The sequence below is a fragment of the Salvia hispanica genome, chromosome 1 (assembly GCF_029641045.1).
Source record: "Salvia hispanica isolate PSC_SH4W2 chromosome 1, Shi_PSC_v1, whole genome shotgun sequence".
Taxonomy (NCBI): Eukaryota; Viridiplantae; Streptophyta; class Magnoliopsida; order Lamiales; family Lamiaceae; genus Salvia; species Salvia hispanica.
The window spans coordinates 18,320,015-18,597,666 of record NC_142692.1 but is presented as its reverse complement, the minus strand read 5'-3'; the positions used below and the strand labels follow the sequence as shown (position 1 = coordinate 18,597,666).

The 277,652-nt window shown below is 37.2% G+C and overlaps 18 protein-coding genes, 7 long non-coding RNA genes and 4 pseudogenes across 47 annotated transcripts; 15 read left to right on the top strand and 14 right to left on the bottom strand.

Moving 5' to 3' along the window:
* Nucleotides 1-4,238: 4,238 nt before the first annotated feature.
* LOC125219442 (uncharacterized) lies at nucleotides 4,239-7,801 on the top strand (annotated as a pseudogene). Its single transcript, XR_016128673.1, has 10 exons — nucleotides 4,239-4,329; nucleotides 4,541-4,650; nucleotides 5,269-5,358; nucleotides 5,689-5,863; nucleotides 6,338-6,411; nucleotides 6,495-6,564; nucleotides 6,682-6,753; nucleotides 6,927-7,064; nucleotides 7,149-7,222; nucleotides 7,310-7,801. The product of XR_016128673.1 is annotated as an uncharacterized LOC125219442 (transcript).
* Nucleotides 7,802-8,477: 676 nt separating this feature from the next.
* Nucleotides 8,478-9,566, bottom strand: LOC148933380 (E3 ubiquitin-protein ligase RDUF2-like). The gene has a single exon (XM_089062333.1). The coding sequence runs from the start codon at nucleotides 9,392-9,394 to the stop codon at nucleotides 8,645-8,647; it is 750 nt and encodes a 249-aa protein (XP_088918459.1). The 5' UTR covers nucleotides 9,395-9,566; the 3' UTR covers nucleotides 8,478-8,644.
* A 30,291-nt stretch (nucleotides 9,567-39,857) lies between these two features.
* On the bottom strand, nucleotides 39,858-40,655 carry LOC125218213 (E3 ubiquitin-protein ligase RDUF2 pseudogene; annotated as a pseudogene).
* Nucleotides 40,656-53,504: 12,849 nt separating this feature from the next.
* LOC125221098 (pumilio homolog 2-like) lies at nucleotides 53,505-60,169 on the top strand. Its single transcript, XM_048123226.2, has 10 exons — nucleotides 53,505-53,684; nucleotides 54,048-54,705; nucleotides 55,504-57,014; nucleotides 57,090-57,231; nucleotides 57,337-57,444; nucleotides 57,666-57,878; nucleotides 57,971-58,081; nucleotides 58,609-58,803; nucleotides 59,389-59,563; nucleotides 59,744-60,169. The coding sequence occupies exons 2-10, from the start codon at nucleotides 54,109-54,111 to the stop codon at nucleotides 59,791-59,793; spliced, it is 3,102 nt and encodes a 1,033-aa protein (XP_047979183.2). The 5' UTR covers nucleotides 53,505-53,684; nucleotides 54,048-54,108; the 3' UTR covers nucleotides 59,794-60,169.
* Nucleotides 60,170-64,755: 4,586 nt separating this feature from the next.
* Nucleotides 64,756-66,422, bottom strand: LOC125219687 (uncharacterized). Its single transcript, XR_007176188.2, has 2 exons — nucleotides 66,058-66,422; nucleotides 64,756-64,964 (listed from the first exon to the last, which is right to left on the bottom strand). It is a non-coding gene; the product is annotated as an uncharacterized LOC125219687 (long non-coding RNA).
* Nucleotides 66,423-105,229: 38,807 nt separating this feature from the next.
* On the top strand, nucleotides 105,230-111,097 carry LOC125219202 (pumilio homolog 2-like). 7 transcript variants are annotated; one of them, XM_048121114.2, is made up of 11 exons: nucleotides 105,230-105,312; nucleotides 105,541-105,599; nucleotides 105,810-106,440; nucleotides 107,475-109,000; nucleotides 109,086-109,227; nucleotides 109,335-109,442; nucleotides 109,522-109,734; nucleotides 109,831-109,941; nucleotides 110,070-110,264; nucleotides 110,441-110,615; nucleotides 110,696-111,097. In XM_048121114.2, exons 2-11 carry the CDS (start codon nucleotides 105,589-105,591, stop codon nucleotides 110,734-110,736), a joined length of 3,153 nt encoding a protein of 1,050 aa, XP_047977071.1. In that variant the 5' UTR covers nucleotides 105,230-105,312; nucleotides 105,541-105,588; the 3' UTR covers nucleotides 110,737-111,097. The 7 variants fall into 7 exon arrangements, with proteins under 7 accessions (XP_047977071.1, XP_047977070.1, XP_047977075.1 ...); XM_048121113.2 differs by having other exon boundaries at nucleotides 105,259-105,312; nucleotides 105,769-106,440; XM_048121118.2 differs by having other exon boundaries at nucleotides 105,265-105,599; nucleotides 105,769-106,440; nucleotides 107,475-108,102; nucleotides 108,220-109,000.
* A 4,859-nt stretch (nucleotides 111,098-115,956) lies between these two features.
* On the top strand, nucleotides 115,957-118,863 carry LOC125222484 (probably inactive leucine-rich repeat receptor-like protein kinase At5g48380). 2 transcript variants are annotated; one of them, XM_048125125.2, is made up of 3 exons: nucleotides 115,957-116,160; nucleotides 116,615-117,512; nucleotides 117,654-118,863. In XM_048125125.2, the coding sequence occupies exons 2-3, from the start codon at nucleotides 116,682-116,684 to the stop codon at nucleotides 118,653-118,655; spliced, it is 1,833 nt and encodes a 610-aa protein (XP_047981082.1). In that variant the 5' UTR covers nucleotides 115,957-116,160; nucleotides 116,615-116,681; the 3' UTR covers nucleotides 118,656-118,863. The 2 variants fall into 2 exon arrangements, with proteins under 2 accessions (XP_047981082.1, XP_047981083.1); XM_048125126.2 differs by having other exon boundaries at nucleotides 116,157-116,275.
* A 1,159-nt stretch (nucleotides 118,864-120,022) lies between these two features.
* On the bottom strand, nucleotides 120,023-122,741 carry LOC125218397 (uncharacterized). Its single transcript, XM_048120055.2, has 2 exons — nucleotides 122,237-122,741; nucleotides 120,023-121,752 (listed from the first exon to the last, which is right to left on the bottom strand). Exons 1-2 carry the CDS (start codon nucleotides 122,479-122,481, stop codon nucleotides 120,360-120,362), a joined length of 1,638 nt encoding a protein of 545 aa, XP_047976012.1. The 5' UTR covers nucleotides 122,482-122,741; the 3' UTR covers nucleotides 120,023-120,359.
* Nucleotides 122,742-126,344: 3,603 nt separating this feature from the next.
* Nucleotides 126,345-128,360, top strand: LOC148933379 (uncharacterized). The gene is made up of 2 exons (XR_016135922.1): nucleotides 126,345-126,522; nucleotides 127,168-128,360. It is a non-coding gene; the product is annotated as an uncharacterized LOC148933379 (long non-coding RNA).
* Nucleotides 128,361-130,222: 1,862 nt separating this feature from the next.
* Nucleotides 130,223-131,309, top strand: LOC148933378 (uncharacterized). The gene is made up of 2 exons (XR_016131237.1): nucleotides 130,223-130,371; nucleotides 131,109-131,309. It is a non-coding gene; the product is annotated as an uncharacterized LOC148933378 (long non-coding RNA).
* Nucleotides 131,310-132,446: 1,137 nt separating this feature from the next.
* On the bottom strand, nucleotides 132,447-135,315 carry LOC125218754 (large ribosomal subunit protein uL18-like). The gene is made up of 9 exons (XM_048120495.2): nucleotides 135,171-135,315; nucleotides 134,532-134,601; nucleotides 134,353-134,444; nucleotides 134,054-134,180; nucleotides 133,905-133,984; nucleotides 133,690-133,806; nucleotides 133,261-133,395; nucleotides 132,972-133,141; nucleotides 132,447-132,801 (listed from the first exon to the last, which is right to left on the bottom strand). The coding sequence occupies exons 1-9, from the start codon at nucleotides 135,171-135,173 to the stop codon at nucleotides 132,681-132,683; spliced, it is 915 nt and encodes a 304-aa protein (XP_047976452.1). The 5' UTR covers nucleotides 135,174-135,315; the 3' UTR covers nucleotides 132,447-132,680.
* A 3,224-nt stretch (nucleotides 135,316-138,539) lies between these two features.
* Nucleotides 138,540-143,913, top strand: LOC125221791 (auxilin-related protein 1-like). 3 transcript variants are annotated; one of them, XM_048124045.2, is made up of 9 exons: nucleotides 138,540-139,415; nucleotides 139,711-139,755; nucleotides 140,175-141,777; nucleotides 141,862-142,003; nucleotides 142,104-142,198; nucleotides 142,326-142,391; nucleotides 142,827-142,916; nucleotides 143,095-143,271; nucleotides 143,573-143,913. In XM_048124045.2, exons 1-9 carry the CDS (start codon nucleotides 138,949-138,951, stop codon nucleotides 143,609-143,611), a joined length of 2,724 nt encoding a protein of 907 aa, XP_047980002.1. In that variant the 5' UTR covers nucleotides 138,540-138,948; the 3' UTR covers nucleotides 143,612-143,913. The 3 variants fall into 3 exon arrangements, with proteins under 3 accessions (XP_047980002.1, XP_047979999.1, XP_047980003.1); XM_048124042.2 differs by having other exon boundaries at nucleotides 139,705-139,755; XM_048124046.2 differs by lacking the exon at nucleotides 139,711-139,755 and having other exon boundaries at nucleotides 138,542-139,415.
* Nucleotides 143,914-144,205: 292 nt separating this feature from the next.
* Nucleotides 144,206-149,592, bottom strand: LOC125221558 (RPA-interacting protein A). The gene is made up of 7 exons (XM_048123688.2): nucleotides 149,457-149,592; nucleotides 149,184-149,299; nucleotides 149,010-149,108; nucleotides 147,879-148,104; nucleotides 146,773-146,864; nucleotides 145,548-145,655; nucleotides 144,206-144,650 (listed from the first exon to the last, which is right to left on the bottom strand). The coding sequence occupies exons 1-7, from the start codon at nucleotides 149,521-149,523 to the stop codon at nucleotides 144,489-144,491; spliced, it is 870 nt and encodes a 289-aa protein (XP_047979645.1). The 5' UTR covers nucleotides 149,524-149,592; the 3' UTR covers nucleotides 144,206-144,488.
* On the top strand, nucleotides 149,560-152,871 carry LOC125221560 (uncharacterized). Its single transcript, XM_048123690.2, has 6 exons — nucleotides 149,560-149,700; nucleotides 149,811-149,845; nucleotides 151,131-151,319; nucleotides 151,934-151,984; nucleotides 152,216-152,280; nucleotides 152,443-152,871. The coding sequence occupies exons 1-6, from the start codon at nucleotides 149,633-149,635 to the stop codon at nucleotides 152,536-152,538; spliced, it is 504 nt and encodes a 167-aa protein (XP_047979647.1). The 5' UTR covers nucleotides 149,560-149,632; the 3' UTR covers nucleotides 152,539-152,871.
* Nucleotides 152,872-153,120: 249 nt separating this feature from the next.
* LOC125221559 (DUF2996 family protein) lies at nucleotides 153,121-154,319 on the bottom strand. 2 transcript variants are annotated; one of them, XM_048123689.2, is made up of 5 exons: nucleotides 154,062-154,314; nucleotides 153,919-153,988; nucleotides 153,635-153,849; nucleotides 153,493-153,565; nucleotides 153,121-153,414 (listed from the first exon to the last, which is right to left on the bottom strand). In XM_048123689.2, exons 1-5 carry the CDS (start codon nucleotides 154,149-154,151, stop codon nucleotides 153,257-153,259), a joined length of 606 nt encoding a protein of 201 aa, XP_047979646.1. In that variant the 5' UTR covers nucleotides 154,152-154,314; the 3' UTR covers nucleotides 153,121-153,256. The 2 variants fall into 2 exon arrangements, with proteins under 2 accessions (XP_047979646.1, XP_088919145.1); XM_089063019.1 differs by having other exon boundaries at nucleotides 153,493-153,849; nucleotides 154,062-154,319.
* A 1,228-nt stretch (nucleotides 154,320-155,547) lies between these two features.
* LOC125219643 (HhH-GPD base excision DNA repair family protein) lies at nucleotides 155,548-158,714 on the bottom strand. Of its 2 annotated transcripts, none has more exons than XM_048121672.2 (7): nucleotides 158,292-158,714; nucleotides 158,160-158,219; nucleotides 157,172-157,291; nucleotides 157,013-157,110; nucleotides 156,307-156,827; nucleotides 156,102-156,202; nucleotides 155,548-155,935 (listed from the first exon to the last, which is right to left on the bottom strand). In XM_048121672.2, exons 1-7 carry the CDS (start codon nucleotides 158,712-158,714, stop codon nucleotides 155,828-155,830), a joined length of 1,431 nt encoding a protein of 476 aa, XP_047977629.2. In that variant the 3' UTR covers nucleotides 155,548-155,827. The 2 variants fall into 2 exon arrangements, with proteins under 2 accessions (XP_047977629.2, XP_047977630.2); XM_048121673.2 differs by having other exon boundaries at nucleotides 156,102-156,199.
* A 2,185-nt stretch (nucleotides 158,715-160,899) lies between these two features.
* Nucleotides 160,900-162,550, bottom strand: LOC125221100 (uncharacterized; annotated as a pseudogene).
* A 2,815-nt stretch (nucleotides 162,551-165,365) lies between these two features.
* Nucleotides 165,366-172,082, top strand: LOC125220065 (mitochondrial import receptor subunit TOM40-1-like). Its single transcript, XM_048122183.2, has 11 exons — nucleotides 165,366-165,672; nucleotides 166,352-166,433; nucleotides 166,551-166,650; nucleotides 166,742-166,837; nucleotides 166,950-167,000; nucleotides 167,157-167,222; nucleotides 169,435-169,536; nucleotides 170,477-170,545; nucleotides 170,638-170,721; nucleotides 171,535-171,630; nucleotides 171,749-172,082. Exons 1-11 carry the CDS (start codon nucleotides 165,537-165,539, stop codon nucleotides 171,803-171,805), a joined length of 939 nt encoding a protein of 312 aa, XP_047978140.1. The 5' UTR covers nucleotides 165,366-165,536; the 3' UTR covers nucleotides 171,806-172,082.
* A 927-nt stretch (nucleotides 172,083-173,009) lies between these two features.
* Nucleotides 173,010-176,641, bottom strand: LOC125220066 (uncharacterized). 7 transcript variants are annotated; one of them, XM_048122185.2, is made up of 8 exons: nucleotides 176,501-176,641; nucleotides 174,790-175,281; nucleotides 174,625-174,700; nucleotides 174,390-174,517; nucleotides 174,228-174,298; nucleotides 174,037-174,151; nucleotides 173,413-173,463; nucleotides 173,010-173,234 (listed from the first exon to the last, which is right to left on the bottom strand). In XM_048122185.2, the coding sequence occupies exons 2-7, from the start codon at nucleotides 175,198-175,200 to the stop codon at nucleotides 173,443-173,445; spliced, it is 822 nt and encodes a 273-aa protein (XP_047978142.1). In that variant the 5' UTR covers nucleotides 175,201-175,281; nucleotides 176,501-176,641; the 3' UTR covers nucleotides 173,010-173,234; nucleotides 173,413-173,442. The 7 variants fall into 7 exon arrangements, 6 of the variants coding, with proteins under 6 accessions (XP_047978142.1, XP_047978141.1, XP_047978144.1 ...); XM_048122184.2 differs by having other exon boundaries at nucleotides 174,790-175,307; nucleotides 176,501-176,630; XM_048122187.2 differs by having other exon boundaries at nucleotides 174,037-174,118; nucleotides 174,790-175,307; nucleotides 176,501-176,629.
* A 4,697-nt stretch (nucleotides 176,642-181,338) lies between these two features.
* LOC148933377 (uncharacterized) lies at nucleotides 181,339-187,352 on the bottom strand. The gene is made up of 6 exons (XM_089059856.1): nucleotides 186,492-187,352; nucleotides 185,919-186,143; nucleotides 185,176-185,730; nucleotides 184,653-184,657; nucleotides 183,962-184,414; nucleotides 181,339-181,393 (listed from the first exon to the last, which is right to left on the bottom strand). Exons 1-6 carry the CDS (start codon nucleotides 187,350-187,352, stop codon nucleotides 181,339-181,341), a joined length of 2,154 nt encoding a protein of 717 aa, XP_088915982.1.
* A 4,834-nt stretch (nucleotides 187,353-192,186) lies between these two features.
* Nucleotides 192,187-195,805, bottom strand: LOC125224285 (ubiquitin carboxyl-terminal hydrolase 2-like). 2 transcript variants are annotated; one of them, XM_048127662.2, is made up of 6 exons: nucleotides 195,694-195,805; nucleotides 195,421-195,469; nucleotides 194,197-194,243; nucleotides 193,496-193,542; nucleotides 193,255-193,357; nucleotides 192,187-193,171 (listed from the first exon to the last, which is right to left on the bottom strand). In XM_048127662.2, the coding sequence occupies exons 2-6, from the start codon at nucleotides 195,449-195,451 to the stop codon at nucleotides 192,398-192,400; spliced, it is 1,002 nt and encodes a 333-aa protein (XP_047983619.1). In that variant the 5' UTR covers nucleotides 195,452-195,469; nucleotides 195,694-195,805; the 3' UTR covers nucleotides 192,187-192,397. The 2 variants fall into 2 exon arrangements, with proteins under 2 accessions (XP_047983619.1, XP_088920061.1); XM_089063935.1 differs by lacking the exons at nucleotides 195,421-195,469; nucleotides 195,694-195,805 and adding an exon at nucleotides 194,397-195,111.
* A 4,822-nt stretch (nucleotides 195,806-200,627) lies between these two features.
* Nucleotides 200,628-203,186, bottom strand: LOC148933376 (uncharacterized). The gene is made up of 2 exons (XR_016129064.1): nucleotides 202,666-203,186; nucleotides 200,628-202,073 (listed from the first exon to the last, which is right to left on the bottom strand). It is a non-coding gene; the product is annotated as an uncharacterized LOC148933376 (long non-coding RNA).
* LOC125224201 (uncharacterized) lies at nucleotides 201,040-202,480 on the top strand. The gene is made up of 2 exons (XM_048127558.2): nucleotides 201,040-201,600; nucleotides 201,690-202,480. The coding sequence occupies exons 1-2, from the start codon at nucleotides 201,040-201,042 to the stop codon at nucleotides 202,092-202,094; spliced, it is 966 nt and encodes a 321-aa protein (XP_047983515.1). The 3' UTR covers nucleotides 202,095-202,480.
* Nucleotides 203,187-214,035: 10,849 nt separating the features above from the next.
* LOC125220043 (protein trichome birefringence-like 38) lies at nucleotides 214,036-216,481 on the top strand. Its single transcript, XM_048122158.2, has 5 exons — nucleotides 214,036-214,448; nucleotides 214,538-214,724; nucleotides 214,821-214,996; nucleotides 215,537-215,695; nucleotides 216,040-216,481. The coding sequence occupies exons 1-5, from the start codon at nucleotides 214,180-214,182 to the stop codon at nucleotides 216,341-216,343; spliced, it is 1,095 nt and encodes a 364-aa protein (XP_047978115.1). The 5' UTR covers nucleotides 214,036-214,179; the 3' UTR covers nucleotides 216,344-216,481.
* Nucleotides 216,482-232,223: 15,742 nt separating this feature from the next.
* LOC125221103 (uncharacterized) lies at nucleotides 232,224-234,412 on the bottom strand (annotated as a pseudogene).
* Nucleotides 234,413-248,042: 13,630 nt separating this feature from the next.
* LOC148933375 (uncharacterized) lies at nucleotides 248,043-250,007 on the top strand. Its single transcript, XR_016135143.1, has 2 exons — nucleotides 248,043-249,387; nucleotides 249,491-250,007. It is a non-coding gene; the product is annotated as an uncharacterized LOC148933375 (long non-coding RNA).
* A 7,934-nt stretch (nucleotides 250,008-257,941) lies between these two features.
* LOC148933374 (uncharacterized) lies at nucleotides 257,942-259,873 on the top strand. Of its 4 annotated transcripts, none has more exons than XR_016135770.1 (4): nucleotides 257,942-259,025; nucleotides 259,201-259,263; nucleotides 259,367-259,416; nucleotides 259,525-259,873. It is a non-coding gene; the product is annotated as an uncharacterized LOC148933374 (long non-coding RNA). The 4 variants fall into 4 exon arrangements; XR_016135773.1 differs by having other exon boundaries at nucleotides 257,943-259,025; nucleotides 259,230-259,263; XR_016135772.1 differs by having other exon boundaries at nucleotides 257,943-259,025; nucleotides 259,230-259,263; nucleotides 259,367-259,448.
* A 7,920-nt stretch (nucleotides 259,874-267,793) lies between these two features.
* On the top strand, nucleotides 267,794-269,748 carry LOC148933373 (uncharacterized). The gene is made up of 2 exons (XR_016134619.1): nucleotides 267,794-269,138; nucleotides 269,242-269,748. It is a non-coding gene; the product is annotated as an uncharacterized LOC148933373 (long non-coding RNA).
* A 3,838-nt stretch (nucleotides 269,749-273,586) lies between these two features.
* Nucleotides 273,587-275,790, top strand: LOC125221106 (alanine--glyoxylate aminotransferase 2 homolog 3, mitochondrial-like). Its single transcript, XM_048123233.2, has 8 exons — nucleotides 273,587-273,796; nucleotides 273,876-274,106; nucleotides 274,372-274,542; nucleotides 274,622-274,765; nucleotides 274,831-275,010; nucleotides 275,088-275,427; nucleotides 275,511-275,597; nucleotides 275,673-275,790. The coding sequence occupies exons 1-8, from the start codon at nucleotides 273,587-273,589 to the stop codon at nucleotides 275,714-275,716; spliced, it is 1,407 nt and encodes a 468-aa protein (XP_047979190.2). The 3' UTR covers nucleotides 275,717-275,790.
* The last annotated feature ends 1,862 nt before the right edge of the window (nucleotides 275,791-277,652 follow it).

Genomic DNA, 277,652 nt, shown 5'->3' with positions numbered 1-277,652 from the left:
TCATCGTGGTTGGGACAAACCAAAAGGAAAAGTGAGTCATCTTTAATAGGACGGAGGGAGTACAACGAAGAAAGAAAAGTTTAAAGCCCATTTTACAATTAGATACTATTCCATAATACAAGATATTTAATCAACTTTAGTTAAATTGTGGGGGCAAAAATTGCAAAATATTGGGAAAAAAATTAATAATGACTATAGAAGTCTTTTCGTGTTCAGCATTTCCATTTTCTTTCCTCTAACTCCTACCGAATTTGGAACATTTGCTGTGGAGAGAAGCATAACTAGCGATTGTTGTTACTATATTTTGATATTTTAATATTATAATTTATAAATTAAATATATGTTGTTAGGAATAGTACCTCCTGTTTTACTTCTTTTAACAGTCGGGGATCCAAATCCACTTCACCATTCCACCAAGTCTATTTTCATATCTCTCTTAAAAATTGAAAGAATTCTCTCATCTCTTCATTTTCGACCACAGCAGCTGAACGTGGTCCAACCTTACTTCCATCCTATCTCTCTACTCAGTATCTCACACTACATTGTGGTGGGGTTGAAGACGCGAATACTGTAGGGCCGGAGGCCAATGAAATGGGCTTTTTGGCGGCACTCCGGGGCTGGTAGTGGGGTCGGCCAACCCCACCCGATCCCACCTAAATCTTATCCGACATTGTACTTAGGTGTTGACATAAGATATCAAGAGGAGATATTGTTTTGTGTGTTAAACTTTTTGAAAAAATATATTTTTATATATTAATAATATGAATAAGAAAATTTTCTAAAAAAAAGAAATATGACTTCTTTATAGAACAAATTAAAAAATTGTGTAACATCTGCTTTGACACAAATAGAACAGTGATAGGTATATTATAAAAAATTTCAATTTAATATTCACGCTATCCTCAAATTTATTTCCAGTTTGTCTCATTCCTATTCTTGAGACAGATGGACTCATGAATGACTAGATCCAATTCTTAATTTTGATTTCAGATAAACGCTAAATATATTAGATATGTTGACTAAATTATGATATTTGAATTTGATTAATTAATAGAGAGAAATGATATATTACATACTTTATGTGAGCTCTTTATGTTAGCACTATTTTCGTTTGACGCATGTTTAGCGTTGATTGTTTCGATTTATATATTTAGCTTGATTCTAATACGTTAAAAGCTGTTATTGAAATTTTTAGTTCACAAAATTTATAAAAGTCAAAGCTCGATTTGCTCGTTTTCTCTATAATTTCAAATAAATTAATAAAATAATAAATCAAGTTTTGATTTTTATAAATTTTGTAAAATTAAAAATTTCGATAGTAGTTTTTAATGTATTAGAATCAAACTAAAATATAAATTGAAACAAACAACGTTAAATGTGCATAAAACGAGAATGATGCTCACATGGGAAACTAATATAAGGCATGTAACATATCATTCCTCAATTAATAGAAACCAAATATTACAAGTTTACAACCTCTTAAATAGTAGTATAAGCCATAAAGTGTGGTCGGGTTAGTTTTATAAATAATTAGTAGTACTCCCTCCGTCCCACTTTAGGAGTCCCGGTTTATCATTTTTGGTGTCCCACTTTAGGAGTTCCGGTTGAAATATTCCATAAATGGTATTAGGCCTCACATTCCACTATCCTTTTTCCATTCACATTTTATTATAAAACTATTATAAAATAGTATGATCCATATTCCACTATCTTTTTTCACCAACTTTCCTTTACATTTCTTAAAATCCGCGCGGAGGGATGCTACTTTTAAACTATGGTGTATGACCACGTTTGTATCATATTGGTTACTAAAATTTGATTTGTTTCAAAATAGATAATATACTTTATATTTTTTTAGTATAATTCAATTTAAATAATTATTTTATTTTATATAACAATTAAAATGTCATATAATAATATTTTAATTTTGTAAACTATTTACGGTTCCTTATTTGTTTGCTTCTTGGACTTGGACTTGTTTGCTTCTTAGACATTTAAAGTGAACGATGTCTTATAAATGCACAAGCAAACACAATGTAATAATAATATTGATTCTATTCGTGCGAACTACTCGAATAATACTGAATCGGATTAAAAGTAGATTGCAGAGTTTTTATATACAAGCAAGATTTTCGTGACCGGAACATGCTTTTCAATATACCAAACATAACACTTTCTTCCCCTCTCTAGCTACTGCTGCCGCCGCCATCTCCCTCCGGCACTGCCGCGTCTGGCGGCCCCCGCCCCTTCTCACTCCTCTTTCTCTCCTCCCTGCTCTCTCTTTCTCTCTCAACTGCGGCGGTGCACCGCCGCCATGCACCACCAATCTCCCTTCCCTCTCTCTCAGTCTGCCACCGCCGCAGAGACCGTCGCCGTGCGCAGCCCCAGCCGCCGCCGCCTCCCTCTCAAGTTGGCAGTTGACATCACCTGAGCATTAATTGATGGAATGATTCCATTTATTAATGTTTGCAGTCACTTATTCCTTTTGTTGATCTCATTTGTGAATCCTATGGCTATTGGAGTGGTAAAATACTATGGATGTCTCTCTTTTCCACATCACATTTACTCCCTTACTTGTAGTAAATCCTTATCAAAGATTCGGACTTGACGTGAGATCAAATACAGTGGATATTACAAATCAATTTGAGATTATGTTTTAAATGCTAAGTGTATCATATTTCCTTCCTTCATGTAGGTAAAGACTATTGAACAATCCTGGGTGGTTCTTGATGATGTATCATGCCTACTTGGATTGGAAGCACGGCGTTGAACGGGTTGTCCGGGACTCGCATGTCTCTTTCGATATCTTGTAACAAATCTAAATAAATTGGAAGGTCGGATTTTATCGGGCTTCTAGTTTGTGTACTGGACAGTGCAAACTTTTATTTGATTTATTATTTAATTATTCGTGGCACAACAAATACTTTCGATTGTATGTCTCGATTCTTTATCTAACTCAAGGATCGATTATTTAATATGATAAGAGATACTCGTATTATCACGACAACGCTAATTTATAATTATTGTAATTAAGCTAAGTTTAATAATAATAATATCGTGAAGTCTTGGGTCAGTACAAGCCAATTACATACAGGAATTTATATAGTTGAAAATATTTTATTAATACATGCACTTTGAGGCTTCACCAACTTATGTAGAACTAAATATAATTAATTCAATTCGACTAGTTAGAATTTTTGAAACCATAATAGCAATTTGAATCTATGTTAGTTAATAGTATCCTTTAATATATTTTATTTTTTAAAAGGAAACATGTGTGAAATATAAGGAATTGCTTGGGGTGATTAATGGCTAACTCATTATTTAATTGTTAACTACAACTAATTTAAGATCATAGGATTTTAGAAAATATGTGGTCTATAATTTGCCACGTGTAATTTTTGTTTTTATTAATAAAATAAAAAAAGATTAAAAAAAAACCCTCCAAATTAGGGTTTTGGATAAAAATGTCAATATAGTGTTTCGAAAATATCAACACAATGCTTTGAGAATGTCAACACAATGTTTTAAGAATGTTAACACATTGCTTATATTGACATTCTACATGTATTATATTGACATATTTTATATAGTATGTTGACATTTCTGTTGTACGAAAAAATTAAAAAATTTCAAAAAATTTCAAAAATTTTGACGTCGAAACATATGCATGTAGGATATCGTTGGAATCCTTATGAAATTATCTTTAATTTGCTATATGTTATATGAATTTAAAGTTTTGGAATTTCTTTTAAAAGTTAGTTATAACTAAACATGTAGTTAATTGACATTAACACCCCTATTGATATTTTTTGGAATTAATCATATGGTCTTATTGACGTTTTTCGTTGATCGTATTGACATTTAAGAATTAATGATCTAAGTCCTTAATTTGAATATCTAATGACTATTATTTAGTTGTAGTTAGCAATTAAGTTATGAGTTAATAATATAACACTCCCAGAAATTGTAAATAGTCACTACAAAAAAAGTGCTGGTTGCTACCAAATATTTGCTAGCACCAGGCTGTGCTCGCAAAATTCGAAATATTTTCTAGCACATTTGCGAGCATAAATGGAAGAAACAACCATTTTTCGAAATATTGAGTGGTATTTCTAGCACTGGTACATGCTAAAAAAATTGTGAGCATCTAATGCTAGCAAATTTACCCACTAGTCAAATTTCCTTCCATTTGCGAGCACACGTATGTGCTAGCAAAAAATTTTCACGGAAAAAAAAAATATAATCATTTTCAACCAAGGGTTTTGTGAGTAGGAGTAAATGTGCTAGCAAATTTCCGAGTGAAAAGTAAATGCGCTAGCAAATTTGGTAGGTGCTAGCAAAATCTTTAGTTTTCATGAGATCCGGTTTCTTCATTCTTATTTTTCTCCATTTCCAAATTTTCGTTCTTCCATTTTCTTGCCTGCGATTTTGATTAGGTATAGACTGTGTATTAGAAAAGATGAATGGCGCATTAATTTGTCTAACTTAATCATTTCTCCTAATTTCCCTAATTCTCAATTCCCCTCTTCGCCGCCAGCCTCCAGCCACCGATCAGCCACCGACCAATTCTCTCCGCCGGCAACCACCAGCCAGTCTCTCTCTCTCTCAAATTCAGGAACAACAAATTTAAGTGAAGATCGCTAGAAAGTAAGATCGCTAAAAATTCAACAGCTATGTCTTCCTCTTTTTTTTATTTTATAAATTCTATCTGTTCGATTGCACCAGAATTGAGCAATGCATGCTATATTTTAGTTCATATAGCAATGTATGCTATTGTTATAATAATCGGACTGATTTGCATAGTTAGGGATAATGGTGTCAATTTTACTGTTTCAATTTCGTGGAGAGCTAAATCAGGTGTTTAATTGAATCATTTTTGCTTTGTAATATAATTTTGAGTATATTTCTGTACACCTCTACTATTCTGTTGCTCCTTTGTGTGATGATCAGCTACACCTTAAAATTCAAGTTGGCAATGAGAGTGATAGATAGATATTAGGTAACTCTTGCGTCTGAAAAATTGATTGCAATTGCTGTTAAGATTAGGATTTGTGACTGCCAAAATTTTGGTAGGGAGGAATGTTGCAATTTGTGGGCTTGACAAACCACCAATATTCGAGTTTAAAAGGAAGTGCTGCAAAAGAAATGCTAGCAGTTGCAGGATTTTATATCTGATTTTAATATTTTTATATTTGATTTTAATTCTGCACTCTGATGCAATAATAATATTCATCACTATTTGATATAACAACTCACATGTTGCAGGAATTTTTTAATTCTTCAGCTCATTAGTGTGATTGAGTTTATCACATGGTGGAACAACTATTGGATGCCAGATGACAACAACAAATCTAGGTACGAGATCACCTTCCTTAAACCTAGCTCAATTCTGATCTAAGGATTTTTTCTGCCCAAAAAAAGATCAAGAGAATCATCTGAGAACCTGCATCGAATTTAGATTGTTAGATAAATATCCAACTCCAACATCCTCAGTCATGGCGTAGCTTTTCATGAATTTTAAGTTTAATTTCTTTTTTACGTTGGTGAGTCCTAAAGTTTCTCATAGATCAAGCAGCACATCATGATATAGTGATATTTGATAAGTGATGAAGCTATCATGTAGAATGTGAATATTCAAGAAAAAAATTTGATCTAATGCCAAAAATAATTCTTTATTGTCTGCAGCAACTGTTCCATTGGGCTATTCATGTCAACAGTGTTTTACATCGCTTCTGCCTGTGGAATCGCAGTGATGTACGTGCTTTACGCATCAAAGATGTCGTGCACCCTTAACATATTCTTCATCACATGGACTGGAGTTCTGCTTATAGTAATGATGGGCATATCGTTGCATTCAAGGGTACGGCTTTTGCATAATAATACTCCCTCCGTCCCGCTTAAGATGACACGTTTTCCTTTTTAGTTTGTCCCAACTAAGATGACACATTTCCTTTTTTAGTAACTTTCTCTCTCCAATTAATACACTCAACCACTTTTTCTCACTTCTATTAAAATATCCATCTATCTTCATCTCTCTACTTTAATACCTACACCCACATTCTCTCTATCCAATTAAACACCTTAACCAATAACTCCTAAAATCTCGTGCCGGCTAAGCAATGTGTCATCTTAGCCGGGACGGAGGGAGTATATTTTACGTGCAACAAATTCATCATTTAAGTTAATCTTGATTATTGATCACTTTATACTGTTTAAAGACTGTTTCAATGAAAGATTATAGAAAATAAAGAAATTGATCAACATGTTTCTGATTTCTATTCGTATAGAGACAACGTATCTAAAGATATACGACACATTGTCATGATTGAGACAGGTGAACAGAGGCCTGCTGTCATCGGGGATTATGGCTTCGTACATTGTTTTCCTCTGTTCGAGTGCTATCAGAAGGTAATAGAAATCATATATCTCAATCTGTATTCTTTGAGACACAACAAAATCATCAAATCTCCATTTGTCATGTTTGAATGCAGTGAGCCTGCTACTGAGAAATGCAGTCATGAGAGGGAAAGTGGTCATCATATTGGTTGGTCTACTATAGTTGTAAGATCTTACACACTAATGTGATCGGTTCTTGTTGCATTTCTACTTCATTTGTGCAAATGAATCCGAATGTGAAGTCACACTTACAATATGATCATTTGTCTATGTTTCTTGCAGGGATTTGTGATTGCTCTATTTGCAATTGTAATCGCCACATTCTCAACGGGGATCAACTCACAGTCATTCCAGGTACAGTTTTCCACCACATGAGACCGTAAATCAACTTATAGCATGAAGTTCGATGTTATTTGAGAAATTGTAGTCCTAACCAATGTAATACGCCAAAAAGGGCATTGAGTCCATAAGTTGATAAAATTGGCAATGAGATGCTAAGAGGTATGTCGTGTCATGTGATGATACAGTTGCGTAAAGATGAAGTTGAACGGGAAGAAGATGATCTTCTATACGGATATGGGTTCTTCCACCTCGTGTTCTCATTGGGGGCGATTGTATTTCGCAATGCTATTCATCAGTTGGGAATTGGGGAGTTTGACAAGAAAGTAAGTTGATTACGGTAGTTGATATATTTGATAAGGCTATGTGTGTGTGTGTGTTTCCTAACACAATTGTGTAAGAAAATGCAGATGGAGTATTGATGTGGGGTGGGCTAGTACATGGGTGAAGATTGTGAATGAATGGTTTGCAGCCACAATATACAGTATGTTGTTCTCACTCCCTCTCTATCTCTCTAACTTGTTTTGTTTGTGATGATGATTAATGGGATGAAATTGTGTAAATTGGGCAGTGTGGAAGTTGATATTTCCAACATTGAGGGAAACCAAAATAATGAACCATGAAGAGAGGAGACCACAGAGCAAGTGTAGATAAATACATGTTGGACCACAAAAGAAATGCTAGCAGTTCGTCCGCTGGTGGCTCATTTGGAGTTAGCGCGGAAGATGTCTAGCGACAGGTACAAACAATGCGAGAGCAAGTCACTATCGAGGTGCGCGAGGACTTAGAGAAGCAACATGAGGCGTCGCGCGCGGAGTTGGTGAAGCAAAATGAGGCATTGGTCGCTGAGATGGAAAGGCAAAATGCGGCATCGCATGCTGAGTTAGTGAGACAAAATGAGGAGTTGCGCCCGGATTTTGAGAGAGAATGAGAGGTTGTTAGAACAAATGATGTACTTTAGTGAACAAGTTAACCAAATGAGAAGTCAAAAATAGGTTTAGTCTTATAAACTAAAAGTGTAAGACAATATTATTACTTTTATGTAACTTCTGAGTTTTTGTTATTTTTTATTTTATTTTATTATGTTTTATTTAATAAATTGTCCAGGAAATAATTTGTAAAAAAAATAATATTAGAATTTATAATAAAATATTGATTGCCTGCACTTTTTATGCTAGCAAACGAGTTGAAATTCCAAGTCCAACTCCGCAAATTTGCTAGCACAATGAAGGTTTCTGCAAATTTTCTAGCACAATAAAAGTACTCACAACTTTGCTAGCACAATGGAGGCACTCGCAAATTTGCGAGCACAATGTAGCAAGGACGGACTTCGCCTTTTTCTAGCACAATGGTGCTCGCAAACGAACATGTGCTCGCAAAAGTCGTCACAAGTTTGTGACAAGCGTTGTATCTAGCACGCAATGTGCTAGAAAAGTGCTAGCAAATGCGCATTTTTTGTAGTGAGTCTATAAAATAAACACAAATAATAGTATCAAGTATAAAATTTATATTTCATTTCGAAACAGAATAAACTTTAGTTTCCAATTTGATAAAAAAAAAACAACAACATAGTTTGATAAGAAATTAACCTAGTTTATTAGGAATATTCTAGTTTTTTTTGTTATTGGCTGTTATATGTGTTTTTGGCTAATATTTTTGTATGTATCATTAGATGATGAAATAATTTGTATAAATGAATTATAAGGTTTAAAGAATATACATATTGTAATAGGAAAGAGTTCAGAAAAAAAATGAATTATAAGGTTTAAAGAATATTTTGTTTTACACGTCCGTACTACTAGACTAAGAAAATAAAGCATAATTGAAAATGAAAGCAACAATAAATTGAGGACTAAAGAATTTGGGCGCCTGTAGCTCCTTAACTCATACCCAAAACCGATTCACCTTAACCCGACTCCTGAAGACTCCGCCTCCGAAAAATCGAACTGAAAAATCGCCGGAAAGCACTTCCCCTCGGTGGCGGCATTATCGTCCGCCACTGAATTGCCCTCAACGTGCCGTCGGTGTCGTAGACGAGACCCTCCACCGACACCTCACCCTCAACAAATCTCCCCACTGTGAATCCGCCGTCAGACAACCGCCGGATCAATAGCCCCACGGCCCCCGCCCCCGGCAACTCGTGGCGGCAAACCGGGCAGGAATTGTGGAGATTGAGCCACGGGAATATGCAGTCTGCGTGGTAGAGGTGCTTGCAGGGCATCTCGCGGGCCTCCGCCCCGACCACAAAGGCGTCCGTGCACACGGCGCAGTATGGCTCCGCGTCCACGTGGCAGGCCTGGACCTGCACCGCGGGCAGGGACGCCACAGCACGCTTGCTGGCCGGCTGATTCTCCGGGCCGACCAACATGCTGAATCCGATATCCAAGACGCGCTCCAGCGTCGCCTCGGATCCGGATCCAGACCCGGCCAACGACTCCGAAACGGAGGAAGGCAGAGCCCGGATCCCTGCACCCGACCTGTCGTCATAGTAGAACTGGTAGCCCTGCCCCCTGGCTTCCTCCGAGGCGTTCCGGAGGACTATCACCGGATTGAAGTAGGCGTCGCGGAAGTGCGGACAGGATAAGGCTTCTTGCGACTCTACGGTGACCATCCTCTTGCACTGATTGCACCAGAAAGAATGCAGGCCCGAATCCATACTAGGCTCACTGAATGAATGGTTGAGGATGAATTCAATTGGGGAGAATGGAGAAGTATTTATACTTATGAAACTGACTATAGACACAAAAATTACACGTTATTTCCATAAATCAGAACCAACGTATTAAGCAAGCCTTGAATATAAACGCGTGATTACGCGGCTGTAATCCTTCCTTCCTTGAATCCTTCCATGTTTATGTAAACGAAATGTGTTATACAGTTGTACTAGTATCTTTTGCAAACATATGGGAAATCCTACCAAATATCAAATTTGTTTTAATTTAGTGGAGTTATACAAATCGCTTCAAACAAATATCATATTTCTTATTTCGGAGTTGGATATTATAGTTTTAAATTATGTAAGTTGACATGTTTATACATCTAATTTCATTCAAAGACTAAATGCTTGCTCCTATATGTGTGTATAGATATTAGGACAACTGTACTCAATCATGGAGAGTTTTTCCAAATTTTTCAGTTATTGCTATTTGAGTGATTAGTGAAGATATATTATCCAAATATATCATATATATATTTATATTACTACTAAATAAGATTAGGTTATTTAGTTTTATGTGAATTCTAGTATGATTGGAAAATAATCTCCGAAAGTCCTTTCGATGTGCACGGATCACTTTGATTATTCTAGAAACTTCTTGCTTTATTTATTTATATGAAAAGACAATTATGGAACCTGCTAACTTAAATCGATTTATTTGTTATTTTAGTCGATCTTCTTTTTTTACTGATTTTAAAATTTAGGTTTTATTTTGGTCGATCTTCTTTTTTTCGGATTTTAAATTTACTAGGTTTTAAGTAGGGGTGGCGAAACGGGTTATCCGCGGGTACCCGCACCCGACAAGTCGGGTACCCGTACCCATTTTAGCCAAATTTGTTGTCCCAATACCCGCCCCACGGCATACCGGGATTACCCGATACCCGTGTCGGGTATCCCGTACCCGACATTGCGGGTACACGTACCCGACCCAAAATCCTAATAAAAAATTTGAAAACCATAATAACCGTCAACGTTCCCTAATTTACTTTATTAATATCGATGGTAATGTTGAATAGATTGAGAATAAAACTGAGGGGACACTTTATAGCTAATTCCGGTGAGTTTTCAATTGTATGTTCGTTGGAATATAAAAATGTTTTAAAAGAACTCTTAGATTATATAAAGTACTTCCATTATTTTCCCTTAATAGAGGCATTTCAATTTCTTCACTTATTTTGGAAATATAATGATAGAAATACTCTTCTTTACATTTATCTCTCTAACTTTATTTCTTCTTCGTTTTAACTATTTATTTTTAGTTTTTTAAAATGAGTGCGTATATGGCTATTAAGTAAGTATTATTTAACTATTTACTTTTTTTCTTCACTTTAACTATTTAAACAACTTTATTAATATGGAACGGATGGAGTATTAAAAGATAGAATATGGCTTATACTAATAATAACGGGTATTATCGGGACTAACGGGTATACCCGCCAGCGGCGGATCTAGGTGGGGTCGGGCGGGGTCGGCCGACCCCACCGCCTGCCACGGAGAATCGCCGGGAAATGCCCTCCAGCGGCCGCCGACCCCACAGTCTCCGCACCTCCGCACCTGTGCTTGCGTGCAGAATTTCAAGATAGGAACGTGTTTTGGTTTTTTGTACAGAGCAGCAGGAGGGGAAGAGGAGAGAGGGGTAGAAGATGAAGGATTTAACTTTACAGTGGGCAAATGTGGGACCCATTATTGATTTTTCTCCTTTTTGTTAATTGGATTTGGAGAAATAATCATCTAAATATTGTGCCGGTCTTTTCATTTGTTTCATAAATATTGGATTTGGAGAAATAAATAATTTAACTATTGTGTCATGATCTTTTCATTTATTTCGATATACTATGATCTTAATTTGTATTTAAGTTTTATTGCTGAATTTATATTTAAAATAGTACTCCGTACTAGTATTTTATACTCAACTTATTTTTAAAATGATGTATTTCTTTTTTATTTCTTTTGAAAAGTGTTAATAGTTACTTAAATAATTGAATTTAATTTAATTTTAGTCAGTTTAAGAAGTTTGAAATGAAAATATTAAATTTTAATTTTTAATTATTTCATGTACAAAATGCTTTGTTTTGTGATGTTCAAATTGGATGCATTTCTTCTTCTTCTTTCTTTGTAATGAAACAATAATTTTATTAGACAATATTTATATACGGATAAGCCAATAAGGTAATTTTAAAACTTGAAATTTTGTGATTTAGTATTTTGATTTAAAATGTTATGAAACTATTTAACTAAACTTTATAACTTAAATAATTATTATCTCAAATAAAAATAAACCACATATATTTGATTTGAAATGTATTACTATCATTCTATAAAATATGTAACATAAATAGAAAATGTTAGATTTCTAAATTATAATTTTGTACTACCATATATGGCTACTTTTTTTTATAAAATTTAGCACCCTCTTATAAAGATTTCTAGTTCGTTCCTGCATTAATATGATGGTATGTTACTCTGTTTTCTATAATGAGACTATTATTATTTATTTTTTTTTATGGGATGGAGGAAGTATAATATAGTGCTATTTAAATATTTTTACTAAAAATAATTATTTATATAATATATTTATCGTTCGTTTTATCCGACCCCACGAATATAGATTTCTGGATCCGCCATTGATACCCGCGCGGGTAATGGGTATACCCGCTACCCGCAAAACTCTAAAACACACTACCCGATCCCGCCCCGTTTCCCGTTATCGTCGAGTGGCGGGTACACAATACCCGGCGGGTAGCAAGTCGAGATGAGAATTACCCATTACCCGCTACCCATTTTGCCACCCCTAGTTTTAAGTGTTTTTTAATTAGCTGTATGAATGTGGAATTGAGGATGGCCTTTTCTTATAAGGCAAGTGGCTTGAATTTTTTCAGCACTTTAAAAATACACATATATGTTACATTAACAGGGTATATGTTGATGGTGTTCAATTTTTTAGATAAAATAGTAGAAATAAATAATCAAGGATTAAATTGTGAAATAATTATTTAGTAAGAGGAGATTGGCTATGATTAATTATTACATGACTATTCATCTAGGATTAAGTCATAAGAATCAATCTCATCTCATCATAAACGAAACACAATACAAATTTAATCATGAGATACAATCTTGCAAACCGAACGCCCTTGAATATAAGTCATTATTAAGAAGATATATAAATGTTGCATATTGACATTGTATTCATGAACTTAAGTCATTATTACATTGATCTATAATATCATATTAGTGCAATGAAGATCATTATACAATAGATTTATAATTATATACAAATTGTATATATTTTCATGCAAGTTTCTTTTTCCGGCCGTATTCAGTAGAGATTCCATTAGGGCTAGCCGAACCGTTTATCGCAGTTCCTTGCGGCATCAATTTTCTATATCAATTTATTGCTCAATATTTGTTTAAAATTACCGACTTAATTGGGAAATATATTCAATTCAATAGGCTTGATATTTTATAGAGAAAATTACGTAAACAAACAATAGAAATTTACGTCAAAACTCAAATATAGTAAGTTGTTAGCATTATTCGTACTCCGTAGTTCACAAAGTACAAGCTAGCAAAATGACAGAGTTAAAAATACTAACAATAAGCATCAATTTTTATGTTGTCTGCTAGGTGAGAGATGAAGAAGATTTCAGTTTGCAAACATTAGAGAGAATTCACAGAGGATATAGAAAGAGTGAGAGAGAAAAAATAAGGTGACGTGTGTGACAGGAAGAATGTTAAAATATAAAAATCACATTTTTTAAAGTGAAAGATGATTTTTAACACATAACTCATGTTTGGTCGTAGGTAGAGATGTCAATCGGGCTAACCCGTTCGGGTTCGGGCCAGCCCACTCGGGTCACCGGGCTATTTGGGTGCGGGTCGCTCGGGTTATGATTTTTTCGGATCATAAATTTTCAACCCTAACCCTAACCCGTCGGGTTTTGGGCTAACTCATCGAGCTATTCGGGCCTAAAAGCTTTCGAAAATAATCTCTTATATCAAATTTTTCTTCTATAAAATGATTTTAAATTTTATATACTTTTTTCTTTTTAGTTTAGAATCATATAAAATCTTCAAATTTTCATAGTTTTCTTCAATAATACTTGAAAATAAGTCTTTCATCTCGATCAACTACAATATTAATTAAAGCTTATGTTCATGTCATTATTATGGCATTGTTCGTAACTAATTCTTTACGAAAATTAAAAATCATATCTTACATGAATCATTATTAAAATGATAAATATATTAAAATTTTGATGGGTTAGTTTTTAATTTTGTCTTGATTGGCTTTGGTGGTGGTAAGACACTAGTGGCAGATGATGGGACAGTGCAATAATGAGTTGAGATGAAACTTGAAAGCTAATATTGTGGGATCGAGTGAAAAAGTGTAGAATGAAGATTGAATAAGACTAATGATTGTGTAGAATGAAGATTGAGGATTCAAAAATATAAAAAACCCCTAAAATTTAATAATTTTATAATTAAAACCCACAACCCATCGGGCCGACCCGCAACTCGTTCGGGCTAACCCATTTAACCCACCAATCCATTCGGGTCAATCCGTTTAGCCCGTTTTGTATTCGGGTAGTAAAATTACAGCCCTAACCCGCTCATATTACCGGGTTGTTCTGGCCGGCCCATGAGTTTCGGGTTGAATTGACATCTCTAGTCGTAGGATTACATAAATAGTTAAAAATCATAGAATTAAATTATTTAGTTTTAGTTGACAATTATCATTAGATACTACTTGGTATATTAAATTAATTATACAAATAATTTAATTATTTGGTATATAAATTTCAACTCCCTCCGTCCCAATAAATATGAAACATTTGGTTTCCGGCACAATATTTTATGCAGAGGTGTTTTATGAGTTAATGAAGAGAGAGTAAAGTAAAAGAGAGGGAAAAGTAGAGAGAGTGATGTTTCCATTTTAGGAAACGTTTTATTTTTAGTGGGACGGCCCAAAAAGGAAAACGTTGCATTTCTAATGGGACAGAGGGAGTATTTGAATTTAAATTATGAATAGACAATATTATCCCAATAAAATAATAGAAATCAACACATACAATTATCAACATATAAAATAACAGAAATCAACACATTGAATAGAAATAACAGAAATTAACACATAAAATAGAAATTAGCAGAAATTAACACATCAAATAGAAATTAACAGAAATAACAGAAATCAATAACTACCAAATTATCACCATATAAAATTACAGAAATTAACACATCACACATTTCTATTGTCGGCAGCCGTAATTAAACTTTCTTGCACAATCTTTTCAATTTTGATATTAATTTAAACATTGTGACTTTGTGAGGGACATAACTTAAATTGGAAAATATATTGACCTCAACAAAAAGCGGTGCAAACCCTAACTTGAATTGCAATAAAATATAATGGCCTTGTGAAAAAGTGGCGCACAACCTATAACTTGAATTACACTTGAATTACAATCAAATATAAAATATACTCCTAATGGCCAAATTGTCCAATGAAACAATATTTTTTTCCCTTTCGTTTTGGAATTGTAGTACTTCAAGCCACCTTTAATAATCACATCATTTTGCTGTGTTTGCAGGTGCGCTGGAGGGGAGATATATGCATTTTTTACAGAAGCAACTGTGACAAAATTTTGTTGTGTTTAAGTGTTGCAGAAGCTATGGAGGAACAGTTTTTGGGAGAGAAGATGTTAGGGTTTGTCGTTATTTTAATATGAACTACTACCTCTGTCCCCAAAATTTGCTACACTTTGACCCGACACGAATTTTAAGAAATGTAATAAAAAGTGAGTTGAAAAAATTGGTGGGATGTGAGTCATACTTTTAAAGTATTAGTTTTATAATAAAATGTGAGTAGGAATGAGGTAGCGGAGTATGGGGTCCACTACCAAAAATGGTAAAAGTGAAGTGTATCAAATTTTCAGGGACGAACCGAAATGGTAAACTGTATCAAATTTTCAGGGACAGAGGTAGTAGTTAATTTGAGGGTAATGGGAATCAAATTATCTTCCTTTGGTTTTGAATATAGATAAATAAACTCAGCCTCTTTATTGGTTCGATTATTCTAGTGAAACATGAAAATGAGTGTGGGCTTCTTCGGACCAAGAAAATAACATGGGTTAGTGATTAATTTATCTGTATACTAAACAATAAGTAGAGCCATGATAAATAATATTATTCTATTCAAACATAGCTACTAAACGGGGCCTTACTAATGTCTCACCCGAGTTATGTACGACACTTTATACCTAATTTAAAGTTTCATATAATATGAAATTTTTATGCAATAAAAATAAAAAATTAAATATACTCTCTCTGTCTCATGTTACTCGCACTTTTCTATTTCAGCTCGTCTCAAACTACTTATATTATTTCTATTTCAAGTAAGAATTATGGTATTATATTAATATATTAGAGTTAATTAAGTGTTCCCTTATTAAGTGGTCTCTCATTGCACTTAAAATACTAATTTAATTATACTAAAAAATCAATCGCAAATTTACAACCAAAAATGAAAAATGCGAGTAATGATGGGCAGAGGGTGTATTATTTATTAAATGAGCACATAAATATTGATCAAAATTTTTAAAATATTGAATAAATAAAAGCAAACACGAATAAGCAATATGAGAGTATATTTATGACAGTAAACTAAGTACTTTCTTCGTTCCTTGTTAATAGAGGCATTTCTTTTCGGCACGGAGTTTTGGAATAGTATGTTAAATGGATGGTGGAAAAAGTAAGAGAGAGTAAAGTTAGAAAGATAAAGAGAGAATAAAGTAAAAAGAAGAGTTACTTTTTGCTAAAAATAGAAATGACTCAGTTAACTTGAAACTTTTCAAAATAGAAAAATGACTAATTTTAACATGAAATGGAGATAGTATAACTTTAAGAGATTAAAGAAAAAAGTTTATCAACCACAAAATCAAGTTCATGTTTAAAAAGTTTGATGAAGTGAATAATAATACCTAAACTGAGACATAATTTTGCAGTAAATAAAGTGAAGAATGTAAAGAAAATTACTCCATTTGTCCGCGAATCGCAGTTCCATTTTTTTCATTTTAGTCCGTCCATGAATAGGAGTCCCAGTTTATTTGTACTATCAATGGTAATAGGTCTTACGTTCCACTAACTCATTTCACTCACATTTCTTTTAAAACTAATAAATACAATTGGAATATCCTAATACGACTAACTTTTTTCTACCCACTTTTCTTAATATTGCTTAAAGCTCGTGTTGAAAAGCAATGAAACTTTTATTCGCGGACAACGGAAGTACATGTGAGTGAGTAGATTCATGGCATCCAAATGTCATATATTCATAGTGCCAAAGAAAGCTTTTACAAAACCTTTCAGTTTCCCATTCCGAAGCCCCCTCACTCCCCCCCTCCTCAAAAACCCTTTCACTTGTCCTAATTAAAATTTTAACTTAACCTAATTACCTATGTATAAAAAATTATTATTTATAATATCATAATTTAAATAATTAATGTATGCGAAGATGAAGAGCTGTGATCAATGTCGAACCCTTCTTAAAGACCGAACTAGAGACCAAATTTGGGCCATCTATTTTCTTAATCTTATGGTTAGGATTAATTTAATATTTTATTTAATAAATAATTTTTTTATTTTTGTTTTATTTTATTTTTTTTAAATATTTTTTTAAAAAAATTACATTTTTTAAAAAAAATTAATTTTTTTTTAAAATTTTATTTTTTTGTTTATTCAATAAAAACTTGTTGGAGTAAATAATGAACTATATTTACTACATAATGAACTAAATGAATGTATGTTATGAAGTAAATTTTCGCATTCATTACATACCGAATTTACTTCAACTGAAAGATAATTATGTCATAACACATTATGAAGTAATAAACTTATAAAATGAAGTAATAGCATGACTGAATGAAGTAATAAGTTCATTACTACTGCTTGACGTTTAACACAGTTAACATTGTATTTTAATAAAATGTCATATTTACTTCATTACTAACATTCATTTGGTTCATTATTTATTGAATATAGTTCATTACTACTGCTTACGTTTAACACATTGTTGTATCATTAATGTATTTCAATAACATGTCAAAATTACTTCATTACATACTTCATTTAGTTCATTATTTACTGAATATAGTTCATTATTTACTCTGACAAATTTGTATTAAAGAACAAAAAATAAAAAAAAATAAAAAATAAAAATAAATAATAATAAAAAATATTTAAAAAATTTTAAAAAAATTAAAATAAATAAAATAAAAATAAAAATAAAAAAATTTATTGAATAAAATATTAAATTAATTGTAAATTAATCCTAACCACAAGCTTAAGAAAATGGATGGCCCTAATTTGGTCTCTAATTCGGTCTTTAAGAATGGATTTGTGGATAATAGGACTCTGAAGATGAATATTCAATTTATTCTAATTATATGGACATATTTACTTGAATATTATATTATGTATTTTTCCTCATTTTTGGGTGTTTCATTTTAGAGTTAAATATTTGTTACAAATTGTTTATGAATTTCGTAATTTTAATATGACTTAGTAATTTCTAAACGTTGCAATTGCAATAGCATCCTCCTTTTTGTCCTACACAAACAATAGCAATTTCCGTATCGGCCAAAATTCACAAAATTATAGAAGTGTGCTGGTTATTTGAAATCATTATGTGTTTATTTTATTTTTATTTGTGAAAAAAATAAAAGTTGCAGAATAACAATATTAAGGCACGGATAATATAAAATGTGGACTCCTATATTTAAAGGAACATTTCTGCTATCCTATTATTTACTACTACTATAAGCCTAGTTTCTAAAAACACATAATGGAGTATATTATTATAGTCATTAGTATTAATTAAACAATTATATTATCTTTCAGATTAAATAATGATATTTATGTACACATGGACCCGACTTATATATTACACATTATTCTATACATATGATATCCATACACTGCAAATATTATTTTAGACATCACATATCACATTATATACATTATTACACACATTTTGCACTGATAATCTAATTTATCATGCCAACCATAATTGTTAAAACTATTAAATTTTGTCCCACGTCGACTTGGTGATGATCCTGACTTCTCTATATAAATGTGGATAATCCTCTCCCTTATAAGACTTTTTAATGGGTGAGTGACTCACTTCTAATATGGTATCAGAGCTGGCCTAAGTCGATAATGAATTTTATCTTTTTATCTCTTCTCTTGCCTACCTACGTGATGGAAGTCCGGTGTCATTCCGGCCCACACGTGAGGGAGCGTGTTAGAACTCTTAAATATTGTCCGACATGTAATCAGTAACTCAATTGGATGGAACAAAGGTTCTAACCCAGTAATCTATTTTAATAGTTCATTGGCCACAATTCTTCATCTTATAGGGTTGATTACAAATGGGCGCCTCTAATTTCCCTTTAGCTATCTCTTCCCTCATCCGTTCTCTACAACACGCACTCTTATGCCTCTTAGTCTCTCTCACTCCTCTCTGTATTGCATCATTGCATGCAGGCTAAAATTGGCCGAAACTCCAACTAGACGAGGGAGACATGTGTGGTTGGTGGTGCAAAGTCTGCTCTTACTTGTTCAGCGTCAACTTGTGACAACATATACAAAATAACTTTTGGTCCTGTTTTTTTTTTTCTTTTGATCATGAACACATCAACATATACAAAGTCCGCCACTTTCTTTTTCTCATTTTGGAAGGGTTGCAATGAAGAAGCAAGGGTATTTGTGTGAGCGAGTGATAACAGTGAGAGAAGGTAATAAAAGGGGAAGAAATTTGAAAGAAATAAAATTCCAGATGGAATATGGTATCAGAACGAACTAGGGTTACAAATTTGATGTGTGGTATCAGCAGTGTTAGAATGAGATCGCATAATATCGGGAGAATATTATGTGATTGATATGGGAATATATTGTGCCCAAATTAGAGTAGCAATTATTGTAAATTTAGGTTTACCATATATGTAGAATACCTAGCCTATAAATATGTAATCTCTGTATCTTCTTATTCATTCAATAATACAATAGAAATCTTCTCCCACCGATTCTAACATGGCCTCAGAGCAGAAACGATTCTGGCTCAGAAAAATTTCATCATAGCCAACACCAATATCTGACCTGTTTACCAGCCCAGAAAAACAATTCTCATACCAGAAACATGTCAGATTCAGAAGGAGAGACAAAACCCAACCAAGAAACCAAAAGCTTAAGGAACAGCAAGGGCGTTACCATAGCCTTCAAGTTAAATGGAAAGAACTATCCCTTATGGTCGAGACTGATCAAGGTGAAAATCGGCAGCCGAGAGGCGTACCCCTACATCAAAAACGAAGCTCCAGAACCGGGAAGCAAAGGATTCGAGGAATGGGAGGAGAATGACCTAGTGGTGTTCTCGTGGATTGTTGACAACATCGAGAACGACATCGTCTCATATTTCGCCCACCACCAAACGGCAAAGGCGTTGTGGGATAGCCTCGCCGTGACTTTTGAAAGCAAGGCAGACAAATACCTTATCTACGATCTGGAAGAAAAGGTAATTACAATTAGACAAGGAAACTACGATTTAGAGACATACTACCGAAAGCTCCACGGATTGTGGGTGGATATTGATCGCTGCCAGAAGCAGCCCGTAACTTGCTGCGACAAAGGAGTCTGTCAGTACAGGGTGCACTCAAACGAGAAACGATTAATCAAGTTTCTAACGGGCCTGAACCAGGAGTATGACGCGGTCCGGAGAGAGATCTTGAAAGAGGATCCATACCCATCAGTAGCGGCGGCCTATGGGTGGGTGAAGACGGAGGCGGCTCGACGTCAAATCATGCCACCGGCATCGCCATCATCCACCGGAGAAGCCTACGGCAGTGCCGATTCATCATTTGGGGGTGAAATCGGACATGGATTCTCAGCTATCGGACAGAGCTCAGTCGCTCAGAACCAGCGACCATCGAATTGCGGCGCACCACCGCGCCCCTCCGCCACCAGCCGATCGGGAAATCAGCGCCCCGACACCTCGAAGCTATGGTGTTCCCACTGTGGAAAACAGAAGCATACATGGGAAACGTGCTTCAAACGATTAGGATACCCGGAGTGGTGGGAAGAGCGACAAAAGGCGAGAGCCGCTCAGGCAAAGTTAGCCGTCGGAGTGGACGGAGATGGAGCTCAGAGACGCAATGATACCGGAAACCATGGGGATCCGACTGGAACAGGGGCGGGGACGCGTCAGGAGAACCACCCGAATGGCGGCAACGTGAGGGGAGTCGCCAATTTCGCCGGAAGGATTGAATCGCCGGACAAATTGGCGCAAGGAGGTAACGGGTTTGGTCTTGAGCCAAACCCTAGATTTATCTCTTCCAATTTTAAGTTTTCACCCCACAAGAATATAAAATATCAAAAAGAACCCCATGCCTTTACATTTCGACCCCCAGACTCGCTGAAATTTAAAATTGGTCCCCAGACAGTTCAGAAATCTTATAATTACCCCAACTTTGTGTCTGAAAATCGTTTTGCACCCCTACTAGAAACTTCCGCTGCATTTCACGTATACAATGTCTGTGATACAAACTCAAAGGGCTGGATATTTGATTGTGGGGCAACTGATAGCATGACTCCGGATAGACGAGATTTTTTTTTTTTTTATGAGGGCATGAAATCTTATATTAAAACTGCAAATGGAGAATTGATTAGTGTGGAAGGATCGGGCACAATTGAAATATCTCCCACACTTCGGCTTACGAATTGTTTATATGTTCCCACTTTATCTCAGAGACTGATGTCTATTAGTCATGTAACCAAGGAGTTAAATTGCACACTTCTAATGCATCCCGACTTTTGTATTTTATAGGATATTCAGACGAGGAGGATTCTTGGGCGTGGCACTGAGAAACGAGGCTCTATTATGTGGACGAGATAGCTCAACATGGCAGTGCGATGTTGGCTCACGGATCCACAAAACAGAAAAATTGGCTCTGGCACCGAAGACTAGGACACCCTTCTCCTGGTTACTTTAAATTGCTTTACCCAAACCTTTTGATTTCTTCTGATTTTTCATGTGAAACTTGTGTTTTGGCCAAGAGCCATAGACAGTCTTTTAAACCTATGAATACTCGTGTGAAATCTATGTTTTCTTTAGTACACTCTGATGTTTGGGGTCCTGCATCCACTGTTGGCGGGAATGGTTTTCGTTATTTTGTGATTTTTATTGATGATTACACTAGAGTGACATGGATTTATTTTTTGAAACATAAGTCTGATGTTTTTGATAGATTTACCTCTTTCTTTAAACTAGTCCAAACACAATTCCATACCACTATCCAAACCCTTAGGTCAGATAATGGGAGAGAATTTGTGAATAGTGCTATGACCCAATTTTGTAAAGACAAAGGCGTGATCCATCAAACCTCCTGTGCATATACACCCGAGCAAAATGGGGTAGCTGAACGCAAAAACTGAACAATTCTAGAAATGACCCGAGCGCTAATGATTGAATCCAAAGTCCCTACTTTTTTTTTGGCCCGAAGCGGTTGCTACATCTATTTACCTGATCAATCGCCTTCCAACAAAAACACTGAACATGAAAACGCCCCTTGATGCCCTCTCCAAACAAGCCAACATACCCGAGCACCTAAACCTTCAGCCAAAAGTCTTTGGTTGTACTGTCTACACTCATGTCCCAAAACATGAGAGAAACAAATTATCACCGTGTGCAACCAAATGTGTCTTTGTGGGGTATGGGGTGAACCAAAAAGGCTACCGATGTTATGACCCTTCCACTCGGAAAATCACCACCACCATGAACTGCAATTTCCTTGAAACCGAGAGGAGGATAACACCGTGGATGGAGATACCGGGAGATACATGTTTCCTTACCGAAGTACAAGAGGGATCCCAGCCAAACGATATTCCCCCGAAAAGATAGGGAGGAAAACCCGTTATGGAGTGGAGAATTTCGTGCAAGGAAACCTAACAAAAATGGCCCGAGCATTTGAGGCTGCACTATACGAAGAAGAAGAAATCCCACAGACAGCCGAGGAGGCAATGAAACATAAGAAGTGGAGGGAAGCAATGCTTATTGAGATGAAAGCCCTGATGAAGAATAATACGTGGATCAAAAGCAAACTACCCGAAGGAGCTAGAACTGTTGGGTGCAGATGGGTATTCACAATAAAGAGAAGACCAGATGGGTCAATAGAGAGATACAAAGCACGACTCGTGGCGAAAGGATACACTCAGACATATGGGGTGGATTATGCTGAAACATTCTCCCCGGTTGCTAAGATTAATACCGTGCGGGTGTTATTCTCGTTGCTGCTAATAAGGACTGGCCGCTCTACCAGTTCGATGTGACAAATGCATTCCTGCACGGAGAATTACCTAAGCCAGTATTCATGGAACCACCGCCTGGTTTCACTGGAGAGTTTGTAGATATGGAAGTGTGCCAGCTTAAGAAGACATTATACGGGTTGAAGCAGTCACCACGAGCATGGTTTGGGAGATTTACCGAAGTGATGAAGAAGTACGAGTACGAACAGAGTAATTCAGATCATACTTTGTTTATCAAGAAAAGGGGGGAAAGATCACATGTTTAATCATATATGTAGACGACATGATCATTACTGGAGATGATGAGGAGGAGATTGCCGAACTAAGGAAGAACTTATTCCATGAGTTTGAGATGAACGATCTTGGTCTTCTCAAGTACTTCTTGGGGATAGAGGTTGACAGGATCTAGAGAGTGCAGTGCAGGTTTGTGTTGTGTGTGATATCACTCGATCTAACAGGTACAGAGGATTCGACTAGACTTCAGAGGCTAGAGGATCATGAGACTTATCAGAAAGGGGTCGTTGGGTGCACTCTGTCCCTTCAAAAACCTCAACCCACTATACTATAACTTAGCACAGGGAAGTAAAGGATCGATCCCACGAGGAAGTAGGTGTTACGAAACTGCATTTGAGGATGTTTCGGAAAAGAAAGGGGTTGGCTGCTGCCACGCAATTTCTGTGGGTCGAGAACTTAAAACTACTGGGTCTGAGAGATAAACGAAACTTTACTCTACCTATTGGGTCTAATGGAACGAAAGCGTACGGAACATACATGACTCAGAGAAAATGAGATATTTTAAAGTTCTAAGACAACTGGAGTAGACTTAACTAAACAGACTTTCCTAATTTGGACAGACAAGCATAAATCGAAAAGCAAGAGACAAAGTAGATCGTACTGACAGGTCTAGCAGATATGCAGAAAAAGTAAAGTACATGCAGAAAAGTACTGACATAAAGCAGATCTGGTTCTAACTACCAACAACTTCATCTTCTTCAGGAATCAAACGAGAATAGCAGATAAAACAGAGTTTTAAACACCATGAAAACAGAGCAAACTTTAGATCTAGACTTAAAACGAGAAATTAAAGCCTAAACTAACAGATCTACGCTACTGGACCTAAAGGATGCAGAAACAGAAAGTAAATAGCCATAATCATGCATAACGTAAACATCAAGCACCAAATATGCGAAACTCCAACTCCGAAACACTGAGATTCAACAAATCCAAACATCTTCATATGCAAATTCCCAACCTCCAACAACAAACACAGATCTCAGCTCCAAACATCCAACAACAAACAAGAACGGAAGCTAAAAACAAGAGATGAACATAAACTCAGAGATATTCGACCAAAAAGCAAACATAAACTTCCATAATAACTAGAAATAGGTCTGAATCCAGCAGATCAAAGCAAGAAACTAGAGTTGTGAAACTTAGAAATCAACAAGGTACTAAACGAAAGCAAATAAATTTGTTTCTTCGCCTCCACAAGGCGGTGTTACACAGCAAAATAACAACGATGATGATGAGAACCACGGTGGCTAGAATCCTCCATGTCCAAGTGCGCAGCAGTCGAAGATAAAAATTTGAAGTAGAGAACTAGAATTAGAGCTAGGAGAGCGTAGAAGTGGCTGTTCACGGACTTTTTTTCTTCTTCAAGGTTGAGCTCTTTATATATGTGAGGCTCTGATCCCTAGGGTATCCCCTCTGGTGATTTTACGCTCCTGCCCTTGAGTAAGACTCTTTAAAATAATTTGCTCTCGCTCCATTCTGCTCCTGTCGCCAACTTTTGATTCTCCCAGGTCTGAACGACGACTTCTGATTTTTGCTTCAATTTCATCTCTTTTGCATCTACCGGGTCAGGTAACAACAACTCCTGGGTCCGACAGATTTACTACGCACCTGAACTCAATAACGCACATTAGCGCCCCAAATGCACAGAATTTTAACCCTAAACAGATGCATGAAACGAGCCTTATCAAACTGCTCACACTTAAACCATACTTGCCCTCAAGTATGAAGACAAGATAAAGGAATAAGGCACGTTTCAATGCATGGTTTCCCTTTAACTGACTCTACTAAAAAAAAGAAAAAGACTCAAACTACTAGACCTAGACGCTAAGGACTTAGACAAAGAAAGAAGATAAAAACACATATTAACACATAAACACATAAATGCATAAACTGGTTTATTTTCTAGCAGCCATCCCCACAAGATTAAGGTCAATTCAAGAACCTACAGTCTCCGAATCTTCCCCTTCCCTTCTTCTATCTAATCGGCTTGTCAGTTCGTCAAGATAGCCCCTAACTTCACTAACTGTTGGATTCGCTCGATCACTCATTCCTCACTAGGGATATTAGGATCGTTCGCTCTTTATATGCCATACCACTGATGCCTCGGGTCAGATAGTTCCCTTGTCTTAGCTCTTATTATAATTTTCTCCTTCCCTCCTGGACTTCGTCCAGCTTATACCTCCCTGGACTTTGTCCAGCTTATAACTCCAATGTTTTTTTTTTTTTTTTTTTATCTGGACCTTGTTCCAGTTTATTCCTCCCTTTTTAGACACTGGACTTCGTCCAGCTTATACCTCCAGTACCCTTCCCCTAGGCCCGAGAGGTTACTTCTATCACCAAAAATTTTCTCCTTCTAAGTTCTTTCCCTAAGCATCAAGTGGCAGCCCTCTCATTTTGTGTTAGTATGAAGTGTTTAAAGCTTATAACTCACTTTTATGAAGGGCTTCACAGCTAGATTAGTCGAGCCATATTCTTTCGTCCTTACTTCATCCAAACCGATTTTGATTTATTAAGGAAAAAGGCATCAAAGTTGACATGCATTCTCTCTTCAATCACTCTCACTAAGGGGCTTTGCTTTCTATTCACCAGTTATGCATAAACACATAATTTCCTACTAACTAACTACTACTAACTCCTAGACCTAGTAAACAGACACATATAATTGACACTAACTTGCACTAACTCCCTCCCCCCTCCCACTTCACCATGCTTGTCCCCAAGCATTTTTTGTGAAGTGGAAAACAGGGCTAAGTTAGTGCGACACCTAACAGACTCACAAAACACATATAAAAAAAACAAACTTCTCACACTTAGACCGAGCATCGGGCTAAGTGGGAGAAGGTACACAAATTAACAGACACCAAAGCATGTTATATAAAAAACAAACTTCTCACACTTAGACCGAGCATCGGGCTAAGTAGGAGAAGTTAGCTAACACATACATACATAAAGATAACACATATTCACAGACACATAAAAAAAACGGCATGCTTTGTAAAAAAAACGAACTAGAATATAAAAAAAACATAAAAAAAAACTGAAATTTAAAATTACTTGGTTGGGGGGGGGGGTCAATTCTGGCTCTGGTCCCCCGTGGGACCAGACTTCTTGGGCATCGTCTTTGCTTTCTTCTGGCTGGGCTTGGGTTCATCATCCTTCTTGTCCTTCTGTTCCCTTGGCCTGGGGGTATCCTTCTTCACTGGTACGCTGGTTGTGGTCTCACTGTCCTTTCTCTTCTTCTCTGGTGGCATTCCTTGGGTGCTGGGGGCTGGCTTCTCTGGGGTGACTCCTGGGGTCAGCTGCCTAGATTCTGTGGGCAACTTGGGAGGCATGCGCTGCTGCTGGGCCCGGAGGATCTTTTGGTCAACCACAGTGACCATTTTCATCATTGTCTCCACGGCCTGGGCCATCTTGTCAGCTTGCGCGGCCATCATCTCCCTCTGAGCCACCGCCTCTTGGTGCAGCTTCAGCAAGATCTCTTGTTGCTGCACCGTATTTGCTCACAGCTTCAACATCGTCTCCTCCATTCTCGTTCGCCACCCTTCGTCTGCCACCTTCTCTTCGCCTTCATCATCTACCTTCTCTGTCTTTATCTTCACCCCATCACCCTTTCCTACTTCGTAAAATCTCAACGCGCCATCCTTTATTATAGTCAGTCCTTTGTTTAAGAAGAATGGGAGATCGAAGTATCCTGGGTCGCTACACACTGGCAGGTTGATGACCGAGTTGGCTATCTTCATTGACACGTTTCTCTGGAGGTATGCTCCCAGCAAGTTGCACGTGTAGAGATGGCGGTCGGAGTGAGTTCTGACTCTCTGGCACGCATTGGCAGTCCAGTACCCGAGGTGGACCTTCACATTGTTCAGCATGCACCACATGAAATACAGCTCTGGAGTAGTGAGGGTTGCACACACTTGACCCAAGAGATTGTACCCGATATATACTTGTGCTAATCGGAGTACAGGGTCAGTGATGTTCATCCCCTTCGATGCGCTTGTCTTGAACTTGGCCACCTTCTTGTGGGCAACCATCCTCCAGGCCTCTTCAGCATCGAAGCCAGCTGTATTCTTGGGCGCGCCGATCTCTCTCTCATTCCACGCTCCTTCTTCCTCCTCCTCAGGTGTCAGTAGTCCCAGTCTCAACGACCACTCCCTTATACTCATTTCCATCTCCTCGTTGAATATCCTGAAGGAGATTGTGTCCGCATCGAGATCCGTAGATTGTTTGAACTTGAATGACGTGAAGAACTCCTTGGCCAGAGCCACCGGCACCTCCGCATTGCTGTGGTTGAGAAGCCACTCAAACCCGATGCTTTTGAAGTAGGAGATGAACTTCTTCTCCACTCCTAGTTCCTCCAGGTCCGAGAGGCACAACTTCTTTCCGGACTTCGCCGATTTTCCATTCGTGGCTCGGCCATCACATGCCTTCTGCAGCTTTGGGTCCTCAAACTGGACCATGGCTTCCAACAACCTCAGGCGCTTGGATTTGCCTGCCTCTGCCTCATCCACTTGCTTTCTGTTTAGACGGGATTGCCTCCTTGTCATCCTCTCATCCGTCGGAGTCACTTGTTCATCAGTAGTCGTATCGTCCACCACGACGATGTCAGTCTCGATTTCTTCACAAACATTATTGGCATCTTGCTCATCGCCTTCTCTTCCTTCCTCCTCATTTTCAACTTCCTTCTCGGTCTCCTCAACAGCAACTTCCTCATCAACACCTTCACCTTCTTTCTCAGCCTCCTTGTCAACACCCGTCTCACCTTCTTCACCTACGCTACCTTCACTACCCTTCCCATCATCCTCAGTCTCCTCCATACCCTGTTCTTCACTCGCTTCCACCTCCCCTGTTTCTTCTTGACCCACTTCCTCTGTTCTATCACTCTCCCCACCATCTCTACCCTCCTCTTGTTCCCTTCCATCCCCTGACCCAGCGGCCTCTACATCCGGTGTATCTTCTTGCTCACCTAGACTATCCCCTCCCTCTTCTTTCTCCGATTCCTCCGTCTCCATCCTATCACCCTCCTCCTTTCCAGTTTCTTCTTTATTTACAGAGGGTTCGGCATGGGGCTCAGTTTCTTTTTGAGGACTTGTATGTGGGGGGTTCGTCTCTTGGGTTAGGATTTCCGGTAAAATTTGGGGGTTTTCGGTGTGCGTGGGTAAGGCTTGTGCGGTGGGTGCTTCGATTAACGTGTGTGGTCTTAGTGGAATTGTAAGTGGGGTTAGGACAGGAATTACCTCTTCTTGTTTCCGGCATGCCTCCGACATTTTTGCGAAGAATTTGCTCGCCTTCGGCCCCTTCCCGAACTTCCTCATGAATTCTTCTATGACTTCCTCGGGATCCGGTTCTACTTCTTCGGATTTCGCCTCGGCGGGGTTTTCTTGTCCCGTGTTTTGCTGTGGTTGCACTACAGTCGGTATGGACTGCGGTGGAAGTTCCGGTGTGGTGGAGTTTTCTTCTGGTGGCGGCGTGGGTGTTTTCTCTGCCATGGGAGCCGAACTCGTCGCCTCCATCACCTTCTTTGTGGTCTTTTTCTTTGGTGGGTTTTTCCCGCGGGCTGTGCGCACCGATGGATTTCCCTGCATCTTTATCTACTGTGATGGTTTACGGCGGTGTCTTTGTGGTGGTGGCTAACGGCGGTGATTAATGGTTCTCGGATCTGCAGAGAGAAAGAAAAGTTTGGGAATTAGGAGTTATGAGAAAATAATTTTAGGTGAGGGAAGTTATTTAGTTTTTTAGGGAAGTTATTTTTGAAAAAAAGAAAATAAAAGGAAAATAAAATAATTAAAAGGAAAAGAAAAGGAAAAGGAAATAAAATAGAAAAAAGGAATATTATGATTGGCTGCAGGCGAACGGTCGCGTCTCTGACGCGAGCAACCGTACGCCTCGCCAGCTTTTTAAAATTCAAAATTCAAACTTCCCCCTGATTTTCCTCACTTCCCTCTGACCTGGTAATCCGAAACACTTAGTAAAAAATAACGAAATTTGCTGAACGTCTGGGTCTAAGAGATGAGCCTTTCACACTTGTGCATTTCCACAGACGATCATAATTTTCAAAAATCTTTTTGGGTTTTAGAAGTATATATATAAATTTTTTTGTATTTTCATAAAAAAAAAACTTATTCATGTTATTTACACCTAAATGTTTAAATATTCTTGGAAATTAACTGGTCCAGTCAGTTGATCGAAAATTTTACCCTATCTACCTGACCCAGTAATTCCCGAAGAATATTTAAACATGGCTTACTAGGAAATAGTGGAAGGTGTGTGGAGTGGAATTTCTTCCACTTCACACAACTCCGAACTATCCCTAAACACTTTCACTCTATGACCATATTAACAAGGAACGGAACAGAGTTAGCATTGACTCCCTGAATTTCTACTGCTCCATGCGGTCGAATGCCAACGATTGTGTAAGGCCCTATCCATTTTGACTTCAGCTTCCCAGGCATGAGCTTGAGCTTTGATTGAAAAAGGAGTACTTTCTGCCCAACCTGCAGCTCCTTGACCCGGAGGTTTTTATCGTGCCAGAGTTTGGTCCTCTCCTTATACCACATGGCTGAGTCATATGACTCCATCCTCAATTCCTCTAGTCCCTGCAGTTGCATCTTCCTCTCTTCCTCACAGGCATGAGCCTTCATGTTCATTTCCTTGACTGCCCAGTATGCTTTGTGCTCTATCTCCACGGGCAGGTGGCACATTTTTCCAAATACCAATCTGTAGGGTGACATTCCTATTGGTGTCTTGTAAGCGGTTCTGTAGGCCCAGAGAGCATCGTCTAGACGTTTGCTCCAGTCCTTTCTCGAGGTATTCACTGTCTTCTCTAGGATGCCCTTTATTTCTCGATTCGAGATTTCAGCCTGCCCATTGGACTGGGGATGATACGGAGTAGATAACCGATGGTGGACTCCATACTTTCTCATCAGCGCTTCAATCGTCCTATTACAGAAGTGAGTCCCTTGGTCTGAGATGATCGCTCGGGGCACGCCATACCGGTTGAATATATTGGCCTTTAGGAATCTTGAGACTTCCTTCGCGTCGCTTGAACTTGTAGCTTTGGCCTCGATCCACTTGGACACATAATCTACAGCAACCAATATGTACGTATTTTCATACGAAGATGGGAATGGGCCCATGAAGTCCATGCCCCAAACATCAAAGATCTCGCAAACTATTATTGGAGTCTGTGGCATCTCATCTCTCATAGAAATCCCTCCGGTCAGTTGGCACCTACTGCAATTCTGGCAGAACTCATAAGCATCTCTATTCAGCGAAGGCCAGTAGAAACCGCTGTCCAGAACTTTTCTCGCCGTTTTTCTTGGGCCGAAATGTCCACCACACGCTAGTTCATGGCAATGGTTTAGCACGTCTCTTTGTTCCCACTCTGGAATACACCTTCTTATTACTTGATCTGGACCCATTTTCCAGAGGTATGGGTCATCCCAAAAGTAGTACTTGGAATCGCTTTTAATCTTCATCCTCTGGGCCCTAGTGACTTCTTGTGCAGTAGGTAGTTCTCCAGTGACCAAATAATTCGCCAGGTCAGCGAACCAAGGCTCGTCATTCAGCTTGTCTTTCCATTTCTCTGACTCCTCGGGCCCAGTTAATGCTAATACTACTACCCATCTGATTGGTCTAGTGGATTCCCCTAAGTAGTACAAGTGCTCCTCTGGGAAAGCATCAGGGACGGCTTCCTCATCTTCTCCCTGGGTAATTCTGCTTAAGTGGTCAGCCACTCTATTCTCGGTCCCTCTCTTATCTCTGACTTCCCAGTCGAACTCTTGCAATAGCAGCACCCATCGGATTAGCCTTGGCTTTGATTCCTTCTTGGCTAGAAGGTACTTAATGGCTGCATGGTCAGTGAACACTACGGCCCTTGACCCCAGTAGATATGGTCGGAATTTTTCAAATGAGTACACCACAGCCAGCATCTCCTTCTCGGTGGTGTCATAGTTCTTCTGGGTCTGGTTGAGAGTCTTCGAGGCGTAAAATATGACATAGCTTTTTCCTTCGATTCTCTGGCCTAAAACTGCTCCTATGGCAAAATCACTCGCATCGCACATTACCTCGAAGGGGTAATCCCAGTTGGGCGAGCAGATTATCGGGGCTGTGACCAAACGATCTTTGAGTAGCTGGAAGGCTTCTTCACATTTATCATCAAATTTAAACTCCACATCATTTTGCAAAAGTCGTGTTAGGGGCTGGGCAATTTTCGCGAAGTCTTTTATGAACCTCCGGTAGAACCCTGCATGTCCCAAGAATCCACGAATTTCCTTCTGATTCGTTGGGTATGGAAGCTTAGAGATGACTTCCACCTTTGCTTGATCCACCTCGATGCCCCTCTCTGATACAACATGTCCCAGCACTATCCCCTCCTTGACCATGAAGTGGCACTTCTCGTAGTTTAGCACCAGGTTCTTCTTCCTGCATCTCTCCAAAACAACATCTAGGTGCCCCAGGCAAGCCTCGAAAGAGTCTCCATAGACGGTGAAATCATCCATAAAAATTTCTATGCAATCTTCCAGCAAATCTGAAAAAATGCTCATCATGCATCTCTGAAATGTCCCAGGTGCGTTGCATAGACCAAAAGGCATTCTTCGGTAGGCATACGTTCCAAAGGGGCAGGTAAATGTGGTCTTCTCCTGATCCTCTGGGTTGACATAGATTTGAAAATACCCACTGTAACCATCTAGAAAGCAGAAGTATTGTTTTCCCGCCAACCTCTCCAGCATTTGGTCGATGAAGGGTAGTGGGAAATGATCCTTGCGTGTGGCTGCATTGAGTTTCCTGTAGTCTATGCACATTCTCCATCCCGTGACTAACCTTGTGGGCACAAGCTCGTTGCGGTCATTCTTGACTACTTGTATTCCTGATTTCTTCGGCACCATGTGGACAGGACTCACCCATTCACTATCGGGAATAGAGTAAATGATCCCCAGGGCTAGCAGCTTCAATATTTCCTTTAAGACTTCTTCCCTCATATTGGGGTTGAGTTTTCTTTGTGGATCTCGGTATGCTTTGGCTCCTTCTTCCAAACGGATGTGATGCATACATAGGTCGGGGCTGATCCCCACTAGGTCAGACAGAGTCCATCCTATTGCTTTTTGGTTCCTCCCCAGCACTTCTAATAGTTTAACTTCCTGCTCCTGGGTCAGAAGGCTGTTGATTATGACAGGCAGAGATTCGCCTTCTCCTAGGTAAGCATACTTCAGACCCGGAGGAAGATTCTTCAATTCCTTCTTTGGAGGGGGTACTTCAAGGGGTAATGGATTTTTCTCCATACCTTTCTTGACCAGCTCGTCCAACTCTGGCAACTTGAACAGATTCCTTTGACCCAGGGGATCTTGCCTCACCACAAAATTTCATTATTGCCTTTGTGATTTCTCCGTCAGATAGCCCTTGTCCCATAATTGCTTCACACCATCCTGCAACTTCTTTCCTCATGGATTCAGTCATTTCCGAGGTGTCCACCTGTTCCTGCAATAGTTCGGTCTCAAGAAACTCCTGGACCAGGGGGTTAATGACATCAACAAAATGGAGGTTTTCCACGTCTAGTGGTTTCCTCATAGCTTCATCAATGCTGAAAGTGAATTTCTCCCCATTGTAATCCAAACAGATGGTGCCATCAAAAACATCGATTATAGTCTTAGCGGTCCTCATAAATGGTCTCCCTAAAAGAACGCCACTAGACTCAGCTGTTTCGTTGTCACTCATCTTTATCACATGAAAATCAGCAAGGTATAAAAAATTATGAACTTTTACTATCACATAAACCGAGAGATTCAACAACATTCAGGAAGAGGCGCCGGCCGACTGCGCAAAATTCCTAGTCCAGATCACAAAGTACCAAGCTGCACACAACTGCAAGGTTGGTAACATAAATGAGAAATAATCCTTAATTTTATGATTAGGAATGGATGTAATAGTGTAAATGCAGACATGGATAGTAGGGAAGTGGATAACGCCAAGGGAGCAAATGTTCGCGCCGAGTGGGACCCACTTCCATCAGTTTGTGGTGCCCCCGATCCTCCAGTTCCGGAGAGACTGCACCTACGGTGATCTGGCGGCCATGAAGATGCCGGACGACGTGCAAGGCTTTGGATCATGCGAGGTACGAATTTAATTTACTAGCTGATGCATGATCTATCAGCTAGTTGGATTACCACTTTCGTATCAGTCATTCTCGCTCCTACCAGTTTTTTGTATATGGAAAGCGGTAATACATTAATAGATGCACCTAAGTTACACATTGCATGCTCGATTCTGACACCTCCTATAGTGATAGGTAAGGTAAACATACCTGGGTCAGTTTGCTTTGAAGGCATTATCCTTTTCTGAATTACTGCAGATACATTCTCCCCGATCACGATCTTCCCGTCAGATTTTGCCTTGCCTGCAACGAATTCCTTAATGAATTTGCTGAACGGGGGAAGCTTCAAAGCCTCCAGGAACGGGAGGTTGATCTCCAGCTTTCCAAAGATCTCCATAAAATCCACGGGGTTGTCCTTTTTCTTCTTGGCATCTCCTCTGTAGGGAAAAGCTTTCACCCTCTTTATCGTGTTGGTAGGATCTTCCTTAGAGGGTTCTTCCGCCTCTCCTTCTTCTTTTTTTTCAATTTCTTCCTCAGGCTCTGGGTCTAAGAAAAATGGGTCTGCCATCCGAGGTAACGATCCTCCCAAGTCACCGGCTTGAAGATCGTCCTCTGCTTCAACTTCTTCTTTTTGCTGGACCGGGTGGATAACATCCTCGCTCCGTGGCACTGACATTTCATCATTTTTCTTCAGCTCGGGTCCTTCATATGCTTTCCCAGATCTCAGGGTAACCTGGCTGATGTTTGCCCTTTCTGGTGGCTTTACTGAGGCTGGAATCCTTCCCTCATTCCCTCGCATGTCGCTCAGGGACGTTGCGATCTGAGATAATTGCTTCGACATCAAATCCATCGCGGCCTTGTGTTCCTGCTGGGCATCTTGGAGTTTGTGAACCACGTCATTGTTTGCCACCAAGTTGTTTTGCATGTGTTGTTGAGAATTCACTAGGTCATGGACCATATCATCCAGATTCCTCTGGGTCCAAGTGTTCTGTTGACTTCCACTTGGCCCTTGACCATGATTTGGTCCACCCCCTTGATGAGGGCGAAAATTCCCTTGACCTCCTTGGTTATTGTTGTACTGATTCCCCGGCCCTGATAGTTGTTGTTCCTCTGGTGTGGGGGTACATATGAGCTTCCCTGGTTATTTTGGTTCCTATTGTTCCAGCTGGATTGATTTCCTTGACCTCCTTGGCTCCAATTACCTTGTACTCCTTGATTCCAGTTGCCTTGATTATTTTGGTTCCAATTTCCTACTGCATTTATATGGGCTGGATAGTCCATCCCTCCTTGAGATCCGCAATAATTGTAACCATCCTCTGGACCCAGTGCTTGTTTTTCTTTCTCTGTTGGACCCGGTGAATCGTTCTTCCCCGGGGCAGTTAGGATAGTTTTCTCGAGCTGCTCCATTCTGACATCCATCCTTGCATCCACTCGGACATCCACCCTTTCTTCATTTTGCACTGTGACTGCATCCGCATTCCCTCTTCTTAGAATGGTACGAGGTGAATCGTATGCCTTTTTTGCATCAATTAATCTTCCCAATATCTCTCGGGCCTCGCTCACCTTCCTCTTGGTGAGATTTCCTCCACTAGCGGTGTTCATCAGATCTTTGGACTCAGGTTTCGCCCCTTCATAGAATAGATAGTAGGTTTCGGCTTCCATCATCCGGTGGTTTGGGCAAGCGTCGAGCAACCCCTTGAACCTGGACCAATACTGACTCAAAGATTCATCATATTCTTGCTTACATTCTTGGATCTCCTTCTTGAGAGCATTCGTTTTGTTAGAAGGGAAGAAGTAATCCAAGAACTCCAACTTGAAGTCTTTCCACGTATTGATTGAGTCGGGTGGCAGCCTTAACAACCACGTGTTAGCCTCCCCCTTTAGCGCGAACGGGATCGCGCGTAATTGATAATCCTCCTCTGTTGCATCGTTGGGTCTCTTCTGAATGCTGCAAAGCTTACTGAATTCATTGAGGAACTCATAGGGGCACTCATTCCTCCGACCCGAGAAAGTGGGGAGAATGCCCAGCACATTAGTTTTGATGTCGATCGCCCTCTGGCGCTGGGTAGAGACGATGGCCTGGGCAGGCTCGCCATCTAAATGGGCAGTGAGCCAGCCGATCTCTGGGTCGTCGTTGCCCGCGTTGGCCATGCTCTCAACGCTTTCCTCCTCTGTTTCTGAGGTTGACTTTGATTCCTTCTTAACTGACGAAGTTGACTCCTCGTCGCTCTCCGAACTCAGGTGAACTGGATCCCCTGTTGTAAGCCCCGATCTGGTGGTAACTGGGAATATAGTTTCCTTGACCCGCCAACTGGTCTGGGCGCTTCTCCAACCAGGTGAGTTGTTCCAGTGTCCGAACCGGTAGCTCCTGTTCATAAACTGAAAAAAGAAACAAAAGAAAACATGTTAAATAAATTATTTACACCAAAACATTCGCAAGCACACTAATAACACCATGCATTCCCCGGCAACGGCGCCATTTTGACAGGATCCAGAGAGTGTAGTGCAGGTTTGTGCTGTGTGTGATATCACTCGATCTAACACGTCCAGAGGATTCGACTAGACTTCAGAGGCTAGAGGATCATGAGACTTATCAGAAAGGGGTCGTTGGGTGCACTCTGTCCCTTCAAAAACCTCAACCCACTATACTATAACTTAGCACAGGGAAGTAAAGGATCGATCCCACGAGGAAGTAGGTGTTACGAAACTGCATTTGAGGATGTTTCGGAAAAGAAAGGGGTTGGCTGCTGCCACACAATTTCTGTGGGTCGAGAACTTAAAACTACTGGGTCTGAGAGATAAACGAAACTTTACTCTACCTATTGGGTCTAATGGAACGAAAGCATACGGAACATACATGACTCAGAGAAAATGAGATATTTTAAAGTTCTAAGACAACTGGAGTAGACTTAACTAAACAGACTTTCCTAATTTGGACAGACAAGCATAAATCGAAAAGCAAGAGACAAAGTAGATCGTATTGACAGGTCTAGCAGATATGCAGAAAAAGTAAAGTACATGCAGAAAAGTACTGACATAAAGCAGATCTGGTTCTAACTACCAACAACTTCATCTTCTTCAGGAATCAAACGAGAATAGCAGATAAAACAGAGTTTTAAACACCATGAAAACAGAGCAAACTTTAGATCTAGACTTAAAACGAGAAATTAAAGCCTAAACTAACAGATCCACGCTACTGGACCTAAAGGATGCAGAAACAGAAAGTAAATAGCCATAATCATGCATAACGTAAACATCAAGCACCAAATATGCGAAACTCCAACTCCGAAACACTGAGATTCAACAAATCCAAACATCTTCATATGCAAATTCCCAACCTCCAACAACAAACACAGATCTCAGCTCCAAACATCCAACAACAAACAAGAACGGAAGCTAAAAACAAGAGATGAACATAAACTCAGAGATATTCGACCAAAAAGCAAACATAAACTTCCATAATAACTAGAAATAGGTCTGAATCCAGCAGATCAAAGCAAGAAACTAGAGTTGTGAAACTTAGAAATCAACAAGGTACTAAACGAAATCAAATAAAATTGTTTCTTCGCCTCCACAAGGCGGTGTTACACAGCAAAATAACAACGATGATGATGAGAACCACGGTGGCCAGAATCCTCCATGTCCAAGTGCGCAGCAGTCGAAGATAAAAATTTGAAGTAGAGAACTAGAATTAGAGCTAGGAGAGCGTAGAAGTGGTTGTTCACGGACTTTTTTTCTTCTTCAAGGTTGAGCTCTTTATATATGTGAGGCTCTGATCCCTAGGGTATCCCCTCTGGTGATTTTACGCTCCTGCCCTTGAGTAAGACTCTTTAAAATAATTTGCTCTCGCTCCATTCTGCTCCTGTCGCCAACTTTTGATTCTCCCAGGTCTGAACGACGACTTCTGATTTTTGCTTCAATTTTATCTCTTTTGCATCTGCCGGGTCAGGTAACAACTCCTGGGTCAGACAGATTTACTACGCACCTGAACTCAATAACGCACATTAGCGCCCCAAATGCACAGAATTTTAACCCTAAACCGATGCATGAAACGAGCCTTATCAGAGGTGCTGAGGTCGAAGAAGGGAATCTTCATAAATCAGAGGAAGTATATACTTGATTTGTTGGCCGAAATAGGGATGATTGATTGCAAGCCAGCAGATACTCCTATGGTACAACATCATGGATTGCAGATGAAGGAAGACGGGAAGCTGACCGATAGGGGGAGATATCAGAGGCTAGTCGGTAAGCTTATCTACCTATCCCATACACGACCTGATATTGCATATGCAGTTGGAGTAGTGAGTCAGTTTATGCACTCACCACAAGAAGAGCATTGGGAAGCCGTGCTAAGAATTGTCAAATACTTGAAGGGAACAGCCGAGCATGGGCTTGTGTTCGAGAAGCATGGTCACATGGAAATACACGGCTTTACTGATGCAGATTGGGCAGGAAATCCGAATGATCGAAGGTCTACCGCCGGCTACTTTACCTTTGTAGGAGGTAACCTTGTGACATGGAGAAGTAAGAAGCTGAAAGTAGTCGCACTTTCCAGTGCAGAGGCAGAATTTCGGGGAATTAAGAGTGGACTGACCGAGGTGCTATGGCTGCGGAGACTTATGACCGAGTTGGACCTTCAACCCGCCCTACCTTGTAGATTATTTTGTGACAACAAGGCGGCTATCAGTATTTCTGAAAACCTGGTACAACATGATAGAACAAAACATGTGGAAGTAGATAGACACTTCATAAAGGAGAATCTCGAAGCAAAGGTGGTGGAAATGCCTTATATCAAGACCGAAGATCAACTGGCAGACATTTTGACGAAGGCAGTGAATTCAAAGTCATTTCGAGAAGTACTAGGCAAGCTAAGTATTGGGAACCCCATCACTTAGATTGAGGGGGAGTGTTAGAATGAGATCGCATAATATCGGGAGAATATTATGTGATTGATATGGGAATATATTATGCCCAAATTAGAGTAGCAATTATTGTAAATTTAGGTTTACCATATATGTAGAATACCTAGCCTATAAATATGTAATCTTTGTATCTTCTTATTCATTCAATAATACAATAGAAATCTTCTCCCACCGATTCTAACAAGCAAGAACCGAACTAGACTTTCAAATAAGCTGGTACTGAAATTTTAAAAAATAACAATAATAATAATAATAATAATAATAATAATAATAATTATTATTATTATTATTATTATTATTATTATTATTATTACAAATAAAATGTCTTTACAATTTTTATGAGACTCTAGATGATAATTGTTTTTGATGTGTCGCCATTTCTTGAAACCGTCGAAGAATGTCCTCATTTTCAATTTTGTTAAAAATTTCCCTCTCAGTATATACAACTAAGATATCATTCATCCAACCATCAATTAAGAATCAAACCTTTGATTTTTTGGAAAATACAGGCTGTAATTCGTTGCCTCTGTTCGACAGTCGGACTCCAAAGCTATGCTATAATTCACTGCCTCTTTTCTGGTTTTAGAAGGAGAAGAGCCGCTATTGTAATTTTAGATTTGGGCTTCAATTATGGCTTCATTATTTTTTTCATTATCAAATAAAATTACATACCAATAAAATATAAAGGCCCAACTTAAAGTCCAATAAAATAAAATTAGGGACCCACACGAGCTGGGGTTTCAAATTTGATGTAGGTATTTTGGTCAATACATAAATTTTGTGAAATAAATATTCATAAAAAAGAAGGTGATACTCCCTCCGTCCCAGATAATTCGTCCCAGTTTTCCATTTCGGTCCGTCCCACATAATTTGTCCCACTTCACTTTTACCATTTTTGGTAGTGGACCTCATATTCCACTAACTCATTCATACTCACATTTTATTATAAAACTAATATATAAAGGTAGGACCCACATTCCACTAACTTTTTCAATCCACTTTTCATTACAATTCTTAAAACCCGTACCCGGTCAAAGTGACCCGAATTATCCGGGACGGAGGGAGTAAATATTAAAAGGCAAAAATGTCTTATTCTAAAAAAATTGGTATGCCTCGATCCCAAATTTCAAAAGGTCAACGAATGTAGTCCTTTTTTTCCAAAATTTCTCGAATATTCTAGATTTTTGCTATAATGAGTACAAATGTATTTTTACTACTCCATCGTCCCGCTTAAGATGACACGTTTTCCTTTTTTATTTGTCCCAACTAAGATGACACATTTTCTTTTTTTGGAACTTTCTCTCTCCAATTGATACACTCAACCATTTTTTTCTCACTATTATTAAAATATTCATCTTTCTTTATCTCTCTACTTTAATACTTACATCCACCTTCTCTCTTTCCAATTAAACACTTTAAACAATAATTCCTAAAATCCACCAATAACTCCTAAAATCCCGTGCCGGCTAAACAATGTGTCATCTTAGCCGAAACAAAGAAAGTATATTTTTTTGGTATGCATCATTAGATGATGAAATAATGTTTATACATAAACTAAATCTAACCAATAATTTAGTAGCCAGACTAAATACTCAATCCATAAAATGAATTGAGAAAAAAAACAAAATTGAGATTTTGTTAAAATATAAAGAATATTCTGTTTTACACGTTCCTACTATACTGAGTAACTAAGAAGAATACTAAAAGAGTAATTTAAAATGAAAACAAATTAATAGGTCAATATCTATTGCTGCTCAATGGGTGTCAGAGTTGTGCTCCTGCTCCTCCTCAACGGACCCGGACCCGGACCCGAACTCGACCGCCCCCTCCGAAAAATCGAACAGAAAAATCGACGCAAAGCACCGGCCCTCCGCGGCCGCCACTGAATTGCCCTCAGCGCGCCGCCGGTGAAGGCGAGACCCCATTCCACATCGGAGAACACCACCGGCCGCGGCATCTCTCCCACAACGAATCTCCCCAAGGCGAATCCGGCGCCGGGCAACCGCCAGATGGCAATCCCCACGGCCCCCGACTGACCGGCCGGCAACTCGTGGCGGCAAACCGGGCAGGAGTTGTGGAGATTGAGCCACGGGAATATGCATTCGGCGTGGAAGAGGTGCTTGCAGGGCATCTTGAGGGCCTCCGAACCGAGCACGAAGGCGTCCGTGCACACGGCGCAGTGTGGCTCCACGTCCACGTGGCAGGCCTGGATCTGCACCGCGGGCAGGGACGCCACAGCGTGCTTGCTGGCGGGCGGATTATCCGGGCAGGCCCACATGCTGAAGCCGATCCCCAAGACGCGCTCCAGCATCGCCTGGGATCCGAACCCGAGCAATGACTCCGAAACAGAGGAAGGCAGAGGCCGGACCCCTCCACCCGACTCGTCATCGTAGTAGAACTGGAAGCCCCGCCCCACGGCCTCGTTCCGGAGGACTATGAGCGGATTGAAGGAGGTGTCGCGGCAGTGCGGACAGAATTGCGACTCAACCATGACCATCCTCTTGCACTGATAGCACCACAAAGACTGCTGGGCCGAATCCATGGGTGATTGATGATTGTTTTGGGGAGCATAGAGTAGTAGTATTTATACGTAAATTATTGTTTGTTATGAAATTCACAAGGAAGAAAAATTACACGTTATTTCCATAAACGAAATCAAAAAATTACGCGGCTGTCATCATTTCTTCCTTCTCTGTTTATGTAAATCAAATGTGTTATACAGTTGTACTAGTATCTTTTACACATATATAGGAGTATTAAATTTGTTTTAGGTTAATTATACAAATCGCATCAAACAAATTATCATATTCCTTATTTCAGAGTTGGATACTAATCATACTATAGTTTTAAATTATGCAAGTTCACATATTTATACATTTAATATGATCAAAGACTATTAGTAATACTTACTCAATCATGCAGATTTTTCCCAATTCTTTCGGTTATTACTACTTTAGTAAAGATATATTATCCAAATTTACAATATATTCTTCTATCACTAAATAAGATTAAGTTATTCAGTTTTATGTGAATAAGTTGGCTTGACTGAGTGTTTGGTATGTTAAATAAATAAAATAGATATTTTAACTTTTTAATCATACAAAATGTTCCTAGTAAATCTCAATCAAAGTAAGAAGAATGAAATATTTGATGTCAATTATATAATTTGAATTGATTATTATAATTGGATTGCCAATGTAGATTAATTTTAGTGAAATATACGACTGAAGATTTTACCTCTAAAAAAGGAGAATAACTAATTCTGAAAGATTTAAATTTCATCAGTCACATATAATTAATCAGTTTGCTAGGATTTTACTTGAGGAGGGAAAAAAATATAACACTGTAGAAAACTTTTATATGTATGAGAGGGGGGCATTTAGTGTAGTTTATAGATATAATGGGAAATTTATATATGGAGAAACAATACGCTACATACCTTATATGAGTACCATCATAGTTTGATGTATATCTGATGTTATTTGTTTTGTTTTATATGTTTATTTTGATTCTAATAAATTAAAAAAAAATTATTGACATTTTTAATTTTATAAATTTCTTAAAAAAACAAAGCTCGAGTTGATATTTTATCCATTTATATGAAGTTTTAAAGAAAACGAACGAATCGTGCTTTAATTTTTACAATATTTACAAAATTAAAAATATCAATAAAGTTTTTTAAATGGACTCCCTCCGTTCCATTTCATATGAGATATTTCTTTTGGCTTTAGATTTTTAGAGGTGAAAAAGGTTAGAGAAAAAAAGTAGGAGAGATGATAAAATAAGACAGATATAGTATTTCTTTTTTGCCAAAAAAGGAATATGCCCCCACTTATAATGGGACAGAGGGAGTATTAGAATTATGGGTGGCGAAACGGGTTACTCGCAGGTATCCGCACCTAACAAGTCGGGTACCCGTGCCCGATTTCAGCTAAATTTGCTATCCTAATATTTGTCTCGTAACATATCGGGATTACCGCATACCCGTATCGGGTATCCTGTTCCCGACATTGCGGGTACCTGTACCCGACCCAAAATGGTGCTCCTATAGGTGATAATGTGAGATTTTTAAGTTTGAGTATGCTAAGTTTGACCCAATAGAAAGTGCTTCAAACCAAAAGTTGGGTTCATAAAACCACTAAGATTGTTGAAGCTTGTTTTTCACATGTCCTTTACCAACTCTTTACTATTATTAAGATTAAGATTTGATTACTGCGAGAGAAAAAAAAAAAACAATATCCCATCATGTGTAAAAAATATTGATATTTTTCCTGTTCAAATAATAATAGCCCACAATGTTTCCCAACGGCAGTTTAACATAGAGTATTGAAATATGGGTAAATGGCTAATACTAATGATATCAGGTACTATCAGGTTAACGGGTAACCCGCTACCTGCAAAATTCTAAGACACACTACCTGATCTTGCCCCATTTCTCATTGTCGTCGGGTAGCGGGTACCTGATACCCAACGGGTATCAGATCGAGATGAGAATTACCCGTTACATGTTACCCATTTTGCCACCCCTAATTAGAATTAAATTAAATATATAAAACAAAACAAACAACGTTAAAAGTGCATAGAATGATGGTGCTACTTAAATTGTTCACATACGTATGTACCATATCATTTTCTTATATATAGATATGCAATTGTGAATTAGGGTTGAGAAAGGGCCTTTGTCCTAGGTGGTGATAGCCTGATAGGCTTGCTCTTCCCCTTGTCTGAGAAATGTTTGTATCACTCCTTATTACTCTCTTTGATCTACGGTGTTAGAGTCATTTATTTTCAGTATGGAGATTTGGAAAGAGATATACTATAATGTATTCAATAAATAATAAAGTAGGCAAAAGTAGAGACAATAAAATAAGAGTGGACAAATGTGTTACTTTTTGTTGAAAGAGGAAATAGCTCAATTATCATGAAACCTTCTAAAATAAAAATATGACTCAACTACTATAGAGTGAAGGCGGTGCATTTTAAAAAATTATAGATTTTATAATTGTAATTATGTCACCGATGAGGTTTGTAAAAACAATATGAGAAACCTTAATTTAAAATATCCAAAAATTTTATAAATATTATACAAATATATTTATTAATGTGTACTCCCTCCGTTCATATTACTTGAGTCACTTCTTTTTTGTACTAGTTTTAAAAAAAACATATACTCCCTCCACTCATGAAATGTTGTCTAAGTTTGACTTGACACGAGTTTTAAGAAATGTGAAGAAAAGTCAGTGGAAATAGTTAGTGGAATCTAGGTCCCTCATTTATTATTTTTATAATAGAATGTGAGTGTTAATGAATTAGTTGAAAGTGGGGTCCATTTACCAAAAATGGTAAAAAAGCAAAGTGGACAACATTTCACGGATGGACCGAATTGGACAATATTTCACAGACGGATGGAGTAATAAATAATTAAGGTGGAAAGAGAGTAAAGTAAGAGAGAGAACTTTACATTTCTTAATATCCATGCTCATACTAAATATGACTCATATTATAGGACGGGGGGAGTAATTTTTATATTAATTTGGGAGAGAACTTTTAAAAAAAATAGAAATACGACATTTTTAGTGAGATAAATTAAAGAAAGTGTTGTGCATCTTTTGTGGGACCAAAGAGAGTATGTAAACTAGTAAATGTTTCGACTTCATAATAAGAGTTTATATTGTTAATAAGAAGTAATATCAATGGATACAAGCATAAGTGTTGTACACCCTCCTGCCCCTTCTTAGATCCGTCACTACTTCATTGTGTTTAGAAAAGCCCATTTCAAAAGATGCGAAGGTTGTTTATTGACATCTATAATTCATGTGATGTGGTTTTGTATGCTATTTTTTACAAGTGAACCACAATTTGATGTGAATAAGTTGATATACCTACATAAATATAATATTTTAATTTTATAGTTGATATATTAGTTTATTTAAGTTTAAATTGTAATCTATAAAATGTAAATCTCAATCAAAATAAGAGGAATGAAAAGTTTGATGTCAATAACATAATTTGAACTAGTTTGTATGATTGGATTTTCAATGTAGATTAATTAATGCATTTATTCAGCAAATTTATTTAATATATAAAAAATGAAAAATAAAATGTAATGAATAATATTGCAGGTCAAAATATAATTTAACTCATTATCGAAAAACAAGTTTTTATAATACTAATAAAAGACATTTCAACAACCTTAAGAAAGATAAGGTAAGAGTGTTTGATCATTTGTGCAAATAAGGTGGTCAACAATTGTGAAAACAGATATTCCATCCGTTCTTGAAAAGTATAACATTTTCTTTTAAGTCTTTTGTGAAAAGTATGAATTATCTAATTTTAAAAATTTAACTGTACTATTAGTAATGTGCACCCACTTTCTATTATTATTATATTGACATTACTTCTACTTTACTTTCTTTTCATCTCCCTTGTAATAGTAATTAATACACATGGCCAAATAAAAGTTTATATCTGGACTGGAGGAAGTACATATAGCAAGTTGACTAAATATTACTATTAGAAATAAAGTAATTAGAGTATGATTGGAAAATAATCTCCAAAACTCCTTTCGATGTACACGGATCACTTTGATTATCAACTTATCATAATTTCCAATTAATTCCCCTAGTATTCATTTTAGAATTTATCAGGGTTTCCTAATCTTGATTATTCTAGAAATTCTTGTTTTGTTTATATATGGGAAAAGATAAATAGGGAACCGACTAACTCAAATCGGTTTATTTGTAATTTTAGTAAATCTTCTTTTTTACAGATTTTTAAAAAATTGAGAAATCATAAATGTATATAATATCCTTAAATAAATTTAACTGAATTTAATCAAATATTAATTTTATTATTTATTGTATTATATGTAGTAATAAGATAAAGGATAGAGAGTGTAGTAGGAAGATAGATGAAAAAATATTTGATCTCATGAAAGATAGGAAAGAGTTGAAAGAGAAATACAAGTATTGGTGCTTTGATAATAATGATTTGAAAGGGGTTTGACAAGATTTATATGAATATTCTGTTGTACTGTAATACACGTGAGAGACCAACACTAAAAAAACTAAAGAGCAATGAATATGAAAACAAAAATGGGACGAACCCGAACCCGAACCCGACCACCCCCGCCTACCTCCGAAAACATGATCCCAATTACCGAATAATCGCCGCAAAGCACCGCTCCTCCGCGGCCCCACTCATTTCTCTCGGCGCGGCAAAGCGGGCAGGAGTTGTGGAGATTGAGCCACGGGAATATGCAGTCGGCATGGAAGAGGTGCTTGCAGGGCATCTCGCGGGCCTCTGACCCGACCACATGTTGGATATTTTAGTGTAATTGGATTAACTTGATTGATCGGTTATTGTTATAATGATACATCATTTAAGTATGGAGGTGCGGAGTGCACGCTTATTTGAATTCATTATGATGTTAGGGGCGAAGCCCCTAAACAGATGAACGGGGGTCCGGGGGCAGTGCCCCCGGGTAGCGGGGTCCAAGGGGCAGAGCCCCTGGCTGGGGTCGACTTGGAAATTTTTTATTTCCAACGAAGTTGCTGTTTCAGAAATTCATCCGAAAATGTAATTTCTGAAAATCGAAGGACTAATTTGCAATTTCGGAAACCTTTGAAAATTAGTTATTTTCGGTTAATTTCCCAACGGATGCACTGTTTCGTCAACAGCTGCATCGGTTCTTCTTCTTATTCTGATCAATTCTTCTGGTTCATCATCTCGAATACACATCTGAATGTTCTGTATTTCTCTGAATTTTATCCGATCAAATAACTTTGGTAGAACCACCGAAATTGATTTGATCTGAAAGTGTTTAGCACGACTTTCAGATATCCGTTTTTCTGTTCTCAATATTGAATCTCCCTAACACCACAAAGGCGTCCGTGCACACGGCGCAGTCCAAGTGGCAGGCCTGGATCTGCATTGTGGGCAAGGACGCCACGGCGTGCTTGCTGGCCGGCGGATTCTCTGACCTATCCAGCAGACCGGATCCGATCTGCAAGACGCGCTCCAGCATCGCCGAACTGGAGGAGGGAAGAGGCTGGAGCCCTGCACCCATCCCGTTGTCGTAGAAGAGCTGGTTGTTGGAATCAAATTAATGATTCACATAAATCACACATGTCGAATACGATTGATAAACATAAAGCGAAAGCGTACATGGATTCGGATTCATGGTGTTGATGTTCTTGATGATACCGAAGTATGGAAATTAGTCAAGTGACAACGCTCTCTCACAGATTCTCTGCAATAGAGTCTTGATATTACGTCTGATCAATAGGAATGAGAATCTATTGACCTATTTATAGGTTGCACTTGTGGACCATAACCATGTAGTTAGAGAATAAGTCCCTGACTTTATTATAACTTTAATTTCACCCATAACAAAATTAAAGTTATCAAAAGTAGTATATGCCCAATAGTCCTCATACTTTTATAGATAATCGTTTGACCCTATAAATAACCTTAGTAGATCACGTAATCGGGTCAATCAATAAATAGTCATAAATATTATACAATCTTTAGACTATTATGTTGGACCATATTAAAATGTTCCAACACTAGTAGCTCGGGCCCCTAGGCTCCGGGGTGACTATCAGTGGATCGTGGACGTGTGGATAGATTACGGCTTCTTGCGACTCGATCCTAGTGCACTGATAGCACCAGGAAGATGGAGGAGCCGAATCCATGGCGCTGAAATCAATGTTTTTAAAAACCGGACTAGACTGAATGAATTTATAAGTAAACTATTATTATGAAATTGACGCGAGAGAGAAAAATTACACGTTATTTCCATAAATCAGAACTAACGTAGTGAGCAAGGCTTTAATATAAACGCGTGATTATGCGGCTGTAATCCTTCCTTCCTTCCAAGTTTATGTAAATCAAATGCATTATGCATTTGTTCTATCTTTTACATACATATAGGAGATCCTACCAAAAAATATATTTGTTTAAATTTAGAAAGTCAAATTGCGTCAAACAAAATGGAGAATCATAGTACTCAATCATGCAGATTTTTTCGAAATCTTTCGGTTATTACTACTTGAGTGAAGATATATTATCCAAATTTACCAGTTATGTGAATAAGTTAATAAAATTAATATTTTGATTTGGTATTTGATTAGTTTGTAATTAAGTTAAATTGTAATCGTCAAAGATTTCAAGTAAATCTCAATCAAAATAAGAGGAATGAGAAGTTTGATGTCAATAAAATAATTTGAATTAGTTACTATAATTGATTGTCAATGTAGATTAACTAATCCATCTATTTGGTGAATTTATTTAACATATAAAAACATGAGAAATAAAATGGAATGAACAAATAATGGGGGTTAAAAAATAATTTAACTCGGGTACCAAAACGTAATTTTTTTTAATAATAAAGGCGTTTTAACATCCGTAAGAAAGACAAAACAACGGCGTTGATTATTTGGGCAAATAAGGTGACCAATGATTGTGAAAACAGATACTCCATTCGTCCACGAAAAATATGAACGACTTCTTTTAAATCTCTTTCTGAAATATGTGAACTTTCTAGTTTTTAAAATTCAACTACATTACTAATAATGTGGATTCCACTCTCCATTATTAATATTACTTTTAGACCATGTTTGGTTGCCAAGCTTCCATCTAGAAAAGTAATTTGATTTCTTAAATTTTAAATTTTTGTGTTTGTTTCGATTTTTAATCAAACTTGGGAAAGTAATCAGAATCTCGAGAATAAAGAAAATAGTAAAATTTTACAGGATTCTGAATTCTAACTTTTCTTATGTATTATTTTTATCAGGTTTAGTAATCTTACATATTTAATGCAATATAGTATAATAATTTTATTATTACTATTAAGTATTAATTAAAATATTTTGAAAATAATTTAAAATTATAAATCATAAACTTAATTTTAATATAATAAATAACTATATTAAAATTATGATAATTATAACCATATTATTATAATATTTATATATAAGTGTTACTATCATAATAATACTAATAATTAATAATTTATTTAATGATTAAAATATAATTATATAAAATAAAAATCATATAATAATAAATAAGAATTATTATTTTATAAATTAATAATTAATCAATAACGTTATAGTGAAATTCTAAACTATAAAATTTATTTATGTAATTATAATATCCGTAAATATGATCATATATTATTATAATAAATGATTATAATACTTCAGGTAACTATAACTAGAATTATATTATTATATATTATAATGAATAATTCATATTTAAATTATTCATCATAATAGTAAATATAATATACTATTATCATTTGTAATTAATAATTTATTAAAAAATGTATATATATATATATATATATATATATATATATATATTTATACTTTCCAAAGAAACGAAGTAAGTACATATAGCAAGTTGACTGAATATTAGAAATAAATCAATTAGAGTATGATTGGAAAACAATCTCCGAAAATCCTTTCGATGTACGCGGATCACTTTGATTATCAACTTTTAAATTTCCAATCATTCCCCTAATATTGATTTATAATTTATCAGTGTTTCCTAAACTTAATTAGTCTAGAAACTTTGTTTTATTTATATATGGAAAAATACACATAGGGAACCTATTAACTCAAATCGGATTATTTGGTATGTTAGGTGATCTTTTTTTTACGGATTTTAAAATTTAGGTTTTATTTTGGTAGATCTTCTTTTTTCGGATTTTAAAATTAGGTTTTAAGTATTTACTATTAATCGTCTGTATGTATGTGGAATTGTGGATGGCGTTTTCTTTCAAGGCAAGTGGCATGAATTTTCAGTACTTTGACAAACATATGTAAATGTTACATTGACATTGTATACATCGATCTTAAGTCATTATTATATTAATCTATAATATTATATCAATGTAATGAAGATCATTATACTATAGATAATTATAATTATATACAAATTACTAGTATATTTTTTCATGCAAATTTCTTTGTCCAACCATATTCAATTGAGATCTTTGTTAAGAGTCAAATGAGTCACTCATCCCTTAAAAGGTCTTATAAGGGGAGGGTTATCCACACTTATATAGATTAGATTGGATTTTCACCAAGTCGATGTAGGACATAATTTTAGAGAATTTAACACGCCCCCTCACGTGTGGGCTGGAAAGGACATCGGTCTTCCATCACGTGGATAGGCAATGCAAGAAATAAGAGAATCATCATCGATGTGGGCCGGAAAGGACATCGGTCTTCCACTCGTGAGGTAGATAAGAGATAAAGAAAAAACCACCATCGAAAAGAAAAAACCACCATCGACTTGAGCCCACTCTGATACCATATTAGAAATGGGTCACTCACCCCTTAAAAGACCTTATAAGGCGGAGGGTTATCCACACTTATATAGATTAGATGTGATCTTCATCAAGTCAATGTGGGACATAATTTTAAAGAATTTAACAGTTAACCGATGAATTTTCCGGTTCCCTGTGGTATCAATTTTTTTTTTCTCAATATCGGTTTGAAATTAAGTCATCCCGGTTCCTTGCTGTATCAATTTTTTTCTCAATACCAGTTTGAAATTAGTGACTTAAATGAGAAATATATACAATTCAATAGGCTTGATATTTTATAAAATATACTCAATAAGCAAGAATTTATATGTAGCCTTCTAGGGAAGAGAGGAAGAAAAATTTCAGTTTGCAGATACGAGAGAGTTCACAAAAGATATAGAAAGAGTTTATACGATAGAGGATATAGATTGCGATAAAAAAAAAAAAAATGGTGATGTGTGAGGGAGAGAAAGGATGTAAAAAAAAGACAAAAATAACATTATTTTTTAAAGTGAAAGAAGATTTATACATAATTATGTTATAAGTTAAGTACTCCCTCCCAAGGAAGATGACTCATTTTCTTGGGTGTTACGAAATTTTATGTATTTTGGTTTTGTGTTCCGTTTCAAGGAAGATGACTAATTTCCTTGGGTATCACGAGATTTTATGCACTTTGGTTTTGTGTGTTAGATGGAGAGAATAAAGTAAGAGTAAAAAAAATAGAGACAAAGATGTTTCTATTTTTAGTAATGAGTCATCTTGAGACCATCTTCAGTGAGACGGAGAGAGTATTACTAATATCGTGTTATGCATGGCGCTTTATATCTATTTTAAAACTGTACTGCATAATATGAAATTATTGTGCACACAAAAAAATACATTAATTATTAAAAATAGCACATAACTATTAATTAAAATTTTATGGATATCGAATTAAAAAAAAAAAAAAAGCGAAGGCGCATTAACACGTGTATAAATTAGAGTTGAGAGTGTATTTATGGCATTAAATATAAGAAAAAAAATATTATCAACCACAAAACTAAGTCCATGTTAGAAAAGTTCTAATGAAGGTTATAATAATACCTAAAACTGGGACATAATTTTGCAGTAAATAAAGTGAAGAACATAAAGAAAAATTACATAGATTTATGGCACCCAAATGTCATATATTCATAGTCCCAGTCCCAAAGAAAGCTTTTCCAAAACCTTTTCAATTTCCCATTTCGAAACCCTTTTACTTCTCCTCCTCCTCTTCCAAAACCCTTTCATTTGTCCTAATTAAAATTTAAACTTAATGGGAAAAGCAAAAAAAATCACAACAAATTACATCAAAATTTAAATTGTATGGGACAATTAAGAAATGTATATGCGTAGATTTAATTAGCTCCTTTTATAAGTTATGAGATTAATCATGATTTAATTGACAATTTCTCTAAAATAAAATATAGTACTACTATTTAATAAGGAACGTCCTCAAATGAAAAAAGAGATACGAGACATAGAGTATTTTATTTCAACTTGATTACAAGTGAATTAGTATATTTAATCATAACGCATAAATTAAAAATTTCAATTATTAGGTTCACTTTTTATAAAAATAATAGAAATGAAAAATAACTTTGTAATTTAGACATTAGAGAAAAAATTAACTGTCTTACAGCCTTAGAGAATTGGTAATAGAGGAGATGGAGTGTTACCCAACAAAGAGAGGTGTAGTGCACGACACCCCCACGTTGTTCGGATGGTGACGTGGGAGATTAAGGGCATCGGGTGTGAGTAAGGGCGTGGGACGATGAGTGGTACCCATTGCGGAGGCGATGTCGCACTACGAGAGGGTGAGTGTGGTTTTTGGAGGGTAAGTAGGAGTTAGGTGTGAAATTATTAATCAAAATTTAAAACTCTGCAAGTACAATCTAAATTTAACATTTATTTCTTATCTCCTCTCAATCACACCTAAATGCAATTATCTCCCACAATATTTTCACTCTATACCAATGGATCGACAACAACAATATCAATGATATTATTATTGATATGGTAATAGCCGTCGAACCACTAGTGCGAAAACGAATAGAGGATAGAACTGTTTTACAAAGGGCTATGGCACATGTTCTACAACCAATGTCGTACATTCACCAAGAACGAGAAGTGGCTGCAACATGATTGCTTGCCCCAGAGTCTCGATGGGGTAACCAAGTATTTGGCCTCATTTCCACATGCGTTGATTTTTGTTTGAGTGCATCGCTAACACATTGGTTGGTCGTGATGAGTTCTTCTAGAAGCACCCCGGCAAAAGTGGATGAAATAGGCTCTCAATATCGTAGAAGCACCATGTGGCCATTCGACAACTTATGTATGACACTACTCATGGTATATTTGATGAGTATCTCCATATTGGTGATATAACAAGCGAGGTGTACCTGGAGATTTTATTGTCATCGGAACGTTGAGGCTTTTTGCAACACTTATTTGAGAAAGCCAATCGTTCATGACGCCAAGTTCTTGATAGATATGTACGAGAGGAGGCATGGTTTTCCAGAAATGTTTGGCAACATCGATTACATATTTACATGCACGGGGAGGGGAAAAATTGTCTCATTCTGTGTAGGGGTGCTTTCCCCAGTAAATACAACGACACACATTTGACAATTATTCTTGAGCAGTTGTTGACCAACATTTGTGGATCTATCATGCAAACTTTGGTGTTGCTAAATCAAACAACGACCTCACCTTTATTCAATGAGCCATACGCTGGCAAAACACAGACAATATAGTTCATCACCAATTATCGCATATTACAGTGCCCATTAGACCAGTCACCAGAGTCGACCCAAGAAATTCAAAGATTAATTGAATGAATTAATTCAATAAATGTTAGATCAAGAATTGGTCCAGAGATCCAATGAAGTTGAAGAACTAAACAATCCAAGTGAATTAATTTAGTTACATGTAAGTGAGCCAAAGATTGAAAACACTAGTGAACGTGAACAAAATAGGCCCATGTGGATTGGAGCATTAATTTCAAAAATCAATGATTAAATAAGATTCCTTGAGTTGTTTTGATATTTATTTATTTCCTAATTAATATAATAAGTAGATGAAAATGTATTAATTGTATTTTGTTCTAGTAATTAGGATTTCCTTGTACATTATTCCCTTTTGGTTTTATTTCCTTATGTCATTAGAATTTCTATAGTTAAATCTTAGATTTAACATATGATTCATCTATTTCATTTGTTGCGTCATTATTTCAACCGTATTATGACTTTTACCAAACTTCACCATATTTCAAGTTGATCTGTTATTAAATATTAAATTAAGAACGAGGATTATATTCGTGATGATGTATGAGTTGGGAGTGTGGGATCGCATGAGTTACTTATGCTCTTACTCTATTCCATAAAATAATATTTGACCAAATAATATTTGACCTTATAAAAAGTTTATTTAATTTCATAGAACATACCAAATTATTTTTGACTAAAATCTGAAATAATTTTCTCTTTCGAACTTTATTAGTACTACTACCTATTCTGGCCATCCCTTAAATTTAGGTAAAGGCACTGCTTCATTATTCACTAATAATATTTTAATTATTTTTTTAATAAGTTAGTAATAGAATATATATTTTATTTTTATGTATTAATTTTATAATAAAATATTAATGAAAATGATAAAAAGAAATAATACTCCCTCCATCCCAGTTTAGAGTAAGATTTAGTTATGACACGGGTTTTATGAAATTGTTGGAGTGTGTATTAATTGAAGTGAGGTAGTGGTTGTTGAAGTGAGTAATAATTGAAGTAAGGTAGTGGAAAGTGAGAACCTATTGGCTTTTTGTATGTTTAGGATTTTGTTTTATTTTATTTTTATGAAAATAATGATATTTGAGTGTAAATTTAATAAATAATGAGGTTAAATTTTATGTCAAATATGGTAGATTCTAAATATAACTCTTAAATTGAGATGAATTTAAATGACAAAATTTGACTATTAAACTGAGCCGGAGGGAGTATATAGCACGTGAGAAGGAAAAAAGAAAAAATTGTGACAAACTTTCGGGATTATTACAAAATGTAGTGTAGTTCGAGCAATGCCATTTTTACAGACCTCAGTCTCTCTGTAGCTTAGAAACAAAACCCTAAATGGGGTTCAATTCGCCGCCAGTAGATTGATCTTCTTCCTTACAAAATAAACCTGTGATCCCCTGTTTCACTCGCACTTACTCTAATCCTACACCCTTCCACTCTCTCGAAGGCAGGCACCTTGGATTTTTGTCATTTTCTTTTTTAATCACGTGGAATATTGAACATTTATTTGAGATTCAATGAAGGACAATTGATATAACTTATTTGATTTACGGTTACTCAACCTACGTAGAAAGTTTTTTGTCTGTGTGTGTTATTGTGAACGAGTTGTTTGGGTGATTTTATTAATCTTCAAGAACTGATTTTTCTGTATAACTGATTGTCAAAGTTCCGATTTTTATGAGTTTTGGAGCTGCAATATTCTATTGTTGCCAACTGTTTTTGTAGTTCATGTTTCGTTCTTGATGTATTTGTTTATATTTATACGTTTCTGGTGTTAATTTGAGCTTTTATTTGTTTGCTGAATGAACAGTTTTTATATGGGGATATTGAGCTTGTGAAGAATCACTTTCTCTGAATTGGGTACAAGGCCGATGATTGGGAATAATGAAAAGTTGTTTGGAGATGTGTTTGATAAGGAAATGGTTTTTGAGCTCCGTGAACAGCGGAAGCAAGATTCTGATGATCTTGAAAAGGAGCTAAATTTGTACAGGAGTGGATCAGCTCCACCTACTGTGGATGGTTCGCGGAGTGCAGTTGGTGGATTGTTCAATCACGGTGCTGGTGCAAGTGCTCCGGCTTTTGCTGATTTCACGGAAAGCAGTGGCAATGGGTTCATGTCAGAAGAGGAGCTTAGGTCTGATCCCGCATATTTATCTTATTATCACTCAAATGTCAATTTGAACCCGAGGCTGCCACCACCTCTTATCTCGAGGGAGGATTGGCGGTTTGCTCAGAGGTTTCAAGGAGGGAGTTCTGCCATTGGTGATAGGAGGAAGGTCAATAGAGATGATAGTGGTAATGGAATGAGATCCATGTTTCCATCACCACATAGTGTCAACTCGAACAAGCATGAGTGTGAGGACATGGACAGACTGCAGGGTCATGTGGAGTGGGGCGGTGACGGACTAATTGGATTGCCTGGATTAGGACTAGGTAGCAAGCAAAAGAGTCTTGTAGAGATATTTAAGGTTAGTATACTGGTACATTGTTCTTTCTGGCCATGCTGGCCCTTTTTTCTTAAATCAGACGTTTCTTTCTTCACGATACTTGGCTTGTGGTACTGGGATTTTCCAGCTTTCTTATGTTACGGTTGTAGGTTTTTGAATGTTGTTATGATACAAATGCAACTTTGGCCTTCACTCTAATTCTTATCACCCCCTCACCTTTTCAGATTAACTTTATTCTTTTTCCTATTTCACCTTTCCTGTGAAACCAATTTTTGAAAGCTGTTCACTTGTTCGGTGTTCCACTTGTGCATTTATACAATCTCCTTTTTTCCCAATCCATTGTAACTGGCTCTGACAGGCTTAATTTTGAAAGGCAACCACTCTGTTGAAATGGCTCCTTTTTGTAAACTGCTCAATAAATCATACTTTAGTAGTAGTAGGTGGCACAGAATTCAGAGATGGTAGCATGACTTGATTTGCTTGAGATCTGGTTATCATTGTTATGGTACAAATGTATGTCCTTTTTAATTTCTAATATGCTTGCAGCTTGGATTATTCTCTCGTTTCCTTTTTCAATTGAATGTCAAGATAATGGTTTTTTACTTATCTTTCTCCACTTTTATGTCCTTATAGCCATATTTTTCTGTTCCTGCGACTGGATTTTCTAGGTTTCTCTTGTTATTTATCTTTGGGAATAAAGTTACGAATTTCTTTCTTTTCCCCTTTGAAGTTTCGTCCATCTCAAACCATCATGATGTTTTGCAGTAGGTTGTATTGTATACTGCTCTAGTGTCTTATTTTTTCTTTCTGTTTGTGCAGGATGACTTTAGCTGTGCTACTCCGAATTCTACAAACCCTTCCAGACCGGCCAGCAGAAGTGCTTTTGATGAGAATGTCAATGCTTTGAGCTCATCAGCAGAAGCTGATTTGTCTCATCTTTATGGAGATTTTACATCTTCAGACCCATTACTCTCGTCTTCAAATATGCACAGTTCAACAGGTGTTGAGCATTGTGGAGGACCTTCTTCATATTCTTATGCTGCTGCTTTGGGTGCATCCTTGTCAAGAAGCTCAACACCCGATCCTCAACGAATTGCAAGAGCTCCCAGCCCTTGCCCAACTCCTATTGGTGGAGGAAGGGCTGGGAATACAGAAAAAAGAAGCATTAATAATGCCAGCTCCTTTGGAGGAGTGTCTTCTCACTCAAAGGATACTGCTGATCTCGTTGCTGCCTTATCGGGAGTGAACCTCTCGAATGGCATCATGGATGAGGAGCATCATTTATCCTGTCATAATGAGCCTAATGCGGATGGTCATAAAAAGTATCTTTTATCTTTGCAAGGAGGCGAAAATAACGTTAGACAACACATATATAAGAAAAATCAAGAACTTGGGGAGTCAAATATGTCTTCTGCACCTCAACCAGCAAACACAAGCACCTCTGTTTCTGTTCTAAGCAACGGTTTTATGTCACATCTCAGTAATAATGCATATCTACAAGGTGAGCTTCAAGAAAATGGTGTTCCTTCAAGTAACATCTACAGAAAAGGATCTTCTAGTGCTGCAGTGAATGGTGTAGGTGGCATACTTCCTCAGTATCAACTTTTGGGTACTCCCAATTCATCATTTTCAAATCATCGAAGTGCCTATCCTATGAGTCCAATATCTGGTCAACTTGGGAGCCCCAATTTGCCTCCCCTCTTTGAGAATGCTGCTGCTGCATCAGCTATGGCTGCATCTGGAATGGACTCCAGAATGTTGCGAGTATCAAATAACATTCCTGAGCTGAATCTGAGCAGGATAAGTAACCAGATGAATGGGAGTGTGCTGCAGGCACCTTTTGTTGACCCTTTGTATTTTCAGTACTTGAGGACTACTGAATACTCTGCAGCACAAGTTGCAGCTCTTAAGAATCAATCTGTTGACAGGAATTACATGGGTGATTCATACTTGAACCTGCTTCAGAAGGCTTATCTTGGAAATTTGTTGCCTTCTCCAAATTCAGAGTATGGTGTTCCATTGGGTGGAAAAACTGGTGTATCTAGTCCTCATGGTTACTATGGAAATCCTGCTTTTGGACTTGGAATGTCTTATCCTGGAAGTCCCTCATCAAGCCCAGCAATTCCTCATTCAGTTGGAGGACCTGGTAGCCCCATCAGACACGGTGACTTTAATAGATACCATGGCGGGCTGAGAAATGCAGCTGGGAGTATCATTGGACCCTGGCACTTGGACCCTAGCTTTAGTTCATCTCTGCTGGAAGAGTTCAAGAGCAATAAAGCTAGATGCTTCGAGCTTTCAGAGATCACTGGCCATGTTGTTGAGTTCAGGTATATAATATTTTGAAATTGTGATGGTTTAATAGAGAAGATTGATATCTGATTTTTTTTCAATTCAACATCTAGCGCTGATCAATATGGGAGCCGATTCATTCAACAAAAGCTTGAAACTGCCACAACAGAAGAGAAGTGCATGGTTTTCGAAGAAATTTTTCCTCAAGCTCTTGTACTAATTACTGATGTGTTTGGTAATTATGTAGTCCAAAAGGTACCAAAAATACTTGGCCAGTCATTAAGTTAACCTATTTTACTTAATTGGGTCTTCTATTTCTAGACCTCTTTTAGTTCTTCTGAGCTGATTATTTCTTGCCAGTTTTTTGAACATGGCCTGCCATCACAAAGAAGAGAATTAGCCAGTGAGCTTTTTGGACATGTACTGACACTAAGCCTCCAGATGTATGGTTGCCGAGTGATACAAAAGGTAGCATTTATCATTTTGTGAACTAAACATAAGATATGCATCTCAAATCCTACAGGATAAATTTCTTGCTTGCTGTAGAATGCATAAAGTCCCCATTTAAGATATAAAGTGCAAATTTTTATAAAATATGTTACTTTTAATTTAACTTGTGGCACTCTTATTCTTCCAAAAAATGCTCTTTTTGTTCTTGTTGAAGTGGGTAATGTTATGCAATTATGCAGGCAATAGAAGTTATTGATGTTGATCAGAAAATCAAAATGGTTGAAGAGCTGGATGGGCATGTCATGCGATGTGTTCGTGATCAAAATGGAAATCATGTCATTCAGAAGTGCATTGAGTGTGTTCCTGAGGATCATATTCAATTTATTGTGTCAACATTTTTTGATCAAGTTGTCACCCTCTCCACTCATCCATATGGCTGTCGTGTGATCCAGGTTGGGAAAAGTTTATGGTCTTTCTGTCCTTTATTGACCTTGATTCATGCTGAAATATCACTTTACATCGTGAGATGCTTTTGTATCTCCAGAGAGTTCTCGAGCACTGTAAGGATGAAAACACCCAGATGAAAGTGATGGAAGAGATTATGGGGTCCGTAAGCATGCTAGCACAGGATCAGTATGGGAATTATGTAGTGCAGGTTTGTAATGTTGCACTGTTGAGTCATACCATACTTGTAGCCTTGTGTATGGTGGAGATGCAAGAGAGCTTGTTGCATGCATGCTTTAAAATTTAAGTTTCGATTTAAAGTTTTACCTGTAGAACTTTAAATATAGGTTTACACACCTAGGTTCCATATTGATTCTGATTCCATAGTAACAGTATTCCTGAAGCCCATCTATGCTAATTTACAGTCCTCGTACCCAGAATAATTTATGTATCTTTCAGTAAATGCAAATTGTACCCTTTTCTCTCTGCTTCCTCAAAAGTGCACAGGTACACAGATAGGGATAGGTAGGAGTTTGTAATACAAATATTGCATCTGTGCCACATTTTCAAAGTTCCATAGTATTATTCGCTGTGCTATGGTGATTCTCTTGTTAAAGTGCTTTAATTACGCTCTTGCAGTCATTCGATACATGTCCACTGACATATTGTTTCTTTCTTCAAACTGTTATAGTTGGTGAAGGAACTTTTCTTTTAATAATTTTCATATTGATATTGTAGCATGTACTCGAGCATGGGAAGCCACATGAGCGCACAACCATAATTCAGGAATTAGCTGGAAAGATAGTTCAGATGAGCCAGCAGAAATTTGCATCAAATGTTGTTGAGAAATGCTTGACTTTTGGTGACCCAAGCGAACGTCAGTTCCTGGTGACTGAGATGCTTGGTACAACTGATGAAAATGAACCACTTCAGGTTATAGTCCTTTTGATTTCCAATAATGGAGTTAAGCAGCTTACATTTAATTACTTATTTGCTATTAACAATCACAGGTTTTATATTTGCTTTTGTCCCCATGCTACTTCTGGAATGGAACACTAAATAAATCGATTTACCTTGAAAATTTGATGGGAATTTAAATCCTTCCACCAATAACAGAAAAATACCACACACTGCATTGTCAAGTCTCCACTCTCCAGATATCTCCCCTGGCTTTTGTCATGGGAAATGGTTGTCTAGACTTAGAAATAAATGCTCCGAGGAACTCTGGTTTGGTCAATATTAGGATCAAGATTCATAACTGTTGTGGTTATGTTTACCTTTTTCAATTAAGCATCGGTAATGGATGCATGCATCCAGTGTTGAGTCTTACTCTATTACTATGCATCATTTTCTATGTTACATGAATTGTTTAGTTGGGCATCTGCTATTTAATATCTCAATAATGGAGTTTCTTACTTTTGTATAATAGTACTATAGGAATGAATGAAACATCTAATTTTGGTATTTATTTTATCAAATTTACTTTCTGTTATTCTTCTAATCAGTCCCTGCTACCAGGCTATGATGAAAGACCAGTTTGCAAACTATGTCGTACAGAAAGTGCTGGAGATATGTAGCGATCAGGAGCGTGAACTGATCATGGGTAGAATTAAGGTCCATCTGAATGCACTGAAGAAATACACATATGGGAAGCATATAGTAGCTCGCGTAGAGAAACTTGTTGCCACTGGTGGTATGCATATCCTAACTATTTGGAAATTATAAATATTTCGGTGTCTCAGACTGCTCACTACTTGCCTCCATAAATGTGTAGTACTGTGTTTGTTTGTTGTTTGCATAAATTCAGATAACATGATTCTCATTCGAAAACTATGATTTTGGCAAAATGATATATATTCTGCTGTCTTGGCAGAGAGGAGAATCGCTGCTGCTGCCGCTGCTCAGACCTCAAATGCTGTGTAGACGTGCTGTAGGGAAGTTGTACAGCTAATTCAGCCTAGTTTGGCGTTTCTCGTCACCCTAATCATGTTTGCTCATACAAATCTTTCTTTCGGGTATGAACTTAATTGCAAATAAAGAAGTTAGCTGTACTGGAAAATATGTACATTGTGTAGTGCTAAAGTTTATACATAGAGAGCGTAGTTTATAGCTAAGGAGGCGCAGGGCGCAGGGGATGGGTTGCCCGTCCATGAGGCGATAAGAATGACTAGAAAATGCTGAGGTTGTAATATAGAGGTAAATTTCCAAATGTTAAGTTATGACTGTACATTTGATAAGCTGTGATTTCTGCTTATGTATGCTAATTTAAGAAAATGCCTACAACCAGGGTTTTTGTATATTTTCTGTCCTTGAATAAATCCTGATGTTGCTCTTATTTTTTTTTGCTAAGTTTGTACTACCATATTTTGGATCTCTAATCAGTACATGTATTTTGAAAAAGAGTATTGTAGGTGAGTTAAGTGTATAGAAATAATTAAATACACTAGGCTTTATTGTGGCAAATATCTACAACTGTTATAATTATAGAGTGAACTATACAATTAATCCCTGATCTTGTCATAAAATACATTAATAGTCCCTGCAAAATTTTATAGCATTTTTTGTCCCTAAAAATTACATTTTTAGTACCTGTCGGTCTATCATACTCCTCTACATTTGAAAAATCTCCTAAATGCCATGGAGGGCATTTTTGGTACTTAGAAATTACAATTTTGGTACCTCGTCAATCATGTAATTATTTTAGACATACATAAAAGCACCTTTTACAACAAAAATATTTTCTTTTAAATTAATTCACTTAATTTGTTTTAAATAATTACTTGAATAATGTATAGATTAAGCTTTATAATGAAAAAATTACTATAGTTCATTTTATTTTTTAGTAAAAAAATGTTACTTGCAAGAGTTCGCTATACTATATTTTAAGTTTTTAACTAACGTAACTAAATTATTTATTATATAGTTCATTTTATTATATTTTTTTAGTAAATTTCAATTATTATATTTAACAAATATTCTTCACTATACTGTATTTTTTTAATTAACGTAATTAAAATATTTATTTTTCACTTAAGTATAGTAACATTTAAATATTTAAGTAATATTTTTTAAATAAAAAATCACTATAATTCACTATAATATTTTTTCTTCTCAAATTTAAAAAAATTTTAGTAAAATTTTGAAGTAAAAATAAATCCCGCAAAGAATTTTCTATAATTCACTTTAATATTTATATTTAAAAATATTACTATTAAATATAATATTTTCTTCACAAATATATAGATTAATTTGTATAAAAAATAATATTTAATTTTAAAAATAAATAAAGCATAATTAAAACATATGGTTTCTTATTTAAAATTTTGAAATCATAAAGCATCAAATATTATTTAAATGAAAGTATAATTGAGTTTATACAAGAAAATGGTGATGAAAGAAAAAATAAAAAAAAAGGATAGAAAGGTCCAAAATGCTCCAGAATTTTAAATATTCACACTAGTGGTACCTAGGGTTAGTTTTGTCTTATCGTACCAAAAATGATATAAAATTTTTTTAGGGACCATTGGTGCATTTTTTGACAAGATCAGAGACTATTAGTGTAGTAAACTCATAATTATAATATTTACTTGTAGTGGAGTAATCAATTGCTAACTAATTAGCAATCTCAAATTAAGACCAAATCTTAGCCATTAGATTAAGAGTTCTAGTTGTTGATATAATGTCACATGGATTATATTTTTAATTAAAAAAATTATTAAATAAAAATAAGGGGTATTAATGTCAATTTTCTCTCATTAAAATCATCTTAAAACTTTAAATTTACATAACTCTCTCGATTTAAATTATTTTTTCGCAAAAAATATATCAAATTAAAGATAATTTTATAAGGATTCCAATGAAATGTCAATTGCATATGTTCCGACGACGTTCGGATGATGAAATTTGATATTTTTTATTTTAGTTTTCATAAGTGTTGATAACCAGATTCTTATCAACAAATACATCAAAAAATTTCAATTTAATGCATATAAAATCTCAATAAATATGTGTTGATATTATCTTGTACTAGTGTTGATATTCTTATGCCATATTGTTGATATTTGTAATACACTATGTTGATATAAAAAAACACTCACGAAAATTATCATATGATAACATAATGACGATATTACCCTTTTGTTGATATTTTGTCTACTATTTATTGAAATTCGTAAGGTTCAATCTCATCCACTCATTTTAAAATCCAAGGGTGTAGATTTGGTCTTAATTTTGAATTATGATGCTATAAGCAATGGAAGATGACCCGAATGGGGGGAGTGATCAATTGCTAACTAATTAGCAATCCCACACTAAAACTAAATCTTAGCTATTATATTAGAAGATCTAGTGGTTGAAATAATGTCACATGAATTATATTTTTAATTAAGAAAATTAATAAATAAAATTAGAGGGTATTAATGTCAATTCTCTCTCATTAAAATCATCTTAAAACTTTAAATTTACGTAACTCTCTCGATTAAAATTATTTTTTCGCAAAAAATATATCAAATTAAAGATAATTTTATAAGGATTCCAACGAGATATCAATTGCATATGTTCCGACGACGTTCGGATGGTGAAATTTGATATTTTTTATTTTAGTTTTCGTAACTGTTGATACCAGATTTTTATCAACAAATATATCAAAATATCTCAATAAAACCATATAAAAATCTCAATAAAACCATATAAAAATCTTAGGGATGTCAATTGGGCTAATTCGCTCAGGTTCGGGCCAACCCACTCGGGTTGTCGAGCTATTTGGGTGCAGGTTATTTGGCCCGTAGATTTTTCGGGTTATAAATTTTTGGCCCTAACCCTAACTCTTCAGGTTTCGAGCTAACCCACGGGCTATTCGGGTCAGAAGTGATCTTATTTGTTACTTTCTATATTCTAACTTATAAAAAAACCGATTGTCATAAAGTGAAGTATTATCAAAGTGATCAAGACAAGGGAAATAATAGATATTGAAAATTGAAGCAAAATACATTAACATATCGCTTAATTAGTCGCACGTGTGAATCTGAATACAATTAAATGACAATTAAATGGAAATCATGTATTTCAAAAGAAGTTAAATAATGTTCTTAATTGTTTACCCAAAAAATAAATTCTAAGAAGTTAAAAAATATAGTATAGATAATAGTATGTCAAAAAATAAATTCTATGGAGTTTTAATGTGATTATATGAGTACATATTATAATATTAATATACTCTATATTTCATTTAACCCTAACTTTTAATTTGAGTTTAGGACATAATTACCATATATTTCATATGCCATATATATAAGTATATATAAGTATATAAACCCAAAATTGGATAATATTTTTTTTAAATGCTCAACCTATGGACTAACCCGCAACCCACCTGGGCCAGCCCGCATAACCTGCCGACCCAAACGGGTCAGCCCGTGTAGCCCGATTATGTATTTGGGTTACAATTTTCCGACCCTAACCCTATGATTTTACCTGGTTATTTGGATTGACCCGCGGATTTCGGGTTAGATTGACATCCCTAAAAATCTCAATAAATATGTGTTGACATTTTCTTGTACTAGTGTTGATATTCTTATGTCATATTGTTGATATTTGTAATACACTATGTTGATATAAAAAAACATTCACGAAAATTATCATATGATAACATAATGACGATATTACCTTTTTCTTGATATTTTGTCTACTATTTATTGAGATTCGTAAGATTTAATCTCATCTACTCATTTTAAAATATAAGAGTGAAGATTTAATCTTGATTTTGAATCAGGATGCTATAAGCATTAGAATATGACCCATAAGAATGAAGCATATCAAAACTCATTCTTATTTTCATACTAATATTAAACTAGAACCATTAGCTTAGGATGATCAGCTGATTCTTATTTATATGATATATTTTATGTAGGTTGTTTAAATTAGGGAATTAAAGTCAATCCTTAAAAATTGTCAAAAGAAATCCTAAAACATAAATTTTATAGGACATTATCGATTTAATATACTCCTATTATAGTATAATATATGTTACAATATCATTTTTAATTTATCCCGCAAAAGATGTCACATTTTATTTAAAAAAAAAAAAAAATCTCTTACATTAATATAAATATACTCTTTCTGTCCTATATAAACATTTGGTTCGGCATTAGTTTTAATGTATAATTGGTAAAGGAAGATATATAGATAAAGGATAGTGTAAGTAGTGTTAATAGAGAGTGGGCTCCACATCAATAAAAGTGTAGTGTAATTGTATAAGTTGCAAATAAATTATGTGTATAGATAATGTGTTGTTTAACTGTTCTAAAATTAGAAAATTCACTTTTCAAGGACATACTAATAAGAAAATAATTAGACTAATAAGAGTTCATAGGGAAGGAGGGAGTATTATTTTCTCTCTCAACTTAATACAAAAAACACCATCTTCTAAAATCTTATAGCATTATACAAGTGTGACATTTATTATGAAACGGAATGAGTATCAAATAAATGTAATTTTACAATGATTTCAACTAAATCTCAATTGCATGCGTTTCGTAAAAATATATTGCATGAAATTATAATTTATGTAACTCTATAGCGACTTGCAAATTAATGCACTTCATTGCATTGCTACGATGCCGTAAGTCAATGTACACACTAACCTAGGTTCTATGTACACGAAAAAATTGTAATTTTGTTGAAGTATGTTTTTTAATTTGCAAGCATTCGTATGGAATGCCCAAAGTATGTGATGCCTAAGTTCAATGTACATAATGCCAAAAAAAATTGTTGTAATGTTTAAATATGTTAAATTTATAACCAATTGATGCTTTAAGTTAAGTGCACATATTTTTAACCTAATACTATATACCCATACACTCACATATATGTTAGTCAATCTACTGATTTCATTATAACAAAATATATTTATAATTCTAGAGTAGCAAAAGCATAGAGTTTATACACAAGTACAAAAGTCTACTTAGTGACATAAATTGGAGTTATTTATATTCATACAAAAAGGCTTCTACGATATTAATTAGCTATGCATCAAGATTTACCCCAAAAGATCAGAACTTAACGAGAGTGCAGTTACTGAACGACAAATACCTAATCTGCAAAAGAAAATTTATAAGAATTTGAATTGTGAAGAACAATGGAGTACATATATAATCCAGGGCTAATTGCTCAAACTCAAGATAATAGTCACAAATATTTGAACAAAAGGTCAATGTCAAATTTCAGACAAAAAGGTTTAGACGAAGCTTAGTCTAATTCCATACACACAAACACCACACAAAGCCCTTTTTAAGTATACATGGTTTCAGATAGTAGCAGATTAATTGTTCCATAATAATCACGTGTATACGAACAATATCAGAAACAAATATTATCCACGCAAGGACACTGATCGGACCCAAATAGGGCCTGCATCGCGATGCACAAACAGATAACTCAGACAGACATATATTAGACAATGATCAGAAAGATAGATTGTTTCCCCAGCGTGGGGACCGCTCGGACCCAAAACATAACAAAGTATAATTTGGGTTTGTACCATGGTACATAGTTATTTCCACCGCATGTGGATCGATCGGACCTGAGCATGAAAACTCAAGCCTGCATGATGATGCACTATATATTTCTCCCGCGCGGAGACCAATCGAACCCATTTCTGGGCCTACACTAGGTGCACAAGAGATAGTCCTAGGGAACTCTACAAACATCTTACACAAGAGTCTATATTAGATATAAGTAGATACAAACAGACAAACTTCGTAGGCTATTCAAACGGATATATGCTCAACAGATTTCATCATGCATTATCTTATAACACACATCAACATTCAAAACATAGTTCCGAATCACATATAGGTATATAACTCTATCACAATAAGTAACTTAGATTACTATCAAAAATGCAAACACAAGCATAAATCTATGATTCATATGCACTGAAATCTCCAAGACCTTAAATTCTTCATAATTGGACAAATCAAATAATAAGAATAGAGAGTTAGGCTCTAAAGATAAAAAAAATCAATTTATGCAACTTCAAGTTTAGAGGTGACTATTGTTCTAATTTCATCTAACATCAAACTCTAATATATATGAGTTTTAGGATTAACTTAATCCTAGTTGCAAGGGATGAGGGAATTAAAATACTAAACATATATGTGTCGTGTAGTAAGCAAATAGATATGGTACCAAAGTGGAGAAGAGGGAAGTGCAGGGGCTGTCGGAACCAGTGCTCTGGTGTTGGTCGGCAATCGCCGATTTCCGGCAAGGTCTAGTACAGAAGCTCCCTGAATATTTTCAAGAAAGAGAGAGAGGCAAGAAGAGAGAATACCCTGATAGAAGTGGGAGGGATGAGTGGGCTCAGCTGTAAAGGACGATTCCCCCTTCCCCTAATAGTGACACGCCTACTTATATTATCAAATTGAGAGGGAGAGAGTTCGAGAGAGAAGTAGAAGATTCAAGAGGGAGGGAATGAAAAAGATGAGTCTTTCTAACTTCCACAATTCCTATTTATTATTTTTGTGGTATTGAATTGATGAAAGGTAAAATAAGTATCCCTTCTTATTTTTCTATTTCCTTATTCATGTATTTTAATGTGATTATTTATTTATCTATGTGGTGCTCCATGTACATATTCCATAAGTGTCCAATTCTAGTGATTTATTCTTTTTTGTATAATTAGATTTATTTAATAAATTTGTAATTTATATTCAAAATATTTTAATTTTCACAATTTGGGGTGTTATATAGGTGACTCGCCCCAGTAACCCTTAGGTCATTGTCATGGAACTGTTTTTTTAAATAGTACGTAGATAGTCTGTAAACATTTTCCTCATGTTGGAATATTCGACACGACTTTCATACAGAGCTACACTGGAAGTCAATCAATAGAAGCTTTCATAGAGAGCTTTTTTTAGTTGCAGCAGATTTTAACCTTTTCACCTTGATAAGCAAGTGCATATTAATTCTACGAATCTGTGCATTTATGGTTACAGGGAGAACTATGAAGAAGTGAAATAAATTCAATCGCGTCTTTTCAAAAGAATTGTGAGATGAATTCGTCAATTACATTTATGAGGATTTGAAGATGAACCAGTGAATGTTTGTAGAAATTGGGAGATGGATTGAATTGAATGAGCGATCTTTATTCAAGTTGGCAGGTGTTTATTTTTAAATTTTTTAAAATGCCCCTATATTGATTTTGTGTAACGTTATTACAGTTATTGATATAATCAAATCTTGATCATCTATTTTTTAATTCAATGATGTAGATTGGGTATATGTTCTAACTTTAAGTGGAGTTTTTAAGGGAACCATGATACGCTTAGATTTTGCACTGCTTTAAGGACATTATTTGGTCAGTATTAAGTCTCAAAGTTGCATTACATGCCAATTATTTGCATATTTTGTCCATTTTGGTGTTTTGATGTGTTTTGTGATAAATGTGCAAAATAGAACTGAAAAAGGGCATAAAAAGGTCAAAAATTCGGAATCTGGAGCAGAAGGCAACCCAGCGGGCCGCTGGTGCACGCCAGCGGTCGCTGAAAACCACTCCAGAACGTTCTGACACTCTCCAGCTGCCGCTGGGCCCATGCCAGCGCCCGCGGAGCCTGTTCGCGCGCGACAGTCCCAATTCAAACCCATTTTGCTAGCGTTTCAGAAGTCCGATCAGGCGCCCTACATACCATTCTCTTCGACTTTGAAAGAGCTTCATGTTAGTACCTTGAACATCTCAATCGGAGTTCTTTGGAGAAAGTTATAACCATTCTACGAACCTTGTGCATAGCAGTAAAATGCTGGCGCGAATTTAGGCAGAAATTCAAGGAAGGAAAAAAGATATTACCTTGTGAAGACAAATTTTTTCCTTAACCTATGGGACACGAAATTTACCTTCTCCAAATCTTTTCAATCCTATACATACTCCATAACCTAATTCATATTATTCACCAAACCTTTTATGCATAGATTAATATCATAGAAAGGAAGATAATACTAGTTTGGATTATACTGCTTTATTTTATTTTATTTTAGCCATTTTATTTATTTTATTTTTATTAGTTTCCTTTTTATAGTTTATTTTGTTTGATTAGGAATGGAGGAATTGGCAGCAATGAGAATGAGGATCGAGAAGATTGAGTTATCAAGGAGAGAGGAAAGTGAAGCTACTAATATGAAGGACATGCACTATAGCCATCAAGGATATCAAAATGGATACTTCAATGAATATTATGGCCCTAGTCAGAAGGGACATAATTATAGTCATTGTTCTAATTATTTTTATCTTTCGAATTTGTCAAACAATAATAGTGATTTTTGCAAATCAAATGTAGGTGCAGAAGAGGAAATTAGCAAAAGGGAGCTGCTAATAATCGAAATACTGTTGGATAAGATGAAGGATGAACGAAGGATCAATCAGATAGAAATCTAGATTGAGAAGCTTGAAGCCATAATAATCTCCTTACAAATAGAGCTTTTCAGCATGGCTACACGCTTTGAACTTCAGCCACACCAAATTCCACATTACCAGAATGGGGTTTCCATTAATTATCATCCTAAACAGGGAGATAATAGTTGTTTCTATTTTGGTAATCATCCTCATTTTTCATGTTACAATTCTAACAATGCTTTGCAACCATGTTTAGGATTTCCAGTTGATCGCCAGAAGATTGATGAGTCCAAAAAGCAGATCACTGATGATCTATTGGCATCTTCTATGGAGAACACCAAATAGATTAGCAAGTTGGAGGCTACAGTTGCTACCATGAGCTCCACCGTTTTGTCCATGAACACTCAAATTGAGAAAATTGCCAACATGGCAAGCATAGCCCAAAGTGTTGAACCAAATAAAGAAGAGTGCCTGAAAACTACCCTAATCTTGACTTCTCTTCAACCAAAAATTCCGTTAGCTTCACAGAAAAAGCTGAAGCCGAATAAGTGGTTTAAAAAATTATTTGACGTGTTTTGCAGCGCACAAAGTAATTCCCAGTTAGTAGCAGCTCTACAACATGTTCTCATTATGCCAACGTGCTGAAGGAGAAGGTTGATAAGAAAAAAAAATTAAATGACCTTGAAGAAATCCAGTTGTCAGCTAATAGTTGGGACATCATTTTAAACCATTTGGCTGTCAAGCAAAAGCATAAGCAGTTCATCATATGGTACACACTTGGGGAAGCACCAAGAGGTAAAGCTTTGTGTGATTTACGTGAGAATGTTAATTTGATGTCTTCGTCTGTTTTTGTGCAATTTAACATAGGGAATCTAAAACCATCTACAGTCAAGCTGAAAATGGGGGATGAAACAAATGCACATGCAGTTGGTATAGTCGAAGATGTCTTGGTAAAAGTTGACGATTTTATTTTTCCTATAGAGTTTTTTGTTGTTAACATGCAAGCAGACAAGAGTGCAAGAAGAGATTCCACTTATCCTTGGGAAACCCTTCTTAGACATGTGCAAAGAAGTAATTGATAGAGTGCAAGAAGAGATTCTAATGAGTGAGAAAGAGGAAAAGTACATTTGCCGCATTCAAAAGGTTATGATAGAACATGAAAAGATGCAAGAAGAAGAAAGGATCTGGAAAGAGGATCGGAGACTGCGGCAATCAAGGATTACAAATCTAATAAACTCTAACCCTTCACTAGTAGTTTCAGATGTTAACCACGATGTGCATGACTTGAATGATTTTAATAATTGTGCTTCAATGCAGGAACCACCGAAGAAAAAGAAGAAAAAGAGAAGAGCAAAGAGAAGATGCTAACAACTCTGGTGGGACAACATTTAGACATGGCTGAATGATAGATGAAAAAGGTTGAAGGAATAATGGGAGTGGTGATTAGCAACATTCAACAACACACATGCACCTCCACGTGACCACCTTGAGCAAGAAAGAGTTGTCAAGCTAAAGACATAAAACAAACGCTTGTTGGGAGACAACCCAACACTTTATCATGTTTTATTTTATTTTCTAACTTATTTTAAACTTATTTTTGCTTTATTTTTGTTTTTATTGAAATTTCGCAGCTTCTGGACCAAACCCAGCGTCTGCTAGCGACTCACTGGAATGGTTCCGACTCTTCCCAGCGACCTTTGGACCCTTCCAGCGGCCCGGTGGCCTTTCACCGCACTCCAGCTGCAATTTTACTAATTTTTTGAATTTTTGCTCCGTCCAACCTCAACACGAAAATTTCAAGGTATCTTTACTGTTTTCTTAGATTACTCACATCCCAACCGACTCTACAAACTTATTTTACAATTTGTTGTACATAAGTTTGGGGGGGATGAATTTGTCATGAACATAACATGGAGACTTTTAGAAACACGCTTGTATAGGGATAAATTAGATTGAGTTGCCAATGATATAATCATTTTGCATCTTTGATTAAGTATGGCTTAACGTGTTGATTTGACGGTTTGGTGAAATGTGTCATTAGTGAATTGCTTGTTCGCCTTGAATCATGCTTTTACCTTATGAGATTTGAGCCTTAATTCTTTCTTGTGTGATTTATCTGCATGCATGTATATGTTTCTAGAACTTGCTCCTTGTCTGCCTAAGTTTACATAGTATTTAAGTTGATAAAGGAAGATGTTAGACCATCTTTTCATAGCCTACTTTTATATCCAAATTTTTTTTACCATTTCTCAAAAATTTCTTTTACCATTTGGAGCCAATTTTGAGCCTTTAAGCCTATTCTTTGGAAGCCAAATTAATGGGGACAATTCCTTGGGTTAGTATAATTTCTTTTATATTCTTTTGTAAAGGAATTGGAGAGATAAGGAGAAAAAATATAAAGAAAAGTAGTGTGCTTAAATGTACAAAAAGTGCAAGTTGCGAAATAGAAAAGTTCAAAAAGTGTGCTTGATCTAGAAAGGATGCTTATAAAAAAATAGAAAAGAAAATAAAGAAAGGAAGGTTGTGTAATGAAATAAAATTAAATGATTGGGAAATTGAGTTGAAGGAAGAATAAAATATCAAGAAGTGTCCTAGGTTTACAAGAAAAGTGGAGTCTACTTGAAATTTTATTTTTAGTCACTTTTTAGCCAAATATTCATCACCTACCAAAAAGCCTACATTACAACCAAAAATAAAGATCTTTCGGACTTTTTATGCTTGATCACGTCGAGTAGAGGAGGGATTAAACTTTGAGCAAGCCTATGGTAAACTTTGCATGATGCATGATTTGAGTGCTATACACTTGTACACTTTGAGAGTGAGAAATAAATACACTTCCCATCTTTGGAAGTTTGCCACATTTGAGTACATGAATTCAAGGTATTCCACAAGTTAGTAATGAAAGTGTGCTAATAAGCCTTACTTGATTTGATTGCGCTAAGTTTGGGGAAGTTGATACGCTCGGATTTCGCACTGTTTTAAGGCCATTATTTGGTCCATTTTGAGTCTCTAAGTTGCATTACATGTTCATTATTTGAATATTTTATCCATTTTGGTATTTTTGACGTGTTTTGTGAGAAATGTGCAAAATAAAGCCAGAAAAGGGCATAAAAAGGTTGAAATTCGGAAGCTAGAGCATAAGGCAACCCAGCGGGCCGCTGGCGCATGCCATCGCTAGCTGAAAACCACTCCCGAACGTTCTGACTCTCTCCAGCGGCCGCTGGGCATGTTGGTGCGCAGCAGTCCCAGTTTAAACCCATTTTTCCGGCATTTTGGAAGTCCGATAGCGTTCTACATACTACTCTCTTCGTCTTTGAAAGAGCTTCGCGTTGGTACCTGGAACATCTTAATCGGAGTTCTATGGAGAATGTTATGGTCATTTTACGAACGTTGCGCACTGTAGTTAAATGCTGGCGGGAATTTAGACGGAAATTCAAGGAAGGAAAGAAATATTACCTTGTGAAGATAAATCTTTTCTAACCTATGGGGCACGAAATTTACCTTCTCCAAACCTTTTCAATCCTACAAATACCCCATAACCTAATTCATATTATTCACCAATCTTAGAGCCTTAATTCCATCCTCTACCTTACACATAAATTCCTCCATCTTCTACAAGGAGCGTAGAATTCAAGTGAGATCAAGCAAAAGCATGATTAATTCTTCCGGGTTTTATCTAGTTATTGTTAAATTGAACATGTCTTATTTTGCTTATATTTATTTAGATTATCTATCTATGGATAGCTAAATTTATACAATCCCAGGGGATGAAAGTAATTGACTCTGTGTAGTTCTTTTTGTTTGTTTTAATGTTCATATTTCATTTTACTTTAATTATTCCTTGGTTTATATTTAAATGTTTGGTTGTTACTTTGATTATTGTTAATCTCTTATCGGTGATGACTTTGAGCGGTTTATATTTTATGTGTCAATGCAATATTTGTGACATGAGTGGTGATACACGATAGGAATAACCTCAAGTAGAGCTTGAGTTGGATGAACATAGAATTAAATAATTAGAATTACTAATGTGTTAATGAAATCACTACCCTAGGATTCCCTTGCCTCATCTGCTTTCTCAAACCATGTTACTGCAAACTGCGAAACTGTTTCACTTTTTTCATTTAATTATTTTTTTACTTGATTTTATTTATAATTTTTCTTAGTTTAATCAAATCTCAACCGTGTGTCCAAATAGTATATGAGACTGAGTATGTGGTAGACAATCTATAAATTTATTTATTCCCTATGTTCGATATCTTATAATGACCTTTAGCTATACTATATCTACTCCGTATACTTACAGGTAATTTTTAATACTAATAAAAAGTGCATCAAACCCCTTCATATATCATAGTATCACAAAAAACTTATACAATGACATCATTGTTCCATATCTTTTATAATCACCGACAAATAGAATAAGTAATTGATTTATTGCCATAATGAATGAAATATGACCAGAGATATATTTTTCTATATTTTCACTCTTATCCCAGGGAGTTGCAACCAATACATCTAACACATATTTGCATCAATTATAATTTTCAATCTCAGACATGTCATGCAAAACGTCGATTACTTTGGGCTTTTAATAACCATCAAATGCGACTCAATCAACAAGGACACCATCAACACATGGATAATTTTTTCAAAACCAATCACCTCACTCTTGGTCTTTGTGTTGGGGTTATGGTGAATATGCTTAACGGAAGACTTGCATACATAAATAAATTAGACGAATAGATCTATTTGACCGATAATGTAATTAATTGATTCACATGCTAAACACATAATTGTATACTAGAACATATATTATTTATGCATAAGGAACTAAACCCTAATTCATGAATTACTATGATTTAGAATTACCAATTGATTCTCCAACGAATCGTTGATTGCTTGCCACCTCTCCGTGAAGTTCTTCGTACTCAACCATGAATCTTCTAGTTTGTTTTCCAAACTCAGGTTATGATATTTGGGTGAGTAAAGCTTATCAAAACCAAAAGAACTCGACTAGAACTAAGACAAAACTTCTCTCAGAAGATAGCAAAGAATTTTGAAATACCCTAAGAGGAGAATTTTCAAGAATTATGAGTGTTGAATGAGTCTGTCTTCTGTTTAGTCTCATTTATATAGATTTATTATGGGTCAGATTAAAATCCATAGAGGTTGGACTTGAACCAAACCTGTTTGACTTTTACTAATTAAATTGAGCCTCAATTAATATTATTCATTTGTTCCCTCATAGTTTAATCATTTTTTTCATTTAGGGAAGTTTTCTCATAATTGAGTCATTTCTATATATAATACTCTCTCTGTCCCACTCTAAGTGAATCATTTTCTTTTTGGGATGTCATACTACATTTCTAAAGATAGAAACATCACTCTCTTGTCTGTTCAGTACAAATGCATCCCACATCGGGAGTCTGAGGGAAGTTGGAAGGTGTATATAATTCTTGTCCAACCCCAATTAGTTTGAGGCCTTCTGGGAGTGACCAAAAAAAAAAATCTGTGTGACTTGACCCAAAGCGGACAATATCAAACATCTGTTGCAGTCGACGATCCAAACAAGTGGTATCAGAGCCAGGTCGAGCGGGGCCCAGGATGAAGTTCAAGTCGGGCCCGTAATGTCTCGATGCATCTATTGTGTCTGTCTATTTTCGATGTGATTAGGTTTGAGGGGGAGGTTTATTGAGTACAAACCCATTTTCGATGTGATTAGGTTTGAGGGGGAGGTTTGTTGAGTACAAACCCATCACACATCGGGAGTTTGAGCGAGCACGATTGATATTGTCCGCTTTGGATCAAACTTGCACGAATTTATTTTTGGGTCACTTCCAAAAGGCCTCAAACTGATTGTGGTTGGACATGAATTATATACACTTTCCAACTTCCCTCAGACTCCCGATGTGGGATGGGTTTGTACTCAACACTTTATTCCCTCTACCTAACTCAGAAGACAACACTACATAAAATCTCGTAACGGAATAGAAATGCTCCACTTAGAGTGGGACGGAGGGAGTAATAATTTTCTCACTCTTATTTTACTCTCTATACTTTATTCACTTTCTACTCTATTTTCTCTACTTTTTCCTCTCGCTTACTTTTTATCTATCTACTTAACACACTAAATATCCCTGTATTAAACTCTATGCCAAAAAATTTCGTCTCAATTATGAGAATATGAGAGAGTATTAAACTGGACTCACCAAACACAATTTATTATAATATCAATACTAGCATCTCTACACATTGACCATCACTATCTAAAATATCTGAATTCTTAGATTACGAATAATTCATACCTTTTAATAAATCAATATAGTGAATAAGTACTCCCTTCGTCCCGATTAAGATGACACATGGCTTATCCGGCACGGGATTTTAGAAGTTATTGGTTAAAGTGTTTAATTGGAGAGAGAGAAGGTGGGTGTAAGTATTAAAGTAGAGAGATAAAGAAAGATAGATATTTTAATAGGAGTGAGAAAAAGTGGTTGCGTGTATTAATTGGAGAGAGAAAGTTATCAAAAAAGGAAATGTGTCATTTTAGTTGGGACAAGCTAAAAAGGAAAACGTGTCATTTTAAGCGGGACGGAGGGAGTAATATTATATGAACAAGAAGGTGTCTCATTTATAGTACTCCATATAAAATAAAATACAGAAGTCAAATTCACCTCATACAATAATATGTATTGCACTATGATTGTCACACCCCAACCCTTATGACTTATGCACTTACTATAAATAAATTCAGAAATTTTAAATAAATAATCCACGCGCCAAGTACATATAATGCACATATTATATAATTTCAAAACCCAACACTTATCAATTGAATATATCAAACCATTCTAAACTGCAGTGGGACCCTCTCACCACTCTATATACAATACATTTATCTACATGCAAAAATTATGAGGAGGAGAAGGTTGCCAGAACGCGTCAGCCGCCGACCCTTATAATAACTGTAACTCACATCAACCCACACATCATTGATATCTTATTCCTGAAAAATATTAGTGGTTTATATGAGCCACAACTCAGTGTATATAAACCTTACCTTTAATTCAACATACAAATATCAAATACATTCATTCACCAACATATATCACCGGAAGTAATAAATATCATAAACAATTTAACATTCATATGCATATGCCTCTCCATTCTTTTTTTTATTTCGTGACAGATCAAGTCTGGCATTTGCCCGGGATTTCCATTGCATACGACCCGTAGGTCCATTATATTTATTTGACCTTTCCACGAAGGCCCCTCTTTGTATTGACCTTTCCACGAAGGTCCCTCTTTGCATTATTGACCTTTCCACGAAGGCCCCTCTTTGATTTGACCTTTCCACGAAGGTCCCTCTTTGCATATTTTCTTTGACCTGTAGGTCCATTATCATTGTATATGACCCGTAGGTCTTTTGCCATTGTATATCAGATTGATAAGTCGAATTCTAAGCCTTGGTTACTGGTCAGTATGTCGTGAATTGCATGTATTATCTGCAAAACAGTTGCTTAAGTGTACAGGATTGAAGGATCCAAGTCAGTAGGTGACGATTCGGGTGACGCAAGTTAAAATGGCGCCAGAAGGGTGCGATACTGACCAGGATGCATGCCAGAGAAAAGGCTCGAGATGGAGAAGGAGGATAGATGAGATGATCATTGACAAGGGCAAAAAGGTCAAAGTGCGGGAGAAGTCTACCCTAAAAGCAAGGGCAAGCCTCCCTATAAAAGAAGCCACTTGGAGAGAGAGAAGGAGTTCGGTTCGGAGCTCTCAGTTCGGAGTTCGAAAATTACACTTAGTAGAATTCTCTCTAGAAGATCCATCCTTCAGCATTATTCTACCTCTCGTTCCTCGCCACAGCCATGGTCACTTGACGTCCAGAGTTTGCCGGAGAAGTCATCAGTCCATCGTTCCAGCCAGTTATCGTAGCAGTGTAGTAGTATCATCGCCCGGAGTGGCACAAACAATCTTAATCGTTTTCTTAGTTTAAAGTTTACTTGTTTTCATCATTTAAGTTATTTGCAAACACTCATCGCTGTTGCTCTTTTGAAGTACTTTGTTATTTTCCAACATTTGCATTATGAAGTTTCTATTTCGCATGTCACTTTGGTTCGAGTTTGCTTCCTTCTGCCTAGGAAAGTTAGATTTAGTTATTGCTTTTAATTTCTGAGTGCTTTCTTATTGGGAGTTGTTGATTCGAAGTTGTAGCTAGTTTAGTCAAGTTTTCGTGCATGAGTTTCTTTTCTGCGCCGTGATTACCACCTTGCATGTCAGTCAGTAGAAGTAAAAGTTGCAGTTTACCGTTTAATTTAAGTTTAAGCATTTTAATCGATGGATCTTGAGTTTGAGTTTATGAATCTGAAGTTTGGTTATGGTGTTTGAGTTTACATGATTCTTGTCAATACTTGGTGAAGAAGAAAACGTCAAAATCAACTTTATTTGGACCACTTTTACTTTTAAGTTACTTTTGCTTTTGTTCCATACTTTTCAGATGTACTATCCAGACCTGTCAGAAAGCTCCCAGCCATCAGATATACCTTGTTGTCTAAATTTCCCCTTTTAGTAACTGTCCACTTTCCATATGTCTCTGATACACCTTGTCCCCTATTTTTCACGAACACTCCCACATGTCTGTTATTTCCCCGCCTACTAGTCAGTAGAGTACTACCTTTATTTCATGTCTAGGTAAAATCTCAACCCAAGCGTGGTAGCTAACCAAACACCCAGGAAAGTCACCACAGTTATCTAAACGTGTCCATCCTCGTGGGATTCGACCCTTACCTCCACTATACTAGCCAGTAGAAGTGGGTTGAGGAAATTTGTTTGAAGCCAGGTCCCAGTTATCGTACCAACGACTCAGCTGGGTCGGGAATCACTTCCTGATCAGTTGGATACACTCGAATTTACATACGAAAAACTAGGGAACAAACCTGACCGCACCAAAATGGCGCCGTTGCCGGGAATTGATGACGTTCATACCTGTTATTGTGTGTGATCTTTTTGGTGTACATACTGTTTATAATTTTTCTTTTCTTTTTGTTTTCAGTTTATGAGAAGTGGCTCGGCTCCTGGCCAGTGGAGACCAAGGATACTTCGCCGAGGAACAATACTCGTTACCACTCGTTCTGGCCTGTCGACGGCACTATCCGAACTAGGCACGAGTAGCGACGAAGAAAAGGAAGAGTTAGAGTACCAATTCCCGGAACTTCCACCCCAACCAGTAAGAACACTCGTAAGGATGGCTGATCAAGGTGAGGACGATCCCGAGCTCGCAACACTTACCGCACACGCTGACGGAGATCCCCCACAAGCCATAGTGGTCACCCCAGGCCAGACCGCCTGTGATGTGAAACCCCACGTGATTGCAATCCTACCGACGTACTGTGGGAAGAGATATGAAGGACCCTACGAGTTCTTAAATGAGTTCTGCAAGATCTGTAAGGCGCAGAGGCGGCCAGCAGGAGCGAGCGAGGATGATTACAGACTGAAGGCCCTACCTTCTGTCCTAAAGGGAGAGGCCAACACTTGGTTCATGCGCCTGCCAGCCGACTCTATCAATACATGGGACGATTTCAAGTCAGTTTTCCTAGCCGAGTTTTTCCCGTCTTCGAAGACAAGTGCATTGAAGAGGAAAATATCGTGCATAAGGCAAGAATATGATGAAACCCTGAGCGAGTACTGGGAGAAGTACATGAGCCTTCTGGAGTCATGCCCCAACCATCGTATGAAGGAGATAGAGGTGCACCACACCTTCTATGAGGGGATGAACAAGGAGACCAAGGATCTGGCGAATTCATCATCTGGAGGAGATTTCACCCAGTTAAGAGTAAGTGAAGCCAAAAAGGTGTTACGCAAGCTGTTGAATGCGAAGAAGACGTACGACAACGCGAGAGATGGGTACAGCAGAGAAAGGGTAGCGAGTGCTTCGGCTACTGACCAGGAGGAACGGATGGACTTGAAGATGGAGGAATTAAAGAAGGAATTGCTGACTGCAATCAAACAGAACACTCCACCACTTTCTCCAACTGGAGGCCAAGAAGCCCCAGCACTACCATATGATCAGCCGGACAACTCACTGGATGTGGAGCAAGCAAATGCCGCAGGATACTACAATTCCAACGGCAATTGGATTCCGGGGAAACAAAGAGATGCACCATGGAGGGACAACCAAAATTTCCGATGGGGAGATGGAAATCAGAATCAGAACCAAAATCAGGCTCCAAATCAACCCAACCCCCAACCGAACCAATATCCCAACCGTGGCCCAACAAACCCTGACTACCAATCTAACTGGGTAGGAAGAAACCAGCATCCTCAGAACCAAAACTCTCAAAACCAGAACCCGAACCCTACTTATGTGCCACCCCATCAGCGAAACTCTCAAAACCAAAACCAGAACCAAAACCAAAACCAGAACCAATTTAACCCAGGGCCTCAACAAAAAACCCACCACCAAAACCAAAGTCAGTACCAGCACAACAATGACCAGTATAACCCTCCTGCCCAGTATAACCCAGTATAACCAGTACCCACCGAACCAAAACCAACAAAATTTCTCAGGCTACCAATCAAACCCACCACCTCCGTATAACCGGCACCAGAGCTCAAACCAATTCCATCAGCCAAACAGGTCGAGGAGGTCTATGGAGGACATGATGGGGGGAGATGATGTGGATCCATGTATTTTGTGATCCATTTCCCAAGAATTTACCCATTTATGATGCTTGATCTAGGTATTTTTGTGAGACTTGATTTTCTATTTTATCAATAAAGGCAACCCAACAAGAATTAAGGAAACTAAGATGATCAAAACAAGAAGTAACATTGGATAGAGTGGAAATTGAGATACATAGTCATTGATGAGGTAAGCTAAGACACTTACAACATACTAACATGCATCCATGGCTAGATCTTCAAAGGAAACCACAAACCTTGAAGCATACCTCTACTTGATCCATACTTCACTAAGAATTGATGAACCAAGCAACCTAAATCTAGGAATTGGATAGGAAACCCTCTTCAAGAGGAACAAATCTCTCAAGCATATAATTCAGCAAAAACCTAAAGAAAAGAAATGACATCAAGAGGTATTTATACTATGGGTCCAAAAATAGAAAGTTGGCCCACAAAATCTAAAAAATCGGGGTAGTTGTCCCTCATTCGGACTCCGATTGGGATGTGCAAGATACCCATGTGAAGCTGTTTCCAAGACGAAGACAATGGTGGCAGTTTCATAGCTTTCGGATATCATCTCGATAGGACGGTTTCGGTTGAATCCAGCTGTAGCTGAAATCCTTGACGCACGGCCTCCATGATCGTATCATCCTCCCCTTCTTGGAAAGGATTTGTCCTCAAATCCGAGCCTTCTCTATTCCTCGCATCCTCTGGAGGCCCTCTAGCTTTATTGGATCCTTGGCATGTCTTCTCTTTCATCCTTGGGCCCCAATCAACCCATGGTTCACGCTGAAGGGAGGACCCTTGACGTCGAGCACCCGTGGTCATATCAGCTTGCCTCGCAGCAAAGCATTAAAAATGACTTGCAGTCCAGTAATGAAACAATGCAAGGGATGCAAAGTGCCCAGAAGGAGCATAGGGCAAATATGGACATGATGAACAGGCAGTTGGCCCAACTCGCTAACTCGGTGGGCGAAATGAAAGGGAACTCAGGGAAACTCCCATCTACAGTCCATGTACCTGAAAAGGCAAATGTGAGCCAAATTACACTGCGGTCCGGGACAGCCTATAATGGACCTCAACTCAAGAATCCTGTTAGGGAGTCTAGTAGAGAAAGGGTGCTGAGCGACACCATCTCAGCGGAAGAGCTCAAGAGGCCTCTGCCTCAGATGGAGGATTCGTTTTTTCTAAATGAGGAGCCTACGGTGGAGGGAAAGGAGGAAGAAACACAACCTGAGAATGAGCAACCGGGATGAGTAATGCCCACATCGGAACCTCAAGCCCAGGAGGAGCCAAAGGGAATTCCACAAGGACTGACTGGAGAGGCTAAGGGAGAAAAATCGTTTCCATATCGGTTTGTGACGAAGAGGAAGAAAGAAAACCCGGTGGATTTCATGTCGATCTTTGGGAAGCTGGATGTCACTATACCATTCCTCCAAGCCGTGAGACTGCCCCCTCTGGGGAAGTTTATAAAGGAGTTCATAGCCGGAAAAGCCCAGGAGGATGGAAAGATCATGGTGGAGGGAATAGCGTCAGCCATTGTACAGGAGAAGCTACCACCCAAGAGAGCCGACCCAGGTATGTTTACCCTACCCATAACAATTGGAGATGTGAAAATCGAGCATGCAATGTGTGATCTAGGAGCATCTATCAATGTTATGCCGTTATCTATTTATAATCGGTTAAAAGGGGTAAAATTGTCGAATACTAGGGTGTTGATCCAACTGGCTGATAGGTCATGTATCAATCCGGAGGGTGTGTTAGAAAATGTGTTGGTCAGGATACAGAACTTTACTTATCCCGCTGATTTTTATGTCATTAAATGAGCGAACCAGAAGCTAGGGAGTATAGCGGGATATTGTTAGATAGACCATTTTTAAGAACGGCCAAGACAATTGTGGATATGGCCGAGGGGACAATATGCATTGACTTCAATGGTGAGAAATTTGTCTTTGACATCAATGAAGCCATGAAAAGACCAATAGATTCTGAAAATCTATGTTATGTTGATGTAATTGACCCCCTAGTCCAAGAATTTCTTGAGACCGAATTATTGCAGGAAAAGCTCCAAGCCTTGGATGTGTATGCCCAGGCTGATGTGGAAGCAGCCGCATGGTGTGATCTGATCAGTAGCCGAGGGTTGACTGACGAAGAGATCGAAGAAGCAATTATGGAATTCTGTCAGAAGTCAGAACTAGCAGGATCCGTAGGGGCCGTGGTACCGGCCAATATGGAGAAAAAATCAGATGCTGAACAAGAACAAGAGGAGGATTCAAAGAAGAACCCTCTACCTACAGACACACTACCCCCGCAAGTGGAGTTGAAAAAGTTGCCAGCAACCCTTAAGTATGCCTACCTAGGGGAGGAAGACTCATTCCCTGTAATCATCAACAGCGGGTTGACTGAAGAGCAAGAGGCAAGACTACTAACTGTGCTGAGCAAAAACAAGAAGGCTATTGGATGGAGCCTTACGGACCTGGTAGGCATAAGCCCGGACGTCTGCATGCACCACATTAGGCTAGAGGATGGAGCCAAGGCGCATAGGGACTCTCAAAGAAAGGTGAACCCAATCATGCGAGAAGAGATACTGAAGGAAATCTTGAAGTTGCTCTCACTGGGCATTATATACTCGGTGCCAGACAGTGAATGGGTTAGCCCAATCCATATGGTCCCCAAGAAGTCAGGGATCCAGGTGATTAAGAATGAGAGGAATGAACTAGTGCCCACCAGACTAGTTACTGGGTGGCGAATGTGTATAGATTACCGAAAGCTGAACACTGCAACCAGGAAGGACCACTACCCCCTGCCATTCATCGATCAAATGCTGGAGCGACTGGCTGGGAGGAAGTACTTCTGCTTTTTGGATGGGTACAGTGGATACTTTCAAATTTATGTGAACCCGGAGGACCAGGATAAGACCACGTTCACGTGCCCGTTTGGAACCTATGCGTATAGGCGTATGCCATTTGGCCTATGCAATGCCCCCGGTACTTTCCAACGGTGCATGATGAGCATATTCTCGGACTTGATTGAAGATTGTATAGAGATCTTTATGGATGATTTCACTGTCTATGGAGACTCTTTCGACTCGTGCTTGCAACATTTGGATATGGTGCTAGGAAGGTGTCAGGCAAAGAGTCTGGTCTTGAACTTTGAGAAATGCCACTTTATGGTTACAGAAGGAATTGTTCTAGGACACGTGGTGTCACGTGGTGTCAGAAAAGGGAATTCAGGTGGATCAAGCTAAAGTGGATGTCATATCCAAACTACCCTTCCCTACTAATCAGAAAGGAATAAGAGGTTTCCTTGGCCATGCTGGATTTTATCGAAGATTTATCAAGGATTTCGCCAAGATTGCCCAACCTCTTACCAGGCTTCTCCAGAACGAGGTGGAGTTCGTCTTCGATGAGCATTGCAAGGCTGCCTTCAACCTCCTTAAGGAAAAATTGATTTCTGCACCGATCATTCAGGCTCCTGACTGGGATCACCCCTTCGAGGTGATGTGCGATGCTACTGACTATGCAGTGGGGGCCGTACAGGGTCAGAAGATAGATGGGAAAAGGTACGTGATATTCTATGCATCAAAAACCCTGAATCAAGCCCAACGGAATTATGACACCACCGAGAAGGAGATGTTGGCGGTTGTCTATTCATTCGAGAAGTTCAGGCAGTACCTACTGGGATCCAGAGTCATCGTCTATACTGATCATGCGGCGATCAAGTATCTCATTGCGAAGAAGGAGTCAAAGCCCCGACTGATCAGATGGGTGCTGCTTCTACAAGAATTCGACTGGGAGGTAGAAGACAAGAAGAGAGTTGAGAACAAGGTAGCAGACCACTTGAGTAGAATAATACAAGAAGGGAACACTGAAGATGTAAGGGATCGATTCTCGGAAGAGCATTTATGTGAAGTGATTTTCTCCGTGAAAAAAATCGATTGGGAAGAGGTGATGAGACTTACTGGTCAGGACGCAACAACCAAGGGCAAGGAGAAAGTGGGACAGGAACCCTGGTATGCGGACTTGGCAAACTACTTAGTAACAGGAGAACTGCCTGTTAGGTTTGGTATACTGAAAAGCATGTTTCGAGCAAGTTTCGCTCGAATAGAATCTTGCTTGTATACGTAAAACTCTACAATCCACTTTTAACCCGATTCAGTATTATTCGAGCAGTCTCGCACGAATAGAATCACTATTATTATTACATTGTGTTTGCTTGTGCATTTATAAGATGTCTTACAAACATTTAAATGCATAAGAAGTAAACAAGGTCTAAGTCTTTTGCTTAGTAGACCGGTTGTGGGCGTCGTCCACTTTAAGGTAACACGGTCAGATCTATGCAATGCTTTGCAAAAGAAAAAGAAGAATTTCACAACCTAGATAGGCTTAGACTACCTATCGTGAAAGGTTGCAATGTCAGTCCGCATATTTCTAAGCCTTACTGAAATAAGATGACATTGGTGTGGTATAGCACTGAACGGATCTAACAGCAAGACTTGCCTTAGGCTATCTACTGAAAGGCGAGGTCTTGATAAATATTTATTTCTTAATCAATGTAGGTTAGCATTGAGCATACGGTATTGATTATGCACTACTTTGACTTATCAAATGGTGCGGGTTTTTCGCAACCCAACAATCCTGATATATTGGGTAGTGGTGATTAATATCTAGCGGTGCTAGGATTGCTATTATGTTGAAACGTGCACGAGGTGAGTCTCGTTTGATAATGTCCTCAAGAGGAGCTCGAACAAAGTTTTATTATTCGGAAAACTGGCCAGTTGGAGTTTTATTACTCTATGAATAATAAATAAATGTTTCTTGCTAAGTCCACTCTTGGAATTAATAAGATATTAATTAATTAAGTCCATAGCAGACATTAATTAATTAATGGACATTTATATCTTAAGCGCGGGAAATAAATAATAAAAGTGGAAACCCGGATTACTTATAATTTCGGATTTGGATGGGGAGAGTTCAATATTACTTCTGTAGTGGCTGCTCGTAATATTCCAATATAAGCTTGTATTAAATTGTGGGTTCAATTTAATTAGTAAAAAGCTAATTGGGCGAGCCCATATCCAAAACCTTCCATAGATCCCTGTCTGGGCCCAAAAGGAACTTAATATAAATAGGAGAATAAAGGAGACAGAAATAACACAATTTTATTATTCAAAATTTTCGAAAATTATCAGCTCCCCAGCTGTAGGAATTTTCGAATTCTACTCCTGTTTCAAAAAGGATTTCTTCTGTCTTCTTTATTTAAGTCCTAGTATTCTAGTAAGATCAGCCCACACTGATATTGGGATACAGTTCGGGAACCAGAGAGAAGATCCGTGGTCTAGTATTGAAGATCATCATGGAGAAGGCGCAAGCAATCGTCGATTCTTTGGAGAATCAAATCGGTAACTCTAAACCGTAGAAATCATGTTTAGGATTTATATTTTCTAAGCATGAATTATTTGCGTTCTAGCATGCAATTATCTGTTTAACATGTGAATTGATTAATCGCATAATCGGTCAAATAGATCCTCGTCTGATTTATTTGTTTTGTACAAGTCTTCCGCTGTGCAAGGGGCTCCAAACCCCAGCAATTGGTATCAGAGCCAATTTTTGGCTCTGATTATGTGGATTAATTTCCTGTTATGTGAATTGCTTGAACGCATGTTTTGTATGCTGCGTGGTTGTGTGTGCTCGAACAAATTGCAAGAACCAATTCTCAACCAAAATTGTGTTTATTTTGTTCATGAATGAAACGCGTGATTGTGGAATTAGTTTCCTAATTTCTGATCCAATCAATGTGTGTATTGATTACCTTTGTTCGTTGACTCAAATTCTTCCTTGCTTGTGTATCAATTTGATTTTGTAATCTTTGAATTGGTGTAATGATTACATGGATATCATATTGAATTAAACATGGCCGAGCGTGAATGAGGAGTTAACGACCAGAAGCAGCTGCGGAACGGTGCGCGATACAGCGGCGCTGGCGGCTGGAGAGACAACTATGTCCCAGCAGCAGCGAGCAGCGCCGGTGTGCGACGCCAGAGGTCCAGCGGAGCGACGTTGACGGGCAGCGTCGAGAGCGTCGGGCTGGGCTGTTCTGTACAGCAGCGCCGATGGCTGCGGGAAGGCGCGAGACAGCAAATTTCCGGCGGCGACAACCTTTCGAGTGGGAGCCCTTCTTGGGCAGTTTCCGGGCTCGGAGGAAGCTGTTGCCGGAGCCGCTGTGAAGGCGACGTCGCAACAGCGACGACGCAGCAACGACAGCGGCGCCTGCAAGGGACGGGCTGCCGGAAACAAGGCAGCGGCCGTGGACTCAGTGGGAGTCAAGCCGAGCCATGCCAGGTTCGGTCAAGTGACTTCTCTTTCCAAATTTTGATTAGGATTTCCAAATCCTTGGATTCAAATTTGGAAATATTTCAAGATTAATTTGGAAATAAGATTTGAATATATCTTTTGTAGATTTTATATATTATATAAGATTTGATTTTGTATTAAATCATGGATTAATTATAGATTTTATCCTTATTTTATGGACTTGTAGGGATTTAAATCCTAGATGAATCCTAGTTAAATTTGGATAATGAGAATCTAATATTTATCTATATCCTATGGATTAATGTGGATTTATCCCTTGATAAATCCTAGTTGGATTTAGATAATGATAATATTATTTTATTCTTATCCTATGAGTTTATATGAATTTATTCATAGATAAATTCTAGATGGATTTGGATAGTGATAATATAATATTTTATTCTTATCTTATAGATTTATATGGATTTGTTCCTAGATAAATCTTGGATAGATTTGAATAACTATAATATAATATTATTTAATTCTATGGATTTATATGGATTTACTCCAAGTTAAATCCTAGATGGATTAGGATTAATATTAATATTAATTTATTTTATCCTATGGATTTGAATAGATTTAATTCTATTAAGACAAATCTTAGATGGATCAAAATAAGTATTAATCCAAGTTATCCTTATCATTTGGATGTATGTCCTAGATAGATTAGGATGTTAATGATATATAAGAAAATCCTTAATTAATTGGATTTAGATAAATTTATTTATCTAAGAAATCCTAAGTATTGTTTGATATATTCTGGATGTCTATTCTAAATAGAATTAAGATTTGTATAAATCTTGGTTGATTGGATTTTATTTGTCTTAAGGATTATGATGGAAGTGTTTCTATCTAGTAATATCCTAGTACGATTTAAATAATGATAATCCTAGATCAACGTTATCTTGAATTGTAGGATTTGATTTTATCGAAATAAAATCTAGAATAATCCTAAATGGATTTAGATAGTTAACTCTATCTTGATAAATCCTAAATAAATTTGGATAAACATTATCCATGATAAAACTTAATTATTTAATTGATTCCCCCTTGACTAGATTAAATAATTTTCGATGATTATCATGTGTGTTTAAATGCCATGCATTAAATGGGTTTATCTGTTTATTTGGTGTTTATCTATTTTTAAGTGGATTATCTGCTTTATCTGCTTATGTGATAATTATGCAAAAACCATATAAAAATATCTAAGTGATGATTACAACAAGTGCGTTGTATATGGTCTCCATCGGTTGGACTGCCAAATTTTATGAAACCGATTTTCTAATATTATCGCCACCTACAGAGTAGGGACAATAATCCTGCGAAAACAGTAAGTTCATAAGGGCGGACTTCTCACATAATAAATAGAATGAACCAGAAAGTGGTTCCCAATATTATTGCCACCTGCAGAGTGGGGACAATAATCCTAAGGAACTGCGAGGTTCAGGGTTCAATCAGAATTTATGAGATAGCTTGATTTTGTTATCAACACATGAACATTGTTATGGGAGTGTGTTGTAGAAATAAAATTCTGTAATGCTAAATCTGATGGTCGTGCTTAGGCAGCATTAGGCGTGTCAACCTCCAGAGGAGGAAGCTATTGATGCGTCGGTGTTGTGACCAGTAAAATTGTCAAAATTTTAATGCGTATTAACCTCCAGAGAAGGATACAATTTATTAATTTTGCAGTTGTAAGATACATAATTGTTTTGTGGTGATTTGTGATTATGTATTGAGCATGAGTATGTGATAATAAGTTTCTTTGCCAAATCATCATTATGTCATTTAATATTTGTCTGCGATCCTTAAAGAAAGAAAACTCGAATGCCTAAATTATGTAGACCGGAAATGAAAGTGGATAAGTTTCTCATCGCTGAAAACCTTGAGTTTATACTCAATGATTCATGTCCTCCATTTCCTCGACATAATTCCACGAAGAATGTTCGAGAATGCATTATGCATGTACTTGACAAGCTCTTTGAGGAATAAGGTCAAGCTATTTTCCTTTAAGTAGCTCGACAAGTCTTGGTTAATAAAGATGAAAGATGGATATCAATAGAATCTGTCAAGATGATTCGATTAGAATATCCTAGAGTGACAGAATGTTTTGAGGATCTTTTGATCACTCAAATAGTTTCTGACACAAGTCATCGCCTAAAGTAATAAGAAATGACTACAAGAAGGTTTAGCTGAAAAGTAGAAATTCAGAATAATAGTCGTTATATTACTGTTAGAGGAAAGTAACATGATAGATGACGAATTCATAAAGGCTGCATTTTTCTTAAGTCCTAGTTCATTTGAACAAAAGACTAGATATGGAAATGAGAGAGCCTGGATTGTCATCGAAGTTTGTTTAAAGCGAGAAAAGATGCTTTGTGAGTTGGATTGACCTATTTTATAGAAGGACAATGACTTACATGACAATGCAACTTCTAAGTAAGAGATCTTCATCCAGTTAGGTTTTTGTTGCAGTGGGAGCTATTAATGCTCAACTATTGTTTTATGGTTGATGTTTAAGGCATCTTAGTATTAAAATAATATAAGTGCGACAAGGTTGAGTATTCAACAACACATCAACTTCTTAATCATTGAATGATAAAGTATTTATGGCTCTTAGTCTTAAGGCCAAGAAAATACTTAGAAATTGTTCGAACTGATCTAGACTATCAAGATTTTAACATTTCGTTAAATAGCTTGACAGTTGAGAAAGTCTGTTTAATGCACTATGAGTTAGAATCATTTGATTTTTCAAGAGATTCAGAATACTTATAGAAGTGCAACATAGAAAGACTAGCAAGTCTTAATGGTTTACACCATAAGGAGACGAGCAAAGGGTTATGATCAGTAGTGGGAGTCTAATCTCCATTAACGAATCCAAGCATTCATCTAATGAATGGGATAGTTATGTAAGAAGGAATCAAAGTCTTTCTAAGACAAGTTTGATTAAGTGATGAGTTGTACTCATTAAAATCTTATCATTGATGGGATAAACATTAAAGAAACTACCAACATCAGTACCTTCTACAAAAACACGAGTTGTGGACTAGAGTGTCTCTAGTCTAGCACATCTCAAGGTGTAATGTTGTTCCAACACGTGTTGGAAAAGTGTCCAAGAAATTGGAGTTGTATACTGAGGCATGTTTTAAGGTTTGTCCCAAATGATGTAAGGTTATAAGTTCTGTAATCTTCAAAGATATAATTCTTGTATGAAGATCAAGAGATGAACTACAAGCCTAACAGCGTGATAACTCTCAAAATAAAGAGAGAGATATCGGATTTTCCACATTACCAAGAAGTCATACCATTAGAAACTTTTGCACTAATAAAATCAACTTCAGCGCCTAAGATTGTAAGAATCATATCGTAGTGGGAGCGTTCCACTGGAACACAACAAGTTCATGGGTCTAAGAGTGTCGTAAGACTCAGTCTTAGATCAACTTGAACATAATCCCTTTAACTACAATGTAGTATTGGTTAATTTGGATAATCATCCTTGAAAAGGTGATAGATTCCATATTACAATCTAAGATAGACAACATGTTTTACAAGACTTGCAAAACTACCTATAGGCTGTGTCAGTCAGTGGGAGCAAGTATCTTTGCAAGTGTAAATGTGGATCTCAAATGGCTAGACAATGACAATGGGTTATGCCCAAAGAGAATTATCTTCTCGCTATCGTTGTGCCAGGATTTATTTGATCCTATTGTCTATTAGAACTTACATAAATTAGAATGTATGTATTATGATTATCAAGACAGCCTTCTATAAATAGAAGTCTTGAGGAAATCATCTACTAGAACGTTCTAATGGATATGTAATTAAGGGCAAGAAACGCATGATTAGAAGCTTATATAGACCTTCGTGGTCTTAGGCAAGCATCTAAATCAGAGTATATGTGTTTTATCAAAATTGTCAAATGTTTGGAATTTGACATGTGTCCTTAACAGTGCTGTAAGCACAAGGAAGTTGAAAGTGCATTACATATGGTGTTATTGGTACTCTACGATGATGAAATCTACAAAAGTTGCAAACAACTAAGATTGACATCTGGCGCAGGAAACTGGTCGTCTACCCAGTTTAAGATAAATGATTTAAGAGAAACTAATTACATTCTTAAGCATCTAAGTCCTTTTAAGATGCTAGAAAGAATATTGACATTCTCTTAGGAATCTTATATCTACACATTGCTTGGAACATTTAAGCATTAGAAATTCCATGAAAAGGTTTATACCTCTCAAGATGGAATTGTCTTGTCTCTAGTCAAGTGTCGTTTGACGCTTAGTGAGATCAAGAATTATGAGACTAGTTTCGGAGATAGTTGTCTCATATATGCTATAATATGTACTAAGTTTGATATTAGTTGTGCTTATGCATAGCAAGTATATATCACATTAACCATGGCAAAGGATTTTGATTGAGGTAATGAATATACCCTAGTGCTTGAGAAAGACTAGTAACTATATTCTAGTTTACCAGTCATTCATGTAATGTCCTTGAGGTTACACTGTCTTAGTTTTATTACTAATCAGTGATCGAGTAAGTTATCCTCTGATTATGTGTTTACCTTAGGAATATCTTCCTAATAGCTTTAATCGTAAGTTTGAGTATGCCTGTGAGTATTATATTTAATTACTCTAGTGAAGGCTAACTCAAAGGACACACGAGTTTATTAAGCTAAGCAATCACATATGGGGATGAAATTAATTAAAGATCAAGTACGCAGCAAAGACATTATGGTGAAAAAGATATAATCAGAGAACTACCAAGCAGATTTTTCTTTCACTTAGTGAAATGAATGGTAGTTCGATATATCTAGTATCAATACCTGCTTTGTGTATAAGTGGGAGAGTTTTTGGCAGTGGGTATACTCGAAAGCATGTTTTGAGTATAAGTGGGAGATTGTTAGGTTTGGTATACTGAAAAGCATGTTTCGAGCAAGTTTCGCTCGAATAGAATCTTGCTTGTATACGTAAAACTCTACAATCCACTTTTAACCCGATTCAGTATTATTCGAGCAGTCTCGCACGAATAGAATCACTATTATTATTACATTGTGTTTGCTTGTGCATTTATAAGATGTCTTACAAACATTTAAATGCATAAGAAGTAAACAAGGTCTAAGTCTTTTGCTTAGTAGACCGGTTGTGGGCGTCGTCCACTTTAAGGTAACACGGTCAGATCTATGCAATGCTTTGCAAAAGAAAAAGAAGAATTTCACAACCTAGATAGGCTTAGACTACCTATCGTGAAAGGTTGCAATGTCAGTCCGCATATTTCTAAGCCTTACTGAAATAAGATGACATTGGTGTGGTATAGCACTGAACGGATCTAACAGCAAGACTTGCCTTAGGCTATCTACTGAAAGGCGAGGTCTTGATAAATATTTATTTCTTAATCAATGTAGGTTAGCATTGAGCATACGGTATTGATTATGCACTACTTTGACTTATCAAATGGTGCGGGTTTTTCGCAACCCAACAATCCTGATATATTGGGTAGTGGTGATTAATATCTAGCGGTGCTAGGATTGCTATTATGTTGAAACGTGCACGAGGTGAGTCTCGTTTGATAATGTCCTCAAGAGGAGCTCGAACAAAGTTTTATTATTCGGAAAACTGGCCAGTTGGAGTTTTATTACTCTATGAATAATAAATAAATGTTTCTTGCTAAGTCCACTCTTGGAATTAATAAGATATTAATTAATTAAGTCCATAGCAGACATTAATTAATTAATGGACATTTATATCTTAAGCGCGGGAAATAAATAATAAAAGTGGAAACCCGGATTACTTATAATTTCGGATTTGGATGGGGAGAGTTCAATATTACTTCTGTAGTGGCTGCTCGTAATATTCCAATATAAGCTTGTATTAAATTGTGGGTTCAATTTAATTAGTAAAAAGCTAATTGGGCGAGCCCATATCCAAAACCTTCCATAGATCCCTGTCTGGGCCCAAAAGGAACTTAATATAAATAGGAGAATAAAGGAGACAGAAATAACACAATTTTATTATTCAAAATTTTCGAAAATTATCAGCTCCCCAGCTGTAGGAATTTTCGAATTCTACTCCTGTTTCAAAAAGGATTTCTTCTGTCTTCTTTATTTAAGTCCTAGTATTCTAGTAAGATCAGCCCACACTGATATTGGGATACAGTTCGGGAACCAGAGAGAAGATCCGTGGTCTAGTATTGAAGATCATCATGGAGAAGGCGCAAGCAATCGTCGATTCTTTGGAGAATCAAATCGGTAACTCTAAACCGTAGAAATCATGTTTAGGATTTATATTTTCTAAGCATGAATTATTTGCGTTCTAGCATGCAATTATCTGTTTAACATGTGAATTGATTAATCGCATAATCGGTCAAATAGATCCTCGTCTGATTTATTTGTTTTGTACAAGTCTTCCGCTGTGCAAGGGGCTCCAAACCCCAGCACTGCCAATGGTGCCAAACGTGACAAAGGCTCAGAGGATGAAGATCAAGAGCGAAGCAAGGTATTATTTCTGGGACGATCCATACTTGTGGAAGGCAGGAGCAGACCAGGTCATTAGAAGATGCGTTCCTGACTGGGAGCAATGGGATGTACTGACGCACTGCCACTCCTTGGCATGTGGAGGACATTTCGGGCCAAGGAAGACTGCCAGGAAGGTGCTAGATAGCGGATTCTACTGGACAACCCTGAATAGAGATGCATACGAGTTCTGCAAGGGCTGTGACCGTTGCCAACTGACCGGTGGGATCTCCGCGAGAGATGAAATGCCGCAGGTTCCAGTAATAGTTTGTGAGGTGTTCGACATCTGGGGTATGGACTTCATGGGTCCTTTTCCATCATCTTATGGGAACTCCTACATCTTAGTGGCAGTTGACTACGTGTCAAAATGGATAGAAGCCAAGGCCACAAGCACTTGTGAATCTAAAGAAGTCACAAAGTTCCTCAAGAGTCATATCTTCAGCCGATTTGGGATACCAAGGGCAATCATCTCCGATCAAGGGACTCACTTCTGCAACCGAACAGTCGAAGCATTGATGAAGAAGTACGGAGTTCATCATCGCCTATCCAGTCCTTACCACCCTCAAGCCAACGGGCAGGCAGAGATCTCAAACAGGGAAATAAAGAGCATTCTAGAGAAGACAGTCAACCCCTCCAGAAAGGATTGGAGCACAAGGTTGGAAGATGCTCTGTGGGCATATCGGACAGCCTACAAAACTCCTATAAGGATGTCCCCCTATCGCATCGTCTTTGGGAAGATGTGTCACTTGCCAGTGGGAATTGAACACCGAGCATACTGGGCAGTACAACAGGTTAATATGAATGCTAAGGCCTGTGAAGAGGAAAGGAAGCTACAACTACAAGAGCTGGAAGAACTCAGATTGGAGTCGTTCGACTCAGCCATGTGGTATAAAGAGAAAACAAAGATGTGGCACGACAAAAATCTGAGAACCAAGGATCTCCAAGTTGGTCAGAAAGTACTACTCTTCCAGTCAAGACTGAAGCTAATGCCTGGGAAGCTCAAATCCAAATGGGCAGGACCTTACATTATCACTGCATTACGTGCTAATGGAGCGGTCGAGATTTCAGGGAGTATCCCTAACTCTGAACCTTTTGTCGTTAATGGACATAGATTGAAAATATATAGGGAAAATGAAGAGGTGTGTGTAGTGGAAGAAATTCCACTACACTTTAAGAGCGTCTAAATGACCAGTAGGAAAGGGATTTGAAGTTTCACTTGGTCAGCGGCATAAGTATTGTACTTACTGACCGGGTAAAACTTCAATTACCCTTAGTAATGATGTAAATATTGTAAATATTTGATAATTTAATTTAAGTTAAGAAGGAAAAACAACAAAAAGATTTTTCGGATCTTAGATATTAATTCGGAGTTCGTACTGACCACGAGGATACCACTTGGGTGAAACTCTGAATTATATTAAAGAGCCATTTATTTACTTTTTCTATTTCTAACTAATTGAGAAGAGGGAGTTGAGTAAAGTTTGAATTTTGGGTGTGTTGCAGCTTTGCAGGCGAGTGCAGAGGCTGGGAGGCGCGTGAGGCAAGGACGTGACAAGTAACGTCCAATCGGCTGCCAGCAAGCACAACCGCCTCCCACACGAAGCGTCTCAACCGAGCGACCGCCTACAACCGGTCAAAACCCTCAACTGCCCACCACTCTATAAAACACCCCACCGCCTACTCCCCTTCACTTTACAAACCCTTACCTGCACTCTCTCTCTCACAACCACCACCCCCACTCCGAAAAACTACCACCCACTACAGAAACCACCGCAAACCACCACCGGTACAGTCATGGCAAAGAGAAAGGCAACCAACAACCCGGCATCTACCACCGGCGAAGCCTCGTCAGAACTCCAGCCAGCAGCCGAGTCGCGGCCGCCAAGCCCACAACGATCACAACCACCGCCGACGACACAAATCCCGACGATGATTCCTCTAGACGCACTGGCGGCGTTTCTAAGCCAACATGACCCCAACAGAGACTGGGCAACAACCCTAGCCGAATTTAGCCTAACCGGAGGAATGCCGGCGACATCAAACCCTACCCCAACTGCAACCACAGAAAACCCACCCACCACCACCCCAAAAACCTCAATTTCGACGTCCGAAAATATTTCCTCAACAATTGCTGCACAATCAGAACCCTCCCACCCTTTTCCCATACACCAACAAACAGAGCCGTTGGACGTCAGCCCTCTTTCCGCCTATCAAGATCCCAACTGGGGAGAAACAGAAGATAAGGAAGGTGGAGGGAGAGCAAGCGAGAGCGAGAGAGGTGAAGCAGAGGAGATTAGGGCCACTGACGCAAAAATCGATGTAGCGGAGGAGGAGATAGATCTGAACGAGACGGCAAGGAAGCAAGGGATAATGACGGATGAAGAATTCCAAACGGTTTTGGGCAAAGGGGATCGAATCGTGATAAACCCTGAAGGGGTGGCTGAGGTACTGGACCTCGCATCCCAGGCAGTAGGGAAGGGGGAAGCAACAAAGGAAGCGGAGAAGTCGGAAGGGGTAGTCCACCAATCAGTAGAGGAGAGGACAGACGAACAACCAAAAAGGGTCGAACACATTGAAGAGGAGAGACAAGAACCAGAAGCACACCAAGAGGAAGCCTCAGTGGTAACTAAACCGAAACCTGTAAAGAGGAGGCTAGTGTTGAAAAACGACCCCAAGGCAGAAAGGCAGAAACCCCAAAGAGTGTCACAGAGATGCTTAGGAAAGTGGACGTCCAACAAGGCAGGAGCAAACACCGCAGCAGATGCAGTGGAGGTTTCGAGTGATGACGAGAAGACTACTCCTACAAAACCTGGGGAGGAGCCCTCGAATGCTAGCCAGGAGGACACCCAAATGGCAACAGGGACAGTATCAGCAACGCCGACTGACGAGGAGGAGAATACTGACAAGGTGGCTGAGGGTCTGGACCTCGCATCAGAGTCAGTAGGTCGGGAGGAGGCAGCAAGAAGTGATACTAGTGCCCGCATGGTGGCCGAGCCTACCGCCCAGGAGGACACTTCAACACGAGTCGACGAGGAAGCAGAGGCAATGGATGTCGAAGAAACCAAGTACATTCAAGAAAGGAAGAGGAAGGGGAAAGCCCCTGTCAAGAAGAAACAAGTCATGAAGAAGCAGCGCACTGCCAATGCAAGCATAGTGATCAGAGAGCCGGAAGAGAAAGAGAGATCAAGCGACACAGACTACACTTCCAGCGAGGATTCTGACTCAGAGAGTGATATCTCTCTGGAAGAAAAAGACTATCACGAACAGCAGCTCCCAGACAACCACCTTGAACTCGTCCACCCTCCGGTAGAAAGGATCGTGTACCGGCGGTGGAGGGTAACGCTCAATGATGAGCTTATGGAGGACATGAAGCACTACGACACCAAAAAGCTTCAGGATGCATTTGACGACAAGGATGACAGTAGCAAGCAAGTCAAATGCGGAAAGGTACTCCATATACCCTCTTTGGATGAGTTGTCTGTTCGTGATTCCTTCCTGGCCAGTATGGAAGCATTGGGTTTTGAATGGCTGTTAGAGAATAGGGACCCAGAGATATCGGTGAGATTAGCGAAGGAGTTCTTCACCACGTTTAGGTTCCAACTCACTACGGACCTAGACGAGGTGTCAATCTCCTTTGGGATATTCGGTGGAGAACTGTCGATGAGTCTGATAGAGTGGACTGTGCGATTGGGTATGTGTAGCCTGGAGGAGGCTATAAGTCCGGACTGGAGAAGCCGTGAGAGGGGGGGTACCGAGGCGACATATAGAATTTGAGCCCCAGGAAGCCTGGGAGGAGCTAACCCACCCCAATGCTGGCCAGTTCGCCTCCACAAAATCCAGATCCACCCACTTCAACAATTCCATGCTGCGATTGGTGCAACTCTACTTAGGCTATAACCTACTGGGGCAGAGCAACTCCGCTGCAAGAACGTCCATGACCGAATTGTACTTGGTATGGTGCGCTAAGCATGGAAGGAAACTGCACCTAGGGTTTTGGACAGCCTACCAATGCCATCTGATAGCCACCTACCCAGCCAGAAACTTGTCGCTCTGCCACATACTAGGAGCCTTCGTGCGCAACAACATCATCATAACAGAGGCAGAGGACCTGTCTCCAATGTACATGGTCGACGCTCCTGGCCTATTTGATATACCCTTCTTCGTCCGCACCAACTTAGTATACTACAGAGAAGGTGTACCCCAGTTCTACCCAATGGGAGAAGCACCTGGAGGAAGGGCACAACAAGGCCAGGAGGTGCAAGCTGCCCAGATCGACCAAGCGCAGAGGCTGAGGCAAGAAAATCTGGAGAGGGTAGTGACAGAGCTGGCTGAGGAGAATAGACAATCGCGGGCAGAGATGGCGAAGCTGACAACCCTAATGGAGAGCATACTAAAGGAGTTGGCAAGAGGGAAAGCAAGCAGTGGAGCTGGAACAAGCGGACATGGAGGACAGGAAGAAGAGCCCACCGGACCTGAGGAAGAAGACGGCGATGGACAACAGGAGGATGATGACAACCAACCCGGACCTACTGAAGAAGAACCAACGGACCCACCTGCACAGAACCCTGCCCCAAGAAGGAGCAGGAGGAACACCTAATCGAACCACCCCCAACTGACCAGTTAGTTTTCTTTTTATTTTTTTTTAAGTTTTTTCTTTTATTTATGTTTTCGTACTTTTTTTTAAAATAGGTAGATTTATGTGTTTTAATTGTATGCAAACCCCATTCATAACACTTAGCCTATTTAATAGTCTAAGTGTGAGAAGTAAAGGGTTTGCTACTTTTGGTGCATGTATGTTTATTATGTTTTTCTTTATGTTTTGTCGTGAGCATGTTACCTCACACTTAGCCTACTGCGTAGTCTAAGTGTGAGGAGTTTATAAGTTTATATTTCATGTTTGTAAATATTTTGCTCTGCTTTGTTTATAAATCTACGAATATATCTGATACTCTCCCACTTAGCCTATTGCATAGTCTAAGTGTGAGAAGTTTTTAGATATAATATGTGTTTGTTATAAGTATGCGTCTGTCATACTAGCCATTCCCAATTTTCACTTCACAGCCCGTATCTGGGGCAGACACTTGTGAAGTGAGAGGGGGGAGCAAATGGCCAGTATGACATGTATATATGTGTTATTTGAGTCAGTGCATGTTAGTTTTTTTTAGGTTTGTTTAGGTCTAGGAATTATGTGTTATGTTTTATAAATGGGCTTAAAACTTAACTGCCTCGAACTGACGGTGAGGGGAATTGAGGGAGATAAGGCATGTCGGAAAACAGAAACCACCCCCTCCAGTAACCCCTAGTCAGTATAGATGATGCAAGTATGAAGGAAAAACTCATCCCTTAGGTCAAACACGAAAGCCCTCTTAAAAGGTGAGTTAGAAACCCCAAAGTGGAACTACTTTCCACTAAGTACTGAAAAAAAGAAGAGAGGCTACCACATGATGTCTAGGGCAAGGTGACCGCGTGTGGCAAACCCTGAAGGCAGTAGGAAACACCCCCATAAAAAATAAAAAATAAATAAAAAAGAGAAAAAAAAACATACCCTTAAAACCCCATTTTCTAGCCTAACTTATACCCCGAAATAACCCATCAGCCACTGGAACTGTGTGGAACAGTGTGCGTGCAAGGCATGAGGCAAGGAAGCAACTGCCCAGGAGGACATACAAAAGGAACCAGCTGAAGAAAAGAAAAACAAAGAAAGAAGGAGAAAATCGATCTGAAGTTCCCAGATCCAAAAAAATAGAAGAAGGAATAAGGGAGGCGAAGCCACAGAAAGAAAAATTGAAGAAAATGGTCGCAGATACTTGACCACAAAAAGAGAAAGGAGAAGAAGGAATAAGGGTGGCGAAGCCACGAAGAAGCTACTGACCAGTTGGAAGCCAATGTCAGAAATTGTCCAGCCAAAGAAGAAGCCCTAGCCAGAAGCCCGAATGCACACAGTTCTCCCTCATCAAATAAGTAGTTATTGTTGGACCTTAGAGCCTTAGGGACAACTACCCCAAACACTACAAACCACTAGCCCATTACAAGCCTTAAAGACCTTCAGGAGCTGCATGTGAGATCTGAGTCCGAAACATCTGTGGTTTAGCATTGAGAGAAAACAGTCCTAACATCCCCTGTGAGGAATGAGTGACTGAGTGAACCCAGTGTTTGGCCTAGGATTGGGTGATCCTGACAAGCAGATATACTGACTGGGGAAGAAAAGGGGGGCGGCGGAAGTTCAAGGCTGCCTAAGGCCGGATTGCACCTAATCTCAAGGGGAAGGGTGGTTGAAAATATAGCCTGTTCAATGTGTTTAAGTTGACTATATGTGTTATGTGTTTGTGCCGTTATTTTGTTTTTTTTTCTTGTGCGTCAGAATCTTGAGTCTAGTTAGGTAGAGTCGGTCAGGGGGAGTAACCAGGCTCGAATTCGACTTATTTCTTTTTGTTTGTCTTCACGCTTGAGGACAAGCATGTGGTAAGTGTGAGCAGTTTGATAAGTCGAATTCTAAGCCTTGGTTACTGGTCAGTATGTCGTGAATTGCATGTATTATCTGCAAAACAGTTGCTTAAGTGTGCAGGATTGAAGGATCCAAGTCAGTAGGTGACGATTCGGGTGACGCAAGTGAAAAGGGCGCCAGAAGGGTGCGATACTGACCAGGATGCATGCCAGAGAAAAGGCTCGAGATGGAGAAGGAGGATAGCTGGGATGATCATTGACAAGGGCAAAAAGGTCAAAGTGCGGGAGAAGTCTACCCTAAAAGCAAGGGCAAGCCTCCTTATAAAAGAAGCCACTTGGAGAGAGAGAAGGAGTTCGGTTCGGAGCTCTCAGTTCGGAGTTCGAAAATTACACTTAGTAGAATTCTCTCTAGAAGATCCATCCTTCAGCATTATTCCACCTCTCGTTCCTCGCCACAGCCATGGTCACTTGACGTCCAGAGTTTGCCGGAGAAGTCATCAGTCCGTCGTTCCAGCCAGTTATCGTAGCAGTGTAGTAGTATCATCGCCCGGAGTGGCACAAACAATCTTAATCACTTTCTTAGTTTAAAGTTTACTTGTTTTCATCATTTAAGTTATTTGCAAATACTCATCGTTGTTGCTCTTTTGAAGTACTTTGTTATTTTCCAACATTTGCATTATGAAGTTTCTATTTCGCATGTCACTTTGGTTCGAGTTTGCTTCCTTCTACCTAGGAAAGTTAGATTTAGTTATTGCTTTTAATTTCTGAGTGCTTTCTTATTGGGAGTTGTTGATTCGAAGTTGTAGCTAGTTTAGTCAAGTTTTCGTGCATGAGTTTCTTTTCTGCGCCATGATTACCACCTTGCATGTCAGTCAGTAGAAGTAAAAGTTGCAGTTTACCGTTTAATTTAAGTTTAAGCATTTTAATCGATGGATCTTGAATTTGAGTTTATGAATCTGAAGTTTAGTTATGGTGTTTGAGCTTACATGATTCTTGTCAATACTTGGTGAAGAAGAAAACGTCAAAATCAACTTTATTTGGACCACTTTTACTTTTAAGTTACTTTTGCTTTTGTTCCATACTTTTCAGATGTACTATCCAGACCTGTCAGAAAGCTCCCAGCCATCAGATATACCTTGTTGTCTAAATTTTCCCTTTTAGTAACTGTCCACTTTCCATATGTCTCTGATACACCTTGTCCCCTATTTTCACGAACACTCCCACATGTCTGTTATTTCCCCGCCTACTAGTCAGTAGAGTACTACCTTTATTTCCTGTCTAGGTAAAATCTCAACCCAAGCGTGGTAGCTAACCAAACACCCAGGAAAGTCACCACAGTTACCTAAACGTGTCCATCCTCGTGGGATTCGGCCCTTACCTCCACTATACTAGCCAGTAGAAGTGGGTTGAGGAAATTTGTTTGAAGCCAGGTCCCAGTTATCGTACCAACGACTCAGCTGGGTCGGGAATCACTTCCTGATCGGTTGGATACACTCGAATTTACATACGAAAAACTAGGAAACAAACCTGACCGCATCACAGATCCAGAGCAAGATTGTCACATATCCTCTTTAATCCAATGATGCAAATAATTCTGATGCTATATAAAAATATATCCATAGCACCACTCACATATTCAATATTCCACCATCAATATCAAATAACACATAACCAATTTAATCTCACATAATATACTTCGAATATTTACTCCAATTTAACACATAGTAATCAATCATATAAAATATATAAAATTAAAAGTGTGATTTATACACACCTGATTATAATACGAAAACTTACTGAACCCTTGAATCCAAGTTATGATTTATAACCCTCAATCCTGTTTGCCGAAAGCTTTTTTGTTATGGTCTTTTTTTTTCCCGGACCTCTTCTAATATCTCTCTCTAAAAAGTTTTGCATATCAAGAATGTATGATTGTATACAAATATTATCATTCGCACTAGCCGACTCAAACAATTAAATTGGAAGGTAATTAATCCAAGTGGCATGTCCTAAGTACTCAAGGTGCTACGTGTCACCTATAACATATCTAATTGTGGAGTGAAGATAAGTTTACAAAAATTCATTCAAAAGTCAAAATACAATATATAAATAGAGTTAGTAATTAGGAGATTAGTCATACTCAATTTTGTTCCTATATATAAGAACGTACATATTTATATATTAATGTACAAAATACTTCCATAATACCATGCACTCATCCACGTAACATATGCACACACATTTAAATAATTATGGCATATATACACTAATTTAATTATATAGTGTGTACAAATTTATATTTAAAATTCTCGTGTATCAAAACTATCTATATATTCGACTATATCGAGTCGATCATAAAAATAAATATATTATCTATGACACACTTTATATCTCTGTAATATAAATGACAATATAATATTCAATGAAATATAATATAATAATATGCAAAATGATGCAAGTTTCGGGTTAGGGATGTCACAATGATAGTTCAATGATAGTTCAATGTACGCATAAAATATGAGAATAAGATTACTCAATCCGACGAATGATTTATTAATAGTATATCATACGTTTTGCTTTTGCATTATAGTATTATACCATGTGGGACGTGATCAAATGCAAACTCTAAATATTGTACAAACTCCAAACTATGATTTGGACCGTTAGAAAATATCAACAGATCATGAAATAATAGCAACAAAAAATGTCAACACAATGTCAACGGTTGATGTTGTGTTGAAATTGTGTTGACATTGTATTGATATTGTGTTGATATCATAATCTTGAAATTTTATACTGTGTTGACATTATGTTGATATTGTGTTGAAAAAGTTTGGAGTTTGTACAATATATGGGCTTGCATTTTATCACTACCCTATACCATGTTGTGTAATGTTTTATTTTTAGGGTCATAGGATGTCAGTGCAATCCACGATATGTGGATTGGCTTGAATAACTCACTAAATTTAGAGGTTAGGAGTTAATAATTTTCAACCTGATAAATTACAATCAGATTAGCTCACACCGAATAGCTTGTAACTTGAATGGACCAGACCTAAAATCCGATGAACTGGCCCAATGAGTTGGACCTAAATACAACTATTATCTATTATTTCTTCATGTCTAACACATAATTCAACATTTCATTATTTATTTTAAAATTACAAATATTATATAAAAAAAAAACTTCAATTTATATTATATATATACAAAATTTTATTAATATAATAATAGATAAATAAATTTAGAAAAATAATATTTCTAACTACAACAAATAATCTAATTCTAAAATATGCTTTAAAATTTCTCAAAATATGTTTACCTTTTATTTTATTTATTAAAATTTTGAATTAGAATGGAATTATGTTTGAGTTTAAATATATATCTTAAAATTATCATATTAAATGTTTGTCATCCTATAAATGTAATTAATTTTTATAATTATATATTGAATTAACCACATGTTAATTTTGTCGGTACCAGTCCAAATAACTCACTGGGCTAGTCTAAAACCCAAACAGTTAGGGTTAGGGTTGAATATTGTAACATGATAAAATCACAATCTGATTAACCCACACCCGATTAACCTGCAATTCGAGAAGGGTAGACTCGAAACCCGCTGGGCTGACCCAATTGAAAAGTCACGCTTTGGTTCGGCATTAGTTTTAGAAAATGTAATGAAAAGTGGGTTGAAAAATTAGTTGAATGTGAATCTTACTTCTATATATTCATTTTATAATAAAATATGAGTAGAATGAGTTAGTGGAATGTCAGATGACTGAGATTCATTATAAAAAATACTATTACATCTGTCCTACAAGAATATGCACTTTCTAAATTTATAAACTCTTCTCTCTAATGAGGTGTAACTCATTTTCTACTAAAAATATTTTAATTACTTCTTTCTTTCTACTTTTCTTTTACTTTATCAACTATGCATTAAAACTCGTGTTCAACCAAAAGTGCATATTCTTATGGAACGAGATGAGTAAAAAATAAATGTGACTACTAGTATTGACGGATGAATCGAAAAAAATAACTAAGTAACAAATAATAACAGTAGGAGAGAGTACTATTAGAGCATCTCCAACAAGGAAGGGTAAATAAAAGAGGTATATCATCTATATACCTCTTCAAAAAGTGAAATATACACTTCCAAAAATAAACATACTCCAAAGGAAAAAGGTATATAAAAAGGTAAATGATTTTTTAAACATAAAATAATAGTACAAAATGCATTAAAAAAATATAAAGTGTGATATCTTCTCAAATACCTTCTCCCTTGGAGAATGATTTTTCATGGAAATAAGACAAATATGGTAGTTATAAAATTTTACCTTTCCATTCAAAATAGAAAATATATAATACCTTCTCAAATCTCTCTCGCCTTGGAGAATGATTTTTCACGAAAAAAAGGTAAATATGGTAGTTATATAACTTTATCTCTCCACTTACCTCTCCATATGAAGATGCTCTTAGAGCATCCACAATAGGGTGGACACTTTGGCTGGACACTTTTACGTTTTTTGTCCATAGCCACTTTTTATTTGTCCACGGCCACAAAAAAAAGTTTCCGCAGCCACATTTGTTAGCCACATTTCACTTTATTTTTATTCTTTGTATATTTTAATTCAATTAGAATTTATATTTTAATTCAGTTAGAATTAAAATTATCGGACTAAAAATAACTAGAAAACGAGATAATAATAAAATTAAAAAAAGTGATGAGACCAAATATTCGTTGTGTTAAATGGATACCGGAAAATTGTACAACGAACATTTTATAAAAAAAAACATATAAAAACAAATAAAAACACCGCCACCATCTACTCGGTGGCGGAGTCGGAATCCTCTGCCTCTTCTTCGTCGCCCACTGCCGCCGCCGCCCCTGCCCCCGCCGCCCCCGGCGTCGCCCCTGCCCCCGGCGCACCCGGCGCCGCTGAACCAGACCACCGCAGGTCCTCTCTGATCCTACACATGAGCTCATAGTATATCGCCTTGGTGACCGGGTCGGTCGCGGACTCGTAGAAACGGCAGTTCTCTTGCAGTTGTTTCATCAACTGCACATTCAGGTTCCTGTTCAAGACCACATGGGGACCAGGGCCCACGGACTGAGCTCCAGAAGGCGGCTGCGCGCTACGCGATCCAGACGCGGCCGCCGAGTAGCGGGAGGAACTTGCAGGCATTCTGGCGCTGCGGATACTGGCCTTTTGCCCCGGAGGGCGTGAGCGCCTAGTGTGTGTATCAGAGGGCTCCTCCGTTTGGACGTCGTTGAGGTCGATTGATTGTGAGCCGCTGCTGCTGCTGTAGTTCCCGGCTCTGTTGCGTCTATTGCGCTTCGCCCCTTGAGCTTCAGTCTCCTCCGCACAGATGGCCATGAATTTTGAGCAGTTCTCGAGAACGAGAAACTCCTCCCAGTGGGCGAACTTAGGCTTCCATAGCTCGTTGTATTGGGAAACAGACAGAGCCTTCACATTGGTCGTTGCCGTAGATGCCCGCGAACTTCCTGGTGGGTGTCAGCATCCTCCCAAACTTTTTTTGGATCTGTTCCGCGTACGCGGTTTGGCGCCTCGCGGCTTGAAGTCATTGTAGGTCAACAAAACGCGCTTCCAAAAGCCCATCTCGGTCTGATCGGTGCCAACTACGGGGTCTGATGTGACGGCATCCCATGCCCTCGCCACAACAATCGACTCCTCTTTGGTGTAGTGCACGGACCGACTCACTACTGCTGACTCGCTACCGCCGCTGCCGCTGCCATCCTCGTCGCCGCCCGGGTCGCACCCTCTCCCACCACCGCCGTCGCCGCCGCCTCTCCCACCCCCGCCGTCGCTGCCTCCGCCTCCTCTCCCACCGCCGTCGCCGGAACATCTCGTCGGCGGGGTGTCCGGTAGGCCCGGACTCATCAGCCCCATCATCTGCTCCAATGTGAATCTATCGAAATCAGACAAAGGAGACTGGGTGCGCTGGAAAGAGTGAGAAGGGGTATCCAGACGCGGATGTTGGTCGAGTCCATAGTGGGTCAATAATCCCCGAATGCCGATCGACCCAAATTCCTCTAATGCGAGGACTGACCCCGATATTGGGTTTGTTGCCACGGCGGGGATGTCGGTGACCACTACTGGAATGGAGGGGGACTGGGACTCGATCCCCGGGGAGTGGGATTCGATACCCACAACTGAGATGGCTGGGAAGAAGGATAGTATCCGTATCCCGATTCTTCAATGCCGGGTGAATCTTCGTCTCTCCCGTGCATTTTGTATAAATTATGTAGAGTGAAATTGGATGTAGAGTGAAAATGGGTGTGGAGTGAAAATTGGTGGGATATTTATAAAAATAGGCAAAAAAAACAATTATAAATTTGAAATAAAAATAAAATAAAATAAAAGGCAAATCGGCGACCGCCGCCGCGGTTTCGCCATGCAAGATAGCCGCGGCGGCCGCCGCTTTTCTCTCTCCTCCGACTCGTCCTCGGCGCTTTCGGGGCGAAAGCCCTTCCGCCCCACAAAAGCCGTCCGCCTCCGGGGCGGACGCGTCCACCGCAATAGCCAGCCGCGGTTTAGCCGCGATCGGGGCGGCCGCCGCGCAGCCGCTATCGTGGATGCTCTTATAGCATTATCATGTGCAAGAGGGCAAATTTGAGATTTCAAATGGTAAATAAAGGTCATAAATAAACCTACAATCCTTCAACAGAATAGTAAGTTACAATAGTAAAAATTGATTCGAGTGAGATATAGTAGCATTTTAAATAATATCACTTCGAATGAAAAGAGCGAACGTGTCACCCGCATATTCTTCTATGGGAACAATTTACAGAGTAGAACTTGTGTCTGTTGATATAAATCCGTTATCATCACCGGGTCAATTAGACCACCTAGTATTGAGGAAATTTGTTATTGACAAAATTAAGCAAAGCCCTGTGAATAATATCGTCAATGTATTTTTAGAAACAAGAATAATAATAGCAACTTTTAGATAAATTTGGTGACTATGTATATAGTCACAACACCCCTTTCTCTTCTCACTCTGTACACAGTTCCAAAACAAAACCCTAAAATGGGTTCTTTGTAAGAACATTTCGCCGCCATATTCATCCTTTCTCTTTTCTGTATATATATATATATGCCTTTCATTCTCTTTCATTCTCTTAAACTGACCTTCAATATCCTCCTTGTGTTTGCTATCAGAAACTAAAAATGATTAAATTTTTCTACAAATTAATTTCAATCAACATGACCCTTTTCGCAACACTTAATTTATTGTGAGATGAGTTCCTTTCCTTTCTATTTGATCAGGCTGGAGACTTCATTCATCTTCAAGAACTGAGCTATCCTGAGGCCTTGATGATCAAAAGGTTGTTTTTTTATGAGCTCCAAGATTTGATTTTTTTTTCTAATTTGGTCGTGGGCTTTGATTGAATTAGTAAAGTTCCGTTCTTGGCAGCTCTCTAGGTTTTCCAGGGTTGGTATCTGCTGTTTTGCTATTGAATTGACTTAAGCTTTGTTTCTTCTTGTAATGAACAGTGAATTTCCGGTTGAATAAACATGTTATCCGAATTGTGTAGGAGGCCGATGGTTGGAAATAGTGAGAATTCATATCCGGATGAGTTTGAGCAGGAAATAGGGCTGTTGCTCCGTGAACAGAGGAGCCAAGAGGCTGATGATCTTGAAAAGGAGCTTAACTTGTATAGAAGTGGCTCAGCTCCACCGACGGTCGAGGGTTCGCTAAGTGCAGTTGGTGGGTTGTTCAATCATGGAGCCAGCAGCGGCGGCTCTGGAAGTGGAGCTGGTGTATCTTCAGCAATTGCTGAGTTTGCAAGAAATAAGAGTGGTAATGGGTTCATGTCTGAGGAGGAGCTTAGGTCTGATCCCGCGTATCTATCTTACTATTACTCAAATGTCAATTTGAACCCACGCCTCCCGCCTCCTATGTTGTCGAGAGAGGATTGGCGCTTTGCTCAGAGGCTGCAAGGAGGGAGTTCTGCTATTGGGGATAAGAGGAAGGTGAACAGGAGTGATAGTGGCAATGGCGGGAGATCCGTGTTTTCGATGCCTCCTGGTTTCAATCCGAAGAAGCAAGAGAGTGAGAATGAGGACAAGCTGCAGGGTTCTGTGGAGTGGGGTGGTGATGGACTAATTGGTTTGCCTGGATTAGGACTAGGTAGCAAGCAGAAGAGCCTCGCCGAGATTTTTCAGGTTAGCAATTTTCACTCTACCTTTATTTGTATGATCTGTTTCTGGCTTTCTGCTAATGATATTGGTATCTTAAGTTCCTGGCAATGCCTGCAGATTTTGTATAATTGGCGTGTGGTAGTTCTGCTCAGTTGCTGAGAGTTCCATTGAATATGTTCCTTTATGATTTTATCTCATAGGTGTATTTCACATTTCCTTGAACTTGATGCTTCCTAACATGCAACTTTGGATTTTTCTAGAGAATTTGGTGTGCACAGTTTTTTTTCTAATACAGACTGAGTTTTTGAAAATTATTCAGCAGTTCTTCAGATATAATAGCTTTTTATTTGTTCCTTATGTCCTATCATTGCGATTGGCTTTGTTTGTGCTTTATCAATGGAGCACCATTGCTAAAGTGATGCCATTTCTGTTTAAACTATTGCAAGCACAAGATGATTTAATTCTACAATGAACTCTAGAATATGGCATGCTTGCATATTATATGTATGCTCCTCCCAAATGTCATTAGTTTATCTCCATTAGGATATCTGACACACCCCAGGGTGTTTGCACTTTGAATTATATATGTATCATCGTTTGAGTCTTGAGTACTTGTGAACCCATTGCTTAACTGGCAATGTGGGTAAGCGTATGCATATCACATGCTCTTTTTTTTAAAATCCTGATGAGCTTGATTATCTATCATTTCTTCTGTAGTTGTGGTCATGTTTGGATTCCTGTTTCTCCTCTTGAATGAATATATGCAGCATTATCATGAGCTAGTCTTCTTGCTTTATTATACTTCTCTAAGAAGCTTCCTGTTTGGCAGGAAGAGCAATTCATATTTTATTTTCTGAGTTATCATCAGTTTCAGATAATCAGATGTAAATGTTTTGTACATTTTAACTTTACTTGGAGTCATTTATGTGTTGCATCTATTGATGAGTGAAGGCCAAGTTGGTACTTTGGACCCATTTCTATCAAAATGCATTCTAGTCCTGCATTCTCCATCTCTTTTTACGATTTTATCTGGTCTTAAGATCTTAACATCTCTACAGGATGATATGAACCGTGCTTCTCCTGTTCCTGGACACCCTTCTCGCCCAGCTAGCAGAAACGCTTTTGATGAGAACTCTAGTGGTATGGATTCAGCTGAGGCTGAGTTGGCTAATCTGCGTCGGGAATTGTCTTCATCTGATCTAGTACACTCTACTTCAAATATCCAGACCTCATCTGCTTCTCAGCACACAGGAACAGCTGCATCATTTTCTTATGCTGCTGTCTTGGGTGCATCCTTGTCGAGAAGCTCAACTCCTGATCCTCAACGCATTGCAAGAGCACCAAGTCCTTGCCCAACTCCCATTGGAGGAGGCAGGGGAGGAAATTCAGAGAAAAGAAACATAAATAGTCCTAATTCTTTCAATGGTGTAGCTTCCCATTCTAATGAACCTGCTGATATTGTGTCTACTTTATCTGGATTGAACCTTTCAAATGGCATCATGGAGGAGGAGAATCATTTATCTTCCCGGAATGAGCCAGATGCTGAATACCACAATAGTTATCTTTTTAGTGTTCAGGGTGGCCAGAATGACGCAAGGAAACAATCTTATACAAAGAAACATGAAGCTGGGTCGTACAATATGACTTCTGTTCCCCAGGCAGATAAAATAATGCCTTCTGATTCTGGTATGGGAAATGGTGGTGGGTCAAATATAAGTGGTAATCATAATTTTCAAGCTGAGCTCCACAGAAATGTTATTCCTTCTAATAACTCATACCTGCAAGTTTTTCCTAATGCTGCAGCTAATGGCGGGGGAGGTGGAATTTCTCAGTATCAGCATCTGGATAGTCCAAACTCATCATTTTCAAATTATGGATTAAGTGGGTACCCTATGAATCCAATATCAGGTCAACTTGGTGGCTCCAATTTGCCACCGTTGTTTGAAAACGCTGCTGCAGCATCAGCTATGGCTTTGCCTGGGATGGACTCTAGGATGTTGGGGGGATCAAATATTGGTGCTGCTGCTGCCGAGCAAAGCCTTGGAAGATTAGGAAATCAGGTTCCGGGTAGCACACTGCAGGCACCTTATATCGACCCTTTGTATCTGCAGTATTTGAGAACTGCTGAATACGCTGCACAAGTAGCTGCTCTTAATGATCCTTCTGTCGATAGGAACTATATGGGTAACTCATACATGGACCTGCTCCAGAAAACTTATCTAGGGAATCTGTTATCTCCTCAGAAATCTCAATATGGTTCTCCCATGGGTGGTAAAACAGGTGTCTCTAGCCCTCATGGTTACTACGGTAATCCTGCTTTTGGGATCGGATTGTCATATCCTGGAAGTCCCTTGGCTAGTCCGGTAATCCCAAGTTCAGGTGGGCCCGGCAGCCCTCTGAGGCATGGAGATTTCAATGTGAGATACCCTGGTGGGTTGAGAAATGTTTCAGGGAGCGTAATTGGACCCTGGCACTTGGATAACATGGATAGTACTTTTGCTTCTTCACTACTGGAAGAGTTCAAGAGTAATAAAGCAAAGTGCTTTGAGCTTTCAGAGATTGCTGGTCATGTTGTTGAATTCAGGTTTGCCTTTTTTATTAAAGTTGAAATTATTATTCATTTGCGAGGCTCTTGATTTCTGACTTTTCATCTCTACATCTTATGTCAGTGCTGATCAATATGGAAGCCGGTTTATCCAACAAAAGCTTGAAACTGCAACAACAGATGAGAAGAACATGGTTTTTCAGGAAATTTTTCCACAAGCTCTTGCATTAATGACTGACGTATTTGGTAATTATGTAATCCAAAAGGTACAGAGTTCTGTGACTATTTGTAGTTGATATGTATGCTTCTGAATCACTTCATTGTATCTTAGCTTTGTTAATCCACCTCTATACTGAATTTAATGCATTCCCAGTTCTTCGAACATGGTATGGCATCTCAACGAAGAGAGCTTGCTGACAAGCTTTTTGGCCATGTACTTAGCTTAAGCCTCCAGATGTATGGTTGTAGAGTGATCCAAAAGGTAGCATCATCTTTGGATTTCGCATTCATATGATGAAATGACTCTTTAAATCATTCTTCCTTGCGCTCGGATTATGTAGGCAATAGAAGTTGTCGATGTGGATCAAAAGATCAAAATGGTGCAGGAGCTGGATGGCAGTGTCATGCGTTGTGTCCGTGATCAGAATGGGAATCATGTTATCCAGAAGTGCATCGAATGTGTCCCTGAGGAGCACATTCAGTTTATTGTCTCGACATTCTATGATCAAGTTGTGACTCTCTCGACACATCCTTATGGTTGCCGTGTGATACAGGTTACTAAGAACTGTTTAGATGTCTTGGTTCACACTTCTAGTTGGAATTGCGTTCAAAATGTTAATGCATAGCATGATATACTTCGAATTATGCAGAGAGTTTTAGAGCACTGTAAGGATGAAATTACCCAGAGCAAAGTTATGGAAGAAATTTTGGGATCCGTAAGTATGCTGGCACAAGATCAATATGGGAATTACGTAGTTCAGGTTTGTATTTTCCTATGAAATTGTTTTGTATAATGTGTTTCATTTGTTTACTTACAAAACTCGTACTTGAATGTCTGTCATTTAGCTTCTTCTTTTCACTGACTGCTTTTTATGCTGCTGGTATATAGCATGTACTAGAGCGGGGAAAGCCACACGAGCGATCAGCAATTATTCAGGAATTAGCTGGGAAGATTGTCCAGATGAGCCAGCAGAAGTTTGCATCAAACGTTGTCGAGAAATGCTTAACATTTAGCAATCCTAGTGAACGCCAACTGTTGGTGAATGAGATGCTCGGAACAACTGATGAGAATGAGCCTCTTCAGGTTTGTCGCTCACTTTCGTCTTCTATCGTAATTTCTGATAGTATTCTTCAGAATTGAAAAGATGAAGCTTTGATCCTATCTGCACAATTTTGATACGCCTAGATGCGTATTATTTGTCTTTCTATACTTAAAGTTGAACTAGTAATACATTTCTAAACTTGTATTTTCTCAATCAGGCAATGATGAAAGACCAATTTGCAAATTACGTTGTACAGAAGGTTTTAGAAACTTGTAGCGATCAGCAACGTGAACTGCTCATGTCAAGAATAAAAGTTCACTTGAACGCATTGAAGAAATACACATATGGGAAGCACATAGTAGCCCGTGTGGAGAAACTTGTTGCCGCTGGGGGTATGTTGAATCTCAACTTCCTGATTCCTATTTCGGCAACCACACGTGCTAATCAATGGTTTTTATTTGTTGAATGGTAGAGAGGAGAATTGCGGCTCAGACCCCAAATCCAGCAGCATAGACGCGTTGTAGGAAAGAAAGAAATTGTACAGCTAACTGAGGCTAGTTTGCGCTATACCTCTCTTTCTCATCTTTCTTTCTTAAGCGGAGCATATTATATTTGATGATGAGGATATAAGCTGATTGCGAATAAAGCTGTCGCCGTCGTGTACTAAGAAACCTGTACATTGTGTAGTGTTAAGTTTATACATAGAGAGGGTGTAGTAAGAGCTGAATGCTGCTGCTGAGGAGAAATATCGAAATGGATATCAGAGGGTGTAATATAGTTAGTTTTACATTGCAAAGTTAGTTTTAATGTGCAAAGTGACTGTACAAAATTATGCCTTCTTCTAGAGTTGAAGTTGCTTTTTTTTCTCTCTTCATTTGGTTTTTTAGTATGTATCACTTGACTTCTTAAGGGACGTTATGAATTGCTGAGAAAAGATTAGGCTGAAGCAAATCTAGACGAAACTCGGAATAAACATATCAATTAACTAAAAGTATGACACTACTATTTACTAATGGTTATAGCACAGTTGGCGGTGCGGAGATTACTAGATTCAGCTCGTTCGGAATACACGTGGTCAAATTAAAAAAAAAAGTAGAGAATTTTCAAAAACCATATGAATCTTAACAATTATCCAATCTCTCAACACGATAGGAAATTGTAAATGAGCCTTGGATTTACAGTGGTTCGGTTTTGTCCAACATGACAACTTGATGATCTCTCTCAACTGTGCTAATTTGATTAGTGTACATATGTTGTTTCTACTTCACAGCTCCAGCTTATCAACTTATAACTGAGTATGAGTGCATGAGAACCTTTTTGTTAGCTACTTTGGCTTTCTGATTAAATAGGTCTACATCCAAGTACACTCCATCTTCACCCAAGACATTCACCAGTTCCATATAATGATGAAATTTTGAAACTGGTAGAGGTTTGGTGAGCATATCTGTAGCATTATGCTTAGTAGAGAACTCAGTTATATCAAAGTGCATGAGAACCTTTTTGAAACTGGTAGAGGTTTGGTGAGCATGATATACCAACGCATTTCATTGATTCGCCAGTAACCCCTTTAGTCAAATTACTATATTACTTAATGGCCTCAGTAAGTGTCATATTCTCTGCTTTTGTTGTAGATAATGCAACCACATTTTACAAACCTGATTTACAATTGACAGTTAAACTAAACATATCGAAAATGTAGTCTGATTGAGACTTTCTTGTATCAACATTTGCTACATGATCATAGTTACAGAGGCCATGTATAACATCTCTTGACCAATTCATAGAGTTGTGTATACTACAAAATATTTTTTGGGTGCTTGTATATTGTAATTTTTTTTTTTTATTTTCCAATCAATGAGAAAGAGTATTTTGTCATAATCTTTTTGTATGTTATTACTGCATTTAAATGTGTGAGAAACAAACAAGTCTAATTCTTCTCCTTAGTAGACTGGTTGTGAACATCATGCACAGTAGGTAACAGAGTCAGTGCGGGTTAGACATGCCTAAGGTTCCGGAGCCGCCGGTTCCGGTTGTGAAAAATCTTGAACCGGAACCGAACCTTGAGCACATTTCATGGTTATAGTTTCGGTTTTGATTCCGAATTGATGGTTTTTTGCGGTTCGGTTCGGTTCCAAACACTAGAAATCGGCAGTTTTTGCAGTTTTCGGTTCGGTTTCACAGTTTTCTAGCAGCTTTTGTTGTTCTGATATGGTTTCAGTTCCAGAATTTTGGAACGTGAACCGGCCCATGATTCCAAAAGTGACGATTTCGATTTCATTTAAATCTCATGGTTCCGGTTCGGAATCGTAACCACTGGTTATGGTTTCGTGGTTAACCGCTCAAACCGTAAACCTTGGGCATCTCTAGTTCAGGTTAATGACATAAATAGTCTATGATATTTGTATAAAAAATGATAGTACTAACTTTATACTCCCTCCATCCCCAAAAAATAGACTAATTTTACTATTTTTTATTGTCCCCAAAATTAGACAAATGTTAAATATAGAAAGTTTTCAACCAACTACACACCACTAATAATGTGGATCCCACAATCCATTAACACTATTTTCACTATTTTTTTTTCTCTCTCTCTATGTTACTCTTTTCAATCTCTCCCTCACTTTATCAATTGCACATTAACTCGTGTCATATACAAATTTGTCTAATTTTTTAGGACGGAGGAAGTATTTTGTATGCTTTGGATTAATTCAATTTTTAAAATTTTAATTTCAAATGAAAATTGAAAATGCCACATAACTTTTGTATTTATGTTAACTTAATAAACTACTCCCTTTATCTCTAAAAATTTGTCACCATTTGACACGACATAAGTTTTAACAAATGTAATAGAAATTGGGTTGAAAAAGTTAATGGTATGTGGATTCTACTTTTATATAATAGTTTTATAATAAAATGTGAGTGATAATGAGTTAATGCAGTGTGGGTCCACTACCAAAAATGGTAATATAAATGAAAAGTGATAAATTTTTAGGGACGAATGAAATAAATAAGTGATAAATTTTATGGGAAGGAGGGAGTAGTATTATTCATCACATTATATTTATTCTCTATTCAAAATAAAAACTTAGGCAATGTTTGGTAGCTATGTTACAGCTAGATAGTGGGATACATTCGGGTTTAGTTGTGTGTTTGGTAGCTATGTTACAGATATGCATAACCCGTGTTTTGTATCCGATCTGGACGAAGCCCACTCAAAAGCCTATGTTTCAAACAACAACGTAGCTACCACATTTCCCTAAGTTACAAATCAAGTCTACCTAGTTAGTTTTAGAAAAATACTCCTCATGTCCCATTCAAAATGAAACATTTTCCTTTTTGGGTTGTCCCATTAAAATGAAACGTTTCATAAAATGGAAACATCATCTCTACTTTTTCAACTCTCTTACTTTTCTCTTTTCATTAACTAACAAAATAACACTACATAAAATTTCATGTCGATAATCAAATGTTTCATTTCTAATGGGACGGAGGGATGTACAATTTTACCTATCAACTTTACATACAACCATATATATGTATACAATATATTTTATACATATACATACATTAATTATATTTCAATATAACAAATAATAATTGATGTAAGTAATGATGTGAAATAATATAATAAAACAAGAACCACACTATCATTATGAAATAATATAATGAAACAAGACCTAAACTACTCCCTCCGTCCCATTAATTGACACCAATTTTTTTTTTTTGTTCGTCTCCTATTAATAAACACCCATATTCCACTAACTTATTACACTCATATTTTATTATAAAATGTATATAAAAGTAGAACTCATATTCCACTAACTTTTCCAATCCACTTTCAACTACATTTCTTAAAATTCCTGCCTAGTCAAACGATGCCAATTAAGGGGTGACGATGGGAGTATATAGTTAATGTAAGATGAGAAAGGATAAGTTATGGTATGCTTGGTTATTTTTAATATACATAAAATATATGATGATAAAAATAAAAGTAACAAATTTAGTTATGATCATATTTATTTAATGTCTCATTTTTAACATTGTTATATAATTAAAAATGGTATGTTAGGATATTTTCATATATATAAAATTATACTCCGTATAGTAAAAAATTAAATTAAGAAATTTAAGTTATGGTCATATTTGTAATGTAATATTTTTAGCATTTTATATAATAAGAAATGATATGCTTGAGTATTTTTCATTGTCAACAAATCGTCAAACCACTCAAAATTAAGGCAACACGAGGATAGTTTAGTCAGTAAGTTAAACTAATGAGGATAATTTTGACAATCCTAATTTTTATATTTATTTGTAACTTATTGTACCAAATATCTAAAATATGATAACTCACAATTATCCTTAGATACTAAACATCCGATCAAAATAAATTAACTATTCGAAACTATGATAACTATCACTATTTATATCATGTCTAATCGAAACAAAATATACTCCCTCCGTTTCACTATAGTTAAGGCAGAACTTTTGGGCACGGAGTCAAAGAAATGGATGTTGGGTGTGTCAAATAAATAGATAAAAAAAGTACTCCAGAGAGAGGAAAAGATAGAGAGAATAAAGTAAGAGAGTAAAGTAAGAAAGAGGAAAAAGTTACCATATATGGAAATGACTTAACTATGAAGAAACTTTCCCGAAATAGAAAAATAACTCAACTATAGTGAAACGGATGGAGTAACTCCCGAGCAATGTCTTAATGTGAACTTAGGCAGCAATTTTCTTGCTTTTCTCTATTCAGATTTGTTGTATCTTTCATACAATTAAAATTTAGTAACCAATTTACTACAAATATTATTATAGTTAGTATACCGAGTATTTAAATTATTTATAGTTAGTATACGAGCTCGTGGTTTGACCAAACCCTACACCATTTCAGATGGTACACTAAAACCTAAAATAGAATAGGTAATTACTCTAAAATCAATCTCACTTTTAGTTTTGAGTAAAATATACTCCCTTCGTGCCATAGAAATAGTCCATTTGGTGTTGACATGAGTTTTAATGTACAATTGGTAAAGAGTAAGAAAGAATGAGAAAAGTAGCTGAAATTATATTAGTGAATGATTGACCCACAAATGATAAATTAAGAGAATGAGAAAAAAGTTGTCATAAATGAATATGGACTATATCTGTTGGACAAACAAAAAAGAAAATATAACATGTTTCTATTTCTATAGGATGGAGGGAGTATCTTTAGGTTTACACTAAAACAAAAGTATTTTTAAATTTGTGAGTGATAATATAAAAATTATTCTTTTAAGTTTGAGTTTAGTGTAAATAATTGGAGTAAAATTATTATTTAATATGATATTTACATTAAAATTAGTTGAATTTAGAATAAATAATTAGAGCAAAATCATTATTTAATTGATACTTACGATTTGATTTGAATTTAATATAATTCCATTGACGCTAGAACCATAGGATTATAGGTATTTTGTGGTTTGCCTTGCTGCAATGAGTTTGGCCTAGGTTCGAATTCCACTGATGTCGTGTAGTTGCTTCCATCTCTCAGGTATAAGTATGAGGCCTTGGGAGATAGACTCAGTGGATTAAGATCTCCTTCTTAACGGGCTATTGCGTATTCTAATTTAACTCCCTCACATGACGTTGGGGGAAGGGTATGCAATAGGTATTCTGTGGCAAAATGTGATTTCTATTTATTTAATTCGAAGAAAATGGCAAAATGCAAAGCAAAAGTCTTGCCCTTTTTGGTCGTCACATATTTCAGTCTTTGCTACAGTCGGAGTGGGAAAGCAGCTAAGAAAATTCAAGGAATTGTTCGCATACCGTATTTGACCCGCCTCTTAACAGTGATTGATTCAACTCTTATTTCAACCATTTTTTTTATTCTCTCTCCAATTTCACACTATCCTAATTCCAGTCGTCGACGACGAAGATCCATTCCTTAAACTTCTGGTATATTATTTTTCTTTTCCCCCAATCTCTTCTCTATGTATTTAATTAGTCTTAGTTCCCTTACAAGACTCGATTTTTCTTATTCTATGAAGCCCAATTAAGTCTGAAATTCTGGGTAATTTCCTTTAAAATTTAGCGTTTGTTTGTTATGGCTTTATGGGATTATGAATTGTGGTTGAAGAGTTGAAGCTTATTTGTGTTTACTTTTTTGATTTTCGGTTCTTGTTGAATTTTTGTACTGTTTTAATTGTTGAAGCTTGATTTCGGTTTGAGTAAATACTGTCCCTTTTTGAGCTACGTTCCTATTAGGTTGCTTTTAGTTAGAGTCATAATCCCAAGCCATAAGTACTTAAACTTATATATATGTACTATAAAACATATTAGTGGTTTGTTGTAACTTCTCATTGAGTAGTTATGTTCTGATGATGCTGTTATTTTTGTCTCCAATCATAAGATGAAGCAGTTGGTCTCCCAAAAATCTTGAACCCGTGTATGTCATCGGTTGCTCGGTTGTTGTATTGATGAGAATCTTATCAGGCTCTGGAGCCCTCTCGGCTCTCGTCACTATTCTCGTTTGGCTGCTCCCGTTTGGCTCGTTTGCTCAAAATGATGTCAACTGCCTCAGAGCGATAAAAAGTTCTTTGGAAGACCCGTTGGGAAACTTAGGGACATGGGATTTCAGCAACAACAGTCAAACATCTATCTGTAAGTTCACTGGGATCGAGTGTTGGCATGCTGATGACAACAAGATATTGAATATCAGATTGCCGGACATGGGACTCAAGGGTGGTTTTCCTCAAGGTATTGCCGGTTGCCAGTCCCTAACGGGCCTAGATCTTTCTAGAAACAGCATCAGTGGAAATATTCCAAATGATATCTCAAAGCTAATTGGTTTTATCACTAGTCTTGATCTTTCTTCCAACCAGCTGTCGGGAGAGATTCCTGTGAATCTTGCGAATTGCTCATTCCTGAATATCCTGAGACTCGACAACAACCAGTTCACTGGTCAGATCCCTCTTGAGCTCGGCCAACTCAGCCGGCTCACGACATTTAGCGTGGCAAATAATCGACTGAGTGGACAAGTTCCCTCATTTGCAAATGCCACCGTTACAGCAGAAAACTACGCAAATAATGCTGGACTATGTGGTGGCCCTTTACGTCGTTGCGATGGCAAGAAGAAGGCTAGCCATACTCCTATCATTATTGCGGCAGCCATTGGTGGGTTGACCGTTGCAGCTTTGGCCTTCTTGGTTGCTATGTTCTTTTTGCGCAGAGCTTATAGAAAGAAGAAGGAAGATGACCCTCTGGGCAACAAATGGGCGAGGAGCATCAAGGGCGCAAAACGCTTCAAGGTAAGATAAACTCGGATTTCCTTTTCATAAATTTTATTCCACTCATGTAAATCACTTTGCAATTGTTCATGTTATTAATGTTTCAATTACATTATGGAATGTAAGTAACAGTGTTTTCCTTTCCCGTCTCGTCCTTTTCAGCTTTCGATATTTGAGAATACAGTCACAAAAATGAACCTAGGCGATCTAATGAAGGCCACGAACAACTTCAGCAATGAGAATATAATTGGGTCGAGGCGAACTGGGACAACGTACAAGGCAACACTCGAAGATGGGACATCCTTTATGGTCAAGAGATTGCAGGACACTCAACACTCTGAGAAAGAATTCATGTCCGAGATGGATACATTAGGCAGTATAAAACACCGCAACTTGGTTCCACTTCTAGGTTTTTGTGTTGCTAAGAAGGAGCGCCTCTTGGTCTATACATACATGCCTAATGGAAACCTACATGATAAAATACACTCGAGCGTTGAGGGTGAAGTTATGGATTGGCCCCTGCGGCTGAAAGTCGGGATCAGAGCTGCCAAAGGATTCGCTTGGCTCCACCACAGTTGCAATCCGCGTGTTATCCATAGAAATATCAGCTCGAAATGCATCTTGTTGGATGCGGATTACGAACCAAAGATATCCGATTTCGGACTTGCTAGGCTCATGAATCCAGTCGACACCCATTTGAGCACTTTCGTGAACGGTGAGTTTGGTGACTTGGGTTACGTTGCTCCTGAGTATGCACGGACGCTGGTGGCCACGCCAAAAGGGGACGTCTATAGTTTTGGCGTTGTGCTTCTCGAGCTGGTGACAGGTGAGAGGCCTACACATGTATCTAAAGCCCCGGAAACCTTCAAGGGAAGCCTAGTGGAGTGGATATCCAAGCTCTCTGCGGCCTCCAAGCTCAACGATGCAATTGACACGTCCTTGGTGGGGAAAGGCCACGACAGCGAGCTCTTCCAGTTTCTGAAGGTGGCTTGTAGTTGCGTGCTGCCAGGGCACAAGGAGCGGCCCACCATGTTCGAGGTGTACCAGCTCCTGAGAGCTATTGGGCAGAGGTATGATTTTACTACGGAAGACGATATGTTGATGCTGCAAGATTCAGGGGCTGCTGACAACGTCGTCGAACTCATTGTTGCTCAAGACAAGTAGGAGGAGAAGATCTACGACCAAATCAAAGCCAGAGAGGGGGGGAGTGTCTGTTACATATTGTGTAATTATGTTGTGTTTTAATATATTTTGTGTGCTGATTTAGATCAGTGTTCGTAGATTTCTTGAGTCAAGATGAGATTTTTGGTGCCATTACATAGATGGTATTTTATCTATCTTCGCAACGATGAATATAGCTCGTTGTTAATCATCTTTTTGCATTGCCATTTTATTTGCATTTGTTGGGCGCAGTTTTTTGTTTCTGCTGACAAATTTGTAATGAATATGTACTGTTATTAAAACATAAGAAGGGTGTTTTTAAGAACTAGATGCGCGACTTGCTACTATAGTAGATGAGAGAGTTCCTAGAGGGCCGATATCAAGTCTCCTGGAAGCCCACTTTGCCGAGAATATTGAAACTAAATACTGATGCATCATTGGAGAGTGAATCGGGACAATCGTTTGATGGTGGCGTGATTCGGGATGATACAGGTCAATGCATACATGGATTTGTTGTGAATATCAGGGTATGTTCTATTCTTTTGGCCGAAATTTGGTGTATTTTCCATTGGTTGCAGCTTGCGAAGACACTTGGAATAAGAGGGTTGGAGGTGAACGGCGATAAGTTTGTAGCGTTTGCTACGATGTTGGAAAAATTCGAAGTGTCTGTTAATTGCAAGGTTATAGTGGGAAGGATTTGTAAATTAATCTCAAAGTTTGATTCGACAGTGGTGCGCCATGTGCATCGCGAGGGGAATTTTGCAACAGACTTTTTATCACACCATGCCTACAGCTTTACTCGGGATACATGCTTTGAATCAACCACCATCAGGTCTTAATATTTGGCTCATTTATGATAGATTAGGCAATTTATATTGTTGTTAGTTTATTGTCAAGCCAAGTTTAGCTTGCTTTCCTTATCAAATAAAAAATAAAAAAAAGATACATGGTCCAAGTTGAGAGTAAAAAATCTAGAGCAAATATTTATTACTTTTTTCTTTTTATTTTTATTGGTAAATAAACTTAAATTTATAATTCATATTACAGTGATCTCAAACTCAAGAGCTTTGTTACAAATGGCAATAAGCAAAAATAGGTGTAAAAATATAGAAAAGTCATAAGTAGTACTAGTATTAGATTGTTTTAGCGAATTTGATAAGCGTACATAAAAATTTATCCTAAAATCAAAGGATATTCTCAAGGAATTAAATTAAGTTAGACGTGCAAACATGATAGTTGTAGCAGAAGCAAAACGATATGATATAATCACACTCATTCAAAAAACACAGCCACCAGTTTTCTTAAAATCAATTTATGATTACCGATCTAACTTAATCATTCAAAACACGAAAATAAATGAATTAATTAAATACGACAAAATAACGTTTGCCACCAAAAACCAACCAGTCCATCAACAATCAAAATATCATCACACACTACGTCAGAAACAATCCTTGTTATCCCAACAGCATGTTTAACATACAGTTTTGGGAAGCTAACCTATAAACAATTACTACTTCTCAAAGTTCACTAATAACAACACATATATAATCCCTTTATACCCCAAGAAAGAAAAAAAGGGTAGGGTGTGTTAAAATCGTTTCTACCCGTCTAAACAATCCACTACTTACAGGTATAAGCAAGAAACAAGGCATATATATGAGCATTGAACGGCTAGGCTATTAGATGGTAATCAATGACTCACTATTAAAAATTCCATCTTGGAGATGTATGAACAGCGCTCTGCCTCGGCCTCGGCCTGCGTTTTTGCTGCTGCTCCATGTCGTTCCTTTTCTTCATAATGGACGAAACTGTTGGACTGTAGTAGTCATTGCTCCTTTGAGATGTTGCACCTTGTGAGTACACCTTCCTCCCTTGCATGAGGTTCTGGTGCTTCTCAAGATTTAACCCACGGGCCACTGAGTTTTTTGGGACCGGCCCCCATCTGTTGTAGCTCACACAGCTCTGGCTCCTTCCTATCTGACAGAACCTTCCCTCTTTGGGGCTTGGGTAGTTCCGGCTTTCGGCTGTTTCTGCGGAGTACATGGTGGTTTCTCCTTCACTGCTGTATGCATGTGGCAACTCAACGGGTGAAGAGCTGGACTGGACGTCGCTCTGGGCTCCATTCACGGACCCTGTTGATTCTGCATCTGGAATGGGGCAGGAAGGGGGGCCCTTGTGTGGCTTTTGAAGCAGGAAATCCTTGACATAGTTTTGATCCGACCTCGGTGGCATCGTTTTTCTTGATTGCTTAGGTGATGATGCAGCTTTACTAATCCTTGGAGGGAAGTTGATGTCCAAAAGTTGGATTTGAGTAGTAGGAGTAATAGTGGCATCCTTGTTCCTAACTGGGCTTGAGGTCAGCATTGGGGACTCGTAAATCTCAGGAGTTGGGATACCGGGAGCATGAGTAGCGCCTTGCCGGTCACCACTTGAGGTCTCGTCTTTGACTTCCACAGTGTGGACAGCTGCTGAACTTGGTCCAGGTTGCTGCTCTACTGGTTTGGATGAAGATGGTGTCCCCTCATTCTCACCTTCAGTTGGCTTAAAAACACGCCGCATGGTGAATGATGCACAAGAATGCTCACTTTTCTGGGCAGAGGACATCAATCGGATCAGAGGTAGTTTCGGTTTATTTAGTTCATCAAGGTTCCCCTCCCAGTGCTGATTAAGCCAATGACAGATGACAGGCATAGGAATGCCAAATTGCATCGGGGTGTCTTTCCTCCACGACGACGTTGACGATGACGAAGTTGAAGTGGATTTGGTATTTGGAGAAGTTGCAAGAAGCTTCATAGGATCGCAAACCATAAAGGAGAGATTTCCATGAAAATCAAAACCAGCAGAACCCGGGCTCCATGTCACTCCATCAGTCGATAACTTAATCAGATTGTCAGTAGCTATTACTACCTTCGCTTCACCGACTGTCAACTCCTGTTTATCTGTGTACCCCAAAAGATAAACTATACTTCCCAGCTCCAGATTCGGTTTTGAACAAGTCTTTAAGTAGTGAGGATGCTGCACGGGAGCATTCGATTCACCATCAAAAGTGTCAAAGCCCACCATTGTCAGGTCAAGAACGGAGCTTGTGATAAAGAAGCTGCATTAGACAGGAGGAACATCAATTATTGGTGAAAGCATTGCCTCTTTCTTCCTTTTATTTACCAACATCAGCAAATCAGGGTAAGGTGATAAATCTCAAGAGTTAGATTTGCAAACATAAATTCAAAGGAGACTAATTAAGCAAGGCTTGATGATTAGAATTCCAAACATAGATAAACAAGTAAATCAATTATGTGAACGTGAACATGAATAACAATTCAAGTGTTTGGTGGAACTTATACATTACTACAAAACAGTTGCAAACATGAGGCGTGGCGCCCTAATTCCATCATTTCAAAATCATAATTGTAATTACTCTAGATTTAATATTAACCATGTTGCATCTTAGTCTTATCATCAATTCTATCATTATGAACCCTAATTAAAGTAGATTGGTATAAAAAGTGATGTTCAACATCCAACCACCTATCCACTTTTTGCACAAATTAAGCGAATAGAAATTGGTATAGTAGAAAACTGACCGGTGAGGGAATAAGGAAGCGGAGAGAGCACTGTGGAGGCGGATCTCGGCGGCTTCAGCGGCGGCAACGGAGGGGAGATTGGCGTGGGTGGTGAGCAGCAGATTGCGGTGGATGAGGAAGGCGGTGCCGCCTCCGTGAATTCTGGCCATGGAGGGAGCCTTGCCGGAGAAAATGGCGGCCTTAATTCTCTCCGACTTGGTTCCTCCACCGTTGCAGAAACACCACGAGTCACCTAAAACCCTCATTTTGTTAATTCCTTGAAATTAGCAGCCTCGAAATACAACAAATCTCGGATCGAGCATTGCTCAGTCATCCGTCATCACACACACAAACACTATCCTCAGATGGCTTTGATTTAGCAAGCTGGTGTTGCTGAAAATGGAGATTAAATTATACTACTAGTCCAGTAGTGTGTGTAAAAGAGAATTTGGAAGAAGATTGCGGAGTGGAGTGGGGGTAGAGAGAATTTAGAGCACAACGCAAGCACGGAATAATGGATATGGAATTTCCAGTTAAAGGAAATGTCGGCTCTTGCTATATTTTTAACTCGCACATTTTTAAATTTTACCTCTCATTTAATAGTCTCATAGCCATTCAACTTGTTGAATTTGTCGATTCTTACTGCAATTAGGAGTATCGCGGTTGGCAATAGAGGGACAGATCTTACGGTAATTAGCCTGAGTTCAATATTTTAAAAATTGGACCGGCCGGCAAACCGGCGTCGTTACTGGTTCACTGGTTCAACCGGTTCACTGGTCGAACCATTGGTTGAACCGGAATATATAATAAACACATATATTAAATATTGTTAAGAAATTTAATATTTTTATGTATTAAAATAGATGATGTTTATTAATTTAAAAAAAATTATTTCGTAAAATAATATTAGAATTAAATATGAATTAGGTATTAAGTTTAGATAAATATTCATTGATGTCAATAGCTAGGGTATATAAATTAAGTATGTAATATAAAAAATTTATTTATAGTAAATAATGAATCTTATATGGTACTAATAATAATATAGATGGTAAGTAGAGCATCATTAAAATATAGAGGATGATAATTATTTATATTATAATTAATAATTATATTAAAGAATATAAAATTAAAATGAATTATTAGTTTTTGTAGATAAAAATTTAATGGTTAATGTATAAAAATATTTGATGTTCAAATTGTTCAATGAGCTCATGTGGTGGAGTGGTAGAGGTCTTCTTATGTAGAAGAGAGGTCATGAGTTCAACTCCTACCAACAACAAATTTTAAAAAATTTTAAACAAAACAATACTAAACCGGTTTCCGGTTCACGGTCCGGCCGGCCGGTTCTGCCGGTTCACAGCGGTTCAATGCATTGGTGGTTTAAAGGAGTGAACCGGACCGGACTACCTACCGATTCGCGGTCCGACCGGTTGAACCGGCCGGTCCGGTCCGGTTTTTAAAACATTGCCTGAGTTCGAGTTCTACTACTTTAAGTTCGAATCCCACTAATATCGTATAATTGCTTCCATACAAATGTGAGGTCTTGGGAGATAGGCTTCTGGCAACCAGTCGGTTAGTCCTCCCATTTAGCGGGCTACTACGTATCCTGATTGAACCCCCTCAAATAATGTCGGGACGAAGTGTGGGGGGCGCCAAGCGACGGAATCACCTTTTTTGCTGCAATGAGCGTATAATATGACACAAAAATTGAAATAAAATTGATAAAATAAAATAGAGGAGAAGGATAGTAAAAGTAATGTTGATAGATAGTGGGACATACATTATTATTAATATTTTAATAATGAAATAAGTTGTAAATAACTTAATGTATAAGAATAATAAAAATTAGAATAATTTTCTATAAATAGAAATGTCTGTATTTTTCCGGGATATGTGAAAAAAGAAGGTGCACATATTTTTATGGGATAGAGGGAGTATTTAAGATGAATTTAATTTCTTGTTTGCTACTGTGCTACTATTTGTTTAAAGTATAAATGGATAAAATTATCCTAATAAAATAAATGACATGCATAAAATCCGTGTCATCTACAAATGAGACTATTTTTTGTGCATAGAGGGAATACTGCCATAGTAGTAAGTCTCGACAACCAAAATGTAAGTCGTGATCAAATACTTAAATTGCTAGAAGGAATGAGCTTGAAAACCACATCTAAAAGATGATTATAGTGGTAACTCAACCATACAATTAGGAGATCTCATGGGATTATAATGGTAACCTAACCACAACTAAGATTTGACTTGAAATGATTCTTAGAAACCTCCAAAAGGATAATAGAAAAAGATTCACTTATGCAAGTGAGAATTGAGACACCTTAACATGTGAATCACTTGTGAATCCAAATTGGTGTTTCATGGCCAGTAAATGACACAAACATGATAATTGATGAGTTTGTAAATAATATTTTGTCAATATTATTTTCTCAATATACACAAAAGAGGAATGGTTCAAGGCATAAAGTTCACCAAGCCGCGGTGTTTCTGATAATGTTGGCTATATAAAGTTCAAAGCCCTAAGCTACAGTTCCAAATGCAATATTATTTCGTGGGAATTAAGCAAAAAAGTATGCATTCATGCATGCGTGCATATGTTTCATTATGTTGGTTTTGAGCTCATAGGGCTCATACCATGTGGGGATTATAGGAAACATGAGACACTGGAAAAATATAATGGGGAGCCTCTTGGCTTTCCACCTCTTGTAACCTATATTGCCTTACGTTTTGGTGATGTTGTCTTATTGCCATGATCTTTCATATTTGCATCTCAAGTCTATAAATAGGTGAAAAGTTAGGGATAAGAGAAAGACACACATACAACAAGCATTCTTTATTTTACCGTCTTTTCTATATCATTTTAGGAGTATTGTTGGCTTAATTCCTTGAACTCCATCAAGTTCACCGGTGTCTAGCAGGTATGAGGTGCTTCTACATGCTAGGAAGACGTTTTATCTTTGGGACATAACGTAAATACAAGAGCACTAACCGGGGCGTAATTTTATCTGCGAAAAGAGTGTTAATTAAGATCCGACTTATATTTTGACTTACTTTATTATTTTTGTTGCAATTTTCATTCCACTTATTGTTACGTTCTTCTTTTTCTTTCAATTGTAATAGTTAGAATATCGTATATACATGCCTCCGAGACTTTAATCCCGATATTTATATGAAAAAAGTATTGTAGATGCTTCTAAAGGCAGTATTTACAATCGTTTTTTTGTCACGTGCATAGATGATGAATGTGTTGAACTGTTTCAACACTTTTCTGATCTCTAGCCCAACAAGTAAAATTTGCCGTGGTTGTTGACTTACATCACTTCATTTAAAAAAAATGAATAGATTCAGAAGCACTCCCCATGTCGCATTAAAAATGTAACGTTTTCCTTTTTGGATTATCCTAGTAAAAATGAAACTTTTTAAAAATAAAAACAACACTCTCTCTATTTTTCTCTTTCATACTTTACTCTCTTTTCATTAACTCACAAAACTATACTACATAAAATTTCATGCTGAAAGTCAAATATTTTTTAGTATTTAATAGAACAGAGGAAGTATTTATTTATGTGCCAAAGTATACCTGTGACATCCCTAATACGAAACATGCATTATTTTGCATATTAGCATATTTTATTGTCATTGCATATTAAATTGTCGTTTTAACTCCAAAGATAGTAAGTGTATCATAGAAAATATATTTATTGTTATGACGACTCAATATAATCGAATATATAGATAGTTTTGATTTATAAGAATTGTTAAAATGGATGTGTATATATTATTTTATTATATAAATTAGTATATATATTAGTTATGTAAATGTTTGTGCATGTGTACCATGCAGTACTAATGTACTAGTATTTATGTACGTACATATATATATTAATTAAATAGATAATGATAGTGATCAAAACTAATATAATATAAATAATAATACTAGCTTATCTTGAAATATAAATGTGCTAGTATGCACGTGGTCACTAATTAATAGTGCCACTATTCTTATTTTGGACAAATGTCAAAGAAGGGACTATATAGTATGCATGCTGGTAATATTTATAATTGATATCAGTTGTTTCAAGAAAAGTTTTAATAACCGCCTTTACATGTTTATATATATACGCAGAGATAGTGAGTTTGGAATAGAAAAAAAAAAGGAGAAAGGGAAAAATGAAAAAAAAGAAAGAAAAATACAATAGTAGTTGGAGACATGAGCAAAAATTAGAAGAAGAAATAAGAGTCGTAGATCGCAAAGCAGAATTGGGATTTTAGTTAAATTACTTTATCTTAAGGTATGTATAAATCATACTTTTAATTTTACATATATTATGTGATGGATTGCTATGTGTTAAATTGGAGTAAATATTTGAATTATATTATGTGGGCCTGAAATGGTTATGTGTGGAGTATTTGATATTGATGTTGTGAATGATGGATATGTGATTTGTGCAATGAATATGTTTATCTATAGTATTGAAGTTATTGATGGATTATATGGATATGTAATTGGTGCAATGGATATGTTTGATGTATGGTATTGGAATTATTCGAGTCATGATATTAAAGAGGATATGTGACTGTCTTGCTCTGGATCTAATATACAATGACAAAAGACCTACGGGTCATATACAATGATAATGGACCTACGGGTCAAAGAAAATATGCAAAGAGGGGCCTTCGTGGAAAGGTCAAATAAATAAAAAGGAACCTGCAGGTCGTATACAATGGAAATCCCGGGCAGATACCAGGCTTGTTCAGTCACAGAATATTAAAAGGATCATAGAGGCATATGCATATGAATATTAAATTATTTATGATATTTATTATTTCTGGTGATATATTTTGGTGAAAGAATGTGTTTGATATTTGTGTGTGAATTAAAGGTAAGGTTTATATGCACTGAGTTGTGGCTCATATAAACCACTAATATTTTTCAGGAATAAGATATCAATGATGTGTGGGTTGATGTGAGTTACAGTTATTATAAGGGTCGGCGGCTGACGCGTTTTGGCAACCTTCTCTTCCTCATCATTTTTGCATGTAGATAAATGTGTAGTACATAGAGTGGCGAGAGGGTCCCACTGCTTTTTAGAATGTTTAAAATATGTACTTGATAAATGTTGGTTTTTGAAATTATATAATATGTGCGTTTTATGTACTTGAAGTTTGGTTATTTATTTAATATTTAAAATTTATTTGTAGTAAGTGCATATGTCATAAGGGTTGAGGTGTGAAAGTTTAGGTGGTATGAGAGCGGGGATAGACTCCCGCCGGGACATGTCATTCATGAATATCATATGATGCATTTCGGTTAGAAGTTTCATTTGCATTTCAATCATCATAAACATGTGTCATTGAGGAGAGAAGGGTCAGCCGCCCTGCATCATCAATTAATTATAGAAACATATCATTTACACGTTGCATCATATTGAGATTTTTGGTACATGGACCAATGATGAGGTAAAGAGGTAGAAAATTTAAAGAGCTCGGAAAAGTAGAAGTTGTTGATTTTATGGGGCTAATTTGACTGAGGCTGAGATATAGTTAAAAGTGATAGAACCGGTGTTCAATCATATGAGTTGTATGTCAGAAGAAAGTTTTGATTATAGGGTATCTCTTCTTTGAAGCAATACTTACTCTTGGTGGGAAACAGTCCACAAGCTATGATACAACCTCTGGTATTCTTGTATTCAGTTCAGACTATTTTTCCAGAGAACTCAATGCTAAATATATGCAAAGAAGTGTATTGTGATAAGAAGCAGAGAATGTTTTGTCTTTAATCAAGGAACTATGTTTGTTGATTATGAGCTGGTATTATTTCAATATATACGGTTTTCTAGAGAACGTGTTGCGAGTTAATTCAATTGAGCTTCCGACGGATATTGATTCTTTTGTTCATACACAAGTATTGATATTATTATGGATATAGTTTGGTTTTCACTTCATCGAATCAAGGTAGCTTGTCAAGTAAAAGAAATGGTAATACAGTCATCGAGACGGGATCGAGTGATATTTTACAGTAATCAATACATTGTTCCAGGTTTTCTTATATTATCTAGATCGGCTTTTTGATTTATTGGAAGTGCAGATTTATCTGGATTTTCACCTTATCAGGAGACATATTTCTCTATTGAGCACTGCATTTATTTTTATTTCTACTTATCAACCATCTTCATTAGAGTTTCAAGAATTTAAGAAACAGTTACAAGAGTTGTCAAACAAGAGATATGTATGACTCAATGATTTACTTTGGAGAGCACCAATATTATTTTTGAAGAAGAAAGATGATACACTGCGACATTATATACACAATTGGAAGTTGAATCGAGTGACAGTGAAGAATAATTATCTATTACTGAGAATAGAAGACTTATTTGATCAATTTCAAGGTATGCAACTGTTTTTGAGTACTGATTTTCGATCAAGATATCATCAGTTGAAGATAGCTAAAGAGAATATTGCAGAGACACCGTTTTGAACTCAGTACGACCATTATGAGTTTTGATTATGCCTTTCAAATAAACTATTGCACCTACAATTATTTATGGTATTGATGAACAAATTCTCTCAACTATTCCTGGATCCGTTAGTGATTATTTCTATTGACTTACTATTATATTCATGAAGTACGGATGAGCATGTTAATCACTTGCAGTCAGTATTACAAGTTCGGCGAGATGAACAAATCTATGTTAAGTTGAGTAAAGATGAGTTTTTGCTAGAACATGTGGTATTGTTGGGACACGTGGTGTCAGGTCATGGAATAGAAGTAGATCTACAAAAGATTGAACTGGATTTCAACTGGAAATATTTCTCGATTATTATTCAATTGATAATGAAGTTAGTACGACAAAATTCTTCTTTTATATGGAGTGAAGCATATCAAAAGAGTTTTAATGAGTGGAAGCATCGGTTGAATATGTCACCTATTTTGGTTATCTCCGCAAGAACACTTATATGGTATTCTAGTATCTTATATAATGACAGAGATCCGCGATTTACTATCTCAGTCTTGATATGGTCTTTTTGTGAGTTTCACCTCAGAAATGAGTCATGCGATTCGAGCAAAAAGGTAAGTTTAGTCCTCATTATATTGAACCGTGAGATATTGTTGAAAGAGTTGGACCATTGGCGTATAGGTTAACATTATCTCAAGAGTTGGCACAAATTCATAATATTTTCTACGTCAGTAGGATTCTGCTTTATCGATCTGATCCTTCACATGTTCTGAAATATTCTGATATACAGATTTCTGAAAATTTGAGTTATATAGAAGAACCTGTCAATATAGTGGACCACCAGATGAAACAATTGTGAAGAAAAGATGAGAAAGAATTATCCACAACTGTTCACTGGTTAGCAATTTCAGTAACTGAGTTAACTTAGAGAGAGATGAATTTTGAGGACAAAATTCTTAAAGAGGGGAAGAGTTTTGACATCCCTATTACGAAACATGCATTATTTTGCATATTAGCATATTTTATTGTCATTGCATATTAAATTGTCGTTTTAACTCCAAAGATAGTAAGTGTATCATAGAAAATATATTTATTGTTATGACGACTCAATATAATCGAATATATAGATAGTTTTGATTTATAAGAATTGTTAAAATGGATGTGTATATATTATTTTATTATATAAATTAGTATATATATTAGTTATGTAAATGTTTGTGCATGTGTACCATGCAGTACTAATGTACTAGTATTTATGTACGTACATATATATATTAATTAAATAGATAATGATAGTGATCAAAACTAATATAATATAAATAATAATACTAGCTTATCTTGAAATATAAATGTGCTAGTATGCACGTGGTCACTAGTTAATAGTGCCACTATTCTTATTTTGGACAAATGTCAAAGAAGGGACTATATAGTATGCATGCTGGTAATATTTATAATTGATATCAGTTGTTTCAAGAAATGTTTTAATAACCGCCTTTGCATGTTTATATATATACGCAGAGATAGTGAGTTTGGAATAGAAAAAAAAAAAAGGAGAAAGGGAAAAATGAAAAAAAAGAAAGAAAAATACAATAGTAGTTGGAGACATGAGCAAAAATTAGAAGAAATAAGAGTCGTAGATCGCAAAGCAGAATTGGGATTTTAGTTAAATTACTTTATCTTAAGGTATGTATAAATCATACTTTTAATTTTACATATATTATGTGATGGATTGCTATGTGTTAAATTGGAGTAAATATTTGAATTATATGATGTGAGCCTGAAATGGTTATGTGTGGAGTATTTGATATTGATGTTGTGAATGATGGATATGTGATTTGTGCAATGAATATGTTTATCTATAGTATTGAAGTTATTGATGGATTATATGGATATGTAATTGGTGCAATGGATATGTTTGATGTATGGTATTGGAATTATTCGAGTCATGAGATTAAAGAGGATATGTGACTGTCTTGCTCTGGATCTGATATACAATGACAAAAGACCTACGGGTCATATACAATGATAATGGACCTACGGGTCAAAGAAAATATGCAAAGAGGGGCCTTCGTGGAAAGGTCAAATCGAAGAGGGGCTTTCGTGGAAAGGTCAAAATGCAAAGAGGGACCTTCGTGGAAAGGTCAAATCAAAGAGGGGCCTTCGTGGAAAGTTCAAATAAATAAAAAGGAACCTGCAGGTCATATACAATGGAAATCCCGGGCAGATACCATGCTTGTTCAGTCACAGAATATTAAAAGGATCATAGAGGCATATGCATATGAATATTAAATTATTTATGATATTTATTATTTCTGGTGATATATTTTGGTGAAAGAATGTGTTTGATATTTGTGTGTGAATTAAAGGTAAGGTTTATATGCACTGAGTTGTGGCTCATATAAACCACTAATATTTTTTAGGAATAAGATATCAATGATGTGTGGGTTGATGTGAGTTACAGTTATTATAAGGGTCGGCGGCTGACGCGTTTTGGCAACCTTCTCCTCCTCATCATTTTTGCATGTAGATAAATGTGTAGTACATAGAGTGGCGAGAGGGTCCTACTACGGTTTAGAATGATTTGAAATATGTACCTGATATAATATGTGGATTTTTATATAGTTGACACGTGGATTATTTATTTGAAAATTTTGAATCTATTTATAGTAAGTGCATAAGTCATAGGAGTTGGGGTGTGACAATACGCTCCATTCAAGTATTGATAAACAATTACAGCCAGTGGCGGAGCCAGAATTTCAGCGGTGGGGGGCCCAAACTACCATTAAAATTTGCTGAGTGCATTTAGTGCTAATGACACGGAAATAACTCGGACGTGATCATTATAAAAAGCCGCACATTAGAACGAATGATGAGAAAATTAATTACTGAATAGATTTTTAGAGTATAGCACCAATTTACTAATAATATGATATATTTACATATTAATTAGATCAAAGAGTTATTCTCTTTTCCAGATTTTTTTTAATAAAGGACATCAATTAAAAATATTATTATATAATATTTTAAAATATTATGGAATCAAAGAATTATTTTCTATTTTTAATTAAAAAAATTATTTTTTATGATTACAATTTAAAATGATTCATACAAAATTACTAGTAAAAAAATCAGAAAAGTCACTAATGAGAAAACCATAAAATATATTTAAGCATAAAATCAATTTTACTAATATTATAAAAGTAAATGAATTACAAGCATAAAATCAGTGTAGGAGTAAATGAGTGTGAGAGAATCAAAAATAATAATTTGAGAAGAAAAGGTAAATGAACTAGTACAAGAATAAAATCAGTTTTACTAATATTATAAATCTATTTAATATGAATATAATGAAACCAAAATAGAAGAAAGAATGAATGCTGCTCCCCGCCGGGAATCGAACTCGTCAACATTACTCACATTGAGCATGAGAGGCTGCCACACAAACCAACTTCGCTAACATATTATATTAGTAAAGTTGTATACATATAATATATATACTAATAAGTTAGGGTTTTTCCCACTAACTTTAAAATCGGCAAATAATATTATGAACTTTATCCCGGATTTATTTTTTCTCACGACTGAAAAGTTCTTCAAATAATATTATGACCAAAATTAACCTTCTTAACAGAATGGCTGTATTGTGGAAACTGAGCCAATTTTGTTGATCATTGCCCATGGGTAATAAAGTATTTGACTAGAAATTTCAAGAACGAAAAACACAATCAAGGTGGCAACGAAATACTAGAAATACACAGAAAAAAAAAAAGTACAAGTAGGATTAAAAACAAGCTCATCAATTCAGGAGGAAAGAGAAGACTAGAAAAGATAAATGAAAGTCCAGACAAGAGCGCATCAATTCGGGTAGCGAAATCTTGTCTAGAAATGCAACAATAAATTGTCATACCCCTAAAATAGAAGCATCCAACAGATTACCGCAGCAAAGCAAAACTTTGACCAGATAATACAAACTACTGGCTGTCAGTGACAGTTCACTCATCATCTTCCTCCTCCTCATCATCGTCGTCATTACCCGCAGCAGCATTCAGTGCATTTAACCTCTCAATCAACTTGTTCTTCCTCTCCTCATAAGTTAGCTTCTTAAGGTTGTACCTGCATAACAAGTGATACAGTTAAAGATGGAAAAATACAGCAAAGACCGTTAACCATGTACCAAATATAGTTGGAAAGAGAATCATATTCATATTTTAGTGGAAAAACAGTTTTTTAGTTATCTCTCAGAATATGGCTGCAGAGTATTAATAGCATAACATAAGTCTTACCTCTTGTGCTCCGTTGGCTGCTTCTTTTCAGATTTCTTAGGCGTAGGGTCAGCACGAATTGCTGCATGAACCTTCTTGTACACCTCTTCAATACTATCTGCCTCAATACCCCTCTTGATGTACGCACTAAAGTGAGACTGATACTTCTCCGGCTCATCTTCAATCAGAGTCTGGATAGACATCAAATAGTTAAATTAGTTTGATCAAAAGAAACATTAAAGCACATGAGAGAAGGCAGATGTAGAAATTTCTAAATTTTCCCTGCACTGGGAAAAGGAAAAGTACATACGTTCATGTAGGAAGTAACATGGCCACCAAAAATGTACTTGCGGTGCACTTCAGCATCAAGCTGCTTGTTGTCCTTGCTAAATCCAGCAAACCGCTTATCACTGTGTGGGACATCGAGTCCACCATCCAGGGCTCCCTGTAACACAACAAATCAAACTCTTGAAGCTCAAGAACTAGACAGTAAACATACAACACAATCTTCTTATATACTAGTAATATAATCTCTCAAGTAATAGCTAAGGAATATATTGCAGACAACAATGAAACATTTACAACTGATCTACCTCACCTAAACAAAGCAAACAGTCATGCACATGTCACTCCATTCTTGAGAAAATTAATATGAAAAACACAATTTCTTGTAGGAGAAAATATTACACAAACAAGTGCCAAACACAATATTGCCTGAAACAATAAACCAGCTTAATACCTTGAGGGCACCAAAAACACGGTTTCCAGTAGTAGTTTTGATAAGACCAACATCTAAAAGGGCACGGAAAGGCCTTCTGCTTTCAGCAGGCTCAACAGAATAATCCTCTCCTGTTGCCTGAAACGACAAAATTGGTATAAGAACTGAATTATATATCATCAAAAAGTAACTTTCTGCAACAATACATGCAAGCAAATAGAATATAAAAAGGTTACCTCCACATTTCCTTCATACTCCTCGTCCAATTCATGGGTCTTCAGAACGCGACGGCTCAAAAGAAGTCCAGTGCAGTAAGCTGTCACATAACAACTTTTCAGATAATTTTTAATACTAAGAGAAAAGATTATTCTAGATTTATACTAACCTGCAGCATAGTTGGTCAGCCCCACTTCTAGGCCATAACGAGGCAGCTCATGTGCATATGCAGCAGCAAGGACATGATCACCAGCAATGCTCGAAGACAAAATCTGGCAAATTATATCCTTATTGGTCTAATAAAGATGTTAAGGCCAATATTACATCACACATGATAAATGATAAGCACAATCCAAACAATTAAGAGAGCTACAATCAGCGGTTGAATGTAAATGGTGAATAAAGTTTAAAGTACTAACAACAAATCTCTAGAGTGGGAAAAATTAAACAATACAGGCATAAGGATACAAATCGCACAACAAAGCGAAACTTTGGAGTGTTGTACTTGTTTTTATCCTGATTGATCATGCGAATCCTTGCCCGATAATCAGTCTTCCCCTCTAAATTGAGAAACATCATGATTAAGTTATATCAAAAGAAAAAAGAACCTTCACATCAGTTGAGAGAAACATATCATTGTTGCTCACCTCTTCTTCTCTTGTACTTAACTTGGAAACGCTTGAAGTACGCCTTTGACTTTTGTGCTTTGACGAAAGCCTAAAGGTAGCAAACACCCATTAGCATAAACAATGACACAACCTAAAACATCAACCAGTATCCAATTCCAGGAGTCCAAGCATATGCCAACACTATAAATAACTGTAAAAGCACAATTGTATTTCATCCTCTAAGCCTTCAAATTACATGGAAAACACTCAGAATTCGAATGCAATACAAATGTCGTGCTCTATTCAAATTCAGTTAAACATAACACTGATTTTCATGTTAACAATATCAATTACTAAACCAAAAAAAGAATTAAAAGCGACGACGGCCTAAAACGAATAATGTCGACAATAACTGATGAAATAATAGGAGTTCATCCCTCAATTAATCAACCCATACAAAAGCATAGATAGTTCTAGTCGAGAACAAGAGCTAATCAAAATCAAATCTTAAACAAGTGCAAGCATCTAAACTAAACTGAAATGACAGCCAACAATAGGGTCTTGACCTAAAACAATCAAGGCGCCTCAGTAACAATGAGTTTGTTCGATACAAAGGCAAAATAGCCTAGATGAAAAGGAATTAGACGGGAATAGCGTTGAGTTCAGCAAAGAGCTTACCATTTTCACCAAACTGCGGTGAGCTCGACAGGAGGGAGAGAGGAAGCAGGAAATACAGAATTACAAATTTAGGTGTCAATCCTGTTTGGTATGTCTACTCATAGAGATTTGACAAATGGAAAATCCTTTCCAACTAGATATACAAACAATGGAAACATTAAATTATATGGAAAGTTTATTCAGATTCTATGTATAATAAATACACTACATATGAAATAATTAATCATCATCATTATTCTATTTATTTAAATAATTAATCATCATCATAATTATTGTAAAATCATTTTATACGTAAATATACAAAAATGGTAGCTTTATAGTAGAACATTATTTGTTTTATTTTATTATGAAACCATGGTGATATTTCATATATTAACTATTATCAGTTAACTTTGATAAGATTAAATTTTTTAATTGAGGATCACTATCACTTTTATTATAGTAGTTTTAATTTTTTATAATTTTAAATTGTTATTTATGGAATTTTTGATTGCATATTGACAGGATAAAATATACTAGTATTAATTTTTAGATCATCTTATTATTATTTAACTATTTTAATAATTTAATACAGCACTCGTATATAATATTCATACAATCATTCTGCAATGAAAATATTAAACAAAAACTACATTATATAATTAATTTAATTTATACAATTCATAATTCTTTATATTTTTAATTTAAAAATATAAATAATTATGAAGTGTATATATTAAACTAAATATGACAAGTTTGAATTCTAACCATTTGGTCCTATTCTAACCATTCATCTATTTTAGCACCAAAAAGATAATATCATAACAAAAAATATTTATGACAAGATAATATTAAAAAAATGTAAGTGCCAATTCTAAAAAAAACAGTAAGTATTTCATAAATATTTGATAGTACTATTTAATAACTTTATCGACACTAAACATGACTGATATAAAATCCACCCTTTCCAACTTAAGATAAAAACTCCACTTTTGATTTACTTTCAGCGCGATCATTCTTTTCTAAGAAGAACACTCCTCCTTCCATTTCATAGTAATAGAGGTATTTTTTTCTGACACGAAAATAAAAAAAGTTGATTTAAGTGAGATAAGTAAAGGAAGAATAAAGTAGAAAAGAGAAAAGATGGAGAGATGAAGAGAGAATAAAGTAAGAGAAAAGAAATGTATTGACTTTTACTAAAGAGTGAACTACATAAATAGTACTTCATCTTTCACTTTCGTACATAATCTTTATTTTATATCGTTTTTATACTTATAAATCACATTTTTGGTACCTGATGCGATTTTCACCCCAAAATGTCCTCTAAACAAATACATTTTCCTATTTGTATCATAGAGGATATTTTGGTCATACACAAAACTAGTACCAAAAGTAATATTATAATATCTTTTCTCATCCTCCTCACTCTTTATACTATTATTATTAATTAATATTAATATTATTATTTTGGTGTTATAAATTAATAATTAATTTATTTTTTAATATCAAAACTTCAAATATACTATCGTTATAATTATATTTAATTATTATAATAATATTATTGTTATAATACTAAAAACTAGTAGTAGTTAATAAAATAATTATAGTATAATTATTTAAAGTAATAACTAATAACATAGTCTTCATAAAATTTAAAATTGTGAATTATATTCGAAATGATATAAAGAGTTGAATATTTTTAGTTAAGTGTTTCAATCCTAAAATAAGTATAAAATAATTTAATAAAAAATATTTAATTAATTTAATTACTTTAAATAATTAATTTAATTAGGTGTTTTGTTCTTGATTTATATTATGAATGCAATTAGATGTATGTATAAAACACTAATTTTTATACCATGGTGGCAAATCTGGAAATGGTATGGCCACAAAGAATTAAGTTATTTTTCTGCTTCTTCTGAATAATGGTGTGCTGTTTAATGAGGAAAGGGCCAGAAGGCAGCTTTCTTCATCAGGTTCTTGTTGTATGTGTGGTTATATATTTGAGAGTGGTCTTCATGTGTTGCGTGATTGTTCCGAAGCGATGCGAACATGGTCTGACCTGGTAAGGCATGGTGGAACGGACTCTTTTTTACAAGTCCTTAAACTTTACTGATTGGGTGATCCGGAATATTAGCTCCAAAAGTGTGATGGGTAATGGTCTTAAGTGGTGTACTTTATTTGGGTATTGGCTGCTCTGGAAGAAACGATGTGGATTTGTTTTCAAAGAGGAAAAAGTATGCCCAGAAGTGATTATGAGACAAATTATCAATATGGCTCAGTATATAGAGGAGACTCACTCGATAGAAGGTGTAAGGATGGGCGCCTCGCGATCACCTATATTGATAAGTTGGAGACCTCCATTGGGTGATACTCTTAAAATGAATACAAATGTCTCTCTTGGCGGAGAGTCGGGAAAAGCATTTGGGGGAGTTTGGGTTTGTTGTCAACATTGGAGTGTGCTCCATTTTGACAGCAGAAGTTTGGTGCTTATTCTATGGACTACAGTTGGCAAAGTCTCGAGGAATTAAAAAGCTAGAAGTGGAGAGTGATAGCTTTGTTGGAGTCGCTATGATTCTAGGAAATTTTGATATCTCTGTCAATTGTCGCTCCATAGTACACAAGGTACGGGACCTACTCTGAGTTTCAAGTCTGTTGTGGTTGTCATGTACATAGAGAAGATAACTTTGCAGTTGATTTTTTGTCACACTATGCACATAGTTTTTCTAGAGGAGTTCATGTTTTAGAAAATCCACCAGTGGGTATTAGCAGTTGGTTGCTTCATGATAGATTATGTGTTTCTTATATTCGTTAGTTTCTCTTTTCGGGCACTGGCCGCAGTTATGTACCAAAACAAAAAAAAAAAGAAAAAAAAAGGAAACATAAACTAAGGAGAAAAAAGAAAGATGAAAGGAAGATAAAATACCAACAAGAAAGAAGAAAATGAAGAAAAGAAAAAGAAGAATCTAAAGAAGAAAAAAAGTAATAAGGGAAGAAAAAAATTCGCATGCTTTAATTTAAATTTCAAAAATTATACACTATAACAAAAAAAATCACATATTTGGTACGTAGGGTTATTTTTGTCACGAGTACCAAAAATGATATAAAATAAAGATCATGTACCATTTATGTGCGAAATTGAAAGGTCAGATATCATTTATCTAATTCACTCTTTAAAAAAAAAAAGAAATGACTCCATTATTATAAAAATATCAATATCAAGATATAAAATGATTATAGTACTATAAAATGGACGGAGTAATTAGTTTTGAGAAAGATTTTAACACTACTAATAATTTTTTTTAATGTACGATCTTTACACAAATTCTCAACAAGAAGGTGAGAAAATTCAACGGAAGGAAAAGAAAAACGAAAAAAAAAATTGAAAAAAAAAAGATAAAAAAATGGAAGCGGAGAAGAAACGAAAACAATAGTACTAGTAGCAACGAATTAAAGCTGAAGAGTTTGATTAATTTATCGCCATATGAAGAGGAAGGGTGAGTGAGAGAGATGCAATTGTTTTTACAGAGGGAGAGAAGTGAAGTCCAATTAGAAGCCCTAGAGTTTACCCTCTCTTCTCATGAATGCAATGGCGATGCCAAAATTTGGTAATTCGCCTATACCTACTGAGGTTTTGTATCCATTTCTTAATTATAAGTCTTCCTCTACACTTCACAATCCTTAATCACACATGTGATCGCGCAATTCCTACTCAGACCCGCTTTGATTTGGTCGGAGCCATCTAGATTCCGTTGTATTTCTCCGATCCGGCCAATATTAGGGCGGTGTGTTTGGATCCATGGACGATCTGGATATCATGGCCCGCGACTTCGGGTTCGGGAAATCCAAACCGATGAGATCCGCGCAGTTCAGCGAAATGTTTGGCGAGCCCGCCAAGTTCACACCTAGTAGTCAACACTCTTCAATGGGGGACATCGATTATAATTCCATGTTCAGTTCAGAGGGAAACAATAGTAGGTCGTCGGCTCCTGTTTATGATAAGCCGGTATACGATGACGATATTTTTGAGGGGCTGCCGGGATTGAAGAGCAACTCACCTTCCTCGGCGGTTAGGTTTGACAATGACGTGTTTGCTGGAAATCAGAAACATGATTATGATGATCTGTTGGGGAATTTCGGAAAGAGAGAGCAAGCAAAGGAGAACATTATGGGCAATAGTGCTAAGAGCAAGAGCAATTCGAGTTCGAAGGGATATGATGACCTGCTTGCAGGGTTTGGGAGTGCCCCTTCTGCTGCTAGCAACAGGTGATTTTTGGCTTTGGTTTTAGTCAAGAGTTAAATTTTACTGTTTAACTTTGTTTTAGAGAGTGGAAACTTGTGCTCAAGTTATCACATGTCATTCATATTAGCTAGAATGTAGGTAGGCAAATGTAGTTCAAGTGTTTGAAACTAAGTGGTTATGATAAGGTACTGCGCTTTATCTGTTCATCGATTGTTATATTGTATCCTTGTGCGACTCTGATGTAATTATCTTGAATAACAATAGCAATTCGCCACTTTGTATTTAAACCTACCTTCATGCGATTGTTGCTAGGATCAGTCCTATCCACTCTGTGGGGCCAACGGTGATGGATTATTTCTTTAGGTAGTGTTTCTCACATCTTTCTGAATTTGCAAAGAATGTACATAGAAATGTCTTATCAATGGAAGTCAGAGTGCAATTGTCAATATATTTTCTCTTGACTCTTAATATTCATATAAAAAATCCGAACTTTTAGCCCGGTCATTATGAGAGCACCGTTTTGCAATTTGACGATCAGAAATTTAGCCCAGTTATTCTATTTGGGTGTTGACCTTATGCTCAAAGTTTGTAATTGGAAAAGAATTGAAGCAAAAATGATTTTTCCTAATCTTACATAATCTTGATATTTGTGTATCTTCTTGTTATGAGTCCAGTGTAAAAACACGAAACCCATAGAGAAGGAAAGAAATCCTAGTATTTTCTGAAATCCTAATATACTTCATTAGGAACCTGAAAGTTTTTCCTTTAATGTCTGAGAACAGAACAGAGTCAGATATGCGCTCTGTACCAGTTGGTGGCTCAAAGCATGGATCCCAAGATTCTTCGTCATCTAGGGTATTTCCTGATCCACTAGAGGAGATCAATAAGCATGGAAAATTTAGGAAAACAAGGGCTGACGCTTCATCAGGTGGTGGCAGAGGCTTTGAGGACTTAAATCCTCTTAATAGTTTTGGAAAACCTGCCCAGTCTTTTTCCCTTGGGAAGGATACAGGAGGTAAAGAAGGGAGTCCTTCAAGATCTGCATCTCCGCAGTTTGTTTCAACAAGAGAAAATATAGGGAGTTCTTCTTCCAGATACTCAGAAAGCAATATGGAGAAGAAAAGTCCTCTAGATAACTTTCAGGAACCTCCCTTGTTTGACATGCCAAAATTATCTACAGACTTTCAGAAATCTTTTGATCAAACTGCTCCTCAATATTTTGAAACAAGCTCACACATTGATACATCTACCCAATCAACAGGATTAGGACAGCAGTCAGATGATGTATGGTTGACTGTGTCTGAGATTCCTCTTTTCACGCAACCCACAGCTGCTCCACCTCCCTCACGGCCCCCGCCACCCATTCCTCATCATAAGTTAAGGGCAGAAACAGTTTCCTCTTATTCAAGTTCAAAAAAGAAAGGTGATAAATTCCCTCCCTCGTCAAATCATCGTCAATATTCCCAAAGTCCTAAGATGTCACGTCCTGTGACCAAGGGCCAGCAGCTTTCGCAGTTTGGTGAACTTGATGACTTTTCCCAGAGTGGGTCCCAAAATGGCCTTGATGGAAGTGTAAACCTACATTCTACTGAAGATACCAATGCATTCTCTGCTGCTGCTGATGCATCAGCTGCAGCTATGAAGGAGGCCATGGAGAAAGCTGAGGCTAAATTCAGGCATGCTAAGGAGGTGCGCGAAAGGGAATATGCGAAGACTGCAAGATATAAGGAATCTGTGCAGCTGGAGAAAGATGAGCAAGATAGTCAGGAGAGAAATCTGAGAGATATCAATGAAATATTGGAGCGTGAAAGGAAACAAAAGGAAGAGGAAGAGAGAGAGCAGATAAGACTTCAGAGGGAGAGGGAGAGATCAATGGAGATTGAAAGAGAGAAGGGTAGACAGGCTGTAGAAAGGGCTAATCGTGAAGCACGTGGTAGGGCAGCAGTTCATGCACGTGAAAAACAAGCCGCTGAAGCTCACTTAAGAGCTGAAAAGGCTGCTGTTGAGAAGGTAAGTGCTGAAGCTCGAGGACGTGCTGAAAAAGTAGCAGTGCAAAGGGTACAAGCTGAGGCCCGTGAAAGAGCTGCTGCAGAAGCCAGAGGGAGAGCAGAAAAGGCTGCTGCAGAAGCTAGGGAAAGATCCACTGCTGCAGAAACAAAAGATAAAGAACTTAGGGAAAAAGCTTTTGCGGTAAGGGCTGAAGTAGAAGCAAGACGTCGGGCTGAAAGAGCTGCTGTTGACAGGGCTGCAACAGAAGCACGTGAAAGGGCAACAGCAGCAGCAACTGCTACAATGATGAATCAACAGCGGAATGATGATGATCTGGAATCAATTTTTGGCATGGGACGAGCAAACAGTGCACCTAAGGCACGAGAAAATTCTACTGTAAGTGGTAGAATCATGATCCATACTTCAGTTGATGATATTTTGCCATTTAATGGTCTGACTCTTTCTTTGATGTATTTTTAGAATCCCTTTTCTAGTCAGCAGTATCAGAACAAGGGAGGTGCTGAATCTGGAAAGAGAACATCTTCTAATGGATCTTCGTCCAACATGAAGAAAGTTTCTTCCACTTCTAATATTGTTGATGATTTATCTTCTGTTTTTGGAGGTATATGACTGTTTATATCACTTATGAAGCTGATGTTATTTGGCATCTTTATACTGTATCTGACCGATTAATTTTTTTGTCTTGAAATAATTCGAAACAGCTCCATCAGCTGGAGAATTCCAAGAGGTTGGAGGGGAAACTGAAGAAAGAAGACAAGCCAGGCTGGAGCGCCACCAACGCACTCAAGAGCGTGCTGTATGTGTTTCTGTCATATTTTGTACCCTAGTTTATATCTCTTGATTGGTTTTAGACGTACTGACTTTATGGGTTCTCATCTTCTGGATGTACTATTTTGTTAATAAATTTGGTGTCATATACCCAGGCTAAAGCCGTGGCTGAAAAAAATCAACGGGATCTGCAAGCTCAGATGGAGCAGGAAGAAAGACATGTAAGTCCCTCAGTAAAGTAGATATTCTTGTGACTGAATTTGTCTAGGTATGGTGTTTCAGCTAATACTAAAAATTTCTAATTACTTTTGTGCATTCATAGTAAGTTTATGCAATATTGTTTACCATTTTATGATGGCAACTTTGTACTATGTTGCGTGTTTGTTCTGTTAATAGGTGCAGATTACTGTTTTAGATTTTTGTATGATCTGTTATTAGCTAATAGTTCTAAATGACGGGTAATTATAGTAGAAAAGAAGGGGTGATCACATGGAGAATCCTTAAGTTACCTTATCCTTTACATTGTATTACTAATATTGTTAACTAGTTTGGGTCTGAGTTTATTTACTAATATGATTGAGTTCATTTGCTTTACTAGATATATTTGAGTACATGTTGGGTGCCATGACTTGATGTTTTATCTGGTCTGACTGCAGAGGATGGCCGCAACATTAGATATTGAAATCAAGCGCTGGGCGGCTGGAAAAGAAGGAAATCTGCGAGCCTTATTATCAAGTTTGCAATATGTGCGTTTATATTAGTGTCTGCCTAGTGCAGCATGCTAACAACTTTTGCTTATGCTAATTATAGATATGTGATTATTTCTCTTCACTTCCAATATCAGAACTGATGTCAATAAATTGTTTCATTTCCAAATCTTTCTGTTTCTTATGAAGTTGCTAAACTGTGTTCCCTGAATGCTAGGTGCTTTGGCCCGAATGTGGCTGGCAGCCTGTTTCACTGACAGATTTAATCGTTGGTGCCTCTGTCAAAAAAGCCTATAGAAAAGCTACCCTATGCATTCATCCCGACAAGATGCAGCAAAAGGGTGCCACTCTCCAACAGAAGTACATCACCGAAAAGGTCTTTGACTTGCTGAAGGTAGTATTAAGCTTCTTGCATCTATGTTTATCTCCATGTGAATTGGACGGGTGGTGGGGATGAACTGAGACCTTGGGAAGTCCGTTGCTTGGATATCCCTTTTGAACTTAAATGTTCTCTTCTCTCCACCAAAATTTGCACACATTGATCTTCCATTTGCGTTGAGCAAAGCATAGTGAGCGAGGGAGCATTGAGCTAGCGATATATTATGCTTGTAGATATCTCATTTCAATTGTGAATTACTTATTTATGAGGTAGTTCTGTCTGGATATTGATTTTGTCATTTTGATACGTTCAATAGGAGGCGTGGAATAAATTCAACTCGGAGGAGCTTTTCTAAGTGCTGGCTCGAATTCTTAACCTTTGAGAAGGAAGCACACACCATCTGAATAGTGTAAAATCAGTGGTCTCAAAGCATGCAAGTAATGACACTCTTTGGTGCGTTTTTTTGGGTATTTCGAAAGGGTGGAATATGGATACGGGACCTCTGCTCTGCGGTTGCTGCTGAGATTCTTGAAAAGTTTGTACATCTAAGTGTAAATTTGATGGAAATGCTACATATACAACTGAACCAAACTTGAAAGATAGAGAAAATATTGATTACCAATTACCATATATCTTTTTCTATATTTTTTCTCTCTATTCACCCGTATTATCTCTTTCTATGTTTTATACCATTTGATTCTCTTGATTATAGAATAATATCCTGCCAAAATCAGCGTCGGTTTTCTTATTGAACTTGCCAGGTTCTTTATTTTTACTGCACATTGATTTTGATTTGGCTGTAAGTTGTATTTGGACATTCATTCCTTTACACCACTGTTACAAATTTAAAGAAAATAAATAAAAAATCATCAATTATATGTGGATTTACAACCAATGAGCCTAAAACTTAATTGTGGATTCGGAGGAAATGCACAATCCTTAGTAGCACTGAGGAAAAGGCAAGAAACCATTTTGAACTATCAGAAACAAGATGCCATTTTTAACATATACAGGTGACTGGTATGGTGTATGTATGCTCTACACATTCCTCAAGAAACTAGAATCCTCACAGAAGATACAAAACAAAACTGTTTCTGTATTAAAGCATTCTTTCAGGAATGCAATTACAAAAAATGGCAGCATGAAGCAATAATTACCAAATGCAACCTTTGATTTCCTTTACCCGGAGTTGGCTACACATCATCTCCCTGGCCTCGTTGTAAGGTAACCGGTTATAGCACAATATCAAATGTCTCGCAGCCTACACACTTGATGTATATTGCAGTCAGTTGAAACTTGGTTTCAACGCAGAACTCAGGTTTCAGTCTGCATCCTTTAACAAGATGCTCTGTGTGAGCTTCGCCCAGCCTCAGCTTTAAGAAGTTCAGATCAACCTAAGATCACGGAATATACTTCAGTTAGTAATGGAAACCGTTGGCCCTATCAAAAGTAGCGTAAAAGCCCTCTAACTGAAACTGTCAGGCCCTCTAGAAAAAACTTGAAGAGCTGCTTCATGTATCCTGCTATCAGTACTTATAACCTTTTCCATTCATCTATCTATTTTAGAGATGTATTGTTCCTTCTATTTGTTTTGTAGTGAAATTTCTGGTGTGTTGGGGCCTCCGAGTTGCATGCAGTATATTAGGCAAAATAACTAACTGAGCCTTTAATTTCTGATCCCCTCAATACTCTTGCAAGTAGGGGTGCGTATTTAGTTTTCGGTTCGTTTTTTTGCCCAAACTGAACGGAACCGAATTATCCAGAAAACCGAAATTGAATAAATATATTCAATATCCAAAAATCCAAAATCTAAACTACAAAACCGAACCCGAAAAATCGAAAGTGCACAATATATCCAAAAAACCCTTAAAAAACCCAAAATTAATTTTTTCTATAATTAACACAAAATATATATCATATCAACTAAAAAACAAATCCAAACAATTACAATATTTATAAAATCTAAAATATTATTACATTTATTAATAGATATCAACCTAAATAGAGCTTGCTTTTAGTTATAATATATTATACTACTGTATATATGATATTAAAAAGAAATTTGGTTTCTTGGTTTTTATTATATCCGAACCGAAAACCAAAATTGCCAAATATTTTAACTGAACTAAACTGAAAAAATCCAAACGGAATTTCGGTTTGGTTCGGATCGGATATTCGGTTTTCAGGTATTCTGCTCACCCCTACTTGCAAGTAAGCTTCCTATCTAACTCCTCTATTTAAACTCACATTCTCCCTCTCAGATCACCATTAAGAGAGACAGAGAAAGGTACCTCATGGTCTCTTTTTAGTTCGAATTTGCAACAACTGCAATATATAGAATGGCTATTTTCCTGTAGCTTCCCTTGTTTGCAGATGGGACACCAAACCTCCTGTGTAACCTATATGGCAAATCAATATCGTTAAGGAATTCCATGCTTCACTGGGGTAGAGACAGTAGAACAAAAATACTTTGTAAACCTGCCTGCCAATTCACAACCGTGACTCTTCAACAAAAAAGTAGTGCAATTGCAATTACATGGATATGAGATTTAAAATTGTGTTCTACCAACCACAATAGCATAGGTAACATGTAATTACTTAATTGCAACCAGTTAATCACACTTTCAAACTACTAACACACTTGACTGGTCACCAAAAACAAATCTGGAAGCAAAATGGGCCTGGGACAGAAATCAAGCTTGTTCCGTGCTTATGCAGGGTGATACTGGATATGATTCAAACTAGCGGCATCAATTTCATAAGGTGCATGCCCTCTAACTTACCCAAGGATAGAAAGAAAGTAGAGAATCAGACCATCTCCGCAGTTGAGAAGCCAGATTCCTAGAGTATCATGATAAGGGGCTGGATGAAACTCAATATGTTCTATCGGTATCAAGGCAAACCATCTAACATGAACTTAAAAGTTGCTATTAAGGTTAACTTGGTAACAGTACAACATCATACTGTCATAACATACACTCCAGTTATGCTACTACCAAATGTGATCCAACCATGGAAAGTTGCCACTACGAAGAGCACTAATCAATTTAACATAGCAGAGGAAACACTGATAAAACAAAGTGTTCAACAATAATTTCTATAAACCTGATTTCAACCATCGTTTGATAAGGGCTAAAAAATGGCTGTTTCATATATAAAGCACAACCCCCCATTTTTCTTTCTAATATTCTTTAGAAAGGAGAATGTTAATCCAAAATTGCTGCAAAGCCAACTTTTTCCAACACCTTCTGATATTACCTAGATTTCATATGGAATTCGTAGGTACAGAATTAGATAATATAGCACTGTCACACGCATTCTTCCAACAAGTTGTATGGACATCCAACTGTGGTGCTCAGCAATTATACTGCAGAAATTCTTCATTTTATGTTCGAGAAAAGGATGATGCATGTTTGTCAGTTTAACTAAACAAGGTCCTTCTACAGAGTGAGACAATTAGCAACGAACATCCCATCTGAGCAAGTAGTAGGAGACTTAGTTGCATACGGATCATACCTGATCACTATTTAGCTGCATGTGATCATACACTTCTCGAGCCAAATATTCGTCTTCTTCATCCTCCCATGTTGTGATCAAATTTTCAGGCTCTGCAGAGATCCAAAATTCAATATAAGGCCCATAAGAGGAGTCAATATTTCCACATAGATTGCTTAATATGCACCCATTTTGAGATTAATTTTTATCATGTTAATTACTGATATAGACGCACTCTAATGTTATGCATACTGATTTAATGTTAAAATATAAACTTGGTCAAAATTAAGAGATTTTCAAGTCTCAATATCTAACCTATCCGACTGAAGAGACAATCAGTCATTTTGGTAATACTTCACTTTAATTTAGCATTAAAATAGAAAGAAATATGAAGAAAGAGAAAAACTTACTTATACATCCTTTCATTTTGATCAAATCGTCTAAATTGTAACAAACTATTAAAACTTCTTATTGTGAGCAGTGTTTTTAGGAGCACAGGCCGCACCAGGGCGCAGTAACAACCAAATTATGTATATATCTATCCCTAGTTAACATTACTATAAATTAAAACACAATATGATGCATAAATTAAAACTTAAAAATTACAGATTGCACTTTCAAATCAAGTTTTAAACCCAAAATAAGAGATATAAAGTCACCTACGGCAGAAAACAAAAGGCCACCTAGAAAGAATGTCGGAGAAGTCACTTTTTTATTTTAAAAAAAAGTCGCCCTAGGTCGCCAGCCCTCTCCCTGGGATCTTGCTCACCCCAGCCACATCGGGGAAATTCCAGTGGAGACCTGTTTGCGGCCCATGTGGAATTTTGATAACACTAATTGCATTGTGAGAAGCCCTTACATTTAATTTATATACAGTAGCAATTTACGCAACTGCTCTATACTCAGCAATTTGTTATATTGCTGAATGTTGAATTCAGTGCAGTTACTGTATAGGGTTCAGGCCAAGAGTTCTCACAATAAAACTTTTTATCTGATCCACTCCCTACACACACACACAACAAACAAACACACAGATATTCTTTTGGCGAAACATCACAAACCCATAATATGATCAAACTAACACAAATAATGCATTCATAATCACGAAAGGAGCGAAGGTATTAGACCTTTTCTAATTTCTCCTTGCCCAAGATCCTCATAGAATATTCTTTGCATTTCTAACAGAATCTCTTCGCAGTCGCCTGCATAAGCTGTCTGAAGACCATCATATTCCCATATCATGTCATCAGTAGCACTACAACATGTTGGAGCTGAACTTTCATCAAGTGATGATCCCTTAATTTTTCTTAGTTCATCAGACACTATGCCTTGAAGGCTTGAATTGATAAGATCCTGCATCCAAAATCATAATAGTGACTAACTGAATGCAGAAGAGAAAAATGAAAACACTGGAAAAGAATGAAATCACTAAAAAATCTGGTGGCCTGACTTTGAGAACAAGATTCCACCACATGACTTCTCATCAAAGCGGAAATTCTCATGTCCCCTCCCACCCCCCTTCACCATTCTTTAACTTTGTCCCAATATCTCTTATTGTACATTTATCAGCTCCAAGTTGACAAAGTTCTTAAGCAAAACACTGACCAAAACAACAAAGACGCTGCCTGCTCTTTATGTGCTTGACTTCTCACAATCTGCCACATTGTGAGCGAGCCTAGTAGCATCTATGACAATGAGTTTTTAGAGGCTCACTGATATGGAGCGAAAGGCAGGTGCACCGTGAATTCTTAATAATATGTCAGCATAAGTAGCTGCACATTATTCTTTCACGTCACCTCCTTTAATTCTTTGATCACTACTAAGTTCTCCCACCTTCACTCCTTTCACCCTTCAACTGGTTCACCACGAGTAACAGTCGGTTTAACTAGAAAAAAATACTTCCACAAATACAAAAACTTTGATCCTAATCGGGATTGAAGTGCCTGCACATTATGTTTTCCTGCCATTGACATACTAAGTCGTGCCTTTTATGATGAAACAACACCATGAGTCAGTGTGTCCTTGAGACTTATTTTTGTTAACTTAGCAGCATCAGTAAGCTCAAACGTTCATCTAATATTTTCTAATACAAAAAAAATCCTCATCTAGATACATTAATCCTTCATCATCACCTCTAGTGATTTACTCAGCTTGAACTACATATACGCACACTGACATTACACTTATGAAAAAGATAGAAGAGGTGAAAACTATTCAAGTTTCCTTTAACAACAATTTCCGATGGAGAGAGAGAAAACCTTATTGTTGGAAGATTGGGTCTTAACATCGGGTAGTCTCAATTTCCAGAGCAACCGGGATCGATCCTCCCGAACCCTTCTGAAGCAATTCTCCCGGAGCTACAACATCATCACCATTAACCATAACCAAAAAGTCTAATTCAAAATTGAAATCGCTGCTATACATTACATTACCTTGCTTTTCCAATTTGTGTAATTACTGAAGGAAGGAGGAGTTTTCAAAGAAGGGCGATGGTTTCGTAGCTGTTTCTCCTCACCGTCTCCCGCCATTATTTGGTTACAGGCTGCCTCTGATACCCAAATCAACATGACAACATCAATTGAACACTCAATTTGAATGCCAAATAATTAATTAAATAAAACTTGAGGGGCATCTAGGAAAATTAAATCGTGGTAAACACGCTCCGAAGAGGCGCGTGGCTGAAAATAACAAATGAATTAACGTACCAAATTTGTTCTCTCTCGAAACCGCAAATAAATTTGTCGGAACGATTTCTTGTGGATCGATCTGCATTCTAGAGTCAAATTTTTAGAATAATCAACTTAGAGTTCAGCTACCGCCGCGGTGGTTTCGTTGGTGGAGGCGGCGGCGGTGGTGGCGTGAAGTATAAAATCAATTGACAATGCTGGAAAACCCTAGTTCAGATGCTCCAGCTGCCACCGTCAAGCGATACGCTCCACCGAATCAACGGTATTTTTTTATATATATATTTACATTTTGTTCTTGCCAATTATTCCTGTGCTACCAACTGGGTTTAAAAATAGGATTTGTGAGAAATTGGGGTTGATTGATGGATGCAGGAACCGATCACTTGGCAGGCGTAAATCTGGTGGAGGTAATTTCATTCAAATTCAAACTGCAAAAATTAGGTTTACTTGATAGCTTCTCAAGTTGTGATTCCAATTTAGTCTCCTATCGACTTCACTTGTGGATTACTTTTCAAAGTTATAGCATTGCCTACTAAGTACATCTTAATGAAAATGTGGAACCTTTGGACACACAGAGTGTGAGAGAGATATCTCTTCCTGTCTGTGTGTGTTTTTGCCACGTGTGCTGGTTGACAAATTGTTTTACGGGAGGCTCTTGATGACGTACTCCCTCCGTCTTGCTCCAGCCATAAGCAAGCCACTTTTTTTGGGCACCGGATTTAAGGAATTGATATTTAAAGAGCTAAAGTGGAGAGAGAGAGAAGGAGAAGTAGAGAAGTGAAAAAGAATAAAGTAGGTGGGAAAATAAAGTAAGAGATATGATTTTTTGCTTAAAAGGGAAATGACTCACAGGGAGACATCCCAAAAAGGAAAGTGATCGCAGAGGGCGGATTTACTAAGGGAGTGTAAGGGGCAATTGCCCCTCAATGTTTTCCATTTATACTAAGTTGGTAATCATTTTTTTTTAAAAAATAACGTCCTTTATAAATGCCCCATCGCAAACTTCTAAAATTTCATTCATATAAATATTTTTGCCCCTGCTGAATTGAATTTTTGGATCCACCCTTGTGACCGCTTATGGTGCGACGGAGGGAGTATCTCACTAGACCCCATGCTAACCTGAAATTTTTGTACTCCCTACGTTCCATAGTAATGGAGACGTTTCTTTTCGCCATGTAGATTAAGAAAAATTGTGTTAGGTGGGTTAAGAAAAGGGAGAGTAAAATGGAAAATGAAAAAGGTAGAGAGATGAAGAGAGAATAAAGAAAGAGAGTAAAGTAGGTGTGGAAAATGTGTTGACTTTTACTAAAAAGGGAAATGACTCTATTACTATGGAACGTACCAAAATGGCAAAATGACTCTATTACTATGGAACGGAGGGAGTATTTGTGAAAATCCCAAAATGGCATAGAACAATCTTTCTTCTTCCACAGCTTCAGCATTCTTGGGCTGAACCTGAACGTGGTCAGTTAAAAAAACTTTGGCTTCCCTCAATTTTGCAAATACAAAAAAAAAATCTAAATTGTGAATTTGTCAAATCATCATTAGGTTACAATTGATATGAATAGAAGCTTTATCTCGTAGTTAAGCTGATCATACTCTCCCAATTATTCCATAATGAACAATTATCTTGTAGATGAACCCTTTTAATGACCCTGGCTCTGTTCTCTTGTTTTTGTGTGAATAATGCAGATCGACTAGAACGGGCAAACATCTATGCGAATGATGTAGATAGGAACCCAGTTGGTGCAACCAAAGGTGGTGGTCTCACAGATCATGGGGATTTAGGCTACAATGTTCGTGCCAATGAAAATCTTCGTGCAAAGTTAATTCCTTTACAAGGATGTTGTAACAGTGAAGCTTCTCAGCTGCTGAACAGCCGTATGTTTCATGATTTGCCTTTCTTTTGGAGTTGATATACTGGTTTAGTGTTTCTTTATGATCACTTATGTAGATTTAGAGAGAAACTAATGCGCTTCCATGGTAAAGCTTAAGATTGATGCAATGGATGCACAGAGTTAGTCTTCTAATCTTGTGAGAACTTGGGCTCTTTTCTGATATAAAAAAAGATGATATATATGAGAAATGAGCATTGATGACTTCAAAGTTTTGATAGCAGCTTCATGTGCTGAATCATGAATGTATTTACTACAGTACCAGTCTAGCTCACATATTATTTGGGTTCTCATATAAACCCTTTCTTTTGCAGTCTGAGAAGTAAATAATAGAAAACAAACCTGAGCCTATGTATGGTAACCTAATACTAAAACTGCTACCTGTAAATAGGGTTGATCACAGATTCACAATGTCATTGATTGATGTGGTTTGCTCTATCATTTGTGTTTATGAATTGCTGCTGTGTTAGGAGTATAAAGTTGTAAAATACTTTTATTTGATTTTTGTTTCTTTTCTTTGGGTTATTAGGTGCAATATTGCCTAGAAGTTTAGAGAATTTTCTGAGTTAATGCATTACAGTGCTGTATTATGTTTTGAAGGTTGGACAGCTGCCATGAATGCACATAGCAGTTTGCCAGAAGATTCATCTGGTGAGTATAACAATATTGGTATTGCTTGACTTTGTAACTTGTTTTAAAGGGCTTTCACTGTATACCCATCTTCTCATTGAATAAATATGTCTTACGATTGTAAAATGCATCTTGAATCAGTCACACCATTGTTAGAAAAGTAAGATGTCAGTCTTATAATGCACGAAACTTGGATCTCTCTATGTAAGATGACAAAATGATTTGTGTTGATGGTGTTCTTGTGTTTTTCAGAGAGGCCAGTTGTGTATGCAAGGAAGAATGCTGCGCCATGGGGTCACTCAATTCTTCCACACCTGGTATAGTTGATTTTTTCATGCAATTCCTAATATTAAAATGCCAAGAAACTGGAAATATAAGTAAATTGGTTAAAACAAACATGTAAAATTATGCAAAGAAGTCTACAAAAGTTTGCCATTTGTTATATCTCCCTGATATTAAGTTTTGGTTCATGCATTCAGCTGATCCAGCCTACTGGTGGGGTCTCTACTGGGTTGCAGGGAGATTTCTTAAATGAACTCCGACAGGCTATGGATAATGCAAGTCCCTTCTCCTAATCTGTTGCTCACCACCTATATGCGATTAACTTTGCATTTGGTGGATTTGATCCTTGAGCTGTATGACTAGGATTTGATGTATGTGCTTTATGCCATGCTGCCCCTTCCAATGTAATCTATCCGCCTGGCACCAATGTCGAAGATGATTCAGTGTTGTTACCTGCTTGTGTATCATAGGATGCTATACTTCTGTTGAAGTCCACGTTTCACCTTGTAAGACAATCAGATCTTGTCTTGTTCAGTAGCACTTGTTCTGATCTAACATTTGATTAAACGATTTTCATCTTCCTTGGGAAGGGACCCTTAGGTTTGAATATAATTATTTTCCTATGATTTGGGGCGAAAAATGAATGGTGGCAGATGTGCATTGCTGTCCATGCGTTTATAATCCGACAGATAAATGTGTTTTAGTCTCGGACTGTTTGTCATTGTGTCTACTGCTAAAGAGACAGAGCTCGACTTTGCAGCTCTATCAATGTGTCCTTTTAGAATGATAGTAGTATATTTCTATTGATAGAGGTGGAATGAATATTTCTTAGTATTCTGGATCTAGGACATGTCAGGTAGCTTTTGCAATCAAGATAACATTACAAATTTTGTCACCCTTTAAGCCTATTTCTTAGTATTCTGGATCCAGTGCTTAATAACAGAAAAGCGGTGTGAGAAAATTGACAAATGGAAGTAAGAAATTTGATTTACATTAAAAAAAAATGATGTATCACCACTCTTGCCAAACAGGGATAATGCCTTGAGCAGCTAAACGCTTCTCAACCCAAAAAACAACATGTTTTGATGTAGGCTTCTTCTCATCAACCAGAAATGGCTCTACAGTGCTAACTCCTCTACCATATGAGGATATGGAGAAACCCTTTGGCCCTATAGTTGATAATAATGCTTATCACAAACCCAATCAGCATATATATTATTTTATTTTCTGGAATTTCATTCACATACCATTGAGAGTTCCATCTGGGAAAAATGCCCAGAATGAATAAGGTATCTCCTTCTTCACAAAAGAGCCTTCCAACTGCAAAAACAGATCAAAATGAAGAATCAGCAATTTACAAATGCAGGGAGGAACCACTTTTTCCCCTACCTTGTTATCATTGAAGGAAAGCTCGAGCTCGGAGATGTCTTGCTGGGCTGCAAGAGTTGTTTTGAGTGAAGGGATCACATCCTCCTCCATCATCTCAGGAAGAGGCTTTGCCGGTGCTTTTTCTGCGCGCTTAGGCTTTGGCTTTGGCTCTGGCTCCGCAGTCGCATCTTCCACTGCCTCTTTCTCCTTCTTTGTCTCAGCAGCAGCAGCAGCAACTGATTTAACAATCACCATATATGTAAGACAAGAACTCTATTTTTGTATCTGTGGATGAGCTTGCTTACCTGTAGATGTAGATGGCTCTTGAACTGCTAAACAGCACGTGTTTCTTCGTCGGCAGATTACACTCACAACCTGCACAAGTTAAGCCAAGAAAATTAATCACCGAAGATGTTTGCATGCAATAGGGAAAATCTTGAACTGATACCAGTGATGAAGATGATGTAGCTCTGCTTTTTTGGCACAAATAAGAAGAAGGGCATCTGAAAGAAGCAACGGATCCTCCTGTTGCAGCCATGTTTCTTGTATTGGTTTTTATATTTTGCTACTCTCTGGTTTAATTTTCAACTAATTTTTGTTTTGGTGTAAAACTTTGAGAATGTAGAAACATGGAGGAAGATGAAGCCTGCAGCTCTATCATCCACATATTATTGGTTAAGTGCATGCGTGCCACTGATTTTCTCTTTCAACACATCCAAAAAAATTATTGTCCCTATTTCTTTTCTGCAGACACTTGTGATAAGAGGGATTGGGGCCCTGAATGGGCCACGTAAACATCATATTGGGCTGTCAGAGTTGGTTACAAAGGCCCATTCAGTTCTCTTGATTCAAACTAGTAAATATATGCACTGATAGAAACAATTTGTGAAGAACAAACTGGTAACAAGCAACGAGGTCAAAATAATTTGATCTAAATACGATTACTTTTAATAACAGAGTTTGTTAAATATCTTAAATCTTGTCCCACCTTTTTGACTTGGTATGATCGTATCTCATCTATATAAGAGTGAATAACCCTACTCTTTATGAGGCTTAAAGGGTGAGTGACTCATTTCTCATAGTATTAGAGCGGGTCCAAAACGATGATGGATTTTATTTTATCTCTTATGTTGCCTACCCTTGTGGCCCACACGTGTGGGAGCGTGTTAAAAATCTTAAATATTGTCCCACATCAATTTCGTGGTGATGATTATCTCATCTATATAAATGTTTAAATATCTCATATCGTGTTAAATATCTTAAATCTTGCCGGGGGTGAGTGGCGCATTTCTAACAGAGTTACACAGATCCAACATATACATGAAGCATATACTCCCCTGTCCCTGAAAATTTGTCACATATTTCCATTTCGGTTCATCCCATAAAATTTGTCAGTGGACCCCACATTCCACTAACTCATTCTCAGTCACATTTTATTATAAAACTAATATTTAAAAGTATGACCCACATTTCTCTAACTTTTGCAACTCACTTTCTATTACTCCCACCGTCCCACATTTGGTGTCACTTATTGTTATGGCTCGGGTTTTAAGAAAGAGTTGAAGTGTGTAATAAATGAAGTGAGATGGTGGAGTGTGTAATAAATGAAGTGAGATGGTAGAGTGTGTAATAAATGAAGTGAGATGGTAGAGTGTGTAATAAATGAAATGAGATGATAGAGTTGGTTGAAGGTGAGTCCTTTTTGACTTTTGATTTTTGTGTTGGTTTATTTTAATTTAGATAATGGCATTTTGATGTAATTTTGATGAAGAATGGGGTAAAATTGTATGACCAAATATGGAAAATTCTAAAAGTGACTCTTAAACTGGGACGGATTTTTATGGCAAAAAGTGACTCTTAATCTGGGACGGAGGGAGTACATCTTAAAACTCGTGGCCAGTTAAAATGTGACAAAATTTAAGGGACGGTGAGAGTAATAAATAGTGCTAACATATGACGATAAAGCTAATCTCCAGTCGTTGAGAGACAGGCAGACAAACTGGTAGCAAAACTACAAAATCTTATACTCCACATTATAACTCTTCAGGCTGGATACCTACTAGCTATGAGACAGGCAGCTATGCTAATCTCCTGTCGAGAAACTAAAGTTCAAGTTCAAACTTTGAATCTGACCTGTGACTAATGTTACCTACATTTTACATCTTCCTCCAAAAAGATGGTATGGGTTCCTGCTTTGGACAAAAAGTCATGAATTCACAGTATACTGCTAGGAGCTTTGGTTGATGACCTTTTGTCTCTTCTCTTTCTTGCAGTTGCAGGGATAGATGAACCCTGCTTGAATTTCTGGATCATGGTGTAAGCCTGCATCACAAAATATTAGCAGAAAATCAGTGAATTCTACAAATTCCACCAAGACTCAAGATTTAGAGACCAACAATAGCTGAAAAGAGCAAAATAGAAACATATTTCATCTTTTCATTTTGGTTTCAACTACCTATATTTAAAAGTTGATTGAACACAGCATTACCTTTCTTACACCAGATGTCAGCCCCAAAGTTGAAAGTGCCTTTTCATCAACGTATTTCCATTTAATAGTTGTGGCTTCTTCTTGCTTTTCCTGCATACCTTCTGATCAGATAAAGTATACCCATCAGTTTGGCAAGAGAGGAGGAACTACTTTTGGTCAATATCTTATATATCCTGGTATGGAGTTAGTAAGGGAAGAAATAAACCTGTGATGCGCAAAGTCAGCAACTCTATGTACATCTTGAGACGAATGTGCGAGAATATATGGACATACACCCCAACTTCTTCTCTTAAAACTACTTTGCAGGACTTTCTCATGTCTAAACCAAATGATTTTATCAAAAAACTGTCAATCGCCTTTCTCCGTGAGGTTAAACCAGCTTCTCCCTCTAATAGCACTGATGGGAATTCCCACAGTCCAGCCAGCAACCCCTCCTCTGGTCTCTTCACTAAAAGATATTTGCTGTCGGATCCCTCCTCAACTATCTCCACAACACTGACAGCTGAGAAATCATGTCTTTGTTTGGCCTTTGGAACCTTGGTTGGATAATCTGTCACTTTAATTGATTCTTGGCTCATAGAGAGAGATAGCGCTTGGCACTGAAGCGATATAGGACATTTGGAGCAGCTTGGAGATGTTGGACTGCATATCGTTGCACCAAGTTCCATGACAGCCTGGTTGAAATCCCCAGGCCTCAACGGATCAACTAACTTCCTCGCCAGTTCCCTGAGCAGTTTGAAGTGCAGTAGATCAAAATTATTGAAAATGGCATACAGAGATACAAACACACTTCTAAACCTAATGGTCCTGTAATTTTCTCCAACAATCAATTTTGCTATAAATGATAAATGTTGTGTGTTTGGGTAGAGAAAGAGGATAGCAATTCTAGTGATTATCATCTTCAATCTTACCATATATCCTTGACTGTCTTTGAGTCTTTTGGATTGGCTGATATGGCCTTCAATCTGGTAATTACTCTAACAACATTTCCATCAACCACTGGCACTGCCTGAATAAGCACTATCACGACAAGCTCATCATGGGATAAAAGGAAATGGTACAATACTAACCTCCTCAAAGGCAATAGATGCAATTGCTCCTGCAGTGTAATTTCCGATCCCTCTGACCATCTGAAGGGACGACGCTGTATTTGGGAACTCACCACCACTTTCAACAATCATTTGAGCTCCCTACAACAGTAAGGCCGTTGCATATAAGAATCCCATTACACCAGCATGATAAAGGACAAGCAAAACCCGTATCTCTAAATTGAAAGAAGCTTCTACTTCAGTCTACAAAGTAAGGTGAAACATGATTGAAATAGATTTGAGAAAGAAGATAATCTCCATTCCCAGCAAAAATATGCCACAAACATCGTACGGCAATCGAATAGGTACAGACATCGCTGTACTCGCACGTTGATGGGAGTGAACAAGGACCTACGAAGCTCTTTGATGGAGCAAAGACCATATTTTTTCTTAATGCAAAATCTTCATGTTATGAACTTGAATCCTTCGAGTGGATTCTAACTCCAACAAAATAACTAAACGTATGGAAATTTAAGAAGAACTTGATAAACTAAAGGAAAGAGAAATATGCTTTTTTATTCTTCCTTCATTAAACGCCACAGAAGGCTTACAACTATTCAAAGATACCAACGCTAACCAACTGATTAATCACTAATCCACTATCTATTAAACTAACTAAATGACTGACTCTAAACCAAAGCACGTTGTCTTCAATCTGACCCACTCTTGGGCTATAGTGTAACACTTCAGATATGAAAACCTCTTCATTTTCATTTTCTAGACCGAATCGAGAGACATAAAAAGCAATAATTATTGTGAACATTATACTCCCTCCGTTCCATAGTAGTATGGAGTCATTTCCATTTAGTAAAAGTCAACACATTTCTTCTCACTTACTTTACTCTTTACAATTTTCCTTTTCTACTTTATTCTTTCTTTACTTAACTCACATTATAACACAATTTTTCTTAATCTCCATGCCAGAAAGAAATGCCTCCACTACTATGCAATGGAGGGAGTACACACTTACCTCGAGCAAAAACCGAGCGCGCCTATAGTAGCCCAAACCCGCCCACATCTCATTCACCTCCTGCTCCACACATTTTAAAATTCAAAAAACTAATCGAAGCATAAAAAAATCAGGTGGATAAACCAGACCGACCTCAATAGTCGCCTGAGCAAGATGATGGATTGTAGGCCATTTCTCCATCCATCGATTGAAGTAGCCGATTACCGTCTGAACCTTAGTTTGCTGAAGCATCACCTCGGATACCCACACAGCGTAGGCTCTCCGTTCTCTCTGCTCAATGCCGACTTCATTTCCAGTGCTGCTGATTCTTCTCCATGGCAAATCCCTTCGGTTCTCGTCGTACCATTGGAGCAGAGAAGCCCTAATTTCTTGAATTTCTTTTCCGCTGAAACCAATACCAATATCTTCTATGTCAGCAGCAACATCGACCGTCTCATTTTGTACGGATTTGGGCTGCCGACATCTCTTCATCGCCGGCAAGTGGTGTGGGGTGGGGAGGAGTGGTGAATGTAATTCTCCCGCTAAATAGTTGATTTTCAAGTTTGAGGTAAGCATATTTCTATTTCAGCTGTCTCTTCATCTACTTTATAAATTAAAAATTGGCAAAATATATTCTTAGGTCCTTATACTTTAGTCAAAATATTCATTAAGTCCTTGTACAATTTTTTCGTTTTAATAGGTCCTTATATTTTTCACAATATTTTTATCAGGTCCTCGTACAATTTTTCATTTTAGTAGGTCTTTATACTTTTATCATAATTTTCATTAGGTTCTTGTACAATCTTTTATTTTAGGGACTTTTTTACATTTATTTTGGATAATAATCTAAATTTATTTAAACTTAATGAACTTTTTAATATTCCATTATTTAACTTAGCATAGTCTATAAAGATAATATCATCTTGTTATCTAATAATCTCAATAAGTTGTAGAGAATAATAAAAAGATTAACCGTGATGATTGAAGATTAAAATCGAAGTTTTTTTCAGAATAACTATCCTAATTTTCAATTGATTATTTATATTTATATTAAAAGATATGTTCTCCTGAATATTTATAATCATAAGATAAGTTAAATAATAAAATTAAAAGGTTCATTAAATTTAATTAAATATAATTTATTATTTAAGATAAAAGTAAAAGAATATCTTAAAATAAAAAATTGTATAAGAACCTAATAAAAGTTATAATCAAAGTATAAGGACCTACTAAAATGAAAAAATTGTACGAGGATGTGATGAAATTTATGAGAAAGGTGTAAGGACCTATTAAAACGAAAAAATTGTACGAGGACTTAATGAACATTTTGATTAAAGTACAAGGACCTAAGAATGTGTTTTGCCTTAAAAATTTAGTATTACAAAAATCTATCTATACTCCATATCATCCAATTATAATTATCAATGTGGTGAATTCAAAAAGTGGTACTCCCTCAATTCCACAATAATTGTCACTCTTATTATGGGTATGAATTTTAAAAAATATAAAGAAAAGTCAGTTGAAAAAGTTAGTAGAATGTGAGACCCACTTTTTTATATTGGTTTATAATAAAATGTGAGTGAAGTGAGATAATGGAACGTGGGACCTACTTACCATTTATGGTAAAAATGAAATGTGACAATTATTGTGGAGCGGACTGAAATGGAAAAGAGTTACAATTATTGTGGGACGGGGGAGTAACATTTTCTAATACTAGTACATAGACTTTTTTTTATAAAAATTCCAAAATACTCAAACCAGCAAAAGTGGTGAGCAAACAATCGAGAGATGCGAAGAAGAAAACTTCCAAACTCGTGGAATTAGTGGCGGACGCAGGAATAAATTCTAGCAGGGGCTTCACTAAAAAATTAAAAAAAAACACACACACACACTATATATATATATATAAGGATGTAATACATAAAATTAATCCAGCAAAGTTTAACAAAAAGAATAATACAGTTCATGTTCTAGTTGTTTTTGTTTGCTAAGGCGATGACAACTGAATTCTACGTGTTCTCATCGATTGAAAACGATGCAGGATTGGCTCGTTATCAATCATTGAAATAATATCCTTCTCAATATACACAACTAGACTGTCATTCATCCACTCGTCTTCCATTCGATTTCATAAATCAGTCTTGATAGTCTTCATTGCAGAAATGCTCTCTCTTCCAAGACAAACTTAATAATTCGATAGACCGATGGAAAAACTAAATGCTTATTAGTTTTGACCATTTTCGTAGCAAAACTTCCCAAATCATTAAGAGCAACAAATTGAGGACCACAACGCACATTAGCAATAAAATTACTAACTTGATGTGGAAGAGGTAAACATTCACTCGAATAGAAGTCCTTGGGATATAAAGTAGCAAGATGAATGACTTAATGCTCATTGAATTCGGAGAAAGAATTTCTTGGATCATGACACGCTATGCATTTTAGCAAGTCGGTGCTAGCTTCAGAAAACCGATTATTCATCTCTTGTATAATTAAATCAACAACCTTAATATTGTGTCCACAATAAGTTAATGACAAGTAAATATATCGATAAAAATATGAATAAAAATATTAGATTACCTAATAAAAAATCTCTACACGATAATGATGTAAGTTTGTGATCAACTCCGCTCCATGCTTTTTCCGACCAGGGCGTGGTATGATGTCCTCCATATTAACTTGTGAAATATTGTGCAACTCACAAAATCTATTTGTTTGGTCTAATATGGCTTCACATCCATCCTCTCTAAAAATTTTGCAATTAATGTTTCACACTTTGGATCAATGATATAGCTTGTACAATGTTTTGATCTTTCCGTTGTAGGGCAAGAGAGAACTCATTTGTAGTTCCTAGTAAGTGTTTCATCAAGTGCAAAGTAAAAACAAATTCATAATTATCCATTCTTTCGATCAAGCCTTCAGTAGTACTTTTATTATCAAGGGTAGTGCCATCATCTCTAATATTTTCCAACCCTTCCTCAACCACGGGCTACGTAAAGCATAAACGAAGCAACGTAGAGTAATGTGAGCCCCAACGAGTGGCTCCTGGTCTTACCAAACTAGTTTCTTGATTTTGACCCTTCCATTAGTCACTTCTTCATCATTAACTTGTGCAACTAATTTTTCATGTTGCAACTTCCTAAGTTGATCCTTTCTTTAACAAGATGCCCCAACCATATTCACAATCATAGAAATATAGTTAAAAGAACCTTCACAACTCTAATACCCATAGTAATAACAACAATTATTAATTGGAGTTGGTGAGAGAAACAGTGAATGTACATAGACATAAGGATTTTCTTGTAATATTAGGGATTTAAATCCATTGAACTCACAAACGCATAATTGAAGCTTCATCGTATCATTGACCTCTCACTCTGGATAGAGATAAATTATGCTTCGATAATAAATCATCAATAGCATTTTTCAAAGAACGAGAACAGGTGTCAGTTACATGTACAATGTTAAGAAATCGCTCAATCACATATCCTTCACTATTCACGTATCTTAAAACAACCCATTTGTTCCTTCAATGAAACATCTCGAGTCTCATCAACCACGATAGTGAAAACTCTATCCCCAATATCTTTGACTATGGCAAGTGTGACTTCTGAAGCACAAGCATTTGCTAATTCCTTTTGAATTTGTGGAGAAGTCATCTGATTATTAGTAGGAGCATTTGTACCCAACACTTCGGAAACATCATCATTATGTTGACTATACCATTTAAGCAACTCAAGAAAATTACCTAGATTTGAAGAACTACTTGATTCATCGTGTCCACGAAAAGGCAATCCCCATTTTAAAAGAAAACGCGTCACATCCAATGAAGCAGTCAATCGAACACGATATGCAACTTTCGCCTTACGAGTATTTGATCGAAATACATTTGCCACACTGTGCCTTTGATCTTGAAAAGCTTCAAATTGAATTCGAGCATTATTGTGACAACTATTTGCGGCCCCAACATGTTGATTGAATTTTTCTAGTGCATTTTTCCAATTGTTAAAACTTGTCTTTGTAAAAGCATCTTCTGCATATCGACCTCCTTTATCTGATTGCTTGAAAAGATAGCACCAAAAGCAAAAGGCTGCATATTTTGATGCACTATACTCTAACCATGGAAATTTTATAAACATCTTGAAAACTTCTTTCTTGAATACCATATGCTTTTTCAGATATGTATTCCCAATTGGTTGGCAAGGACCTTTAACCAAATATTCTCTCCGTACTCTATCCCGAATAGCAACATCAAAAGCCTCTATTGGCTTTCGTTTTCCTGGATTAGCATCAATATCATTCCAATCCAATTCAACTTCTATTGTAGACTTATTTTCTACTGATCCAACAATTTTAGCACATGGAGAAGATGAAGAACCACCCCTTTGCATTTTTTTAAAGTAACGTTCCATCTTCTGTATTAGAGGGTTTAGAAAAATAGTTCAATAAATCACAAAATACTATATATGTAAATAAAAGTTATGAATAAAGTATCTAACACATTGTGATTGTGTAAACTATGACAAAAGAAAAGGAAAAACTGACCTTACTTCACCAATTAAAGTTGTGAAGAAGACAAGTATTTATCGTTTGGAATTTGTGGGAGAAGTTTTGTTTTTTTTTCTGCCGTTTGGAATAACTTTGAATGGGGTAGGGCTGAACAAAGACAAAATCCTTAGTTTTTAATTAGTTACTTTTAAATGATAAAGCGTTGGGTGAACTTTATGAATCAATTTAAAAGTGTTATTAATAACTTTAAAATGTGGTGACACTTTTATCAATATTTGTAAAGCTAACACGTCTAACAAGTGTTGTTTTAAGTAGGGTGTAGGCATTGACTTTTTCTGCTTTTATTATTATTCATTTAAGTTTAATGGCTTTTAACTAATTCATCGTCTTCCTCTTTTCAACTTAATATGCGGCGGCCATTGTTATGAAGTTTTATTTGTAATTTTAATTTTCAGCCGATTAAACCTCTAATAATTTAGACATCAAAGCTATTAACTTGGCGAGGACTGACTATAAGTTCGAAAAGTTTTAAAAAATTTTGCAATAGAAATTTATAAAAAGAATGGTTTGGGAGGGGCTTAAGCCCCCTCACCTCCTCCACCACTATCATGGAACTAAACATCATCAACTAGCCAATCGAAAGCCAAAAACAAAAAAACAAAGACAAAGCAGAAGGAAGAAGTACATGACCACATGATATCAATCCAAACATCAAAATAGACACGACAAAGGGGAGTACAAAGCAACACAAGAACCATAACTCAAAACGCACCTCTTCTTGACTTTCTTGGGGCTTTCCATTCTCTAATACGGTCTAGATTCTCAAAAACAAAGCTCCGGTGGCAATGAGAAGTTCGGACACCATCCTTTTGCCCAAGTGCCAAGACATAAACATAGATGTCTATGGGGTTTTGTCGAACTTCTTGAAAGGAGCACCAATCTAAGAAAACAAACATTCCTTTGGGTGGTTGGGGAGATACAATAAGATGTTCCATCGATCACAATAGAATACCATAGGCTGCTAGATGGCTTGCATGCGAAAAACGGATGTTCAATAGATTCAGTTTCTTCCCTGCACGAAACACACCAGTCATCCTCAATCCCGACAACACCAAGTCTGAAGAGCCTCTCTTTGGTATTGAATTACAGATCCAAGATCCTAAAAGGGAAGGGGCGAAATAAAATTTAACGGAAGCTAACGGAGGGGGAAGGGGCAACGTCGGAAGTTATCGGAGGGGGCGTCTATGGAAAATTTACGTCAGGTCCATGGTAGCGGGTCGCCAGGGAGGAAGGGGTAATCGTCCCCTCATGCCCCTCCCCGGATCTGCCACTGGTCACTCTTACGTGTAGAAGAAAGCATGAAGTGGAGCTCTTGGTGGGGCAACCTCACTCCAAGCAAGTTTCCCATATTCACCTATCAAATTCTCGCTGGTCCAGAGCCCTTGTCCTTGCGTCAAGGAGCTTAGACATTATTGTATAAGGTGCCGAGTTCGAGTCCTCTTGACATCAGTTGTAATTTTCCTAATTTCTATAAGAGTTTACTTAAAAGAAAAAAAACCCTCAAATTCTTGTTGACCATGAGATTCGTTACCAACAAGACAAAGTTAGATACATAGAAGGTACCCGAGTTATCGCATGGTCAACATCTCACATCACTCTTGTTTTCTTTCAGACTTTGACGGTTCCCGGCATTTAAGAGGTCTCTGAGTGATTCTTCACCCCAAACATAGTTGACGTGGTGGTTCACGACATTTAAGAGCTCTTTAAGTTAATTTGTTTGACTTCGATTTAATTAGCTCCAAATAATTAAATCTCTTATTTAACTAGTCACAAGTAGTTAAATCTTCTTTATTTAGTTAACACCACAAGTAATTAAATATCATGATTTAACTTGGTCTAACATAATTAAATATCATAACTTAATTACTGTATCATGTAATTAAATCTCTTTATTTAATTAGTCTCAAGTAATTCTGCGTCACACCTTTTAAGTGAAGTGATTAAACCCCCAGATTAATTGATGCACAAGGTAACATAAACCTCTTAAGTGATTAGTTTAAGATCCATATCACTAGTAGAATAGATGCATATCAAATTTAGACGAAGGTTATTTTATGTCGAGTACTATTATTTTTTTCTTTTATTTTCCTATATATAAAGGTCGAAAGCGAAAGGAAGGCTAGGCCTAAAAGTTCACATATTAGTGTGATGACTTGACAATTATTTAAAGTATGCACATCTATTTTTTTTAAGTGTTCATAGAGTATCCCTTGAACTAATCTATAGATGTCTGAAATTCCAATTGAAAACTTTATGAGTGAATATAGATTATCATGAATTTAATTATTCTTTACTCTCTTGTGTTCACAGTTACAAGTCCATATTAGATATGGCACATGCTTTATTAATATAGTAGAATGTGAATGTAAAAATGTTAGTAAAAAAATAAATAAAACAATTTTCGCTGGAGGAATAAAAATGACAACACGAGACATTTACTAATGGATGAGTATTTTGCAAGTTAGCATTCATATATGGTCAATACCTTATTATATTCTCTATCATTGTATCACTTCAGAAAAATATGATCGTGAGATAATTAAAAATGTAAACTGTAAAGTACTAGTATAAAATAAAAACAAAAAGTGAAAAAAATGGTTTACCTGCACTAATGCATATCCATATTTATCCTCGAAATGGATCGGGTCAAAATCGGTGGGTTTTAGGGTTTTATGATTTTGGGGAAGGCAATGTTTTTAGCTCAAGTTTCTGAACATTAAATAGCCGCTTTTTCTCCGAGAAAGAAGAAGATTTTAACGCCACTCTTCTTCAACTTCAATCTCCGCAATCGGAAACAATTCCTCGGCAACGGCTCAGAGTTAGCTGGAAATGGCAGCGCTTACTCCTCCGGCCCCCGCCGTTCTAGCGGCCGCCGCTTCGAGTTCAGATGTGGAGCAGCCTAAAGTTGACTACCTAAATCTGCCTTGCCCCATTCCCTACGAAGAAATTCACCGGGAGGCACTCAGTTAGTGCATCTCACTTTTCTCTATTTTCATTTTGGCGTTTGATGTAGCTGTGTTTTGCAATTTGTCTGCATTTTGTGTTTACGGTGCAGGTTGGTTCTATTGTCTATGTTCATGGGTTTTGATTTTGTTTCTGGTTGTAAATCGATGTTGACACGAATTACTGTGAGGAGCTGGTTTGAACCCTAACTAAATAGGCCAGTTTTACTGCTAAACTCAGCTGCTCTAAAGTGGTTATTGATGAAGCAACTAACAGCGAGCAGCCAGGATATTTTCCATAGCTTGAATATGCAACAATGCAGTTCTAGTTACTTTGTAGCTGTTGCTTTAGATTGTAAAGTCAAAATTGCATGTTGATTAATGTTGTAAAGATGAATACACCGTGCCATTCTATGTGAAGCTCGATTGCAGTGTCAAATAATTTGTCTATCATTTCATATTTTAGCCTCTTTTATGAATTGTGCTTATAATTCTTGAATCCAGCTGATAAATTCAGCTTGTATCTAAAAATCGTGGGAATATACCAACCATTAAGGTTTATTGTCTAGATAGGGACATCTATAGGATTTTAGTTTACATGTTTATGTATATAAGTTTATTTAATTCTCCGTAGCCAGTTTTTTCCTATTTTTTGTAATGATGGGGTATAATTAAATTTCTATTGGAACTTGTTACTGCCAGTGTCATTGAAGCCAGAACTCTTTGAAGGATTGCGTTTTGATTTTACAAAAGGACTCAACCAAAGTTTTTCACTCAGCCACAGGTTATACACCTTTGTACTTTTGCTGTACAGTACGTATTTAACATTTGCGTATCATTAATTGCTGTCCATTTTCCCCTTAGTGCATATTGTTTTAAGTGCTAATTCATCTGCCTTTAGTGTGATGATGGGACCTACTGAGATTCCTGCTCAATCTGCCGAGACAATTAAAATCCCCACTGCTAATTATGAGTTTGGGGCCAACTTTATAGATCCAAAGGTAGTCACTGTCTACTATATTATCTTACTTATATAAAGGCTACTTACTAGGCTAGTTTGGTTAATGAAGAGTCATTACTTTTTTCTTGCAGTTGATGCTTTTTGGGAGGGTGATGACAGATGGTAGACTAAATGCAAGACTAAAATGCGATCTGGCTGATAATCTTACCTTGAAGGGCAATGCCCAGGTAGGCATATTTGTCAACTCGTAAAGTCGACAGCTGTCCAAGGGCTGTCCGATACTCCTGAATTCATACCATGAAATTATATAATAATAATATCTGTTTTGTTTATCTGTAGCTCACCAACGAGCCTCATATGTCTCATGGCATGTTCAATTTTGATTATAAGGTAATTGTTGTATATTTAATTCTTTGGCATGTTAACATTCTAAATTCTCTTTCTTAAGTTTACCATGATGGTACTCGTTCATCATATAATTGATGCGGTGTTGGACATAGGTGTACAAATTGAAGCTAACAAGTGCTCTCTTCACATGGTATACAGGGTTCAGATTATAGGACTCAGTTTCAAGTAGGAAATGGGGCCTTACTTGGTGCAAGTTACATCCAGGTGAATAATCTGACTCTGATTTGGAAGATATTTACATAGATAATCAATCAAACTATTAAAGTTGTAGAGCATGTGCTTGAACCTTGGGTATATTTAAAAATCTGGTAACTTCTATAGTCCAGGTTAGTTTCCACAATGGTATCATAATTTTAAAATTCTTTACAGATTTCTTTGTGTGGTGAGTTATTGGCTTGTAGCATTAGCTGATCTAGCAAGTTGGCTGGAATGGGTAAATCATTGTATATGGCTTCACATTTCTAAGTTGAATATTTGCATCTGGATTTACAGAAGACTTAAGGAGTTCATGGCTTGGGAAACTATACTTGATTTGTTACAATCCAGTTAGAGGGCAACAAGTTTGATAGTCTGAAGAACGAATATGTAGTATATTTTGTAGTAATTTAATGGGGAAACCAATGCATAAATAATGAAGGTTATAAAATACTCCTCCGTCCCAAGGAAGATGACCCCTTCCTTGGGCGGCATGAGATTTTATGCAATTTTATTTTGTGTTAAGTGGAGAGAATAAAGTAAGAAGGAGAGAATAAAGTAAAGATTAAAGTGTTTCTGATTTTAGTAATGAGTCATCTTGGTTGGGATAAACCAAAAAGGAAAGTGAGTCATCTTCAGTGGGACGGAGGGAGTATGTTTAAGCAGAGACAGTCACCTGCTGCCTCAAGAGGCATATGCTGAGGCATAAGTAGGGGTGTCAAAATGGATATCGGTAATTGGATACCCAATATCCAAACTCGAAATATCAGGTAATTGGATATCCGATACCCGATTTTTCGGGTTTCGGGATTGGGTTTGGGTATAGGATTTTTGGATTATCGGGTATCGGATAACTCGATACCCGATCGGGTATACCCAAATTACCCGAATTACCCAATTTTTTATATTTAATTTATTAAATTAAATAAATAATGTATTAATTCTATTATTTAAAAATTAAATGTACTCCCAAAATCCTTCACTCTAAGTCATATTTTGGGTTAATGTATGTTTTGAGATGTTTATTATGGATTAATAAGGGGTTTATAACTTATGAATTTTTTATTTTTAAAAATATGTAGTAGTTTTTTTCTCTTAAATTTCAACTACTTTAAGTTTGTATCAAATTCGAACTACAAGTTTGTATTTTTAAAGGTTTGTAGCTTATTTTCTTAAATAAATAAAAAAATAAAAAATAAAAAAATCCAAAATCGGGATTGGATACCTGGCTTTTCGGGACTGGATTCGGATCGGGTATCAGGCATTAAATTTTGGGAAATTCGGGATCGGGTACCCGAAATTTTCGGATCGGGCATCCGCGAGTATCCAATTTGACAGGCCTTGGCATAAGCCTTGGGGCGGTCTGGGGGCATAAACCACAATCCATAAATATTATAGGTAATACAATAAAAAACATAAAAGCATAAAAAATATATGGAAACACAAAAACAATAGAAGTTCGTAAGTCATAAATACTTAATAATTTTGGGTTCGGCATGAGTTTTAATGTAACATTGGTAAAGTAAGAGAGAGGTAGAGAGAAAAAGTAATTAAAGTATTGTTAGTGGAGAATCGGTCCCACCTCATTAGAGAAAAGACTTTCCAAAACTAGAAAATGCATATTCTTGTGGGATGGACTAAAAAGGAAATAGTGCATATTCTTGTGGGATGAGAGGGGTATGTCTTAAAGTATTAAACTGAAGTCTAATACTCCCTCATCTCTCAAAATAGGCCTAATTGAGTGACTAGGATTTTAAAAGAAGTGGTTGGTGTATTGTGAGTGGAGGAAATGGTGGGCCATGTGGTAGAAATGTAAGTAAGTTGATATATTGATGGTAATATTTTCTGGTAGTATCTAAATGGAAAGTGGCTAATTTTTGTAGAGGTACCAAAATGGCAAAAATGAACTGGATAAATTTCTGTTTTTGTAATTATGAATGATTCTAAAGCTCCTTCGTTTTTGACAAAAATATTGATGGCTGTAGAATTCCTTCATAAGTTAATATGCTGTCCAGTATCTACACGTAATCGCTCTCAGAACTTGATGAATTTACAGCATTGATTGACTAAATGCTTTTTTGACTATGAAAACCAAATTTGTTATTCTTTAGTGCGGTAAGATGTATGTGTTCCTAATGCCACAGTTGACTCTATAAATGAGTTGTGAATATGAATATAAATTTATGTTGTACTGACCAATTCTTCTCATGTATGCTTGCAGAGTGTGACTCGTAATTTATCTTTAGGTGGCGAGGTATTCTGGGCTGGACAACATCGGAAGTCTGGCATTGGCTATGCAGCACGTTATAACACTGACAAGATGGTACTCCTCCTTCCCATATTTATGGCACATTTCTTTTGGGCTCGCACATTTAGGAGATATGGAAAGTAGTGTAAAGTGGTGGGGAATATATATTTTTAAAGTCGTTAGTCGTGTGAGTAATAGAGGTGTCTTTAAAAGGAAACATGCCATGTTATATGGGACGCCTTGCAAAAGAATACAAGCCATGGATAATGAATAATGGGAAGGAGGGAGCAATTCTTATTGGATTTTTTTTGCTCCTACATTCCTTCGTTTTCCTTCTGTTAGGAGAAATTTTTTCTCTTCCTCTCTCTCTCTCTCTCTCTCTCACACACACACATTTTTATTGTGAACTTTCACTTTTTGTTGCCTAACATCTGCCCAAAGTGCTTCATCTGCATCTTGCAAGTATCTAAGCACTGAGAAGCCTCTGTTAGTAATGATTATATGAACCGAGATATAGAAAAATTGGGTAGCATCCTCAAAACTTAACCAAATGAAGCCTTCAGATGGCTGTGCCCATTAGATTTAACACTTGCATTTTTCATTTTCTGTGGGTACTGGGTTAAGCTGGTGAAGATTTTTTTTCCAAGTATAACTTCAATTCATAAGTAGTCTCTGTCTTGCCATTGTTTCCTTCATTTCTGCATAACTTGAGGTCATATTGTCACTATTCTGTATCTGTATGGGGAAGTGGCTCTAGCTGGACCTTAATGAAAGGCTCTTTTGAGAGTGTTTAACTGACCTTTTCTTGTGAATATGACCCATGGATATAACATAATCTGACCTCCATATTGAGATTGAAATATTTGCTCAATCTGTGATGTTAAACTTGAATGGTAAACAACTGATTTAGCTACCCCTACCTTTGATGAGCGATTCCTCCAGTTTTCTATGACTTGTGGTTAGAAAGATACAAATCAATGATTCAATATTGTCTATTTGACTTTTTCAATTTCAGGTAGCAACTGGACAAGTTGCCAGCACTGGGATGGTAGCCCTTAGCTATGTCCAGAAAGTATCTGACAAGGTGATCTGAGTTTATTCTGTGTTTCCAAATAATAGTGATTCCATTTCTTTTTTCATGTTTGTATACCTAATGTCAAATTGTTTTGCCTTCAGGTTTCTCTGGCAACTGACTTCATGTATAACTATATGTCTGGGGATGTAACATCCAGCGTTGGTTATGATTACATTCTTCGGCAGGTAATATTTGTTTCAACAGTAAAAAATTTATTTTGATGTAATAACATGCAGGTTAGTGTTTGAATAGTTGCATTTTTTATTCATTACCTTTTGTTGTTGGGTCTATAATCATTTATTTAGTTGTGGAAATCATATATGTGCATACACTCCCACAATAAGTGGAGAGAGAGTAAAGTAAGAGAGAATAAAGTAGAGAAGTGCCTCACCTACCATGAGATGGAGGGAGTACTATATATTAATAGAGCAAATTATGGTGCTTTTATCAGGTGTGCATATAACGTATCCTAAAATTGTTCATGATTAAACATTAAAGTTGGTGGTTTAGTGTGTATGAATGCTGTTAGATCATAATGTCATTCCCTCTAATGCATCCATTGCTCATCATTTTTGAAACACTGGACTTCTTTTGTCTTACATGGTAAGCTTTACCATGGGAACCATTGGATGCGTCTGTCCAATTCTCATTCATATTGGTTAGTAGTATTGGAGATACTGAAAGTTTTCTAGCTGTAACTATCCATCAACTTTGCATATGATAGCTCAAACTGAATTTTGTTTTTTTGTTGTAATAGGTATTAGTTAACAATTGGCTGACCTTCCCTCCTTTGTTAATGCAGCCTGCTTTAGGTTTATTCTCCTTGCACCATATAAAATGCACCCCTATTTTTCGCCTAATCTGATAAACTAACTTGTCAGATGTGCTTTTCTGAAACATAATATTTGCCTAAATTTTCTAATTAGCTTTCGTGACACAAGTAGTGCTATTGTTCAAATAGAGATGCCATCTAACCGGCTACTTTTGTTTCTTGGCAGTGCCGCCTGCGAGGAAAGATCGACTCCAATGGCTCAGTGTCTGCTTTCCTTGAGGAGAGGCTCAATATGGGTCTTAATTTTCTTCTTTCTGCTGAGGTGAGTACAACAGGGTGAACAATGGCACCCTTCCCACTCCCTCCAAAACTCCCTCAGCTGCTACTTTTGTTTCCCGGTGTAAACTTTTCTTAATGTGTTCACAAATTGTGACTTGCAGATAGATCACCGAAAAAAAGATTACAAGTTTGGGTTTGGCTTGACAGTAGGAGAATAGGACATGGACCATATTTGGTATCGGGTCTTAAATTATGCGGATAATTACAAGGTGAGAGCAGGAGTTGGGTAATCCCTTTCCTCTTAAACTGGAATCAGTTTTGTATGCTCAGATGACCTTAATTCGTTAGCAAGGAGATCTGCTGCTGCGCATTTGCTAGTAGATGTTTTTTTCCAGGTTGGCGATATTCTTTTAATTCGAGACAACTTTGCTCTATAGCTATAATAAATGAGAAGATGTTCTTTCAATTTGTATAATATTATCGAATTTTTTGGTATGGTGCATGAATTTTTATATAAAAGTCCCTATCATTACAACAAAATATAAAAAATTTAATCTCAGCATCCCAAAATCATAATTGGATATATAGTTCGTATCTGAGAGTTAGATGCATAGAAGGCTTTGACCTACTTCCACTACAAATGGGAGAGTTTGGACAAGGGATATACTAAGTAAGGAGTATGTTTGAGGAGCATGACCGCATGAGTGGTAGATTGTTGGAGCATATTATGTACTGGAAAATATTTTGAATTAAAAAATTGTAAAATTCCATTTCCCATTTATAAAAATAATAAATATTTTCATCACAGCGTGTATTTTACTTTAATTATATTAATTAAAACACCGTAAAATTAGTCTTCAAGTCTTTTGCATTGGATGTTAATGATGACTTCCACTCAGAAATTGCACCTCAAAACTGTGGTTTTTCCTCCATTTTCTCTGACCAAACTCACTCGTTCATGTGCATAGCAAGGGAGGAGAGAAGAAAGAGAAGTGTTTTGCTCCTCCAAAAAGGTGGTCCAAAGGAATTGTCGGTCTCAGTATGATTCTCCAAAGATGAACATCTCTGTGCATTATATTAAAAGCAAAATTCTCCACTTAAAGCACTACTTTGAAACCTCCAAGCACAATTATGCAACTCAAACATTTCCATATCATCTACGGTGGAGAGATGTAGCTCAAATGAAGAGAGAGAATGGATAGGGGAAGGCAGGTTGAAATGTGGAATTTTAATTTTAATGTGTTTTTAAATAATAAATTAAAAACGACGTAGTTTTGATCATCACGTAAGCTTTAAATTGCCGCATCTGTTTTTAAATTTCTATTAAAAAAAGTAAGTTCCATGGGAAAATAAAAAATGTTGGTTCATGTATTTATAAACAAGTAACCCTTTAGACTAAAGAAAAAGATCTAAAAACACAAATTAAAAAGATTTAAGAATTTATTAGAGAAATATTAAAAAGCAATAATATAATAAACAAATACAACCAAACTAATCCAAACATTGTGCACATTTTTTCTTAAGAACATGAGTTTCTAGGCTACAGTTTTACATCTAAAAGAAACGCGGGTCCTTTAGCATTATACCCTTTCTTGCAAGATTCTGTGTTGTAGCCTCATTGATTCAACATTGGCTAATCATTGCTTCCTGGTTTGATTCAATAATAAAACTATTATGCAGTAATAGTTTCTCAAAAAAATACATAACGTAATTATGCTGCAGCTCCTATTCCTGGCTAGCATTAATTAGAATTAACTCATGCTTTCTCTTATTTCCACACATAAGAAAGAAAATATAAGAGCCAGATTTGAAGGAGAAACAGTACCTCAAAACATTTGGCTGTCTGGTGAGAGTCCTACTTGAGAGGCTTCATACCCTAAGATAATCCACAAAATTTGTATTGTAAAATTGTGATGTTAAGCAGAGGTTGTAATGAGGCATGTCAAGTAATAAGGAAGTCCACAATGTTGAATGTATATCAGCTAAACAAATTATTCCTTTATCCAGCTTGATCGAGGTGCTGAATCACGAGTAAGTTTACCTAAACCTCTACAAATAGTGTATCCTCCAACATGTCTAATAGCATACAAATTAATATATGAATCTGATACAAAGTGAAAAGCGGGTGGATTGTGTAATCTCGATAATATGACGGCATAAGTAGCATAACGCACAACAGCCATGAAAACGGAAACAGAAATATAAACAGAATTCTGAAATCCCCTATGGTAAGATTACCGTCCTTTATCTATACTCAATACTTGACATCTCTCTTAAACCTTAAGGGACCTATATAACGCTGAAAAGCAATGTCAGGCTACCTACCAGACAATGGCATTTCTCTGGAAGTGGAAAGAGCCAGTATTATTGTATTAAGCCTTTAAGAACCTAAAATCGTGCTCGTGAACATATAAGGTTAAACATACACGTCTGATGTATAAAAAGTTACCTTTTCAACCCTGAATTCATTGACGGCTTGTCGAAGAGAATCATCAGATAATATCAACCGTGATAAAGCTCCAGTGCTCAACCTAACGGTCATCAGACGGAAGACTCTAGGACTTCTAAGGAAGTGTATAATATTTGACAACCACAAGCATAGAAAATGATTTATAATTTAAAGTTTGTTCAGAGTAGTACCCTAATTTCTTTGCAGCATCTGAAACAGAACCTCCAACTGCAAATATAAGGTCAATCAAAGCTTGCATTCCCTGAAAATTTTGGACATAAATAATCATCAAATTTAATTGTGTTGTGTTAAAAAAAAAGAGCTGGTCATAATGAGAAGGCATTAAGGTAAACCAGAGCAAATTTGGGGTTATTCGGTCCAATCTGAGACCCCTTGTCCAATCTGATAGTGGACTTCGTTGGAAGGATCTGAACAAGTTCTGGAGGAGGTACGTAGGTTTCAAGGTCGATAGTGTTCCTAACTAGACAGAAGGAATAGTACTCGTTCATGTGCAGAATAAAATTCCAGATCTAACGAAAATCAGCATTCATTCATTAGAGTAAAAGTCCAAATATTATACATGTGCACCTCTGAGAGCTAAAAGTTTGCGCAAACGAGAAAGTGCTGCTGCCCGATTTTTGTGTTGGGATCTATCCTCTGATGCCTGTTTGATATCAAAAGTACAAGTACAGAAATTAGTGGATAGATAAACAAAGGACAAACATTAACATGCCGTCTACGGTCTGCACAAACCTGAGCTGTGATTCCTGTTGGAATATGCTTGAGACGCACAGCAGACTCACGCTTGTTGCGGTGCTGTCCCCCTGGACCTGATACCTTAAATGTATCCATCTCGCACTGACTCATTAGCTTCTCATCTGTCATTGCTAGGTACTCGCCACCATCAACAGCCTCAAAAGTACTAGTAACATTTGAATTGTAGTTTCTAGAGCATGCCACAATAGCTCCACTGGGATACCTTCTAATACAAGCTTCTTTAACAAACTGGAAACTTGTTACTCCATCCGAAATCCTACTCTTATTAGCTCGCCTATTAATGTAAAAACTGACATGCCAACACGAGTAAGCACAAGCAGGCTTTGTGAAACTGCAGACGCCACCGCTTGGGAACTTTAAAAATGATCTCAGAATAGAATGAGCCATCTTAATTGAAATGGTTCAGCAAGCATGATTTATACAGCTAAGCAGCACTTGACCAGCACACATGATTCATCATTATTGTTTCTGAATGAAGAAGGAAGGACATAAAACTGTGAATGAAGTTAGAACCACAACAAGAAACCCTTTCAAAACAAACACAAAGCTGGATTTGTTTACGACACACTTACGAGAGGGACATTTAGTTAAAATTTATGGTCTTTACATTCCCCATATTACTTTCACAGTAGCCTATACACTATACAGTAATAGTGAGTGTCTTTATTCATGTAACGAATGGTTTGTAGATGCCAAAGTATAATAACCAAAACCAAGCAGCAAGGCAAGTCGTTCCAAAATGTATCTGGAAAAAAGCATACACCTAATTTTCTCACTAAGATGCTTCACTCTCATTTAGAAAGGAATATCCATTCTCTTCTTACTTACTTCCTTCAGTTCAACTCATCGTTTTTCTAAAAATGACCCCCCCCCCCCCCCTATAAAACTGGGATTAACAGAACATATTCACTTTTTCTTCTTCTTTTCCCCTTCTCTTTTTGTGTTCATATTACAGAATGTTATTGCATATTCCATAAATCATATAAACCTCCATTTTCTCCAATCACATCCCTTTCTAAGGTTAATGCCCATCTCATTTCCTAATCAAAATGACCATGCTCTTGAATTCCCATCTCAACCACTATTTCAACCACTACATTATTTCAACCACTTTTTCTCCTCTCTTACTTTACCAAGTACGCATTAAAACACGTGCCATCCCCGATTAGCCTATTTCTATGGGAGGGAGGGAGTATTTGTGTTGGTATACGACAATGGCATCATTTAGCTGATTCGGAAATAAACAACAGAATAGACTAGGAAAGGCCAGGCACCCACAAAATAGAATCCCAGTGAGAATCAGTAAAACCAACAGAATACAATGAAACTAAAACAATGGCACTAGAATCTAAAACGGAGTATTTAAGGAATTACATGATCAAACAAGCATGAAATTATTCAATCTATCAAATTGTGTGGTGGATTAGCCTGTCTGATACGAATCCACCGAAAAGCAAACACCCCCTTAAATGGAAAAGATTAATAATCACTAGTATCACGAATCATGATCACGGTAACGGATCCCCTGGAGTTCTAACAAATGAAAACACCCATCAATTCAGCAGCAATTATCACTATCAACTATACAATCCAACAAAATACCTAGTTCCTAAGCAAATGAAGCTCAATAGTATTAGTCGACAAACAAACATACATATGTGTGTGTGGATTGAGATTAAAATCTGACCATGGATAAGGTGAGAGAGTAGGCGCGATGAATGGCATCAGGTTGTGTGATATCGGAGATGGATCCAATTTACAAGCCCCAAAACATCATGTTCGTCCGGCATAGGCTTCTGTATTTATTTTTATTATAAATAACATGTTCAACTCACTTTTTATTAGATTTCTTAAAATCCGTGTCGGGTTAAAGTGTCCCAAATTATCTGGGACGGAGGGAGTATTTGTTTATAACTTTCCATATTTAGAATTGGTCTAATTTTTTGTGGACACCGCAAAATGGTTAACTTAGTCTATTTTTTTTGGACGCCGGACGGAAGTAGTATTTTTTAAATCTCAGCCGAACTCAAATGAGACTCTTATAACGGATGGAGAGTTTAATGCACTCCCTCCGTTCTCTAATAATGACAAATTCTTTTGAGCATGTGATTTAAAAAAGTTGTGTTAAATGGGTTAAGTGTAGCATTAATAAAATAAGAAATATAATAAAAGAGAAATAAATAGAATATAATAAAAAAGTGAATAAATTAAAGAAAGAAAATGTACTACTTTTTAATAAAATAAATCACTCAATTATAGTAGGACAGATGGAGTATTATATACGACTTAGTTATAGTAGGACAGATGGAGTATTATTTTTTTAAAAAGAATACGACTTAGTTATAGTAGGACATATGAAGTATTATATACTCCATTCGTCCCATAATAAATGTCACACTTTCTTTTTTAGTTTGTCCCATAAAAGATGTCACATTTTTTTTGATAAAGCTCTCTCCCACATTAATATAAATATACTATTTCTCTCTCCACCTAATACATCAAACAACATCTTTTAAAATCTCATGTCATCTATTATGGGACGAAGGGAGTATCAAACTAGTATCTCCCTCAGTTTTGACATTTTTTTCGACACGATGATTAAGAAAAAAAATATTTATTGTGTTCAATGGAGAGATAAAAAAAAGTAAGAGATAATAAAATAGAATAATAAATTAAAGAAAATAAAATAGATGAGGGAATAGAGTAGGTTAGAGAAATTGTGTTAAAAATGACTCAATTATGATGGTGATCAATTGCTAACCACCCCCCGTTGATGTGTATTTTTAGAGCTTTAAAGTCAATATAAATTTGACACTCAAGTTTAAAATAATAACTCTAAAACTACAACTTTACTGCAAGAATACAGCTGTAGTTGTAATACTTAGGGTGTTGAACCATAGGGAGGCGTACGGTTATCTAATTCGAAAGCAAGTAAATTTTGGAATTTTTGGATTGAGAAGTTATGAAACAAAAATAAGTGAAGAAATAAAATGAAAAAACAAAATATAACCAAGAGATTGAGGACATTGCTCCTAATATGCTCCAGATTTAATGGACCAATTAACCTATGGATTAAAGATTAATCTAATGAAAGTTGGAATAATCTCGTTCATTCTACTCACACTGAACATGTTCACAGAAGCTTGAATTTAACCTTGCTGAACACTAAGATCAAATTCGTACTCATTGGATAATCACTCATACGGTAGCGTGGTAAGCTCTAACCCAACTTCTACATTCCAACGTATATGATTCATTTACAAAATCAATTGAACATTCCTACGGAAGCACAATAAATGTCCAACAATTATTGTAACGACATGTAAATTAACTTATCCAAGATTCATATATTGAACACGATACAAATCTCAAACTCTTTATCTACGTTTCCACCTTTTAACCAAGTTAAAGAGACATTGGCTAAAAGACACGATGGAATTAGACCGAATTTATAATTCAATGTAAAAAGCACCGTAGAAAAAGATCATAAAATAATTCTAACCCATAGATCCAAAAGTAATTCACATCTTTCACAAATTAGGAGCAACGTAAGAGTTTAGTTACACATCCACAACCAATAAAGAAGAACCATAGAATTCATGAAATTGATGTGCAGATGGTAGCAAATCTCCTCCGGGATGATGGAAGTTGAATGATTGCACCTCCAATCTTCCTCTCTTCCTTTCTCATCTCTTTTCCCCTCCTTTCTCGTCTGGAATATCTGAATAACCCCCCAAGAAACTGCTCCAAAAACCAATTTGAAGACTAAATTCGGCAGTTTCCGAGAAAAACGCCCGACCCAGGCGTTTTTGATGCCAAACCAGGCGTTTCAACTGTACCCGAGTGTTTTTGCCGGAATCACACTACTCTACGCAGCCTTCGTCAAATGGCCATAATTTTTTCATCCGGGCTCCGATTGAGGCGTACAAGGTACCCATGCGAAATAATTTCAAAGACTAAGATAACGGTGATAAAATAAAATAATTTGAACATTGTCTTAATAGGCAACGGACACTTTAAATCCGACCCTACTGCTTTGGCTCATTGTGGTCACTCCACGTGTACATCTATCAACTAATATATAATAATACAACTCTAATGATTAACTGATAGATGATTTTAATATAAAAAATAGTAGAAATCTTGGAGTAGAATTAGCATCATTTGATTTACATCACCAGTCCGTAAATAGGAGTCCCGTTTTTTCATTTTGGTCCGTCCGCAAATAGGAGTCCCGATTCATTATTACTATACATTCCATCAACTCATTCCACTCACATTTCATTTAAATCTAATATATACAAATGGACTCATATTCCACTAACTTTCTTCTACCCACTTTTCTTAACATTTATTAAAACTCGTGCCAGAATGATATAAGACTTCTAATTAACAATTCCAAATTAAGACCAAATCTTAGCCATTATATTAGAAAATCTGATTGAAATAGTTTCAAGTGGATTATATTTTAATTTAAATAATTAAAAAATAAACTTAAATGATATGAATGTTAATTCTTATGGTAATTAAAACTAACTACTTTCTTTCTCTTTAAAATCATTTCAAAACTTTGAGTTTACGTAGCTCTCTTGATATAAATTATATTTTCACAAAAAATATATTAAAACTAAATGTAATTTTATAAGAATTCTAACGAGTTCTCAATTGGATATGTTCTGACGACGTTTGGATGATGATATTTGATCATTTTATTTTAGTTTTTGTATATCAACAAATGCATCAAAAACTTTTAATATAATGCATGAAAAATATCAATAAAACCATTTTTGATATTTTATGTACTTGTGTTGACGTACTGATGCACTTTTTATTAGCACTAAATAAACCTACAAGTATACAGAGTATATATAGTATAGCTGAAGGTTAGTACCGGATATCGAACACGGGGAAGACGAACACAAAGTGTCTATCCTCTACTAAGACTCAAATACTATCTGGAAAAACGATTGGGTTTTGAAAACTTTTGAAAAACTAAAAACAATAGAAAGCACAGATCAACTAAAAGCAGATAAATCAAGAGGAAGACAATAGAGATAAGGGAATCCCAGAGATGTGTGTTCACAGTTATGGTTATACAAAATTCCAACTACAATACCCTAGCACAGTTTATACTTTGAAAGGACGAGTCACCTAGCTTATGCTCATGCGATACAAATGTTGATTACAAGATTAGGGTTGTCAATCCTAACACGTAACTCCAAAAAGCTCCTAAAACCCTTGAAAAGTCCCCACTCTCAATTAACAGTGCCGTTTTAAGGGATGCTAACTGTAGTGTCTACTAAGTGAATCTAACTCGCTAGAACTCTGTCATAGTTATGAAGCAAGTTATATTAAATCATACACGATTGTGTCACTCAATCATGCATCATCAAAACTACTTAGGGAAGAAACAAAGTAAAAACAAAATGGATATTAAATAGAAAAAGGAATTTGTATAACCAAAGTCGTTACTAACACATCCCTAGAATCCTATGAGTTTGGTTACACATAATTGAATAAGCTAAAAACATAGATTGAAGGGAAGACAATTTGAACATAAAACTAAAGCAAATAAAACCCGTGGATTGAATCCTTGTCGTTCTTGATGTTCTTGAAATCCTTCTCCAACTCCTTGCACTAATGAAGTACTCTAGGTCTTGATCTCTATGAAGTATTTTGCAAGTAGAAGTTCTCTCTTTTTGATGAGGCTTGAGGCCTTATTTATAGGGAAAAACCATGCCTTGTTGTAGAAGGAAAAAATCTCCAAAATATGATAAAAATGGGCGCAAATCTAGGGCTTCTCGGATTCGCCGCCTTTCTCCGGCGGGCCGCCGCACCTTGGCCGGCGGTCGCCGCGTTGGAGTCCAGAGAGTCTGTTCCCTCAGCGGGGGACCACCGCACATCTTCCGGTGGTCGCCGGACGAGACTTCTCTTCGAAGCACATTTTTTCGAGGCGGACCGCTGCATTGATCTGCCCGCAGGGCGCCGGCGGTCGCCTCACACATCCGCGGCGGTCGCCGGTCGCCGTCTGACTCCAGATTCCCAAACTTAGCGTTTTGGCTCCCTTTTTCGGCCCATTTATGCACATTTCTCACAAAACACGTCAAAATACCAAAATAGACAAAATATGCAAATAATTGACGTGTAGAGTGACTTTGACATAAAAAAACGGACCAAATAATGGCCTTAAAACAGTGTAAAATCCGAGCGTATCAACTCCCCCAAACTTACATTTTTGTTTGTCCTCGAACAAAACAATAAAGATACAAGAATAGACGCACGGAATGCACAAGGACTAGATGTCATAATTGCCTCAAAAAGATGGAAGAACAGTTTAAACATGTATTAACACAATCAAATCAAGCAAGGCTTATTAGTGCACTTTCATTACTAACTCGTGGAACACCTTGAATTCAAGCCCTCTGATGAGTCTCGTTCTAAGCCTTGGTTACTGGTCAGTATAATGTGCTTTATTGGATAATATCTGCAAAATAGTTGCTAAAGTGTGCAGGTTGAGGTACTAAATCAGGAGGAAAGGATCAGAAGAAATTCGAGTGAAAAAGCAGCAAAAAGTGTGCAACTGGCCAATATGAGCAGAAAAAGTGCAAACTGGCAATTATGGACAGAAAAGGTGCAAACTCGCCAGGATGGATGCTACGGAACTGGACACGAGAAGGAAGGACTTGCTTGGAACAATCAACTACTAAAGAGGGGCAAAATTGTCATTTCGCATGAAGAGGCAACCCTAGAAATTAGGGCAAGCCACCCTATAAATAGGAGTTGAACATAAGGAGGAATCACTTTTATCATCACTTTGAGAACACTTTGTGGGAGAATAGCTCCATTAGCTCTAAGTTCCATTCTCTAAATGCAGCAGCCTGCCATGAAGATTCCGGCCACCAGCCGGCGGGGATTCATCATGCCTGAATCATTCCAGCCGCCGTAGTCCAGTTCCAGTTTCATAAGAAGCCATCAGCCATTTACATGCTTTCTTTTAATGCTTTCTTAGTTTAAGAACTTGTTTTACTTGCATTTGTCTCGGATTTTAGTAGTTAATTTGTTTGAAGTATCTTTTGGTTTGAATGTTTGAATGAAGTTAAGTTTTTATGGTTTTATTTGAGTTTCAGCTTTGTTATTGCTTTAAATCTCTCTAGTTAGCTAGATCTAGTAAACATGGTAGTTTTATGTTGATTTATGTTGCTTAAGTGCTTGAATCTACCTAGCTTAGTTAGATCTAATCTTTCCTTAAGTGTTTACAAGTTTTAATCAATTTAAATCTCTCAAAAATGCATGGAATTCGTTTGTACTTGTTTCTGTCACCTTGTCCTGTTGACCAGTATGCGTAAATTTCAGTTTTTCTTGCTTTCGTTCTCAATTTCAAGTTAAATATTGCATTTACGAATTTTTGAACTTGAGCATTCATCAATAGAGTTTGTTAGATCTGGTTAGTTTAGCTTGGTGAAGAAGAAAATGTTACAATCAAAGATATGTTGCTTTTGTTACTTTTTGCTTTTGTACTTGCACTTTTTTCAGCTTTTCTGCAAACCCAGCAGCCAGTCTGCCAGCATGTCCTTTGATTCCCTTTACCTTTTGTCTAGCCATTTTTAGTAAGTTTCGTCTAGTAGCTTCTCATATGCATAACTAGGTGTCCAACTTTCACATTCACGTACACATCCAATAGCATTAAGTATTTAGTTACCTACTGGTCAGTATAGGTAGAGTCTCATTTTAATTTTACGCCTAGGTAGAACTCAACCCCAAAAGCGTGGTAGCTAACCAACCCTTCCAAAATGTCTTTGCAATTGCACTTCTCCTACATCCATCTCTGTGGGATCGATCCTTACTCCACTATACTAGCCAGTAGAAGTGGGTTGAGGTATTTTTGTTGACAAGAGGTTTTAGGCACAGAACCAACGACACAGCTAGGTCTAGGGACCCTCCTGGCCAGTAGACACGCACACACAAGAGTCGCTGCCAATAAAAACCTCGTCTTGTCACCCTCGCACGTGGCAAACTTCCAAAGATGGGAAGTGTTCTCTCACTCTCAAAGTGTATAAGGATAATGTGTACATAAGCACTCAAATCATACATCATGCAAAGTTTACCATAGGCTTGCTCAAAGTCTACTCCCTCCTCTACTAAATGTGATTAAGCTTCAAAAGTCCCAAAGGTCTTTATCTTTGGTTGTAATATAGGCTCTTTGGTAGGTGAGGGATATTTGGCTAAAAAATGACTAAAAATAAAAATATCCCAAGTAGAGTAAAGATAACTCCACTTTTCTAAACCCAAGACACTTTTAACACTTCATTTATCTCCTTCAACTCACTTTCCATTCCTTTGATTTTTTTTTTCACAACCTTTCTTTTTTTCTAAGATCAAGCACATATTTGGAATTTTTCTCAATTTCACAACTTGTACTCTCTTTATATTAAGCACACCACTTTTTATACTTTTCTCCTTATCTCTCCAATTCCTTTACAAAATAAGATAGCAAAAACTAACTAACCCAAGGAATTGCCCCCATTATTTTGGCTTCCAAAGAAAAGGCTAAAAGGCTCAAACTTGGCTCCAAAGGAAAAAATTTTAAATTTTTGAGAGGGTCAAAATTTTGGATAAGAGTAGGCTAAGAAAAGATGGTCAATCATCCTCCTAAATCAACTTAAACACTATGTAAACTTAGGCAAGACTAGGAGCAAGTTCTAGAAACAAATACATGAATGCAGATAAATCACACAAGAATGAAATAATTGGCTCAAATCCTCACAAGGTATAAGCATGATTCAAGGCGAACAAGCAATTCACTAATTATGCACCTTTTTACCAAACCATCAAATCAAAACGTTAAGCCACACTTAAACATAGATGGAATGTAATATCATCGGCAACTCAATCTAAAGTGTGTCCCTAAGCATGCGTGTTTCTAAGTTCTTCATGTTAAGTTCACGACATGGATTCAAGAAAATATTTTTTTAGAACACAAAATTCACCTACGGGGTTATTGAAACAAAAACAAAAACTTTAAAGCAAAAAGAAAAATCCTAAACTCATGGTCCACCACTTCATCCCCCCAAACTTATTTACAACAAAGTGTAAAATAAGTTTGCAGAGTCGGTAGGGACGTGAGTGAACTACTGAAAAAAAAACGTACCTTGAAAATTCTTGTGGCGAGGCTTGACCGGGAGAAAGTTGAGAAACTTTGGAAAAATCGCGCTGGAAAAATACGTCCAGGCGGCGTCCCACCGCAGCATGTCCGGCGGTCGCCGCGCGACAACAGAATGTTCCAGCGAGCAAGTGGCGGACCGCCGCAGCACATGCAGCGGTCGCCATGTAGAGGTCAGAGCCTATGGGGCCTTTGTAGGCGGTACGATATACCCACAATGCGTCATCTAACCGGAGTGCCCAATCTTTACGATTCACACTCACCGTCTTTTGAAGGACTGACTTGATTTCCCTGTTTGCTAACTCAGTTTGCCCATTTGATTGAGGATGATAGGGCGAAGTTACTCTATGCTTGACTCCATATTTGTCCAACACGCTGTCCAACCATCTATTGTTGAAGTGAGATCCTCCATCACTAATAAGGGCGCGGGGCGTACCAAACCTGCAAAATTATGTTTTTTTCTAACAAAGGCAATAACAACTTTAGAATCGTTAGTTTTGGTTGGAATTGCTTCCACCCATCTAGAAACATATTCTACTTGGTACTCTCCTGATTTCGGGAACGGTCCCATAAAATCTATCCCCCATACATCAAACTATTCTACCTCAATGATGGTATTCATCGGCATCTCCTTCTTCTTAGAAATTCCACCTGTCACTAATAAGGGTGCGGGGCGTACCAAACCTGCAAAATATGTTTTTTCTAACAAAGGCAATAACAACTTTAGAATCGTTAGTTTTGGTTGGAATTGCTTCCACCCATCTAAAAACATATTCTACTGCAAGTAAGATATATTGGTACTCTCCTGATTTCGGGAATGGTCCCATAAAATCTATCCCCCATACATCAAACAATTCTACCTCAATGATGGTATTCATCGGCATCTCCTTCTTCTTAGAAATTCCACCCGTCCGTTGACATTCATAGCATTGGAGAACAAAACTAGCGGAGTCGCGAAAAATGGTAGGCCAATAGAATCCACTTTGCAAGACTTTTATCGCGGTTCTTTGCACACTAAAGTGGCCTCCAGTGGGAGACGAATGACACCTTTCGACTATAGCCACCCAATCTTCTTTAGGGACACATCTCCTAAGTATAGTATCTATACATCTTTTGAACAAGTATGGCTCATCCCAAAAGTAAGATCGTACATCTCTATAAAATTTCTTTTTCTGATAAGGAGTAAGATCGGGAGGATGTACCTTTGCCGCCAAATAATTGACAATATCAGCGTACCAAGGAAAAGTGGCTTGAGTGAAAAACAGGTGCTCATCTGGGAAGTCCTCGTTGATTTCTTGAGACAAGTCTTCTCCCTCCACCGGGTGTTCCAACCTTGACAAGTGGTCCGCTACCACATTCTCGCACCCTTTTCTGTCTTTGATTTCCACGTCAAACTCTTGGAGTAACAAGATCCATCGGATAAGTCTTGGTTTTGCATCCTTCTTTGCAAACAAATGCCTAATAGCTGCATGATCAGTGTAAACAATAGTTTTAGTTCCAACAAGATAAGCCCTAAATTTATCAAAGGAATAGACAATAACAAGCATCTCCCTTTCAGTAGTCGTGTAATTAGCTTGGGCAGAATCTAAGGTTCTACTAGCATAATATATGACTCTAAAAATCTTTCCCCTCTTCTGCCCTAAAGCCGAGCCGACTGCAATATCACTTGCGTCGCACATGATCTCAAATGGTTGACTCCAATCTGGCGTGATGAGGATAGGGGCGCTGACTAGAGCCTTCTTCAAAGTCTCAAAAGCCTGCAAACAATCGGAAGTAAAATTAAATTTCACATCCTTCTCAAGCAATTTAGAAAGAGGTTTAGAGATCTTAGAAAAATCCTTGATGAATCTTCGGTAGAAGCCTGCATGTCCTAGAAAACTTCTTACTCCCTTTCATTGGATGGCGGTGGGAGTTTCTCGATGGCTGCAATCTTTGCCCTGTCTACCTCTATCCCTGCAGAAGACACTTTATGCCCTAGAACTATACCTTCTTTCAACATAAAATGGCATTTCTCCCAATTAAGAACAAGGTTATTTTCTACACATCTCTGCAAAACCTTAGCTAGATTGTCAAGACAATGATCATAAGATTTACCAAACACCGAAAAATCATCCATGAAAACTTCCATCACCTTTTCAATCAAATCATGAAATATTGCCATCATACATCTCTGGAAAGTGGCAGGGGCATTACACAAACCAAAAGACATTTTTCTATAAGCATAAATACCAAAAGGACATGTAAAAGCAGACTTATGTTGGTCTTCGGGGGAAATTGCAATTTGATTATACCTAGAATAGCCATCAAGAAAACAGTAATAATCGTATCCCCCTAATCTATCAAGCATTTGATCAATAAAAGATAGAGAGAAATGATCTTTCCTAGTGGCTGCATTTAACATCCTATAATCAATGCATACTCTCCATCCTGTGGCTACCCTAGTGGCTATCATCTCTCCATCCTGGCCGGGTACTACTGTCATCCCCCCTTTTTTAGCTACTACTTGCGTAGGACTTACCCACTCACTATCAGATATTGCATAAATAATCCCTGCGTCTAGTAACTTTATCACCTCTTTTCTTACTACATCTTGCATGATATGGTTAAGTCTGCGTTGGTTTTGCACACGGCGTTTATGCCCTTCCTCAAGTAGAATTCTATGCATGCATGTGGTAGGGCTAATTTCTTTTAGATCACTAATAGACCATCCTATGGCAGACCTATACTTGTTCAAAATGCATAAAAGCTTCTCACACTCTTGCTCACTTAATGCAGCGGATACAACAACAGGGTAAGTGTTTTCTGGCCCTAGGAAAGCGTACCTGAGATGGTCGGGAAGAGGTTTAAGCTCCACTTTGGGCGGTCCCCGTGGCTTTCCCACTGTTCTTCTCCTTTCTGCCTCTTCTTCGGGAGTGCGTAATGGTAAGAATGCATTCCCCATTTGGGGGATTCTTTCTGGTAGCACTTCCAATTCTGCAATGATGGCACATACGTTAGCATCACAAGAAGATAAATCAGTGTTAGGAGTAAAAGAATTTTTTAGACAAGTTTCAAGAGGGTCCTGGTTTTGGTGATAAGTGACTTCCACTTCTCCAACACAATCGGTGACGACTTGGATGACACTGCATTCTTGGTAGCCTTCTGCCCCTTCTTTTCCATGAAATTTCAGGGCGTCGTAGATGTTGAATGTAATGCTCTCATCATGTAGCTTTAATGTAAGCTCTCCCTTCTGTACATCTATCATGGCTCCCCAAGTAGCTAAAAACGGTCTTCCAAGTATCAAGGGAACCTTCTTGTCCTCCTGCATGTCAAGAACAACAAAATCAGCTGGGACAATAAATTCTCCAACTCTTACTAAGACATCTTCTACTATCCCCATTGGTGTTGTTGTGCTCCGATCTTCCATTTGCAGTGTGATTGAGGTGGGGCGGATGCTATCAACATCAAGTTTCCTGTAAAAACACAAAGGCATCAAGTTAATGCTAGAGCCTAGATCACATAACGCCCTCTACCCTTTACATCATTCCCCAAAACACAAGATAAAGTAAAACTCTCTGGATCTTTGTGCTTAGCGGGTAATCCCTTTTGTATGATAGCACTGCAATTCTCTGGTAGGCCTACTGTCTCGTATTTCCCCCATTTCCTTTTTCTTGCCACCTCATCTTTCAGAAATTTGGCGTAATTGGGCATTTGTTGCAGGGCTTCTACTAGTGGAATGTTGATGTGGACTTTACTCATTGCTTCCAAGAATTTGGCAAACTGAGCATCAAGCTTCTTGCTCTGCAGCCGTTGAGGATACGGGACAACGATACTGTTTTGTGCGAGACTGTTTGGCTGCTGCTGTTCAGCCGGCGGGCCGCCGCAATGAGGTGTGGCAGTCACCGGGCTTCCGCCAGTGGCCAACCCTAAGTTCTCCTCGACCTGCTGAGGTATAGGCGGCGGACCGCCGTGTTGGGGTGCGGCGGACCGCCGCACTGCTTCGTCAGATGCATCCCCAGGCGGCTTCTCTGCTTCCCTTCTTCTCATTCCTAGATCTCCTGCCTCTGGCGGTTGATATGTAGTTCCGCTGCGCAGCTGTACGGCATGGCATCTTCCTCTCGGATTAACCTCTGGCAGGCTAGGAAGGGTACCTGGGGTGTTCCTGTTTCCTATGGTCGTGGCTATGATCCCAAGATTAATTTCCAGCATCTCAACTTGAGCAACTAGGGTTGCCAACCCTCTTTCCAAGGTGCTTGTGTTTCTTTCTAGATCTTCCAACCGCTGGTTCATCACATTTCTATGTTCGAAGACTTCTGCGATGCAGATTTCCAACAGATTCTCCCAAGTAGAGCGGGGTTGATCTTCCATACCTGCACATAATTCAGACGAGTTATCAGAACAGAAATCTTGTGCATCATAGGAAAATTCAGAGCAGTTTGGGTCGTAGTATGATCCCCCATGGTCGGAGTTATAGTATTCATTGCTTAACCCCCACTGCTGTTCGTAGCCATATGGATCCTCCATCCCTACAGGAAAATCCATCATAAAATAAAAATAAAAATAAAAGAAAAAGAACTAAAATAAAAGTGATTAAAATCCAAAGTAGCAAAATTGTCCGTCTGAAGATATCACTCCAAAAATTGTCTTCCCCGGCAATGGCACCAAAAACTTGATGCACTCTTTATTAGCACTAAATAAACCTGCAAGTATACAGAGTATATATAGTATAGCTACAGGTTAGTACCGGATATCGAACACAGGGAAGACGAACACAAAGTGTCTATCCTCTACTAAGACTCAAATACTATATGGAAAAACGATTGGGTTTTGAAAACTTTTGAAAAACTAAAAAAAAATAGAAAGCACAGATCAACTAAAAGCAGATAAATCAAGAGGAAGACAATAGAGATAAGGGAATCCCAGGGATGTGTATTCACAGTTATGGTTATACAAAATTCCAACTACAATACCCTAGCACAGTTTATACTTTGAAAGGACGAGTCACCTAGCTTATGCTCATGCAATACAAATGTTGATTACAAGATTAGGGTTGTCAATCCTAACACGTAACTCCAAAGTTCCTAAGACCCTTGAAAAGTCCTCACTCTCAATTAACAGTGCCGTTTTAAGGGATGCTAACTGCAGTGTCTACTAAGTGAATCTAACTCGCTAGAACTCTGTCACAGTTATGAAGCAATTTATATTAAATAATACACGATTGTGTCACTCAATCATGCAGCATCAAAACTACTTAGGGAAGAAACAAAGTAAAAACAAAACGGATATTAAATAGAAAAAGGAATTTGTATAACCAAAGTCGTTACTAACACATCCCTAGAATCCTATGAGTTTAGTTACACATAATTGAATAAGCTAAAAACATAGATTGAAGGGGAGACAATTTGAACATAAAACTAAAGCAAATAAAACTCGTGGGTTGAATCCTTGTCGTTCTTGATGTTCTTGAAATCCTTCTCCAACTCCTTGCATTAATGAAGTACTCTAGGTCTTGATCTCTATGAAGTATTTTGCAAGTAGAAGTTCTCTCTTTTTGATGAAACTTGAGGCCTTATTTATAGGGAAAAACCATGCCTTGTTGTAGAAGGAAAAAATCTCCAAAATATGGTAAAACTGGGCACAAATCTAGGGCTTCTCGGATTCGCCGCCTTTCTCCGGCGGGCCGCTGCACCTTGGCCGGCGGTCGCCGCGTTGGAGTCCAGAGAGTCTGTTCCCTCAGCGGGGGACCGCCACACATCTTCCGGCGGTCGCCGGACGAGACTTCTCTTCCAAGCACATTTTTTCGAGGCGGACCGCTGCATTGATCTGCCCGCCGGGCGCCGCCGGTCGCCGCACACATCCGCGGCGGTCGCCGTCTGACTCCAGATTCCCAAACTTGGCGTTTTGGCTCCCTTTTTCGGCTTATTTATGCACATTTCTCATAAAACACGTCAAAATACCAAAATAGACAAAATATGCAAATAATGGACGTGTAGAGTGACTTTGACATAAAAAACGAACCAAATAATGGCCTTAAAACAGTGCAAAAAATCCGAGCGTATCACGTAGTCATGTCATTGTGCTGATATTTGTAATACAATATGTTGATATAAAAAAATACAAAAATTATCATATGATAACAGAATGACGATCTTACCACCATGTTGATATTTTGTCTACTATTTATTAAAATTCGTGAGCTTTAATATCATCCACTCATCTTAAAATTTAATTGAATAGATTTAGTCTTAGTTTTGGATTATGATGCTATAAGCATTATAAGAGGACCCGAGAAATAATACTTAATATATTTTAAACATATTTAATTTACATATAATATCATTTAAATATCTAATAATTTTTTTTTTGAAATGCAAAAGCACCAAATTATTCGATATGCATCATCACGAAATCGAAGAAATTAATTAGGTCAATCGCACAATCAACCATCAATCGATTCAGGTCACAAAACACCAAATAAACATTTCAGTCGTCATTTAATTCACATGCATGACATTAAAAGCATTAAATGCAAAAAAAATGATCCAAAAATTAGGGTTCAAAAAGCGGGGCGCTACAAAACACTAATAATTCAAGATTTAATAATTTATGAGTCTATTTGATTTATATGTCTTACAACACTATACAGAATTCTGGAGGGACATCTTGTGTTAATTATCTATAACGAGATCAAGATGAGGGGTGACGAAACGGGTACTCGCGGGTATCTGAACTTGAAAAGTTCAATATTATACTACCCAATCCTGACTCGTATGGTTATACGGGTGTCCCGTACCCGCAGTTGTGGGTACCCCAACCCATTGGCCATAAAATTGTTTGTACTTAATCTCTCTACCGCTTGACCAACTCACACACACAACATAATTTCCAACTATTAACTATACACAAATTTGGTGATTTCTAATCTCTTACTTCCTGATGATATGATTAGAATGAGAAAGATAAAAGAAATACTCGCCTAAACTACTGCGGGTGAAGAAGCGGCGGCGTATCTGGGTGGCGGCGGGTATAACTTAGAAGGGATGAATTAATTAGACGACAAGTAGAGTGGAGATACAATAAGGAATAAAGTTTACCAGGCAGTATATATTTGAAACTAATTAACTAACATAAAACTTTGGAAACCCTAACCATAAAAATACCGGGTATTATTGGGTATATCCATACCCGCAAAAATTTAAAACACACTTCCCGATCCCACCCTGTTTCCCATTATTTTCGGGTAACAGGTACCCTATATCCGCCGATGGAAACTACCTGTTACCCGCTACCCGTTTTGCACCCCTAGAGATGATTGAGATTATATCTCAGGGCCCTATACAACGTTTTGGACGCACAACTCATGTATGCTTTGAATGCCTTACATCACTATACAAAAGCTTTGGAGGCACACCTCATGCTCTCATGTGTACGTTGGATATAGTTTTTGATATAGTAACACCTCATGCCTTTTTGAGCCAAGTATTTTTGGATTAGTCTGGTTTCAAAGCAACTAAGCATTGAACTACGGTTATTTATCTAGCCAAATATATTACAGCCTACATGATCTACAATAGATAAAATTTAGTTTTGAATACAGCTCCAAATTCTCAATTATCCAACTCAATTCTATATAAATAATTTCTCTCTTAGTCTTTTCATCAAAGGCGTTTTTTAGCAGAAATTTTGGAAGACGGTTTCCTTGATGAATTAACCCTCCATTGACACAAAGATTAGGAATGCAAAAATATATACATTTTTAATCTCAAGAAGTGTATGTGCATTATTTATTTATTTGGTTGAAGATCTCTGTTTCATTTCCATTTGTACGTGAAGAGAAAAAGGAGGGAAAGATTTGGAAAAAGATAAAGAGATCTGTTTCAAAGAATCGTAATCTGCATTTTTTTAATCACAGATTTCGGAGATCCACGACAACTTCTGCTATGTTTGATCACAACAGATCCCACAAAATGACCGAAGATTGATACTTTGGGAATTAGGCATTTAATATTTTATTGATAAATACTTAGTTTTTCCTGAATTTGATTTCTACCAATAGTCCAAGTCCAACACATATATTGCCTACGGGAAGTCTGATTTCTACAATTTCTAGAAGAAGTGTTCTTTTTCACCTATTTTCCTAGTCCAGTCAAATGTAACAGTCTATAGTAGATATAGTGTGGTTATATTAATAAACAGTAGTCTTCAGACAACTAAGTAATCAATTTTGAAAGAAATAGGTTTCAACATTTTAAGTAGTACTGTATTAAATAGAATCTGTAGGTAACATCCATAAAAATCTTATACTGTAGTACATAACCACATAAATAAAAGTCATGCATGCAAAAATAATTAAAAATAAAAATAAGCAAAACCTTAAACAGTGAATAAACTTAAGAGTTAACATTAGCAGCTTTTTCCAAAGTTGACCTGTACGGATAGCCCCCCTCAAGATTTGGAGGATTTCTGTTTGGCCTTTTCTATGAGCGGTCTCAACTGCTTCTTTTCAGCAAGGATCTTTAAGAAGTTGAAGAGAAAGGGTATGTAATTGTGCTTTCGACGGATGTTTTCGGTTCTCCATTTCTTGAACTTCTCCTCCTCCATCACTATCTTCTCAGTCTCAGCTTCAATACCAGCGTTTATCTCTGAAAGCGACATGTTAAGCGCGTGCACAGTTCCTTCTACCATTGTCTCTGACTGCAACACACTAAGTTGTTGGAGGATTCGTTCCCTCTTCCTCTGGAGTTCTTTGAGTTCAGCTGTGTAAATTTCTTTCCTGTTCTTTATTATGGCCAACAGATTGAATCTTATTTCATTTTGGGAATACCTCTCGATGCGCTCCTGAATCACAGGTTGTACCAAGCGTAGCCATTCCATATCACCTTGTCCCCCAACAGGGCACGCCCCCAGGCTTATAGGTCCCTCTTTCAGCCCATCAAGCTCGTAAAGTACCCCATCAACTGGTATATAGCTTATGAAGTGATACACATCATCGTCTTTCCCAGATGCTCTCTGCTCTTCGGGTACAAAGGGCTCGGGTCTTGCGAAACTATTGTGCGCTGTGCGGATTGCTTCGCTGTTATTGATAGCCAACCCCTTAAGCTCAGGCGGAAAGTTTTTTGTGAATTCCTTCAGCGCTGACAGCTCTGGCCCAATATCAACATCAGGACAGTTCAGCAGAATCGACAGGATTGCTTGGGTTGCACAGGCATTATTTATTACCTGCAGTTTTATATGCCTATATTTATTGGAAGCACTTACAAAAACTTTTTTGACTAGCTGAGATTCTCATTATGGATACTAACCTGGCTGGCAAAAAACAAGTTCGGGTTTGGATCCTTTATTACAAGACGGTCATCCTTTTCTCCAGGGCGCCATTTAAAGAGGAATATTAACCCATAAACTGGCCTATCAGCGCAAGAAAAAAATGAAATTCAGAACCAATAAAATAAAAGTGAAACGTCGAAAGCATTGCTTAACCAAAAGCAGGAGGACAAAAATAGAATCATGATATTAATTGAACAATGTCATATGCACGATGTTTACCTTAAATTGTCTAGTGAATCCAGATCTAAAGAATACAACTCCTCAACCTGTTTGAACATATCAATAGAAATAAATACTTGATTGCTAAAAAAAGTCTGCTGTGTGAATTACGAAAGTGACAACCGCATCTAAACCCACTTCTACTGAGAGAACAAAATAAGACCAAAACTTCGGGATAATGAGCAATACAACCTTTCTGATAGGACAACAAGTGACAACAGCATCTAAGCCTACTTCTACTGAGAGAACAGATAAGACCAATACTTTGGGCAAATGAGCCATAGTTTGTGATAGGACAGCAAACATTATTATCAAATATCCTATAACCTGGAGATGATGAAGTATTAACTTACGTCATATTCTTTAATTAGCCATTTTTCTTAGTTCTTACCATTAGGGAAAGCTGGACAACCGGCTAACAAAATATGGCAAGTCATAAAGGACTAAGGAAATGATTAATCTTTAACTGAGTAATACATATCTCTCACTCCAAAAAAAGTATCTTAATCAAAGAATCCCAGTCTGATTGAACAACTCCCTCCACCTTAATTGTAACAATTAATCAATTGCCAAGCGCGATCAAATACAAATTGCTTGCATTCAAAACTCATTGGAAGTTATGAATTTGACACGTGGAAGGTACATCATTAAATTCAATATAAATGAACCAGGCCTGATTGCATTTATTGGCAGAATAATACCTGAACACCTTTCACTTGCATCTGCTGTATAAGTTCAGTGAAAACACCTGTAGCGCAAGACAAAATTTAATTTACATTATGTATCATTCTAGCACAGGCAAAAGAAATTGAAGAGCGTGAAAGTATTTAGTTTTCCATATTTCAGACTATCTCATGGATGTACTCAAATATGTACATAAGAGGAGATAGAAATAACATACTCCCTCCGTCCCAAGGTAGTTTGAGTCATATTCCTTTTCAGGCCGTCCCAAGGTAGTTCGAGTCGTTTCCATTTTGGCAAAAAACATTATTCTCTCTTTCTCACTCATACTTCATTCTCAACCATACTTTATTCTCTCTTCGCTGTAACCTTTAATTATCAATTACTTAAATCTACTTCTCAATAGAAACGCCTCAACTAACTTGGGGTGAAGGGAGTACATATACAATCACCTGAATAGATATGTACAATGCATAAGAAACTTTAACATACTTCATGAGCTTTTATTAAAGAACATCATACAAAATGGGGGTTAATTTCATAAATGGTTACAAAACTATATAGCTTGTATCAAATTAGTTACTTACTAAACTTTTATTTGTTTCAAATTAAGCACTAAACTTTCAACTTTATATTTGAGTTTGAATTCAATTTTCTTAATTAGTTTATTCCACATGGCAATTAAAATGCATCATAATCTTTACTACTACTACCATTACTATTTAAGTTAATTTAACTACCTACTTAATAAACATAGTACAATCCAAAAAAAACGAACAGTTTCAACATGTTCCGACCGATCACAATAATTAATTAATTATGTCCCCAAATCAAGGCGTTTTAATCCCATGACTATGATGTGTGGCGGGAGGGCGGAGACATGGATATGGACACAAGTTTAATGTATTTGAGAGTCTGAGACTTGAGAGTGGTGCCACCGGAGACGGAAGAACCATGGAAGACTGTCTCTCTCTCTCCCCCCCCCCCCCCCCATAACAGCAATTATGCATAAAGAATAAAACCACAATTGCATCTTCATCCAATCCACAAGCCTCAAATAAAAAACTGATTTTTTATGATTCGGATAGAAAAAGGAACGAATTGTTATCTTCGTTTCTATATGTGTTTTGATGAACCTAATGTACAAGGCGGCTTAAGGAAAGTAAGAACTCCCATGCTAGTCACAGTTCTCTTTCCAACATCATACAAAGAGTTCGACATTGAATTGCGAAATCAAAACATACCTGGATCCGATTCAATAGTGCACCAAGACATGATTGTATGTCAAAACGACTGCAAAATAGTAAAATAAAGTTAGAGAACTCAAAAATTAGGTTTTCGAAAAAAAACAATCACGGTGATTACATACAATTAACGAATCGCAAAACAAATTGAGGAGAAGAAAACTTTATCCAAACTTTTACTCTAGCGGGAAAACAGTTGGTTCTCTTATTTGGAATTTGTTTCAACTGAGAACAAGGAGTGTAGTGGTGGTGAATTGGAGAAAAGGAGCATACCTAAAAGTCGGCGGAGGAGGTGCTTCGGCGGCGACAATGAGCTTTACTTCTGTAGAAACTAGTGTTGGTTTGGTTGAGCTGTACAGCTTACCAACAACAAAGTCGGGTCGGGTACGTTTTATCGGATCGGATGGGTTCTGGTTTCCTACTCGGGTTCGAATTTTTCATGGAGTACTACCTTTTTCTTTTTCCTTTTTTAACTTTATAATTTGAAAGCCTTTACATAAATAACTATTCATATTTTCAAGATATAAAGAGATATGATTTTTCATTTTTGTATGATAAAAAAGAAATGATCTAAATTTGAGTAATCAATTGCTAATTCATCATTTAATTGCTAACTACAACTAATTTAAGACCGTAGGATTTTAGAAAACTTGTGATCTATAATTTGTCAAGTGTAATTTTTGTTTTTATTAATTAAATTGAAAAGTATAAAAAGAACTACCAAATTAGGGTTTTGGATGAAAATGTCAATATAGTGTTTCGAAAATATTAACACAATGCTTTGAGAATGTTAACAGTAGCTTATAATGACATTCTACAGGTATGGGTTGTGATCAATTGAGAACTTTTAGCCTAATTGAGAATTGAGATCCATGTTCAGCCACTCATTTAAAAAAAAAATATTTTTAGATTAATTAATTATGAAAGGGCAGAAGGGTAATTTCAGGTTTTAATCTCTCCTGCTCCTCCTCGGCTTGAATACACCGCTGCTCCTCGAGATCATTGAGGCGACCTCCTCCTCTCGGTGCCCGATCTCCGCCAATTCTTTTTCTGTTGTTTTTCCTCTTCTCCTTCTTCGCAGCCTTCCGTCAATGATATTGCGATTCTCCTCCTCGAGATCGCTGATTTTTTGATGGAGATCTGCGATCTCATCGAAATCTGCATATACAGCTTCAGCGAATTCGTTGCCGAAGGTTGAATTCGTGGATGTGTTCGATTCCGCTCTCAATTTGATCAGTGAGGGGTTCAATTCGAACATTCCTTTATTCTGGAAGATCAATCTCGCCCTATATTTGGGGAATTCGAAATTCGGAATTTCACAAAATAGAGACAGATTGCGTGCTCAACATATTTATTATTCGTCTCTCTCGAGCGCACATTCATATAGTGTCGCTCTTATCAGGTGAATTATGTTTCTTGTTTTTGTTTTTAAAATCTTCAAATACTGTTGTTTTATTTTTTGGATAATAAATTGTTGGAGTTAATTGAATATTTGGTTGGAATCAATTGTCATTCATCAGCTTTTCGCCGAAACCGTTCACACATGATTTTTTTTTTTCCGATGAGATTTATGCGTGTTGCTTCTTCTATACATAGTACTTTTCTGGTTGCTGTAAACGTGATTCTGAACAAAATTTTGCTCAGTTTTGTTATTCTTATGCTTGAAGAGCAAAGACGAATTGTCGAATTCCTCCGATATAATCGATCGCAGCTAGAGTAAAAATGCAATAATGAAATTTTGGCACAGTTTGTTGTTTCTGTGTTTTGACAGGGAGAAAATCGATGAGGTTCGTGAATTCACGAAGAAAATCATGAGAGAGAAGGAATCGACGTGCTATTTTTTAGTTGTTGACATTTTAATACGAGTCGTTGACATTTGATATTCTGACTATTGATATGTAGATTATAAGTGTTACTCCCTCCGTTTCACTATAGTTAAGTCATTTTTTCATTTCGAGAAGTTTCTCCATAGTTGAGTCATTTCCATATATGGTAACTTTTTTCTCTTTCTTACTTTACTCTCTCTTACTTTATTCTCTCTACTTTATTCACTTTATACTTTATTCTCTCTACCTTTTCCTCTCTTTTACTTTTTTATCTATTTATTTAACACCCAACATCCCTTTCTTAGACTCCGTATCCAAAAGTTCCGCCTCAACTATAGTGAAACGGAGGGAGTATTTTTTAGTTATTGACATTTTAATACGAGTTGTTGACATTTGATGTTCTAGCTATTGATATGTGAATTACAAGTGTTATTTTTTAGTTGTTGACATTTTAATACGAGTTGTTGACATTTGATATTCTGGTTATTGATATGTGAATTACAAGTGTTGTTTTTTAGTTATTGACATTTTAATACGAGTTGTTGACATTTGATATTCTGGCTATTGATATGTGAATTACAAGTGTTATTTTTTAGTTGTTGACATTTGATTACGAGGTGTTGACATTTGATATTTTGCCTATTAAGATGTGAACTACAAGTGTTATTTTTTTTAGTTGTTGACATATTAATACGAGTTTGTTGACATTTAATATTCAGCCTTTTGATATGTGAATTACAAGTGTTATTTTTTAGTTGTTGACATTTTAATATGAGTTGTTTATATTTGATATTCTGGCTATTGATATGTGAATTATACGTGTTATTTTTTAGTTGTTGACATCTTAATACGAGTTGTTGACATTTGATATTCCGCCATTTTAGAAATGAAATGACGATAATACCCCGTAATTGACATAATCATGTCAACTATACACATATAATCTCAACTATAAGTTGTTGACATTTGATGCAGGCTATTGACATTTGATGTGGAGGCTATTGACGATAATACCCCCTAATTGACATGAACTACATTCTGTTGACATTTCGAAAATGTTGGATTATGTCAACTATACACATATAATGTCAACTGTAAGTTATTGACATTTGATGCAGGCTATTGACATTTGATGTGCAGACTATTGACATTAATACCCTCTAGTTGACATAAACTACATGTTGACATTTCGAAAATCTGGTGGATAAGTGGCTAAAAATGGATCTTAGTTCTCAATTAAGCTAAAAAATCTCAACCTAACAAGACCCCTACATGTATTATATTGACATATTTTATATATCATGTTGACATTTGTTACTGTACGAAAAAATAAAATAAAAATAAATTTTTTTTTCAAAATTTGAAATCGGAACATATGCAAGTGAGATCTCGTTAGAATCCTTGTGAAATTATCTTTAATTTGATATATGTTATGCAAAAAAATAATTTAAATCGAGAAAGTTATACGCTTTAAAGTTATGAGATATTTTTCAAAAGTTAGTTACAATTAATTTGTTGTAAATTGACCTTAATACCCTAATTGACGTTTTTTTATCGTATTGGCATTCCGGGGCTAATGATGTAGGCCCTTAATTTGAATATCTAATGGCTATTATTTAATTGTAGTTATCAATTAAGTATTGAGTTAGCAATATAACATTCCTCATAATATAACAGTAGTTTAACTTAATAAATTAATATGCTACATAAACATGGTTAAAGTTATAATTTTGGCAAAAATAAAGCGAACCTTTGTCTTATGTTAGACTTTAAGTTAGGCTTAAATATAATATCAAACAATTAGTAATGTCCAAATATAATTCTCAATCTTGATATTACTATCTTATCAAACGAGTATAAGTGTAATAATCCTAGATAATATGGAAACCGAACGCTCTTAGATATGAAATTTTTGTCAAATTTTTTAGCCTTTATTTTTTTTATTGAAATTTTTGATGCATATAAAATTAAAGTTTTCTTCTATCTTTAATATTTTATTTTCTTACTTTGAAATTTACTTTGATATTTTTTTTGAAATAAAAAATATTAAAAATTAAGATCAATTAATTTGCTAATATGCCAACAAAGTGTAAATTATGGCCATACTTTATTATTTGTGCAGATTTTTTGTAATATTAAAGATAAAGTGTCATTTTTAGAATATTACCTTATTATATTAATAATTTAAATTTTCTTATCATATTATTAATTAATTTGCATCGAATTTTTTTTCCACCTTTAATATTTATATGTTATAGAAATATTTTATGCATATAAAAAATTCTTTTCTGTTGCAAAAAATAGAAATTTTATTCCACCTTTAATATTTATAGGTTATTGAAATATTTTATGTATATAAAAAGCTACAGAAAAAAACTGGAAATGCAGAACAAAATAAAAATGGATTTGAATCTGTGGCCCCTACACACAAGCCTAATGCGAGAGCCATGTCCGCTGGCAGATTACTATGTTGTCTTGAGGATCCTAATAGTACTACATCGTTCCACAGTAGGATATATATTTAGTGCATGTGATCACAGATCTTAAGAACACATATTTTGTCTTGAGGATCCTAATAGTACTACATCGTTCCACAGTAGGATATATATTTAGTGCATGTGATCACAGATCTTAAGAACACATATTTTAAGAAATATGAAGAACAGTAAGTTAGAAAAGTCGTGGAATATGAGATTTTAAAATATGAAGAACAGTAAGTTAGAAAAGTCGTGGAATATGAGATTATTTTCTTATATTGATTTTTTAATAGAATGTGAGTAAAGTGAGTTAATGGAATGTGAAACCTAATTATCATTTATGGTAAAAGTAAAATGTGACTCATATTCTGAGACAGACCAAAATGACAAAATTGACTATTATTGTGAGACGGAGGAAGTCCTATACTGTATACTCCCTCCGGTCCTCATTAAATGTTTAATATTTCGTTATTTGAACGTTCCTCAATAAATGTCGCAATTCACGTTTACTACTTTTAATAAATGGACTCATATTCCACTAACTCATTTTATGCACAATGATTATAAAAGTGATTATAAAAGTGATGTTTATATTCCATTCATTTTCCTTCACAAAGTCAAATAATATTTAAACACGCACCAATTTAAATATAAGACATTTAATGGAGACCGAAGGTAGTAATAAAAACTAAAATTGCTGAAGGGGGTTCCATGGGCGCCTCATGCCCTGGTGTAGGTCCGCCCCTGATTATACCTTTATATGACAACATAGGTGGTGTTCGGTTTTCAAGATAAAATAATACCAAGACACAATTTAGGATTGAGTTGTGAGATTATTTTAGTCATAGGGGATGAGCTATGACTAATTATCCCATGATTATCCATCTAGGATTGAGTTGCGGAGTTGAATCTCATGAACCAAACACACTACAAATTTAATCCCGGATACAATCTTGCAAACCGAACGCCCCTATAATATACATTTCAAAATTATCTGTCTCTTTTTTCTTTCTATACTTGACAAATTGCTTTTCCTATATAAATTGCTATTTTATGCAGCCACAGCAGTGGAGGGTTTAGCATCCAATGCTCATATCAAGATGTATTCCTCAAGAAACCACATAACTTGGAATATCAATTTCAAGACTTAAAATGAAATCTTTGTTTCACCCCACCACTTTTCTTGCATTGCATGAAAAGAAAACCAACCTCAGTCCCCTTGCTTCTGCGCTAGGTTTTCCTCTAGAATCTAAGCTCGTCGTGTTGAAACATAGACACTCGATCTCTGCAGACTTGATCGACAAGAAGATGAACTGATGAAGCAATCGGGTTCAAAGACGAGCCCCAGCCACCATCCGCCAAACTCCTCAAGGCTTACCAGCCAACCGGAAGAGCTCCCAAATTACATGAAGTCGACCATTAGTGCTTATGCAAGAAGAGATCGATCAAAGGTTAGTACAGCGAGGCAGACCCCTCGAAAGAGTCCTGATCATTCAAGTTCCCACATAACAAATTCCACAAAGTCTTGCTCAACCTATAGGCAAGAATTAACATTGGAGAAAAAAAGCAATACCTTAGATGTCATGTGTGGAAGTTTAGAAGTAGTGCGAGCAACGTGTTCCTCGAGTTTGAAAGGTAGCAAGTTTCCTGCTTATCTCGAGGGAGGAGCAGGATTGCAGGGGACCTCAGGTTTGAAGGTTTGCCCACGCAGTTACTGTTCTTTAAATGGGCATCTTCGCGCACTTGTTCCCCCTTTGAAGTGCTTCGTACCAGCAAGGAGACGTGAGCTCAAAGCTAAGAGGAGCAGCAAGATGACATGTCAAACGCCAAATGCAGCATCTACTGGAACCAAGTGCAAAGCTATCAAACACGATAAGGTATCAAAACAAACTTCTTCCGTTGAATACTTGAATCCATTTTCGTATCTGACAATAACAACAACAACAACAATATCAAAAACCTGTAGGAATATATGGAGGATGAGTGCAATCAGTTAGAGAACTTCAACAGAGCAAGCACTAAGGATTCAAGAAATGAGCCTTTGAATTCCATTGAAGACGAATGGAGCATAGTTCATGAATTGAATCCCAGAAACAAGGCAATGCCAGAAACTGAAGATGAAAGATCAACGCGAGCTACAGTCAAAAGCGAGAAGTCTAATCAGGAATCTGAGGAGCCGCTGGAACACAACCAAGGAGCGGAAAAGGTTATCTTGAGGCATCAAGAACCGGAGGCAAGGAAAAACGCGGAGGAATGGATGGTGGATTATGCACTCAGAGAAGTGGTCACAAAAGGCAGTACACATAACCAGAGAAAAGTCATGTTGCTTGTAGACGCGTTCGAGAGAGTACTGCCAACAAGCAAACATTAACTCCGCGAGAAACATAGATGAACTTAGCAGGAGATATACTTCTTAATCAAGGCTAATGTAAAAACAAACACCTACTACACTTATATTATTTAAGAAAACAAGAGCATCAAACTAAGCTATTTGTTAGAAACTTGACCAAATCAATGTATAGTAACTACTACTCCCTCCGTCCACGCAAAATAGTCTTATTTTGTCATTTTAGGATGTCCTCAAAAAATAGTCTTATTTCTTAAAATGGAAAGTTCCTCTCTTATACTTTTCTCACCGTTTATCGTCTCTCTTGTTTTTTCCACTTTTTCTTCTTAATTATCTCTCTTCTTTATCAATTTCTCTCTAAAATTTGTGCCGTTCACAAATAAGACTACTTTTTATGGACGGAGAGAGTATAACATTACAACCCTAAGCCTAATAGTGCAATATGTATACTTGAAACGCCTAATACGAGCAAGCAGCCATAGGAAATTATTTGTACCGTGGATCCTAATAACAGTCATCCTAACATAGTGCATAATTACATGCAATAATATTTAAATCTCTGCATTTTTAGGGAGTATTTACTAGTGTGATTCACCTGGAATAGAGACAAGACACATCAGAGAGTCCGAGACCCCAAAATTTGGTATGCCCTAAGACCATCTCCAACCATACACCAAAACTCATTTTTGGTGTAGATAATTTCTCCAACCATACACCAAACTCAAACTCATTTTTGGGTTTTTCAATGGAATAACACCAAATATGGTGTTTACTCCAAAATTTTGTTAAAGAAATAGTGTAAATGGTTGAAGTAAAATTACTTTTTGGTGTGACATATACTCAAAAATGGGTTTGAGTTTGACGTAAATGGTTGGAGATGCCTGAGTTGGGAAATTGAAATCCTCCAAGAAACCAAGAGATATTGAGTACTCCTATATGTGATGAATAATTAAAAAAAATTGTGCGCCCTAAATTGAGAAATTGAAATCCCCCGAGAAACAAAGAGACTGAGTACATTGAATAATCTAAACATCTGTATATAGATAACCATATCTATATCTATATCTATATCTATATTCATATCAATATCCATATCCATATCCATATCCATATCCATATCCATATGTATAAAACATGAGTTTTGGAAGAAATCACATTAATAATCTATACAATATATAAAAGGGGAGTTTTGGAAAAATTTACAATATTGTCATTTAATTTAAAAAATTATATTAAATTAAATATATACTACCTCCATCCCCAAATATTGACACACTTTGATCCGAAACGGGTTTAAGAAATGTAATGAAAAGTGAGTTGAAAAAATTGATGGGATGTGGGTCCTACTTTTAAAGTATTAGTTTTATAATAAAATGTGAGTAGGAATGGGTTAGTCTAATATGAGGTCCACTACCAAAAATGATAAAAAGTGAAGTGTGTCAAACTTTCAGACACGGACCGAAATGTTAACCTGTATCAAACTTTCAGAGAAGAAGGTAGTATAATTTAAAGGTCATTAAACGTGTAATTAAGTGAAGTGAGTGGAAGGTTTTACTCTGTCACGTATAATTAAGTGGAGTGAGTTGAAGATTTTATTGCATCATTTAAATTTGGTTTAAATGTTTGATTATAATTCCAAATAAAAATTTAGCCAGATGTTCGGAGAGGTGATTTCTCAGCTCTCTCTAATTTTATGGTTGAAAAAATCCTCTTTTTGTTTTTTTTACAAGTTTTGACTATTTTGAGTAGTATCTTGTCAATTAGGGTGCATCAAAGTTCAAGAATTTTACGGCTTCTTTGGCATTACATTTGGTTGAATGTAGCCCAGCACTGCAAAAACTCCAGTATCAGAAATTGAAGTGCACGACGGAAGAAACTGATGATGGAGATTCTGGTACGAGGCATATTAGCACGTTGGCAGGACCCTGTGTCGTGGCATACAATGCTCAAGGTCCTGCATGATGTTAGGAATGGCTTATAATTTTGCTTCTTTATTAACCAATATGGTGGAATGGTTATGAAGGGCATTTATTTGCAACGTTAATATATTGATAATTGATTATTGATTTTGTGTATGGCAAATTGATTTTTGTTCCTTTTTCTATTGTAGTTTTAGGTCAGGCGGATTGCTTTAAAAATGTCAAACGAGTTATTTTACCTATAATTTCTGTTGAAAAGTGACGAATTGTGAAGAATTGAAGGTTTTAGTTTATAATGATGAGATTGATATTAATTTTAAAGTTAATATAGTGTATAAAGAAGTTTTAAAAATGATGAGTAATTATCCATTGTGTTTAATTCTTTATTGTGATAGATTTTTATCTTCCTACTCCATGATTTAATGTTTAAACATTATATTACATGATTTGCTTCAAATTTATTATGTTTCAATGTTGATTTGTACAAATTTTTTATTCTCATATAACTAAAATTGTCACTCATATTGTTCATTGTTAATATTGATTCTAATTTTATTTAATTAAATTAAAATTGAAAATTAATGTTTTAAAAATATACTCCCTCCGTTCCATAGTAATAGAGTCATTTTGCCATTTTAGTACGTTTCATAGTAATAGAGTCATTTTCCTTTTTAGTAAAAGTCAACACATTTTTCTACACCTACTTTACCCTCTCTTACTTTTTTCTCTCTTCATCTCTCTACCTTTTTCATTTTCCACTTTATTCTCCATTTACTTAACTCACCTAACACAATTTTTCTTAATCTCCGTGCCGAAAAAAACACATCTATTACTATAGAAGAGAGGGAGTATTAATTTATGCATAGCACAAACATGATATTAGTATATATGTAAAAGATAGTTTTGAAAGAAATTACATTATTGCTAGTTTAACTCAATAAAATAATAAAATCATGTATTAAAATATTTCACAATATTAACGCAATTATAAATGAAGGGTAGTGATAAACGTATATAATTGAACGTTTCTTATTGTATTTAAATCCAGAGGCAATAATTTGATATCATGAATTTAATGCACCTCACTCATATACTGTTACTTATTGGATATCATGAATTCTAACATAACGATTTGTCGTCGTTACATGTTTGATATAAATAATTATGCCACCTTTAATTTATTCGATGGTTGTGTGAGTTATTTTATAAAAATTCTATTTTTATTTATTTGAAAATATAATTCAATTTTTGAAATGATAATACAATAAAACATTTGGGCTCAACCATAGTCATCTTTTTATTTGGCTACAATAAATGATACTTAAAATATGACCTTATCGTTATATAATTATAAAGGAGTGCGTTAAAATGACAACACCTCTTAAAATGACATGTAACACCACGTATCCAGCAATATTATAAACGTTACACAACAATAGTATAAACGCTAGACAGCAATCTATAGATTATTGTGTAGCGTATTGGATATTGCTGGCCGAGAAAAATTGCTGTATAATGTATTGGATATTGCTGGCCAAGAAAATTTACTCTTGAGCATTTTTTATGATTGCTACATGGCAGCTGATTATTCGTCCACGTGTACAAATGATTGGCTAGGAATGATGGTATGGTGTTACTTTAAGAGGTGTTTCATTTTAACGCGCCCCTTATTATAAATTCATCAAATGTGTCTGATAATTTTATACGTTGAATCTTTCTAGGAATTATAGCTTACTATCTTCGTAATCATATAAGTGATACTGTTTATTTTTTAAGATATCTCACTCTAAATAATATATTATTAAAAATATAATTATCACTATGTCTACTTTAATATCTCGTACTAGTACTTAACTCAAAAAATAATATTGTATAAAATTTCATGTTGAGCAAGAAATGCTCAACTTAGAATGAGATGGATGGAATATTATTTTGTCAAAAGCTCCTTTCTTCCATTTCTTTGGGATACGTGTCACACTTATACATCTGTATTTATGAAGCTTAGCCTCAACAATTAATTTTTAAATTAATTCATTATCTTATTACTCATAATTTTTCTATCTTGTTTCTCATATTTTGAGATGTTTCAATATTGGGGTAGTTAAAGTGTTTTTTTTTTTTAAATTCTTATCGTAAGTGGAGGATTTACATGTTTGAACGACTTAGTTAACGGTACTATTAATTCCTCCTAAAAATGTATTTTTAATTGAAAATGAGGATCTCTTGAAAATCTAATTTAACCTTTAAGAGTTGTTATTCTAAGATTGATGAATTAATTCCTAGTTCCTAAAAATGTACTTTTAATTGAAGATGAGGACCTTTTGAAAGTCTAATTGAACCTTTAAGAGTTGTTACTCTAAGATTGATGAATTAATTCATAGCTCCTAAAAGTGTACTTTTAATTGAAAATGAGGATCTTCTGAAAGTCTAATTGAACCTTTAAAAGTTGTTACTCTAAGATTGATGACCTTAGTGTATAATCTACTTTGTGTTGCATGATCAATACTTACGTGACTCATTCTAGTTAAGCATGAACTGGTGATAGAATATTGTAAATTGTGTTTTGTATAAATCATAACTGTGAAAGCACATCCCTGGAATTTCACTGTCTCCATCTTTTTTTTTCTCTCGTATTTGATTTTGCAATTGATTTATTTGCTTTCTTTACTTGTTTTATTTACTGTTTTTTTAATTCAAACCAATCGCAAAACCGTATATCCAAACAGTAGAAGAAGCCTAGTATTAGATAGACCATTTGTGATAGTGTTTCCGGTGTTTGATATTTGGCTCACCCTTAGTTATACTGTCTCTACCTTGTATATCATCTGTTCACATTCTTTAACGGTCCAAATCACAGTTTATAGTTTGTACAATATTTAGAAGAGTTGGTATTTGATTACAGTGCTGGTCTTCATTTATATAATTGTGGAAAACCTTTCCCTCTTATAAGACATTTTAAGGGATAAATGACACCTTTCTATTATATCCAGCCCCCTCTCTCTTTTCTCACACGTGTCGACGCCATTCTACAGTTTATTAAACAATTCGGAGAAAATTATGTTAGCTTATGGAATACGGTAGATTTGGGCCGTCTTCTTTATTAATCTTTTGCCAAAGACAGGCGGCCACCATCTTCCAACAAGCTGATTACTATTGGAAGTAAAGCTCCACATGATGCTTGAGAAAGACAACTTTGGAATGGCGTGGATGGGTGGGGACCGTGGATACCAGGTTACGTGGGAATGTTAAACTAAATAAGCAAAAGTTTTACTATATAATTAACTTATTAAAACAACTTTAACTTTTTGAATAAATTGGTAGAATAGTAAAAATAATATTTATAAGTAGAATGCATTTACAAGCATAATTGCTGTTGATTTTAAGTTTTCGATGAGATTTTAGTTTAGAATAATTAACTTTTATTGTATCACAATTTTATAAAATTAATAAATTTAATTTTTATTTATTTAATATTAATTACTTCCGGTGTTTTCTTAGTTTATCCTAATTTAATCAATCAAACAATCATATACAAATATCCAATGCTAAATTATTCGAAAGTTTAACTCTATAAACCAAATAATAATATAAAATCCACTACTAATTTAAGAGCATCTGCACGGTGCTCTGAGCATCCGTCGTGCCGTCGGCGCGACGCATACCCTGTTTGCTGATGTGCTCTTGCCGACAGCACAGCCCTGCTTGATAGCAAGAGCACCGCTATGTCGAAGAGCACGCCTACGTGGCGCCTCCTAATTGGCTCATTTTTATTCCGTTAAATTTATTTTATTTTTATAAAAAATCATAAAAAATCGAAAGTAATTCAGAAAAAAGAAAAAAGAAATATTTCAGATTCACAAAAATATAGCCGTGGCTTTACCATTTTTTTCAATTTTTTTTATTTTTTTAAAAAAAATTTAATCCCAAAATCATCTATAAATATCCACATTCAACATCCATTCTTTACATCAAATTGTCTCTCATTCATTCTTCATTTTTTTTTATTATGAATTTAATTATGGTAATTTTTAATTTTTAGGATTTTAATTATGTAATTTTTAATTTTATTGTAATTTATAATAGTATTTCAGGTATTTTTAATGTATTTAATATTGTAGAAATGTTTTTAGTAATTGAAGTATTTAAATTGAATAATAGAATAGTGGAACCCTTGAGCATGCTCTTGCAGAAGATAATGAATGTGGGTGTTGTGCTCTTGCGAAAGAGCAGAGAGTAAAAAATGAATAAATGTGGTTCTGGACCCACATCCATGTTCTTGCTGAAGAACATGAATGTGGATGCTCTAATACTTGTCCATACCTATCCCGTATTGTATCTCGTTACTAACTTGTCCAAGAAACCGAGCACCATCTTAATCTACTTAATAAAACGTGCCCTTATTATTTCTTTTAATGCATTTAAAAAGAGTTCTCATCTTCACCACAAACAAATGAAACCGAGATTTCCTATCTTAATTCTTACTCTAACAAAGATACTACATGTCTTCTTCTGGACCACTCGTAGGTGGTGTTCAGTTTTTTTAATAAAATAATATCAAGATATAATTTAAGATTAAGTTGTGAGACTATTTTAGTTTGAGGAGTTGGCTATTATTAACACATAATTATTCATCGAGAATTGAGTTGTTAAATTTAATCTCATGAACCAAACACACTATATATTTAATCTCGAGATATAATCTTGCAAACCGAATAACCCATCTTGCAAACCGAACAACCCCTAAGATCTACTAATTAAGCGTACCCTTAATCAACCTAACTTTGCATGAGTACTACTCCTCAGTCCATGATAAGTGTTTCAAATTTTGTTCATTGCCTACATTAAGTGTCTTATTTACATTTTATTATTTTGTGGTAATGGGCCTCACATTCCAATTCATCCAACTCACATATTGTTATAAACTAAAATATTATCTCTGTCTCATTCTAAGTGAAATATTTCTAATTCAACACATGATTTTATTAGTGTTGTTTTTTAAGTTAAGTGGAAAGAGAATAAAGTAGGAATAATGATACTTCTATTTTAAGAAATATGTTATTTAGAGCGAGACACACAAAAGAAAAATGTATTATTTAGAATTGGATGGACGTAGTATAAAAATAGGATCACATTGCACTAACTTTTCTATCTACTTTCGATTACATTTCTTTAAATCTGAATTGTGCGAATTTATATTGCTTAATCATAGACGGATAAAGTAATATTTATTTCTTTAAATGCATTTAAAAAGAGTTTATTATCTACACCACAAACATATGAATCCAATATATACTATCTATGTCAGTCATAGTCTACTAAATATACGTTCCCTAAATCAGCCTCATACTTTGCCTATGTATCTACTACCATTATTTCTTTGTTTTAATGCATATAAAAGAAGTTTTTATCTACGCCACAAACTTATGAATCCAATACATCTCATTTTACTCTCACAATCGCATTTTTATCAAATCTAGACCACTCTATCTACTAATTAAACACGTAAATCGACCTCAACTTTGCAAGTGTTTACTATATTGTCTATTTCTCATTTTGTTTGAAGATTGATTTTACATTTAAATTATAATTGGTGATGTTATTACTTGCAGTCCATTGTATGCAATTGGCAAAGTGTGAACAAATTCAAAGACGATGATCCTATTTAATGCACAAGACAGAAATATTAAAAATATCAACACAATAACATGAATATATAAACACAATTGTATTAACGTATTACATGTTTCATAACATTTTATGGTATATCTCGGTTGACATTTATTGATTATCGAAATATGTGAAAATTCCAATAAATATTACTAATATTATCAAATTTTATCGTCGAAACATATGTAATTGGGAATTTCGTTAAAATCATTATAAAATTATCTTTAATTTGATATATGTTGGTGAAAAAATAATTTAAATAAGATACTTAATTCTAAGTTTCGAGATACTCCCTCTGTCTCATTAGAAATGAAACGTTTTTCTTTTTGAATTCTCTCATTAAAAATGAAATGTTTTTTAAAATAGAAATAATATCAGCTCTACTTTTTATTCTCTCTTACTTTACTCTTTTTTTATTAACTTACAAAATAATCCTGCATAAAATCCTGTGTGGAAAAGTAAATGTTTTATAATTAATAGAACAAAAGGAGTATTTCATATGAGTTAGTTATAACTAATAAAATTTAGTTTTCAATAATACACACGGTTAATATCTTTTGCGTACCACGTTGACATCACGCGTTAAATTAATCTTGGTTGCATATATGAAGATCTCATTGTAGTTAGCACACTGTTATTATTCTAATAGGACCCTGAGCCAATATACCTATCCCACTCCATATTTTTGACTGTGTCCACTTCATTTTGCATTTTTAAACACTGTTGCAATTAGGTCTAACCCCCAAGTCCAATGGTGGAATTACAATGGAGTTAATAAGGAGGAGTGTAATCAATAGCTAACTAAACCTTTAATTGTTAACTGCAATTGATTAAAAGTTATAAGATTTGTAGAGATATAGCGGTCTATAAACTAGTATGTGTAATTTCCTTTTATTATTATTTGAATTTAAAAAATAAGAAAACCACCAAATTTAGGATTTTGGATAAAAATGTCACCGTTCGTGAAATGTTGTTCAGTTTTGCTATTTCGGTCTGTCCGTGAAATGTTGTCCACTTTACTTTTTTACCATTATGGTAAATGAACCCCACTTTCAATTAACTCATTACACCCACATTCTATTATAAAAACAATATATAAATGTGGGACCTACATTTCACTAACTTTTTCCACTCACTTTTCTTAAAACCCGTGCCAAGTAAAACTTTGACAACATTTCGTGGACAGAGGGAGTATTAAATACTCCATCATTCCCATAAAAATATGTACACTTTCTATTTTCGTCCGTCCCATAAAAATATGTGCATTTCATTTTTAGAAAGTTATATCAATTTAATAATGTGGTTCCACTGTCCAACTAACATTACTTTAACTACCATTCTTCTCCCCTCTCTTACTTTAGCATATTATTCTCCTCGTCTATCTTACTTTACAAATTTTATTTTAATTCACGTGCCATGACCATTGCCTATATTTTTATGGAACTGAGAGAGTATATCAACCCAATTCATTGAATATATCAACACAATTTAGCATTGACATTTTATATCTATTATATTAACATATTATGATAGATATGCAAGTGAGATCTAGTTATAATCCTTATTTTGACATCGGAACATATGCAAGTGAGATCTAGTTACAATCCTTATAAAATTGTCTATAATTTGATATATGTTTTGTAAAAGAATAATTTAAATTGAGATAGTTATAATAATTTAAAGTTTTGAGATATTTTTAAAAAGTTAGTTATAACTATTTGGGATATTGGCATCTAATATCACAAAACTTTCAAAAAGTTGGGTTTTTCCCACGAACTTTAAAATTGGCAAATAATATCACGAACTTTACCTTGAGTTAGTTTTTTCCCACGAATGAAAAAATTCCCACAAATAATATTATGATACGGGTTTTTTTTCGTAATTTCTCGACAACAATTTTGAGAGATTCAAGTTTTTCAATCTTTGAAGATAGTTTTTCTTGAAACACACCCTCCAAAATTGTTCTTCAATCTATTAAAATAACATGAATTTTTTCATTCTTGGGAAAAACCAAACTCGGGGTAAAGTTCGTGATATTATTTGCCAATTTTAAAGTTCGTGGGAAAAACCCAACTTTTTGAAAGTTTCATGATATTAGATGCCAATATCCCTAACTAAGTTTTTATTAATTGACTTTAATACCCCTAAATGATATTTTTTTTTACACTGTATTTGTATTCGTGGTTGAATGATCTTGTACCTTGATTTAATGATTCAATACGTACCATTTTGTTATAGTTGACAATATAAGAGTGAATTAACAATATAACACACTCCTAAATATAACACACTCCTAAGATCTGAAAATGATTACTGGAATGTTGAATGAGTTGTCAAATAAAGTGGAAAAAATAGGCAATGGTTGCGCTTAGGTGTGACCTACTGGGTCCAATAGCGGAACTGCATGGAGTTAATAAGGGGGCTTAAGCCCCTATTCAATCAAAAAATTATTATTTTTATTTATACAATTTATATAACATAGTCAAAAAAAAAATTATATTTTGCATTAATTGTTGTGCAAAAGCCTTTATTATCATAATAAAACATTGGTAATTATTTTCTTAAAATTTCGAATTAAATTTTATCCCTTCAGAGCATTTTCAAGGGAATTAGGTAAATTGAGAAGATATATTTCATTTACCTCTTCATAAAGGTAAATTTACATTTTTAAAAAGTAGTGAACTCCAAGGGAAGAAGGTAAATTAATAAATGTATACAAATATACTTCTCCGTCCCATTCTAAGTGAACCATTTTCCTTTTTCCTACTCTAAATGACATAATTCTAAAAATAGAAACATCACTCTTTCTATTTTTTCCATCTTTCTTACTTTATTTTATCTACTTAACTTACAAAACAACACTACATAAAATTCCGTGCCGGAATAGAAATGCTCCACTAAGAGTGGGATGGAGGGAGCATCTCTTTAAAATCGAAGAAAGTATAATACTTTCTCAAATACCATTATTAGAAAATAAGTTTTTATGAAGAAGATGTAAATATAGTAGTAATAGTACTAGTTATCTTTATCCACCTCTCTATTTACCTCCTTCTTTGGAGATGCTTTTAACAAAATAAATTTTTGTGTCCTCCTCACCAGGTCACACCTATTCAGATTATTGGCTAATCGGGTGCGAAATAATCGGAGCGTGATTTTATCTTATTAGAAATTTACAATCATGATCCTTTCAAATGAATGGTCTAATTCGAGTTAGTTCACATATCCGGACTGCCTTGACATACATGTAAATCGTAGAAGACAAGGAATGGAAATAATAAGTGTTTAAATAGATAATCTTCAATAAAACCAAATAACCTTCACCAAAAAATTGAGGATAATTCCTTACAACTTCACCATATTTCCACAATGACTAAACCACAATGCAATCGTAGTCATAGCTCTATATTTTTAAAGATATCTAAATTAAAAAGAAAGGTGGAGTATTGAAAATGGATTAGAACTTCCTTCTCGTCATCGTCTTCAGCCATCGATACTAGGATATGACATAGCACTCAATGTGGAACATCCGTATTCAATTTAGATTTTAATTAACTTTTAAACTGTTATAAATTATAAAAATAAAATAATTGATATTAATTGAAATTAATAAATTTTATATACAAACATTTTTAGCTGTCATAATGATGTGGATGCATTGTTATTGTTTGCTAATAGCGAAAAAGACTGATTTCTATTTAAATGGTTACTATTTAATTTTTCAATAAAATTTCGATTGTATTATCCCCTCCCATCCAAGACTTTTCCTAGTAGATATACCTAAATCAATAACTTTAGTTAATGCTCCAATATTGTTTAATTGTTCCATTTTAATAATTTATTAATAATTTGAATCTTAAATTTAAAATTTAATTTATAAAATTAGTAATTTAAAATTATAATAGTCAAAGGATTATGTCAATATTTCACTCAATAAATAACTGTAAATCTCCACCATATTTTCTTAATGCGCAATTCCATAGTTGAGATTCAATGAATTTCAATTAATACATTTTTTGCTTTAAATTATGAGTATTACTCTATACGAAAATAAATTCTATTTTTAATTTTGGTTCATCCATAAAAATTTATCTTTATATATGGATTTTTTTTCACAAATTATTATCCTTCTATATCTATTTATTTAAAGCTTATGTATGTGGCCCATCCGGTCAACCATTTTTCCCCTTTCTCTCATAAATTTATCATATTTTCTCTGTCTCTCATTTTTTACAAATTGAACATTAAAATATGTGTCTCTTTTCGTCTGGATAAAAGAGTATAATTTTCCAAATTTTTTTTGGCAACTTGGTGAATCAAATTTCATACATACAACATCAAACATCATAAAATCTAATGCACTAAATTTGTATAAAATCATATTTACAGAAAAAGTAGTCAAAATAGAAACAAAGAAAAATACCCAGTAATATTATGTGTAATATTGAACCTCCATTTATGAGCATTTATGAGGCCCCAGTGTTATATAACGCAGGAGAAAAAACAGAGAGAGGGCAAGAAAAGAAATGACGATTATGAAACTGAAAAACATTTTGTTTGTTGTGTTTTTGTGCATGGTTTCAGGGTGCCTGAGTGCATCAATCAACAAGTCATTTGTTGAACTGAAAAACTGCAACATTTATGAAGGAAAATGGGTTTATGACGAGTCCTTCCCTCTCTTCGATTCCTCAAAATGCTCTGCCATTCGCGGCCAATTCAACTGCCTCAAATACGGCCGCCCCGACCACCAGTATCTCAAGTATAGGTGGCAGCCCAATGCCTGCAACTTGCCTAAGTATGCCTTTCATTTCTTTCGAGATTTATATTTAATTATTTGGTTATGCATTACTATGATTTATTTATTTATTTATTTATTTTTAATAGATTCGACACCAGAGATTTCCTGGCAAGAATGAAGGGAAAACATATTATGTTCGTCGGGGATTCAGTGAGTGAGAACCATGGGCAATCACTTATTTGCCTTCTTAATCAGGCCGGTGCACCAGCCAAGGTTGTCGAGGCGGTAAGTGGCCTGACCCCGAACAACTCGGTCACCAATGTTAAATTGGAGGTATGTACAAAGTGATTAATAAATTTGAGACCACCAAACTATATGCTAGCTCATTGTTCAATGGATCACAATTGTTCATGTGGTTTGAACATGCAGGCACATGGCATTACGATTTCAATTCTCCTTTCGCATTATTTGGTAGACATCGAAAACGAGAAAATCGGTCGAGTTTTGAAGCTCGATTCGATTAAGGATGGAAACACATGGAAGCAGGCCGATGTCTTGATCTTCAATACCTGGCTCTGGTGGTATCGCAAAGGCCCTAAACAACCGTACTTTCTTCTTTTTCATTAATCAATTCTTGTAAATTTCACTAATTGATTAAGTTTTCCCTCACAATAATGCTTAGATTTCATACCTTCTTTATGATAGTTATTGGCATATAATCATAAATAGTGATGGTATACCCTAATCAATTTATCTCTATTGAATATTGTATATTTATTTCCAATCATGCTCGAAATCACGTGAAAATCTGTCATAAATTATTCATCTTTTTTATTGCTATAACTAATAACAAAACTAATTTATAATTGAATTCAAAATTTAAGGGCATATGTTAAGTTATGTACATCTATCTTTATTCATTGATACATTATGTAGTTGACCTGTCTTAGTAAATTAGATGCCGATAATTAAATAAAAAGTGCCGATTTCATATTTTTAGAAATTGGTACACTATATAATTTGGGTAAGTATTTTAGTGTTGATTAATGAGAAAGGCGAAAGATATTGAACTCTGACTTTTCACCACAAACGTTTTTCATTTTTTAGTTAAAAACTTGAAATATAATGCGTGGTTTGAATTGCAGATGGGATTATATTGAAAGTGAGGGAAAGATAGTGAAAGACATGGACCGCATGGAAGCATTTCGTAGAGCTCTTACCACATGGAAAAATTGGGCTGACTCAAATCTTAATCCTTCCAAAACCAAAGTTTTCTTCCAAGGGATCTCTCCTATGCATTACCAGTAATTAACCAATCTCAAACTCACATACTCATATATGCTAGTGATAAAATGTAAACTCTATGTATTATATAAACTCCAAACTCCTCAACATAGTGTCGGCACAATGTCAACACATTATGAAATTTCAAGATTTTGATGTTAACACATTGTCAACCGTTGACACCGTGACATCTTTTAATATTTTCTAACGTTCAGATCATAGTTTGGAGTTTGTACAATATATAGAGTTTGCATTTGATTATATCTATACTCATATAACTATATAAGGTTAATTGCCCAAAATATTCATCAAATTTAAGTATGATAGCTTCTGGTCCTAAACAATATGTTTTGTTTGAACACAGTGGGGAAGATTGGAATGTGCAAGGAGTGAAAGACTGCTCTCGAGAAACAACGCCGCTGGAGGGATCGACTTATCCAGCCGGGGAACCATTGGCATTAAAAGTGTTGAAATCGGTTCTATATCGAAAAACATCATCGTCCTCGATGCCAGTTTCTTTGCTTGACATCACAACTCTGTCTCAGTTGAGAAAGGATGGGCACCCTAGCAAGTACAACAACTTGGGTGGCATGGACTGCACCCATTGGTGCCTCGCAGGAGTCCCGGACACATGGAACCAACTACTATACACAGAGTTGTTGCGCTAAATAAGAGGATCATATATAACTCACCCTTTTCCTTACTATTTTCTTCAATATTTTTACTTTTACAACTGATCATATGAAACTTCATTTATAAATACTATTTATTAATAATATGATACTAGTATACTACTGTTTATGTTATTTATTGGCTAATGGAGAGAATTTTTCATCCAAGAAAGAAAATGTGATGAGCACATGTACATAGATTAATTATGGATTGGACACATGCCCAATCCCGTTTGCATTGCCACACTCAATTCTGAAGTACCAACTTATGTATTTCTCCATCTGTCCCATTAGAAAAAATGTTTTTCCTTTTTAGTTTGTCTTATTAAAAATAAAACATTTTTAAAAATGGAAACAACACTCTCTCTACCTTTTCTTCTCTCTTACTTTACTCTCTCTTCATTAACTCACAAAACAACACTATATAAAATCCTGTGCCGAAAAACAATTGTTGCATATTTAATGGGACGGAGGGAGTAGCAAAATACTCCCTCCGTCCCAAAGAATATGAACTATTTCCTCTTTCGTTCGTCCCTAAAGAGTATGAATTTTCTAATTTTAAAAAATTCAAACAACTACTACCCCTACACATCATTTTATTTACAACTTATATCATTACCATTAACACTTATGCAATTATAATAACTAGTGTTAACACCTGTGCCATGCACAGGACAAAAGATTTTTAAATAATGAAGATATATTGACTTAAAATAAAGAATATAGAGTAAATAAGTATAAAAATATATTTACAGATAAGAACTAATTAAAATAAGTATTTGTAATAGTATAAACAGAGTTGTGATCAATGTTGAACCCTTCTTAAAGACCGAACTAGAGACCAAATTTGGGCCACTCATTTTTCTTAATCTTATAGTTATGATTAATTTATAATTAATTTAATATTTTATTAAATAAAAATAATTTTTTTTATTTTTTAAAATTTTTTTTATTTTTTAAAATTTTTTAAAAATTTTTAAAATTTTTTATAATTTTTTTTATAATATTTTTTAAATTTTATTTTATTTATTTATTTATTTTATTCGATAAAAACTTGCTGGAGTAAATAATGAACTATATTCACTACATAATGAACTAATTGAATGTATGTTATGAAGTAATTTTTCGCATTCATTATATACTGAATTTACTTCAACTGAAAGATAATTATGTCATAACACATTATGAAATAATAAACTAATGAAATGAAGTACTAAACTAATGAAATGAAGTAATAACATAACTGAATGAAATAATAAACTAACGGAATGAAGTAATAACATGACTGAATGAAGTAATAATTCTAAACCCAACTGAAAGATAATTATGTCATAACACATTATGAAGTAATAAACTAATGAAATGAAGTAATAGCATGACTGAATGAAGTAATAAACTAACGGAATGAAGTACTAAACTAATAGAATGAAGTAATAATATGACTGAATGAAGTAATAAACTAACGGAATGAAGTAATAACCCTAAACCCAACTGTAAGATAATTATGTCATAACACATTATGAAGTAATAAACTAATGAGGGGTTACATCCGGTTATTTTGAAGTAAGTGGGAAGTTATTTAAAGTTAATAGGGAGTTAATGGGGGGTTACATCCGGTTATTATCTATAGTAATTTATTTATATTTACCATTTTGACTATTTCCTTCCATTGAACCGGCATTTGCATGTCAATTCTATTATGTTAGTATTGGTTTTAAATTTATTCTTATAGGATGTTACTGAAGCAGTGCTCTTGATTCGTTTTCTTGTGTTTCTTGTGTTGGGCTGGAAGCAATGCTCTTGCTCACGGCCTCGACTTCTCTTTGGGTTGGAAGGTAATTTCCTTGAATTTAGATGCTATTATTCGTTCGAATTGGTTTACTATGCATGTGGAAATAAGTTTATGAATTTTACTTGCATGTGGTTTGATTGAAGATAGTTGAAAGAGAAAAACCCAAACTTGATTGATCGAAATGGATATAGAGTCATTCGCAATTGGTGTGAGTCAATGCCTCTTAATTTGTCCTTTTGTATAATTGTGTCGTTGTTTATCTAATTTTTTGTATTGCATCTTGCTTTTATTGTTTGGAGGGAAGCTTTGTTATTTCTTTTTGCTTAACTATCCTGGTTAATTCGTTGTTCAAGCTTGGTCTCAGTCGGTATCATTGTTGGCTTTTCGATATGAGGCATTTTGGTTGGGACTAAAGAGATTGCTGGCATTGTTTATTTTTCTTAAGTGACATCAATATGAAGATAAATCTAACCGATTAACAGCATTTGTCGTGTTGTGTTTATTTACTTCTGTATGCAGAGTTCTAAGTATGATGGTGAACAAAGATGACCTATAATTATGGTTACTTCTTTGGTTTTCATGTCATGGATATGGAATATAAACCGAGTTCATCTGCCATTTACTAAATTAGTTGAAGGGATTCCGTAGCAATGATACCTGCACAAAAGGTGTGCAATAGGCAATTCTGGTCCCTTGCCTATGGGTGCCTGATTGGTAACCATTTTTTAGTCACGTAACTAAGGGTGGCAATTTTAGCTTTGAAAATCTTTAGCCACACAACCGCCGCGGGCCGGCTCCAACCAGCACCAAAATGCAACAACATCCCGATAATGGTGGTAAGATATTCATTTAGTATATCACATCTTATGCTTTGTTCTACGGATGATCATTTTAATGCATATTGATTATTTATTTTGTTTCTTATTTTATTGTAGTTTTAGGTGAGACGGACGACTTTAAAGATACAAACGAGTTATTTTACCTATGAGTTCTGTTGAAGAGTGACGAATTGAGAAGAATTGAAGGTTTTAGTTCATAATGATGAGATTGATTTTAATTTTAAAGTTATTGTAGTGTATAAAGAAGTTTTAAAAATGATGAATAATTATCCATTGTGTTTAATTCTTTATTATGATAGAATTTTATCTTCCTACTCCATGATTAATTATCCATTGTGTTTAATTCTTTATTGTGATAAAATTTTATCTTCCTACTCCATGATTTAATATTTAAACATTATATTATGTGATTTGTTTCAAATTTATTATGCTTCAATGTTGATTTGTATAGATTTTTGATTCTCATATAACTAAAATTGTTACTCATATTGTTCATTGTTAATATTGATTCTAATTTTATTTAATTAATTTAAAATTGAAAATTAATGTATTAAAAATATATTAATCTGTGCATAGCACAAGCGTGATAGTGATAATAAATTATAACATCCCAATTGAACTATATTCGATGAAAAAAAAAATCAATTTCAATATCTACTATTACTATTAAACTTTAAAATATAAAATTACATTTAAAGCTCAGAAAAAAGCCCTAGTATCATACATACATAAATAAATCTTTAGGGCATCCGCATCGCTGCGCGATGCGGTCTCGATCTCGTCTCGACGAGACGAGTTGTCTCTACGCGTGACGCGTCCCGGCGAGGCCGGCCTTGAGTTGGCGAGACACGCGCCCGGCGCCACGTGGCGCGCGCGGGCGGCTGGCGTGACGCCCACTCGCCGACCCGCGAGTGGGCGTCGGAATTATGACGTCATAATTCAATTTTTTTTAAAAAAAATCAATTTTTCGAAAAAAAAAATTTAAAAAGAAAACGGTAATATGACCGTTCAACGGTCATATTTTAAATTATTATTATTATTATTATTATTATTATTATTATTATTTTTCTATATTCTATATATACTCTTCTCCATTCTCCATTTTACACACAAACACATATCTATTCTCTCATCTCTCTTTCTTTCCTCTCCAATCACTTCTATAAAATCATTCCTTTACTTTTTCCTTCTCTCAAATTTAATCCATTATGGATCCATTTGAGCAAATGCGTCGAATAATGGAAGAATAGCTAGAAGAAGATCGACGTAGGGAGGAGGAAGCCGCCGCGCCTCGTCAAAGGTGACCCCGGACTTACATCCATCGTAACCAGGAGGAAGCCGCCGTAAGGTTGGAACGTGATTACTTCAGTCCGAACCCGGTATGGGGAGATATCTACTTCCGTCGCCGTTTTCGTATGTCACGCGCGCTACTTTTGCATATCGCGAATACATTGGCGGGACGGGAAGAGTACTTCAGAGAAGGGTTCGACGCTGTTGGCCGTCCTAGCCACATGACGCTCCAAAAATGTACTGCGGCGATCCCGTCAGCTTGCTACTGGACAAACGGCGGATTCGTTCGACGAATACCTGCACGTCGGGACAGCCTTCACCGACGAATTTGAATTTCTGAAGAGACTTTGTTTGTTGAACTTTCGCAAAGGCGTCCGGGCAGCCTTCACCGAAGAATTTCTGAAGAAGCCAACTACCGCAGATTGTCAGTTTCTGCTCCGACTTCACGAACAAGTGTACGGATTCCCCGGGATGCTCGGGAGTGTCGATTGCATGCATTGGCAATGGAAGAATTGCCCTGTGGCGTTGAGGGGGTCATACACGAGCGGCCACAAAGGCACCCACCCCACCGTTATACTCGAGGCCGTCACCAACTACCGGCTATGGATTTGGCATGCGTATTTCGGGGTCCCCGGCTCGAACAACGACGTCAACGTGCTCAATAACTCCGACCTCTTCTCTGAAGTTCTGAATGGTAAAGCGTCGGCCATCAACTTCATCGCTAACAATCGCCAGTATAAAATGAGGTACTATCTTGCCGATGGCATCTATCCGAAGTGGCCAACCTTCGTGAAGACGTTCAACAGGCCTGCGAACGAAAAGCAGTCTCTTGTTGCGCAGAAGCAAGAGGCTGCTCGCAAGGATGTGGAGAGAGTGTTCGGGGTTCTCCAAGCTCGATTCAAAATTATCAAAGCCCTTGCTCGACAGTGGTTCATGGAGAATATGGTCGACATCATGTATACGTGCATAATCTTGCACAACATGATTGTCGCCGACGAAGGACCTGAGGCGGGAAATTGGTTCGACCCTGAAACCCCGGGAAGCTCAACCGCAAGTAGTCCGCCTCGAACGGGAGTGCATCCCGTCTTTGCAAGAGCGGTTGTCTATTCGGGCAAGAACACGTGATTCTACCGCCCACACCCAACTCCAGGAGGATCTAATGGAGCATATTTGGGCAAAATTTGGCAACCGTTAGATGATCGTCACTAGAGAACTCCTTCTTCTGCTTCTTTGCCTCCATTTTTTTTATTTGAGTTTAAGTGTGCAATTTGTAATTTCTAGTTTTTTAAATTATGTCTTTTTTATTTTTTTAGGTATATAAATTGTAATTTTATTTAATTTAATGAAGTGTGTTTTTATTAATTGAATTTGTTGGAATTAAAAATAAAAAATGAAATTGAATGAATAGTTAAGAGATGGTTAAGAGATGGAGGGATGCAGGTGTTGTCTCTTAGTTAAGAGATGAGCTGAAAAGTACAGTGGGACCCATGAATAGTTAAGAGATGAAACGGTTAAGAGACGGTTAAGTGACAGAAATGCGGATGACCTTAGAGCCCTAAATAAAGCTCAAATATGAACTACATAAATTAGTAAATCCCCAAACCTTATAGTGGCGCCCTATCTCTCATCCTATTCTTCTCTCGCCTGCTACCATCTCGTCTGGCTTCCCTCCTAAATCTTCGCCGCCACTACACGGCCGTGCTTCGCCAGTTTGTCCTCGAGCTTAACACTTAAAAAAGCTACTGGATTTATGATAATATATTATTCTATTTTTATCAGTCTTCATCATCTTCTTCCTTATACAACTGGAATAATGATAAGTATATTATTTTATTTTTATCAGTCTTCATCATCTTCTTCCTTAAACCCCCAGACCGTTTCTCGCTATTTCTCTGCAATTTAAGAATTTTCAATTTTCAGCCCCTTTTACTGTGTCCGCCCATGACTATAGAACGAATAATCTTCAATCAAATAGAAAAATCAGCCCAACTCATTAATTGCATAAATGACCCAAAATTCAGCCCAATTTCATTATATTCCTCTCAAATGATCCCTAATCCTAGAGAAAAGGAAAGCAGGCGGTGCACCATGTTCCATCTCCTCTCCTTCCGTCGACAATTCCTCTAGCTCAAATCGACCCTGAAGATTCCGTTGGCAACAAAACGCGATCAGAAAACAACACACAAACAATAGGCAACGCAAGAACAAGATCAAGACGGGAGTTACGTGGTTCGACGTAAAAGTCTACATCCACGGGAAAAATCGCACACAATCTTTATTGCAAACTCAATGGAATCGGAGGAACAGATTACAATCACAAGAACGAAAACTAGAGGAGAAATAAACGAACAAGTAACAGCAATCTCGAGCTGAAACTTCGCAGCAAGAATGAAGACTCTTCTTCTTCTCTAACTGATCTCAATCTCTCTCTGTCTCTCGTTTTTCTTCTCTGAATTGAAATGAGCTAAGCTATAGCAAGGTATATGTCCAGATCGATGGTCCTGATCGAGTGCCAAAACCCCCTTTTATCTCCACCGTCCGATGCAGTCATCTGTTGCAACTAACTCAAAATAGCTGTTTGACTTAAGCTTACTTAAAAGGTCCCACCAGCTTGTGGGTTCGAGCCCTTTCAAGACCAACTTTTCCCAACAATCTCCACCTTGGGCTTGAAACAGATCATGTGCTATTTCCATTTCCAAACTTTGCCTCAACAATCAGTCATCCCCACCAGCTTCAGGCAGTGCCTGAATTTTGCAACTGGTAAGGCTTTTGTTAGAACATCGGCAGCATTATCTAATGTTCCCACCTTCACTACTTTGATTTCTCCTCCTTCAATTATATCTCTTATGAAGTGCAGCCTAATGTCAATATGTTTTGCCCTAAACCCTAAACCCTAAACACCTGATGTTTCGCCAAACAAATTGCTCCATTATTGTCGCACAGAATGGTGAGTGAATCTTGGACTGCCCCAAAATCAGATGTGATTCCTCTAAGGCATACTGCCTCCTTTATTGCCTCAGTGAGGGCAATGTATTCAGCCTCTGTGGTTGATAACTCCACCACTGATTGCAAAGATGACTTCCAGGTGACAGCTCCACCAAACATTTTGAAGATATATCCAGTCTGGGATTTTCTGCTGTCAACATTTGAAGCATAATCCGAGTCGCAGTAGCCTATTAATGGCTGCTCTTGACCTTCCACTGACCTTCTATACATGATCCCTACATCCTTGGATCCCTTCAAATACTTCAACATCCATTTGAGGGCATGCCAATGCTCTCTGCCATGCTCCTTCATGAATCTACTAGTTATGCTTACTGCATGAGCCAAATCTGGCCTAGTGCATATCATGCTATACATCACACTTCCTATGATGTTAGAGTAAGGAATTCCCTTCATTTCTTCCCTTTCTTCATCATCTTTGGGAACTTGATCTGTGGAGAGTTTGAAATGCTGTCCAATGGGAACAGATTTTGTTGTGGAATCTTGCATTCTGAATCTGCTAATTACTCTTCTGATGTAATCAGTCTGCTTCAGGTACAAATTCCCCTTCTTTCTATCTCTTGAGATATCCATCCCCAATATTTTGCTAGCTTCACCCATATCCTTCATTTCAAATTTTTCTTTCAAGCTTTGCTTTATACTCTGAACCTCATCTAGAGTTCCAGCAGCCACAAGCATATCATCTACATATAGGACCAGAAATGCCACAGCTTTACCATTCTTCATCATAATATATACACAACTGTCATATGGAGATTTCTGGAAACCAATAGTAGAGAGATAGGAATCAAACTTTTTATACCATTGGCGGCTACTTTGCTTGAGGCCATATATGCTCTTCTTAAGTAGGCAGACCTTATCTTCTTGTCCCTTCACTTTAAAACCCTCCGGTTGCTCCATGAATATGGTCTCTTCCAACTCTCCATTGAGGAATGCAGTTTTTAAATCTAGCTGGTGGAGTTCCCAGTCCAGATGGTTCACTATGGCAAGCATAATCCTTATTGAACTGTGTTTCACTACAGGGGAGAACACCTCGTTGTAGTCAATCCCTTCTTGCTGTGTGTAGCCTTTTGCAACAAGCCTAGCCTTGAACCTTACTACACTTTGCTGTGACACTTCAATTTTTTTCTTAAAGATCCACTTAGAACCTACGGCTTTCTGCACCTTGGACCTCTCCACAAGGATCCATGTTCCATTTTTAAGTAGTGAATATATTTCTTCTTCCATAGCCCTTATCCACTGTTCCTTTTCAAGACTATTCATTGCTTCTTGAAAACTTGCAGGCTCATCATATAGTATCTCTCCTGCAATACACAAAGCAAAAAACGTCATATCATAATCACTGTATTTCTCAGGCAATTTATTCTGTCTTCTTAGTCTGTCTCTTGCTAATCTATATGAGCCCCTCTGAACTTCTTCACTTTCAGGCAGATCAGAACTAATAGGTGATGCTGGTGAAGCAACAGTTGGCTCACTGTCATCTCTATTCATAAGCTCCACCTCAAGCTCTGATTCCTTATTTTCTGCTTGGATTTTATCAGCTGCATAAGGCATCTTGGATTCATCAAACACTACATCCCTACTGATCAGCAATTTCCTTGACTCTTGATCCCATAATCTGAATCCCTTAACTCCATCTTGGTATCCCAAAAAAATACATCTTACTGCTCTTGCATTCAACTTCCCAGATTTCACATGTGCATACGCCCTACAACCAAAAGGTTTAAGTTTAGTAAAATCTGGCTTCTCCCCGTACCATTTCTGATCAGGAATCTCATAATCAATTGCTGAAGATGGGCATTTGTTGATCATTTTGGAGGCTGTCATCACTGCCTCACCCCAGAAATATTTTGGAACTGATGAAGTCAGTAACATGCACCTCATTCTTTCTAGAATAGTTCGGTTCATCCTTTCGGCTACACCATTTTGTTGTGGATTCCTTGCTACTGTCTTGTGCCTCCTTATTCCCTTGGTCTTGCAGAAGTCATCAAATTCTGTAGAAAGATACTCCAAACCATTGTCAGTCCTTAAGCACTTCAATGTATTTCCTTTCTGCCTCTCCATTAGTGTATGCCAATCCTTGAAATTTTTGAATGCTTCAGATTTTTCCTTGAGCACAAAAACCCATAGTTTCCTGGTGTAATTGTCAATGATGGTCATGAAATACCTTCCTCCTCCCAGTGTGTGTGGCTGAGTAGGACCCCAAAGGTCAGAATGTGCATAATCCAATGGGGCTTTGGATGTATGCTTGCCTTTAGGGAATGGCAGCTTCTTTCCCTTTCCCATGATACACTCTTCACACTTCTTTAGAGAATCAATATCAGAACAATGAATCATACCATCCTTATGCAGCTTCTTCATTCCCTTAACTCCCACATGACCCAATCTTCTATGCCAGACCATTGCATCCTCACTATGTACTACACAGCTCTCACCTAGGACAGGAGTTGCATCAAGATAGTACAAACTATTTCTTCTCATAGCTACCATCAGAACTTGAGAATCTTTCAATATTTCCAGATCTTCATTATTAGACCTGAATGCACATCCCTTTGACTGTAATACACCCAATGAGACTAAATTTCTTTTGATTTCTGGAATGAACCTGACTTCAGTAAGAACCACCAATGAGCCATTGCTCAACCTCAGCTTAATGTTTCCTATCCCTTGAACTGTACACGTCTGATTATTCCCCAGTAGCACAAATCCCTCAGCTGACCTTATCTCATGAAACCATTCTTGATGTGAGCATATGTGAAAACTACAGCCTGAATCTACTATCCATTTTCCAGTTGCCGTACTGCTTACCACATTCAGAATATGTTCTACTTCTGGTTCTTGAGTAATGTCTGAAGACCCCACAGCCTGAGCCTCTTCATTTTGCTTCCTTTTCCATGAGAAACAAATTTTCTTGAGATGCCCAGGTTTCTTGCAATAATGGCAAGATCTGGTTTCCTTCTTTTCGTCTTTCTCCTTAGATTTTTGGAACTTAGGCTTGACTGCTTTTCCTTTCCCCTGATTGAACTTTCCCTTGAAAGTCTTGACATTCAATATTTCCCCTCCACCAGAACTTCCCTGAGTACCCGATGATTTCTGGAGATCCTTGGTCTTCAAAGCGGATTGAACCTCAACCAGGGTGATAGCCTTTTCCCTTCCGAACAACATAGCATCTTTCAAATGTTCGAAGGATTTGGGCAATGCATTTAACAATGCAATAGCCTTATCTTCTTCCTCCATCTTGGCATCTACATTTTCGAGATCATCAATCATCTTGTTGAACTGATCGAGCTGCTCAGCAATCGGTCGATCATCAGAGAATTTAAAAGAATATAGCCTCTGTTTGAGATATAACCTATTTGCCAAGGACTTAATCATGTAGAGCTCTTCCAATTTCTTCCACATCGAAGCGGCCGATTCTTCCTTCGCAACCTCCCTAAGAACTTTGTCATCCAAATTGAGGATGATTGCGCTATGAGCCTTCTTGTAGATTTTCTGTTGCTGCTCAGTCGGCTTATCATCATCCTTCGGTGTTTCAAGAGCTTCTTCAAGCCCTTGGTGAGTGAGTAGAGCCTTCATCTTGATTCTCCAAAGGCCAAAGTCATTCTGCCCATTGAATTTCTCCGTTTCATACCGCGCCGTTGTCATCTCCGTTCGAATTCCCACAGACGGCGCCAATTGAAGATTCCGTTGGCAACAAAACGCGATCAGAAAACAACACACAAACAATAGGCAACGCAAGAACAAGATCAAGACGGGAGTTACGTGGTTCGACGTAAAAGTCTACATCCACGGGAAAAATCGCACACAATCTTTATTGCAAACTCAATGGAATCGGAGGAACAGATTACAATCACAAGAACGAAAACTAGCAGGAGAAATAAACGAACAAGTAACAGCAATCTCGAGCTGAAACTTCGCAGCAAGAATGAAGACTCTTCTTCTTCTCTAACTGATCTCAATCTCTCTCTGTCTCTCGTTTTTCTTCTCTGAATTGAAATGAGCTAAGCTATAGCAAGGTATATGTCCAGATCGATGGTCCTGATCGAGTGCCAAAACCCCCTTTTATCTCCACCGTCCGATGCAGTCATCTGTTGCAACTAACTCAAAATAGCTGTTTGACTTAAGCTTACTTAAAAGGTCCCACCAGCTTGATGGTTTGAGCCCTTTCAAGACCAACTTTTCCCAACATACCCTGCCGCTCCACCGCCGTGCCTCGCCAGTTCGACCGCGAGCTTCACGCCTCCTGCAGACCTAGGCCAGCCGCCGCCTACCGCTCTCTCTTCTTCTCGCTCAACTCGGAGCCGCCACGACCACGCCTGCCTCGTCGCTCCACCGCTTCTTCCGCCGTGTCCCGCTGCTTCACCGCCGTGCCTCACAGTTCACTCGCCAGCTTTACTCTGTCTGCTTCACACCGCCGGATCGGACCGTCACCGCCCAACAACCTCAGCCTGCTGCCCTCGTCATCCATCGGTGGAAGCTTGAGCTGTTGGCCTGTCCCGATTGTAATAAAAAAACCAGATAAATAGTCCACTAAAATGCAGAATCAATTAATGGTGTGGGTATATATAACCACTATTGCTCAATAGGAGCGCTCTTTTTTCTATACAATGGTTGTCATTTCTCAAAATGACCAAAAGGGTAAACAAAATAGCTTCACATTTTCCCTCCAAAAAGGATAAAATTGTCTTTTCACCAAACTGTCACTTTAGATTAGTAAGAGCATGTCCAACAAGGAAAGGTAAATGAAAGGTATATTATCTATTTACCTTCTCAAAAAGTGAAATATGCCATTTCAAAACGTAACACATTCCAAAGGAAAAATGTATATAGAAAGGTAAATAATTTTTAAAAATAAAATAATACAACAAAATACATTAAAAAATATAAAGTGTAATACATTCTCCATTGAAGAATGATTTTTCATGAAAAAAAGGCAAATATGGTAGTTATAAGATTTTACCTCTCCATTAATAGAGAGGTAAAGATATCTCTTCAAAATGGGAAAAATATAATACCTTTTCAAATACCTCTACCCTTGGAGAATGATTTTTCATGCAAAAAAGGTAAATATGGTAGTTATCCAACTTTACCTCTCCATTTACCTCTTCCCTTGGAGATGCTCTAAGAAGTAAGATATGGATTTCACTCTCAACTAACACTATTTTCACTACACTTTCTCTCACTTTCTCTTACTTTTTCTCTTATTTATTAAACCCCGAGTCGAACCCAAAGTTCATACTCTTTGGGGACGGAGGAAGTATTTAAAAAAAATATTCCCCGTCCTACTATAAGCTAGAAGTTTCAATTGAGCATAAGATTTGAGAAACTTCATGCTTAGAGAGTTAAGTTGAATTGTGAACATCGAATAAAGCAGAAGGGATAATAAAGTAAAAAAAAATAATTATGTTATATTTGTCATAACTTAGTTTAGCTGCCCCACCATAAAAAAAATATTCATAGCTTAAAACAGATAAAGTAATAAATTTTTTGAACTATAAGGTAGTGACTTTAGTGTAATGTTTCATCTTTCAAATTAACATATACGCAAGCATTTGTACTTATGTATCTCTGCAGAAATGTTGATGATTGAGCATGTCCCAATCATTCGGATATTCCCTCTGTCCACAAAACACTGTTATATTTGTGGACAATATGAGTTTTAATGAAAAATAAATAAAACAAGAGAGAATTGAGAGAAAAAGTATATAAAGTAAAAGAAATAGGGAGAAAAGTAGATAAAGTAGGAGAGAGAGAAGAAAAAATGGAAAAAGCATGAACTAGAAATTTTTACTTTTAGAAATGAGACTATGTTTTGTGGACATTCCAAAATAATAAAATGAGATTATTTTCGTGGATAAAAGAAGTATTGAATCCTGTTTGTTCCTTCATATCATGTAATAAAAATAGTATACATCTTTATTGTATATCACATTTGAGTTTACTATAATGTTTTATTAATAAGTCTCGTATTCGAATAATTACTTCACATTTTCTTAATACCAATATCCAAATAACTCATTACTTCTTATTTCTTAAATCCAATATCAATCTCAAAGGAGATGATCAATGGCAAATGGAAGAGGTATTTTTTCTATACAACCATAGAATTCCATTAATTTGTCAAAAAAATATGAGTGTTGGGAAAGTGTGGCTTCAAAATATGAACTAGCCGTTGGAAGTGTGGCATGGTGTAGCTGCTCTGAGCGATCAGGGTTGTATGAGTAAATGGTTAGAGGAGTATAAATACCATCATTTCGATCATTTCAGCTGTAACAGGATGTAACAAATACACACACACTACAACTCAAAATTCAATCTGAGATGAGAGATGATCTTTGTGATTAAGAAGGAGCTGAGTTCTTGCTGTTGAGTAGACGTCGGGTTAGTTGATCTTCCGCGTTTTTGGTAGACGCAATTATATGTAGACGTGGTTAGATCGTTGATACACTTGGATTTTGCATTTGATAAAAGGATCGGTATTATAGGTTTTGTGTATTATGTACTGATAATTTCATTATACATAGAGCACCAATATATAGGACTTGGAAATCTCTACAAGGTAAACCTATTTTACATAATTACATTGATTTCATATATCCTAAACTTGGTAAGAAGATAATCACACATTAATCACAAATATTTCCTCCGGATTTGATGCAATCTTCGTCCAACACTCCCCCTCAAGTTAAGTGACGGGGTTTCCGATACTTAACTTGCACAATACTTCTCGAAACAGCTTCGAGTTCACGGCCTTTGTCAAGATGTCCGCCGGCTGATCTTCGGACTTGACATATGGTATTTCGACTATCCTTGCTTCAATATTCTCCTTTATGAAATGTCTGTCTACCCCCACATGTTTAGTTCGATCATGCTGAACTGGATTTTCGGAAATACTAATGGCTGCCTTGTTATCGCAAAATAACTTGCACGTATGAGATGAGCATAAGTCCAATTCCCTCATAAGTTTCTTAGCCACAGTAGTTCAGTCTACCCACTCTTAATTCCCCAAAATTCTACCTCCGCGCTTGAGAGTGCCACTACTTTCTGCTTCTTACTTCTCCATGTTACCAAATTTCCTCCAATGAAGGTAAAGTATCCTGCAGTGGACTTTCTATCATTTGGATTCCCAACCCAATCTGCATCAGTGAAACCATGTATTCCCAAGTGCCGATGCTTCTCAAACAGAATTCCATGATCGGTTGTTCCTTTTAGATATCGAACAATTCTTAGAACTGCCTCCCAGTGCTCCTCTTGAGGTGCATGCATAAATTGACTTACTATCCCCACAGCATAGACAATGTCTGGCCTAGTGTGAGATAAATAAATCAACTTCCCGACCAACCTCTGATATCTCGCTCTGTTTGTTTGCTGGTTTCGCCTTTTCCTTCATCTGCAACCCATGATTTTGGACTATTGGAGTGTCCGCAGGTTTGTAGTCTAGCATCCCAACTTCCGCCAAGAGGTCGAGTACATACTTCCTCTGATTTATGAAGATCCCTTTTCTTGACCTCAACACTTCTATCCCCAAGAAGTATTTAAGAGGTCCTAAATCTTTCATTTAAAACTCACTGAACAGGTTCTTCTTTAGCTCGGTCATTTCTTCCTCATCATCTCCAGTAATGACCATGCCCAAGAAGTATTTAAGAGGTCCTACATATATGATCAAACACGTGATTTTTCCATTTTTCTTCTTGATGAACAAGGTATGGTCTGAGTTGCTCTGTCTATATCCATATTTCTTCATTACTTCCATGAATCTCCCAAACCATGCCCTTGGAGACTGCTTCAGCCCGTACAATGTTCGTTTTAGTTGACACACTTCCCCATCTTGGAACTCGTCAGTAAATCCAGGTGGAGGTTCCATGTAGACTGGTTTCGGCAACTCTCCGTGTAGGAAGACATTAGTCACGTCGAACTGATGAAGGGCCCAATCCTTGTTGGCGGCGATAGAGAGAACAATACCCTCACAGTGTTGATCTTCGCGACAGGTGAGAAGGTCTCATCATAATCTACACCATAGGTATGGGTGTATCCCTTCGCCACCAGTCTGGCCTTGTATCTCTCTATTGTGCCATCCGGCCTTCGTTTTATTGTAAACACCCATCTGCACTCCACAGTTCAAACTCCTTCAGGCAACTTGCCTTTCACCGACGTACTATTCTTCATTTGTGCCTTCATTTCAGTGAACATAGCATCCCTCCAGTGCTTATGTTTCATTGCTTCCTCGACTGACCGTGGAATTTCTTCTTCTTCATACAATGCAGCCTCAAAAGCTCGTGCCATTTTAGCCAAGTTTCCTTGCACGAAGTTGGCCACTCCATAACGACTTTTCTTTCCAATCTTTTCTGGAGAGTACCTTTTTGGCGGAACTCCCCTCGTACTCCGATGGGGAAGAACATATCTCCCAGTGTCGCTATCAATGGTATTATCCTCATCTGCGGGATTTGTACTCATATGATGTGGAAACTGTATCGGGACAAGGTTCGGAGATTACCTGGGATATCGTCGGAGGAGAATCAAGGGAACGCGGATGAGATGATTCTTGTGGTGAGACCTGCTCGGCGGCAGTGACAACTAGTTCTGTTAGATCCTCAATCGAAGAGTTTGGAAGTGGCACAACCCAACTTAGATAGTCCACTGTACTATCTGGATCACTCTTCCCATGACTACTAAGGTGGGTATGGTAAAAGAATTCGGTTTTCAGGAAGTTGCAGTTGATGGTAGTAATGATTTTTTTGGTTTGAGGGTCAAAGCATCGGTATCCCTTTTGGTTCATCCCATACCCCACCAGTGGCAGATCCAAGATTTGTCATCTGGGGGTACGAGTCGTATGATAAATAATTACATAACACTTAAAAAAATAGAAAATAGCGGTAAAATAATATTTAAAATATTATTCAATTTTGAACTCATGTACTTTTAAATAAAATAAACCAAAAACTAGATATAACATCTAATTTATCTTTCTACGAGTCTTCATTTCTTCAAAGCGATGGGCTATATCATCATCGGAGACTTGTAGAAACATTTCTTTCTCAATGAAAGTCATAAAAAAATCATTAAAAGGTTGATCACCAATTCTATTTCACAACTTATTCTTCACAAACGTCATTCCAGAAAATACTCTCTCTACACTTGCAGTAGCAACCGGCAGAATCAAAATCAACTTGATAAGAAAAAAGACAAAGGGGTAAGCCACATCCCTCTGTGTTTCAACAAGCTTCATTGAAAGAGAACTAAGATCTTGCAAATTTTGAAAGTCATTATCTCTTCTCATATCCTCCAAGAATAAATCAAGTTGACAATCAAGAGACCTCAAATCAATGCTTGAAAAATCAGAAGGATAAAATGTTGCAAGTTTGAGTACACTTTCTTTGTCAAAAGAAGAGAAGCCATCTCTAGGATTGAAGCAAGCCATGCATCTGATCAACTCCATATTGACTTCATCAAATCGATTGTCAAATTCTTGAAGTAATAAATCAATTACCTCTATAAACACATCAATGCGAAAATGATAACGATAGGAAACTTGTTGAACAAAACTCTTTGATCTTCCATGAGGCACATAATAAGCTACCAAATCTGGAACAACAATGCCATGATTATTGCAAAATGAGATTACCTTGTCCAAGTGAATCTCCCATCCATCCTCCCTCATTTTATGTAGTTGACTTTTGGTTAAAGAGACAAGCCTCATAGCATTAATTATATCTTGATCCCTTCTTTGCAAAGCAAGACACAAATTGTTAGTGTACCCAAATATAGTAGTCATTAGTTGTGCCATAAAAACAAAGTCAAATGACTCCATTGAGTACAAAATGCCTTGAGCTTTGCACTTATCATCCGATTTAGAGCCATTCTTTCCAATAATCATAAGAACCTTAACAATTGTAGAAAATAGGTCCATGACATTCAAAAGAGTCCGGGCCTCTTCAAACCAAGTTCTTGATTTAACCCAGACCCTGTTTCAAGTTCGTCAATTTCCAAGGCTTGAGCAAGTTTTTGTGCTTGAATTTCACGAATCAATTCTCGTCTCTTGAAAGAAACTCCTACAACATTTAATAAATTTGCAATCGTATAAAAAAGCCAAGCACATTCATCGTTCTTTTTTACAATGGCTACAAGAGTCAGTTGAAGTTGGTGGGCGAAGCAGTGGACGTAGTAAGCACTTGGAGTATATTCCATAATCAAAGTCTTCAATCCATGTATTTCACCCTTCATGTTACTAGCCCCATTATATCCTTGTCCTCAAATCTTAGATGGACTCAATGAATGTTCAATAAACAATGATATGATTGCACTTCTAAGAGATAAAGCAGTGGTATCACCAACATGAGCAAGACCAATGAATCTTTCAACTACCTGTCCCGTTTTTCTTTGAACGTAGCGTAGGCAAAGAGATAATTGTTCCTTTTGGGACACATCACTTGATTCGTCAGCTAATATAGCAAAATAGTCAACACCAAGTTCGTCCACAATTCGCTTAGTTGTTTCTTTAGCACAACAATTGATAATATCCTTTTGAATAGTTGGAGATATCAATTGACAATTTCCAGGAGCATTTTCCAAAGTCACTTTTGAAACAACTTCATTATGTGTCCTTAACCATTTCAAAAGTTCAAGAAAATTTCCTCTGTTAAGGGATTCACTATTTTCTCTATGTCCACGAAAGCCCAAACCTTGCCGCAGTAGATAACGCAAACATGAAATTGAAGCCTTCAAGCGAATGTCATATTCTTTTATGGTCACCTCGGTGGCATTATCAAGAGAAACAAGAATAGAATTTTTTTTGCCATCTCTTAAGTTCACATATTTCTCATAAGCAAGATTGTGAGCACTTTTTATTCCACCAATATGCTTCGTAAATCTGTCCGGCTTATTCCATGACTTAAATCCTTTGTTCACAAATGCATCTCCCCCCGCAGTAAGTCCAACTTCATTCTTAAACAAGTAGCAAACAAAACAAAATGCAACATCTTCTGTTGTGCTATATTCAAGCCAATCCCATGTATCGAACCAATAAGGCATAAATCGACGTCCTCCAATTTTTTTTCTAGGAAAGTTGTGAGATCTTGGTTGACAAGGCTTTTTAAGAATGTATGCTCTCCTAACTGCATCTCGCTCATTTGGAGGATATGTCATTATACTATCTCTTTTTGCAGGATCATGATTAAGTTTTTCAACATCGTAAATCAATTCTTTTTCCTCTAATGGGACACTTCGAGTCGGAGATACACTAGCATTTGAAGGAGTCACGGTAACATTTGAAAGAGTCGGAGACACACTAACATTTGAAGGAGTCATAGTAACATTGGGAGGAGCCAGAGACGCATTAGCATTTGAAGGAGACGTATTATCATTTGGAGCCGAAGAACTTGAACTATCATGAGATTTCATCCTTTTGAACATATTTCGAAGATCAGATTGTTTCTTCATTCTTTTTAATTCTACTTTCTGCAAAAATATTAAAAATATACAAACTTATATACTTTTACTAATAAAACAACAAAATCGTAACATATTAATTCTAAATAATGATAAATATGAAAATAAAATATATTAAAAAGTTAAAAAGCAATTCTCGAAAGTGATGAATTGGATAACTCAAACTATATAAAAGTATAAAACTCATTCTTTCACAATTTCCGACTACCAAGTCTACGGCTACACCTACAACTAAAATGGTAAATTAAACAAACATTAAAATAAAGTTTTAACATTGCAGTCTGCAGAATAGCAGATTACTAGATGTCTAGATTAGCAGCACTTGAGTAAAGCTTTTAATACTCATATAAAATTAGAAATCGAAGAAACAAACCTTGGAGGCTCTGCTCTGAGGCTGGATGGCTAAATTGAATATTCTGCAGTTGACGCCTTGACGGAGCGCTGCTCCTGCAGGATGGGAAGGGAATGTGGAGGAATGAGGATTGCTGGACTACAGAAGGAGGTTTTTATAGATTTTGATTAGAAGGAGGTTTTTATAGATTTTGATTAGGGTTTAATCTTTTAATTTAAACTTCATCCCAAATCTTATATTCTGATTTATTTCCTTATATTTAGATGAATCTTCCTTCAATATTCATAGCTATCTTTTGTAAATTTTTGTAAAATACCTTACTAATAAATTATATGTATAATACTAGTAATAAAAAAAAAAATTGGGGGTACCACCGTCCCCCCTTGTCCTGAATTCCCTCCGCCACTGTACCCAATGAAGACACATTTGGTTGCACAAGGTGATAGTTTGGTTCTCTCGTGTTTTAGAATATGGACATAGACTGTGCAGCCGAAGACTTTGGGTGGAAGATTTAGGTGTTGTGGGATTTTGGTCATTTTGGATAGGATATCGAGTGGGGTTTTCTTGTTAAGGACTTTTGTAGGAAGTCGGTTCATGAAGTAGACAGATGTGGTTATGGCTTCGGCCAGAAATGTTTGGGTACTTTGGACTCGATCATTAGGGCCCGGGTTATCTCTAGAATTGTTCTGTTTTTCCTCTCAGCTACCCCATTTTGTTCCGGTGTATAGGCACATGATGTTTGGTGGATCATACCATTTTCCTTACAAAATTGGGTCATAGAACTACTAACAAACTCCCTCCCATTATCTGACCGAAGAGTTTTGATGGTTGTATGAAATTGGGTTTGGATCATTTTAAAAAACACGATGAATTTTTCCACAACTTTAGATTTATGTTTAAGAAAGTAGATCCAAGTCATTCTAGTACAACCATCCACAAATATCACAAAATATCGGAAACTACCCCCAACAGTTGGTGCAGAACCCCACACATCACCATGTATTAAGGAAAAAATGGAATTCATACGTGTATTTGTAAGTTTAAATGACTGTCTGTCGCTCTTGGCCAAAACACATGTCTCACATGAAAAATCAGCAGGAATGGGAATGTTTGGAAAAAGAAGTTTAAAATAACCAGGAGAAGGGTGTCCTAGTCGATGGTGCCACAGCCAAATTTCTTGTTTCGTGGATCCGTGAGCCAGCATCGCACTGCCATGTTGAGCTATCTCGTCCACATAGTAAAGTCCTTGCTTCTTAGTGCCACCCAAGAATCCTCCTCGTCTGAATATCCTGTAATATGCAAAAAGTGGGATGCATTAGAAGTGTGCAGTTCAAGTCTCTAGTCACATGACTTATAGACATCAGCCTTTGAGAGAGGGTAGGAACATGCAAACAATTGGATAAACGGAGAGTAGGAGATATATCAATAGTTCCCACTCCCACAATAGTAATTAATTACCCATTTGCTGATATATGTGTTAGAAATCTCATCATAGCTACTGAAATCATTCCTGTCTGGAGTCATAGTATCTGTGGCTCCACAATCGAAAATCCAACCCCTATTGCCAGTTCTATCATCATTATAAACATGAAATGCAGAGGAAATATTTTTTAAGGGTGCAAAGGGGTTATATGACACAAAACTGCAAGTATTTGGGGTTTTCTGAGCAATTTTTATAAGATGGTGCCGTTTCTGATAAATAAAAGAGTCTGGGGGTCTAACTTTAATTTGATGGGGTTTCTTTTGTAATATCACTAAATCATGGGGATGCAATTTAAATGAATTAAGTGTAAGGGTTTGGTTTAAAACCAAACCCTATACCTCCAACATCAGCGCCGCTCTTCGCCATCCCATACTCCTCCGCTTTCTCGGCAAAATTGCCGCCCCCCTGCACGCCGCCACCACCGGTAGAATCATGTAATCCCGGTGGTTTTCCTTGTCCGGTCGTGATTACCCTATTTCTGACAGCATTCTATCTCGGCTGCCCCCTTTCGTCCACTCCGACGGCAAGCTTTGCTTGGGCTCTTATTTTCTGTTTCTCCTCCCACCATTCCGGGTATCCAATTAGAAGGAAGCATTCATCTTGGGTATGTCTCGGTTTTCCACTGTGGGAACATATCAATTTCGATTTATCTGGCTTGTTTCCCGGCCAGTAGGTGGATGCGGCGGGTCTTGGTGGTCCTCCTCGGTGCGGTGGGCGCTGGCTTTGGGCAGCGAGACCATAGCCGATCCCCCCAGATGACGAATCGACGCCTCCTCCGTCGGCTTCCACGGCTGGTGTAGAAGATGTGTTGATGCTTCTTCGTGTAGCCTCCGTCTTCACCCAGCCGTAAGCTGCTTCAATCGAGGGGATTGGATCGTCTTTCATGATCTCTCGCCTAATCGAATCGTATTCTTGATTCAATCCCATCAAGAAATTGATCATGCGTTTTCCGTTTGAATGTTCCGGAATTGATCGACGCCCTTGTCACAGCACGTGATCGGCTGCTTCTGGCAGCGGCCAATGTTAATCCATAGTGCATTAATCCTTTGGTAGTAAGTCTCTAGATCGAGATTTCCTTGCTTGATATTGATTGCTTTCTCTTCCAGATTGTAGATGAGATACGGATCTGCCCTGCTTTCGTAAGTCACCGCAAGACTGTCCCACAATGCTTCGAAGTTTTGTGGTGCGCGAAATCGGCGATAATATCATCCTCTATATTATCGATGATCCATGAGAAGACAACGAGGTTGTCTTCCTCCCAGTCATCATATCCCCTGCTCCCGGGTTCAGGAGGTTCATTCCTGATATATGAATAGGCCCCTCGGCCTCCTATTTTGACTTTCATCAATCTCGACCAGATCGGGTAGTTCTTTCCGTTCAGCTTGAACGCCACCGTGACATTCTTGATGTTCCTTAGTTTTGTGGATGTTTTCAGATCGCTTTTTGATGTAGGGTTTGATTTCTGTGGCTGGTTTTGGCTGTAAAGGATCGAGAATTTGGTATATTCGCTATGATGATCTTGTTCTGAGCCAGAATCATTCCTGCTATGAAGCCATGATAAAAGGATTGGTAATATAGGTTTTGTGTATTATTCACTGATAATTTCATTATACATGGAGCACCAATATATAGGACTTGGAAATCTCTACAAGGTAAACCTATTTTACATAATTACATTGATTTCATATTTCTTAAACTTGGTAAGAAGATAATCACACATTAATCACAAATATTTCCTCCGGATTTGATGCAATCTTCGTCCAACAACATTATTTTAAGGCCTTTATTTGGTCCTCTTTAAGTGTCAAAGTTGCAGTTTATGTCCATTATTTATACATTTTATCAACTTTGGTATTTTTACGTGTTTTATGATAAATGCGCAAAATAGAGCCTAAAAAGATAGTAAAAGTCAAAGTCTGAAGTCTGGAGCATTCGAGCTAGTCGCTGGACTGCTGCCAGTGGCCGGCTGGCCACTGAAGCCCATCGATCGTTGAAGCTGCAACGTTCCATCTCGGAAATAGTGCCTGAAAAGAGGAACACGTCCAACGACCACTGGACTGGACTGTGCACAGTGACTGCCGAAAGTTGCACCGAAAGAGTTAGAAGATTCCTAGCGGCCCGCAGGATATCTGGCAACGGGCCGCTGGAATTGGGCGGCGTAATATTTTACTTAACAACTGGATTAGAAGATTTACCATATCATCATACACGACTTGAAGGCTATAAACACCCTCAAAGCTTCATCAAAGGAATCTTTTGATGCATTCAACACAAGAGATAAAAATATTTAGAGTTCATGTCCATTGTTCATCATCTTTCCACCATACTTGGAGTTTGAAGCTTGGATTGAAGAGAAGATCAATACTACAAGATCATCCTTTGTGTTTTATCTTATTAGTTTTTATATTTTCTATGTTTTCCCTATAAACTACTCTTTCAAGTGAAATATTCTATGATGATTTCTTGGCTTGCAAAATAATCGAGAGAGGATCTGCATGTTAGAATAACGTAGTTAACACTACAATTAATTCTCTTTAAAAAGGTGGTTTTAATTGAGAGTGAGGACCTCTTGAGAGTTTAATTGAACCTTTTGGAGTTGCTAATCTAAAATTGATGACCTTAGTGTGTAATCTACTTTGTGCTGCATGGGCAATACTTATGTGACTCGTTCGAGTTAAGCATGAACTATGCTAGGGTGTTGTAGTTGCAATTTATATATATTGAAAGCACATCCTTGGAATTTCCTTGTCTCTATCTGTTTTACCCTTGTATTTAATCTGTAAATGCCATACTTGCTTCTTTTAATTGTTTTATTTACTGTTTTTCTTGGTTCAAACCAATCCCAGAACTGTGTCTCCAATAGTAGAAGAAGTCTAGTATTAGATAGACAGTCTGTGATAGTGTTCCTTATTTTCAATATCTGGTAGTAACCTTTAGCTATAATAGATCTATTCTATATACTTGTATGTATTTTAGTGCTAATACATTGTATATCAACCATAAAGCTTGTATGTTTGTAATCGGTGGCACATTTTGCTAAGGCATCAATAAGAAATTGCTAGAGTTTACCTGTGGATGTAGGCTCACAACCGATCCACGTATTTGATCGCGTTCTTGGTTATTGTTTAATTCCATTCATTTGATTTGTTTATGCTTTAGATTCAACTCGATATTACAAATCGGCGCTATATGTGGAAAGCAAGAATTTGAATTGATCGAAATGATTATGACTCGGTTTGAAATGGAAAAATTCACTGAAAAAAATAAAATGATTTTGGATTATGCAGGATCAAAATGCAAGCGATCTTGATACAACAAGGACTGTGGGAGACACTGAAGTATGAGGTCGGGGGTAAACCTAAGTTGATAATAAATAATAAAGATGTCATAGTGCTTTGGATATAGGTAATAGGATGGCCGAGAAAATGGGTAGAAAAGAAAAGAAGAGAAAAGTTGTCAAAAAATTATGTAACCTGACCTAAGTAGAAAAAAAGAGAGAAAAAGAAAGAATTATTAGGTTAAAAAATATACAACTGACCTAGGAAAAACAGAAAAAAAAGAAAGAAAAGAGAATAAGGTCAAAATGGCCAGTTACCCTCTGATCTGTACAAGGTCGGAGCTAAACTAAAGAAGGTTTTTTTTTTTTGTTATCAAAAAACACCCATGTTGGGCGGGAGGTTTAGGCAGACCCCCAACCTGTGAATAAATTCAAAATGTAACGTTCCCCGACCCTAGCCCAAAAGTGACTAGGATCGAAAACAAGAACATGAAGAGAAACAAACTGAAGTTCCCACATATCGGGATCCTTCCTGCTATCAAAAACTAAACTAGGAACCAAATGAACAAAAGGAAGAAATAAACTAAGTAGAACAATCATAAAGTCAAAATCAATCCACATCTCTGCGTCGGAAACGGAAGTTAGGATACCCCAGCTGGTCCATCCTAACAAGCGCCTTCAGGTATCTAGGCACAGAGACTGAATCATAATATGTCATAGTAGGGGTACCTGTAAGAAAATCGGCAGCACAGTTTCCTTCTCTGTAGATGTGCGAGAATCGAACCTGCCGCTGAGAAGTCATTCTATGGATCAAAGCCATATGATGCCTAAAATTCGCAGAACCAGGCTATCCAGATGACAGTAATGTAACCAGAGCTGATGAGTCAAGATCTATCCAAATATGTGTAGAGAGATCCATGGCCATATCCAAACCTCGAATAAGAGCCATAAGCTCCGCCTCAAAGCTCGAAGATGCATCCACCGGAGAACAGAAGGCCCGCAGAAGACCTCCATCCGAACCACGAACCAATCCTCCCTCTCCCGCCTCCAATGTCACTGAAGAGAAGGCACCGTCTGTATTCAGCTTCACCCAAGGGGCATCGGGAGGATGCCAAAGGACCATGAGTGATTGCAGAACACGCTGTCTGGGAGAAGAAGGCATGAAATTCACGGACGCCGAGCAGGTTTTCACAAAATGTCTTTGATCTTGCATGTTTCTTTTTAGTACATATATTCTAAACTTAGAGCCCTTAGGAACCTACATGTATATGCACCAACCCCCAGACCCTATTACAACCAAATAATAGACCCTTAGGAGCTATTTGATGTGAACTGAACTTGAAACATTTGTGGTCTATCATGGATGAGAGAAAGATCCTAATATGTCTGGCGAGGAATGAGTTACGAGTGAATCTAGCTTTTAGTTAATAACAGTGGCTATCTCGACAAGTTGATAAATCGACCAAGTTAAATAGGGGTGGTGAAAATCAGAAGGTTGTTTAAACAACCTGATTGAAACTTGAACTTGAACATTAAGAGTGTTTTGAGTCTTTTTATTTTTAGTCTAAGAGTTGGTTGGAGGAAAGTATAGGAAGCATGCAATTGAATCAGCTTTATCTTTCTATTCATTGATTTGTTTTTCCATACTCGTGGAAAAGTATATGTTAATTGTGGGTCGTTTGATAAGGCGTGTTTTATGAATTGGTTTCTGGTTAGTTGAATAGTGCTTCAACAACATGAGTTGCTTAGTGTGCACAAAGGGGTGGAATCACGTGCAAGGAATGTTGATAGAGCATCAAGTAAAAGTGGAGGAAACGAGTGTCAAACTGGTGAGAATAATGCACTGTGAAGTTGGAGTGCAAGAAGGCGAAGTAGGCTTCTATAAGGAATCCCTTTTGAGGACACAAATGTTAATACATGAAGGAAATATCTCTATGAGTTAAAGCCAAGCCACCCTATAAATAGAAGAACTTACCACAAAGATAGGAGATGTAGTTCCACCTAGTTCACACTCCAAACTTGAAGTCTTTGACCTCCATCACTGGAGGAGGGGGAACACTGCACCTGTTTAGCAGTGTTCCCCCTCCATCAGCTAGTTTAGCAGTCTTACTGATCTTAGGAGCGAGAAACAATTTTTTACATTTCGGTTTTGCATTTACGTTTTTGTTTCGAAGTATTTTAATTGTTTGATCATTTGAATATTTCTAGCTTAATATCTGTTGGGGTTACCGCAACAGAAGACACAGAAAACAAAAAGGTCCTTACGGAACTATTTAGGTGATGTCGTATTCAATTCCAATTTCATGATATTATTCTATATCTATAGATAAAACACATCAAAACACACATAAACATGCTTATTTGATGTAGATCTGATTGTTACCTTTTTTCCATTGAAAGCTTGACGTTGCTTGCTGACCATGAATCTTCCATTCTATTCTCACGTCCTTGATTATTCATCCGTGTGGCGGATTTTGAAGAATCAATAGAAGTTTGATGAGATCTAGGAAGAAAAATACACAAAATAATCTATCTCGATTCAATTCTATGAATTAGAATGAACAAGACGAGATCAAGACAAAACCCTAGATCTCCCTATTTGATGGCTGGAAAATGGAGGCAAAAGGAGAGAGAGGGGGGCCAATTTGTCGGCGGCTAGGGTTAGGGTTTTTGGAGTTGTGAATTGTGTAGTCTAGATTTTCCCATCTCTTCTCACTATTTATAAGTTGGACTAGGTTTGGGCTAGAGTGTGGACCTATGGAGTGAATTAGATTGTGGACTCACTCATTAGATAAAATTCTAATTAAATCAATTAACCCATGATATAATATATTATCCAATGGAATATTATTTTGTTTCACTAAAGTAAAATATTGGAATCCCATCTAAATCACCAAATTAAGAATAACTTGGGTTCCATTTTATTTTAGGGCTTTTGGCTTTTTAAACCAAAACCTTTCCCCGAATTCTGGTTTTTCCCATGAACTATGAGATTTGTTTTTTAAACCACGAACTTTCATTTCGCTTAGGGTTTTCCCCCGGCGGGTACACGATGAAACCCGGGTTGTTTACATGTCAATTTTAATCTCATTTGTCAATAAATTGATTACTTGGATCCTATTTGGCACAATAATACATACAATCACAATTATTACATAACAAATGACAACTTTTGAATAAACAAAACACAACTTTAACATTTTGAATTATGCTATTCGGGTTGGAAATGTGCTATTCGGGTCGGGTTGGGAAAATCCTAACGAAATGAAAGTTCGTGGTTTTAAAAACAAATCTTATAGTTCTTGGGAAAAACCAGAATTCGGGGAAAGGTTTTGGTTTAAAAAGCCAAAACCCCTTTATTTTATAATATTTCTCGCGTTTAAGATTATCTTAATCCATTACTTTAATTCTTTGTCTGCTATGTGCTTTGAATTAAATTAATTCTCCAAAGAGTTTTTCTAGTTTGAAACTTTATTCATTATTCATACAACTGCACAGTTTGCTGCATAATAAATTCCTTTTTTTCAAACACCTCTCGGGGATTAATCATACCACAGTGGGCATGCGAATTCTATGAAATAATAATATTTTCATGTTATTCAATTACTACCACCCAAGAAATCATGATTGAGTTGAGAAAAACTCTCACATATTGATAAATTAAAGTGACGTCTGATTAAATAAACAATATCAATATTATTAGCATAGACTAAGAAATACTAAATTTTCTGAAATATATTCTTTCAGTAGATAACAATAAATAATATATTTCGTGTTGATCCTTTCAGTGCTTTACCACACTAGTGTTATGATAAACTCGTAGTTTAGCAAGTGTTTTGGATCTTCAAAGTGTATATTTCAATGTTTTGTAGCACACTACTTTAGTTTTCATCCATTATCCCCTATTTTAGTGTTTTGATAAGTTTGTTGAATTTTTGTAGTCATAACAGGTGGAAACGTACGAAAACGGCACCCAAGAGCCTCAGGTTGGGCATTTCACTGCAAGAGGCCGGGCGTTTTGGCCTTCAACCCGGGCGTATCCACTGGACCCGTGCATTTTTTTATTGAAAAATCGCCCGGGTCGGGCCTTTAGAGCGAGATCGTGATACGAGAAAACACCCGGGTTGGGCGTTTTGTCACTTAAAATCACCCGACCAGACGATTTGCTTATTCGTTGCTTTTGTTCTATTTTTCGCCCCGAGTATAAATAGGACCTAGGGTTCGACTTCAGTACACATTCCACACGCCCCAGAAGTAGTTTTAACGTTTTGAGAGCAGATTGAAGAGACAGGGTGTCAAAATCATCAACAAGATTGAAGACGAAGACGATTTGCCATTCAATCCACCCTTGGGAGTATTTTCATTAGTTTTCCTATGTCGAATTCATCTTATCTGGATTCTTCTTGTGAATTTGAATTTAATATGAGTAGCTAAATATTTTGTAGAGTTTTGGTGAAGACTACAATGAACGCTTTTGATTAATTTAAGGACTTTTTATTACCTATGCTCTTGTCATTTCTTTGTTTCATTGTTGAGCTTTTTCAATTCAATTGCTTAGCTACCAATTGAGTTTGTCGACCTAGTTTTGAGTAATCGAGAGATACCTAATTAGGACTGATAAAGAATGAACAACACCTAAATAGTTTGCATTCGAGAGAAGGAATTCTAGAGTGAGGGCTTGAGCCTTTTGTTTTAAGGAGTTAATTGTGAAGTATTTTGAAGGAGACTTCAATATTAATGGTTAATCAACGGGTTGAGTGCACTCGAGAGGGGGCTTAGCCTAGACTAGTGGCTTTCCTAGTAATTCTAGAGACTTCAATTGGGTAATCGAAGTTGTTGAATTGTTCGCATTATGTTAGTTGTAGTTGGATCCAAGGCTCTACCTTGTTCTATTATTTGAAACTTATCTTTTGTTGTGTGCTTTTAGTTTGTCTATGTTTAATAGTTTTCTAAAATCAAACCAACCTCTCTGGATTATCTAGATAGTGGTTAAAGTCGGTTCATGGTACTTGAGTTTACACAATTTGTCTCTGTGGGATACGATACTCTTACTTGTTTTATGCTACACTAGCCCCGTACACTGTCGGTATTTCTCGTGTTAAAAATAATTCGAGTCAAATTTTTAGCGTCGTTGCTGGGGAGTTGGGTATCTCGTGGATATTTGTTTGGTTTATTGTTGAACGGATCTAATACTTCCAATTTCTAGGTACCACTTGCGCATCATGGTTCTCAGTCCCAGCGGTGTCACCCTCACTTCCGCACAAAATAATAAGTGGAGCATTCTTGCCAAACTGCCTTACCAAGTGGCTAGACTCCCGTGCCCGTTTACTGTCAGCCCGGGATCGAGCAACGCTTCCGGGAGTTGTGTAAAGTCGGAAAACTTTCGGGTTTGTTGTTTGCACAGGGCCATCCTTCATATCAGCGGCTCACCCTCGAATTCTTATCTACATTGACGGTAAACAAGACTAGGCAGGCGATCGTGTCTATCACCTTTCAGCTGAAGAATACAAGATATGATATGCCGATAGCGCAGTTCAATGAAATATTCGGGTTCACGGGGGTGGTGACCAAGATGTCGTATGAGTTCAATTTTTCCATTTCAGTCTGTTCCACATAGTTTGTCCCATTTCACTTTTTACCATTTTTTGTAGTGGACCCCATATTCCATTAACTTATTCATAATCACATTTTATTATAAAATTAATATATAAAAGTAGGATCCACATTCCACTAATTTTTTCAATCATTTTTCATTACATTCCTTAAAACTCGTGTCCGGTCAAAGCGAGACAAACTACCTGGGACGGAGAGAGTATTAAGAAGATTTGGAGAATAAGATAACCTCAATTACTATTAAAATTTTTCTTTTGTATGTAATAATATGTGTATTAATTTCTTGTATTTATAATTTAAAACTAGATTATGTTCCCATATAATTTAGTATTAAAATAGTTTATTAAATTTTACTATATTTCTATAATTCTTATTTATTTATATTAATATAATATAAGGGATGTATTCAAATCCTTTTCATATCTTTTGTCCTTTTTCCTTCTTAATCCTAGCCCCACGATTTTGTCATCTGACGGTTATATTAATGCCACATGTCATTTAATAATGCACATTTTCATTCTAATAATGCACAGCGGCTAATAATGCAACATTATAGACTAATAATGCACATTTTCATTCTAATAATGCACAACGGCTAATAATGCAACATTATAGACTAATAATGCATTGATCACAACCATCCAATTCAAGGATCCAAGGGCTGAGATTAAGAAGGAAATAGGACACTAAGGGTGCAAAGGAGCCTAACGCATATATATTTATAATTTATTACTAGTATATATAAATTCATATTTTCGTAATTTATTTTACTATATCCTTATAATTCATATATATGTTGTATTAATATAAAAATGTAGTACTACATACACTTGATCTATAAATTGATAATATTGAATCCGTGTGCAATCTTTTCCGCAGATAACATGAATGTAACGTTACACTATCGTTAATTTTCAGCCCCGACTTCATCAATTTCCTGGTTCCGTCACTGAGTGGGGATTCGGTCGGTTCAGTTCATTAGGGGTGGGGATTCGGTCGGTTCAGTTCCGACCGAACCGATTAGTCGGTTAACCGACTCCCTTTTTTTCAAAATCCAGAACCGAAACAGAACCCTTTGTCGGTTCGGTTCCTCAAGGAACCGATCCGTTCGGACCGACAGGGTCTTCGGTTCCACCGAAGGAACCGAAATCAAGTGAAAGAGCAGCGGCTTGTCGGAGAGAGCAACTGCGGCTGCGTGGAGAGTGCATCGCCTTGTCGAGAGAGCAGCATCATCGCCGGCGTGGGGGAGACTTGTCACGACCACAACTCCCTAGTGCTAGTGAGCGTAGCTATTTCGCGACTAAACAATTCTCGATAATCAAGGGACAACATAAAAAGGATGAAATCACTTAAGTCAATAGTATCAAAGGCATATGGGTACATAGTCAAAACGTGTTCAGAGTATCAAGACTAAGTTCATAGCTTTCTAGCACGTAACTCTAGATTGCAGCGGAAGAGTCCAAGACAAAATAGCACGTATGAAGACATGCTACTTTGGGCTACCTAACTACTTATTTAAAATTCTTGTCCCAACACCTTCGCCTGCTCGTCCACGTTCAACCTGCACATTTGAAAATAACATGCAGGGCTGAGTATTTGATATACTCAGTGGGCACATTGCCAAAAATAGTTCTATCTTTAATTGTCAAAGCCACAGTTGAGTGATCACGGGGTTTTACTTAAAAGACCCGATTCACTAAATACTTTTCTTTTCATGAAGATTTGATTGCGCAATCACGTAACATAGATATACCATATCTGAACCTTGTGTGAACCGGGAATGTGGCCACATTCCACGACGGTCACTGGACCGGCCAACTCCTTTGTTAGCTCACGATCCCCTTATGTGTACACTAGTCCGAGTAGGGTTTGCGGCCCTACTGGGACCCGAATTCGATTTAACTTAAATTGGCATAGCCAAGCAGATAGGTAATCATAAAACAAAACATGGCATGACAACATACTTGAGCAAAAATTCACATTTTCATACTGAAATCACGTTTTGAAAGAATGCCCACCTCAAAGCAAAATCTCTATCCGTAAGTTCTTTAACTTGGCCTTAGACGACGTGTGGAGACGTCCCTTTAGGAAATAACATACATATACTTAATTAGATTTTGAGATATCCATTAAACGTAAACATGAATGCATCCTAAGTGCGTGATCGTTTTATTCTTCTCTAAATTTTCTAGAAGAGTTCTAGATTTCTTGAATATTAATTAAATCAGTAGATTTAATGATTTAATTAAATTGGGGAAAATTATTCACTTAACTAGGGGGTGTTACCTCCTATGCCATTTATTTAAGTACTAAAAAAAATAGGCTCGAGGTCTATTCATCGTTAGCGTATCATAATTTCTTAAAATTAATCATTTGAGCACTCATACTAAATTCCGGAAAATTAGACTTATCCTCGTGGAAATAATTAGCGGACTATTATTTAATCCATAACATAGGAGAGTCCATGATTTAATTAAATTCTTAGTCCATGCTTTATTTAATTTGGTGGCCCAACCTATAAAAAAAATGCAGCCCAACCAAAACTAAAGAGGCCCAACAAAATAAAAATAAAAATAAGGGAGGCCCAAATACTCCCTCTTCTCAAAACTATCGGCCTCTCCCTCTAAACACAATCCCCAAATCAACACACACACTAACCCTAAAATTGGAGGAGAAATCGGTGGCTCCACAATCTTCTTCCTCCCGATTCCTCGCCGGACTCCACCGGCGTATACTCCCTCATCCCCTGATTCTCTCTCTCAACCCCTCTTTCTTCTCAACTTAAGTCAAAAATCCCTAATTCAGAGGCTCAATTCCTCTCCCTCTCTCCTGTGTCCGTTCGCCATCAATCGGTCACCGGAAATTTTCCGGTGTTCTCGGATCATTCCCCAACCGGCGACTGCTCTTCCTGCACGGCTCTCCCTATCTCTCTCTCATAATCCTCACTCACTGTGCTCCACGCCGAGCTACACTTGGTCTTCCTCTCCCGGCGGAATCGTCGCTGCCATCGTCGCCTCTCCCTCGCAGCGATGCCGCCACTGTACTCGGCACCCGACGCCGTCTTCTTCTTCAGGCAGCGCCGCCGTAGCAGCGCCATCGTTGCCCGCCTCTCTCGCGGCGTCAGGTTCAGGACCAACGAGCAGCAGCGCCGGCTTCTCCCCTTTTCTCACAGCATCGGTCCCTTCGAGCTGCCCGGGTTCGGTCCCCGTCGGAGCTGCCGTATCACTGCCCTGTCTGTCGGGCTCTTCTGCCGCCTCTAGCAGCGTGCTGTGCAGCTGCTGCCTGGTGCAGCCCTGCCCCCTACTCTAAGCTAAGTTTCTTCCATCCTATTCTTAGCTTACTTAGTTGGGGTTTTAGGGCAGCAACTATGTGGAATTAGAGGTTTTGAAAAAAAAATTATGTGTTACTGGAATGAGCTTGGTATTTGGGGCTAAAGTGTTGATTCTTTAATTATTGAAGCTTGCTACTGTTGTGAGGTTCCTAAGGCCACGATTCTATGTTCTTGAGCCTAGCATGATGTTCGAAACAAAAGCAGAGGGTGTGCTAGTGTTTTACCTTGACTTGGGTGAATCCTTGATGATTGTGGCTGATCCTAAGCTTCTTGTTACTCCTTGCTCCTCATGCTAGCCTCCTCATACTTTGTGGTGAAGTTGGGATCGAGGTGGTGTTGTTGTTCTATGCTCATCCTCTTGAAGCTGCGGCTGCCTTGGTAAAAACAGTTCTTAAAACCTCAGCTCCCTTCCTCTCAACCTTGCTATGTTGCTGGAAAAAGTTTGAAAGTGTAGGAGAGTGTTCAAAGGTGGTGTGGAGGATTTTATAGGCACGAATGTGTACTCGTGTAGCCTTAATTGGGGCTGTTGAAATTCTTTGTTATTTTCCTGCAACAAATCTCCCTTATCTTTGATTTTTGCAGTAACTTTAACAGAGTTTGGTGGTATACTAAGGAGGTAAGGACTATGCATTTATGTTATTTGTAGTACTAGGTATTTGGCTGTTTTCTTCATCTTGTTCTCATATGGCCACCTAGTGACCGGTACATAAACATTTCAGGTGCTGCCATATGGTGTGGAGGATTTTCAGAAATTGACTTGCCCTCTTTGGTGAATTTTTGGTCTCCTATTGTCAAAGAAGGGTTGTTTCTTTTCTTCTAATAGTAGTTCCTTAATTTCCCTTGTTTCTTAGCAATTAACACTTGTTTTATCTTGCAGGTTGGTAGAGGACTTGGGCTGCCCAGCTGTTGTCCTCGACGGGCTTGCTGCCTTGGGCCCAATGGGCTGATTGGATAGGGTCGCGGTGGAGTGCGACTTGGGCTCGGGGGAAAGAAGAGGCCCAAAATGCAAGCAATAGCAAAATAGTTTCTTAAGCTCTAGGCCCATACTTGTGTATTTTGTAATATCACCCATTAATTCCTTTTTCTTAAACTCATAAACCCACATACATTTAATCATGTAAGTGGAAATGTAGTTTGGGACGTATACGAACGTTTTAGTCGTGAATGATATCTCTGTATTCGTTCTCGACATTTGCTAAGTTTCATATATATCTTAAATTGCTTTAGTTCGTTTGACTTTCACTTCAAAGTTTTGTTTCGCGAACTATCAACACTAAGCATCAGTAAGTAATGAGTTCTTATTTAAAACAACGAAGCAATAGAGTGAAGATTCTTTAGTTCGACATTAAACATCAACGAAAAGGATAATGAAAGAAGCGGGTATTACATTCTACCCTCCTTAACAAAAATTTCGTCCCGAAATTTTGCTTATGTTATTCAAAAAGCTCTGAGTACTTTTCCTTCATCTTGTCTTCCAATTCCCACGTAGCTTCCTCGTGACCATGATGCTTCCATAGAACCTTCACTGTTACAATAAATTTATTCCTCAATTCTTTGACTTCCTATCCAAGATTGCCTCTGGCTTCTCTTCATAGCTTAAGTTTGGTTCCAAAACCATTTCCTCTTGGTGGACTATGTGTTTAGGGTCGAACACATATTTCCTCAATTGTGACACATGAAAAACATTGTGCAAATTCCCGAAACTCGGTGGGAGCGCCAATCTATACGCCACATGACCGACTTCTCCTAGAATTTCATAGGGCCCGATGAAACGTGGTCTTAGCTTTCCCCTGACGCCAAATCTCGTAATCCCTTTAGACGGGGATACCTCCAGAAACACTTTGTCTCCCGCCTTGAACTGCAGATCGGTTCGGCGAGCATTTGCGTAAGACTTTTGCCTATCTTGAGCTTCCTTGATTCTCTCACGGATCTGACGATTGATCAATTATCATCTCCTCTACAGAATCCAGTCCGTGCATCTTTCTCTCACTGATACATTTCTTTCCATACAATGCTTCATATGGGGCCATGTTTATAGTTGTCTGTTGCTGTAAGCAAACTTTATAAGTGGTAGTACTTGTTCTCAGTTTCCTCCACGGTCGAGCACTACGGCTCTCAGCATATCTTCCAAAGTCTGGATCTTTCTTTCAGACTGCCCATCAGTCTGTGGATAGAATGTAGTACTGAAATTCAATCTAGTGCCCAACTCTTGTTGCAAGCTTATCCAAAATCTAGAAGTAAATTTTGAATCACGGTCTGATGTGATTGTTACCGGTATTTCATGTAAGCGTATGATCTCTTGTACATAGATCTGAGATAACTTGTCCGATCCGGAAGTAATACGAATCGGTATAAAGTGAGCACTTTTGGTGAGGCGATCTATGATCACCCAAATAGTAGTGTTTCCTCGTTGCGACTTTGGCAATCCTGTCACGAAATCTATCGCAATGTGCTCCCATTTCCACTCTGGGAATTTCTAGGGGTTGCATTTTCCCATAGGGTCGTTGATGTAGAGTCTTCACTTGTTGACATGCTAGGCATCTTTCTACAAACGGCGCTATGCTCCTCTTCATGCCATCCCACCAAAACTGTTTCTTTATGTCTTGATACATTTTCGTGCTCCTTGGGTGAGCAGTGTAAGGTGTTTCATGCGCTTTACTCATGATCTCATTTCTGAGTGCCTCGTCATTGGGCACACACAATCTTCCCTCAAAAGTGATGGCGTTATCCGCCTCCTCGCGGTAACTCTCTTCTTTTCCCGTCCTCACTTTAAGATAAATCTTCTCTAATGCTTCATCACTCCTTTGAGCCTCAACAATTCTGGCCCTTAAGTCTTGTTCAATCACTAAAGTGGCAATCCTACTTTCCACCGTCTCTGGCGCTCTCACTACTTCCAGTCGCATCTTAGCAAACTCGCGTATAAGCTCCTCATTCTGTGTGAGGAAAGTGGCCACTTGGGGTGTAGCCTTCCTGCTCAAGGCATCTGCCGCTACATTCGCCTTGCCTGGGTGGTAATTTATACCACAGTCATAATCCTTGATTAATTTGAGCCATCTGCGTTGTCGTATGTTCAAATTCTTCTGCTCGAAGAAGTACTTAAGGCTCTTGTGGTCCGTGAAGATCTCACATCGCATTTCGTAGAGGTGATGTCTCCAAATCTTCAAGGCATGTACCCCTGCCGCTAGTTCCAGATCATGAGTAGGGTAGTTTAACTCGTGCGGCCTCAATTGGCGTGATGCATATGCAATCACCTTGCCATTCTGCATCAGCACATATCCGAGTTCGATCTTTGATGCATCTGTGTACACTACATAACCTGTTCTTGGTGCTGGCACGGCTAGGACTGATGCGGTGGTCAACTTTCCTTTTAACAGCTGGAAGCTTGCTTCACACTTCGGTGTCCAATTGACCTTAGCTCCTTTCTTGAGCTATTGAGTCATTGATCTTGTTATTTTAGAAAATCCTTCAATAAACCTTCGGTAATATCCAGCCAAACCTAAGAAACTTCGAATCTCATTAGGTGTTGTTGGTGACTGCCAACGTTGTACTACTTCCACCTTTGCAGGGTCCACTCGGATCCCTTCTGCCATTACTATGTGCCCAAGGACGTTTACCTCGTTAAGCCAGAACTCACATTTGCCAAACTTAGCGTAGAGTTTCTCGGCTCTCAACGTCTCTAAGGTGGTTCTCAGATGTTCCTCGTGTTCTTTCTCGTTCTTCGAATAGATAAGTACATCATCTATAAAGACTAGGACGAACTTGTCCAAGTACGGGTGGAACACGCGGTTCATTAGGTCCATGGACACCGTCGGGGCATTTGTAAGCCCAAAAGGCATTACAATGACCTCGTAATGGCCATATCTAGTGCGGACATAGTCTTTGGCACATCGTCTTGGTCGGAACTTCTGTTTGTGCTAGATATCAAATCGATATTTGAGAATACACCAGCTCCTTAGGGCTAGTCAAACAAGCCATCAATCCTTGGGTAAAGAGTACTTGTCTTTGAACGTTAACTTGGTCAACTCTTTGTAGTCTATACGCATTCTCATCGTTCTGTCCTTCTTTACGAAGAATATTGGTGTACCTCATGGTCGTACACTAGGCCTAATAAAACTCAGGTCTAGTAGTTTCTCATAACTACCGGATCTTAAGTTCTTCTTACTCCTTAAGCGTCATTTTATATGATGTGGCTGACTCAAGCCATTCATTAAATAATTTATTTCTTCTGATTGGTGAAGACATTCCTCATTTTAGATTTTATCGTCAGGTGTCGAGCTCCCTAATGTTTGCATTAGTCGTAGTTGTAGTCATTAAGCTAGCGGATTGACCTTGTAATCTCTCGCTTAGCTGAGGTTGTCTACTTTAACAGTTTTCAGGATACTTTTGTGCTTACCACGATCTATTTTGTCACGACTTAGCACTAACTTCATTTTACTTATATTTATCCTTGAATACAGGAATAGTATAGCGGAGGTGTTGGCTTCTTTCTCCAAACATTGTTGGCTCCATGCCCATATGTTCGACTAAACGATTCGTGATGAAATAATCTAGTACGACTTTCCAAGATGATCTAGGTCTTATGTCTAGATCAACACAAAACTCTATCGCCATTTCCTTTTTGGATCGCTTAATCGACGGTGTGGAATATCATAGAATACTTCTTCGCATTTTGCTACTAACATTTTTCCTTACTCCACATTGTAGGACTCCATATCCGTTCTCCCGCGATAACTCTTTAAAAAAAATCGATTCTCCCCTTTCGTAGCAGGGAGGGTGAGGTTAGTTGTGCCATCACGCGTTTCTTTTCTCGAATGTCTCTTCAACTTGTGGCTCTTCTTGGCCACCTCTCAGACGAATCCCTCTAGTTGATGGAATTTGTTTCGTCAAACATAAACTACGAATGTATTCGCATTTTCTCCATGATTTTCATTTCATAACTATTATTGAGTCTTCGTTTCTTGTGACTCACTTATTTTACTCTTAATAAGCATTTCGATCGGTCAAACAGCTGTATATATGGTCTTGTACATCATCAAAAGTCATTTGATCCATGTATATTCCTTAACATTTCTCTTCTTAATGGCTAGTTATCTATCTACATAGCAAAATTTTCAATCTTTTACCAGCTTGTCATAAGCGGTATGTAGATGTGAAATATTTAACGTTTTGTGTTGTTGGTTATGCGACGCTTCTGGCTGATGTACCATTTTCTGCACGTGTTAATAGAGACTTATTTATCATACATATCTGAAAGAAATTAAGGCTGTGCCTTTCCCGAGAGTCTTGTATCGAGAACTCAAAGATTAATCTAACAGTCTTAACTTGGATAGGAAACATAGAAGGAGCATGACTGAAAATTTGGAGGGCTCCACAATATCAAAGGGGACGAGAATATCATCTCTTATTCGACTCTTATGAATTTTCATCATCAAGTTTCGACAATTTATTTTGAAGGAAAATACTAAGTTCAATGGAATTTATCGTGTCAATTCAAGGAACTAGGTGGTCCAAATGGTTTCAGATAAACCCATAGAATTTGAAAACTCATTTCTGATGGGAGCTTGAAAGAACATGAGGTAGGTCATGAGAATAAGATGACATTGTATTAACTCTCAATTTCCATAGTAGGCTGTCAACTAAGATAGTGCAATTGTCCGCTTAAATTGACTAGATCCGGACATCAAGGATGATGGTTTCAACATGTCAAGACCTCAAATGATTAGTCGCAAGAGGGTTTAGAAATGTAAACAATTGCCATGAATTAACGTTGATCATGGTTTACCAACATCATAATGTGGAAATCATGGAAATACATCAATGGATTCACAGTAGTGGCCAACGTGAAAGAAATGTTTTTTTTTTTTTTTTTTTTTTTGAAGGAATCCACTACCATCAAGGAAAATGCAATACATTAGCCTTAAGTTAGTGTTTCAGAAAGAAATCATGAGCTAGAAACAATACATGTAGTGGAACTGGGCAAAACAAATTCACCCATATAAGAACGAAATAGTCACAATATGGTTGTCAAATAAGGAGGTGAACAAAAGTTCCACTTTTTGCGCCATTCTCTGTGGAGAAATGTCTGAACAATAAACAATTTAAGGGTGAAGTTATATCGTGAGAGCTAAAGAAACCAGGATATCGATCTTATAAATGATGGGGCGTAGGAGACAACAACCAACAAGGATAATTGAGAACATATGAGTTCTTCTGAATTTAGGATTTGAAAGTGAGTCACCACTTTCGTTGAAAAAAAATGATAGCGACTTATTGCTTGTAAAAACATGAGTCAATCAAAAGTCTTAAATAGACGGCAATACACCCTTGTTAAGGATGTTCAAAATGAGATTATTTTGAAGGGCATGGTTGTAAGAAACTTTAGAATCGAAGGTTTATAACCGGAGTTTAAGAAGTCAACACTTTACATTTTCTGAATAACGAGCTCAACTACTATAGCCAACAAACTGAAAGGGAGTCACAACTTTCATGGGAAAGGAAAAAGTGAGGCATTTCTTGCATAAATGCAAGTCCAGGGCATTTTCATTAAGGAGGTTCATAGAAAGATATCGATGGGAACCCAAGTAAGTACTGTTGACCATAATCATTTGTTCCAGCTATGTGACACTTTCTTGTTTGTTCTTTCGGAGCTCGAACATGATCAGAGCGTTCTAGGAAACCATACATTCCAAGCTAGGATTCCTGGTGTTATAACTAATAACTGCCGTTGAAGGTCATATTTTCATAATATTCTCGATAAGTCAGAGCGGTCATTCTCGTAAAATATTGCACTCTCCATCTTGCTTCACAACGTGCTATAAGCATTGTTTCTAGATCGCGTAGCCTCCTTGACTTGTTACGCAAGACTGGATAACTTAATTAGATTGTAGGTACGATATCTTTTCGTGTAAGGATACACCTCCTTTACTGGATCGAGGTACGCTCATTTCGGTTATGATTGAGTTCATGAAGACAAAGGGAACTTCATGTCATTTAAAACGTTCAACAAACGCCCATGTGTCGTAGGTAGTTTCTCGTATCTCGTGTGATCGTTACCATCTAAGAATAGATGGGTTATTTATGAATTGTTAGGTTCATTATTGTACATTTGGAATTGTTCCAATTACAACATCATGGATCGTGGTCTCGTCAAGACATAGGGTAGAGGAAAAGGTGTGGGTTCCCCTTTAAGACCCATTCACCTATATTTCCTCATTTTGAAAACAAAACTAGGGTTTTTCCCTAACTTGCATATACTTGTTCGTTTTATCGCTTAGGAAAGCGGAAAGGAAGTCATCAACTTATATCACTGTTCAAGAGCGCTCAGCCTAATGTACTTCTTAGGCATACTATGTTCGCATGCATTAGTCATTTCGTAACTTTCTAAAAGTTCTTAATCTATCATCATACTTCACATAATCGAGCATGCGTAATTAATAATACTTTAGCATTTGTCTCAAGACACCCTTATGCCTAACATTTTAAACTTGAAAATTCCATAGTTCATAGGAAAAATTGAAATTTACATGCTTTTCCTTGAAAACCTTGAATGTTTTCACAACATCTTCAGAAAGAAATCATTTTTCCTCTTATCAAGTTCTTTCATGAATAACTGAAAATTTTCTGGTAAGAACTTCTTTCTTACCTCATTGCTGCAGTTGAACGTGACGAGTCGAGGTGTTGGGTCCCCTTAAGCTTTCCATTTTAGTACTATTCTAGTCTAGTACTATCATTCTAGACTAAGGCTTGAAAAGAAGGTTCTTGGGTCCAGAGCGAAAGAACGTTGCTCTGATACCACTCTGTCACGACCACAACTCCCTAGTGCTAGTGAGCGTAGCTATTTCGCGACTAAACAATTCTCGATAATCAAGGGACAACATAAAAAGGATGAAATCACTTAAGTCAATAGTATCAAAGGCATATGGGTACATAGTCAAAACGTGTTCAGAGTATCAAGACTAAGTTCATAGCTTTCTAGCACGTAACTCTAGATTGCAGCGGAAGAGTCCAAGAAAAAATAGCACGTATGAAGACATGCTACTTTGGGCTACCTAACTACTTATTTAAAATTCTTGTCCCAACACCTTCGCCTGCTCGTCCACGTTCAACCTGCACATTTGAAAATAACATGCAGGGCTGAGTATTTGATATACTCAGTGGGCACATTGCCAAAAATAGTTCTATCTTTAATTGTCAATGCCACAGTTGAGTGATCACGGGGTTTTACTTAAAAGACCCGAGTCACTAAATACTTTTCTTTTCATGAAGATTTGATTGCGCAATCACGTAACATAGATATACCATATCTGAACCTTGTGTGAATCGGGAATGTGGCCACATTCCACGACGGTCACTGGACCGGCCAACTCCTTTGTTAGCTCACGATCCCCTTATGTGTACACTAGTCCGAGTAGGGTTTGCGGCCCTACTGGGACCCGAATTCGATTTAACTTAAATTGGCATAGCCAAGCAGATAGGTAATCATAAAACAAAACATGGCATGACAACATACTTGAGCAAAAATTCACATTTTCATACTGAAATCACGTTTTGAAAGAATGCCCACCTCAAAGCAAAATCTCTATCCGTAAGTTCTTTAACTTGGCCTTAGACGACGTGTGGAGACGTCCCTTTAGGAAATAACATACATATACTTAATTAGATTTTGAGATATCCATTAAACGTAAACATGAATGCATCCTAAGTGCGTGATCGTTTTATTCTTCTCTAAATTTTCTAGAAGAGTTCTAGATTTCTTGAATATTAATTAAATCAGTAGATTTAATGATTTAATTAAATTGGGGAAAATTATTCACTTAACTAGGGGGTGTTACCTCCTATGCCATTTATTTAAGTACTAAAAAAAATAGGCTCGAGGTCTATTCATCGTTAGCGTATCATAATTTCTTAAAATTAATCATTTGAGCACTCATACTAAATTCCGGAAAATTAGACTTATCCTCGTGGAAATAATTAGCGGACTATTATTTAATCCATAACATAGGAGAGTCCATGATTTAATTAAATTCTTAGTCCATGCTTTATTTAATTTGGTGGCCCAACCTATAAAAAAAATGCAGCCCAACCAAAACTAAAGAGGCCCAACAAAATAAAAATAAAAATAAGGGAGGCCCAAATACTCCCTCTTCTCAAAACTATCGGCCTCTCCCTCTAAACACAATCCCCAAATCAACACACACACTAACCCTAAAATTGGAGGAGAAATCGGTGGCTCCACAATCTTCTTCCTCCCGATTCCTCGCCGGACTCCACCGGCGTATACTCCCTCCTCCCCTGATTCTCTCTTTCAACCCCTCTTTCTTCTCAACTTAAGTCAAAAATCCCTAATTCAGAGGCTCAATTCCTCTCCCTCTCTCCTGTGTCCGTTCGCCATCAATCGGTCACCGGAAATTTTCCGGTGTTCTTGGATCATTCCCCAACCGGCGACTGCTCTTCCTGCACGGCTCTCCCTATCTCTCTCTCATAATCCTCACTCACTGTGCTCCACGCCGAGCTACACTTGGTCTTCCTCTCCCGGCGGAATCGTCGCTGCCATCGCCGCCTCTCCCTCGCAGCGATGCCGCCACTGTACTCGGCACCCGACGCCGTCTTCTTCTTCAGGCAGCGCCGCCGTAGCAGCGCCATCGTTGCCCGCCTCTCTCGCGGCGTCAGGTTCAGGACCAACGAGCAGCAGCGCCGGCTTCTCCCCTTTTCTCACAGCATCGGTCCCTTCGAGCTGCCCGGGTTCGGTCCCCGTCGGAGCTGCCGTATCACTGCCCTGTCTGTCAGGCTCTTCTGCCGCCTCTAGCAGCGTGCTGTGCAGCTGCTGCCCGGTGCAGCCCTGCCCCCTACTCTAAGCTAAGTTTCTTCCATCCTATTCTTAGCTTACTTAGTTGGGGTTTTAGGGCAGCAACTATGTGGAATTAGAGGTTTTGAAAAAAAAATTATGTGTTACTGGAATGAGCTTGGTATTTGGGGCTAAAGTGTTGATTCTTTAATTATTGAAGCTTGCTACTGTTGTGAGGTTCCTAAGGCCACGATTCTATGTTCTTGAGCCTAGCATGATGTTCGAAACAAAAGCAGAGGGTGTGCTAGTGTTTTACCTTGACTTGGGTGAATCCTTGATGATTGTGGCTGATCCTAAGCTTCTTGTTACTCCTTGCTCCTCATGCTAGCCTCCTCATACTTTGTGGTGAAGTTGGGATCGAGATGGTGTTGTTGTTCTATGCTCATCCTCTTGAAGCTGCGGCTGCCTTGGTAAAAACAGTTCTTAAAACCTCAGCTCCCTTCCTCTCAACCTTGCTATGTTGCTGGAAAAAGTTTGAAAGTGTAGGAGAGTGTTCAAAGGTGGTGTGGAGGATTTTATAGGCACGAATGTGTACTCGTGTAGCCTTAATTGGGGCTGTTGAAATTCTTTGTTATTTTCCTGTAGCAAATCTCCCTTATCTTTGATTTTTGCAGTAACTTTAACAGAGTTTGGTGGTATACTAAGGAGGTAAGGACTATGCATTTATGTTATTTGTAGTACTAGGTATTTGGCTATTTTCTTCATCTTGTTCTCATATGGCCACCTAGTGACCGGTACATAAACATTTCAGGTGCTGCCATATGGTGTGGAGGATTTTCAGAAATTGACTTGCCCTCTTTGGTGAATTTTTGGTCTCCTATTGTCAAAGAAGGGTTGTTTCTTTTCTTCTAATAGTAGTTCCTTAATTTCCCTTGTTTCTTAGCAATTAACACTTGTTTTATCTTGCAGGTTGGTAGAGGACTTGGGCTGCCCAGCTGTTGTCCTCGACGGGCTTGCTGCCTTGGGCCCAATGGGCTGATTGGATAGGGTCGCGGTGGAGTGCGACTTGGGCTCGGGGGAAAGAAGAGGCCCAAAATGCAAGCAATAGCAAAATAGTTTCTTAAGCTCTAGGCCCATACTTGTGTATTTTGTAATATCACCCATTAATTCCTTTTTCTTAAACTCATAAACCCACATACATTTAATCATGTAAGTGGAAATGTAGTTTGGGACGTATACGAACGTTTTAGTCGTGAATGATATCTCTGTATTCGTTCTCGACATTTGCTAAGTTTCATATATATCTTAAATTGCTTTAGTTCGTTTGACTTTCACTTCAAAGTTTTGTTTCGCGAACTATCAACACTAAGCATCAGTAAGTAATGAGTTCTTATTTAAAACAACGAAGCAATAGAGTGAAGATTCTTTAGTTCGACATTAAACATCAACGAAAAGGATAATGAAAGAAGCGGGTATTACATTCTACCCTCCTTAACAAAAATTTCGTCCCGAAATTTTGCTTATGTTATTCAAAAAGCTCTGAGTACTTTTCCTTCATCTTGTCTTCCAATTCCCACGTAGCTTCCTCGTGACCATGATGCTTCCATAGAACCTTCACTGTTACAATAAATTTATTCCTCAATTCTTTGACTTCCTATCCAAGATTGCCTCTGGCTTCTCTTCATAGCTTAAGTTTGGTTCCAAAACCATTTCCTCTTGGTGGACTATGTGTTTAGGGTCGAATACATATTTCCTCAATTGTGACACATGAAAAACATTGTGCACATTCCCGAAACTCGGTGGGAGCGCCAATCTATACGCCACATGACCGACTTCTCCTAGATTTTCATAGGGCCCGATGAAACGTGGTCTTAGCTTTCCCCTGACGCCAAATCTCGTAATCCCTTTAGACGGGGATACCTCCAGAAACACTTTGTCTCCCGCCTTGAACTGCAGATCGGTTCGGCGAGCATTTGCGTAAGACTTTTGCCTATCTTGAGCTTCCTTGATTCTCTCACGGATCTGACGATTGATCTCTTATCATCTCCTCTACAGAATCCAGTCCGTGCATCTTTCTCTCACTGATACATTTCTTTCCATACAATGCTTCATATGGGGCCATGTTTATAGTTGTCTGTTGCTGTAAGCAAACTTTATAAGTGGTAGTACTTGTTCTCAGTTTCCTCCACGGTCGAGCACTACGGCTCTCAGCATATCTTCCAAAGTCTGGATCTTTCTTTCAGACTGCCCATCAGTCTGTGGATAGAATGTAGTACTGAAATTCAATCTAGTGCCCAACTCTTGTTGCAAGCTTATCCAAAATCTAGAAGTAAATTTTGAATCACGGTCTGATGTGATTGTTACCGGTATTTCATGTAAGCGTATGATCTCTTGTACATAGATCTGAGATAACTTGTCCGATCCGGAAGTAATACGAATCGGTATAAAGTGAGCACTTTTGGTGAGGCGATCTATGATCACCCAAATAGTAGTGTTTCCTCGTTGCGACTTTGGCTATCCTGTCACGAAATCTATCGCAATGTGCTCCCATTTCCACTCTGGGAATTTCTAGGGGTTGCATTTTCCCATAGGGTCGTTGATGTAGAGTCTTCACTTGTTGACATGCTAGGCATCTTTCTACAAACGGCGCTATGCTCCTCTTCATGCCATCCCACCAAAACTGTTTCTTTATGTCTTGATACATTTTCGTGCTCCTTGGGTGAGCAGTGTAAGGTGTTTCATGCGCTTTACTCATGATCTCATTTCTGAGTGCCTCGTCATTGGGCACACACAATCTTCCCTCAAAAGTGATGGCGTTATCCGCCTCCTCGCGGTAACTCTCTTCTTTTCCCGTCCTCACTTTAAGATAAATCTTCTCTAATGCTTCATCACTCCTTTGAGCCTCAACAATTCTGGCCCTTAAGTCTTGTTCAATCACTAAAGTGGCAATCCTACTTTCCACCGTCTCTGGCGCTCTCACTACTTCCAGTCGCATCTTAGCAAACTCGCGTATAAGCTCCTCATTCTGTGTGAGGAAAGTGGCCACTTGGGGTGTAGCCTTCCTGCTCAAGGCATCTGCCGCTACATTCGCCTTGCCTGGGTGGTAATTTATACCACAGTCATAATCCTTGATTAATTTGAGCCATCTGCGTTGTCGTATGTTCAAATTCTTCTGCTCGAAGAAGTACTTAAGGCTCTTGTGGTCCGTGAAGATCTCACATCGCACTTCGTAGAGGTGATGTCTCCAAATCTTCAAGGCATGTACCCCTGCCGCTAGTTCCAGATCATGAGTAGGGTAGTTTAACTCGTGCGGCCTCAATTGGCGTGATGCATATGCAATCACCTTGCCATTCTGCATCAGCACATATCCGAGTTCGATCTTTGATGCATCTGTGTACACTACATAACCTGTTCTTGGTGCTGGCACGGCTAGCACTGATGCGGTGGTCAACTTTCCTTTTAACAGCTGGAAGCTTGCTTCACACTTCGGTGTCCAATTGACCTTAGCTCCTTTCTTGAGCTATTGAGTCATTGATCTTGTTATTTTAGAAAATCCTTCAATAAACCTTCGGTAATATCCAGCCAAACCTAAAAAACTTCGAATCTCATTAGGTGTTGTTGGTGACTGCCAACGTTGTACTACTTCCACCTTTGCAGGGTCCACTCGGATCCCTTCTGCCATTACTATGTGCCCAAGGACGTTTACCTCGTTAAGCCAGAACTCACATTTGCCAAACTTAGCGTAGAGTTTCTCGGCTCTCAACGTCTCTAAGGTGGTTCTCAGATGTTCCTCGTGTTCTTTCTCGTTCTTCGAATAGATAAGTACATCATCTATAAAGACTAGGACGAACTTGTCCAAGTACGGGTGGAACACGCGGTTCATTAGGTCCATGGACACCGTCGGGGCATTTGTAAGCCCAAAAGGCATTACAATGACCTCGTAATGGCCATATCTAGTGCGGACAGAGTCTTCGGCACATCGTCTTGGTCGGAACTTCTGTTTGTGCTAGATATCAAATCGATATTTGAGAATACACCAGCTCCTTAGGGCTAGTCAAACAAGCCATCAATCCTTGGGTAAAGAGTACTTGTCTTTGAACGTTAACTTGGTCAACTCTTTGTAGTCTATACGCATTCTCATCGTTCTGTCCTTCTTTACGAAGAATATTGGTGTACCTCATGGTCGTACACTAGGCCTAATAAAACTCAGGTCTAGTAGTTTCTCATAACTACCGGATCTTAAGTTCTTCTTACTCCTTAAGCGTCATTTTATATGATGTGGCTGACTCAAGCCATTCATTAAATAATTTATTTCTTCTGATTGGTGAAGACATTCCTCATTTTAGATTTTATCGTCAGGTGTCGAGCTCCCTAATGTTTGCATTAGTCGTAGTTGTAGTCATTAAGCTAGCGGATTGACCTTGTAATCTCTCGCTTAGCTGAGGTTGTCTACTTTAACAGTTTTCAGGATACTTTTGTGCTTACCACGATCTATTTTGTCACGACTTAGCACTAACTTCATTTTACTTATATTTATCCTTGAATACAGGAATAGTATAGCGGAGGTGTTGGCTTCTTTCTCCAAACATTGTTGGCTCCATGCCCATATGTTCGACTAAACGATTCGTGATGAAATAATCTAGTACGACTTTCCAAGATGATCTAGGTCTTATGTCTAGATCAACACAAAACTCTATCGCCATTTCCTTTTTGGATCGCTTAATCGACGGTGTGGAATATCATAGAATACTTCTTCGCATTTTGCTACTAACATTTTTCCTTACTCCACATTGTAGGACTCCATATCCGTTCTCCCGCGATAACTCTTTAAAAAAAATCGATTCTCCCCTTTCGTAGCAGGAGGGTGAGGTTAGTTGTGCCATCACGCGTTTCTTTTCTCGAATGTCTCTTCAACTTGTGGCTCTTCTTGGCCACCTCTCAGACGAATCCCTCTAGTTGATGGAATTTGTTTCGTCAAACATAAACTACGAATGTATTCGCATTTTCTCCATGATTTTCATTTCATAACTATTATTGAGTCTTCGTTTCTTGTGACTCACTTATTTTACTCTTAATAAGCATTTCGATCGGTCAAACAGCTGTATATATGGTCTTGTACATCATCAAAAGTCATTTGATCCATGTATATTCCTTAACATTTCTCTTCTTAATGGCTAGTTATCTATCTACATAGCAAAATTTTCAATCTTTTACCAGCTTGTCATAAGCGGTATGTAGATGTGAAATATTTAACGTTTTGTGTTGTTGGTTATGCGACGCTTCTGGCTGATGTACCATTTTCTGCACGTGTTAATAGAGACTTATTTATCATACATATCTGAAAGAAATTAAGGCTGTGCCTTTCCCGAGAGTCTTGTATCGAGAACTCAAAGATTAATCTAACAGTCTTAACTTGGATAGGAAACATAGAAGGAGCATGACTGAAAATTTGGAGGGCTCCACAATATCAAAGGGGACGAGAATATCATCTCTTATTCGACTCTTATGAATTTTCATCATCAAGTTTCGACAATTTATTTTGAAGGAAAATACTAAGTTCAATGGAATTTATCGTGTCAATTCAAGGAACTAGGTGGTCCAAATGGTTTCAGATAAACCCATAGAATTTGAAAACTCATTTCTGATGGGAGCTTGAAAGAACATGAGGTAGGTCATGAGAATAAGATGACATTGTATTAACTCTCAATTTCCATAGTAGGCTGTCAACTAAGATAGTGCAATTGTCCGCTTAAATTGACTAGATCCGGACATCAAGGATGATGGTTTCAACATGTCAAGACCTCAAATGATTAGTCGCAAGAGGGTTTAGAAATGTAAACAATTGCCATGAATTAACGTTGATCATGGTTTACCAACATCATAATGTGGAAATCATGGAAATACATCAATGGATTCACAGTAGTGGCCAACGTGAAAGAAATGTTTTTTTTTTTTTTTTTTTTTTTGAAGGAATCCACTACCATCAAGGAAAATGCAATACATTAGCCTTAAGTTAGTGTTTCAGAAAGAAATCATGAGCTAGAAACAATACATGTAGTGGAACTGGGCAAAACAAATTCACCCATATAAGAACGAAATAGTCACAATATGGTTGTCAAATAAGGAGGTGAACAAAAGTTCCACTTTTTGCGCCATTCTCTGTGGAGAAATGTCTGAACAATAAACAATTTAAGGGTGAAGTTATATCGTGAGAGCTAAAGAAACCAGGATATCGATCTTATAAATGATGGGGCGTAGGAGACAACAACCAACAAGGATAATTGAGAACATATGAGTTCTTCTGAATTTAGGATTTGAAAGTGAGTCACCACTTTCGTTGAAAAAAAATGATAGCGACTTATTGCTTGTAAAAACATGAGTCAATCAAAAGTCTTAAATAGACGGCAATACACCCTTGTTAAGGATGTTCAAAATGAGATTATTTTGAAGGGCATGGTTGTAAGAAACTTTAGAATCGAAGGTTTATAACCGGAGTTTAAGAAGTCAACACTTTACATTTTCTGAATAACGAGCTCAACTACTATAGCCAACAAACTGAAAGGGAGTCACAACTTTCATGGGAAAGGAAAAAGTGAGGCATTTCTTGCATAAATGCAAGTCCAGGGCATTTTCATTAAGGAGGTTCATAGAAAGATATCGATGGGAACCCAAGTAAGTACTGTTGACCATAATCATTTGTTCCAGCTATGTGACACTTTCTTGTTTGTTCTTTCGGAGCTCGAACATGATCAGAGCGTTCTAGGAAACCATACATTCCAAGCTAGGATTCCTGGTGTTATAACTAATAACTGCCGTTGAAGGTCATATTTTCATAATATTCTCGATAAGTCAGAGCGGTCATTCTCGTAAAATATTGCACTCTCCATCTTGCTTCACAACGTGCTATAAGCATTGTTTCTAGATCGCGTAGCCTCCTTGACTTGTTACGCAAGACTGGATAACTTAATTAGATTGTAGGTACGATATCTTTTCGTGTAAGGATACACCTCCTTTACTGGATCGAGGTACGCTCATTTCGGTTATGATTGAGTTCATGAAGACAAAGGGAACTTCATGTCATTTAAAACGTTCAACAAACGCCCATGTGTCGTAGGTAGTTTCTCGTATCTCGTGTGATCGTTACCATCTAAGAATAGATGGGTTATTTATGAATTGTTAGGTTCATTATTGTACATTTGGAATTGTTCCAATTACAACATCATGGATCGTGGTCTCGTCAAGACATAGGGTAGAGGAAAAGGTGTGGGTTCCCCTTTAAGACCCATTCACCTATATTTCCTCATTTTGAAAACAAAACTAGGGTTTTTCCCTAACTTGCATATACTTGTTCGTTTTATCGCTTAGGAAAGCGGAAAGGAAGTCATCAACTTATATCACTGTTCAAGAGCGCTCAGCCTAATGTACTTCTTAGGCATACTATGTTCGCATGCATTAGTCATTTCGTAACTTTCTAAAAGTTCTTAATCTATCATCATACTTCACATAATCGAGCATGCGTAATTAATAATACTTTAGCATTTGTCTCAAGACACCCTTATGCCTAACATTTTAAACTTGAAAATTCCATAGTTCATAGGAAAAATTGAAATTTACATGCTTTTCCTTGAAAACCTTGAATGTTTTCACAACATCTTCAGAAAGAAATCATTTTTCCTCTTATCAAGTTCTTTCATGAATAACTGAAAATTTTCTGGTAAGAACTTCTTTCTTACCTCATTGCTGCAGTTGAACGTGACGAGTCGAGGTGTTGGGTCCCCTTAAGCTTTCCATTTTAGTACTATTCTAGTCTAGTACTATCATTCTAGACTAAGGCTTGAAAAGAAGGTTCTTGGGTCCAGAGCGAAAGAACGTTGCTCTGATACCACTCTGTCACGACCACAACTCCCTAGTGCTAGTGAGCGTAGCTATTTCGCGACTAAACAATTCTCGATAATCAAGGGACAACATAAAAAGGATGAAATCACTTAAGTCAATAGTATCAAAGGCATATGGGTACATAGTCAAAACGTGTTCAGAGTATCAAGACTAAGTTCATAGCTTTCTAGCACGTAACTCTAGATTGCAGCGGAAGAGTCCAAGAAAAAATAGCACGTATGAAGACATGCTACTTTGGGCTACCTAACTACTTATTTAAAATTCTTGTCCCAACACCTTCGCCTGCTCGTCCACGTTCAACCTGCACATTTGAAAATAACATGCAGGGCTGAGTATTTGATATACTCAGTGGGCACATTGCCAAAAATAGTTCTATCTTTAATTGTCAATGCCACAGTTGAGTGATCACGGGGTTTTACTTAAAAGACCCGAGTCACTAAATACTTTTCTTTTCATGAAGATTTGATTGCGCAATCACGTAACATAGATATACCATATCTGAACCTTGTGTGAACCGGGAATGTGGCCACATTCCACGACGGTCACTGGACCGGCCAACTCCTTTGTTAGCTCACGATCCCCTTATGTGTACACTAGTCCGAGTAGGGTTTGCGGCCCTACTGGGACCCGAATTCGATTTAACTTAAATTGGCATAGCCAAGCAGATAGGTAATCATAAAACAAAACATGGCATGACAACATACTTGAGCAAAAATTCACATTTTCATACTGAAATCACGTTTTGAAAGAATGCCCACCTCAAAGCAAAATCTCTATCCGTAAGTTCTTTAACTTGGCCTTAGACGACGTGTGGAGACGTCCCTTTAGGAAATAACATACATATACTTAATTAGATTTTGAGATATCCATTAAACGTAAACATGAATGCATCCTAAGTGCGTGATCGTTTTATTCTTCTCTAAATTTTCTAGAAGAGTTCTAGATTTCTTGAATATTAATTAAATCAGTAGATTTAATGATTTAATTAAATTGGGGAAAATTATTCACTTAACTAGGGGGTGTTACCTCCTATGCCATTTATTTAAGTACTAAAAAAAATAGGCTCGAGGTCTATTCATCGTTAGCGTATCATAATTTCTTAAAATTAATCATTTGAGCACTCATACTAAATTCCGGAAAATTAGACTTATCCTCGTGGAAATAATTAGCGGACTATTATTTAATCCATAACATAGGAGAGTCCATGATTTAATTAAATTCTTAGTCCATGCTTTATTTAATTTGGTGGCCCAACCTATAAAAAAAATGCAGCCCAACCAAAACTAAAGAGGCCCAACAAAATAAAAATAAAAATAAGGGAGGCCCAAATACTCCCTCTTCTCAAAACTATCGGCCTCTCCCTCTAAACACAATCCCCAAATCAACACACACACTAACCCTAAAATTGGAGGAGAAATCGGTGGCTCCACAATCTTCTTCCTCCCGATTCCTCGCCGGACTCCACCGGCGTATACTCCCTCCTCCCCTGATTCTCTCTTTCAACCCCTCTTTCTTCTCAACTTAAGTCAAAAATCCCTAATTCAGAGGCTCAATTCCTCTCCCTCTCTCCTGTGTCCGTTCGCCATCAATCGGTCACCGGAAATTTTCCGGTGTTCTCGGATCATTCCCCAACCGGCGACTGCTCTTCCTGCACGGCTCTCCCTATCTCTCTCTCATAATCCTCACTCACTGTGCTCCACGCCGAGCTACACTTGGTCTTCCTCTCCCGGCGGAATCGTCGCTGCCATCGCCGCCTCTCCCTCGCAGCGATGCCGCCACTGTACTCGGCACCCGACGCCGTCTTCTTCTTCAGGCAGCGCCGCCGTAGCAGCGCCATCGTTGCCCGCCTCTCTCGCGGCGTCAGGTTCAGGACCAACGAGCAGCAGCGCCGGCTTCTCCCCTTTTCTCACAGCATCGGTCCCTTCGAGCTGCCCGGGTTCGGTCCCCGTCGGAGCTGCCGTATCACTGCCCTGTCTGTCAGGCTCTTCTGCCGCCTCTAGCAGCGTGCTGTGCAGCTGCTGCCCGGTGCAGCCCTGCCCCCTACTCTAAGCTAAGTTTCTTCCATCCTATTCTTAGCTTACTTAGTTGGGGTTTTAGGGCAGCAACTATGTGGAATTAGAGGTTTTGAAAAAAAAATTATGTGTTACTGGAATGAGCTTGGTATTTGGGGCTAAAGTGTTGATTCTTTAATTATTGAAGCTTGCTACTGTTGTGAGGTTCCTAAGGCCACGATTCTATGTTCTTGAGCCTAGCATGATGTTCGAAACAAAAGCAGAGGGTGTGCTAGTGTTTTACCTTGACTTGGGTGAATCCTTGATGATTGTGGCTGATCCTAAGCTTCTTGTTACTCCTTGCTCCTCATGCTAGCCTCCTCATACTTTGTGGTGAAGTTGGGATCGAGATGGTGTTGTTGTTCTATGCTCATCCTCTTGAAGCTGCGGCTGCCTTGGTAAAAACAGTTCTTAAAACCTCAGCTCCCTTCCTCTCAACCTTGCTATGTTGCTGGAAAAAGTTTGAAAGTGTAGGAGAGTGTTCAAAGGTGGTGTGGAGGATTTTATAGGCACGAATGTGTACTCGTGTAGCCTTAATTGGGGCTGTTGAAATTCTTTGTTATTTTCCTGCAGCAAATCTCCCTTATCTTTGATTTTTGCAGTAACTTTAACAGAGTTTGGTGGTATACTAAGGAGGTAAGGACTATGCATTTATGTTATTTGTAGTACTAGGTATTTGGCTATTTTCTTCATCTTGTTCTCATATGGCCACCTAGTGACCGGTACATAAACATTTCAGGTGCTGCCATATGGTGTGGAGGATTTTCAGAAATTGACTTGCCCTCTTTGGTGAATTTTTGGTCTCCTATTGTCAAAGAAGGGTTGTTTCTTTTCTTCTAATAGTAGTTCCTTAATTTCCCTTGTTTCTTAGCAATTAACACTTGTTTTATCTTGCAGGTTGGTAGAGGACTTGGGCTGCCCAGCTGTTGTCCTCGACGGGCTTGCTGCCTTGGGCCCAATGGGCTGATTGGATAGGGTCGCGGTGGAGTGCGACTTGGGCTCGGGGGAAAGAAGAGGCCCAAAATGCAAGCAATAGCAAAATAGTTTCTTAAGCTCTAGGCCCATACTTGTGTATTTTGTAATATCACCCATTAATTCCTTTTTCTTAAACTCATAAACCCACATACATTTAATCATGTAAGTGGAAATGTAGTTTGGGACGTATACGAACGTTTTAGTCGTGAATGATATCTCTGTATTCGTTCTCGACATTTGCTAAGTTTCATATATATCTTAAATTGCTTTAGTTCGTTTGACTTTCACTTCAAAGTTTTGTTTCGCGAACTATCAACACTAAGCATCAGTAAGTAATGAGTTCTTATTTAAAACAACGAAGCAATAGAGTGAAGATTCTTTAGTTCGACATTAAACATCAACGAAAAGGATAATGAAAGAAGCGGGTATTACATTCTACCCTCCTTAACAAAAATTTCGTCCCGAAATTTTGCTTATGTTATTCAAAAAGCTCTGAGTACTTTTCCTTCATCTTGTCTTCCAATTCCCACGTAGCTTCCTCGTGACCATGATGCTTCCATAGAACCTTCACTGTTACAATAAATTTATTCCTCAATTCTTTGACTTCCTATCCAAGATTGCCTCTGGCTTCTCTTCATAGCTTAAGTTTGGTTCCAAAACCATTTCCTCTTGGTGGACTATGTGTTTAGGGTCGAACACATATTTCCTCAATTGTGACACATGAAAAACATTGTGCACATTCCCGAAACTCGGTGGGAGCGCCAATCTATACGCCACATGACCGACTTCTCCTAGAATTTCATAGGGCCCGATGAAACGTGGTCTTAGCTTTCCCCTGACGCCAAATCTCGTAATCCCTTTAGACGGGGATACCTCCAGAAACACTTTGTCTCCCGCCTTGAACTGCAGATCGGTTCGGCGAGCATTTGCGTAAGACTTTTGCCTATCTTGAGCTTCCTTGATTCTCTCACGGATCTGACGATTGATCTCTTATCATCTCCTCTACAGAATCCAGTCCGTGCATCTTTCTCTCACTGATACATTTCTTTCCATACAATGCTTCATATGGGGCCATGTTTATAGTTGTCTGTTGCTGTAAGCAAACTTTATAAGTGGTAGTACTTGTTCTCAGTTTCCTCCACGGTCGAGCACTACGGCTCTCAGCATATCTTCCAAAGTCTGGATCTTTCTTTCAGACTGCCCATCAGTCTGTGGATAGAATGTAGTACTGAAATTCAATCTAGTGCCCAACTCTTGTTGCAAGCTTATCCAAAATCTAGAAGTAAATTTTGAATCACGGTCTGATGTGATTGTTACCGGTATTTCATGTAAGCGTATGATCTCTTGTACATAGATCTGAGCTAACTTGTCCGATCCGGAAGTAATACGAATCGGTATAAAGTGAGCACTTTTGGTGAGGCGATCTATGATCACCCAAATAGTAGTGTTTTCTCGTTGCGACTTTGGCAATCCTGTCACGAAATCTATCGCAATGTGCTCCCATTTCCACTCTGGGAATTTCTAGGGGTTGCATTTTCCCATAGGGTCGTTGATGTAGAGTCTTCACTTGTTGACATGCTAGGCATCTTTCTACAAACGGCGCTATGCTCCTCTTCATGCCATCCCACCAAAACTGTTTCTTTATGTCTTGATACATTTTCGTGCTCCTTGGGTGAGCAGTGTAAGGTGTTTCATGCGCTTTACTCATGATCTCATTTCTGAGTGCCTCGTCATTGGGCACACACAATCTTCCCTCAAAAGTGATGGCGTTATCCGCCTCCTCGCGGTAACTCTCTTCTTTTCCCGTCCTCACTTTAAGATAAATCTTCTCTAATGCTTCATCACTCCTTTGAGCCTCAACAATTCTGGCCCTTAAGTCTTGTTCAATCACTAAAGTGGCAATCCTACTTTCCACCGTCTCTGGCGCTCTCACTACTTCCAGTCGCATCTTAGCAAACTCGCGTATAAGCTCCTCATTCTGTGTGAGGAAAGTGGCCACTTGGGGTGTAGCCTTCCTGCTCAAGGCATCTGCCGCTACATTCGCCTTGCCTGGGTGGTAATTTATACCACAGTCATAATCCTTGATTAATTTGAGCCATCTGCGTTGTCGTATGTTCAAATTCTTCTGCTCGAAGAAGTACTTAAGGCTCTTGTGGTCCGTGAAGATCTCACATCGCACTTCGTAGAGGTGATGTCTCCAAATCTTCAAGGCATGTACCCCTGCCGCTAGTTCCAGATCATGAGTAGGGTAGTTTAACTCGTGCGGCCTCAATTGGCGTGATGCATATGCAATCACCTTGCCATTCTGCATCAGCACATATCCGAGTTCGATCTTTGATGCATCTGTGTACGCTACATAACCTGTTCTTGGTGCTGGCACGGCTAGGACTGATGCGGTGGTCAACTTTCCTTTTAACAGCTGGAAGCTTGCTTCACACTTCGGTGTCCAATTGACCTTAGCTCCTTTCTTGAGCTATTGAGTCATTGATCTTGTTATTTTAGAAAATCCTTCAATAAACCTTCGGTAATATCCAGCCAAACCTAAGAAACTTCGAATCTCATTAGGTGTTGTTGGTGACTGCCAACGTTGTACTACTTCCACCTTTGCAGGGTCCACTCGGATCCCTTCTGCCATTACTATGTGCCCAAGGACGTTTACCTCGTTAAGCCAGAACTCACATTTGCCAAACTTAGCGTAGAGTTTCTCGGCTCTCAACGTCTCTAAGGTGGTTCTCAGATGTTCCTCGTGTTCTTTCTCGTTCTTCGAATAGATAAGTACATCATCTATAAAGACTAGGACGAACTTGTCCAAGTACGGGTGGAACACGCGGTTCATTAGGTCCATGGACACCGTCGGGGCATTTGTAAGCCCAAAAGGCATTACAATGACCTCGTAATGGCCATATCTAGTGCGGACAGAGTCTTCGGCACATCGTCTTGGTCGGAACTTCTGTTTGTGCTAGATATCAAATCGATATTTGAGAATACACCAGCTCCTTAGGGCTAGTCAAACAAGCCATCAATCCTTGGGTAAAAGGATTTAAATCATAAGTTGGATTGATAGTTCTATGATCCATTCACGCACATATTAGGTCACATATATAGATTTTAAATACAATTGATCAAACAAAATTATTGAACTAGTACATATATTGGCAGTTTGAATGAAAGGTAGGAATTTTACTTTTTAGTTTTTATAATTTTATGAAATTAAAACGAATATATGGAAAATTAAAATTAATCCTTAATTTTACCGGTTCTTCGGTTCTAACCCATCGTTCTTGGTTAGAACCGAGAACCGCCTAAACCCTAAACCCACTAACCGGAACCGAACCTTGACCTTATTATTTCAGTTCTTGGTTAACCGAGAATCGAAAAGATATGGTTCGGTTCTCGGTTAACCAAATTTCATGGTATTCCTCACCACTATTAAAGTTTGTGGGAAATACCAAATTTAAATAAAGTTAATGATTTTTAAAGCTATTTTCCTAAGATATAATGCACAATTCATGACAAATTGTGCAGTTATAATTATGACATTCATCCTTAATTATACTTTACTTAGAAACAATAACACGGTAAATAATAAATTTGGAAAACTGAATCTTTTTCCTCCATGCAATTATATCCTCGCTCCCCACTCCCACTCCCATTCTTTTATGCAAAAATGGAAAACTACGCAAATAATTGTAGTTGTTCTGAATCTGCTTGTCAAAATGGAGACCTTTATTAGTTGCCAAAATGTAAATTTATAATATGAAATGTGACAGCAAATTATACGAATTCCTATTCGCACAAAATAAAATACAAATGGCAATAGATTTTAGTGATTGAAAACATGATCTTTCCCGAAAAATAGAAAAGTTAGAAAATTGTAGAAAATAAGTCAACATTAGTCTTTACAATAGACTGTAGTGAAATAGAAAACATGATCTTTCCCAAAAAATGGAAAAGTTAAAAATTGTAAGAAAATAAGAGACAAGATTATCTTCATAATTACACACTCCTCTCTCTATATATATACCCTTCCAAAGCATTGTATCTCCATCTTCAGCAATCAACTTTTCTTTCCCATATTTTTTGTGTGAGAGAGAGGTTGTGAACTGAAGATGATGATGATGCGTAGACACGCATTCTCCCGCGCCGCCGCCGCCTCCAAATCCAAATCCACACTCTCTCACACCAGCGAACCTCCTCTCCCGAAAATTCCCGCCTTCGACTACGTCCCCCCACCGTACACAGGCCCCTCCGCCGATGAGATCCTCGCCAAGCGCCGCCAGTTCCTCAACCCCTCCATCTTTCATTCCTTCAAAACGCCTGTAACATTCGCAACGTGAATACTTTATTATTAGTATTCTCTTTGAATGCGAATGTGATTTGTTTTTATGTTTTGTGAAGTTGTGTTTGGTCGATGGGAAGAAGCAGTATCTGTTCGACGATAAGGGGCGGAGATATCTGGACGCGTTCGGCGGGATCGCCACCGTGGGATGTGGCCACAGCCACCCAGAGGTGGTGGACGCCGTCGTTGATCAGATGAAGCGTCTCCAGCATCCCACCGTCCTCTATCTTAATCCTGCTATCGCCGATTTTGCTGAGGCGCTCGCTTCCAAGTTTCCCGGCGATCTCAAGGTTTGTACATAACATTGCCAAAATATGTACTTATATTTTTTGGCCTTTCACTACAACAAACATAACGGATTTATGTGTTTAATTATATCAACAACACTATTAATAAAATGTCCTTATTGTTGCTGCTCCAACTAAAATTAGAAATGTCCTCTAAAAGCAAAAGATTAAGATAATTTATCACCTTAGTGACTTTCTTTTGCTTTCTAATTATGGTTACTTAAAAAAAATTCAACCGCTAGTAGTAATAATTGTTGTTCTGATTTAGGTCATTTTCTTCACGAATTCGGGGACAGAGGCGAATGAGCTGGCCTTGATGATGGCGCGATTGTACAGTGGCTGCCACGATGTGGTTTCGATTAGGAACGGCTATCATGGTAATGCTGCCGGCACAATGGCTGCCACTGCTCAAGGAAGCTACAAATTTAATGTTGTGCAGGTATTTTGATATTGAACAAAATCTCTTAATTTTTCAAATCATTGAAAGCTTGTTCCATTTATGCTTCTATTTTTGACAGACTGGAGTGCATCATGCACTGAATCCAGACCAGTATAGAGGCGTCTTTGGGTCGGACGGATTGAAGTATGCAAGAGATGTGGATGATATAGTTACTTACGGAACGTCTGGCCGTGTTGGTGCCTTCATTGCTGAAGCCATCCAGGTACACATCTTGCTTTTTTTTTTGTCTTGTGGTGTACAAGTATTAATGGATTGCAATCTCTACAGGGAGTTGGTGGGGTTATGGAGTTGGCTCCGGGATATCTTCCTGCTGTCTACGACACCATAAGAAAGGCGGGTGGCCTTTGCATAGCTGATGAGGTCCAATCGGGCTTTGCTCGTACGGGGAGCCATTTTTGGGGCTTTGAGGCCCATGGGGTTGTGCCTGATATAGTAACCTTGGCCAAGGTACTTTCTCATTTTCTCCAAGTTATGTCTTCATTTCACAACAACATTTTATATTGCGTGTGTATCTATCATCTCAGGGCATTGGGAATGGAATGCCACTCGGTGCAGTGGTCACCACGCCCGAGATTGCAAAGGTCTTGACTCATCGGAACTATTTCAACACGTTTGGTGGTAATCCCGTGTGCAGCGCTGCCGGTCTTGCAGTGCTTAAAGTGATAGAGAAGGAACAGCTTCAGCAGAATGCTCTCACTGTCGGATCGTACCTCAAGGATCGCCTCATTTCCTTGAAGGACAAATACGAGATCATCGGTGATGTCAGGGGAAGAGGGTTGATGCTTGGAATAGAGCTTGTAACGGACCGGCAGCTGAAAACCCCTGCCAAGGATGAGATTGTTTATATACTGGAACTAATGAAAGGTGATTTTCTTTTCTACTTGAATTCTATTTTAATGATCATGCTTGTACTAAAAAATCCTAATATGTAAATGCTGTGTTGATAGATTTGGGAGTGGTGATCGGGAAAGGGGGGTTCTTCGGCAATGTGTTCAGGATCACACCGCCCCTCTGCTTCACCGAGGAGGATGCTGGTTCGTGTCCATATCACGTTGATTAATTTCGTTGCAACCTTATTATGTGTTGATGCTGATTTATTGTTGATGCAGATTTCCTTGTGGATGCGATGGACTATTCATTGTCGAAGGTGTAGAGTTGGATCAGTGAAGTATCTTCCCAGAATGAATTGAAAGGTCTACAAAAATGGAATTTTGTTTACTGAGGCAACCTAATCTAGCAGAGTAGTAGTAGAATTTGATAACGTATTATTTGTTCTCATTTCAGTCTCCTTAATTTCTCTTGCGATTGTTTTCTAAACTTTGAGAAAATATTCAGTAGTCAAGTGATTTCTTACCTTATTCCATAAGTACTACTTATTTATATCAATTATATTACGACTTATTGTATTTTTTTAAGTACATTTATAATTCTAAATTATTACGCATTAAATATAAAAAAATTTAATTTTTTTTTTCAAATTTTGACATCGAAATATATGAAAGTGAGATCTCGTTGGAATCTTTATAAAATTGCTTTTAATTTGATATATGTTATGTAAAATAAGTAGTAATCTAAAGGATAAACTACTTCTAAAATCGTCAACTTTCACAAAAGGCTGGAATTTCCCGTGAATTTAAAAATTGCGTGAACAAACACGAACTTTGCTCCCGTGTGCAAATTTCCCAAGTCGGGTATTCCGGCTAAGTAGAGTGTTGACGTGTGTAAGTGTCTGACGTGGATGCTGTTGTGGACGCTGATGTGTGCAATGACATGGATTTTAAATTTTATATTTTTAAAATCAGATTTTAAAATACAAAACCCCCAAATTAAACCCAAAAACCGTCTAACCTAAAATCAGAATTAAACAAACATCAAACATCGCGATTTCTTCTACTCTGTGGCGGTGCTGCGATTCCCCCAACGACTGTGACAGCGACGGCGACGGCGACGGCGACGTAGAGATGCAGTGTCAACTTAATTCATTTATCCTTCTTGTTCATGTGTTCTTTATCTTTGTCTAAAGACTAAAGTGTATCATCTAATGGTGTTGTAAGCAATATGAATATCTATGCAAAAATTATTTGAAATTAAAATTTTGAAGGAAATGAGAAAGTGGGGTTCATGACATCGCTAAACTGCTCTCTTCCCATTAGTGAAAACGGCTTGAATGCTGTTGGGGTTCATTGTCCAAACCTGCTGGTGATGTTCGATTTAATTTGGATGGTGATGTTCTCCGGTGATGTTCTCTCGATGCAGATTCAGAGAGATTAGGCGATTTATAGAAATCGAACAGAAGGAGATTAGGCGATTAAGAGAGATTAGGCAATTTCTCTAGGATAGAAATTTCAATTTTTTGCCTGACAGAGTGAGGGATTATCACCATGTATAGAAATCTGAATTTTTTAACGATTTTTTTTAGCATAACATAACACAAAGCGACGTAGTTTTGTGTTCCGGCTGCCTAGTCACGCTTCCGGCTGCCACATAAGATAAGTTTATGACGGAAAATTTCAGGGTCGGGTCATTCGGGAAATTTGCACAACCCGGCAAAGTTCGTGATTTTTCATGCAACTTTTAAAGTTCACGGAAAATTCCAGCCTTTTGTGAAAGTTGACGATTTTAGAAGCAGTTTACCCTAATCTAAATTGTGATAGTTATAATCATTTTTAAAGGTGTAACGTATATTTTTGAAAGTTAGTCATAACTAACTTTTGATCAATTGACATTAATATCCCTAATTTACATTTTTTATGCGTTGTAGACTGTAGTTCATGAATGAATGATCTTATATAGGCATATCAAAATGGATATCGGATATTGGATACCCGATATTCAAACCCGGAAAAGTCGGATAATTGGATACCCAAAACTCGATTTTTCAGGTATTGGATCGGGATCGGGTAGTGAGAATTTTGGATTATCGGGTATCGGGTTACCTGATATCCGATCGGGTATACCCGAATTATTCGATTTATTTTCTAAAATTAATAAATTATGTTTTTATTATAATTAAATGTTATTCAATTTCTTAACTACTCCCTTCGTCCCTGAAAAATTGTCACTTTTTACTTTTACCATTTTTGGTAGTG

Coding starts and splice junctions, on each gene's coding strand:
- LOC148933380 (XM_089062333.1), bottom strand. CDS start 9,394: ATGGATTCGGGCCTGCATTCTTTCTGGTGCAATCAGTGCAAGAGGATG.
- LOC125221098 (XM_048123226.2), top strand. CDS start 54,109: ATGATTGGGAATAATGAAAAGTTGTTTGGAGATGTGTTTGATAAGGAA. Junction 57,232..57,336: donor GTAATTATGTAGTCCAAAAG/GTACCAAAAATA, acceptor ATTTCTTGCCAG/TTTTTTGAACATGGCCTGCC. Junction 57,445..57,665: donor GTTGCCGAGTGATACAAAAG/GTAGCATTTATC, acceptor GCAATTATGCAG/GCAATAGAAGTTATTGATGT.
- LOC125219202 (XM_048121113.2), top strand. CDS start 105,790: ATGTTATCCGAATTGTGTAGGAGGCCGATGGTTGGAAATAGTGAGAAT. Junction 109,942..110,069: donor ATGGGAATTACGTAGTTCAG/GTTTGTATTTTC, acceptor GCTGGTATATAG/CATGTACTAGAGCGGGGAAA. Junction 110,616..110,695: donor GAAACTTGTTGCCGCTGGGG/GTATGTTGAATC, acceptor GTTGAATGGTAG/AGAGGAGAATTGCGGCTCAG.
- LOC125222484 (XM_048125125.2), top strand. CDS start 116,682: ATGAGAATCTTATCAGGCTCTGGAGCCCTCTCGGCTCTCGTCACTATT. Junction 117,513..117,653: donor AGGGCGCAAAACGCTTCAAG/GTAAGATAAACT, acceptor CGTCCTTTTCAG/CTTTCGATATTTGAGAATAC.
- LOC125218397 (XM_048120055.2), bottom strand. CDS start 122,481: ATGAGGGTTTTAGGTGACTCGTGGTGTTTCTGCAACGGTGGAGGAACC. Junction 121,753..122,236: donor GCTTCCTTATTCCCTCACCG/GTCAGTTTTCTA, acceptor TGTCTAATGCAG/CTTCTTTATCACAAGCTCCG.
- LOC125218754 (XM_048120495.2), bottom strand. Junction 133,985..134,053: donor GCTGACCAACTATGCTGCAG/GTTAGTATAAAT, acceptor GTTATGTGACAG/CTTACTGCACTGGACTTCTT. Junction 133,396..133,689: donor GTGTTTTTGGTGCCCTCAAG/GTATTAAGCTGG, acceptor GTTGTGTTACAG/GGAGCCCTGGATGGTGGACT.
- LOC125221791 (XM_048124042.2), top strand. CDS start 138,949: ATGGACGATCTGGATATCATGGCCCGCGACTTCGGGTTCGGGAAATCC. Junction 141,778..141,861: donor AGGCACGAGAAAATTCTACT/GTAAGTGGTAGA, acceptor ATGTATTTTTAG/AATCCCTTTTCTAGTCAGCA. Junction 142,917..143,094: donor TATTATCAAGTTTGCAATAT/GTGCGTTTATAT, acceptor CCTGAATGCTAG/GTGCTTTGGCCCGAATGTGG.
- LOC125221558 (XM_048123688.2), bottom strand. CDS start 149,523: ATGCAGATCGATCCACAAGAAATCGTTCCGACAAATTTATTTGCGGTT. Junction 149,300..149,456: donor TTCGAGAGAGAACAAATTTG/GTACGTTAATTC, acceptor TTTGGGTATCAG/AGGCAGCCTGTAACCAAATA. Junction 144,651..145,547: donor AACTAAAAAGAGACCATGAG/GTACCTTTCTCT, acceptor CCGTGATCTTAG/GTTGATCTGAACTTCTTAAA.
- LOC125221560 (XM_048123690.2), top strand. CDS start 149,633: ATGCTGGAAAACCCTAGTTCAGATGCTCCAGCTGCCACCGTCAAGCGA. Junction 149,701..149,810: donor TACGCTCCACCGAATCAACG/GTATTTTTTTAT, acceptor TGATGGATGCAG/GAACCGATCACTTGGCAGGC. Junction 151,320..151,933: donor TTCTCAGCTGCTGAACAGCC/GTATGTTTCATG, acceptor TATGTTTTGAAG/GTTGGACAGCTGCCATGAAT.
- LOC125221559 (XM_089063019.1), bottom strand. CDS start 154,151: ATGGCTGCAACAGGAGGATCCGTTGCTTCTTTCAGATGCCCTTCTTCT. Junction 153,850..153,918: donor AGAGCCATCTACATCTACAG/GTAAGCAAGCTC, acceptor TTGTTAAATCAG/TTGCTGCTGCTGCTGCTGAG. Junction 153,415..153,492: donor CCCAGATGGAACTCTCAATG/GTATGTGAATGA, acceptor TATCAACTATAG/GGCCAAAGGGTTTCTCCATA.
- LOC125219643 (XM_048121672.2), bottom strand. CDS start 158,714: ATGCTTACCTCAAACTTGAAAATCAACTATTTAGCGGGAGAATTACAT. Junction 157,111..157,171: donor CATCTATTGCCTTTGAGGAG/GTTAGTATTGTA, acceptor GTGCTTATTCAG/GCAGTGCCAGTGGTTGATGG. Junction 156,203..156,306: donor GCTGACTTTGCGCATCACAG/GTTTATTTCTTC, acceptor TTATCTGATCAG/AAGGTATGCAGGAAAAGCAA.
- LOC125220065 (XM_048122183.2), top strand. CDS start 165,537: ATGGCAGCGCTTACTCCTCCGGCCCCCGCCGTTCTAGCGGCCGCCGCT. Junction 165,673..166,351: donor AATTCACCGGGAGGCACTCA/GTTAGTGCATCT, acceptor TGTTACTGCCAG/TGTCATTGAAGCCAGAACTC. Junction 170,546..170,637: donor TCCAGAAAGTATCTGACAAG/GTGATCTGAGTT, acceptor TTTTGCCTTCAG/GTTTCTCTGGCAACTGACTT.
- LOC125220066 (XM_048122185.2), bottom strand. CDS start 175,200: ATGGCTCATTCTATTCTGAGATCATTTTTAAAGTTCCCAAGCGGTGGC. Junction 174,701..174,789: donor CAACAGGAATCACAGCTCAG/GTTTGTGCAGAC, acceptor GATATCAAACAG/GCATCAGAGGATAGATCCCA. Junction 173,464..174,036: donor ATGAATTCAGGGTTGAAAAG/GTAACTTTTTAT, acceptor GGATTATCTTAG/GGTATGAAGCCTCTCAAGTA.
- LOC148933377 (XM_089059856.1), bottom strand. CDS start 187,352: ATGGGGATAGTAGAAGATGTCTTAGTAAGAGTTGGAGAATTTATTGTC. Junction 185,731..185,918: donor TGTCTTCTGCAGGGATAGAG/GTAGACAGGGCA, acceptor GATTGTTTGCAG/GCTTTTGAGACTTTGAAGAA. Junction 181,394..183,961: donor TCGCCACAAGAATTTTCAAG/GTACGTTTTTTT, acceptor CATATTGGCCAG/TTGCACACTTTTTGCTGCTT.
- LOC125224285 (XM_048127662.2), bottom strand. CDS start 195,451: ATGTCTTGGTGCACTATTGAATCGGATCCAG. Junction 194,244..195,420: donor CACTATTGAATCGGATCCAG/GTATGTTTTGAT, acceptor CTTGCGCTACAG/GTGTTTTCACTGAACTTATA. Junction 193,543..194,196: donor TGCAAGTGAAAGGTGTTCAG/GTATTATTCTGC, acceptor ATGTTCAAACAG/GTTGAGGAGTTGTATTCTTT.
- LOC125224201 (XM_048127558.2), top strand. CDS start 201,040: ATGAAGCAATCGGGTTCAAAGACGAGCCCCAGCCACCATCCGCCAAAC. Junction 201,601..201,689: donor AAGCTATCAAACACGATAAG/GTATCAAAACAA, acceptor AAAAACCTGTAG/GAATATATGGAGGATGAGTG.
- LOC125220043 (XM_048122158.2), top strand. CDS start 214,180: ATGACGATTATGAAACTGAAAAACATTTTGTTTGTTGTGTTTTTGTGC. Junction 214,449..214,537: donor AATGCCTGCAACTTGCCTAA/GTATGCCTTTCA, acceptor TATTTTTAATAG/ATTCGACACCAGAGATTTCC. Junction 214,997..215,536: donor CGCAAAGGCCCTAAACAACC/GTACTTTCTTCT, acceptor TTTGAATTGCAG/ATGGGATTATATTGAAAGTG.
- LOC125221106 (XM_048123233.2), top strand. CDS start 273,587: ATGATGATGATGCGTAGACACGCATTCTCCCGCGCCGCCGCCGCCTCC. Junction 273,797..273,875: donor TTCATTCCTTCAAAACGCCT/GTAACATTCGCA, acceptor TGTTTTGTGAAG/TTGTGTTTGGTCGATGGGAA. Junction 274,107..274,371: donor AGTTTCCCGGCGATCTCAAG/GTTTGTACATAA, acceptor GTTCTGATTTAG/GTCATTTTCTTCACGAATTC.